This window comes from Camellia sinensis, chromosome 1 (assembly GCF_055761805.1).
Source record: "Camellia sinensis isolate YWXY chromosome 1, ASM5576180v1, whole genome shotgun sequence".
NCBI lineage: Eukaryota > Viridiplantae > Streptophyta > Magnoliopsida > Ericales > Theaceae > Camellia > Camellia sinensis.
The window spans coordinates 91,137,124-91,425,481 of NC_138961.1; the positions used below are offsets into that span (position 1 = coordinate 91,137,124).

At 40.9% G+C, this 288,358-nt stretch overlaps 2 protein-coding genes across 2 annotated transcripts; one reads left to right on the top strand and one right to left on the bottom strand.

Annotated features, from left to right (window-relative positions):
- The first annotated feature begins 62,151 nt into the window (after positions 1 to 62,151).
- On the top strand, positions 62,152 to 63,985 carry LOC114300479 (carboxylesterase 1). Its single transcript, XM_028245348.2, has one exon. The coding sequence runs from the start codon at positions 62,681 to 62,683 to the stop codon at positions 63,692 to 63,694; it is 1,014 nt and encodes a 337-aa protein (XP_028101149.2). The 5' UTR covers positions 62,152 to 62,680; the 3' UTR covers positions 63,695 to 63,985.
- Positions 63,986 to 84,004: 20,019 nt separating this feature from the next.
- LOC145789851 (uncharacterized) lies at positions 84,005 to 85,049 on the bottom strand. The gene is made up of 3 exons (XM_082867387.1): positions 84,970 to 85,049; positions 84,789 to 84,887; positions 84,005 to 84,578 (listed from the first exon to the last, which is right to left on the bottom strand). Exons 1-3 carry the CDS (start codon positions 85,009 to 85,011, stop codon positions 84,150 to 84,152), a joined length of 570 nt encoding a protein of 189 aa, XP_082723513.1. The 5' UTR covers positions 85,012 to 85,049; the 3' UTR covers positions 84,005 to 84,149.
- Between the last annotated feature and the right edge of the window lie 203,309 nt (positions 85,050 to 288,358).

The window sequence follows — 288,358 nt, forward strand, 5'->3', positions numbered from 1 at the left end:
GAAGATGTGCATAGGGATCAATACTTGTCCCGGCCTTGTTCTTGCCACTTGCTTCAGCTTGGTCAAGGGATTGGGTGGCTATATCGAAGCAAGGCCTACTTGTTGTTGACATGTCATCACCCAGACTTGAGATAGCTTCGGGTTGGCCCTTTCCAATTGCAACACGCCCCAAGATTGGGGAGCTTTTTAATGTGAACATTTTAGCATATGATGTGGTCGATGATAGAGCCAAGACCCCAAAGGCTAAATCTGCCATAGTTCTTTGAAGATCTTTAATCATGCTCAACAACTTAGGGGTAGCCGGTTCGGCCATTGGTGCCTGCAGTGTATTTGACCCAACTTGGTCTTGATGAATGGGTTGGGTTGGACTCGTTGGCGTAGGTTGGATTGGGATGAGGCTATTGTTAAGTTTTGGGGTTTGAGATGATTGGGATTCAAGTGCATCCATCATGCATAAGTCCGTGCTTTATGGAATGAACACCTTAGGCTTGGGTTAATAGGCCGGGATGATATATATACTTGGGCCGAAGGTAGGAGGTAGTGTACGGATGAGGTTAAGGTGAGGAGGAGATACTTGGTCACAGATGGTAAGTGGGTTGGTGGTAACATTGGGTTCTTGAGGTGGAGCTATTGTTTAGTTTCCGATGAGATTCTGAACCTCAAGTCGAAGGTGGTTGTAGCCCAACTTTTTCGTGCCCCCTTTCGGAAGTCGAATAAGCCCTACAATATCAGACTCCCGCGGTTCTGAATCTGATCTCACAAGTGCAATGTGAAATAGATAAACACCAAAGAGTCTCAATCTGGCAAATCTTTTGGAAAATCAATTTTGAATCATATTGTAAAAAATGGACTGCTTTTCTAGATACAGAGTCGTCACCTAAATATTTTTGGGGGATTTAGGAAACCCACGACTCGTGCCAAAGGCCACGTGTCTATCATCACCAAGATTGTCTCGGCTCGAAAACTTAGGTACGAGAGGGAAAGGTCATGAATTGAGCACCCTAGCTCGCCGATTAAAGATCGCCCTCTACTAATCATGATATGAATCTTATCTACATTACATGCTTTTGTTCCGATTATTAGGCTTGCATTACTATGTGATGCACACACACAAGTATAGACTAATTTGCAAGAACTGGAACATTTCGATTCATGTTTTGTTTTGGAAATTGTTTCGAATATGTACCACTTGAAAAATGATCGCATATGAACATTACACAAATTATTCCAATTCGAGCAACTAGCCATCATCCACAGACATTCAAACAGTTTATCATTTAAGCAATTAGCCTCATGGCAAGCATGCTAAATATGGAAACAATCACACACATGCGATATGCTAAAGCGAGTAAAGGCTCACCTAGCACTCCAAGCCAAATGGATGAAAGAGTTAGAAAAATGCATGATCCTAACTATGCAATATGACTAATGCAACACATGCGATATGCAATCTAAATAGGCTCGACTACTAATATAGCACATGAATCAATTTGATAGCATGTGGTTTAAGCACATATTCAAAGAAACACTAAACTAACAATGCAAGTTAAAATGATGAACCGAGCCTCGGTGCATGCAATACAAGTGGATGCAAATCATGAAATATGCTAAATAAAACATGATGCCCTAAACTAACCATCATAAGCTAGTAAATAAAAGGGAGAAAGACGTGGGGTTGGAAGACATACACATTATTACAACATTACGCTCTCACACAGGAGAGTCCGAATAAACTAACTAACTAACTAATTAACTAGGTATTACAAAACGAAATGAATAAATAGCTAAACCGCTTAACTAATTATTACAAACTGGAGTAATTAACTATTCTAGCTAACTAAAATAATTACAACATGAGACAAATTAGCTTTTCTAACTAATTAGGTACAAAGCCACTATTTTAAGCACAACACTAATATATATAGCACGGATCCCGAGATTCGACGGCGGGCTCATTCATGAATGCAGTTTCCACCCAAAAGTCACTGTTTCTGATAATGCCTTTGTTGCGCAGTAGGACATTTGCACAGATTTCCAACTCCAGACTAACTCTGTCCTATTTCAAAAGGAGACTGCTAAATTTTGCACCGGTGGTCGACAGAGGGTCTACCGTCCACTGATGATGGCCTGCCGACCACAAAATATGGTCTGCTAGCCACCAGTAGTGGCTTTCCGGCCACTGATACCTAAACTTCCCTACTACAACAGAGAGCAAATAGTGCAGAGATAGTGTATTCTCAAGGGTTTGTTTGCACAATTCACCCCTTCTTATCATTTGAACAACTCAAAGGAGTAGTAAAACTTGATTCACAAACCATCAATCTATGCAATTTCATTGCATGATGGCCTATGAACCAAAGTGTGCAAGTTTCAATAAATGCAATAAAACAAGACTCTCAAAACCACCTCCCTATCATGAAAGATCAAAGGGAAGTAGTTGACAATGAATCTTGAACCGTTTTCATCACTAATGAATAATGACTCAAGACTAATGGGTTCAATTAAAGTTCGATTGAACCCAAACAAGTTCTTATCTTGCACTTTTTTTAGCCTCAATTTTATTACTTCATTTTGGATTACCATCCATTGTTTAGTCAATTGAGTCCAAAAGGTGAATTTAAGTCCTCTAATGGAAAGAGGGCTTAAACCAATAGTTGCTTTAGGCATGAAAGAGACATCATACCGTTGGTAATGAACCGCCAAAGGGATTAAACCATTAAGCATGACATCTCAATCTCATGCTTAAACAAACAAGTAGTTTGAAACCACTTTCAAAGCAAAACAAAAGCTAAGAAAGGAGGGAGGTTGCAAAGGTGATTAAGAGTGATCACAAGTATGGAAAGCCATAAATAAACACTATCAACTCAAATAAGATGGTGGCTAAGGCCTAAAACACCAAACTCAAGAGGACAATTACACTATAAGCATGCAAAGCAAAGCTCAAATGCAGCAAACACTTAAAAATGGTCCTAAAACAGACTAAAAATAGCCCTAAAACACGCTAGAATTAAGATAAAAATAGCTAGGTTAATAAGCTAAAATATGGATCATGCTAGACTAGTAAGCAAAACACAAGGAGGGGAGGCTAACCCTTCCAATTTTGGATTTCAAAACATGATTTTACCCACTGAAATAGCTCTAAAAACCAGTGTTTAAAAGATTAAAAAAAGATAGTGCAGAGGTGGGAGACACAAGGGTAAAGGCCTTGAGGACAAGGTGTAAAGAAGGGTGAACCAACCGTTAACTATTATTGGCCTTAAAACCCAAGTTTCAGCCTAAAAATACAGAGTTTTTATGGCCCCAAAACAGTTGGAAAACAGTAAGGAAAACAGTAAATGTAGATACAACAAGTAAAGAGGTAAAGCCTTATACCTCTTGAAGAGGATAACCAATTCCAAGCAATAAACCAATGCAAACATAGCTTCAAGAGCTCAAGCAATGCTCAAAAATACCTCAACTCAAAGATGGAGAGGTTTGGTTAAGAGTGTATAGGCAAAGGTAAAGGATATGTAAGCAAGGGTTAAGAAATTTGCAAGAGAGAGAGAATTGTAGAGAGAGGAAAAATTTTACTCTAAAATTTTTCTAACCTCCAAATATGAGAGGGAGGTCATCTATATATAGAAAACATGAATTTCCCTCATAAACATCCAGCCATACATGTGGGAGTAGATGCAAGCATCTGTGCAAATAGCTGGCATAGCTGTCACAAAATATCTGCAAAACACATTGGTGGCTGGCAACCAGAAGTGATGATCGGCAGCCCAAACCAGTGGCCGGCAGGCCACCAGGGGTTACAGGCTTGAAGATCACTGCGTTTGGTCCAAAACAGGGCAACATGGGTGCAACATTTAAAAGGCTCAAAGCTGTGTCATTACGCGAAGGACTTCGAGTACTTGACAAGCATATACACTCATTATCGGGTGTGCAAGCGATGACGTCCAAGTCGTAAGGGCTGTCAAAAATGAGGTGTCTACAGTTGCCCCTCTTTGACAGAACTCGAAGTCATAAAATGACGTGAGTGAATGTCAAAGCTCGAAGATGACCCATTTTGACAAGGCCGTAAGACTTGGAAAAACAATCAAGACATAAAATAAATGGTTGCGCTCGCAGGCTACCTACGTATCCCTTTGCAAGAAATCAAACCAGTGTAGTTTTGGGGCAAGATGCAAATGATATGCACAAAAAAAAAAAAAAAAAAAAAAAAAAAAAAAAAAACTTTGAAAGCTGGACTCACACGCTCTGCGAAGCTGGCTGTTTTGAAAACTTATGATCATGCAAGATGATGCAATAAGAAATAACAAATGCAATAAGCAAGATAACGAGATAATAACATATGAATGAGCAGCTTCAAGCTTAAAACCAACACAGTTTCCTTGCAAAAACAAATAAAATACAAAACACACTCTGACCACACCATACACGAGACAAGGAAAGAAAACACAGGTTAGGGTTGCGCCTCGCACATCCTGAGAAATTGAGAAATGAAAACCGCTCAAGGTCGTGTTTCATGCATCCTGAGAAAAGATAAATCACTCTGGCTCACACTTTCGCATCCCAAGAAACAAGAAAAATTGCTCGGACTTGCGCTTCACGCGTCCTGAGATAAAGCCACTCAAGGCTACGCTTCACACGTCCTGAGAAACAAGAGAAATCGCTCAGGCTCGTGCTTCATGTGTCTCGAGATAAAAACACGCCTAGGGTTACGCTTCACGTATCTTGAGATAAAAGAAAATCGCTCGGGCTTGCACTTCACACGTCCAGAGATAAAACACGCCCAAGGCTGCGCGTCATGCGTTCTGAGATACAAGAAAAACCACTCAGGCTCGTGCTTCATGCCGAGATAAAACACGCCCAAGGCCACGCTTCACGCGTCCTGAGATACAAGAAAAACTGCTCGGGCTCGCGCTTCATGTGTCCTGAGATAAAACACACCTAGGGCCATGCTTCACGCATCCTAAGATACAAGAAAAATCACTTGGGCTCGCGCTTCATGCGTCCCGAGATAAAACATGCCTAGGGCCACACTTCATGCTTCCTGAGATACAAGAAAAATCGGCCGGGCTCACACTTCACGGGTCCCGAGATAAAACACGCCTAGGGCCACGCATCATGCGTCCTGAGATGAAATAGAGAGGTGTGCAATAGATGCACGAAATGAATAAAATGCGATAGATGCACAAAGTGATCGTGTGCGATAGATGCACAAAGTGAACATGATTATAAATCGAAATAGTGAGAACACATGTTCCATGCAAGATGGTAATTGAAAGCATATACTACGCATGAAACAAGAGCATATTCTATGCAAAAATTGACAGTGTGTTCTATGCGTGAATCATAAATGATACAAGACACGTATGCAACATACATATGTGTGAAATGCATATTCTATGCAACGAAAGAGAACAAAAGCGTAATTCTTTGACAAGACAAATAAAATGATATCCAGTGCCACCTTTCGATTTACCTCTTGGAGGAATTACAACACGCTCAAAAGGATACACCTCATTCATAGTAGCTAGCAGGACACGTTCACATATTGGAACGTAGTTGAAAGCTTTCAAAATAGAACCTTTCATACACTACTCAGAAAGTAGAAGCACAGACCAGCACCAGAACCAACCTGAGAACCACCAGCCACCTGCTGGCCACCAGGAGAGGTTGTTCGCTAACTGTCGGCCATCAAAACATCTTGTCGGCCACCCATGGTAGATTCGGGGCATAATGGTCCTTTTGCTCATGGGTCTTTAAGTATAGACCAAGACTCCTCATTTCCACACACCCACACGTCCGAAAACCCTCTCACTCTCTCTCTAGGTGCTCCTTGTCTCTATATTTGCGCTTTATACACGTTTTCCAACGCCCCATGCACATTTTTTTGCAAAACCCTTTTAGTTCTTTATATTTTGAACCGATCAGATTTTGATTTTGTCACTTTTTCTTGGATTTCCATCACTTTAGGCTTGTTCCCCTCGAGTTTCTCTCGGGTTTCGTGAGCTTTTTCGGACTTTGACTTTTTCTCCTATTTTCTCTCTCCTAGGGTTGACTTTTTCCAAGTTTACCCTATTTTCTCCATTTTTCTTTACTTTTCACCTACGATAAGATGTGAGTGGAGGACAAGTGTCAGCATTCTGTTGGTTCTTGCCATTCATAGCCAGTCAGCCAAAAGTAGTGCCGACCGACCACAATTTTTTGTCGATTTGTCAAAGTTGTTGGCCGATGGCCATTTCTTGAGGCCGATGGCTTTCCCCTGTGGCCGGTGGTCTTCTTCTTGTTCCCCGAGCTATTTGTGTGTTGAACATGCTAGGAATTTGGGACTGGCACCACTTCCAATGCCCTCCGAGGTTTGATTTTTACAGAGTCGCGCCCATTTGCTTATCAAGTTATATGTCACATTTCTTTAAGTTTTTGCTTTGCTTATTGAGTTGTACTCACACTTGGTTAGCTTATCGAGTTTTTGTTTTGCTTATCAAGTTGTACTCGCGCTTGGTTAGCTTATCGAGTTTCTTTGTTTTGCTTATCGAGTTGTTAGTTGGTTCACTACCTGATTATTACGAGGCAAATGCTTGATTTTCAAACAAAGTTCAATTTCATTCACATTGTTATGTGATACCACGCGATGTGATACGTAGAAAGTACAAATGTAACACCTTTTTGAACGAAATACCTGTTTCATTTCCATCATGTCTTTTGCAAAAATATACAGTTTTGAAAACCTACCTGAGGCAGTGGAATGTGCTTAAACTACCAAGAAAATGAAAGTAAAGCAAAAGGAGAGCAGGGCAACAGAGTATCGGGATTGATACCAGTAACCTCCCCTTGCGGACGATGCACATCCCTCGCCCTGGTTCGGGTCAATTATGTGGTTTGGCACCTTCATTACTCAAGACAGTGCAAGGTAGTGCACTTTTTGGAACATTAGTAGACCTTCGAGTTGACCTCAAGCCATGTTTTCTATGAGCAATACTCGGTGCGTGCGAGGATCATCCCCTCTCGTATCCTTTTTCTTTCTTGCAAATTCCACAAATCGCTTCAATTATGTTGAATTGCATTGCTTTGTTCTGACAGTAATTGTCGCGCGCGTTACGCGTCCCTTTTATACACATTGCATGCGTTGTCGTGTTATGCTTTACTTACATGTGTTCAAGTTCCCTTTTATACACATTGCATGCATTGTCGCGTTATGCTTTACTTACATGTGTTCAAGTTCCTTTTATACACATTGCATGCATTGTTGCGTTATGCTTTACTTACATGTGTTCAAGTTCCTTTTATACACATTGCATGCGTTGTCGCGTTATGCTTTACTTACATGTGTTCAAGTTCCCTTTTATACACATTGCATGCGTTGTCGCGTTATGCTTTACTTACATGTGTTCAAGTTCCTTTTATACACATTGCATGCGTTGTCGCATTATGCTTTACTTGCATGTGTTCAAGTTCCTTTTATACACATTGCATGCATTGTCACGTTATGCTTTACTTACATGTGTTCAAGTTCCCTTTTATACACATTGCATGTGTTGTCGCGTTATGCTTTACTTACATGCGTTCAACTTCCTTTTATACACATTGCATGCGTTGTCACGTTATGCTTTACTTACATGTGTTCAAGTTCCATCTTCACGCACTGTGCACGTTGTCACATGTTCTTTACTTACATGTGTTTGCGCCTTCATAGCATTGTTATGCTTGCCCCGAGTCGCATTGTTATGCTTCCCACTCGGTTGCGTTGTCATGCACTTTCAATTGCATTGTTATGTATACTGCTAACAATATTATACCTGTTAAGTTTTCTTTCTCTTACAGGCACGATATTGTATGTACGGTTCATTTGAAGCTGGAACGACCAGACGAACCGTACAGGTATTGTATTCTCCGCGTGAAACGTAGCGAGAATTACATAATTCTCTTACATCCTTTCTGCATTATAATGTAGTTGGATTTATGTCAGATTGCTTAAACTGTTGCATTTATTGTATGTATATGCTTCGTTACAGCTTTCTTTGCATGATTATAAGTTATGCTCGGCTTTGTGCACTGTCTTGCATTTTCCCCTTGCCTCCGGCCGCATATCTTTATCTGTAGCTTGTATGCTTTGTCTAAGTCTTCAGCCTTGTCAAAAATGGGTCATCTCTGGGCTTTAACATTCGCTCCCATCATTGTTATGACTTTCGAGTTCTGTCAAAGAGGGGCAACTGTAGACACCCCATTTTTGACCGTCCTCAAGACTTGGACATCACCGTTTGAAAGCTCGGTGATCATCCGTGTTCGTGTTCGTTTTGAGTTCCCGGAGGCCTCGACCGCGCGCCTTGTCTCAGGATCTCTTAACTTGCCTGTTCTGTGCTTGTTTTTGCACCAAGGACTTGTGTTTTTTGCTTCTGATGGTGGGAAGAGGCTTGTTAGCCATCCTTGAAACCCACCGGCCGTGGCATGATGCCACCGACCTTGTTTTTTTTCTACCGACCAAGTGTGTAAAAACCCCATTTTTGACTGTCCTCAAGACTTGGACGTCACCACTTGAGCACTCGGTGATCATCCATGTTTGTGTTCGTCTTGAGTTCCCGGAGGTCTCGGCTATGCGCCTTGCCTCAGGATCTCTCGACTCGACTGTTTTGTGTCTGGTTTTGCACCAAACACTTGTGCTTTGCCTTGGAGGGGCAGGGAATGGCTTGTGGGCCATCCCCACACTCCACCGGCCATGGCTTGAAGCCACCGGCTGTGTTTTGTTGCCACCGGCCAAATGCTTGGCCGGCCAGCTATCTTTTTTTGGTCAATTGCATTTTTGGCCGGCCGACTACTGTGCACTACTTTTGCAGATATTTTTGTGCAGCTGGCATACATTGTCACCCCCTTGTATGGAGGGATTGCCCTCTTGTTAGCTTCCTTTGGAAGCTTTACAAGACTAATTGTCTATAAAAGAGAACCTCTTCTCTCTTGTTCAGAGGTTAGACAACTTAGACAACATTTTCAGAGGGTTCTAGTTTTAGGGTTTGAGTTGTGTATCTATCCTATATCTATATCTCCCTCTCTTTTGTGTTTTGTCTTACTTTTGTGCATAAACACCCACCATCACACCTTCTTTTAACTACTAAGGTGCTAAGAGGCTGTTCTTGAAGTTTTTGGCTGGTTTTGAGCTTAGAGAAGCTGTTGGACCATTGTTTGTGAAGAGGGTCATCAAGGGTAAGAACTTCACCCTTTATCCCCCATTCTTGCATAGTCTTTTTGCCTATCTTGAAACTGTTTTTGAGCTTAACATATAACATAGAAAAGTCTTGTTTTTATCTGCCCTAAATAGTTTCTTAAGGGTGTTTTAAGCTTTGGGGTTTTTTGACCCTTCTTAAGGCTTGTTTGGCCCTTGTTTTGTGCCATTTCGGTTGAGCTCCGGGACCATTGTGTTTGGGCCTCCTCACCACTGAAATCTTGAGGGATTTCAGTGATGAGGATGGTACCTTGAGGTCCTAAGAAGGAGAGGGCCACCCTCTCTCCTTGTTGTCCTTGAAAAGGGCCATTTTTGCCTCTTTAGTCAGCATCATGTTTAGGTTCATGTTGGCCATGCCTTGACTGATATTTATGCTTATTATGTCATGATATAGCTCTGTTTTTAGTTGGTTTTGGTACACCATGCTTGCTTAGCATACATGCCTTGTAATGCCATGATTTGCCTCAATACATGCATAGCATTTTGACTACCATGCTCATGTGTTTTAGCTAAGCTTTGTGAAGCTTACATGCATATATTGATGTGCTAAGGGACTATTTTAGGTCATTTGATTCATTCATGTCTTGCTTTGTATAGCTACCATGCAATCCCTCTTGAATGTCTTAAGCTTTGGCCTCTCTAGCATGCCGTCCTTGCTTTGTTTCAGTGGTTTGGAATCACTTGGTATGTTATTTCAGACCTCATGATGTGCTTATATCCTTGCATTTTCCATCCCTTTCATGCTTTGAAGAGTTGATGGCTTATGCTCCACGTTTAGGCCCTTGTTGATGCATATTTGTGTGTGTGTTTTCATGCCTTTGTTGCATCATTTTGGCCACTGTTTTGGACCTAGTAGAGGGCTGTCCAAATTAGTTTAAGTCCACCCCTTTGCATGTTGTTGCATGTTCACCTTGTGTGTTGTTGCATACTAGTGTGTTGTTTCATGATTGAATGAAGTCACATGCTTGCTTGCATGCTTGAACGTCCATATTGTGTCTTGCATACTTGTAGGTCGCATTGCTTCATGCCTTACATGCTTCTTTACTTAGGTTGTGTGCCTAACCTACATTACACATTGCATTGCCATGTTGCATACTAGCCTCCATACCTAGCATGCATTGCATTGGCATGCATGCTTCACCTCTTGAGTTGAGTATGATAGAGGTTGAGCCCCCCCCCCCCTTTGCTTGATTATGTGCATTGCATTCCATATGAAAATGCATACTTGGTTCCTTGGGCCATCATGTATGCAAATGCGCGATTGGTGGTCCGAGAATCGAGAATCATATCCCTTTGAGTCATGAATATGATAAGGGGTGTGATTGGTGCATACATTGCTTGAAATGCATTGCCATGCTATGTTTTTCCCTCTGCTGCTGTCAAAAATAGATTCTGCAGGAAGATTTGGCCGGCCGGCCATCCATAAGCAGCCGATGGATTAATTTGTGGCCGGTGACCATTCTCCATGGCCGGTGACCAATTTCCTCAGCCGGTGGTGTTCCACAACTTTCAAGAAAGCAACCCTGAGATTTGTGCAGTCTTCAGAGAAGCAGAACAGTCAAAGCAGAGGCAGCTTGTGCATGACAGTGACTTCCGAGCGGAATCGAGCACGCATCGCATTGGACCCTCTTCCCGAGGCTGTTTATTGCTTAAATTAGATTAATTAATTTTCCTAATTGATTAGGTGGTCTGTAATATTTAATTGGCTTGTTAGTTAGTTAAATTGTATTATTCTTTCGGTCCCTCCGAGTGAGGGCTAACTTGTAATAAGTGTGGGTGCGTGTGTGCATGTCTTCCAACCTCCACTTCTTTCTCCCTTTTACTTATCTGCTTTTGATGGTTAGTATTAGGTCATATTTGATTTAGCATACCTTATGCTATGCATGCGTGCATCCATACATTTGTCTTGCATGCATCGGGCTCGGCGCATCATACTAACTGCATTGTATTTCAATTCCAAGTTGAATACGTGTTAGTTGTAGCATCATCATATGCCATCCATAGATTAGCCAAGCCTATTGTAGTTGCATCTTGCATGTGTTGCATTAGCCATCTTAACATGAACTAGGATCATGCATATGATTACTAACTAGTTTCTGTTTTGGCTTGGAGTACTCGGTGAGCATTTATGTTTTACCATCCTTGCATGTGTGTAAGTGTTGCCATGACAGCATGCTTACCATGAGGCTACTTGCTTATGTGATATAACTGCTTGAATGCCTGTGGGTGGAGGTTGAATTACCTAAATTGGAATAATGTATTAAAACTGTGAGTTTTAAGCCCACTAGATAGTGGCAAAACCATCTTTTCTAAAGCCCACTTGAGGGTGGCAAAACTTGCATTTTAGCCTACTTGCGAGTAGCAAACCATTTTCAAAACAAACATGCAATGTTTTGTTCCAATTTAGGCGATTTGGTCTATACTTGTTTGCTGTGCGCATAACATAGTAATTCTAAGCTAATAATCGGAATAAGAACACATAACGTTTTCAAAAATGGATATCATGGTTAGTAGAGGCCGATCTTCGGATCGGGCGAGAGGGGGTGCTCATAGCTGACCTTCCCCAATCGTACCCAAGCTCTCGAGCCGAGGCAACTTTGGTGATGACGGACACGTGGCCTTTGGCACCGAGTCAGGGTTTCCTAAATTCCCCCATAAAAAATATTTAGGTGACGACTCTGTATCTGGCAAAGCAGTCCATGTTTGGCACTTCTTTTCTAAAAATCTGTTTTCCAAAATGATTTGCCAGATTTGGACTCTTTGGTTCAGATTTAGGACCGCGACAATTTGAGAGTCCAAACTGTAGTGAACCCAATATGAACAGAACGGGACTCGTCCTCCCGGGGCGTTCGGGGACGTCTACAAAGTGTTTGGTTGGTCGGTATTCCCTTAGGTGTATCGGCCTTTTTGTGTGGTCGGCCGACCATTCATTTGGCCGATTGACTCCTTTTCTAGTCGATACCTCCTTTTCGCCGTTTTCAGGCATGGTGCATGCCAGCTGTGCCGGCTGGAGTGCACGGACTTGTCCTCCATACACGTGTTCAAAGGATTTGCCCCTTTTGCACCCTTTTGTTCAAAGCTTCTTGGAGAAGCTTGCACCCTTCGCTCAAGCTTCTTAAGGAAGCTTGACCATTTGCCTTAGCTTCCTCAAGAAGCTTGGACCTATGAGTTAGCTTCCTTGAGAAGCTTGACCCCCTTGACCCCTTTTGTATTAGCTTCTCTTAGAAACTTAGCCTTTTGTCTCCCTCTATAAAAGGAAGCCTTCCTTCTCCTTTGAAGAGGTTCAGCAAATCAGGGTTATATAGCATATATACACCACTCTCTCTCTATATCTCCCTCTCTCTCTTCATTTGTGTGCGTCAGAGGGCCTAAAATGGTGTTTTGTTCTTAGTTTTGCACTAAAACACCTAGTATTACACCATACTTCGGTTTGGAGGTGTTGAGAGTTTGTTCTTGGAGTTTTGAGTTGGTTTTGATCAGAAAAAGCGGGCTGGACTTGCTGTTCTTGAAGTGTTCTTCAAGGGTAAACACTATTGCTTATATTCTCCAATCTTGCACTAGCTTTTAACCTACATTGCATGTTGTTTTGAGCTTAGTGTATAATTGATAAAAACTCTGATTTTTCGTGCTTAAGATGTTTCGTTAAGGTCTCTTTTGTGTTTGGGGTCGACCTCCTCCTCTTAGGCCTTGTTTGGCCCCTTTTGTGCCTTCTTTGGTTGAGCTTTGAATACTTTTGTGCATTGTCCTTCTCACCACTGAAATCTAGAGGATTTTCAATGGTGAAGAAGAGGTTTTAAAGTCTTGCATAGGGGAGGGACACCCCTCTCCCTTTGTGTCTCATTTGTTCATGTTTTGGCTCATAAGGGTAGCATGCATGTTTAGTTTTGTTTGGTCTTGTTTCAGAGGTTATTTGGAGTTTATTTAGCATGTTTTACCTCTGTCCTATGTTGGTTTATTGACCCCTTGCATGCATAATATACTTGCCTTGTATTCCTCCATTTTGCCAAGAAATGCATCTTACCTTTAGACCTCCATGCTTGCATGTTCTAGCTTGACTTCATGAAGCTTTTGGTCATGTTTCATCATGCTTAAGGTCTGTTAGGTGCTGATTTGATCATGTTTGCCACGTTTGGTATAGCCTCTTTGCATTTTGGCTTGTGAGCCTTGAGTGTGTAAGTCATTAGCTTGCATTACCTAGGCTATTTCAGTGATTTGGAATCGTTTATCAAGCCATTTCAGTCCATATTTTGCGCTTACATGCTTGCATTTGTTACCCTTTCAATGCCTTGAAGAGTTGTGATCTTATGCTCCATGTTAGGGTCTTGGTGTATGCCTATGTGTTTAAGGCTTTGGGCTGCCATATCAGTGGGTTTTGGAGTGCATTTTGATGTATTATAAATCTATTTTTCATCACATAATCCATGCCATGTTCGGTTGGGGTGGGTGTAGGGCAATGCTCCCTTTCGTCGCTTTGAATGCCTTTTGTTTTGGGCCCATTTCTTGGCATGTTTTGATCATGTTCCATGCATGTTCTAGTCTTATTTTGGAATGCCCTAGGACTATTTTTAGTCATTTTGGTCCTTTGGAGTTTGGTTGTCATAGCTATGGTTTGAACCCGCTTTGTTGGCCTCAAGTTTTGGGACCTATTGCATGCCTTACTTGCATGTTTTGTTTGAGTTGGCATCACTCCTTATGAGATTTCAGAGTTTATTATAATGCCATATCTTCATTTTCATCGTATTTCACTCATGCTTGAAGGTTGTGCATCGTGGTCTAAGTAATGGACCAATTAGTAAGCTTGTTTGCTTTGCATTTTTGTTGCCTTCACCCATCATTTCGGCCACTATTTTGGGATGGGCTGAGGTCTCCCAATTTCGGTTTAAGTCCACCATTGCATGTTTTGACATGTTGCATTACTTCGGTTCCATACTTGCATTGTCTCATCTGTGCACGTTTGCATGTTGTTTAGCTAGTTGTATTCCATATCCTAACTGGCATGATAGGTTGCATTGCATTGTATCTTGCATGTTTGGCACATTACATTTGGCATATTTGTTACCTTAGCCTCATGTTGCATGCTTGAGACATGTTGTATACTTTAGTCACATTGCATACTTGCATTACATTTTGCTTGGTTTGGGGTGTCAAACCAAGCATGAGGAATGAGGGGCGTTCGTACTCAAAGTGACGTAACATGCCTCAATCCTCGGTCGCCGATGTCCTTGATCTCAACATGATAAGGCGTGTAGCACTCATGTGCTGTATTGCATTCATTCACAATGAAATGCGCACTTGACTTCTTGGACCATCACACATCGAAATGCGCGATTGGTGGTCCGAGGGTCGAGTAGCAAACTCCCTTGAGCCCATAGCATGATAGGGAGAGTGGCCATGCACACATTGCTTTGAAAACTCCATAGCATGCACTGTCTGTCCTCTGTTGCTGTCAAAATAGGGCTCTGCAGGAAGAAATGGCCGGCCGACCACTCTTGGTGCCAACCGACCATCAGTGTCCAGCCGGTGGTTCAATATTTGGTCGATAAGTCTACTCCCATGGCCGGTGGATTTGAATTGTGGTCGGTGATATTCCACAACACTCAGGGAGTGATTCAGAAGGATTCTGGAAACTTTCATAAATTTCAGAGGAGCAAGGCAGTGTAAACAGAGGCAACAGCAGCATGGTACCGGGTTTCCAGCCGAGGCAAACCGAGCATGCATCATCCCATCATTCCGAGGCGGGGCTGCGGCCACTTTCCTGCTGTATTTAATTTTTTTAATTAATTAGAAGCTTTGTAATATTTAATTAGCTAGAGTAGTTAATTATTTGTTTAATTTGTATTATTCTTTTGGTCCCTCTGAGCGAGGGCGAATGTGTAATAAGTGTGGGTGTGTGTGTGCATGTCTTCCAACCCCCACTTCTTTCTGCCTTTTACTTACCTGCTTTTGATGATTAGTACTAGGGCATATTTAATTTAGCATACCTTATGCTATGCATGCGTGCATTCATTCATCAGTATTACATGCACTGGGCTCGGCACATTATACTAACTGCATTGTATTTCAATTCCAAGTTGAATACGTGTTAGTTGTAACATCGTCATATGCCATCTTATAATAGCCGAGCCTATTGTGGTTGCATCTTGCATGTGTTGCATTAGCCATCTTAACATGAACCAGGATCATGCATATGATTATTAACTAGTTTCTGTTTTGGCTTGGAGTACTCGGTAAGCATTTATGTTTTAGCATCCTTGCATGAGTGTAAGTGTTGCCATGATAGCATGCTTACCATGAGGCTATGTGCTTATGTGTTATAACTGCCTGAATGTCTGTGGGTGAAGGTTAGATTGTTTGAGTTGGAACAACTCGTCGAAATCCATGTTTTAGCGTACTTGCAAGTAGCAAATTTTCAAACCGATTTCCAAACAAACGGATATGCGATGCTTTGTTTCAAATTAGGCAATCTAGTCTATACTTTTGTGTTGTGCACATCACATAGTAAGATTAGCTAATTAATCGGAATAAGAATGCATAATGTTTTCAAAAATAGATATCATGGTTAGTAGAGGCTGATCTTTGATCGGGCGAGAGGGAGTGCTCATAGCTAACCTTTCCCAATCGTACCCAAGTTCCCGAGTCGAGGCAACTTTGGTGATGACGGACACGTGGCCTTGGGCAAACAAGTCAGGGTTTCCTAAATTCCCCCATAAAAAATATTTAGGTGGCGACTCTGTATCTGGCAAAGCAGTCTATGTTTGGCACTTCTTTCTAAAAATCTATTTTCTCAAAACGATTTCCCGGATTTGGACTCTTTGGTTCAGATTTAGAACCGTGACGATTTGAGTCCTGAACTGTAGTGAGCCCAAATGAATGAAACGGGATTTCCCTCCCAGGGCATTTGGGTGACGTCTGCACACTTCTTTTTTATCGCTTTTTGCACTTAGTGGACGTATTGATCACTTTTGGACAAAAATGAATAAGGAATGGAAGGTAATGTAAAAGAGGCTAATAAAATTGGGTTGGGTTCAATCGTATATTATATTGAACCTATTGCGTCTCGAATCATTACATACTCTTTAGTGATGTTAATGATTCAAGATGCAATGTCTACCACTTCCCTTGAGGTAACTACATGATAGGGGAATGGTTTTGTTGGTCTTTTATTTCCATTTATTGATCTTTTGTCTTATCAGTTCATATATCTTCATGCAACAACTTTGCGACAATTGATGGTTTATGAATCGAGTCTACTTCTCCCTTGATCAGTTTCATGATAGGGAGAGACAGAAAGGATAAACATTCCCTGGAAACACTCTATTTTTGCCCTGTTTCAATTCTGTGGCAGCTGGGCAATACCTACAAACAGTGGCCGGCCAGCCAGCCACCTTTTTGTCTAGCCGACCACTTCTTGAGGCCGACCGGGCACCATTGTTTATGCAGGTGGTGTCATTTTTATGGCAGAACAGAGCAGAAGCTTGGAAAAAAATAGAATAATTTTCTGAGTGTAAACAAAACAGATTCTGGCAACAAAATAGAGAGATTTCCGGGAGGATGTTCTCGTTTGTGCACATGCAACGCTTCACTTCCCGTGGTCCTTTAAAATTAATGCTTTGATAGTACTATGTTTAATTAATTAGATTCATCTGAAATTGTAATAGCTAGTTAAATTTAGTTATTGTAATAGCTAGTTAAATTAGTTAATTTGGTGTTGTAATAGTTAGTTTAAATTCGGACATTCAGACCCTCTCATATGAGGGCACCCTTGTGATATTTGTATATCTTTCAACTCCCATTTCTTTCTCCTTTTTATTTACTTGGTTACGATGGTTGCATTCATGTTTTGGTTTCATATCATTACCATGTGTAAAATACCCATTTTTGCATGCATTGGTTTCGGTTCATCATTCTAACATTGTTGTCAACTTTTTTTTTTTTTTTACTTCCTTGAATACATGCGCTAAACGCATGCTTTGAGTTTAGTCATATGTCATGTTAACAACCAAAACCTAGTTGCATTTTGTATGTGTTGCATTACTCACTTGCATAGTAGAGCATGCATTTTTCTAACTATTATCTTCTATTTTGGCTTGCCTTGGTTGAGTTCTAGGTGAGCATTTCTTGCTTTAGCATATTGCATGTATGTTAGTGTTTCCATATCAAGCATATTACCATGAGGCTAAGTGTTTTTTTTATATACCTCTTGAATGCCTGTGGATGAAGGCTAGTTCGCTTGGATTGGGATGATTTGATTAATGCATATATGCGCTGACTCTTTCAAGGGGCACATATTCAAAAAACGTTTTCAAACAAAAAAGAAATCAAAGCATTCCAAAGTGAGTGACTTAGTCTATACTTGTGTGCCTCACATAGATGTTAGCGTAATAATCATAACAAGAGCATATAATGTACATAAAAATCGCATCATGATTAGTATAGGTCGATCTTTGATCGGGTGAGTGGTGTGCTCAATTCACGACCTTCCCCTCTCATACCTAAGTTCCTGAGCCAAGACATTTTGGTCATGACGGACAAGTGGCCTTGGGCATGAGTCACGGGTTTTCAAAATATTTCAAAAATATTTAGGTGTCAACTTTGAAATCTGGCAATGCAGTCCATTTTTGGCATCTCTGATGATAAATGGATTTTCTAAGATTTGCAGGATTTGGACTCTCATTTGTGTTTTTTTTTTTTTTTCTCTATTTCACATTGCATTTGTGAAACCAGATTCAGAACCACGGAAGTCTGAACTGTAGGGCTATCATATCCGAGGATACTAAACCCCTTCGATGAGCACAAAAAGCAAGCTACAGATACCAAGGAGACGAAGAAGACGGCACAGATGAGAACATAAAAGGAAAAGAAATATGAGTGGAGAAAGCTCTAGGAGTAGCAGAGGACACTGGTGAAGGCCCCATAGTATAGGAAAGAAACATAGATTGAAAAGAAAGATTCATTCTATGTATACACTCCAAGGCTGAGTGGTTTCCCATACCATAGATTTGACAAATCAAGTCATAGCTCTAATTCAGGGGCCCAAGTCAAAAAACCTGATCCTTTTTGTTTTTGGATGGGACATGTGGATGTGTCTTTGGCCTTGTTTGGATGGTATGGGTTTGTCATGTTCTTTGGGTTGGCTGTGGAGTATAAGTCTAGGAGCTTTGACTCCGGTTGGTCGCACCCGCGATTTGTTATGGATAGGTCGTGCCCGCAATGGGTCGCGACCAATTTGGCTTTCAGGTCTGTTGGCTTGGAAAGAAATTGCGCGGCCCGTGGTCTTCTAGTCACACCCGCATTTTGTTGTTAGCCTTGTTCGCTTTTGCAATCCGTTCGATCGTGCTCGTAATGTCTTCTCATCTGAATCACGACCGCAGACTCCTTATCCTACCTGCAGTCTTTTTTATATAAAAGTCGTGGAAAGTTGGAAATATCTCATCTTTTTAGTTTCTCTCCTATCTCCTTTCATCATTTTCGCCATTTTTGGCCCTTTCAAGCTTTCAAGCTTGGTTTTTATCTACATCTACCCACTTTCCACCCCTAATCCCATAGGCCAAAACGTAGAGCTCGATAACGGCTTCCATTTAATCTGAGCGGATCGCCGTTTCGTCGCCGGTGATTTTTTGTTTGTCCCCTCTTTACTTCAATAGGTAGAGATTCGTCTATTCTTTTTCAATACCTCATTTATAGATAGACACGTGGTAGTTTTTATTGCATAAAAACCATGTTTGTGATTTCTGTTTTTACTAAAAGCATATGAGTTGTTTTAGGCTTAAGTTTATCGGTTATGGGTTGAATTCGTGGATGTATATATGATGTTGGGTATGTTTAGGATGTGGGGTTGGGAAGCCTTAGCTTCTAACCAAGAACTGAAGAAAAGATAAAAGTGGTTTGTGTATAGTGTTGATGTTGGGTTATGTTGAACATAATTAAATTGGGGATTTTTGGTAAATAATAAATGGGTGGTGATGAGTTATGTATGTTGGGAGTTTGGAGGTATAGAAATTGATTTTCAAAACAAATTGTTATTTTGTAATTCATTTATTAAATTGAGAATTGGAATTGGGTTCATACGTATGGGTGTTTGTTATTGTATAATGGGAGTCTGTAAAGTTTTTTCGTTGGCCATCAGTGGAGGATGGTATTGATTGTTGAATAGTAGATGCCATGTGTAGGGATTGTGTGTATTGGATTTTGAAATATAGTGGAATTTGTGCTTGGTTGTGAATAGACATTTCCATGTGTATGTTATGATGGATTCTGTGTTAGGATGAAATTGGTGAAAGATAAGGAAATTGGAATGGTTGTGAATATAACTAGTAAGAATTATATTGTTGTTGAGTAGCTGTTAACCATTGGCAAGGAAATGGTATTGGTAATTAATAACTCATGGTGTATTAAATAAAATTTTTGATGAGATTGAAAGCCCGTTGTTGAATAGTGGTGCATAGGGCACATTTTGTAAGAATTGGTTCATGCCCTGGGGCATTGTTTACAATTATAAACAACTTTATTTTAGTTGAGTAGTTAGGGTGAATATGAGTCATGTATGGTTGTAATTGTGTTATGTGATACTCATATTGACGATGGGATTGGTGACGCTTAACGATGGTCACAGTGGCACTCAGCGATGGCCACGGGTTATGGGGACACTTGGCGAGGGTCACGGGTTTAGGTGGTGCTCAGCAATGACCACTGGAAAATACATGGACTTGAGAGGATTCACAAGGTTGTAATGTTGATAGAAAATGATGGTTTAATTTAAATGTAAACCTGTGTTGTGTAGTTTGTGTCGAACGTGGCGTAACCACCGGTTGTGTTTGTTATATGTGACATAGTGTTTATATGTATGTGTTGTGGTTACTGTTGAGTTTAGGTCAAATAATATGGTTAGTTGAGGAAGTTGTGTTGAGTTAAGTTAGGAGAAATGGTTAGGGATGTTTGGATTTGAATTAGGGAATTGAAAGATAATGATGGGTATTTGTAAGTGGATGGAAATGAATTGTTGGTTAAAGGAACAATATTTACGTATGTATATTTTGGATATGAAACGACACATTATATATATATATATATATATATTGAGGTGTGCACGCATGATCATAGCTATTTATATGTTGTGATTGTTTAGGATCTTTAGGATCTCTGCTGGGCTTTGTGCTCATCCCACGTATTGACAAATTTTTAGGTACAAGGCTGGAAGATTGTCCAAGACTTGAAGTCTTTTATTATGTTGGCCACGGGGCCGTTTAATTTGTTGGCGAAACGCATGTATTGTATAAGGGTAAATCCCTTTATTAATTTAAATTCAATGTAAGCCTACAGGCACTGTAACATATTTTGTTACACCATCATCATTGTTGTGAAAGCATGTTATTATTTATGCATTGTTTATGCTTCTGAATGTTTGGGATTATTGGAATTGGTATTAATATAAAGGATTTGGTATTAATATAAAGGATTTGGTAATAGGTTCAAGTAATAAAAGTCGGAGCGTTACATCTGAGGCCTTCCTCATCTTTTTCCTGTGTTGTTATTATACCTACCTCCTCTGTATAGAAAACCTTCAGATCTACCTCCTCCTCTATTATGAAATGAGTAATTGCAAAAAAAAATAAATAAATAAAAAAGATTGGCCAAAATAACTTTGATTAGTAGTACCAGAGGTGTTTGTGCTTGGTTGAAATCTAGTAGTAGAAGAGAAAGCAACAGTGAGATTAGAGGAATTTCCTTGATTACGGCTATTCTCAACGTGTATAGCTTTAAAGCACAAAAGTGAACACAACTCATCCACAACGAAGGCCTCTGTTTTGGCTCTTATAGTTGTTTTAAAAGCATTATATTCTTCAAGTAGATCATTAAGCACTAGAAGAATAAGATCTTCATCATAGATAGGAGAAGATGCAAGAGCAAGTTGTTCAACAAGATCCTTGACTTCTTGAAGATAAGCCTCGATAGATTTTGATTTCTTCGTAATTGTTCTCAGTCGATTCTTGAGTTGATGTATGTGACAAGAAAATGAGGTAAATCTTTTCTCGAGAGCAAACCAAACTTCTTTGCAGTGTTTCAGATTAAGAACTGAAGAGAATATCAAAGGTGTAAGACTTGTAATTATGCAACTAAGAAGACAAGAATCAACAAGCTTCCATTGCATAAGCTCTGGATTTGAGATGGATTTGTTATTTGAATCTAGAATTGTAGCAGAAGGACAAATCGTAGAGCCATCAAGAAAACCAAAGAGCCTTCATTTGGCATAAGTTAAAATGGGGCTTTTTGGCTAAAATAGTCACAAAAAGACAAAATAGGCTTTTTAGCCCAATAAGACAAAATGTCATATCCAAACCGTAATCATTTCATTTTTTTCTCTCACATAAGTCAAAAAAGCCAAAAAATCTATCACAAACAAAACTTTTTAACCCCAGTCTAAAATAGCCAAAAAGCCAACACACATCCCAAACGAACCCTTTTGTAGATTCGAAGAAGTTTTGAATTTGATTCTTTCAAATTGAGTAATTTGAAGCTTCAAGTTTGACATAAACCAAGAGTTGAGTTTAGAGACAATTAGGAGCACATTGGAAGGCAATGAAGCCCTCTCATATTGGATCACAATTATTGCTCACAAAATTTTTCATGCTCTGATACCATGAAGAGAGAGAGAGAGAGAGAGACAATATTAAATCTCTAAGATATTATTAATTGTATTTGTTAGGTTTTTGTTATTGGCAATCTCGTTTGACAAAAATTCTTTCAGTGTAATTTTGTTCGATCTTTTATTTAAGTGAGGCTTTGAGTATTTAGATACGAATCCAACCCGAATTGTACCTATGAAGAGTAGTTTGTGATTTTAATCATATCATGTTTGCCACTTCACTAACTATTTGCAGTCGAAGTTGTTTTTCTGCTCGAGCAACCATTCTTGCACTCGAGCTGAGATTGCGATCTTTCAGAAGTTTCACTCGCCAGCAAAAGTACTATGGGTTGTATTTTTTCGCTCGAGCGTAGACCCTGTTTAGTCACACGCATTTTATTCAGTCCGCTCGAACAGCCATTCTTGCGCTCGAGCGGAGATCGCGGATCTGTTTGTTATAAAAGTTGCGGTTCAGTCAGGTTTTAGGGTACGGCTTCTAGATCTTCTTCTTGGATATTAGTGTTTTTATCTAGAGCTTCTTTACTTGTTTCCTTTGATATTTGTAAGAGCTTAATCATGAATTAAGTGGATTATATCAAAGGGTTTTTTTTTTTTTTTTATTCACAAAAGAGAGAGTTGTTCTTCGGTGGATTCCGGGAAATTTGGGCCTGAAACTTTGGTGGATTCTGGAGTGGCTCATCATGTGATTCGACATCGGCGTTGTGGATTCAATGTTGAGAAAGACAATTCCGAGGCGAAGACAGGACTGGAAGAGGCCCAAAGGGGTCTGTTCGATTTGGGCATGGATTCGCTAGGTAATTGAGAGTACACTTATATAATTCCTTTGAGTCTTCTTAGTGGATTGTTTTGTAGGTTTTGCCTGTGATTTTTTTTTTATTACAATTGGAGGCACTCCAATTGTAGTTTTTCTACGTAAAATTATTGTGTCGATTTATATTTGATTGTTTGATTAGAATTACTATTTACTGGTTAAAATTAATAAATAATCACAAATCAATATATTCAGAATTTTAGATTTTTCAGTATTGAATAATCATATCTACATTAGTCTAACCATACATATACATTACATGTTATTGCATATTCTAACAAATATCTAACTATTAGCCAATAACTAACCACCTCACTTTGTTATAAGAGAGTTTGTTAACATATATATAGCCTATAAACTTGTGATAGGGCTGTAGCCTGAGTGTTGCTTCAGTAGTTGCTTGTGTTATCATTCTTTGGCAGCTTTAGCAATCGTGGCTGCAGTTGGCTTTAGCATCCTCAGCCTGCACTTGAAGCATTTTAGCATCCTTTGGACTATTACTTGGGCCAGTAGCTGTAAATTATTCATTACACTTGTCAAAATTTGTGGAAATTATTCAATTATTATTGACATGCTCGTAATTATAATTTGAAATCTTAAACTATCAAAAAAATTAACATATATTTTTTAATATGCTTACTAAAATTTGCCTTCTATGTTAAAATGATAAGAACAAGATGTCAAGGGGGATAATATGGTCATCCTAAATAGGATGCTAAGGTATAGATTTGAAAACTATTTTTTAATACAATGTGTTTCTTTGTTTTTTGTTCAACTTTTTTCACATTTTCAGATTTTTTAAATGCACCCAAAAGTGCATCTAAAAGTCTTTAATTGCATCTTTAATTGCATCTAAAAGGTCATATCATATTATATAATATAAGTAAAGTTATGCCTTTCATTAGAAGGCTCTAAAATATTGCCAATTATCATCCATTCTAACATGCTAAAATCTTTCCAAGTGTCTTTAATATTTACAAACGTAAAAGAACTAATTTTTTCTAAAGCTTTTTGCTCTTCGTCTTAACTCCTGTTTTCCTTTCCACTATTTCTCATTTATTGTGTCTCTATTTATTCCTCTACAAATATATTACTTTACATTTATATTTTAAGTGTTCATAGACCATCTCCGTCTTTTTTTTTTTTTTTCTTTTTCTTTTTTAAGGATCAGTTTGGTTAGATAGATAATACAAGATCATTTGACAACCTTCAATTTTACCCAAAAAATCAAAAAGACACTGTAAGTTATCGCATGACTCTCTTTACTTTTCTGCACATCTTTTCGTAAAAGGTCAAAAGTTACTAAAATAGTCTGTTTCCGAAGTGAAAGAAAAAAGAAAAATAATCAGTGTATTTGGTTTCAGTTTTCTAAAATTTATATTTTTTGTTTTTCGTGTTTTTTTTTTTTTTGTTTTTGATAAATATTTTTAAAATTTTAAGCAATTTTTTTACTTTTTTAAATGCACCTTACTTACATGTATCTAAGGCCAAGTTTGGCAACTTTGAAAAAAGTCAAAAAGTTAAAAAATTACTCAAAAAGTTAAAAAGTTATCACTATTCACAAAAAAAATATTAAAAAAATAATTTCCCACACATCATACAACTCGGCTATCATGAAAAGTCAAAGGGGCTGTGCAGCGTTTGTTCCAAGTATTAGACAGTTTGGGGCAATTTTTCACACACTGCTATTCGACCCGTGGGGGCCCTATCACGGGTCCCGTTTTGATAATTTGAACCTTTTAATGTGTATAAATCGTCGAGTACTATATGTCTGTAAAAAATTACATTAATTGGATATCGATAACTATATGATCAAATCAGTTTTGTATGAAAAAATGGGCGGTGTTATAATTAACGATTGAAAAAAAACAAATATGAATATATAGCTATCGATATCCGATCAACGTGATTTTTTATAGGCATATAGTGCTCGACGAATTCTACACATTGAACGGTTCAAATTATCAAAATGGGACCCGTGATGGCCCCACGGGCCGAACAAAACAGTCTATTACAACGCTCGAAAAGTACCCAATAATTTCTTACCAAGAATTCGGCTTCCAGATTGTACAGCTGTCACTCACTCATCGCCAATCTTCTCTTACACACTTCTTTATATAATTTTTTAATACACATTTTTTCATAAAAAGTCAAAAAATTAATCCAAATAACCACATTTTTTTCCTCAACTTTTTAGTTCAAAAAGACAAAAATTACACTTATTTAGAACACCCCAAACAACTTTAAAAATAGTTGTAAAAAATATTTTAAAAAATTAATAAATACACAAAAATACGAAAAATATATTTAATTTTTCTTCTTTTTTTTTGTATTTGTTGGTATTTAGTGTAATTTTTAAAGATTTTATTCATAAATATTATATTTTTTAAGTGTATTTGTATTAGGTATGTCTAAAGATTAAAAAAAATGCTTAAAATATTAAAAAAAAATCATTGAAAACATTAAAATCCGGAAAAAAAAATGTTCTATATAACTCAAATTTTCTAAAAACGTTAATTTTCTAAAAACTAGAACCAAACATGCTAAGTCTTAGAAAGCAATGGAAACTAAAATTTTCTATATAACTCAAATTAACGTTTTAGTTAAGCTAACAATTTCTTGCAAAATATACAAGAAAATTTATTTTCTCCCACAAATCTTTTCTTTTTGCTCATGTTTCTCTCCACAACTCTTTGTTATGCAGTGATTATATTTTTCTTCCATTATTTTTTTACAAAATTTTTCATCTATTCAAATGCATGGAAAAAAATAAATTTTTATTTCTTCTTCTTTTCTTTGACTTCACTTTCTACCATTTTTCATTTTCTATTATACATGTTGAAAACCTAAAAAAGTCTTGAAATATTGATTCGTGATCATGTTTTAATTTTAATCAATGAATATCAATCACAATCAAACAATCAATAACAAATCGGCACAACGATTTAACGTGAAAAAAAAATCACAATTAGAAAACCTCCAATTGTGATAAAAAAAACAAAAAACAAAAAACAAAAACAAAAACAAAAGCACCAAAATCATAAAAGAATCCAGTAAGAAGACAAAAAACAAACTGCACATGATTTTACCCTCAATTACTTAGCAAATCCACGACCAAATTGAATCAAATCCGATGTGCCTCTTGTACTGGTCTTCACCTCAGAATTATTTTGTCCAACTTGAATCCACAACGCCGATGTCTAATCCACAACGATGAGCCACTCCAGAATACACCAAAGCTTCAGGCCCAAGTTCCCGAGCATCTACCGAAGCACAACTCTCTCTTTTGTGAATGAAATAGTAAAAACAAACATTGATATTTATCAATATGTAATTCATTGATCAATCAATCACCTTCTATACATCAAGAAAACTCATATAAACCACTCTCCAATATAGAATACTTTGTATTTTACTCATCTCTAAGAATCTGGAAGGATTAAACCCTAAAAATAGCAAATGGCGCATTTTATACCAAACAAAGCTGTGAAGACCGCTCGAGCGAACAAACCACTTTGACTTTCTTCTCAGTTCGATCCCCGTACACAGTCAGTGAAATGACAAAAAAGGAATGCTCAAGATACGAAATGTCAGTATAAACTCCTCTACACTGATACAATTTGAGTTGGATTCGCATCTATTTAGCTCATAGCCTCACAGAAACAAAAGAGTAAATAAAATTATAAATAAAAGGAGTTTTGTCAAATGAAATTGCTAATTACAAAAACTTAATATATTTCTTTTTGAACAAACGAAACCTTTGTGTTTAGTTGGGTCAATTGAGAATTTTTATTTTGTGATTTTTCGCATAATGCAACAAAAACTCTTAAGTTGATATGAATTTTCTTCTCAATGGAATTGTAATTTAATATTAAAGAAAAGTAAAGATAGAGTTCACATACAGAATATGTCATTTCTTATTAAGAGCATGCGTCTTCAAATGCAATCCTGCGTTAAAACACCGACTCTTTTTTTACTCTTTTTGCGTGTGTAAGACAGAGAGAGTGTACATGAAACACTTGGCTTTCTTATTATGTTATGTAATTGCTCCAAACGGAACCTCGTATTTTTATGTAGAACTAATGTTTATATAATTATTTTGTAATGTTATTTAGAAGGCAATTCAAAAGGTCAGTGAATCTGGTTCTAAATAAATTATAAAATTAAAAATTTAATTCAAATAAAAATACAAAGTAATAAAAATGAGGGTAACAAATTAAGATTTAATACAAATGAGGAAGAAAATATGAAGCAATATAAATGAGACTAATAAAAACAAGTTAAGTAGAAAGAAAGAGAGAGCAAACACAGATTTTATAGCGGTTTGGCTCAAATCAAACCTACGTCGACTCTTCAATATTCTCCTTGAGATTTTTTCACTATTCGTCAAATAAAAGTTACACTCTTAGTTTCACAGATGGTAGTGAACCTTAACAATCAGTCAATTCTGATCATCCAACCAATTAGTTTTGAATCTGATGCTAGTCACACATAATTCAAATGATTTTATCAAAAGACCACTCACAAAAATATCTCTCTTTTACAAAAAATAAGAATAAGGGATATAAACCATTTTACAATAAAAACTCAATTGCTTAATAATTTTCTCTCAAAAAAAATTATAATTCAATAAAAGCACCGCACACAATATTTTGAGAACTCTTTGAATATCACCCAAAAAAAAAAATTTCTCTACTACAATTCTATGTAATTTTCTTCTCAAAAGTGATGCTTTTATGACCGTCTGAGGTTTCCTCTTTCCTTCCATTTGAAATTTTGACCGTTACTCGTGCGTCCATTCTTGTCCAAGAATTCTGCTCACTTAAACAAAGAAAAAGAAGTGAATAAGAACTGAAATGGAAGGGTTTTGCATGAGACAACACATGCGTGACCTCTTTTCCTTTATATTACACTAGTGTTCCATCCGTGTTATGTACGAGTTATGTTTATAATTATTTGTATATATACGAATTGTAATTTTTAGATTATTTATTTATTTATTTATTTATTTTCTTTTTGCACACGGAACAAGGAATATAACAAATGCAACATATTTTCAATCACTTATTTTATGTTTGTTTTTATTCAAAATTTAAAAATAATGTATGGACAAAATTTATAACTAAATTAAGAAAAAAAATTATTCCTAACGATAATTTTTTACTTCTACATAAATATTTAAAAAAATAAATCTGAAAAAGGTAGTCAATATAGATATTATACATTAAATAAAAAATTGTGGTTAGGAATTATGGTTACATAAATTTATTATAGTTTTAATTTCAAATTAAAATTATATATATATATATATATTAAAAGCACTTTATTTAGCTAGTATCAAATAGAATTTTCTTAACAAAAATGAAAGTTGTAAAATTTTGTAACGAATTTTCAAATGTCCATTGTTAAACATTTTATTCAACTTGTTTATTTGTTTGCTTGCTTGCTTTGGGAGTTTCAATCTTTAATCTTTACTCCGCATTCATCGTATTGTTTTATTTATTTTTCTTCTTCTTACTTGATTTTCTCATGATACTTTTTTAATAGTGCATCCCCGAGTGTATTATTTAAAATATCATACATTTAAAATGCACAAAATTATAATATATAGAGAAAAAAAAAGTAATTGCCCAAAACTAAAATTATTTTGAGAAAAAACAAAAAAACAAAAATAAAAATGAAATTGTTTGTGTACGGGGAGCAAATATTCAAGCAAGCCCGTATTCCTTTCTTCCAAGCTCCGTTTCTGTCCGATCACCTGCGTGCACAACAGCAGTGAGCTACCCGGCGGTGTGTGGCCGGAAAACCCCTCCGACGACCAAGTTAGCACACACTTGAGAATAGAGAGAGTGAGCAGAGAGTTGAGTGTAAGTGTTTCTCTTACCAAATGTTCATCTTCGTGGCATAGGGGGCGCAGACCCGCTTATATACCTTCTGCGCCCCAAATCAACTTCCATTCGTCTCTCGACACGTGGTACTGCTATCCCATCCGTCAGCACAAATCTTGTTGTACATTACCTAACCCAACTGCCAGCCCACTCTGCTAGGAGCTCGGCAACCGGGGTACAGCTTCACGGCCACCGACATTCAGGCTGCACTTCATGCCCACGTGTAGCAATAGCCGAGCTCCGTCCCTATCGTGCCCGACTGCATTCCGGCGAAGTCGAGCTCCGAAAAGGCCACGCCAATCAACCAAAGGCTTTCCTGCCAAGCTTCTGGCACGAGCTTCACTGCCGAGCCAAAGGTGTATGCCTTCTGGCCGAGCAACGCAAGTTGCACGGTCACCACTGGTGCGAGTGGTTTGGCCACGGGCCGAGCGGCCCCAACTCCGGGAAAGTACTATTCTATCTCGGCCCAACATGCCCTTGGGCCTTCAACATGCTCGGCTTTTATCTCGGCCCACTTCCGGCTCATAAATCTCCCTCTCAATTGCCCCTTAATTCCGTCCGCGCAAGCGTGACTGGGATTATTTATCCTGACCGAGGTAACACTTCCTCGGTCTTCGGTTTTGCAAGAAGTCAACCAAGCTGGTTTTCTTGCTCGGTTCCTTGATTCACTCGGTCGACACCTCATCTGGCCTTTCTATCTCTTCAACTCTGACGCTGCCATTAATAGGGGCACGTATCAATCTCTTATTGTCCTCGAGCAGCCAACCCAACTGTCCCCTCAAATTTGAATTTGGGCGGCTTCTCCCCCTCTATAAACATATCCCTTCTCGCTTCCTTTCATTCCTACTGCATCTCTTCTAGCCTTTCGATGTTTCAGAGCTCAAGCTCCCCCAGCAAAACTTCGTCCCTACCATTCCCTGCATTTGTGCTCGAAGAAGTAGGCCCTGCCCTCAACTGGTAAGTTCCTTGAACCTCGTTTTTGCTATTTCAGTCGGCATTTCACATATTAGGGCACTAAATCCGTAGGTTTTAGGGCATAGGCACCCAAAACCGTCCCTAACCCTTCACTCTCCTTGCTGTTCTTCATTTTCTCTGATGAACACTGAGGATCTGGGCCAGACCGGGCTCCAGGTCTTCTTTTGATCCAAAAAATCATTCAGACCGAACAAATACGCAGTTTGTCCCAACCTTAGTAGAAACCGGGCTAACCAAATGGCTTGGCCATTCAACCAGGCTAACATCTGGTCCGCTTGGGCGACCGAGCTCCTTGGTTAGCCTTTACGACCGAGGTGGTTTGGCACTCTTCATGACCGAGCTAAAGTCAAGCTTGCTTTGCGCGATCGCGCTCCCTCTTACACTTGCCATCCTTTTCCTGCAGAGTCCAAGGGGACCACTGACCATTACCGAGGCTCTCAAAGACCGAGCAGCCATCAATCACTAGACAGTGCCAAACCTCCTCAGCCCAGCCAAATTAGCCGGTTTCACATGGGGAAATTTCGCTTCCTCGTCGATACTCTGGCGGCGCTGGCCGCATTCAGGGAGGAGTACGGTATCCCGGACGACGTCCACTTTGAGCTCACAAAAATTGAAACAACGCCTTGGGGCAGATTAGAACAGTGCCCCTTCACCGTGTTGTCTATCATCAAAGGAGGCCTCCGCTTTCCGGTCAACCCATTGATGATCGAATTTCTGCGCCAGACTAGGCTTACACCCACACAAGTATCAACAAACACTTACCGAATTATCAACGGCGTCCACGAGCTAAACAACCGGCTTGGCACCAACTTAGGTTTAGCCAAGATACTGAGGCAATACACACTTGGGCACACCGGCGATGGCCTCGCTTATTATTTAAAAATCAGACCGGGCAAAGAAAAACTAGTGACCGGCACCCCAGATAAAGACTTACACGATGATGACTTTTTCTGGGTGTCTGGCAACTATGAAACAGCCAACGTACCGGGCTGGTCAATTAGCAAGAACTTCGGTTCCACAAGTAAGCCGTGCTAATTTGCTCAGTCAGTTGCCTTCCTCCAATATTCTGTACTTAACCATTTTTCTTGTTTCCTTGGCAGTGATTCAAACCTTGCAAGCCAACTACCAATATCCCAACATAGAAGCCATCCGGACCGTGCTCCGCTACAGCCACCGGGATTGTAACGAGCTACTCGGCTACACTCCAACATACAGATATTCAGCTCCACACCGGAGCAAAGTGACAGACTTTCTCCGTGCTTCATCACCTCCTCCAGACCCAACTCTACCGGACGTGCCGCTAATCCGGTTGACCGAAGAACAAGAGATGGCCAAACGAAGCCGCATCAAGAACCTCCTCACAGCCACTTCAACCGAGATACCGAGCATCATTACCCACCCACCAGCTGCCGGTCAATCCAGCAGCCCCATGGTTGCCTTGGCATCTCCAGTCGCCAAGCAGGTCAAACAAGAGACTCGCCGGGCTGGCAAAAGACCTTGCGCAGACCCATCTGCCGAGCTAGTTGCCGAGCTTACCACCGAGCAACCCGTCATCACCGCTGACCCCACACCATCATGGCGACCGCAGCTAAAGCACCAGGGTAAAGACATCCGGGCTAACGCTTCCGTCAAGGGCGATAAGGAGCACTTGCTCACCTTCGACCTTTCAAAAGCCCTTCTGCTGCCGAGCGACATGGTTGGCAGCGACCACGTCCCTGACACCCGGTTGGTGAAATCCGTCGTGAAGTCCATGACTAGGGTAAGAATCTCAATCTTTTACTGAAATTTTTACAAGTGTTTGCACGGTTTCTTCTCTAATCAAATTTTCTTCTTGCAGGCCATCCAAAAACAACACTTGGTCATGGAGCGTATCCATCGACTTCGGCAAAAGGTGAATGACACCGCCAGCCAAGTCCAAAGCCTTCAAACCGAGCTTGGCCGGGCAAAGTCCTCACTTCAAATCGCCAATGCTGGCAACAACAGGTTGCTCGGCCAGCTTGACGAAGCTGAGAAGAGGAGGGATGAGCTCCAGGTCGAGCTGGATGCACTCAAGAAGTCAAAGGAGAAGGAGTGCGAAGATGCCAACAACGCCGGCTTCAAGGAAGCCGAGGACAGCTACAAGAAGTAGGTCTTTGCAACTCAAGACATTTATTTCAAAGCGGGCTAGAAGTCTACCTGCGAACATCTCGGTCAAGGTCCTGATACCGACGTGTTTGCCACTCCGCCGCCTACCTTCCTACCGACCTATCTCGTTCCATATGCCAACGACGTCTTCAGCACGTTGCAGGCTGAGGCCGAGGAAGGTCTTGAAAAAGAGGCCGAGGCAGATGCTGAGGGAGAGGACCACCAAGAGCAGGAGCAACCCGGCCGAAGTGAGCCCGATGCCCAAGACCAATCTCCAACGGTCAACTTGGAGGCAACCGAGGATGAATTCACCAACCTTTCCCCCTTAGCTTAGCTTTCTTTTTTCTTTGTTTTTTGCTTTGCACATGTAACCGGGCTCTCTGCCCCTCCTTTTGTACTTCTTTTTTCATTAATGAAAAGATCTAGTTTCACCAAGTGTTTGCACGGTCCTAGAGCTGAGTAACTTCAACCAGACAAAATATCTCGGCAAGACAAATTTCATTAATTAACTCATATAACCGGAATAAAGCATCTCGGTAGTACACCCAGAGTTGAGCAAAACATCAAGTCTTTCAACCGGAATAAACATCTCGGTTGAGAATACCTAAGTTGAGCAAAATATCAACTTTTCAACCGGAATAATCATCTCGGTTGAGCCGAACTAGTTTGAACAAAACATCAACTTTTCAACCGGAATAAACATCTCGGTTGAGAGTGCCTAAGTTGAGCAAAACATCAACTCTTTCAACCGGAGTAAACATCTCGGTTGAGAATACCTAAGTTGAACAAAACATCAACACTTTCACCTGGAGTAAACATCTCGGTTGAGAGTACCTTAGTTGAACAAAACATCAACTCTTTCAACCGGGGTAAACATCTCGGTTGAGAATACCTTAGTTGAACAAAACATCAACATTTTCAACCGGAGTAAACATCTCGGTTGAGAATACCTTAGTTGAACAAAACATCAACTCTTTCAACCGGAGTAAACATCTCGATTGAGGGTACCTAAGTTGAACAAAACATCAACTCCTTCAACCGGAGTAAATCATCTCGGTTGAGAATACGCAAAACTGAAAGCAATAAAAAATGCTAAGGCAAAGATGAGTCACTTCTATATATTGACAAAAATGAATATTACATGAAGTGTAAGGCAAAAAATTCCTTTGCACAAAGACGAGAGCAAAAGCTAAAAATAATACAACTTGAGGTTGGCTGCATTCCATGGTCGGGGTATTTCTCTACCATCCAAGTCCTCCAAGTGATATGCCCCTTTGCCCACCAGACCGGTTATCTTGTAGGGTCCTTCCCAATTTGCCCCTAGTTTGCCTTCGCCTGGCACCAGGGTATTGCCCATGACCTTCCGCAAGACCCAATCACCCACTTTGAACGGTCTGGGGTGCACGGTTTTGTTGTATTTCCTTGAAAGCTCTTGTTGGTAGGCGGCCACATGGATATGAGCCTTTTCCCGGCATTCTTCCACTAGGTCCAATTCCAAGGCAATGGCTTCGGCGTTCAGCTTGGGCTCAAAACTTTTGCTTCTGAGGGTGGTCATACCAACTTCCAAAGGGATGACCGCCTCCATGCTATATGCCAAAGCAAAAGGAGTTTCCCCGGTAGATCGCCGCGGGGTTGTTCGGTATGCCCAAATGACACTGGGGAGTTCCTCAGCCCACTTTCCTTTGGCTTTGTCAAGCCTCTTCTTCAGTCCATCAAGAATGGTCTTGTTCGAAGCTCGGCTTGACCATTGGACTGCAGGTAAGCCGTAGTAGAGTTGTGGAATTCGATCTTCAAATCTTCACAGAACCCCCTAAATAGCGCGGCCGTCAAATTGGGTGCCGTTATCAGAGATCAGAATTTTGGGGACGCCAAACCGCGTGACCACATTCTGCCAGACAAACCGCTTCACATCTTTCTCCTTGATTGTTGCCAAAGGCTCCGCTTCAACCCATTTGGTGAAGTAGTCTGTGGCTGCGATGAAGAACTTCCGGTTGCCTGGTGCTGTTGGGAGTGGCCCCCACTACATCTAGCCCCCACATCGCAAAGGGCCAAGGGCTAGTGAGGGGAAGAAGTTCCCTGGCCGGCTGGTGGATCTGGTGGGCAAACTTCTGGCATTTCTCACACTTGCGAACATATTTCTGGGCGTCGGCTTGCATGCACGGCCACCAGTAGCCTTGCGAAATAGCTCAGTAGGCCAAGGACCTGCCCCCTATATGACTGCCACAGATGCCTTCGTGAATTTCGCAAATGAAGGCTTCCACGCTGCTAGGGTGCACACACTTCAGGTAGGGGCCAATGAAAGACTTCTTGTATAAAGCGCCTGATGGAGAGAGCCAAAACTGCTCAGACTTCACCCGTACTTTATGCGCTTCCTTCTTGTCGGCTGGAAGGGTCCGTTCTCTGAGAAAGAGGATTATAGGGTCCATCCAAGAAGGACCTAGCTCGGCGCAGAGTACTTCTGTCTGCTCGGTTTCCTCAATGCTGAGCCGCGAAAGGAATTCAATCAAATGAGAGTTGGGAGATGTGCTGTCGACCATAGAAGCAAGGCCGGCCAACTCATCTACTCGGCGGTTTTCTTCTCGGCCAATCTGCTAGACCCTGATCGCCTGAAATCGCTTGATGTGGTCTCTGACCAGAGCTTGGTACTTCATCATTCTATCATCCTTTGCCTCGTAAACCTCAGAAACTTGGTTAACCACAAGTTGGGAATCACTGTAAACCATTAGCTCGGATGGTTGCATCCGAAGCGCGCTCTTGAGATCGGCCAATAGCGCCTCGTACTCGGCCTTATTGTTGGATGCTGGGAAGCCAACGGTGATAGAATGTTCAATAGTTAGTCCGTCTGGCGAAATCAGAACTATACCCAGCCCAGCTGTCACACCCCAAACCCGCCCCTAAAAGTTTGGGCATGACCACTTCAGAAACGGACACTTAACCTGTTATATATATAATATATGGGGCCTGAACGGAAGCATTAAATATCAAAATTTGACAATAGAAGCAAACTCCATTGAGCTACTACTATCATGCCAGGATCACAAACTTTAAACAGACAAATAAAATCTAAAACATACACCTGAATATCGGATATATACGCACATATATACAAGCCCAGCTCTATAATTGGGCATACACCAAAAACGTTTCGGAAGAAAGTATTATACACATTTCAACCTTGGGCCAACAACTAGAGTGCAAAACCAAAGTTCATCAAAACTTCATGAAAATAAGAGCCGCTTCTCTTAGGCTTGGACATGGAAAGGTTGACCAAAGAGGACAAGCGTCATGGTTTAGGACTGACCACTTGGTTGGTTACCTACAGAAACAGACATAACATAGGGTGAGCCAAGCTCAGTGAATAGTATGATACATAAATGCACAATTTAAACATAATACATAACAATGCATAAATAAATGCGAAGATCATGTAGTTAATCTGTTCCTGTTTTCATTTTAAATGGCCTTAGGCCCCAATCATGAGTCATAATGGTTTTAAGCCCTTGAACACATTAACATTAAGCTTTTAAACATAATGGCATATAGCCCTTGAACATATGGCATGGAGCCCTTAAACATGGTGGCATATAGCCCTTCTACATATGGCATGAAGCCCTTATGGAACATATAGATATATGAACTCAAGAGGTGTCTCACACGGATTCTAGAGGTGACTCACATCGTAGCACTTAGTTCCGTGTAGCACTTTGCTTCATTTCATAACAACTTATACAGATGGCCATGAGCCTCATAATTTTCACATATGTATGGACTCAAGAGGTGTCTCACATGGATTCTAGCGGTGGCTCACAACGTAGCACTTAGTTCCAAGTAGCACTTTGTTCCATACCAATAATTAGCAGGTCTTACAGACCAAACCATACATAAATGTCATACCATAAACGGAAATAAATTCATACATATGCATTATGCTTGAATCATTAACAGAAATCAGAATTCATACTTACTTATACTTAGCCTTTTAATAGCGCTGGCAAATCAATAAAAAGCATTCTTGTTAGTTCCATAAAGAAATTCCTCAACATTGTGAACTTATAGTACACTTGAACTTGTACATATATAAGCATGTAACGTAGCTTGTAACATACTTACGCTTGTATCGTACTTAAACTTGTAACATACTTTAGCTTGTAACGCACTTAAACTTGTGACATACTTGAACTTATAACATGCGTATACTTGTAATATACTTGAATTTATAACATACATGGACTTATAACATACTTGGACTTGTAACATACATGAACTTATAACATACTTAAACTTGAAAACTTGTAACACATTTAAACTTGTATATACTTGTACTTGTAACCTTACTTAAACTTGTACATATTGGAACTTGTCACACATATATAAACTTGTAACATTCTTGACTTAGAGCATGCGTAAACTTATAACAGACTTAAACTTAGAACATACGTAAACTTGTAACTTAATTATTTGAACCACAGTATTATTACCCCTGGGTAAGGGCCTTGTGCTAGAGATGATGTGAATACTTCTACATATATGAATAATCATTAAGTTAATAGAAAACAGAGCTTTTCTTGTTATATCATGTCATTATCATGCACTTAACAAAATAGAATGATTCATATCCTTATGTGGGTTGCATACTAATGGTAAACCTTTACATTCCTATCATAGATTCTGAACGTTCTTGGGTCCCTTCGTAACATAATCTTAAATTCACACAACATCATTCTTCAAGGACGAACATAAGTTTCACTTATTCTTTAAGAAATAACATACTATACTGATAAATAACAAAGGCTAATATTCGTCATTAACGGAATATAAGGATTCCAAAATCACACCGACGTACGCAAATCTTTCAGCGTTCATATAAGTTCACATTGCTTCCCAATTGTCATAAATGTTTGAATAATACTTCCAAAGAACAGAGCATTAGTGACAATAATTGTCAATAGTATATAAAATGTACATTCTTGTACTACTACTCACAGTGCTACAACGGAGTGCTTGCCCCTCCTGGAGTGTGCCCTGTACACACACATAACTTAGTCATTAGTTCTTTTGCTTTCTTAATTCCTTTCCTGCTTTAGTTTACTTCGAATGAATTTATAGGCATCTTAGGGACATCAAACACAAATTCTAAAAATACCAGAGGGTTAAGCATGTAAAACCGAGCAAACAAATTTTTGCAGCATGGGCCGCACGTGCGGCTGTGAGCCCCGCACGTGCGGCAGTGATCCCCGCACGTGCGGCGATTCCAACAGTGTAGTCCGAAATTTTCCCAAACAAAACCCCATTTTTGTAAGCTTGCATAAGGCTCCAAATAGGCCTTTTAATTGATAAAGTGTGGTTCAAAAACATGTAAATAAAGACTATAAACATGTATTAATCCAAACATAAACTAAATCCTTAATCTAACATTACCAATACATGACTTCAAACTTGAGTATCACAAGATAACATGCTTAGAAGCTTAATCAAATCACAACCTTTCAAAATTCCATCCTTGGATTCAAATTCCTCACATAGCACACTTAAATTAGGTTGTAAAACAACCAAATGATGAGAACACCCTCTTCAATCAAACATAAATCATGAACAATTGTCCATTACAACCCTAGATCATCAAGCATAAATCATAAACAACTCTTCTTCACAATTGAAAGGATAATTCTCATATATGCTAAATTTAACATACCTTAAGCTTGATCTCCTAATTTAACCTCAATTTCCTTCCTTGTTGAACCTTGTCTTTGTTCTCCTTTCCCCTTCTTTTCAACCCTTATTCTCTCCAAAAGATGCCTCACGTTTTCTTTTTTTTTTTTTTATCAAGGCTCAAGAGATTTGGGTGTATATATTTACAAATAATGACATATAACACAAAACTTAATCGTTTAATCATTCCAAAATTGAAATTTCGTAAACATGCTTAATATTACTTAAAAATTATGCTGATCACAGATATATAATCAATTTCAGATAATTAAGCCGTTAAGGCTTCCAATTTCTGCTTCAAACATTCTACATGTAACAGATACTTTTCTTGTTCAACAGATAGACATCTTTAAACATGAGATTTACTTACTTAACCGTAATTCCACATGGAATTTCACAATAAGCATATAAATATACAGAATAAGGGAACTGAAAGTATACCAGAATCATAGACGAGGGTCGGGTTATTACACTAGCACCGTGACGGTTCGAGGCTCCATCAACAAAAAGTTTCCACATTTCGCCGACAAAGAGCTTCTAACACTCTGAGGGGTCCTGAGAAGCTTGAAGGTTAATGGGATCACGGTTGCTCAGCTGTTCGGCTTCCGGTCCCGTGCTGAGCGGTTCCACTTCAGCCCTCCTTGGTGATTCGGCGCCGGACTCAGCAAGTTGATCCATAATGCCTAAGTCCGTAGGCGAATCGCTAGGTTGTGGTATTATGCTGGCCGCAGGCTCTGTGCTGAGCGGTTCCATTTCTTCCCTCCTTGGTGATGTGGTGTCGGACAAAGCGGGTTGGTCAGTGATAGCCAACTCTGTCATCGCATCACCGAGCTGTAGTATCATCTCGCGTCGCCAATGCCGCCAAGCTGTGGTATTTCGGTCGAGCTTGCATTCACCTCTTCATCTGCCACGGCAATATCGACCGGGCATACCAGATGAGTTCCAAGTGAGAATTCAGCAACGAAGTCGGCCAGAGTCTGGGCTTTTATGGCTGTGCGCGGCTGGAACTTCATATGAAACTGTCCCAATTCGACCGCCCACTTAAGAATACGATCGGAGAAGTCTGCCCGTTCGAACAAAGCTTTGAGAGGGAACTCGGTCAAGACGATGATAGCATGGGCATGGAAATAGTGTGCCAACTTCCTTGAAGCCATCATCAAAGCTAACGCAAGTTTTTCCAGCAGCAAGTACCTCGACTCTGCCGGTAGCAAGGTTTTGCTGACGTAGAAGATGGGTAGATGTTTGATTCCTTCCGACCGGACAAGCACTGCATTGACTGCATGCTGCGATACGGCCAGATAAAGGTAAAGTTCTTCTCCGGGCTCCGGTGTGACCAACAACGGCGCTGAAGACAAATACTCCTTCAACTCGGCCAAAGCCCGGTCACACTCTTCATCCCATGAGAACTTTGATTTCAAGGCTTGAAAAAAAGGGCGGCAGCGATCTGATGACCGGCTTATAAATCGGTTAAGCGCGACAGCCATTCCGGCCAGAAGTTGCACATCCTTAGCCAAGCTAGGCTGTTTTAACTCTTGCACGGCTCGGATTTGTGTAGGGTCTGCTTCGATACCTCGGTTCGTGACTAGGAAACCCAAAAAAAATTCGCATCACACGCCGAAGGCACACTTAGACGCATTCAGGCATAGCTTGTGCTTTTTGAGAATGGCGAACATTTCAGCCAAATCAAACAAATGGTCTGCTTGATGCCGGCTCTTAACCACCATATCATCAATATAAGCCTCCATTGTCCGGCCTACCAGAGGAGCGAACATCTTGGTCACCATCCTTTGAAAAGTTGCCCCGGCATTCTTCAAACCAAAAGGCATGACTCGGTAGCAGAAGAGTCCCCTTGGAGTAGTAAATGAGGTGATTTCTTAGTCAGGCCCATGCATGGCAATCTGATGGTAGCCGCGGTAGGCGTCCAAGAAAGTGAGCCTGCTATGTCCAGCCGTTAAGTCCACAAGCTGGTCTATTTTAGGCAGAGGGAAGCTGTCTTTCGGACAAGCTCGGTTGACGGTCTTGTAGTCAACGCAAACTCGCCACTTCCCATTCTTCTTGGCTACCACGACCGTGTTTGAAATCCACCGAGGGTAGTGCACTTCCTGAATTGCTCGCGCCTCAAGCAAGTTCTTCACTTCCTCCGCAACTACCTCGGCGTGATGTAGTGCCGATCTCCTTGTGCGCTGAATGACCGGCTTTGCTCCGGGGAAGACATTGAGATGATGGCATATAAAACTCAGATCGAGACTGGGCATGTTGTAAGGTGACCATGCGAAGACTTCGATGTTGGCCATCAAAAATTCAACCATGTCGGTCCTTTCTTGGGCTGTAAGGCTTGAGTCGAGCAAGAAGAACTTGTCCAGATGCTTTGTATCAATGCGCACTTCCATCAATTCCTTGATAGCTTTGTCCTCGGCCTTGGTGCCCACATCGTCAAGGACTCTCCGGTCTTCCGGTCCCTCAACCATTTGAACAAAGCCTTTGGCAGCTCGGCTCCCGTTGACCGCCATGAAGCATTGCTTCGACATGACTTGATCGCCCCAAATCTCCTCGATTGCCACCATAACCAAGGGGAATCTCATCACCTGATGATAGGTCGACGCTACGGCTTGCATAGTGTGAAGCCATCCCCTGCCAAGGATCAAATTATAAGTGGATGGAACCTGGAACGCCCAGAACTCCACTTGTTTGACCACGGATCCCGCTTTGACCGGCAGGATAATCTTTCCCAAAGGCCACTCCGGTTGTCAGTTGAAACCAACCAGTGGCGAAGTTGCCGGGGCCAAATCTGTATCCCGAAACTTGAGCTGTTTGAAAGCGTCGTAGCACATGATCTCGACCGAGCTTCCCTGATCGATCAAGATCTGTTTGACATCAAATTCTTTGACGCGGAGTGTAACCACTAGGGCATCGTTGTGCGGCATCTGAATGCGCTCCAGATCTCTTGAGGAGAATTTGATCACATCTTTCTCTTCGGTCTTCCCCCCCTTGATCGCAGGCTGAACCGACAAAACTTCCATCATGTGTTTTGCCTTCTTGATCATACCTCGGAGCTCGCATACACACGTCGGTTCCACTATGCCGTGGATGACATTAACAACCCCTTGTGGAGGCGCATCTCGATCATCCGGTCCCCGTGGGTCAACCGGAGCTTGATTGGCCTTCATGCCCCCATCAATGTAAAGGTTCAAGTGTCCGGCTGCGACTAGCTCTTCCAAGTGTTGCCTTAAAGGCAAACAGTCCTTTGTCCGGTGGCCTCGCTTTTGGTGAAACGTACAACGGTACCTCGGATTGAAGCCCTTCTGTCCATCGTCTAACTTAGCAGGAAATCGGACATACTCCTCGTCACGAATTTCACTAAGTATGCAATAGATTGGAATCTTAAAGACCGTGGTGATGCCTGTCCTTGCTTTCAACCTTCTATTTGCATCGGCTACGTCATCCCGGGGGTAGTCATCCCGGTCATTCCGACGTCCCCTACCCCAGTTTTTGCGATTAGTGCCATGGTCTGATTCCTCAGCGCGGTCGCTGGATCGACCGGACTCCTGCCCGACCGCGTGCACTTTGCCAGCTGACCTCTTGTCCGCTACTACTGGAGTTATTTTCCCGCTAGATGCCGACGCATCATCCTCCACATGGATGTGCTCATTGATGCGTTGCATTAGCTGGCCCATGGATGTCGGTTGGTGCATGGTAAGCGAGTCCCGCAATCTATGTCCGACCAGGAAACCTCACTTGTATTGTGTGATTGCAAGGTTGATCGGGCAATTCAAAATCTCGTTGAAGGTCTCCCAATATCTGGAGTTGTATGCCTTCAATGTGTCACTCGGTTCCATTTTGACACTCAGTAGGTGGTCAACTTCCTTTGGTGTTTTCGTGTTGGTTTTGAAGCGCGTCACAAAGGCCTCGGCCAACTGATACCACCTTTCTATGCTCCCCTCCGGCAACCTCTCGAACCATTTCAAGCCCAGTTCGCCTAAACTTGACGGGAAGATGAGGCACATAAGTGCGTCATTCCGCCTATGCCCGGCAATGACCTGTCCGAAGTGACTCACATGCATGTAGGGATCGGTTTTCCCGTCGTAGAGTGTGAATTTAGGCTAGTGGAAGCCTGCCGGAAGCGGTGTCGTTTCTATCTCCAAGGAGAAAGGGGTGGCGCTCAGCCTTGCCAAGTCTGTATCTAGAAGGAGTGGCGCTGCTTGGTGGGGTGCAGGCATTCCGACCTCCTCGCTGGCGTGAACCCCATAGGATAGCCGCTGGAACGCCGACACCCTCTGAGCCTCCCGTCGGCGAGTTCGTTCCTTTAAGACCGCCCGCAAATTCTCTGAACGAGCAGAATAAGAATACCTCGACGTCATCGCCGGACGTGAGGGTCGATAGGTGCTGTCTTGCGCGCTGGACTTCTCTTCGAGCAGGTCGGAATCTCCAACCTTATAACTTCTGGTGATGGAAATGAACGCAGTGTGTCGTTAACTCTGACTGCCTGAACGGCGGCGTTGGGTGCGCTCACTGTGGTCTCCCACTCCAGCTACACCCATCCCTTTAACATGCCGCTTCAGCTCCTCCATCTCCACCGCCATTTGCCGGATGACGGCGTCCTAGTCCCTTAACTTGTGTTCCAGACGTCTGGCATGTGATTCTCTCCGCCGCCGATGACCGTCTGGACTCCGTGAATGACCATAACTTCTTTCGCGCTTATCCCGCGCATCTCTTGAATGTCCTCCTGGAGAAGTCTCCAGGTCCGCCATCGGAGGAACGATGGTGGGATGCCCTTCTCTCCGTCTGCCTGACTCCGAGGTAATTCCGTCGATGGCAGACAATGGAATCTCGTCGTTGTTCGCCATGGACGCGATCAGATGAGCCTGGAAGACAAGGTTTTTTCTGTCAAATTCCCCCAGACGGCGCCAATTGTATGGGGAGCAAATATTCAGGCAAGCCCGTATTCCTTTCTTCCAAGCTCCATTTCTGTCCGATCACCTGCGTGCACAACAGCAGTGAGCTACCCGGCGGTGTGTGGTCGGAAAACCCCTCCGACGACCAAGTTAGCACACACCTGAGGATAGAGAGAGTGAGGAGAGAGTTGAGTGTAAGTGTTTCTCTTACCAAATGTCCATCTCCGTGGCATGGGGGGCGCAGACCCGCTTATATACCTTCTGCGCCCCAAATCTACTTTCATTCGTCTCTCGACACGTGGTGCTGCTATCCCATCCGTCAGCACAAATCTTGTTGTACATTACCTAACCCAACTGCCAGCCCACTCTGTTGGGAGCTCGGTAACCAGGGTACAGCTTCACGGCCACCGACATTCAGGCTGTACTTCATGCCCACGTATAACAATAGCCGAGCTCCGTCCCTATCGTGCCCGACTGCATTCTGGCGAAGTCGAGCTCCGAAAAGGCCACGCCGATCAACCAAAGGCTTTCCTGCCGAGCTTCTGGCACGAGCTTCACTACCGAGCCAAAGGTGTTTGCCTTCTGGCCGAGCAACGCAAGTTGCACGGTCACCACTGGTGCAAGTGGTTCGGCCACGGGCCGAGCGGCCCCAACTCCGGGCAAGTACTATTCTATCTCGGCCCAACATGCCCTTGGGCCTTTAACATGCTCGGCTTTTATCTCGGCCCACTTCCGGCTCATAAATCTCCCTCTCAGTCTAAAATAGAAAATGATTTATTTATTTATTTATTAATTTAAAAATAAACTTTTAAAGAAACTAAAGAAAACTATATTTAGAAAAAAAAGTACATAAACTAAACATAAAATATAAAACAAAAAATAAATGAATTATAGGATTTTCAAAAAGTAAGACTCACAAATAAATTTTGTAAAATTTTGTCTATTCATATATTTTTTTGTGTATGTTGTTTTGTACTTGTAATCTTTATAATGACATTGAAATAATTTATACTTCTTATATTAGGTCTATCTAATAGCTTTAGCAAGTACAGATGCAATAAATTTCATGACACAAAACACAAACAATTGTGAGCCAAAGTATTTTTAAAAAAATGAAAGCAACATTCAATGATGATGTAGAAGGATACCTGGCATTTTAATTAGAAGTATAATCAGATAAATCGCCATAGAAGAAGAAGACAACAGTTACATAACTCAATATATAATTTTGATATCTCCCACTCTTCCACACGTTTAATTCTCTATCAATATTATAATGAATGCAATAACCAATAAAGGAGAACATTTGAAAAGACAAAGAGATGTGTTTTAAGACCTTTCATTTGCTAAATTCTATTAATTAATAGTTATTAAGTTTCAATGGTTAAGTTTCTAATATTTGTTAGCAATTAAAGCTGAGTTATTTAGTTTCATCTATATTCACTAGACAATTTGATAGTTGACACGTGTCAAAATTTTACACAATTACTTGGCATATTGTTTAAGCATTATTAATTAAATGTACAGTATCATTTTTCTCTTTTTTTTCGCAATTGCGACTTTTATTTTTTAATAAGAATTTATATTTGTTTTAGATCTTTTTTTAATATACAAATTATTTTTTACAGCGTTAGTTTTTTTCTCTTTTTTTCTTTTTTTTCAATTGCAACATGTTACTTTCTAACAAGAATTTATGTTTGTTTTAGATACATTTTTTTTTAAGATTTTAATGAAATGAACAATGTAATTTATTTTATTTTTTTTGCAATTGCAATATGTTATTTTTTAATAAAAATTTATATTTGTTTTAGTTATTTTTTTAATATACAAATTATTGTTTTATAGATTTTTTATAAAAATAATTTAACAATCCCATCATTAACCGTAATATATGGGAGAAGTTGAAAACAGTGTGACAGTAAGTATGCGAGAAGTTAAAAATGCTTGTGGGTTGGGAGAAGTCAATAAATGCTTAATTTTTTTTTAAATTAAAAAATTAGAAAATTAAGATTAAGATATTAGAATTCCATTTCCCTTATATAATATATAGATTATATTTTATTGCACAACCAACAAAAAATTTAAAAAATCAATTAATTTTAAATTGATGCAATATATTAAAATGATAATATATATATATATATATATTCATATTTTGTGTCAAATAGTTATCAAATATGTATATTAAAAAATTGGGAGCTTTTTCCATAAATCCATCTTTAATTGCTTATGTTCCATCCAATTCATATTCTTTTTGACTATTCCATTAGGTCCTATTTGAGATAAGAAGACCAAAATACCATTTTCATCTACTTATGTTCTATTTAGTTCATATTATTTTCTTAGGTTTCAATAAGTCCAATGGGTGACATAATTACCAAAATACCCTTAATATGCATATTCACACCGTCAATGTGAATGTTCATATCGTCAATGTGTAGGGGCCCGGCCCGTGTACAATGTGAATATTTACATTGACATGTTAGCATTCACATTGATAGGAGTGTAAAATTAGCCCGCGGCCTGTGGGCGGCCTGGGGCGAGCTCAGTCCGGCCCGTGACAATGTGAATATTCACATTGACATATTAACATTCACATTGATAGAACTGTAAAATTGGCCCGCGGCCTGTGGGTGGCCCAAAGCCCGCCCGTTGATAATGTGAATATTTACATTGACATGTTAACATTCACATTGATAAGAGTATAAAATTGACTCGCGTCCCATGGGCGGCTCGGGACGAGCTCGACCCGGCCCGTGACAATGTGAATATTCACATTGACATATTAACATTCACATTGATAGGACTGTAAAATTGGCCCGCGGCCTGTAGGCGGCCCGAAGCCCGCCCGTTGCCGGGGCGGGCCCGACCTGTTGATAATGTGAATATTCACATTGACATGTTAACATTCACATTGATAAGAGTGTAAAATTGACTCGCGTCCCATGGGCGGCCCGGGGCGAGCCCGGCCTGGCCCGTGACAATGTGAATATTCACATTGACATATTAACATTCACATTGATAGGAGTGTAAAATTAGCCCGCGGCTCGAAGACAACAGCTTCGGGTTGGGCCGGTGGGCCTAGGCTTACGCTCGAGCTTAGGCCGGGCTTGTCCATTTTTTTTTTAAATTCTTTTTAATTTTTTCTACCAAAATTTTATTATTTTCCACAAAAAAAGACATTGTGCCTCAGGCGGGCTGGGCCTCGGACCAAACCTTGAATAGGCCTTAAGCGGGCCGATGGGCCGAGCCGGGCTTCAAAGTGATGGCCTAGGCCCTAGCCTAGGGTCTCGGACATGCTCCGGCCCAGACCCAAACGAGCCTGCCCCGGGTTGTGGGCGAGCTTCGAGCAGCCCACGGGCAGCGGGCCCATTTTACATTCCTATCAATATGCATGTTAACATGTCAATGTAAATATTCACATTGTCAACGGGCCGGGCCTACACCGGGCCGCGGGCGAGCTTCGGGCAGCGGGCAAATTTTACACTCCTATCAATGTTAATGTTAACATGTCAATGTGAATATTCACATTGTCACGGGTCGGGCCAAGCCCGCCTCGGGCTGCGGTCGGGCTAAGCCCGCGGGCTGCGGGCCAATTTTACACTCTTCTCAATGTGAATGTTAACATGTTAAGGCCCGGACCGGGCCGGGCCCGCCCCGGGCTGGAGGCGGCCTTTTGGCTGACCATGGGCCGCGGGCCAATTTTATACTCTTATCAATGTGAATGTTAACATATCAATGTGAATATTCACATTGTCAACAGGCCGGGCCAAGCCCGCCTCGGGCCGCCCACGGGCTGTGGCCAGGATTAGGGTTGCCATGGGGCACGGGCCAATTTTGTACTCTTATCAATGTGAATGTTAACATGTCAATGTGAATATTCACATTGTTAACAGGCCAGGCCGGGCCCGTCCCGGGCTGCCTATGGGCCATGGGCGGGTTTTGGGCAGCCACGGGGCGCAGGCTAATTTTATACTCTTATCAATGTGAATATTCACATTGTCAACGGGCCGTGGGCGGGTTTCGGGCAACCACGAGATGCGGGCCAATTTTACACTCCTATCAATGTGAATGTTAGCATGTCAATGTGAATATTCACATTGTCAACGGGCCGGGCTAGGCCCGTTCCGAGCCGCGCCAGGTCCGTTCCGAGCCGCGGGCATGCTTTTGGCCGCCCATGGGACGCTGGCCAATTTTATACTCTTATCAATGTGAATGTTAACATGTCAATGTGAATATTTACATTGTCAACGGGCCGCGGGCAGGCTTTTGGCCGCCCATGGGCCGCGAACCAATTTTATACTCTTATCAATGTGAATGTTAACATATCAACGTGAATATTCACATTGTCAACGGCCCGGACCGGTCCCGCCCCGGGCCGCCCATGGGCTGCGGGAGGGTTTCGCGCAGCCACGGGACGCGGGCCAATTTTACACTCCTATTAATGTAAATGTCAACATGACAATGTGAATATTCACATTATCAACGAGCCAGGCTCGCCCCCGGCTCATGGACGGGTTTCGGGGCCACCCACGGGCCAATTTTACATTCCTACCAATGTGAATTTTAAAATATGAATGTTCACATCGTAAAATTGCTAACTATTCAAAAAATATTTATAAGGGTATCAAAATTAAATATAAGGGCATAAGTGTCCAAGAAAATAGTGTAAATTAAGAAAAAAGGACTTTATGGAATAAAACTATACATACATGGGACTAAATGGGTTTAAAAATTTCTTCATGGACTTCTTAAGTTGAAACACTTCTAAATGGGATTTGTCAATAATTTTTCCTAAAAAATTACAATTTATCTATAATATTTTAGACATTATCAAAATCAAACCATAAGATTAATATGTTTAATCTAAGTGGTCAAATTTTGGGGTGATGCCAGCACTGAAACATTGATATGGTAAAATTTTAGTGGTAATTGGAAAATAAATCATGCTAAAATGTGACCTTGTACATACACTATTTAGATTTTTACAGGAATTTTTTTTAAATGGACTTTAATAAGGGGAACACGTATAATTTTTATTTTTAAATTTAAATTGCTCTCATTTCAGAAAGTTTTCTTTATGCCATTAGAAATTTTAGATGTGTAAAATCCAAGCATACACTTATTTTTAATTTTTTTGGATATTATAAACTTCTAAATATGTAAATTGAGAGGGTAATTTTTGGGAAAGAATTGGGCCGAGCTGTGAGTTGGGCCCTGCGGCCCAAAGTGTGAAGGAATCGGTAAGAAGCCGTAATGTTATTTCGGCCCAGGAGAGGTGTGGTTACTCCGGTTCAAGAATGTGTAAAGCAACTCCGGTCCGGTGGCAATTTGAAGTAAGTCCGGCCTTGCATTTAGTCCGGTCGTGTCATAATTTGGTTAGGTCGGTCAGACCTTGCTACTTGGAAGTTTGATCTAAACACACCATGGTTGAACAGGGGAAAGCCGAGATAAGGAGTTGGAGGAGAAGACCGAGCTAAGGACAGTTCGGCCTTCTCTGTGGCTCTGCATAGCCAAGCTTATTTCGGTCATATAGTAGTTCGGCCAAAGTGAAAACCATCCCACTTGGTTTAAGCAGTGGGGGAGGGTGTAAAAGGATAAGCATTATCCTTAGGAGTATGAATCCTAGGAGGACTCTGCATGGAGAAATAAAAGTCCTACTAGGATTATGCCACTCGAAACCTATAAAAGCTCACAAGCACCACCTTGGAGGAGGTAATTGAACACAATTCTTTCTGAGAACACAAAACTTTGTCTATTTGTCAAGCTTACTGACTTAGGCATCGGAGAGGTTTCCGGCACACACCCGCCGGCTAGCTCACGTTTGTGTTTTCAGGTGATAAAGCGACGTCGTACGGAGGAGCGTGGACTTGGTCAACAGGATTATACGAGGAGAATTATTTCCTCCCCGCACAATTGGCGTCGTCTGTGGGAAGAACAGACAAGAACAAAAACCTCTTGACTAAGCTTCTCCTTTTCTCAAATCAATGGCACACATTGAAGAACTACCGCAGTCCGCCGTCGACGGGCTAACTCCAGACGGGGGCGCAAGGCGAGAAGGATTACCCTCTGTCCCTCCTATGGCAGATCTGGAGCCCCAACAACATAACTCCAGGAGGAGTGGCAAGGGAAGGCAGAATAGCAGCCCTCGTCACTCTCAAAGTCCTGACAGGCAAAGGAGGAGGATTGATCCTCAAGCCCTGGAAGATCGCGTGAAGGAGCAAGATGAACTAATTCGGAAGATGGCGGCGGACATGGAGGCATTAAAATGCCAGATGAAGACTAAAGATGTGGCGACAGGAGAGGAGCGCAAGCACAAGACGCCCCCTCGCCACTCAGAGAATCGTAGTAGGAATACTACACCCTCCCAAGGAGAGAGCAGAAGCCTCAGGACAAGTGACACTCATTCCTTATCTTCCAGAACTCGTCACTCCAGGTCTGAGAGGACGAGATCCGAAAGATCATACACTGAAGGAAGCACGTATTGGCCTTCGCACTCACACCAAACCAGATCTAGACAGACAGAGCTGCCCAGGTCATCCGACTTACGAACCGTGCTCGAAGAAAAAGCATGATGCAAGGAGGATGCCAGGGCACGCGATCCACACAGAGTCTCTGCCTTACAACGGTTGGCTCCTCGGACGCATGGAAGCATCGAGGTTGGAATGCCAATACCACGCCCAGCATATGAACCAACGGACAAAGCCTTAGCAAGACTACAGACCTCGCCGTTTGTTCCCACAATTGAAAACGCGCCCCTACCATCAGGCTTCCTTCAGCCGAAATTCACTACATATGAAGGGAAGACGGACCCGTATTCACACTTGAGCCACTTTCGCCAAGTCATGGCTGTGTACAGGCGAAACGAGGCCTTAATGTGCATACTCTTCCCGTCAAGTCTTGGCGACCTAGGCTTGACTTAGTTCGAAAAGCTCCTAGAGGGCAGCATAGCCTCCTGGGCCCAATTGGCAGAAGCGTTCGTAACAAGGTTTCGAACAAACACTAAAACACCGGTGGAGATAGACCAGTTACTCTCCATCGACATGGGTGAAAAAGAGACCCTCAGATCTTACAACAGTCGCTACTGGGAGACATTCAACCAGATTGGAGACTGCCCCACCAATCTAGCCATTGCGCAGTATAAAAGAGGCCTTCCAGTCGGAAACAGACTAAGGGACTCGATCACTATGACGCCACCCCTTACCATGGAAGCCCTGATGGAGAGAGTGCATCAGCACATCAGGGTAGAAGAGGATGGCGCACGTGCCAAAGTAAAATCTAGTGCAACCGCGGTACCAGAAAAGAGGACCTCAGCAAAGGTCAATGTAGTAGATCGGTAGAATAAAAACGGGCGTGGCAGACGAGATAACGGAGAAGACCCAGACAAAAGATGGTTGAGAATCCGCACTGCCATAACAACGGTGTTCAAAAAACCAATATATCGGATTCTGAGCGAAATAAAAAACGAGCCTTTTGTCAAGTGGCCAGCCAAGCTAGGGGAAGCTCAAAAAAATTACGACGACAGATCACGGTGCACCTTCCACAAAGAAAAGGGGCACCGAACTGAGAATTGCACGCCACTGAGACAGCACTTGGAAGAATTGGTGGCAGCAGGCCACTTGGACAAATACATTGAAGGAGGGACGCAACCGGCCCCCCAAGATCATAATAACCATCCCAACAGAATGCCAATCGACGCACCGCCTCAAGGTATTATCAATGTCATACATGGAGTTTTTGAACCTGAGCGCGTATGCGAGCTCAGAGGATCAATTAAAAAGGCTAAGCACTTTAGAGAAGTGCTAGGTGCCCAACCAGCCACCAAGAAAGGGAAGACAGATGCAACAAACGTCATGTCTTTTTCGGATAAAGACCTGGATCGAATATACTGTCCTCACAATGATGCTCTGGTTGTCACTCTCCGAGTCAAAGATTTTGACGTCAAGCGGATTCTGATTGACCAGGGTAGTTCATGTGAGATCATGTACTACGAAACATTCAAACAATTGAAGCTGCAAGACAAAGACTTAGCGCCTGCAGTTTCTCCCCTAATTGGATTCAACTCCATGCCAGAATGGCCCGTCGGCAAAATAATTCTTCGGTCAGAGCGGGAAGCGTAACAAAACAAGTGGAGTTCTGGGTATTGAAGGTCCCCTCCACTTATAACATCATCTTGGGCAGAACATGGCTGCATGCCATGCGTTCGGTAGCGTCATCATACCATCAGGTAATGCGGTTCCCCAACGACACTGGTATAATTGAAGAAGTCTATGGAGATCAGATCATGTCAAAACAATGTTTCGCCACGGTGAATGGCAGCCGCGCTGCCAAAGGATATGTTCATTCGGTGGAAGAACCAGAAAGTAATAAATTATTCGCGGACGTCGGCAAAGAGGCTGATCAGAAAGCGGTGGAGGACTTGGTGGAGGTAAAAATAGATGAGAAGAACCCGGATAAGTTCTTCTTGCTTGGCTCATCGTTATCCAGCACTGTGAGATTAGAGGTCTTGGAATTCTTGACCTCTAATATCGAATGGTTTGCCTGGACGCCCTACGACATGCCAGGTATTGATCCAAACTTCATCAGTCACCAACTCAATGTCCACCCATCCGCCAGACCAGTCATCCAACGCACACGCAGATCGGCACTCCACCACGCCGAAATAGTGGCAGAAGAGGTAGGCAACCTGCTGGAGGCAGGAGCAATAAGAGAAGTGCACTACCCAAGATGGATCTCCAACACAGTCGTAGTGCCAAAAAAGAATGGTAAATGGCGTGTCTGCGTCGACTACAAAACAGTCAACAAGGCGTGCCCAAAAGATAGCTTTCCTCTACCAAGGATAGATCAACTGGTGGACCTAATGGCAGGGCATAACCGACTTAGCTTTCTGGATGCATACAGAGGCCACCACCAGATCGCCATGCATGAACCAGACCAGGAGGTCACATCCTTCACGACACCAAGGGGATTATATTGCTACAAGGTCATGCCCTTTGGCCTAAAGAACGCAGGGGCGACATTCCAACGGATGGTCACCAAGATGTTTGAACCATTGTTAGGCAGAACAATGGAGGCTTACATCGACGACATGGTGGTCAAAAGCAAGGATGAGAATGACCATCTTAAAGATCTAGGCGAGATGTTCCAAATCCTGAAGAAACACAAGTTGCGCCTCAATGCGTCCAAATGCGCATTCGGAGTTGGATCTGGCAAATTCTTGGGCTTCCTGGTGACCAACCGAGGTATAGAAGCAGACCCCTCTCAGATTAAAGCAATCCAGGAGTTGGAGAGACCAAACTCAGTCAAAGAAGTACAGCATCTCACTGGTGTGGCAGTTGCGCTAAACCGGTTCATAAGCAGGTCATCAGACAGACTACGACCATTCTTCCAAGCTTTAAAGGCCAAATTTGAGTGGGATGAAGAATGCGACCGAGCTCTGGAAAGCTTGAAGGAGTACATGTCTTCCCCACCACTACTTGTTACTCCAGTACCTGGTGAAGAACTCTTTTTGTACCTGGCAGTCTCTCAGCACGCAGTCAGCGCAGTGTTGGTTCGTGCAGAAGGAATGCAACACTTGCCCATTTTTTATGTCAGCAAGACATTGTTGGGAGCCGAAACAAGGTACTTGCCCTTGGAGAAACTAGCATTAGCATTAATGATGGCATCCAGAAAATTGGCGCACTACTTTCACGCCCACACCATAGTCGTCCTCACAGCCTTTCCACTAAAAGCTCTGTTTGAAAGGGCGAACTTTAGTGGGCGAATTTTGAAGTGGGCAATCGAGTTGGGACAATTCGACATCAAGTTCCAACCCAAGACCGCAATAAAACCCCAATCTCTGGCAGACTTCATCGCAGAGTTTACTCCTGGAAGTCATCATATCTACCCAGTCGACTTAACTGACACAACCGAACTAGGGACAGAAGTTGACGCCGGAATAGCGCAACCCCTAGTAGAAGGTAGTCAATCAAGCACCAGGGCAGACCATACTAAGGACAACAAGGAAGAGACAAACAAAGGCTCACCAGCAGTTCAAACAGAGGACGAAGGGCAGACAGCCAACATGGACCTTGAAGAAAACACCATTCTAGACCCCACGACATCATCTGATCCTTCCACTTGCTGGAAGTTATTCGTTGGAGAGATGTGGAAGCTCTTTGTCGATGGAGCATCCAACCGACATGGTGCAGGGCTTGGCATAGTCCTCATCTCTCCAGACGGCCTGGTTGTAGAGCAAGCAATCAACCTTGGCTTCCCAGCATCCAACAATGAAGCGGAGTATGAGGCACTTCTCGCAGGACTCAAGTCGGCATACCACATGAAGACCACCGAACTAATGGTATACAGTGACTCTCTGCTGGTGGTAAACCAAATTTCTGGCGAATACGAAGCAAAGGACGACAGAATGGCCAAGTACCAAGAGTTAGTCAGAACAGAGATCAAGAAATTTGATGTAGTAAGGATAGAACAAATTGGCAGGGAGGAAAACAGCCGAGTGGACGAACTAGCAGGCCTTGCCTCAATGGCAGATACATCAATCCCTCATCCATTACTCATCGACTTCTTACCAAGACCAAGCATAGAAGACCCCGAAGCAGAAGAAGTATGTTGCACAGAATTAGGCCCTTCTTGGATGGATCCCATCATCCTGTTCCTAAAAGACGGCATCCTACCGGAAGAGAAAAAAGAAGCCAACAGAATAAGGGCAAAGTCACAGCGATTTTGGCTATCTCCATCTTTGGCATTATACAAGAAGTCATTCTCTGGGCCTTACCTCAAGTGCGTTCATCCCAGCAAAGTAGAAGCATTCTTGTTCGAAATACACGAAGGGGTGTGTGGAAGTCATCAAGGGGGAAGGTCGCTCGCTTACAGGGCTATTTCGCAAGGATATTGGTGGCCCTATATGCAAGCAAACTCAGAGAAATATGTGAAGAAGTGTGAGAAATGCCAAAAATTCGCGCACCAAATACATCAACCAGCAAGAGAACTCCTACCACTGACAAGCCCATGGCCTTTCGCAATGTGGGGCTTGGACATAGTAGGACCACTTCCAACAGCGCCCGGCGGCAGGAAGTTCTTTCTCGCAGCAACAGACTACTTCACAAAGTGGGTGGAAGCAGAAGCATTGGCATCAATCAAAGAAAAAGACGTGAAGAAGTTTGTTTGGCAGAATATCATCACTCGGTTTGGCATACCAAAAGCACTGATCTCAGACAATGGTACTCAGTTCGACGGCAGAATCTTCAGAGGCTTTTGTGAAGAGTACAAGATAGAGTTCTACAATTCTACACCGGCATATCCTCAAGCAAATGGGCAAGCAGAAGCATCAAATAAAGTTGTCTTGGATGGACTAAAGAAAAGGCTAGAGAAAGCAAAAGGCAAGTGGGCGGAGGAACTTCCTCATGTTTTATGGGCTTACCGCACCACACCTCGGCGATCAACAGGAGAAACACCATTCTCCTTAGCCTACGGAATGGAAGCAGTAATCCCACTAGAAGTTGGCCTCCCCACAATTCGAAGCGAGAATTTTGATCCTGACTTCAATGGAGAAGCCATAACATTGGAACTGGACCTTGCAGAGGAAAGAAGGGAAAGAGCACTGGTTCACATTGCCACATACCAACGAGAGTTAATCAGAAAATACAACAAAAAGGTGCATCCAAGACAATTCAAGATAGGCGATTGGGTACTGCGCAAAGTAATGGGAAACACCTCAAACCCAGGAGATGGCAAGTTAGGCCCAAACTGGGAAGGTCCTTATAAGGTGGTTGGGTTAGCAGGCAAAGGGGCATACCACCTAGAAGACAAGGATGGCAAAGCAATCCCTAGGCCATGGAACACGGCCAATCTCAAGTTATTTTACCTTTAGCTTCTTTTTTTTCAAACATGTATAATTTTTTCTTCCTTCAATAAAACAAGCAATTCTTTTCAGCACAAGATGTTCTTTGTAAAAGTTAGCCTTAGTAAACATTAGGTATATTGCAAGCATTGTTCTAAGTTAGCTGGAAAAAACTAACTTAGAGGTTGGCTGGAATAAACCAACACCTGTTACTCTTCAGCCGAAGTAAGTGCAAGGCTGAAGAGTGGTTGGCTGGAATAAACCAACACTTGTTACTCTTCAGCCGAAGTAAGTGCATGGCTGCAGAGTGGTTGGCTGGAATAAACCAACTCTTTTTACTCTTCAGCCGAAGTAAGTGTAAGGCTGAAGAGTGGTTGGCTGGAATAAACCAACTCTTTTTACTCTTCAGCCGAAGTAAGTGTAAGGCTGAAGAGTGGTTGGCTGGAATAAACCAACTCTTGTACTCTTCAGCTGAAGTAAGTGTAAGGCTGAAGAGTGGTTGGCTGGAATAAACCAACTCTTATTACTCTTTAGCCGAAGTAAGGGTAAGGCTAAAGAGTGGTTGGCTGGAATAAATCAACTCTTGTACTCTTCAGCCAAAGTAAGTGTAAGGCTGAAGAGTGGTCGGCTGGAATAAACCAACTCCTTGTACTCTTCAGCCGAAGTAAGTGTAAGGCTGAAGAGCGGTTGGCTGGAATAAACCAACTCTCCTGTTACTCTTCAGCCGAAGTAAAGGGCTTGGCTGAAGAAGTATTGGCTGGATAAACCAACTCTGTGTACTCCTCAGCCGAAGTACTTATATCGGCTAAGGAGTGGTTGGCTGGTAAGCATAGTTCAACCACCTTAAACCGAAATAGCAGTTGAAATACTGGAAGGCATTACAAAATACAAGCATACACATCAAAACCGGAGTAAGAATTGCGTAAAATTTTCATTCAATGAAAAGTCATTACAAAGGGGCATAGTTCGGTTACAAAGAAAAAAGGCAACAAATAGAGAAAAAGTACAAAGTCAAGAGAAAAGATCTTCAATTTCGGCATCAAAATGCGGCATCAGCATCAGCAGGAAGACCGGTTTCAGGCCGAAGCTCCGTATTGGCAGCGAGGGTGGTTTCGGTCGGAACCACGGTTTCGGCTACTTGTTCAATTGTTAGATCCTCCACCATGGGCTCCGACCGAACCACCTCATCGATGTTGACAACCGGAGTATCCTCAGAGGCAGAATCTTCATCAGAATCTGAGCCTTCAAGAAACTCCTGTTGCTTGGCATTCACATACTCCAAGAGGGAGTTCGGTATGAGGTAGGCTGGAGGGTTGAAAATCTCGGTCTGGGGATCATGACCGAGCTGCTCAACGGCCCCCCTCCAGCCGCACTTAAAGAACAGATCTTTGGCGGCCTCACATTGCTTGGCATAAGCATCTTCGGCCTTCTTGAAACCTTGTTTGCCGGCTTCCTTTACGCTCTCCTTTATTTCGGCATCTTTCTTTCTTTCAAGCTTCACCAGCTCGCGCAGGTATTTGTCCTTCAGAGCTATGGCAGTCTTCTGCCTTTCTGCCTCTGCTGAGCTAACTAGTCCGGTCAGCCTGCTGTTCTCAGCCTGCAGCTCGGCCATTTGCTTCTTGATGTTTTCTACCTCGGCCGACTTCAGTTCGGCTTCGGCCACTGCGTCCCTCGTAGTTTGTCTAAGTTCCAGCACTTTCTTGTGAGTGTTGTAGTTTTTTTGAATTGCCTGACAAAACAAGGACTTCTAATGAGCCAAAGTAAAAGCTTAAAAAACTAGACAGAAAAACGGACGGAGCTACTTACCAGGATCATGGACTTCGTTGCAGACCGAATGGACTTTAATTCGGTGTTTAGCTGCTTTTTGTGGTGCTCCATATCCTTGGGGAGGCACACACTCTTGGCCAGACTAAAAGCCAACAGGTGATCTTTTTCGGCGACAACCGAATCAGCATCTGAGACATCTCGGTTGTTGAATGTAAGTCTTGGTGCCCAACTGGTGGTAGTTCGGTCGTTGGGCTCCGGTTGGGGGCTCGGCGGCAGGACCGGTGAAACAGCAGTCTCATCTTCGTCAACCAAACTTGGTTCAGACTCGATGGTTCGTGCGCGCTTGGTTCGGCGAGATGAAGACGGCTGTTGAGAGGGGAGGGCCACAACAGCAGGCGGTGCTTGGCTGGGTGACGGTACTTCGGGCCTGCTTGTCTCGGTCAGAAGTGCCCTTAGTCTGTTCTTTTTGGCCATTTCCTCTTCAGCAGTTAAAGGAATTAATCTTATTTGTGGCAAGTTTGGGTCCGGCTCCGGAGCGTCTTCGAGAAGAAAGTCGGTTACCCTTGCTTTTCGGCGACCGCTATACCGGTAGGTCGGCTCAAAGTTTAGAAGCTTAGCCCAACTCCTTTCTTTACACCGTAGTGCGGCTCGCAAAATCGCAAGGTTGGGATAGCTATATAGGGAACGGAGGTGGGCGAAATCTGCAAAAAGAGAACTGTTAGTTCGGTTAATAGACTAAAAAAACCGAAATAAAATACATGGAAGAAGACCGAAGTCAAATTACCGGGCTCTCCCTTTTTCCAATTTATAGGTCGGCCAGGAATTTGGGCTTGAAAATCCTCAAAGTTCCCAGAGACCCAGAAAAAATCATCGTCATTAAGGTCTTTGTCCGGTGTGTATTTAATTATCTTCTCTCGGCGACGGCGAATCCTAAGGTAGTAGACCCACCCATCATCTTTTGAGCCGATGGAGTATTGATGGAAAATTTCGGCCAGGTCGAGGTTTAGTCCGGTTTGGTGGTTCAGTGCGGCTATTCCCATAATAATGCGGTATGTATTGGTGGACAGTTGGGTGGGGCATAATCTAGTCTGCCTAAGAAATTCACAGATCAATGGTTGGACAGGAAACCGTAGTCCGGTTTCTATTATGGATTGAAGGGTAAAAGGGACGAAGCCTTCTTTTTCCCAGGGAATAACATCTTTTTCGGCCAACATCAGATGGACATCATCAGGAATTTGGTAGTCTTTCCTAAATTCGGCCATGCCACCAGGGGTCTCAACTAGATACCTATACTTACCCATCTGATGTATAATTTACTTATAATTTATATCGGTGCAAAAATTGTGCTCAGCTCGGTTAAGCACAAGAAGGAAGGCCTAGGCAACCTAAGTCTGCAAAGTAGAAAACAGAGGGGGTTAAAGCACTGATCATTGGACCGTGCTACAATTTAAAAGCAAGGTATAAGAGCCATACTTCGGCCTCAAAAAACTGGTTTTATCTCGGTTCATCAAAAGGTTTGGTAGCTCGGTTTGAGCAGTTTGCTCGTTAGACCGGTTTATCGTCTAGGGGCAGCTTTCTGAGTTCGGTCTAAAAAACTAAGAAAGCTGGTTTAGCCCCAAGGCCTAAATCGGTTGTAATGTGAATAAAGTTACTTCGGTTAAGCCTCTAGGGGCAGCTTTCTGAGTTCGGTTTAGAAACTAAGAAAGCTGGCTTGGCCCCAAAAGCTTAGTTCGGTTGAAAACTGAGGTTCCTAGTTTGATATGTTCAAAACTCGGTGATCTTATTTCGGCTAAAGTGAGTCAGGCGTTGGTGACTCTTTGAGACTTTCAAGTTCTAGTTCAGTTATTGACTACAGTGATCTGCCTATTTAGGGCAAACAGGATCCTAGTTCGGTTGCTACCTAATTTTGGATCTAAGGCAAGTTTTTTACAAAAGTTCATGCACGTATGAGCTCTGCTATTATTTTTTCATAAAAGTACAGAAGCGAAGCGACAAATGAAAGAAAATGTTTGCAAAAAGCATACAGAACAAAGCTATACAGATACGAAAGCAAGATAAAGGAAGCAAAATAAGTTCACTTACCAGGTTAAAGAAGGGGGATCTGATGATGGGAAAGTGGCAGCAAAGTCAGTCTTCAGAAGCAACGGAAGAACAGCAAAAACACAGAGAGAGAAGATGAAGAATGAAAGGTGAATGATTCAAGAAAAAGAAAGGTTATTTTGTGAAAGAGGAGAGAAAAAAGCGGCAAAAAGGGGCGGGACTGTTCAAAAAGTTCGAAGTACGAAGGCGGCGTGATAACAGCTCATAGCCTATCAGAGCCCACCACGTGGCAAGGGAAAGGGAAGCGTTACAGTCGTGATTGAAGAGACGTTTTGACCGGATAAAGCAGAGCTCGGAGTAGAACTAGCTCGGCTGGATACGCTGAAGGGTTTTTATCTCGGCTGGAAAGACTTGTAGAACTTCAGCTCGGTTGAAGGATTTGTAATCTCAATCATGCTGTGCAGATGAAATTAAGGGGCAATTGAGAGGGTAATTTTTGGGAAAGAATTGGGCCGAGCTGTGAGTTGGGCCCTGCGGCCCAAAGTGTGAAGGAATCGGTAAGAAGCCGTAATGTTATTTCGGCCCAGGAGAGGTGTGGTTACTCCGGTTCAAGAATTTGTAAAGCAACTCCGGTCCGGTGGCAATTTGAAGTAAGTCCGGCCTTGCATTTAGTCCGGTCGTGTCATAATTTGGTTAGGTCGGTCAGAACTTGCTACTTGGAAGTTTGATCTAAACACACCATGGTTGAACAGGGGAAAGCCGAGATAAGGAGTTGGAGGAGAAGACCGAGCTAAGGACAGTTCGGCCTTCTCTGTGGCTCTGCATAGCCAAGCTTATTTCGGTCATATAGTAGTTCGGCCAAAGTGAAAACCATCCCACTTGGTTTAAGCAGTGGGAGAGGGTGTAAAAGGATAAGCATTATCCTTAGGAGTATGAATCCTAGGAGGACTCTGCATGGAGAAATAAAAGTCCTACTAGGATTATGCCACTCGAAACCTATAAAAGCTCACAAGCACCACCTTGGAGGAGGTAATTGAACACAATTCTTTCTGAGAACACAAAACTTTGTCTATTTGTCAAGCTTACTGACTTAGGCATCGGAGAGGTTTCCGGCACACACCCGCCGGCTAGCTCACGTTTGTGTTTTTAGGTGATAAAGCGACGTCGTACGGAGGAGCGTGGACTTGGTCAACAGGATTATACGAGGAGAATTATTTCCTCCCGTACATAAATCGTTTTATGTAATCAAATTAGCCTCTTTATTATGAAAAGACATTATAATTGCAAACATGGAAAAACAAATATCAAATTTACATTACAATGAGTTAAAAAAAAAAAAAAAATTATCAGAATCCCTTTGGTCAAACTCACCAAATGCAACAAAAAATTACACAATACAATGTTTTAATATTTGAAAAAATATTTGAAATGATATATGAATTAATACATATTTTCAAATTCAACTTAACTATTGTTGACGTCTTATTTTAAAACGATTTGCAAAAATGTTTGGATAGATTAGTAGGATAATTTTGTACAATTTCTTATCAAAATTTCAACTGAGAATATAAATTTTATTTTAATTTACTTTTATAAGTTTTTATTCTTTATCCTTTTTTATAATTAAATTTTTTTTATTTATTTTTTTTACCATATATAATTATTTTCGCGCATGGTCCAAAACTAGTCTATATATATGGAAAACATCATAATTTTTTTATAAAAAAAATAATTAAAAAAAATCTCAAAAGATTTAAAAAAAAAAAAAAAAACTCGAAAATGGTTGTTGAGTTTAAAAACCAAACAACATGGTTTTCCTAATTTCTGAACCGAATTATTAACTCTCCAAGAAACAAATTTTTAATTTACACAAATTGTCTTTGTACGAGAACTCACGGATTTGCCACAAATTTTTAATTTACACAAATTGTCTTTGTACAGGAAAATAGAGAATTAATGCTATGAATTTTACGAAGTGAAAAGGAGGGGCAAAATAGACTTTTGGCATTCTGAATTTTCTATTTTTTTTTCACAAACATAAACGAGAATTGGAAAAAAAAAATATAATTAGGCCTGCTTTGACATCTTTAAAAAAAGATAAAAAGTAAAAAAATTATTAAAAAAATTTAAAAATTATCACTATTCGTCAAAAAAAATTATAAAAAAATTATTTTTATACAAAAAGTACAACTCACTTTGATGGGAGTTGCCTTTACTTGACTTTGGTGAGAACAAATTACACAGGCGAAGGCAAGTTTAAGGACGGTGTTGTTCGGCTCGTGGGAGCTTCTCGTGGGTCCCGTTGTGATAATCTGAACCGTTCGATGTGTAGAACTCGTCGAATACTATATGCCTGTAACAAATCTCTTTCATCGAATATTGTTAACTATATGATCAAATTAGTTTTGTATACAAAAATAGATGGTATTATAGTTAATGATTGACAAAAAAACTAATCCGATCAGATAGCTATCGATATCTGATCAACGTGATTTTTTTACAAATATATAGTACTTGATGAGTTCTACACATTGAACAGTTCCAATTACCAAAATGAGACCCATGGTGGGCCCCCACGGGCCAAACATCACCATCCAATTTAATGCCCAAAAAGGAGGCAAGCATATCCTATATGCCAGTCTGCCCACTGCTCTTCCCTAGCGTACTGCCTATTCTTCTCTCCCTTCTCCTATATACTAAATTATATAATTTTTTAATACACATTTTTTCGTAAAAAATCAAAAAATTATTCCAAACAATCATAATTTTTTTTTCAATTTTTTATTTCAAAAAATAAAAAAATACACTTATTTAAAACAATCTAAATAACTCCTTAAAATCTCACTTACGATATAGTTACATTCATTAATTATGGACTGATTGCTTTACTCCTCTCTCATGAGGCAGGTGGCATGCGCACCTGGGCTGGTACCCAGTTGAAGTCATTTTGAGGTATTACTTATTTGAATCATTATTATTTTATTTTTTAAAAAATTCACTACGAAGACAAATGCAATATGAATATGCATATGTAACCATTGCTATCTAATCAATCTAAATTTTTATATAAATTATCTTTTGGATGAATTTTATAAAGAAAAATAATATACAAATATACTTTTTAAATTCACTTTATAGATCTAGTAATATGTCAAGAGCATAATTAGTTCATAATTAGAGAATATTTAATTATCAATTAATCACCATCTTTACACATTACTGGATCTATAAAGTAAATATAAATTTTGGATATGAATAACAATGCTCTTGTATCAAATAGGATTTGGTTTATTTCCAGTTGATCTTTCAACAAGACCAGACAGTTGAAATTTCTTACCGATAAGAATCTTTAAACAAATGTTTCTTACCAGTAAGAATCATTAAACGGAAGTTTTTTTACCAGTAAGAGTTTATGAAAATATGGCCTAATTATTTTTTTTTTAAAGATTCTTATCGATAAGAGTTTTTTGTTTAATTATTCTTACCAGTCAGAATCTTCTGTTTAATGCTTCTTAATGGTCAAAGACTTCAACTGTTTGGTCTAGTTGAAATTTCGACGGGAGATAAGTCATTCCCTATAAAATAAACAAATAGGCTCACTAAACTTAACAACTACTTTACACTTCATTTGGATGGAAGGATTTGGTGAAAAAAAGTAAAAAAATGATGAGAATAAAAAATCCCTTTAATTGTTTAGATGGTAAAGTAGGTGAGAAATGCTAAGAAATAATAAAAGGAGCAATGGTAGAGGGTCACAAAAAGTGTGACTCAAATGGCTTAAAACTGTTAAACGACGTCGTTTTAGGCGTAAAACGACACAAAACGACGTCATTTTGACAGTTTTGAGCCATTTGAGCCACACTTTTTGTGGCCCTCAAACATTTTTCTAATAAAAGATAGTGATAATCATTTTATCACTAAGCTATGTTTTGTTTCTCACTAAAAGTGGTGAGATTTGATGAGAAATTAATTAGATTTAATAAAAAAAATTAAAATTACTCTTATAAAAAAACATAACTTATTGATATGAAAAATTATTTTGATAAAATAAACTATAATACTTTTTTTTTTTATTTGTCCTATTCAAATAAAATAAGTGAGAAATCACAACCTCTTATAGTTTATTCATTTAAACATAATGCTGTTTATGTTGTTTTCTTTTCTGACCTCATCTCCTACGTTCTAAACCGCGTGTTAAAGTTAGATTGTCTGAATTCTCTTATGTCTTAAATTAGAATAGATTATATTATTGAACTTGCGAAGACTCACCATAAATTTCGTTTCTATAATTTAAACCATTGAATATATACAACTCATTGAGTACTATATTCTTATAAAAAAATTAAATTGATTGGATATCGATAAGTATGTGATCAAATCAATTTTATATAAAAAAATAACGAGAAAAAATAAACGATTGACAGAAATCTAATTCAATGAAATAGGTATCGATATCCAATCAAACTGATTTTCAATGGTCATATAGTATTCAACGAGTTCTATATATTGAACTGTTTAAATTATCAAAATCAGACATGTAATGGGTCTCACAAACTTAATAGTATCATCCAATTCAGTTTGGGACGGGAGGGAAGCCATACCGAAGTTAGATTACCCACAGGAGAGAACCCACCTCAGTGGAATATAAATATCTTCGACAATGTTAAAGAAAACTAGCAATATAGAAAGAAAACCATAAACAAAATTAGTTCAAAAAACACCACAGCCTCAGCCACCACCACTTACTGAAGCTTTGAGTACCCGCTCAATCTATCAGAAGCTTTGTTGACATGTCGAATCATCAGCATACTACTACCTCATCATCACTAGATTCCACTGGCCCAGTCTCCCGGTGCCCCCCTATCGTCCTCAACCCAGACGGCACGATCACGCGGGTCCACCAAATCCCAGGCGTTCCGGCATCACCCGATCCGACCTCCTCCGCTGCTGTTCTCTCCAAAGACGTCCCTCTAAACCCACAACACAACACCTTCCTACGTATATTCCTGAGCCGCCAAGCACTAGATCATGGCTCCTCCACCACAAAGCTCCCTCTCGTCGTTTACTTCCATGGTGGCGGCTTCGTCCTATGCAGTGCATCCACGGGCATTTTCCACAATTTTTGCGTTGAAATGGCCATCCAAGTTGGAGCCATGATTGTATCAGTTGACTACCGTCTCGCTCCCGAGCATCGCCTCCCCGCGGCCTACGATGATGCCATGGACGCGTTGCATTGGATCAGCACTTCCAACGACGAGTGGTTACGTCGCTTCGCTGACTTTTCTAACTGTTTTCTCATGGGCATTAGTGCTGGTGCCAACATAGCCTACCATGCGGGACTACGTGTAGCGGCGGAGGTTGATGATCATGTGCCGTTGAAGATCAGAGGGCTGATATTGCAACAACCTTTTTTTGGTGGGTCCGAGAGGACCTCATCGGAGTTGAGATTGATCAATGATCAATGGTTGCCGTTGTCTTCAAGTGATCTCATGTGGGAACTGTCTCTGCCAATTGGAGCTGATCGAGATCACGAGTATTGCAATCTGACCGTCAGTGGTGAGTCAAACTTTGTTGAGCAGCTTAGGATGCTGGGATGGAAGGTTATGGTGACGGGCTGTGACGGAGACCCGTTGATTGACCGTCAGATGGAGTTGGTCAAGGTCTTAGAAAAGAAGTGTGTGGCTGTGATAGGTTCGTTTCACGACGGGGGCTATCATGGTGCGCAGCTACTAGATTCTACCCAAGTGAAGGCTATTTTCGCCATTTTGAAAAACTTCATATATTCATCCGATGGGAGCCTCTGAAGTATTATTAATAAAAATCTTTCTCCACACTCATATAATTGTTTTGGAGATATTTGGTCAATCTTTCCGTTGGGTTTATCAATAATAATGGTCAAGTTAATCCAAATAAAAATAATTAACGGCCTAGTTGGTTTGGTTAGATTTTTTGCATCTCGCTTACTGTTGGAGATTAATGGTTAGAATTAGAGTTTATCTCTTTCAATTTGGAAGTTTTTTTTGTATTATTTATGTGTTGTATTTGATTTTCTTCATTATAATTATAATTAATGTAATTTATTGAGTTTTATTGTAGGGTTGGGTTTTTGAAGTTCGAATTTGAATTTGAAAAAAATTTATTCAAGTTTGTGGGATTTTATTTTGATAATTTAAACTATTCATTTTATAAAGGTCTCTATTTATATAATTTAATGAAAAAGTTAAGTGAGTTTGATAACCGTAATATTTTTATTAGACTATACAATTTTTTAAAGATAAACTCGATAAAATAAAAATGCTATTACAATTTCTTTATATGTGCCACAAAATAATGTTACCATAATAACTAAATCATTTCATTCATCATCTCTCAATTTTTGAAAATAATATTTGGTTGATGAAATAAGACAGATAATATTTAAAATATATTGAATTTTATGACATTTAAAATGGTTGGAAGAGAAATAAAAGATTATGTAAAAAGAAAAGAGAGAGAGAGAGTGAAAGATGTAAGATTTTTTATATCAATAAATTAAAAAACAAGAGGGAGCTACTTTAAGAATATATATTTATTTTTAAAAATATACATACATAACAATATTATCAGTTGGTAAAAGTGAAATCGAAAGTTGTCAGATTTTTTACGTCAATAAATTAAAAAACAAGAGGGAACTATTTTAAGAATATATATTTATTTTTAAAAATATACATACGTACTTTTTTTTTTTTTTTTTCAATGGGAGGCCATGGCACCCACCAGTGCATTAATGGCTCTGCCCTTGTATGGAGTGTGTATAATGAAATTTCATATTTTTTTTTGTTGTATTAACAATCAATAAGTTGCTTCGGTTGAGCTATAGATTTGCTGGGTTCTTCTGGTTGGATCCTTTCTATCGTCCCTTCTTTTTACTTTGCGTTTGTATATGATTGGATTTTTTATTATGTGTCAACTTAATTGGGATGAGATTGTTTAGTTTTGATGTGGTTTGCACTTACTTTGTTCCTCTTTATTATTGTTGTGCCTTAGATTTGTAATATTTCATTGGTACTCATTGAAACTCACATTTGAGACCCCTAAATACATTCATAATGATGTGACAAAGAAGTAAAGGCCAACATGATTGAGGCCCTGTTTGTTTGGGATTATAGGGAGAGAATTGGGATTGACAGTGAGGTGAGACTATTATATGGGGTGCTTGTTTTGAGAGATGGGGAGGGGACTCCTAATCCCTTGATATTAGTAAAGGCCTTGGAAGGGGGATTGGGAAGGAAGAGGTAGAGATGGTATTAGAAAAATAGTGAGGGGATTAGAAATTTTTTTATTTTTTTTATATTGGGAATTTTTTAAAAAATATTAATGTTTAATTTTTTTATATTTTTTTTATATTTTTTTATTATTTTATATAAAAATAATTTAACAATTCCTACACTAACAACTATCATCAAAACAAACACAATTTTACTTAATCCCCTTACTAACAATCCCCACACTATTAATCCTCTCACTATGAATCCCCTCCATTCTACCTCTGAAAACAAACGGGGCCTAAGTGTGTAACAAATCAAAAGTTCACACGCGTCATTTCACATCATTGTATTTTACAATTTTACAAACGGGGCCTAAGTCTTGTATTTTACAATTTTCCTTCTAATTTTCTAACCGGAGATCCAATCGAGGTCCCGTTTGTTCCTTCAAGTCTATGTAGGCTTGAACAAGCTGTCCGTGCCAAGTTTCGGTGGTTTCGGTGGTCATTTCACAATTTCGACCCCCGAACGAGCCTTTTAAGTCTTGTGTTTTACAATTTTCCTTCTAATTTTTCTAACCGGAGATCCAATCGAGGTCCCGTTTGTTCCTACAAGTCTATTTAGACTTGAACAAGCTGTCCGTGCCAAGTTTCAGTGGTTTCGGTGGTCATTTCGCAATTTCGGCCCCCGAACGGGCCTTTTAAGTCTTGTATTTTACAATTTTCCTTCTAATTTTCTAACCGAAGATCCAATCGAGGTCCCGTTTGTTCTTACAAGTCTATTTAGGCTTGAACAAGCTGTCTGTGCCAAGTTTCGGTGGTTTCGGTGGTCATTTTGCAATTTCGGCCCCCTAACGGGCTTTTTAAGTCTTTTGTTTTACAATTTTTCTTCTGATTTTCTAACCGGAGATCCAATCGAGATCCTGTTTGTTCAACACAACCAAACATATTAAATGAAATGCTTGTAGTGATTTGAAAAGTAAATTATAAAAAATATACTTACAAAAGTGTTTGTCAATAAGATTCCTCTGATGAATAATTATTTTCATCAACCTGCATGCCTGCCTGATCCTTGGTCATCCTCATAAACTTCTCAATCTCTTCAAATCTTTTGTTTTGCATTTCAATCATTTTAGCTTGCTCTTATGCTACCAGGTTTTGGGCTGCAATTTTTTCTTACTGGATCTCGGACAAATTCTTCAATGACTCTAGTTCTTTTTGTAGGCTCGAAACCACCTCAGTATGTGCTTGTGCAGTAACAGAAGATCTGGATGATGATGGTTTTGGACCAACTCCAAAGCCTTTTAAGTATCCCAATTTCTTTCCAAGAATCTCGATTGACAGCTGCTCCTGAGTTAAAGGTATTGCCCCAGGCTCTAAAGACTCTTCGTGTCGCTTTTTCAAAGCTTCTTATCAATTTGTAAACAACTTCAACAAATAGCACCATTTACATAAATATGTAACTCTATTAATTGGCATACTTGCATGTAATTGACCACATACTGGGGCTACCTAATCCGACTTTCTCTCGCTCCAATGGGAATCTTTGTAGAAGTCTACAAAGTCAGTCTTCTCGGTACCCTAATTCTATTTAAAAGTAAGCATACATAATTAATTTCAATCATTATGTTAGATATAATAAATGCATCACCTGTTTATACATTGCATCTTGAAATGACTTGGAGCCCATTGTATGATTATATGGTAACCTTACTCGACTATCCCTTGCTTTTTTAGCCAAGTTCTGCAAAATTAATTGATTAGTAAAATTAAATTGAAATTACAACATGATTCTTTAAATTAGGAAATTTTACCTGATAATCGCCATCAAGCCATACATGATCGATCATGTATACCCAAGCCTCAAAATCGACCCCTTTGTATGGTTTACTGTAAGGGTCAACACCAGCGTCTACTAACTTCGATGAGTGTTCATCTTGTTACGCCAACTTCTGTAAATAGTTTTACACTTTTTATTGACTCCTTTCCGAACCTCTTCATCCTCATCATAATCAACGATCTCAAATTTATCCTACAAATATAATGAATGCTTTTATTAATATCAAAATGCAAGTAATGGTGATAATCTAATTATCTGAAAAGTAGCAAATACATGTACCTGAACTGCTTGAATGATTGGGGCTTTATGAATCTCATCAATCTTGTCCCACTTTTTTATACCAATGATTGGAGCAGCCATCCTTATCTGTAAGCCAAGTTCATTTGCAAACAGAGTGGCATAAGGTCCTACTGGCACCTTTGCATCTGCAGGGATCCAAATAGGAAGTTTTTTACCACCAATTTTAGCTATGAGACGTGCTATGCTCTTCCCTCGAGTCTGACCCCTGACTTGTCTGGAACGAGTACGCAAACTAGTGGTAGATGGCACATCATGGGTAGTAGGTGCATTTGTAGATGGTGCAGCCTGAGTTGTAGCTACATTTGTAGATGGTACAGCCTGGGTTGTAGTTGCATTTGTAGATGGTGCAACCTGGGTAGTAGTTGCATTTGTCGGTGGTGCAGGCTGGATACTTAGAGCATTTGTAGAGGGTACACTCTGAATAGATGGGGTTAAAATAGGTGGTGCATACTGAGTAGGGGCAGCAATTCTAGCTGCAACTTGTTGGGAAGGTAGAGGAACTTTGGATGATGTTGCATGTCGAACTTTACCAGGTGTAGACACCCCATTTTTGACCGACCTTGAGACTCAGACGTCACTGTTTGAGCGCTTGGTGATGTTGCATAATGTGCTCGTTCAGAAGTTTCAGAGTTGCGGCCGTGAGCCCTGCCTCCGGACTTCCGAACCCTCTTTTGTGCCTTGTCTCGGTTTGAGAACCAGGCTCGGTTTGCTCTGTTTCTTTTCCTGAGGGGAGGGAGAGGTCCTGTAGACCATCTCTCAGTGGCTGTGGGCTACATTTGGTGGCCGTAGGCCATTTTGCCCATTCCGGAGTTCGGTTCCCGGTTTTCGGGATCGTTGGCCATGTGCCTCGATTCGGGACTGCTTAACCCTCTCCATTTGCTCTGATTTTTGGCATACTTCCTATTTTCTCCCTTTTGAGGGACACTGGGGTCTGAGAAACCCACTTCGTGGCCGAATGCCACTTTCGGTGCTTAACAGCCCATTTTCGGGACCTCGAACTGCGCGTTTTGGCCCCCGAACATTCGTTTTGCAACGGTTTTCGTTCATTTTTGGCAGATACCTCTGTTTTATCACTGGGAAGGTCACTGAAGGGTGGGAGGCCAGTAATTGTTGCAGCAACCAGTTATATATCCTCCGACGCCCTCCGACGCCCGTTTTTCACACTTCCGGGCTAATGTTGAACACCTTGGGGCCACATTCTTGAACTTTCAACCACATATTTGTGATGTACACACTTGGGAGGATTCTAAAAATTGGTGGCCGGCCAGTAATTCCACCTGACCCTTTTGAACCCCTCCTTCCGGGCTAATGTTGAACACCTTGGGGCCACATTCTTGAACTTTCAACCACATATTTGTGATGTACACACTTGGGAGGATCCTAAAAGTTGGTGGCCGGCCAGTAATTCCACCTGACCCTTTTGAACCCCTCCTTCTGGGCTAATGTTGAATACCCTTGAGCCACTTTCTTGGACTTTTAACCACAGGGTTGTGTTGAGGACACATGGGAGGACACCATCATGTGGTGGCCGGCCACTAAACCAGCTTGACCCTTTTGACCCCTAGCCGGCCGGCTAGGGGATGTGGCCGGCCGGCCACCTGCAACAAAAATACTTGGCCGGCCATGATCCTCACACTGTTCACTTTACAGCTGTATAGCTTTATCCCCCGGAAAATATCTATATCCGGGGGATATTTTGTGGGGGAAAGTTTGCCTCCTTTTTCCCCCACCTTTACACCTTCTTTTGTTCCATATAACCAAGGGCCAACACTTATATTTGAGGTTAGAAAAAATTGCTTCCAAGTCTTGCATTGCTTCCCCTCTCCTTCTCTCATTTCTACCCTAAAACATTCAAGTTCCACACTTCATTCCTTCATCACCACCAAGCACCACCATCACCACTTCATTTCCAGCAACAAGGTGGGCTTCTCAAAGGCTAAAGGTGCTGCAACTTGGTCCAAGAAGCAACGAAAGACTTGTCTCCAAGGGTGAGTTGCCATTTCCGCTTTTCTTGAGCTTTTCTTTGCAACATTTCTTAGCCATCTATGCTTTTTTCTTTGAGCTCCGGCCATAACTGAAAGTGGCCTTATTTTGAGCTCATTTTCATGTCTCATTCAGGGCTCAACCCTGTTTGAGCCCTCCATCTTGCACTTGCTTCATTATCCCTCTAAAATGTCATTTTCTTGCATGATATTTTTAGCTTGTGTGTGATTTGTTTTGGAGCATGTTATAAACTGATAATAGGTTTATTTTGATCCCCTCTTCAACATTGAAGAAGGGCTCAACACTGTTTGGGACTTCCATGTTGTACTTGCCTTTATACTCCCTTTTTGGTCCCATTTTTGCATGCTTTGGCAGCCTATTGTGCTTTGGTTTTTGGCCATTTTACAGTTCTGAAAATAGTCTTATTTTGGCCCATTCTTCATGTTTCATTAAGGGTCTTTGGCCGTTTGTGGAATATTTTGTATACTTTGTGTTATAGCCTCTTTTGAGCCTCATTTTGCATTGCATTTCTAGCATATTTTTATACTGTTTTGGAGTTTTTACAGTTCTGTAAATATGCTTATTTTTGGTCCCTCTTCAATGTTGTAGAAGGGAATTTTTCAGTTTGGGCTTTGCATATACCACTTGCCTCTTTGACCACCTTTTGGCCCTTTTTCTTGCATGGGAGTGCAGCCATACCTGTGTTTGTTTTTGGGATTTTTACAGTTCTGGAAAACATCATATTTTGGGCCCCTCTTCAACTTTGTTGAAGGGCCCTAACCTGTTTGAGGACAGCAGCTATGAGTTGCTTCTTAATCCCATGTTTAGGGCCATTTTCGCATGCTAATCTTGCCCTATCTTTGCTTGCTGTTTGGCCATGTTTTGTACTAGTAAAATGCTTATCTTGGGATTGCCTTGCTTCTGTATTTTCATTGCATGTCCATATTGTGCATGTTTGGTATAGCTATAGGCCATTTCGGATGCCAAAATTCATATTTCGGGAGAGATTCCATGCATCGGGTGTGTTTTCGCCTCATTTCGGGGCTGTTTTCCCCTACATTTCATTGCTGAAAATCCATTAACATGTTTGCATACCATTTCCATGCCATTGCATTGCATATACCATTGCCTCGGTTTGCGTGCCCGTGTGCACGCATTTCGAGGCACTTCATTTTCATCCATCGGCCTCTTATGTGAGTGTAGCTGAGGCTCTCTCATGTTAGTATAAATCCATGTTGCATTCTATATGCCATTTCCATGTCTTTTGCATTGCGTATGCCATTGCCTCGGTTTGTGTGCCCGTGTGCACGCATTTCGAGGCACTTCATTTTCATCCATCGGCCTCTTATGTGAGTGTAGCTGAGGCTCTCTCATGTTAGTATAAGTCCATGTTGCATTCTATATGCCATTTCCATGTCATTTGCATTGCGTATGGCATTGCCTCGGTTTGCGTGCCCGTGTACACGCATTTCGAGCCACTTCATTTTCACCCATCGGCCTCTTATGTGAGTGTGGCTGAGGCTCTCTCATGTTAGTGTAAGTCCATATCATATTCCCATGTCATTTGCATTGCGTATGTCATTTTCTCGGTTTGCGTGCCCGTGTGCACGCATTTCGAGGCATCTCATTTTTTACAGCATAGTGCATACTAGGTTGTATCTTAGATCGCGCTCTGTCATTTTCTCGGTTCGCGTGCCTGTGTACACGCATTTCGAGGTATCTCATTTTCATAGCATTGTGTATGTTAGGATTGTATCTTAGTCGCATTTCATGCATGTCATGCATATTGCACCGTGTTCGGGACAAGAGTCAGCCCGGGCACGGAAAACGAGGTGCGTTTCGTACTCCGAGTGACGGAACGCGTCTCAATTCCCCAGTCACCGACACTCCGGATTACCCATGATGGAGTTAGGTCTTGTTGTGTTTTCATGTGCATTCATCCCATATTAAATTGTGCATTTCGACTCCTCAGCCATCATGCCTCGGTATGCGTGATTGGTGGCACGAGGATCGAGGCATGCATATATCTGTGAAAATACATTGCCATGCCCCTTTCCCGCTCTCTGTTGCAGCAAAATGAAGAATCAACAACTTTTCGGAGCTCGGCACGCTTTCCAAGAATAACTGCTAAACAGAGGCTAATTGGGGCATCCCGGTGGATTTCCGTGCAAGACAACCCGAATATGCATCATCCATCAAAAGCAAGGCAGTCCCTGGCTTGCATGCCAGTTTTATTTACTTTCTTAGTTAATTTGTTAATTAATTAGGAATTTGTACATTTATTTGGACTGTAATATTTGAACTGTAATATTCTTTTATTTGGGACTGTATATTTATTCGGTCCCTCTGCGCGAGGGCACAACTGTAATAAGTGTGCGTGTGTGTGTTGTATGTCTTCCAACCCCACGTCTTTCTTCCCTTTTATTTACCTGCTTATGATGGTTAGATTAGGGCATATTTCAATTAGCATACAGTATGACAGCATGTTTGCATCATTCATTTGTTTTGCATGCACCGGGCTCGGCGCATCATACTAACTGCATTGTATTTTCAATTCCAAATTGAATACATGATAGCTGTAGCATTTCATATGCCATGTCTAGAATAGCCGAGCATGCCATAGTTGCATTTTGCATGTGTTGCATTAGGCATTTCTGTATACTTAGGATTCATGCATGATTTCTAATGAGTTTCTGTTTTGGCTTGGAGTTCTCGGTGAGCTTTATGCTTTAGCATCATTGTATGCGTGTGAGTGAATGCCATGATAGCATGCTTACTATGAGGCTAATCGCTTATATGATATAACTGCATGAATGCCTGTGGGTGAAGGTTGGGTTATTTAAATTGGAATAAATCATCAAATGTTTCAAGCCTACCTGCGGGTAGCAAACCATTTTCAAAAGCGAACATGAAATGTTTTGTTCCAATTCAGGCGATCCAGTCTAGACTTGTATGCTGTGCGCATCACATAATAACCTAGGCTAATAACCGGAATAAGAACATACAAATGTTTTCAAAAATAGATATCATGGTTAGTAGAGGCCGGTCTATGACCGGGCGAGCAGGGGTGCTCACGAAGTGACCTTCCCCAATCGTACCCAAGTTCCCGAGCCGAGGCAACTTTGGTGATGACGGACACGTGGCCTTTGGCAACGAGTCAGGGTTTCCTAAATTTCCCAAAATAAAATATTTAGGTGGCGACTCTGTATCTGGCAAAGTAGTCCATGTTTGGCACTTCTTTCAAAAAATCTGTTTTTCTCAAAACGATTTGCCGGATTTGGACTCTTTGGTTCAGACTTAGAACCGTGACGACAAGTCGAGTCCGAGCTGTAGGGAGGTCCCCCGCGGGCTTGTTACAGTTTCTGGCGACTCTGCTGGGGATTTAGAGAACTCGACTCGAACTCATGATATCTGTTTTTGATTACACTTGCGTGTTTCTTTGCATTGCATTTGCATTGGTGCGCCTAGGACACCGTGTTTGCCATCTGCTATTCCTGAACGGTTTGCCGGAGGCTTGTCTTGTCAAGGCATGACCATAAGGCTGACCGGTTGTGGGCTCTACCAGTATGGGAACACAAACCCCGGTTTTACCGGGGCACCCTCTTTGACCATTCGACCTAGTACATATTCGGATCCATAGTCACCATTCCAAACTAGGACAGGTTGCTTACCCGTTTATAGGTTGTTTGAAACCGCTCTGTGCGTAGTGAAACCCTAGCTCCTGACAAAATAGGACAGGGAAACCCTACCCCAACATAGGGGTGTTTTTGGCTCTCACTTATCTGTTATGTGCTTTAGAGTGCGTCTCTACAGGAATGCATGTATCAGTATATGAGTTTGGGCATCAGGCCTGCGGGCATCAGTTCAGTATTGTCAGTATCAGGCCTGCGGGCATCAGTTCCGTATATGAGTTTGGGCATCAGGCCTGCGGGCATCAGTTCAGTATTATGGGTATCAGGCCTGCGGGCATCAGCCAGTATTTGAGAATTAGTTATCTGCGGATATCAGATTCTGTTTTAGGGGACAGTGATACAGGGATAATAATCAGTGTTTGAGGACAGTGTGTATTCAGCTTATTGACTGTGTGTTGTTATGTCCGGCTGTGTGTCATGCATTTTTATTTTAAGCTGTTATGCTGTCCGTTTATCTGTTTATTTATTTCCTTTTCGCTTTATTTATCTTTTGCTAGGTCAGTTCTAGCACAATTGCTTCCAACCCAACAGGCATTCCCCAAGCACTTTGGACACGAGGTCGTCGACTCAATCGATCTGAAGATCTAATCGACGGACAGCCAATGTTCCATTCTCTACCCCCTGTTACCAGAAGAAAGCAGAAAAAGCGCAGTGTATCTGAACAGAGATCACCAGAACAGTGGTTTCCCCCATCAGTGGACAGTCGGATTGAGATCCCCATTGAGACAGATCTGCCAGTAGTTCAGATAGATCAAAACAGTATGGCAACGCCAACAGGAGTTGAGGAGATGGTGCGCCAAATGCAAGAAACTATACGGGCCATGCAGCAGGATGCCGTTCGCCGAGATGAACTCGCCAAGCAGCAGGCCGAGATTATGACCCAGCAGGCTGAGCTAATTACCCGATTGCAACAGCAGAATGCTGCATCTGCTTCACATCAAGTCCCTCCTCCGGTAGGGGCTCCATTACCTGAGCAGGCACCTACTGTTCAGAACGCCCCACCAAATGCCCAGAATACCCTGCCGAATATCCAAAACTTACAAGAGGACACGAATCTTCCAACGGGGCCAGCTCCGCCCCCACTTCCACCACAACTGTCTAAGGTCCATGCACCCAATCGCCTCGACTCTCCCTTCGAGTTCGAGGTTGATCATACAACTCTGAAATTGAGCAAACTTGAGAAGCTCTTCAAGAAATCCCAAGGGGTCAAGGCTATGCCGGATATCAAAGATGGATATACCGAGGAGGCCGTGACACTCCCCGATAGGTTCAAAATGCCACAAATCGACCGCTTTGACGGGTCCGGCGACCCCATGGTCCATCTCCGACTGTTCGCAGACATTTTGCGGCCAATGGGCCTAACACGACCACAGAAGCTTTCACTATTCGGCCGAACCCTGTCGGGTGTGGCCGCCCACTGGTACGCAAAGTTACAAGATGAAGTGAAAAGGAATTGGGATGAAATGGCTGAGGCCTTTGTCGTGCAATATTCGTACAACACTCAGATCGAGATCACAACCCGTGATCTCGAAACGACAAGGCAAGAGCCCAAGGACACTTTCTCGGACTTTGTAATCCGATGGAGGGAAAAGGCGTCAATGATGACTTTAAGGCCCACTGACAAAGATCAAATCCGGATGATTGTGCGCAATCTCCACCCAAAATTGATGCAGAGAATGATTGTAGTCCCCTTTCCTACTTTTGCAGATTTACACGAGATGGGGGTGCAAATCGAAGATGCAATGAAACAAGGTCTGTTTGACCACGACAGGGAACAACCAAGGAGGACTTTCAACCGTAACAACAATGCGGGCCCGAGTGGCGCTGCAAATACAAGAGCCTCGGAAGTTAGTATGGTCGCCACCACTCCCCCTCCCCCTCCAAGGCCCATGGCTGCCACACCCTTCTCCGGCGCGTCCGGAAGCAACACACAAACCAACAGATTCCAACCGCGAGGCCAAAGAACCTTCACCCCATTATATATGCCCCTATCCAAAGCTCTAGGGGTATTGATCAGGAAAAAGCATTTGAAACCCCTGGAGCCAAAGCCACTACCGAATCCACTCCCTCCCTCTCATGACCCAGCAAAGTACTGCGCGTATCACTAACAACACGGTCACGACACCGACCGGTGTTACAGATTGCGTCATGAGATCCAGGATCTTATTGACAAACAGGTGATCGCGCCTCCTGATAAACCCAATGTCACAACCAACCCTCTCCCACCACATAACCAAGCTCCCCCTCCCAACAAAATTAATTTTATCCAAACTGGGGTCGCATCTTACGATCCCAGTATCTATATCACCCCGTCCCACCTACCCAAGCCGGAGGTGTTCCTCCCCGAATGCACTGACTTCTTGTGCATGGTGGACATCTCCAAAACCCAACCAGAACCGACGGTGGTGACCGTCGAAGATAGGGCAGGGCAGATTTTGGGAGAGAATGAGATTGTTGAATCTGGGACTAGACAGAATTTTGCTGGGGTAGCCTATGATCCAAGCGAGTACATCCTATCAACGAGCCGAATTGGGCTAGGTATAGAATTTCCAGAGATAGGAGAGCTATGCATGATCCGGGGGGATGGATCAGGCCTAAGGGCAGATGATCTGACAGCCGTAGAGGAGGATTTTGCCAACTTGCAATTTTTCGATGACCAGGAACCGGGGGATGCGTCAATCAACTGGTTCGATTAAGAAGGATCAGCGGAGGCCACTGGACGGCTCGAGGATCAACCAGATGAAGTGAGGGAAGCCCAACCAGAACAGAGCCCAGCAGGGGCAGAGGTATCAGCTGTGGCCGGAATGGCCGAAAGTCAAGTTGTATCGCCGGAGAGCGCCGGTGCTAAGAATTCCGCTCGAGACATGGGCATTATGGATACGGGAATTGTTGAACAAACAGCTGTACTGATGCAGCTGGAACGAGAAAAGTTTGAGGATGCCGAGAGAATTAGGAAAGCTAAGGGCCCTGAGGGGACTGAAAGTGCTGTGTGCACGAAGATGGAGAATGCTGCGAGCATGTGGACAGGGAATACTGCGAGTGCAACTAAACCGGAGCCAGACAGGTGTCTGTTGGCTGCTGACGGAATGTGGTGGGAAGGCGATGACTTATGTCTTGCCCACACGGATGAAGACTGGGGAAATAATCAACCGGATGACACTTGGTACCTCGATGAGGTTGACCATATGACGAGAAGTGGGCGGTACTTCAAACCCCCACACTTGGACCAACCCGAGGCATCCGGGAAGGATAGAGAAGTGGAGAAATAGAAGGAGAAGCAGATTGAAGATGAAGCTGTGCTGAAATAGTTAAAAAAGATACAAGCAGACATCTCCATCTGGGGACTGCTAATGGCATCACGAGTACATAGGGAAGCTGTCCTATCTGCTATGGACAAGTCCAAACTCTCCATAGACACCACGCCTGAACAGCTGGTTGGGCTGGTTTTTCCGGGAGGAGGTTCCCCGGCATTAACCTTTTCGGACAAGGAGCTACCGCCTGAGGGCACAAATCATAACAAACCTCTCTATATTTCTGTGGAGTGTAGAGATATGTGGATACCGGTGGTACTTGTGGATACCGGGTCTGCGATTAATGTCTGCCCGACCAGAACGGCATATGCAATCGGGTTAAAGCGCGTGGACTTCGTCCCAACTACCCAAGTGATCAGAGCATACGACAATACCAGCAGAGAAGTGATGGGGACTGTTAAAATTCAAACCAAGGTTGGTCCAGGACAACACAGCATTGAATTTCATATCTTGGACGTTCCCGCAACCTTTAACCTACTTTTGGGGCGACCGTGGTTACACCAGGTCAAAGCAGTCTCTTCCACTCTACATCAGATGCTAAAGTACCCTCACGGGAAAGGGTAGCGATCGTTTTTGGGAATTCATCAATCCATCCGCCGCCGGAAGTGTCCACACCTGTCTTGGAGATAGAGCACGGCACGGAGGATGTGTTTTTATCGGGGTTCACTTTGGCCGAGGCTCAAGTGGTGCAGAATGTCATGGCTGTGAATGAGGGTATGTACGTCAGTGCTCAATCTATCTACCTCATGAACAAGCTACAACATATCCCCAGGATGGGATTAGGAAGAAGCGGCCGGAAGGGCGTCGCGGTATCGGCCGAAGTGCCACACAACCCTCACACCTTTGGACTGGGTTATCTGCCCACCAAAGAGGATTGGGTGAGGAAAGGGAAAGAAATGGCCGGAAGGGCCAGAGCAAAGAAGGCTGGGAAGCCATTTGAGTTAATGCATAGGCCCATCTGGGGTACCCTAAACGGACGCTTCGTCCGAGAGGGGGAAGACTTTCCATTCTGCGGCTTCCCAGAACCATGGCTGAACGCGGAGAAGAAGCGTGTGCCTGGTTTTGAAATCTTCTTCGATTTACAATTACCTGGGGATGACGTTGCCGAAGCGCAGACAGACCCACCAACTGAGGTTGAGCAGTGCAGAGTAGTGGATCCTGAGAGCACAGAGCTTGAAATGGGGGTAGCACTGGCGAGTCTACTTTTAGATCCTCCGATCGACCAAGAGTGCTTGGGGGATAACTCTTCGGTTTCTATGATTGGAGATGAAATAGCTGCGGGCTTTCCAGCGCCGATCTTGGATGCATCTATCGCACCTTCTCTCATCTGGCAATATGAAGAAGGCTTTTTATCTAGCAGCACCGGGTCAGGTAGTGAGCCGGAATCTGATTCCACCGAATCTTGTGTGTCGGAATCAGATTCCAGCTCGACTGAGTCTGAGTCCGGTATTCCTGGGGGTGATAACCCGGATGCCACAGTCCTGTCTAGGTCGTCATTTTCATTTTCTTTTGAGTCTGTTGTAACAGAGGAATCTGACGGCTTGGAAATATTTAATGAGAATGATGTGGATGTGGTTTCTGAGTATTTTTCTGTGCCTTTGATTTATTGCTTAAATCAGGATTTTCAAAATTTTGATGAAAACAACGAGGAAGAAATTCCTCCAGTTTTGCAACGATTAATTGATCAAGAGCAGGAAAGATTTGTTAAACCTTTAATGGATGAAATCACTACTGTGAATGTTGGTACTGAGAAGGACCCGCGGCTGGTCCAGATCGGGTCCACGTTGTCTTCGGAGGAGCGCGAGCGCTTAGTCGCTTTATTAAAAGATTTCAAAGATGTTTTCGCGTGGTCCTACGAAGACATGCCTGGAATCGATCCTGAGATTGTACAGCACCGGATCCCTCTTGATCCCGAGGCCCGCCCTGTCAAACAGAAACTCAGAAGGATCCACCCGGACTGGGCTCTCAAAATTAAGGAAGAAGTCACCAAGCAAATTGACGCAGGGTTCCTGCTGGTATCTGAATACCCAACTTGGTTGGCCAACATTGTTCCGGTGCCAAAGAAGGACGGCAGAATTCGGGTCTGTGTAGACTTTAGAGATTTGAACAGGGCCAGTCCGAAGGACGACTTTCCCTTGCCACACATTGATGAATTGGTGGATTTCACGGCAGGACACGCTTTGCTTTCGTTTATGGATGGTTTCTCAGGCTATAATCAGATAGTAATGGCACCCGAAGACCGGGAGAAGACTGCATTCACTACCCCGTGGGGTACATATTGTTATAGAGTGATGCCATTCGGGTTGAAAAATGCTGGAGCTACGTATCAACGGGCAGCAACTACAATATTGCATGATATGATCCATAAAGAGGTCGAGGTGTATGTGGACGACATGATTGTCAAGTCCAAAGAAAGAGAGGGCCACTACACCGCCTTACAAAAATTCTTTCAAAGGATCAGAGAGTTTCGGCTGCGATTGAATCCCCAGAAGTGCACGTTTGGTGTTACAGCAGGGAAGATGCTAGGGTTTCTGATTACACAAAGGGGCATCGAGGTCGACCCTTCCAAAATCAAGGCCATCTTAGAAATGCCACCACCAAGGACTGAAAAGGAGGTGCGAGGCTTTCTGGGTAAAGTGCAATTCATAAGACGGTTTATTTCTAAATTAACCTTGACTTGTGAACCACTTTTTGGTCTCCTGAAGAAAGGAAAGAAATTCCAATGGGACGGCCGATGTCAAGCAGCTTTTGAGCAGATCAAAGAATATCTACAGAACCCGCCCGTGTTGTCACCACCAGAGCCGGGGAGACCGCTGATATTGTACCTTTCGGTAACTGAGACTACCATGGGCTGTATGCTTGCGCAGGAATCAGAAGACAAAGTGGAAAGGGCCATCTACTATCTGAGCAAAAAGATGCTGGATTACGAGACCCGCTATACACCGCTGGAGAAGGCTTGTTTGGCCTTGGTATGGGCAACCAGGAAGCTGCGGCACTACCTGTTAGCTCACTTTGTAATGTTGGTTTCACGATTGGATCCCATCAAATATCTTTTCGAGAAACCATCACTTACGGGTAGGCTAGCTCGTTGGCTGCTGTTGCTCTCCGAATTTGATTTGAGGTATGTAACGCGCAAGTCAGTAAAAGGGAGAGCGGTAGCGGAGTTCCTTGCCGACCACCCGGTTGAGGGGGATGAAGCGGTTGAGTATCTATTCCCAGATGAAGCCATTCTGCACGTCGAAGATGAAACTTGGACGATGTACTTTGACGGAGCATCAAACCAGTATGGGTATGGGATAGGGGTGTTACTGATAGCGCCTGACGATTCCCGTATCCCTTTAGCATTCAAGCTCCGGTTCAAAGTCTCGAACAATGAGGCAGAGTATGAGGCATGTATCGCTGGCCTGGAAGCAGCCCTAGAACTAGGGGCAAGACGGTTGGATGTCATTGGGGACTCAAACCTTGTTGTGTCTCAAGCAAAAGGAGACTGGAAAGTCAAAGAGGAAAGAATGATAATTTACCACCAAACCTTGGATTTGTTAATTCCTCGGTTTGAGAAGCTAAATTTCACCCACCTCGTAAGAGAGAACAACAGGTTCGCAGATTCACTGGCAACTCTATCTTCTATGATAGACATCCCGTCCGGAGTCCGGATGCGTCCAGTCATTATTGATCAAAAGTTTGCGCCAGCATACGAGTCGATTTCCGCCATAGATGAGGCTCAAGATGGCAACCCCTGGTATTACGACATCTGGAACTTCTTGGAAAAGGAGACATATCCACTAGGGGCAAATGCCAAGGATAAGAGGGCCATCAGAAGAATGGCTGCTCAGTTCATCATCTGCGGGGGTAAGCTGTACAAAAGGGGTCATCTGGGAATGCATAAGCTCTGTGTAGAAGCTGAAGAGTCGAAACGCCTGATGGAAGCCATCCGTGGGGGGGAGTGCGGTGCACACATGAATGGAGTAATGTTGGCTAGAAAGATCCTCAGACAGGGCTACTACTGGTCAACCATGGAGGAGGATTGTATTAGTTTTGTTCGGCGATGCCACAAGTGTCAAATTCATGCAAACCGCATGAACATCCCGCCGTCAAAGCTGTACAACATGACTTCACCATGGCCTTTTTCGGTTTGGGGAATTGATGTGATCGGAGCTGTTACCCCGAAGGGGTCAAACGGGCATGAGTTTATCCTAGTAGCGATAGATTATTTCACAAAGTGGGTCGAGTCCCAATCATACGCGGTGTTGAAGGCGTCGCACGTCGCAAAGTTCATCAGAAACAACATCATCTGTCGCTACGGGGTGCCAAACGAGATAATTTCAGATAATGGTTCCCACTTCAAGAAATAAGTGATAGACTTGTTGGAAAAATACAATGTGGCTTTCCATAAGTCATCTATATACCGGCCGCAGACCAACGGAGCGGTTGAGGCCGCCAACAAGAATATCAAACATATACTGCAGAAGATGGTGGGAACCTATCGGGATTGGCCAGACAAGCTGCCATTTGCTCTGTGGGGCTACAAGACTTCAATCAGAACTTCTACTGGAGCAACTCCATATTCATTGGTCTATGGAATGGAGGCTGTTCTACCCATCGAGATTGAGGTTCCATCATTACGAGTATTGGCTGAATGCCAAATAGCCGAAGCAGATTGGTGCCAAAGCAGATTCGAAGAACTCATGCTCTTTGATGAAAGAAGACTGAAAGCACTGTACCACATCCAAGGCTATCAACGCAGAATTGCCTGGGCTTTCAACAAGAAGGTTAAGTCCAGGAATCTGAAAGAAGGAGATTTGGTGCTCAAAGACAACCGAGCTCCCATCCACGACCCAAGGGGCAAGTTCAAACCCAATTAGACTAGTCCTTACATCATCAAAGCTATCTGGTCAGGTGGAGCTGTGGTTCTGATGGATCTAGATGGCTTGGAGTTCTCACAACCGATCAATATGGACAAGTTGAAGAAATATTACCCTTGAGAGGCTCGCTAGGCCGAAAACCCGAAAGGGCGACTTGGGCAAAAGTCAGAGCACAAAAAATTAGAAAATATAAAAACTGAGCTCGCAAGGTTGAAAACCCGCAAAGGGCGGCCTTGGCAAAAGTTAGAGCGCAAAAGGAGAGTGAAAATACTCGAGTGAACCTTAGCCTGAACTACGTAAGGCTTGATTCCCATCTTTGGGATACGTAGGCAACTTCACCTTGAAGTTCAGCCATAAACTCTTCCCCGATCAACTCTGTCCATTCTGATCATCTCAGTCATCTTTGTCCATCAGCATTTATCGCGATCTCCGGTACAGTGCTGTTCAGACTAGGGGCAACTTTCCATTGCCGCGACGGTGCAAAGTTACTCAGACTAGGGGCAACTTTCCGTTCCCAGGAAGTGCCGCATTGTTCTTCAGACTAGGGGCAACTTTCCAGTTGCAGGGATCTGGGGTTGTGCATCTCAGTGACAGATCTTCGGCGTGTCCAGTTCTGATCCACATCGAAAATAGTTTTGAAAAGTTTTGATAAAAGTCGACTTTGTTCAAATTAATCTTTTTACAACTAAGACCATTTTTGGACCAAAGCGGAAAATTTTCAATACCACAACTTTCAATTTCATTGATTTCAAAACAGAGTTCTCCTGCTCTTATATATAATCGAGGTTGCTTTTTTAGTACGTTCATAAAGAAAACTTGAAAATGCTAAATAAGCAATAAATTTGGGGCATAGTTGAATCAAGTATCTCTGCGTCCCCTCCCAGAGCTGGACGAAGCATCTGATGCCAAGCTAGGCCCAACCTGTGCCTCCTCGTTAAGCCAATCCAAGCACTCATCGGACAAAGTGCAACTGAAAGTGGAAGCAGGGGCCAGGAGCTCTCTAGTCCTCCATGCTGTGGCATATCGGGCAAGCTGTGCACCCCGGACCGGGAAAGCGGCTGGGTACTCAATCCCCTCCGGTGGGCAGGTTTGATCATGACCGAACTGACGCAGGAAACGGAACGGAAAATAGAATACGCAGTGGGTTAGACCAATCAATTGGATCCCAATCAGCCGGGACATACTATAGCTCATTGCTGGGAGGTTGAGCCAAGGACAACGCCAAGCAATGCCGTCTGCGGACAAATTGCACATCCAATCAAACCACCACCTTTCGTCAAGAGCATTGACTAGGCGCTGCCGAAAGAAGTAGCCTCGAGCTGAATAGGCCGGGCAAGAGTCCACAACCTGCAACTTGTCCATTAACCATACCTAGGGGAGGGATGGAAAATGAGAGAATAAAGAACAGAGAGATGTACGATGAGGGAAAAGTAAGACAAGGGTTTTGTGAGGAAAACCGAGCCTGAGGGTCGAGTGATGTGAGCAAAATATATCTGTAAGGTTGGGTGGGAAACATTACCTGCAGCAGCAGTGGACTCCCAGCAAACCTAGTCGCCTCCCGGCGATAGACAGAATCTAAGCCCATCAGTGTCTCGGCCAAGGTCATGGCAATACAGCTCTTTCCTTCTCTCAAGCCTTGGGCAACTTCAATCAGGCGAATGTTAGCTCCGCCGAAGCCCGAGGAAAGCAGAAAGTGAGACAACAAACACAAGCAGAGGGCGTGCTGCCGGAAACCCTGCCAATAATGGTTGTTGCGGTCACCGGCGTCGGAAAAACGATGGATCAAGCCGAGGATGTCCAGTTCCCCACTGCAGATCAGAGATCGAGCGTCATGAGCCGTGAGCCCACACATCCGCCCTAAAGCCTGAGCATGGCCAAAACGAAGCTGGGGCAAGATCACTTCAGAGCATTCAGACTCCATCAAAACCTGAAAATCTTCGAAAGTGGGACACATCTCTTGGCCGCCAAAGCTAAAAACGTGCGTAACCTTGCCGCGGCATGGAGAAAAGGGAGCTGTAGCGGGGTACGGCTCAGCGTGAATAGTGCATTCAAGCCGAAACCCCGGAAGTTCAGCTTTTCCGAGCCATCTAGAGAAGAGATCCAAGATGTGAGATTTTCCACGAGAAACGCCTCCATCTTTGTGTAAAACTAAGATGAAATGAATGTTCCCGAAGTTGAGGCTTTTATAGAGGGAAAAACACTATTCACGGGGACACGTGTCAAAAACCAGGTGGCTGCAGGAATAAGTGGCCGGCCGGCCACCTTTTCTGGCTGGCCGGCCATTTACTTTTTACAAAACTGGCCGACCGGCTCCCTCTCTCCACAAAATTGGCCAGCCGGCTCCCAAAGGTGGCCGGCAATGCTGCAGTGTACCCCCTTGGCCCTGTTTTACCCTTCGAGGGAAAGTTTCAAGCATTTTCATGCAACGGGAGAGTCAAAGGCCTTCATTTCCCTCTGTTTCGGATGCGTTCCGGTGCCCAGATCGTCCGAAGTACACTCTGTTGTTGCCAAGTTTTGTTTATCGAGTTGTTGTTTTGATTATCGAGTTATTGTTTTGCTTATCGAGTTGTTGTTTTGATTATCGAGTTGTTGTTTTGCTTATCGAGTTGTTTGTCGAGCGGACGTGTTTCGTGTTTTTGAGTCATTGCGCTCTGTTTAAGCAATCTTTGTTTAAGTCTTGTTTATTTGCGTTGTCAACGTTATTGCATTTTGTTTATTGAGTTGTAAGCTTCCTAAGGTTCTGTTATATCTTAGTAAGTTGAGTTGCTTAGTTTGTTGCGTCGGTTCACTACCTGACTTGGTGATTACACAATGCACATTACCATTCTATTTCATTTTTGTGCAAAATAAAATGATGCGATACGATGCTAAAAGTTTAAAATACAAACACCTTTTCAAAAGCTGTTTCATTCCATCATGTTTTACAACGAACAAAGGTACAAGTTTTACAAAAAATAAAACTACCTAACAATGTGCAAAGTGCTACAAACTACTAGCAAAAAGAAAAATAAAGCAGGAAACAGCAGCATCAATGTCCTCGGGAGCGGGAATGAGAAGCACTCCTCATCCTCTTCTGCGGGACAACCTCTGCACCATCATCATCATCTGAGTCGGAGCTGTCATCCTCAGGATCCCCCTCAACCTCGCCTCTGTTCCCCGAACCAAGACCGGAGCCCCCCTCCTCAGCAGATGTCTCTGACTGACGGTCGGTAGCCTCCTCCTCCTCCTCCTCCTTCTCATCAGGCTCCGCCTCTACAACGTGAGCCCTGCGTCTGCGGACAGGCCCTCCTCGAGCTCCTCGAAAAGGCCTAGATGGCCCGGCTCCTCGGAAAGGCCGGGATGGCCCAGCCCCCTGGAAAGGCCCGGATGACCCAACTCCGTGAAATGGCCCAGATGGCCCAGCTCCCCAAGGAGGCCCAGGTGGCCTGGCCTGCGGCTGACCGGACCATGAAGGTATCTGAAAACAAAGAGTTCAATTCAAATACATCAGTCCAAATATATACATCAGATGCAGATACAAGCAAAGACTACGTGAGGTGGGTGCATGTAAATACAGTGTACAAGTGGGGTGTGTGTGTCAGATGTGCTCTACACAAGTAGTCTATCGACGCAGTAGAAATCAGCATGTCATCAGAAGTATGATAAATGCCAGAAAACTGAAGGGTACCTGAATGCCCGCGATAGACAACTGTGCCTCCCTCCGCAGGACCATGCCCTCGAGTGTGGCCACCAGTCCAACCACCTCCTCCACGTACCCTCGCGATGGCTGCAAATATGAGCTCATAATCATCAGTGAATGAAAGAGTGTCTAAACGTCTGAATGATGAATGAAAAATAGTGGAGCATACCAGCGGTGAGTCAGGATCAATGGCGTATCGATCACTGGGCATCGGAGGCTCTAGCGGGATCGGAGTCAGAGAGATAGCCCCATACTGCCACGCCATCAATTCAGTTGGCATATCTGGCCATCCAGGATGAGGATAAGTCGGAGGAGTCGGAGGAACCGATCTACCCCTACCTCTAGATGTACCAGCCCTACTAGTAGAAGGGGCGTCTGCAGCCCGAGCCCTGGCCTGGCCCGAGGATGACATACCAGCAGGCCTCGTCATCGGGGTACGAGCTCCCGTCAATAGAGGCATCAAATATGTATGGCGTTAAGTGCCGTAATCCCCCTCCTCGAGATATAATAAAGCATCGCTACCCAGCATAGCGCCGACTACCTCCGAGAAAGAGAGCCTGTCAGCAATCCGCATACTGACTGGGGGTACTGAGGGAGGATCCTGAGAAAGATACCCCCATACCTGACGCAGAAAGCGTTCCCCCAGAAACCATGCTCTACCAACAGGTCCTTCGAGCAGGAACCTGTACTGGGAGGTGCCCGATCCTCCGGGATACTGAAATCGGAGACCATCGCCCAAGGGTGCCCATGGCTGCCATGTGATCTGCGGATAACAAATACATAAGCCAATCAGAAATCGGGAATACACAGAGCAAATCAAAGATGAAAATGAAAAGAACTGAAAGTTCTGAAGTACCTCCGATGGGCGCACAGTGTCAAAATACTGTCGCAAATAAATAAGAGTCTCTCGGGGTCTCGGCCGGTGCGGGCCCTCGAACACTAGTGAATATGGGGTCATGGGGGGCCCTGCCACCTCCAACTCTGGGGCTAATGCTGGGAAGTATACATAGACCCATAGCTGAGAAAAGCAGTGCAGAATGTAAGTACGAAATGCTGAGAGCAAAATACAGACTGTAAAAGTGCGCTGTGTGTGCAATGTACAAGTAATGAAGAGCAGAAATGTAAATCAAGGGGACAGAAAAGTACCTCCCAGGCTCTCCAGTAGCCGCCAAGTAAATCTCCCCGCCCGTGGGAGGTCGCGCTCATATAAAAGTAAAGGGTAGCCAGGCCGGCGCCACCCCAGTCATATCGACTGACCTGTGATAGGTCAACCAGAGCGCTCAGCAGGTATAGCCCGACTGTGTTCCCTCTATCGGCGAACAGGGTAGTCCCGAAGAGGAACATAAGGAAACCACGGGCGTACTGCTCCGTCTCCTCATGAGTCTCGGGCACCATCTCCGCCCGTCGGAAGTGGGAAGAGAACCAAGTATATCGGACTCTCCCAGAAACCCTGTCAACAGCCGGGCGAGCCCCCAACAGATATGTCCAAGTGGCCTCCCACTCGCCCATGTCCTCGTCATAGGGGATGGGCCAACCTCCTATGTCCAGGCCGGTCAACACAGCGAAGTCTAAAGGGGTCATAGTCATGTCCCCGGTAGCAGAGAAATGAAAGGAGTTGGTGGTGTCCCACCATCTCTCTACCAATGCCGCCATCAGAGTCCTCCTGGCGGAACAACGTGACAACCCAACGCAGAAGGCCCCGAACCCTGCCAAGTCTACTAAATCTCGGACACCCTCCGGGAGCTCAGCGTACCAGTCCCGCGCGGCGGTGGAACCATGCCCCCGTACACTGCGAGAACCAACCTGCATTCAGAATGAATACATGTGTTAATAATGGAGAGTTTGAGCTGTGTGCCGATGAAATGAAATGGGCTGTGTGCCGATGAAATGAAATAGGCTGTGTGCCGATGAAATGAAATGGGCTGTGTACCGATGAAATGAAATGGACTGTGTACCGATGAAGAGAAATAGGCTGCATACAAATAAAATGAGCCGTGTGTTCAGAAGTGAAGTGTACGAACTGTGTGTTCAGTATAAGCTACTTTCAACTAGTGTGGGCTGCGTGTTCACTATTCTAATCTGGGCTGCGTGTTCAGAAAATTTAAGTTTGGGCTGCGTGTTCAACTTTCAACTAGTGTGGGCTGCGTGTTCACTATTCAACTGGGCTGCGTGTTCAGAAAATTTAAGTTTGGGCTGCGTGTTCAAATTTCAACTAGTGTGGGCTGCGTGTTCACTATTCAACTGGGCTGCGTGTTCAGAAAATTTAAGTTTGGGCTGCGTGTTCAAATTTCAACTAGTGTGGGCCGCGTGTTCACTATTCAACTGGGCTGCGTGTTCAGAAAATTTAAGTTTGGGCTGCGTGTTCAAATTTCAACTAGTGTGGGCTGCGTGTTCACTATTCAACTGGGCTGCGTGTTCAGAAAATTTAAGTTTGGGCTGCGTGTTCAAATTTCAACTAGTGTGGGCTGCGTGTTCACTATTCAATTGGGCTGCGTGTTCAGAAAATTTAAGTTTGGGCTGCGTGTTCAACTTTCAACTAGTCTGGGCTGCGTGTTCACTATTCAACTGGGTTGCGTGTTCATAAAATTTAAGTTTGGGCTGCGTGTTCAACTTTCAACTAGTGTGGGCTGCGTGTTCACTATTCAACTGGGCTGCGTGTTCAGAAAATTTAAGTTTGGGCTGCGTGTTCAAATTTCAACTAGTGTGGGCTGCGTGTTCACTATTCTAATCTGGGCTGCGTGTTCAGAAAATTTAAAGTTTGGGCTGCGTGTTCAACTTTCAGTCAGTGTGGGCTGCGTGTTCACTATTCTAGTCTGGGCTGTGTGTTCAGAAAATTTAAAGTGTAGGCTGCGTGTTCACTATTCTAATCTGGGCTGCGTGTTCAGAAAATTTAAGTTTGGGCTGCGTGTTCAACTTTCAACTAGTGTGGGCTGCGTGTTCACTATTCTAATCTGGGCTGTGTGTTCAGAAAATTGAAAGTGTGGGCTGTGTGTTCACTTTCGAATTCGGGCTGTGTGTTCGACAAATCAGTGTTTGAGCCGTGTGTTCACCTCTTAACTAATGTGTACTGTGCGTTCGCAATTAATTAATGAGCCAAGTGTTCAGAAATTCGAGTGTTTAAACTACGTGTTCAGGATGCAAGCAAAGTACTATATCATAAGCTAAACTGCGTGTTCAAGCATGGCAAAGGTGCTGAAATGTACGAAAAATACAGAAACTGAAGTAAATACCTCTTGGGCCTCATGGGAGAGGTGATGCTCTAGCTCTCGGAGAAGCAGATCCCTGGGTGCTCGCTCATCAAAATCGGTGAAATAACGGAAGACGGCACGAGGAAGGACATGTGCTGGCGGATTGTACCTCCCGGGATTAAAAGGTCGGACCCTCGGGGGCAAAGTCATAGGATCAAAATCGTCCCCGGCACCCGGAAAGCCTCCACCATGGGGAGAATTACCCGCCATTTTCAAAGAATCTACAAAAGGAGCAAAAATGAGCGAAAATGCGCCAAAATTGGAAAAAGTCAACAAAAGTCAACTCTCGGGAAATGAAAAAGTCAACAAAAGTCAACCACCGGGAAAATTTTCCAAATACTGAGACAAACTCACCTCAGGTGGCGAAAATGAGAAAGGAAGCTCCGAAACCAAAATTTAATCAGTTCAAAGTGCTTGAAACTGAATATTTTTGCGGAAACAACTTGCGTGGGGCGTTGGAAAACGCGTATGGAACTCAGATCTGGAGAAGAAAGTGTTGTAGGAGGCAAGAGAGGAGAAGATCTCGGCTGCATTATATAGGCTCCAAGTCTTGGGATGAAGGAGCATGAAGAAAGGAGGTGAAAAGACCAAAATGCCCTCGGATTTGGGCATATGGCCGGCCGGCCACCTTTTCTAGCCGGCCAGCCATTTCCTTTTTGGAAAACCGGCCGGCCAGCCATCCACTTTTTGAAAAACCAGTCGGCCACCTCTCCCTTCCCATAAAACTGGCCGGCCATGTCCCTCACAGGCTCACCTAGCTCCCTGCAAATTTTGAGGAAGATTGGAGTTCCCGGGACCTGAAAAAGTTCAAGAAAAGTACACTTCCGGTCGCGAAATTGCTCCGCCGGAACTTCAGCTTCAGGATCTGACATGTGTCTCATCATCATTCATCGAAATCAAAGTGTATCCTTTTTGAATGAGTTGTGGCCTTTCCGGGAAGCGGATCGGAGGCCGTGATCGAGTTACCTTCGCCGAGACACGCATTTCCGTGCTCGTTATTTCATGACAAACGGGCACCCTGATTTATGCTCGTTTTGCACTATCATGCACATAACTTGCATTCTCATGAGCATACTTGCATTATTATGCACATTTCTTGATATTGGCATACCTCTATGCTTGAGCATGCGTTGTCACGCATGTTCCACTCTTACATTGCGATGCGTTCACTCGCCGGCACTGCATGTGTCAGACTTCCAGAATCACATTGGATATATGTTGGTAGCATATTGTACTTGTTGCAATTTCTCTCTTTTGCAGGCACGATATTGTATGTACGATTCATTTGAGGCTGGTGCGACCAGACGAATCGCGCAGGTATCGTATCTTCTCCGTGTGAGACGTGGCGGGGATCTCGAACTGCGCGTTTTGGCCCCCGAACATTCGTTTTGCAACGGTTTTCGTTCATTTTTGGCAGGTACCTCTGTTTTATCACTGGGATGCTCACTGAAGGGTGGGAGGCCAGTAATTGTTGCAGCAACCAGTTATATATCCTCCGACGCCCTCCGACGCTCGTTTTTCACACTTCCGGGCTAATGTTGAACACCTTGGGGCCACATTCTTGAACTTTCAACCACATATTTGTGATGTACACACTTGGGAGGATCCTAAAAATTGGTGGCCGGCCAGTAATTCCACCTGACCCTTTTGAACCCCTCCTTCCGGGCTAATGTTGAACACATTGGGGCCACATTCTTGAACTTTCAACCACATATTTGTGATGTACACACTTGGGAGGATCCTAAAAGTTGGTGGCCGGCCAGTAATTCCACCTGACCCTTTTGAACCCCTCCTTCCGGTCTAATGTTGAATACCCTTGAGCCACTTTCTTGGACTTTTAACCACAGGGTTGTGTTGAGGACACATGGGTGGACACCATCATGTGGTGGCCGGCCACTAAACCAGCTTGACCCTTTTGACCCCTAGCCGGCCGGCTAGGGGATGTGGCCGGCCGGCCACCTGCAACAAAAATACTTGGCCGGCCATGATCCTCACACTGTTCACTTTACAGCTGTATAGCTTTATCCCCCGGAAAATATCTGTATCCGGGGGATATTTTGTGGGGGAAAGTTTGCCTCCTTTTTCCCCCACCTTTACACCTTCTTTTGTTCCATATAACCAAGGGCCAACACTTATATTTGAGGTTAGAAAAAATTGCTTCCAAGTCTTGCATTGCTTCCCCTCTCCTTCTCTCATTTCTACCCTAAAACATTCAAGTTCCACACTTCATTCCTTCATCACCACCAAGCACCACCATCACCACTTCATTTCCAGCAACAAGGAGGGCTTCTCAAAGGCTAAAGGTGCTGCAACTTGGTCCAAGAAGCAACGAAAGACTTGTCTCCAAGGGTGAGTTGCCATTTCCGCTTTTCTTGAGCTTTTCTTTGCAACATTTCTTAGCCATCTATGCTTTTTTCTTTGAGCTCCGGCCATAACTGAAAGTGGCCTTATTTTGAGCTCATTTTCATGTCTCATTAAGGGCTCAACCCTGTTTGAGCCTTCCATCTTGCACTTGCTTCATTATCCCTCTAAAATGTCATTTTCTTGCATGATATTTTTAGCTTGTGTGTGATTTGTTTTGGAGCATGTTATAAACTGATAATAGGCTTATTTTGATCCCCTCTTCAACATTGAAGAAGGGCTCAACACTGTTTGGAACTTCCATGTTGTACTTGCCTTTATACTCCCTTTTTGGTCCCATTTTTGCATGCTTTGGCAGCCTATTGTGCTTTGGTTTTTGGCCATTTTACAGTTCTGAAAATAGTCTTATTTTGGCCCATTCTTCATGTTTCATTAAGGGTCTTTGGCCGTTTGTGGAATATTTTGTATACTTTGTGTTATAGCCTCTTTTGAGCCTCATTTTGCATTGCATTTCTAGCATATTTTTATACTGTTTTGGAGTTTTTACAGTTCTGTAAATATGCTTATTTTTGGTCCCTCTTCAATGTTGTAGAAGGGAATTTTTCAGTTTGGGCTTTGCACATACCACTTGCCTCTTTGACCACCTTTTGGCCCTTTTTCTTGCATGGGAGTGCAGCCATACCTGTGTTTGTTTTTGGGATTTTTACAGTTCTGGAAAACATCATATTTTGGGCCCCTCTTCAACTTTGTTGAAGGGCCCTAACCTGTTTGAGGACAGCAGCTATGAGTTGCTTCTTAATCCCATGTTTAGGGCCATTTTCGCATGCTAATCTTGCCCTATCTTTGCTTGCTGTTTGGCCATGTTTTGTACTAGTAAAATGCTTATCTTGGGATTTCCTTGCTTCTGTATTTTCATTGCATGTCCATATTGTGCATGTTTGGTATAGCTATAGGCCATTTCGGATGCCAAAATTCATATTTCGGGAGAGATTCCATGCATCGGGTGTGTTTTCGCCTCATTTCGGGGCTGTTTTCCCCTACATTTCATTGCTAAAAATCCATTAACATCTTTGCATACCATTTCCATGCCATTGCATTGCATATACCATTGCCTCGGTTTGCGTGCCCGTGTGCACGCATTTCAAGGCACTTCATTTTCATCCATCGGCCTCTTATGTGAGTGTAGCTGAGGCTCTCTCATGTTAGTATAAATCCATGTTGCATTCTATATGCCATTTCCATGTCATTTGCATTGCGTATGCCATTGCCTCGGTTTGCGTGCCCGTGTGCACGCATTTCGAGCCACTTCATTTTCACCCATCGGCCTCTTATGTGAGTGTGGCTGAGGCTCTCTCATGTTAGTGTAAGTCCATATCATATTCCCATGTCATTTGCATTGCGTATGTCATTTTCTCGGTTTGCGTGCCCGTGTGCACGCATTTCGAGGCATCTCATTTTTCACAGCATAGTGCATACTAGGTTGTATCTTAGATCACGCTCTGTCATTTTCTCGGTTCGCGTGCCTGTGTGCACGCATTTCGAGGTATCTCATTTTCATAGCATTGTGTATGTTAGGATTGTATCTTAGTCGCATTTCATGCATGTCATGCATATTGCACCGTGTTCGGGACAGGAGTTAGCCCGGGCACGGGAAACGAGGTGCGTTTCGTACTCCGAGTGATGGAACGCGTCTCAATTCCCCAGTCACCGACACTCCGGATTACCCATGATGGAGTTAGGTCTTGTTGTGTTTTCATGTGCATTCATCCCATATTAAATTGTGCATTTCGACTCCTCGGCCATCATGCCTCGATATGCGTGATTGGTGGCACGAGGATCGAGGCATGCATATATCTGTGAAAATACATTGCCATGCCCCTTTCCTGCTCTCTGTTGCAGCAAAATGAAGAATCAACAACTTTTCGGAGCTCGGCACGCTTTTCAAGAATAACTGCTAAACAGAGGCTAATTGGGGCATCCCGGTGGATTTCCGCGCAAGACAACCCGAATATGCATCATCCATCAGAAGCAAGGCAGTCCCTGGCTTGCATGCCAGTTTTATTTACTTTCTTAGTTAATTTGTTAATTAATTAGGAATTTGTACATTTATTTGGACTGTAATATTTGAACTGTAATATTCTTTTATTTGGGACTGTATATTTATTCGGACCCTCTGCGCGAGGGCACAACTGTAATAAGTGTGCGTGTGTGTGTTGTATGTCTTCCAACCCCACGTCTTTCTTCCCTTTTATTTACCTGCTTATGATGGTTAGATTAGGGCATATTTCAATTAGCATACAGTATGACAGCATGTTTGCATCATTCATTTGTTTTGCATGCACCGGGCTCGGCGCATCATACTAACTGCATTGTATTTTCAATTCCAAATTGAATACATGATAGCTGTAGCATTTCATATGCCATGTCTAGAATAGCCGAGCCTGCCATAGTTGCATTTTGCATGTGTTGCATTAGGCATTTCTGTATACTTAGGATTCATGCATGATTTCTAATGAGTTTCTGTTTTGGCTTGGAGTACTCGGTGAGCTTTATGCTTTAGCATCCTTGCATGCGTGTGAGTGAATGCCATGATAGCATGCTTACTATGAGGCTAATCGCTTATATGATATAACTGCATGAATGCCTGTGGGTGAAGGTTGGGTTATTTGAATTGGAATAAATCATCAAATGTTTCAAGCCTACCTGCGGGTAGCAAACCATTTTCAAAAGCGAACATGAAATGTTTTGTTCCAATTCAGGCGATCCAGTCTATACTTGTATGCTGTGCGCATCACATAATAACCTAGGCTAATAACCGGAATAAGAACATACAAATGTTTTCAAAAATAGATATCATGGTTAGTAGAGGCCGGTCTATGACCGGGCGAGCGGGGGTGCTCACGAAGTGACCTTCCCCAATCGTACCCAAGTTCCCGAGCCGAGGCAACTTTGGTGATGACGGACACGTGGCCTTTGGCAACGAGTCAGGGTTTCCTAAATTTCCCAAAATAAAATATTTAGGTGGCGACTCTATATCTGGCAAAGCAGTCCATGTTTGACACTTCTTTCAAAAAATCTATTTTTCTCAAAACGATTTGCCGGATTTGGACTCTTTGGTTCAGACTTAGAACCGTGACGACAAGTCGAGTCCGAGCTGTAGCGAGGTCCCCCGCGGGCTTGTTACACCAGGGCCTGCCATCTAGCACAACAACTCAACAATTACATGTGTGAAGCATATGTAAAATAAGCAATTACATTAATATCAATGGCTATATAATAGAATCAATATCAAAACATAAGTGATAACTAAACAATAACATAGCATAAGAAACAAAAAAAAAAAAAAAATAAAATAGACAAAGAGAGAGACAGATAGGGACACACACAAACACATATATACAAAAAAAAAAAAAAAAAATCTTTTTAAATTGTCATTGTACTCAAACTCAAAGGCACTTAAACAACAGTGTCATAAAAACATAAAAATGACACAACAATTAAAGTTCTATGTCAAAATCTATATTACAATCAAAATGATTATGTAGCTCATCTTCTCGGATAGTCAATGCTCGTAGTAATCATCTTCATTATCGCACCCTTCTTCCTCATCAACACCATTGTTGTGTGCTCGATAAACTGATTGTAAAACCACCTCACTTGGGATAATTTGAGGATCAATGTCATTCATATGAAGTGAGATTGTCACGGGGTCTTCAACGCTCCCTGGGACAGCATCAGTTGTTTCATTTTGTTACAATACATTGTCAGGTTCAAAGCCATCTTGTTCTGGTACATCTCATATTCCTCGATGTTGTAGTCTTTCTACGACTTTCCAATGTCCGCCTAACTTTGTATCATCAACGTAGAAAACTTGTTTCACATGACTTGGTAAGACAAATGGATCATCTTTATACCATCGACTTCTAACATCAATACTTGTGCAATGTGTATCGGTATGTAATGTTTTACTGCTACCAGTATTGAACCATTTGCATTGGAATAAAACAACTCGATGTCCAAGCATGTAATGCGTCTCCAACACTCTATTCAAGTACCCATAAAAGTTAATTGTTTGTCTCTCATGCTCCCCTTCCACAACTAACCCACTATTTTGGCATTTATGACTGCTATCACGATCCTTACTATGAAATCGAACACCATTGGAAATGCAAGCTGAATACAAGTTAACATTCACACTAGGACCATTTGCTAATGACCACAAATCATCAGTTGCTTCTGGTAATCCTTGAGCTCGTAATTGGTTCATCTACATAACGACATCAATTTCAATCATTATGTTAGTATTCATATAAGTGTAGCTGAATAAAGTTTGGGATTATATCTTACATGTTCTTTGAACCACTTGGGGAATTCCTTTTTCTGTCTATTTGTGATGTCACGTACACCTTCATTTTCTAAAAGATTCTTGTGTTGCCTACTTACAAACATATGATTCATAAGTAACATATTATATTGAAAACATAATTCTACAAAAAAAAAACAATATTAAGAACGTACTCTAGATAATGGTCAAGCTTGAGGCTATTATTCAAGACAAACTAATGAGCCATTTCACGTTCTTTTTGAGACACGTTAGAAACCCTTGTAATTAGCCCAAAAGGACGAACATTTTGCGCGAAGACCTCTAATCCCGACTCATGCACACTAACATCGACATTTCGTTTCTCTCGATTAAATACAGTTTCAATCCCACCCAGATACATTGAGCAAAATGTGAGACACTCATTGACAACATAAGCTTCTGTGATCGAACCTTCTGGACAAGCTCGATTTGCAAGATATCCTTTTAAAGTTCCAAGTAGCCTATGAAACAAACAATAGAATAATCTTATTACACACACACTCACATTTTTATAAATATATATATAGGTTGTGCTACAATTTAAGTATTCTAGTGTTTTAATAAGTTAGTAAGTACCTTTCAATGGGGTACATCCACCGATATTGCACAGGCCCACCAAGAATGGCTTCACGTGGCAAATGAATCGCCAAATGGACCATCACATCAAAAAACGCTGGTGGAAATTTTTTTTCTAACTTGCATAGTATGAATATTGTGCGATCTTCTAATATTTCCAAATTCTTCATCTTCAATGTCTTCGAGCAAAGCTCTTGGAAGACATTTCCCAACTCAAATAATGCGACACAAATATCATTGTGAAGATATCCACGCATTCTAATGGGAAGAAGTCGCTGTATGAGGACATGAAAATCATGACTTTTTAGGCCAGTTAACTTATCACCTTTTGTGTTCACACACCTTGAGATGTTTGCTGCATAACCATCAGGATACTTAATTGACTTTAAAAGCTCACAAAAACCATATCTTTCATCTGAGGACAAAGTGTACAATGCTGGGGGCTTTTCAAAAGATCCATCGGCACGCCTTTTTAAGTGCAACTCCTTCCTCATTTTCATATCTTCCAAATCTATGCGTCTTTTTCTGTGTCTTTGTTCTTCCCATCTATACTCAGTAATGTTCCAAGCAAACTATCACATATATTCTTCTCTATGTGCATAACATCGAGGATGTGTCAGAATTTAAGTGTTTTCCAATATGGCAACTCAAAGAAGATGCTTTTTTTTTTGTCCAATTTAATACTGGATTTCCCCTTTTTCTTTTCTTATTGGTTGGATGCTTTCCAAATGGTTTGAATGTCCCTGAATCCAATTGTTCTAAGATTTGTTCCCCTGATAACTCTAAAGGTCTTGACAGGAACTCAGTCTTACCATTATAAAGTTGACTCCTTCGTCAAGGGTGGTCATCAGGCAGGTAACGACGAGTGCCTGTGTACCCTATCTTACCTCTCAACCATTGTGAGGAAGCATTTTTGTTAAAGGTGGGACAAGCCAAATACCCTTTCGTACTCCATCCTGACAAGTTTCCATATGCAGGAAAGTCATTAATTGTCCACATAACAGCTGCATGCATTTGAAAACTTAATTCAGTTGAGGCATCATAAGTAAGCACACCATCTTCCCACAACTCCTTCAACTCATCAATCAATGGTCGCATGTAAACATCGATATCTCTCCCTGGTGCTTGTGGTCCAGGGATAAGCAATGACAGCATACTAAATGCTTGTTTCATACATTTCCAAGGAGGCAAGTTGTAAGGCATAACAATCACAGGCCACATACTGTACGAGTTGCTCATGTTTCCAAAAGGATTGAAACCATCAGTGGCCAACCCTAACCTCACATTTCGACTCTCTTGGGAAAACAAAGGATGTTGCCTATCAAAATCCTTCCATGCCTCACCATCAGCCGGGTGTCTCAATATCCCATCATCTACTCATTTCTCTTTATGCCATCTCATATCTATTGCTGTTTTTCTCGACATATATAATCTCTGCAACCTTGATGTCAACGGGAAGTATCTTAAGGTCTTGTGAGGAACTTTTTTACCTTTTCCATAATTCGACTTGTATCTAGACTCTTGACAAATCGGAGAATTCTCTAAATTTGCATTCTCTTTCCAGAAAAGTGCATAATCATACTTCCATGCATGAATCGACACATATCCTAAGCCTAAGGCACGTAAGAATTTTTTGGCTTCATAAAGGGTCCACGGAATCACTTGATCACTTACCGGTAGAAGGTCCTTTAATATCCCCAACAACATGGTGAAAGACTTATTGCTCCACTTGTTCAACACGTTCACATGAAGCATCTTAACAACAAATGATAAAAGAGAAAACTTACGACACCCAGGGTACAACTCTCTTTGAGCATCATTCAACAATTTGTTAAAGTTGGGCACACCCTTTTTTCAACATTGTTAGCCACATCATCGTCATTGTCATTGTCATTATCACCGTCCTCCTCATCCTCTTCATTTCCATCATCATTTATGGTAGTCCCCATGTAAACATCTTCTCACAAATTTAGGATTTCATCTTGATCTTCGCCTGTCTCTGCTTCCATTCTATCCCCAACACTTCCAAAGTCATTGTGGTTGTCGTTATTCAATGCATGAGATTGATTCATGGGAACAGATTTCCCGTGATGCACCCAAGTCTTATAAGAAGGGGACATCCCTTTCACAACTAAATGATACTCCACAATTTTACAAGTATGTCGTTCACAATTCAAACAGTCCATACATGGGCAACGAATCTTATCATTTGGCTCTACATTCATCATTGCAAATTGAACAAAAGCTTTCACCCCATCTCGATACTGGGAACTCATCCTATCCTTAAGTAACATCCAACTCTTGTCCATATTTGGTCACCTACAAAGCCATGGTTATGTGAAATTCCTTTGAATTAGAGAATTACATGTCAAATAGTTCCTTGAGTCATATAAGTGTTTGTCATATCATGAATGCTCAAAACATTAGGTAAACATTGAGAAATAATAAAAAAATAATATTTTCTCTCAAAAAAAGCCAAACCTTGAACCAATATGGTGAAATTAAAGAACAAAACAACTCACAAATAGGGCCTACAAGGGTAGAATCATGAAATTCAAGTTATGTTCCTGTGTGTACTTCTCTATGATGAGTATGTATATGTATTTTAATTATTTGTTTAATGAAAGTTGAAGTTTTTATAATTATTGTAATACATTTTTTTAATTTAACATTTAATTTAAAGATGCTGCATGTACACATGATCACATTGTATAGTATAAGAAACTATAAGTCAAATTATATGGTGATCTTCCACAAAGGAAAAAAAAATTGTCTCTATTTTTACTCATGTATTGTAAATTACAATGGATGTAGAAGTAATTGTTTGGTAGAGAGATATATGCAGAGATATGGATACCAACATCCTATTGGCCTTGATGGCTGTTTTTCAATTTTCTATTGCTTTTGTTTTAAAAAGTATTTAAAATAAAATTATTTAAAGTGAAACTAAACAAAACCATTCTTAATGTTAGAGTTTAAATTTCCTTATTTTAAACTAAAAATCATACTTAACTACAAAAATGTATTAAGAATATTAAATTTTACATCTCAAACTTTGCATTCTGGTGCTTTAATAACCTAAGACTTTTGGTAATGCACCAATTAATGGCCTTTAATGTGAGGTTATTATCATTTGGTGCAACAAAAGGATACCTTTTTACAGCATCACCACAAACATACTAGGGTGAGACTTACACATTTGATAGGTCTCACTGTGCACTTTGAATTTTGTATTAAAATTTAAGTAGACAATGTTTAGTTAAAATATATATAGTGTTTGGTGCAATTTATTGCATACTAAAAATAAAAACAAAAGTCAAAACAGCTTTCCTAAACTTTGAGATAATCAATTTTTGTTTCAACTTATTTAAACTATGAATAATTCTACCTATACTATAAACTTACTAAAAATCTTACCAAAAATATAATAGGCCAAATGTGATTGGTTGTTAAAAAATTAATGATATTAATCATCCAATGATATTTGAACATATATGTTTTTAGTAATATTGTTAGCAAGACTTTAAATAGACGTAGCATTGCTCTTAAACTATTCTTACCTAATAAACTATAAACAGAAACTATACAAAATAGTTTAAATTGACTCTAAAAATAATAAATAACTATAAACAACTCATATAAACCATACAAAACAGTCTCATAATGTGGCATGAACCACATATAAACTGAAGGGTAATTTACAGTTTGCCATTTTATTTTTTATTTTTTTGATTAACAACAAATAGAGGCATGCAACCTAATCCAAATACAAACAAAACAAAAAGAGGCATGGAACTAGTGCTAGCATAGGCCAAAAACAGCAACAGACACATATCAGATTAGCAGATTAGCATCAGGTTATCACCCAACAGATACAGACCAGCCACACAACAGCAGAGAACCAGATTAACAAAAAATCAGATTATCACCCAACAGATACAAAGTAGCAGATTAGCCTCAGATACAGAGTAGCAGACCAGCCACACAGTAGCAGAAAAACAGATTAGCAGATAATCAAATTATCACCCAGCAGTCCCACAAACAACCCTAATTTTATATGATGTGGCAGGAAACATGCATTTTCTATCTAATTTTGAACAAAAGTTAGTTTTAGGAGTAAATTAGAAAAAAACTTGAAACATGAATAATCAAAATAAAAAGATAACTGATTATTTCTCTTTTCTTTTTAGGCCTGTTTGGGACTTATATTTTGGCTAAATAGTCAATAGAAAAAAATAGTTAATAAAACAAAATGTCATGTCCTATACATTAATCAACAACTTTTTCTTTTACAATTATCTATTCACCTACAAAAAAAAAAAAAAAAAAAAAAATCCACAAATCATCCAAAACATAATTCTTTTTCATTCCATAAAAAAATTAAAAAATCAACTAAAATAGTCAAGTTGCTAAATGACGTATCTAGTCCCATTTTTTTGACCACTAGACTTATTAAATTTAATAAGGTTATATAGTTTCAAGATCATAGGTGTAGAAACTAAAATGACTAACTTGATAAATAAGTTTAAAATGCCCTAAAATATAGTCAAAGCTTACTTGATGTAGTAATTGCCCCCAACGAATGATTGCAGCTTTTTTATCTCTTTGCATTAGCCAATAACCTATAACATTTGAATTGTAAATCAAAGTTTAAATTAAAATCGCACTGTACATGAAATTAATAGAGAGTGGACATGAAATGAATGTTATATGATGAAATTATTAAAAGGGTCACCGATACACAAAATATCTATAATTTTTTGGATAATGAATAGTTGTAACTTGTAAGAATATTCAACACAAAGCTGTGGTCCACCCTCATGACACACCACTTGAATAAAAATACAAAAAAAATGCAAGTTCCCTGGTTCATTCACATACCCAACAAAACAAAACAAGAGTCATATTTTGCATACTCCATCTAAACCAATGGCGAAGACAATCTCAGCCAATGCTCTCGAATATCCCGTTAACATATGCTTCTTAATGCCATGTCATGCTGTGTGCTCACAATCGATGGGCCTCATCGACACACTGACAGCGGTGGTAAATATTAATCCAAACAATATTTTTTCACTTTTTAACAATGAAAAATATTTTTCACCCAAACAAATTATTTTTCATTGACTATAAAAAATATATTTTTTTGTTAACTTTTGTTTTCCTTCATAAAAAACTATAGAAAATATAGAAAATAAAAAATGACTTTCACTTAAACAAACGAGCTTAAGTTTGATATCTGTTTTCTTGGTAACATCCATTTATCTTTTTGCCTTCTAATGCTATATAATACATCACCAAGAAATAAAAAAAATAAAAAATAAAAAAATAAATTTTTAACCAGTCTGTGGTTATTGTAAGCAGATATAATATATATATATATACATATATATATATAAAATAAATAAATAAATAACAGAGATTATCACAGCTCCAAAATCAATCACAAGAACAGAGACAGACACCATAATATGGGTTGCATCAAGGAATTCTCTATAAAGTCTTACATAAACCATCCTTGCATCTCTTGAAAAAGCTCTACATTTCATTTCTTACAAAAATCAGTCAAAAAATTCAGAACGTACCAGTCTCGAAAATCAGTTCCAAAATCAGTCCAAAAATCACAATATATCAGTCCGAAAATCACAATATCAGTCCGAAAAATCAGAATATCAGTCTGAAAAATTAGATTGATGACAAAGAAGAAAAAGAGGAAGATGAGAGAGTGTGAGAAAGTGAGGGAAAAATCAGTCCCATTGATTGTGTTGTGTTCTGCAATGCTGAACAAGAGAATGAAATTGATGATAAAGAAGAAAGAGATGAAGATGAGACAGTGTGAGAGAGTGAGAGTGAGAGGGAGAAGGAGAGGGACAGGGAAAGAGAGACGAAGAAGAGGGAGAGAAAACATACCTCTTTGTGCCGCTTCAGGTTGTGCAATGAGAAGATGAAGAAGACTCATTTTAGGTCAATTTTGTTTATTCACTTAAAGGTCATTAAAAAAAACGACAGATTCAAAACGACGTCGTTTTGACAAGAAATTTATTGGCGACGAAAATTATTATGTTGCCATAAATATCATTTACCTTTCAGCGATTAGTTTAATTCCGTCGCCAAGAATTCCCAAATTGGCGACAAACAGTTTCGTCGCCATATATTAATTTCGTCGGCAAAACTTTTTTAGCGCTCCCGCGCAACAAATTAAATTGGCGCCAACCACTTTTCGCGAAGAATTGAGATATTTGTTGCTAATGGTGTATTTTTTGGCGACCAACACGTATATTGTCGCCAAAAATGTACAATTGGCAACTAAATTCAATTTTGTTGCTAAAAAACGTCGAAAAAAATGCTTTTTGTTGTAGTGTATATATATATATATATACTAGTATGTTTACATTGTTTTAATTGTTTCAGTTACCATATATGCACAAGCTCAATAGACATTACTATTTGATTTGCTTCCGCTTTAGGCCCTGATGTCATTTAAATATTTTGAAAATTTGTTTTTGAGGCCTAAGTACAGGCTAGTCATGGCCTAAACTTTTAGGGGCAGGTTCGAGTCGTGACAGAATACCTTCACGGATAGTCAATAAAAGAGAGCCTGAGAAGCATGTGAGCTCAACCACCACAACCATGGATAAGATGAGAGAACAATGGACTCGAGGATCCTGCTATGAAAAGTCACGGCAGGGATCTGTGGTGCTCTGGGGGATTTTTCGAATCTTTTTCGATAATCTGAATCGTTCATATTATAAGGTTCGTCGAATATATCATTCATATAAAAAAAATTAATTAATCAAAAATCCACAACCCCATGATTAGATTCAAATTATTTTGCAAAAATTGTTAAGATTATGTTAATCGTTTATTTTTTAAAAAACAAATATCTAATTGTTATGCAGTTATAGATTTTTAATTAACTTAATTTTTTTACATGAATGATCTATTTAACAAATCGTACAATATGAACGGTTCAAATTATTAAAAAAATACTAAAAAAAAACTCTACTAATTGCTGTGACTTAGTCACCGCAGCATTCTTAGTCGGAGAACAATAAGAGAGAAAAAAATATATGCATAGAATAACGAAAAAGATAGAAAAATGACCGAAATATGGGAAGGGAGACACCTGGCTGAAATTAGAGACACATGGCCTGAAATCAGAAACATGTGTGAGCTTATCAACTAATTCAAAAGTCTCACTGAAACAAAGGTTCATCTGAATAAAACAAAAGGTAAAAAATGGAAAGTAAAATGAGAGCCACAGTCACTGTAGCTTATGTGAACTCTCTCTTGTATTATAGGAGTATAGATTATACAAAAGTGAACTTTTAACCAATAATAATTTTGGGAGCTTCAAAACTTAAACAAAATTTCTTTATTTTATATATTAAAGATCAATACAAAATGTTGGGTTAATAATCTATAGTTGCCATTTGCGAAACACATCTACAGGATAAGTCATATGAGTAATTTTTTTTACCTACTAAGTCCTTTTTCTTTTTTCATTTAACAAATTTACCCCTATTTATGATGTATGGAGATGAGGTAAGAAATTTCCAAATTCATTAGTAGCAGCTCGCGAAATTGGTTGAATGAGTTGACCGATTTTCAAATTGTTGTTTTGGTTGTGCGATTTTGATTTCCAAAATTTGGATAAGTGTTGAATGATCTTACTTTTTTCTATGGAGCAAGTGATCTCGTTTTTTCTCTTTGGAATAAACAATTTTATTTATTTATTTATTTATTATGTATAAAACATTAAAAAATACAAGAAAATTTACGTCTACTCAGTACCATATAAAAAATACTAGTTTAAGGACAAACAAAGGCGGAGTCATAGCAAAAGACCTTCCAAATTTTATTGACCAAACTACCTGTCAATATATATCCAGCAATATGAACCATTAAACCACTCATTCATTTAAAATACTTTGAACTCTTTAGAGAAAGCTCTCGCTTATTCTCACTCATGTCAATTGGGATAGCCTCGGATCTTTGACATTCACTCCATATCACTTCATGATTGCTTGAGTTCTGTCAGAGAGGAGCAATTGTAGATACCTTATTTTGACTGATCCTAAGACTTCAAGAGCTTACAAGCTATAGACACTCTATTTTGACCGACCCTAAGACTTGCGCGCCTTTTCTAGTCACCCAATCATGAAAACTAGAATGCATGACTTTGATATCTATAGCAAAATCCATGATTGAAAGTGGATCCCCTCCTTACACCCATTTTGGCCAAAATTATTTTTAGACCTTTAAAACCATTTTCAAAATGTTTTTAGGTTTGCAAAATTCAATCATGATATGATGCCTAAGCTCACTTTTCAACTCAAAACATTGTATTTTCTTGGTAACTAAGAAAATGCAAAGTAGAAACGAGTGGAAATGAGGATAATCTTTGGAAATACCTTGTTTGTAGCATTTTTGGCCTTTGCCGTACAAAATTATTTTGCCAGACAACTTTTTTGGTTGGCAGAACATATTTTGGTTGGCCAGCAAAATTTTTTTGTATGGCCAGACATTTTTTGATTAGCCAGCACTTTTTGTACAGCCATACAGTTTTTGCGGCAAACAAAGCAATTTCTAGAAGATAGTCCCCCCATGCAACCTCTTCCGTAATTTACGGGAACTTGCACCCCAAGACACCTCCCCCATCCTGTTAGTCTATAAAAAAACCCCCTAAGATCATTGAATTGGAGGACCCTTGAACCTTGTACCCTTGAAGGATTGAATTATTGAAGAAACCCAAAAACTCTTCAATTTTTCTCTCTCTATACTTACACCTATACATACACCATTGAAGCTATCATCAATGGAGATTTTTGCTACGATTCAAGTCTAACTTCAGAAGCTTGAGGGTGATTAGAACAAGGTTTTCTAATCAAAGAGCTCCTCTTTGCTTGAGGTAAACTCTTCAACTTTCTCATCACTCTCTCTTGTTTTCTTTTCTTTTCTCTCTTGCCAAACACAATTCTGAAATCTTGTAGTAATTATGTGATTGGGCTTTGTGGATAGTGGAGGGGATTAGCCACCCTTCCATAGGTTTGATTGTGTTGTTTGAATTCTAGTTTCCCTACATTTTCTCTCACATTTTCTCACCTCCCAAACACTCTATTTTCTTATTTTCTTTGGTAGTTTAGATTAGTTTTGGACATGTATGGTTCTAGTCCTACCCTATGTTTTGTTTTCATAATTCTCTTGTTTTCTTTAATTTTCTTTCATTTTCCATCACTTTCTTACTAATTTTCTCATCATCCAAACAAGTTTAATTCTCATGACTCAATTCATGTTCACATTCTAATGACCATTTGGGTTGCTTTGTGAGATTAATTGGGTGATTTATGAGTTTAAATTGGTGGTTTGAGATTTTTAAATTCTATATTATTTCATCTTCTCTTACTTTCTCTCATTTTCTCTCTACTTTCTCTCATTTTCTCTCTACTTTCTTGGAAGCCAAACATGGCTTCCACTTGGAAGTAATTTGTAATATACTCTCTCCATCTACTTTTAACATGGATTTGGGTATCTATCTACTTTTTTCCATGAGAGATGATGTAGATTCATATTCACTTCTTTGATTTGCTTCTTATTTAGCTTCCATTTCATATATGTTTCTTCTACGATCATCATTGATTCTCTATATCTTTGATGATCAAACAAGTCTATTATCTCATCATTTCTTCCATGATGAGTGTGGAAGTTCTCTCTCCCTCTTTTACTTCATTGATCATTATGTGATTTTCTATATCCTTTGGTGATTGAGGAAGACCATCATTTCATCTCTTCCGTGGTGAGAATTATGGGTTTAGTTTATTTTCATCCTTTATTTGATTACTATCATCATGTAGTATCGTGTGTCACATGATAGCTTTTCATGTGTTATCATTTGAAAGCTTTTATTAGTTGAATCATCCATGATTAGCTTTTATTTTGGTTAGTAAGTAATTGCTTCCATTACTATTGGTGGAGTAGTTTATTTTGTTTGTAGCTTTGATGTATATAAATCTCTTATCTCTTTCTTTTCTATCCCTTTTATTTAGAGCTTTCCATATCTTGGCATCATATCTTCTTTATTTCATCATTCTCCCATTTTTTCCATCCACTTTTCATGCATAAGATTTGGCTAATTTTATCTCTCATTTCTTTACTTCTTATGTGATTATGTGTGCGACCCCATGTCTTGAGATAGTTCGTATATCATATGATTAGTAGTCAAGTCTTTAGTTACATTTGTTTGTGTGTGTTGCATTAGTTTTTTTACATCTAAGATCATGCATATGTTTCTAACCCATTTTGCTTGGCTTGGTGTGAAGGAGTACTAGGTGAACTTCTTTCATCTTTGCATCCTGATTGTGCATGTTTTTTGTACTATGTCTAGCATTCTTACCATGTAGCTACTTGCTTGCTTGATATATCTCCTTAGATGCCGGCGGATGGAGATTATTTTGCTTAAGTTGGAATGATATTGACTTCCATGCATGTGGACTCATCTTTTATTTGAGTTGCACTTTTTGAAACTCTTTTTCAAAATGCATGAAATCAAAGCATTCCAAAGTAAGTGATTTAGTCTATACTTGTTTGCTTCACAGAGTAATTTTAGCATTAATAATCGGAATATGGGCATATTGGGAATGAATTTCATATCTAGAATTAGTAGAGGCCGATCTTTGATTGGGTTAGCGGAGGTGCTCAATTCATGACCTTCCCCCTTCATACCTAAGTTCCCAAGTCGAGATAATTCGATCACGATGGGCAGTGGCCTTTGGCACGAGTTTTAAGTTTTCTAGTTTTGCAAAAAGATTAATTGGTGACTCTGAATCTAGTGATGTAGTCCATTTTTGGTATTTCTTGTGATTTAGTAGATTTTTTATGGATTTGTCAGATTTGGACTCTCATTCTGTTTTTGTGACGACCCCGACCTTCGTACCATTATATTATATTGATTCAATATGTTTAATTGCATGGTTGTGTATTTAATTCTGTGATTACATGTTTAATTTTGTAGTTATCTGTTATTACATGGAATATCTGTTCACTTATCGACTTAGAATCAAAAATTGAAAGCCCGAATGGCTTCAGTTGTAGAAATTGACTAGCCCGATGAGCTAATTAGAACATTTAGAATTTTATGGCAACTTTCGTTAAAATTTGATTCGGACCAAAATAATTAGAATAAAATAATTGGAATCAATTAAAATTGAGTAGGATTAATTATCTATAAGCAAGCTTAATTAGGCTAAGTTAATTACTCCCTACATAAGCCTAATTCAATGTCTTGGACTTATAATATACAACACATGGGCTGAGATTTTGAGAGAGAATGAGGGTGAACTTAATACTTTAGAGAGAGAAAGGAGATTTTGAAGGAATTGGTAGAAGATTTGAAGATTGGAGCCGTAATACACTTGAATTCACACATTAGCTATGAAATTCATCATAAATTCTTGTAATTAAGTCATGTAGAAACTAAGTTCATGGAGTTGTAAGATCATTTGCATGAGTTTGAGTGGATTGAACATTAATTACCATGAATATATGATGCATTTGAGTTGAATTATGCACATGCATTCATGATTCTTCCTTTTTGAGTTATGATTTCTTGAAATTCATACATGCATAAGGTCTAGAAGGCATAAACATGAAGGTTTTTCATAGTTTTGTACATATCATGTCATCTTGTTACGTTTTGAGAAAGGAAGAGTGCAATTAATGTCATGAATGGTTCCAACTTCATGATCTAAGTTTGATTTTGAAAATTAGGTGCATGATTTTGAGCAATTGGTTTCAAATTGACTACATTTTCAAGTTCTAAAATGTTTTTCCATGTTTTTGTACAAAAAACACGAGTTTTGGACCTTTGAATATCAAATTTGAACTTCAAACACAGTTTTAGAAATTTTAGAATTTGGTTTGTCTGCATAAGCGGAGAAAGTATCGCTCGAGCGTAAAAATCGAGCTCCCAAAAGTTTTACAGAGAATTGCATGGTGGCTCAAACATCCAAAGATGCGCTCGAGCGAACCCTGTTTTACATTACTCATCTCTCGAGCAACAGAAAGCGCGCGCGAGTGTAAAAATCATGCAACCAGTAATTTTATAGAGTTTTGCATATCACTCGAGTGACCACCCATATTTTTGAACCCCCGCTCGAGCGAGGACCCTATTTTCATCAAATTTTGACTAACTCTTTTAAGTGCATACTTTCATCCTCATGTCATTTCAAGTACTCTTAGGCACCAATTGAGCTCATATAAACATGGAATGAGTTAGAACCACATGAGGAAAATTTAATTAAATCGGAATGGATATAGAACGGGACTTCAATTGTATTTTGTTATGTGCTTTGTATAGGTGGACGTTTAAGGCCTACTGACAACATAACCTACAGTGAGTATAACTGTATAAAGATATGCTCAAGTTATATTTATTTTTCGAAAATGTTACTGTTATCGAAATTGATACATGAATGATTGAATGGCTTATCGAAGTACTACTTGTTACTAATGAGTGAAGTTCCTCATTGAATGTATATTCGTGGCATCCCTTAAATAAGCCCTTGCTTAGGGGATATAATACCACGGCCCATTGTTTAAATAGGCCCTTTGTAGACACCCCATTTTTTACCGTCCTCAAGACTTGGATGTGCTTCCAGGTACATCCGATTACAAGCTTGATTGCTCGCTGAGCGCTCAATTTTTGCGACGGAATGCCAGGTTTGCTCTTTCCAAACCCTATTTCCATTCTGTCTCATTTTTGGACCATGCTTTGGTCCCTCCATATTGATGTTTGTGATGGGCTGCCGGCCATGGAGAAGGGGCTGCCGACCATGGATTTGGCCCTGCCGGCCATTGATAAGGCCTGCCAGCCATTAATGAGGCACTGCCGGCCACCACTGATGGCTGGCAGGACACCTTGTTTCAGCAGATATTATTTCAGATCTTTTGAGCCAGCTATTTTTCACTAAGCCATCCTCCATACACGTGTATGGAGGGATGGAGGCCATTTCAAGCTTGTCAAGCAAGCTTTGCGTTGCATTGCTCTATGTAAGGGGAGGCTTCTCCCCCTTTCCAGAGGTTGACAGAATTTTAGAGACAAGATATCTCTTTCTCTCTGGAATTCTCACACTCTATCTCTATATTGTGCTTAATAGTGTCTCAAAGTGTATTTTCTCTTCACTTTCGCACTACAACACGTAGTAAAGCACCATCACTTTGTTGCTTTGGTACTTGAGGGTCTTGTTTGGACTTAAAAGGCTGGTTTTGGCTCAGAGGAAGGCCTAGTTTGCTGTTGTTCTTCAAGGGTGAGTGTATTCCCCTTTTAAGCTTATCTTTGTATGCCATCTTAGCCACCTTTGCATGCTATTTTAGGTTTGACTTTCAACTACAAAAAGTTTTTTTTTTTAAGTGTTTAAAATGTTTGTTTGAGGCCTTGTGGGAGTTAGGGGTGTTTCACCCCCTTGTATGCCTTATTTGTTAAGCTTTGGAGCCATTCCTTGAAGCTTTTGTAGTGGCCTTTGCATGGCCTTTCTACCACTAAAACTTAGAGGAATTTCAGTGGTGGAAAGGTGTTTTTGAGGTCCAAAATGAGACGGGGTGGTCCCCTCTCCTCTTGTCTTGCTTCCTTGCCCTGTTGGCTTCATACTTGAGCATGCTTTTCTACCTCTTTTAAGCTGAGTCCAAGCATGTTTTTGTGACTTTTTGGACCTTCCATAACTCTATTTTTGGTTGGTTTGGTCATTGGTTGCTTGCTTTTGGTACTTGTAGTGCAATCATGCTCTTTGGCCTAACATGCTTCATGCTTTGGTTCATCATTCTAGCATGTGTTAGCTTTGTTCCAACACATTTTTGGCTTTGATTTAACATGCTTTAGGTCTAATTTGAGTGGTTTTGGTCTTGCATGCCTTGCTTTGTATGGCTCTAGTGTGATTGGCCTTGCTAGCCTTAAGCTTTGAGACCTCTAGCATGTCATATTTGAGCTTTTTGCATGGTATGACATCATTTGGCATGTTATTTCAGATCATATACCGCTGCCATATTCTTGCATTTATCGCCCTTTTGTTATGCTTTAGGGTTGAGCCTTATGCTTCATTTATAAGCCTATATGTATGCATGCTTGCCTAAGTTTTGGGGCTACCATCTCAGCATATTTTTGGTGTTACTTTGCCATGTTACAACTTTGATTTTTGTTGGTAGAGTCACCTCTTACTTGGTTTTGGTATGTGTAGTGTAATCCCACTCATTGGCCTTGCATGCATCATGATTCATGCCTCTCATTCTAGCTTGTTTTGGCTACACTTCATCATGTTTCTAGCATTGTTTTGGCCTGCCTTAAGACTGTTTTGTGTGATCTTGGTCCTTCGGGGCTTGCTTGTGTAGATGCGCCCGAACGTCCCGGGAAAATCCCATTTTGTTCATTGGGCTCACTACAGTTCGGACTCAAATGTCACGGTTCTGAATCTAATCTTGCAAAGTGCAATGCGAGATTGATAAATCACCAAAGAGTCCAAATTCAGCAAATCGTTTGGAAAACTGATTTTTAGAAAGAAGTGCCAAATATGGACTGCTTTGCCAAATACAGAGTTGCCACCTAAATATTTTATTTTGGGGAATTTAGGAAACCCTGACTTGTGCCTAAGGCCACGTGTCTGTCATCACCAAAGTTGGCTCGGCTCGGGAACTTGTGTACGAGAGGGAAAGGTCATGCAATGAGCACCCCTACTCGTCCGATCAAAGATCTGTCTTTACTAACATGATATCTTGTTTTGGAAAACACATGTATTCTTATTCCGGTTATTTAACCTAGAATTACTATGTGATGTGCACATCATACAAGTATAGACTGGATCGCCTAAGTTAGAACAAAACATCTCATGTTTGTTTTTGAAAGCGGGTTGCTACTCGCAAGTAGGCTAAAATGCGGGTTTTGCCATCCTTAGGTGGGCTTTAGAAAACATGGTGATTTGCCACTTTCAAGTGGGCTTAAAACTCGCAATCAATGAATTGTTCCAATTCAAGTAATCCAACCTTCACCCACAGGCATTCAGGCAGTTATATCGCATAAGCAGTTAGCCTCATGGCAAGCATGCTATCATGGTAGTCACTCACACACATGCAAGGATGCTAAAGCATAAACACTTACTAAGTACTCCGAGCCAAAACAAAAGCTATGTTAGAAATCAATGCATGATCCTAGCTATGTCAAGAATGCCTAATGCAACACATGCAAAAAGCAACTAAGATAGGCTCGGCTATTCTAAAATGTCATGTGAAATGCAACTTGATACATGTATTCAAATAGGAATTGAAATACAATGGAGTTAGTATGATGTGCCGAGCCCGGTGCATGCAGTACAGATGAATGAATGCAAACATGCAAGTATAAGGATGTTAATTGAAACGTGCCCTAAAACTAACCATCAAAAGCTGGAAAATAAAAGGGAGAAAGAAATGGGGGTTGGAAGACATGCATCACACACATGCACACTTATTTACAACATTTGCCCTCTCGACGGAGGGTCCGAATGAATAATACAGAACCAACTAGCTAATCTAAGATAATCTAATTAAACTAGTTATTACACAACATAATAAATAACAAGCTACAGCTAATTATTACACAACTCTAACTAATTAACAAATTAGCTTAGTTAGCAATTAAATAAGCATATAAACTATATGATGTAGGCTGTCTCAGCTCTACTTTTGATGACAAAGGATGCCTGCATGCTCGAGTCATCTTGTTTGGAAATCCCTTGCAACGCCTCGATTTGCCTCTGTTTGCAATTGATCTCAGAAACTTGCACCAAGCTCCAGAGAGATGAAACTCCACCTTGGGAATCTGTAGGGATGCTGTCGACCAGATATTGGCCTTGGAGACCACCTGCCGACCACTTTTTGTGGTGAAAACCAGAAAAAGTGGTCGGCTAGCCACTTTATCTGGTTGGTCGACCAGTTTTTGCTGCTGGTTTCTGGTTTTCTGCAACATAGGGCAAGAAAGGGGCATGACAAAGTATTTGCAACACATGTATGTGCGACCACCCTCCCTATCATTACATAAGCTCAAGGGAGTATAGGTCTCGACCCTCGGGCCACCAATCACGCATCTCGATGCATGATGGCCGAGGGGCCGAATTGCGCAACTCAATATGGAATGAATGCACATACAAACACCTAAAGCCTAGAACTCCATCATGTATAGTCAAGAGTGTCAGCGACCGGGAATCGAGGTACGTTTCATCACTTTGAGTATGAAATGTCCCTCGTTTCCCATGTTTGGACTAACGCTTATTCCAAACACAATGCAACAAACATGGCATGCACAATGTGACTCAATCATGCAACGTAATGCAACACAACTTGGACATGCAAGCATGCAAGGGATGATCATGCAAACATGCAAACTAGCATACATGATGCTATGAACTATATAGCATACACAACGCTCATGACACTAACATACACAATGCACGTGGTAACCAACATACATAATGCAATGAAAATGGCATGCACAAGTGCAATGATCAATCATGTAACAACATGGCATGCTCAATGCTACGAACTACATGACATACTCAATGCGCAATGGACTTAAACCGAAATGAATAGGCCTCAGCCATGTCCAAATCAGTGGCCATTAATGATGAAATCAAGGCACCAAAACACACACAAACATGTATAATGGAATGGCCCAAGCCTAAGGCACAAAATACAACTCTCCAAGAGCATTGAAAAGATGAAACATGGAGTACAATGGCATGTGTTCCAGTGCTGAAATGGCATACAAAATGACTTCGAATCATGCAAAAAAACTCACGCAATGCATGTTGAAAGGCTCAAGTATCAAAAGCTAGTGAAGCATATTACACTAGAGACATGCAAGGCGATGCTCAAATGACCAAACCAACCCCAAACAGACCCTATGCAGGCCAAAACAGTAGCAAAATGAGTTGGGATGATGGCTTTGAAAGGAACAAAAATAGGGCTCATGTAATGGCTCCCCAATAGGGTGTAAAAGCATAACTCTAAAGAGCACTTAAACAGTGGAAAAATATTGAAGTATAGCAACCCTACATGCTCTGAAATAACATTCCCAATGATGCCAAAACATGCAAATATCTCGTGTTAAGCATGCAAGAGACCTCAAAACTCAAAGCTAGTCAAGGCTATTACACAACAAGCATACATGGCAAGCATCATTCGACCAAGAGGCCTCAAAACAGAGCTAAGGCAGCCCAAAATATGAACCAAATCATGTTGGAGCAAAGCCAAAATGTGCTAGAATAAAGAGGCAAAACATCATGCGAGCCAAGCTAGTAAACAAGATTTACACTACAAGCACATGGAGCATGTGAGAGGTTACCAAACCAACCAAAAACAGAGCCATGACATGTCGAATGATGACAAAAAAAACATTGAAATGGAGCTAAAACATGCTAGATTGACATGTTACCTTGATGAGCCATAAATAGGAATACACTACACATATGAGAAGCATGCCAAAGGTGACCAAACTAACCACGGACAGAGTCTAGGTAGGCCCTAAAAGTCACCAAAAAGTGCCTGAACCAAGCCTTGAAAGTATGAAAATGTACGCTCCGTTGATAGGCCAAAATGCAAGTAAACAAGACAAAAAGAGAGAGGGTCACCCCTCTCTGATTTAGGACCTCAAAACCACATGCCAACCACTGAAAATCCACTGAATTTCAGTGGCTAAAAGGCCAAGCAAGGATTAGCTCAAAGGCCCTAAGGCATGGCACAAAACAAGGCCAAATAAGGCATGTAAGAGGGTAGGAGACCCTCAACACCCAAGAGGCCTTAAACAAACATGTTAAGTGCTAAAAAATGAAGCTTTTTAGTTGAAAACAAAGCTCAAACAAGCATGCAAGTATGGCTGAGAGAATGATCAAGACAAAGCTTAAAAGGAGAGAAAAGGGATTACCCTTGAAGCACTGCAATACTAGCAAGTTTCTCAACCAAAAACCAGCTTTCCAACCTCCAAAAAGGTCCTCCAAGAACCTCAGTTCAATGGTGGGGTGTATGGTTAAGAGTTGTACTGTAAAGGTGAAGAACCACACACACTTTAGGCACCAAATATAGAGATATAAAAGGAGATATACACTTGTGCTGTAGGCAAAATTCAGAACCTCTGGAATGGAGAGGGAGAGCCTCTCTTATAGAAAAACAAAGGGTTCAAGCTTCTTCGAGAAGCTAAAATTTGGATGTAATCCCTCCATACACATGGAGGATACAGTCTGTGCCCTCAAGCTGGCACAGCTGGCATCTATTCAGTCTGACAAAACAAAAGGAAAGCTATCGACCAGAAAAGGTGGTCGGCCTGTTACTTTTAGTAGTTGGCCGACCATCCAAAGTGGTCTCCCAGGAAAAAAGGTGGTCGGTAGGAGGAAATGGTGATCTCCACACTGAAAGCAAGCCAATGGTGGGGTGGGAAACCAGAAAATGTGGCCCAAAGACCAAGAAAACTAGTTTCCCGACCAGAAAACCAGGAGAAAAGTGGTCTCCAAGGATAAAAGCTGGTTTCCCACCCTTGTACCACTTCCCAAATCAGGAAAGTAAGGTTTGTACCCAAGACAAACCAAAACGGATACAAGACGAGGGTTCGGGAGGTAAGACGCGCGACCGAGAGCCCCGAAAACCAACTGCCGAGCATCAAAAGTGGCGTACGACCACAAAAGTGGTCTCCCATACCACAATGTCCCTCTAGATAGAGGAAACGAGGTATGTTCCAAAAACCGTGCCAAACAGATAATGTTAAGCGGTCCCGAGCCGAGGCGTACAGCCGATGGCTCCGAAAATCGAAAACTAGTCTCCAAATGGGAACAGAAGCCTACAAGCACGAAAAGTAGCCTACGACCACTGAGAGATGGTCTACAAGACCTCTCCCTCCCTCCGGGAAGAGTAAACAAGACTTGGTCCACGGATCGAGTCAAAGTACAAAGGGTCCCGAGGTCCGGAAGCGAGGCTCTCTGCCAAGAACTCCGAAACCTCGAAACGAGCACAACATGCGCAATCACCGAGTGCTCAATCGATGGCGTCTGAGTCTTAAGGTTGGTAAAAAGTGGGGTTTCTACAGCTTGATATGGCTATGGTGCAAGTACCTTAGCTAGACTTGAGTTTTGAGCACCGTAGTATGCTATGTTTGTGATAATTGCATGTTTGGGCATCGTTTAACAAGTTATTTTAGAGCGTATACATATGTCATGTTCTTACTTCTTTCATTCTTTGATGGCTTTGAGAGTTGTGCCTTTATGCCTTGTTTATGGGCCCATACATGAGTATGCATTTCTTGCTGTTTGAGCTTCAATTCCAGCATGTTGTAGCCTCTGATTTAGCATGATTAAGCTCTGTCCAGAGTTGGTTTGGTTGTTTGTGCATTGTATTGCATGCCTCTTGTGTAAAGCCCTCGACTAGCTTTGAGTTCTAAGGACCCTAACATGCTATACTTGTGTTGTTTGCATGATATGGCATCATTTGGCATGTAAATTCAGAGCATATATCATTGTCTCATTCTCACACATATCACTCTTTCATTGTGTTTGAGAGTTGAGCTTTGTGCCTTACTTGCGAGCCATAAGTTGGGCATGCTTTTCTTGCTTCTTGTGCTTGATTTTCAGCACATTTTGGCCACTGTTTTGGCATGCATGAGGTCAGTTTGGGGGTTGGTTTAGTCCATTGAACATTATATTGCATGTCTCTAGTGTTGTGTCCTTCACTAGTTTCATCATTTTAGTCCCTTAACATGTTATGCATGCATTGTTTACATGTTAGAGTCTTGTGTTTCATGCGAAGCGTAGCAAATTGTTTGCATTGCACGATGTTCAATCGGATGTTGTGTTGAACACAAGGTGGATTAGTTCATTTCATACTTGAAGTGATGAAGTGAGCCAATCTCCCTTGGTCTCCATTGCCTTTGATCTCTCATGATAAGGAGATGGTCTAAGTGTCTTGTTTGTCATGCATTTATTGAATTTGTACATGTTGGATCTTTGGCCATCATGCATTGAGATACTTGATTGATGGTTTTGGATCCAACGGTGCCTCTCCCTTGATGTTTTGAAATGATATGGAGGGGTACGGTACATACATGTCCTTGGGAGATCCTCAATTTCCTCTCTTTTGAGCTCTGTTGTAGAATGGAGTTTCAGTACATCAGTGGCCGGCAGTGCCTTATTGATGGCTGACACCTTTTCATCCATGGCCGACACTGCACATCCTTGGCCGGCAGGAGGGTCGGTAGTCACCATTCATGGCCGGCAGGCCACTGGTGCACTCCTTCGCACTGTTTTGGTGAGATCCAGCAGCAAGTTCTTGAAGACACCCTGCAAACAGAGCCTCAAGAGAGCAACCAGAGAGCTTTTCGGGGTGGCAACAGAGCATGAATCCTCTTCTTCTTCGAACAGAGCTGGAGCAGCTAGTTTAATGCTTACTTGTCAGTTAGCATCAATTTGTAATTTAATTAGTTAATTTGTTAATTAATTAAGTGTTGTAATAATTAAGTAGCTTAGTTTAGCTATTTCTTTATTGGTTTGCAATAATTAGTCTAATTAACTTAACTAGATTAGTTGTTTAGCTTAGCTTAGATTAGCTTAGCTTATTCATTCGAACCCTCCGTTGAGAGGGCACATTGTTGTAATAAGCGTGCGTGCGTGTGTGCATGTCTTTCAACCCCCATTTCTTTCTCCCTTTTACTTACCGCTTTCGATGGTTAGTTTAGGGCATATTTCAATTAGCATACCTTATGCTTGCATGTTTGCATTCATTCATTCGTATTGCATGTATCGGGCTCAACGTATCATTCAAACTGCATTGTACTCCAATACACTTACTTGAATACGTGTTTCAAAGCATGTTATCAAGTGTTGCATTCATATGCCATTTTAGATAGCCGAGCCTATTTTAGTTGCATTAGGCATTTTAACATAACTAGGATCATGCATGATTTCTAATTAGCTTCTGTTTTGGCTTGGAGTATACTGTAAGTGTTTCTGCTTTAGCATCCTTGTATGTGTGTAAGTGACTGCCATGATAGCATGCTTGCCATGAGGCTATGTGCTTAAGTGATTAACTGCATGAATGACTGTGGATGAAGGCTTCATTGCTTGAATTGGAACAATTCATCAAAATGAGCGTTTTAAGCCCACTTATTTGTGGCAAATCATGTTTTAAGCCCACTTGAGGGTGACAAATCCGCATTTTAGCCTACTTGAGGGTAGCAACTTCAAACCATTTTCGAAAAACAAACATGAGATGTTTTGTTCCAACTTGAGTGATTGAGTCTATATTTGTATGATGTGCACATCACATAGTAATTCTAGATTAATAACTGGAATAAGAACACATATGTTTATAAAAACAACATATCATGTTAGTAGAGGCTGATCTTTGATCAGGCGAGCGGGGGTGCTCATTTCTGGATCTTCCCCTCTTGTACCCAAGTTCCCGAGCCGAGGCAACTTTGGTGATGACGGACACGTGGCCTTAGGCACGAGTCAGGGTTTCCTAAATTTCCCAAAACAAAATATTTAGGTGGCGACTCTGAAATTTGGCAAAGCAGTCCATGTTTGGCGCTTTTCTTGATTAAAATCAGTTTTTCAAAAGGATTTGCCGGATTTGGGACTCTTTGGTGATTTATTAGTCTTACATTGCACTTATTGAGATTTGATTCAGAACCGTGACAGGAGTCCGAACTGTAGTAGCTATGAACCCAATTCACGCCTTCGCGCGCGGAGCTTAGTTCGGGTGGTCTACAATTTCTGGCGACTCTGCTGGGGATTTAGAGAACTTGACTCGAACTCGTGATATGTTGTTTTGTTTACACTTATGTGCTTCTTTGCATTGCATTTGCATTGGTGTGCCTAGGACACCGTGTTTGTCGTCTGTTATTCCTGAACAGTTTGTCGGAGGCTTTCTTGGAAAAGCGTGCCATAAGGCTAATCGGTTATGGGCTCTGCCACGATGGGAACACAAACCTCAGTTTTTACTGGGGCACCATTTTTGACTATTCGACCTAGTGCATATCCGAATCCGTAAAGACTATTCCAAACTAGGACAGGTTGCTTACCCGATTGTAGGTTGTTTGAAAACCACTGCATGTGTAGTGAAACCCTAGCTCCTGACAAGATAGGATAGGGAAACCCTACCCTTCCATAGGGGTGTTTTGGTTCTCACTTGCTTTCTATGTGCTTTTAGAGTGTGCCTCTACAGGAATGCATGTATCAGTTTGCAAGTTTGAGTATCAGTCTGAGGACATCAGTATTTGGGGGTATTAGATTTGAGGTAGTGATTTGGGGGCAGTGATCAGTGTTTGAGAACAGTTCTTTCAGCTTGTGATTATCAACTGTGTGTTGTGTTTATTTAAGTCAAAATGATGTTCGTTTTTCTGCTTGTTGTTTCCTTATTTTGCTTTACTTATCTTTTTGCAAGGTAGTATAGCATCATTGCTTCCGAAGAGCAGTTTCCCCCAAAGCACTCTGGGTTAGAGGTAGAAGGCTTCATCAATCCGAGGATCTAGTTGATGGACAAGCAGTGCTCTTTTCATTACCCCCGATTACAAGACGGAGGGCAGTTAGGCCGAGAGTATCGGTACAACAGTCGTTGGTTCAGCGATCATTGTCCACCCCACCAGTGAGTAGTCGGGTTGAGGTTTCCGTTTCTATCATAGAGAGAGATACACCTGTTCAGTTAGATCAGCACTTTATGGCAAGTATGGATGACATGATGCATCAGCTCCAAGAGGCCATGCAAGCCATGCAGCGAGATGCTGCCCGCTCGGCAGAGGTTACTGCACGTCAGGCAAAGGTTGTGGCTCAACAGGCAGAACTGATTGCCAGGCTCCAGCAACAGCAGCAACCGCAACAAGTCGAAGCATCTGCTTCGTATCCACCCCCGCTCCCACCTAGAGTTCCAACACTCAGGGATACTGCAAACGTCCAGGAAGATACAGACGCTCCAACAAGGCCAGTCCCGCCACCAGTTCTACCACAAACTTCAAAGACATCGACCTTCTCAACAGATACACCGTTTGAATCTGAGATGGACCCAACCGCTCTAAAGATGTGTATGCTTGAAAAGCTGTTTAAACGGGCCTAGGGAGTCAACACGATCTCGGATATAGAGGATGGTTACACTGATTCGGCGGTAACATTGCCGGACAGATTCAAGAACCCCCACATAGACTGTTTTGTCAGCTCGGGCGATCCTATGGTTTATCTGAGGCTGTTCTCAGATATTTTGTACCCGATGGGCTTGACGAGACTCCAGAAACTTTCACTCTTCGCCCAAACCCTATTGGGTATTGTGGCTATCTAGTACGCTAAGCTGGAGGACTCAGTGAAAAGAAGTTGGGAGGACATGGCCGAGCCTTTTGTCGCACAATATTCATACAACACCCAGATCAAGGTCACGACTCGTGATCTTGAGGTGACTAGGCAAGAGCCGAAAGAAGGTTTTTCTGACTTTGTCACTCGATGGAGGGCCAAGGCCTCCATGATGACAACTTGGCCATTGGAGAAGGATCAGATAAGGATGGTGTAGACACCCTATTTTTGACCGTCCTCAAGACTTGGACGTCACGGTTTGAACACCCGGTGATCATCCATGTTTGTGTTCGTTTGGAGTTCCCGGAGGTCTCGGCTACGCGCCTTGCCTCAGGATCTCCGAACTCGACTTTTTAGTGTCTGGTTTTGCACCAAACACTTGTGTTTTGCCTTGGAGGGGCAGGGAATACCTTGTGAGGCATCCCCACACATCACCGGCCATGGCCAGAGGCCACCGGCTGGTGTTTTGTTGCCATCGGCAATGTGTATTGCCGGTCGGCAGTCATTTTTGCCAAAATGGCAATTTTGAGCAGCCGACTACTGTTCATCTGCTTTTGTAGATATTTTAATACAGCTGTCTTGCATTTGGCTCCCCTCCATACACGTGTATGGAGGGATCTCTCTCTTTAGAAGCTTGTCTTGTAAGCTTTACAAGACAATAAGCTCTATAAAGAGAGGTCTTCTCTCTTGTTGCAGGGGTTAGACATTTTAGACAGCCATTGTAGGGTTTGAGTTCTAGGGTTAGGGTTTCATACATATCCTATCTCTATATCTCTCTCTTGTGTGTGTTTAAGTGTATTTGTGTCTTATTATTGCACACAAACACATAGTGTTACACCTTTTCTTGGTTTCTTGAAAGACCAGAGGTTGTTCTTGAGGTTCTTGGGTGGTTTTTGAGCTTGGAGGAGCAGCTGGTCCACCATTGTTGAAGAGGTCTTCAAGGGTAACAATCTTACCCCTTTTTACCCCTTTCTTGCATTCTATTTTTTCCTATCTTAGAACTATTTTTGAGCTTAGTGTATAATATAAAAAAGTTCTATTTTTAGGCCCTCTAAATAGTTTGTTTAGAGTGTTTTGTGGTTTGGAGGTGTTTGATCCCTCTTAGGCCTTGAGAGGCCCCATTTTGTGCTATTTTGAGTGAGCTCCGGGACCTTGGTGTTTGGGCCTCCTCACCACTGAAATCTTGAGGGATTTCAGAGGTGAGGATGGTGCCTTGAGGTCCTAGGGAGGAGAGGGCCACCCCCTCTCCTTGTTGTCCTTGAAATGGACCATTTTTGGCCTCTTGAGGGAGCACCTAGCTAAGCTTCTTGTTGACCATGCCTTGGCTGTTTTTTGTGCTTATTATGTCATAATATGCCTTTGTTTTTAATTGGTTTTGGTACACCATGCATGCTTAGCATACCTACCTTGTAATGCCACTTTGTTGCCTTAACATGCCTTAGGTTATGAGCCATTGTTCTAGCATGTTTTAGGCCTAGCTTTGTGAAGCTTTTGTGCTTATTTTGTCATGTTTAAGGTCTGTCCATAGTTGGTTGGGTCGACTTTGGCATGCTTAGTATAGCCCCTTTGCATTTTTGGTTTGTTGGCCTTAAGTGTGTGAATGTGTAGCATGCATCCTTGCCTTAATTTAGTGGGTTGGGACCATTTGTCATGTTATTTCAGTCCCTTTAACATGCTTGTATGCTTGCCTTGGATGCCTCTTTGAAGCTTTGAAAGCTTGTGTAGCATGCTCTATGTTTTGGCATTTGTGCATGCCTTTGAATTTAGGTCAATTGGATGCCATCTAAGTGATCTTTAGGCCTTGTCTTTAGTCATTTAATTCATGCCATGTGTGGTTGCACTAAGTGTAGTTCAATGCTTCTTTGGTGGGCCTTAGGAATTGGACCATATTTGCATACATGTGTGCATGTGTTTTGGGCCTCATTTCCTTGGCTTTGGCCACTGTTTTGGACCTGATTGAGGGTTGTCCAATTAGTGTAAGTCCCTCTCTTAGCTTGCGTTGCATGCTTACTCTGTATATTGATCACATTCTTGGTCCCATCTGTATGATTTTGCGTGCCTTGCATATTTGTACATTTAGGTCACATCTCACATGCTTGATATTAACATGCTTGCCTCATGTCTTGCATGATTATTGTCTATGCCTTGCATGATTGATGTATGTTTCGCATTGCTTGTTTGCATGCTCATATTGCATGCTAGCTCCTATGCTTAGGATTGCATTGCATTGGCATGCATGTTTCACCTCTTGACAAAGTCATGATGGAGGTAGAAGCCTCTTGGTTTGGATTGTTGGTTTGCATTGCATTTGACATCAAAATGTGCACACTTGGTCCCTTGGGCCATCACGCATGGAAATGCGCAATTGATGGTCCGAGAACCAAGGAGCATGTCGCTTTGAGTCACTAACATGATAAGGGACACGATTGGTGCATACATTGCTTGAATTGCATTGCCATGCTCTGCCTTGCCCTCTGTTGCTGTCAATTGCAGATTCTGCAGGAACTTTCTGCCGACCGGCAGTGCTAAGTGCCGACCGGCAATCTTTCCAGGGTTGATAGCTTCACCAACAGCCGGTGATCACATGCCACTGCCAGTGGCCATTCTACTCAGCCGGTGGTGTCTCCCAATGTCCAGGGAAGCAATCCTGAGACTTTGGTAGCCTTCAGAGGAGTATAGGAGGGAAAACAGAGGCAGCTTGCGCATGGCAGTGCACTTCCGAGCAGGACCGAGCACGCGCGCATCGAACCTTCTTCCCGAGGCCCCTGTTATTGCTTTTCTTGTGCTTAGTTAATTTGTTAATTTATTAGGTGATTTGCAATAATTAATTAACTTGTAGGTTAATTATCTGTAATATCTATTTGGTCCCTCCGAGCGAGGGCGAATCTGTAATAAGTGTGGGTGAGTGTGTGCATGTTTTCCAACCCCCACTTCTTTCTCTCTTTTACTTACCCGCTTTGATGGTTAGTAATAGGGCATGTTTAAATTAGCATTCCTTATGCTATGCATGCGTGCATCCATACATTTGTCTTGCATGCACCGGGCTCGGTACATCATGCTAACTGCATTTGTATTTCAATTCCAAATTGAATACGTGCATCAACTGATTGCATTTCACATACCATGTTTAGGTTAGCCGAGCCTACTCTAATTGCATCCTGTATGTGTTGCATTAGACATTTAAACATGGACTTGAATCATGCATTATTTACTACCGAGCTTATTGTTTTGGCATGGAGTACGATGTAAGAATTTTCATGCTTTAGCATATCGCATGCGTGTGAATGCTACCATAATAGCATGCTTACCATGTGGCTAGATGCTTATGTGATAAACTGTTTGAATGCCTGTGGGTGAAGGTTGGATTGTCTGAGTTGGAAAAACTCGTTGAAATCCGTACTTTAGCCTACTTGCGAGTAGCAAATTCCAAAGTGTTTTTCAAGACAAACGGATATGCAATGCTTATTTCCAAATTAGGCAATCTAGTCTATACTTGTTTGCTGTGCGTATAACATAGTAATTCTAGGCTAATAAATGGAATAAGAACACATAACGTTTTCAAAAATGGATATCACGGTTAGTAGAGGCCGATCTTCGGATCGGACGAGAGGGGGTGCTCATAGCTGACCTTCCCCAATCGTACCCTAGCTCCCGAGCCGAGGCAACCCTGGTGATGACGGACATGTGGCCTTCGGCACCGAGTCAGGGTTTCCTAAATTCCCCCATAAAAAATATTTAGGTGGCGACTCTGTATCTGGCAAAGCAGTCCATGTTTGGCACTTCTTTTTCTAAAAAAATCTGTTTTCTCAAAACGATTTGCCGGATTTGGACTCTTTGGTTCAGATTAAGAACCGTGACACAAATCGAGTTTGAACTGTAGTAGCGAGGGCCCCCCACGCGGGCGCGTTTACAGATGGTTGTGCGCAACCTTCAACCCAAGCTGATGCAAAAAATGATCGTCTTACCCTTTCCCACCTTTGCGGATTTACACGAGATTAGAGTACAGATTGAGGACGCTATGAAGCAGGGCCTGATCAACCAAGACAGGGAATAGCCCAAGAGGGCATTTACACACAGTTCAAATGCAGGCACGAGTAGTGCTGCAGCTGCCAGAACTTCTGATGTGGGCATTGTCACCACCACCACTCCAAAAACAGCTACAGCTACACCCTTCACTGGTGCATCCGATACCAGCTCACAAACAGCCAAATACCCACCCTTGAGGACTTTTACCCCGCTGTATATGCCTTTGTTCAAAGCTCTCGGGGTTCTAATTAGAAAAGGGCATCTGAAGCCTCTGGAACCGCACCCACTACCAAATAACCTCCCACCAACCCATAACTCGGCCAAATATTGTGCCTTTCACCAACAACACGGTCACGACACCGACCAGTGCTTCAGACTGCATTATGAGATTCAGGATCTCATTGACAACAAGGTGATTGCACCTCCTGACAAACCAAATGTCACCACCAACCCACTCCCACCACATAACCAAGCTCCACCACCCAAGCACATCAACCTGATCCAAGCCGCGGCCATTTCGTATGACCCAAGCATATACATCATGACCTCCCACCTACCCAAGCCTGAGGTGTTCATCCCAGACAGCACGAACTTGTGCATGTTGAGCATCTCCCAAACCCAACCTGAACTGGTGGTGGTGATTGTCGAAGATAGAACCGGGATGACTTTGGAGGCAGATGAGAATGTTGATTCAGAACTTGAGGGATCTGGAAGCTTTACCAACGGAGCATACAACCTGAGCGGTTATATCGTATCGTCGGATCAGGTCAAGCCGAGGGTAGAGTTGCCAGCTGGGGCAGAAATTAGCGTTGTCCGGGAGGATGGACCTGGTCAGGGGCTAGGTGACCTAACAGAGTTGGAAGAGGACATTGCAAATCTACAGTTCTTTGAAGAGCAGGACTCAGGGGATGTGAACATCAACTGGCTCGACTTGGATGGATTGGCAGAGAATACAGGGTGGCTCAGTGACCAGCCAGATGTTGTTATAGAATCTCAGCCAGAACAGGGACCGTCAGGAACGAGAACATCAGCAGTGGCCGAGAATCAGGAAGAATCGCCGGAGAGCACCGGTGCGAAGAATTTTGCTCGGGATTCAGGCAGTTTTAGTACAGTAAATACTGAACAGAAGACGGCATTGAAGCGGCTTGAGCAGGAAAAGATCGAGAATCTTGAAAGGGCTAGAAAAGCCAAGGCCCCTGCGGGGATAAAATGTGCTGTGAGCACAGAAACAGCTGCAACAAACCCGGACAGCTGTCTGTCGGTTGCTGACGGGATATGGTGGGAAGACGACGACTTACGTCTTGCCCACACTGACGAAGATTGGGGACAGAACCAACCAGATGACACCTGGTATGTTGAGGAGGTTGACCATATGACCAGAAGTGGGCGGTGTTTCAAACCCCCACACTTGGACCAGCCAGAGGCGTCCGGGAAAGACAAAGAAGCAGAGAGGCAGAAAGAAAAGCTGCTAGAGGAGAAAGCTGTGCTCTAGCAACTTAAGAAAATCCAAGCAGGCATCTCTATTTGGGGACTGCTTATGGCCTCGAGAGTTCATAGACAAGCTGTCCTTTCTGCCATAGACAAGGCGAAACTTTCAATTGATACCACACCCGAACAGTTGGTAAGGCTGGTTTTCCCGGGGGGAGCTTCCCCATCCTTGACCTTGACTGACAAAGAATTACCGTCCGAGGGCTTAGATCATAACAAACCACTCTACATCTCTGTGGAGTGTAGAGAGAAATGGATACCGGTGGTCCTGGTCGACACGGGGTTTGCAATCAATGTATGTCTGTCGAGAACGGCATATGCTATTGGGTTGAAGCCCGCGGATTTCTTGCCTACGACCCAGGCGATTCGGGCCTATGATAATACCAGCCGGGAGGTGATGGAGACCGTACGGATTAAGACTCAGGTTGGTCTAGGGCAACAAGACATTGAGTTTCATGTCTTGGATGTTCCCGCAACCTTTAATCTACTCCTTGGGCGGCCGTGGCTGCACCAGGTGAAAGCCGTCTCTTCCACCTTACACCAAATGCTGAAGTACCCCTACGGGAAGGGGGTGGCAATCGTTTTAAGGAATTCTTTGATACATCCGCCACCAAAGGTTTCTACACCAGTTCTGGAAATTGAGCATGGCGCGGAAGGTCTATTTTTGTCAGGATTCACCCTAGTTGAGACCCGGGTTGTACAAGATATGCTAGCTGTTGATGAGGGCCTATACGTCAGTGCACAGTCTGTCTACATTATGAACAATCTTCAACACATCCCTAGGATGGGATTATGGCGAAGTGGGGGATGGGATTATGGCGAAGTGGCGGAAGGGCATCGCAGTATTGGCCAAAGTGCCGCATAACCCATATACCTTTGGATTAGGTTATCTGCCTACCAAAGAGGATTGGGCGAGGAAAGGAAGAGAGATGGTTGGAAGAGCCAAGGCAAAGCAAGCCATGAAGCACTACGAGTTGGTGCACAGGCCTATCTAGGGGACCCTGAACGGACGCTTTGTCCGGGAGGGGGAAGACTTCCCGTTTTGCGGCTTTCTGGAGCCCTGGTTGAATTCAGAGAAGAGACGTTTGGCCGGCTTCGAAATCTTTTTTGATCTTCAGTTGTCCGGGGATGAAGTTGCCGAAGAGTAGACAGACCCACTAGCTGAGGCTGAGCAGTGCAAGGAGGAGGATTCCGAGAGCACATAAATTGAGATGGGGGTAGCACTGGCTTGTCTCCTCTTAGATCCTCAGATCGTACCGGAGTGCTTGGGGGATAACTTCTCAGTTTCCATGATCTAGGATGAAGCGGCTGTGGGCCCATCTTCAGGCATTCTCGATGCATCCATCGCACCCTCCCTTATCTGGCAATACGAGGAGGGCTTTTTATCGAGCAGTTCTGGGTCAGGTAGTGAGCCGGAATCTAATTCCACTGAGTCTGTGGAGTCAGAATCAGATTCCAGCTGTTCTGAGTCTGAGTCCGGTATTCCTGGCGGTGATAACCCGGATGCCACCGTCCTGTCTAGGTCGTCTTTTTCATTTTCCTTTGAGTCTATTGTAACCGAAGGATCAGACGAACCGGATGTTATTAATGAGAATGGTACGACTGTGGCTTCCAAGTACTTTTCTGTGCCTTTAATTTATTGTGTTAATCAAGACTTTCAAAATTTTGATGAAAACGATGAGGAAGAAATTCCTCCGATTTTGAAATATTTGCTTGATCAAGAGCAGGAGAGGTTTGTAAAACCTTTGGTTGATGAAATCACCACAATTAATGTTGGTACTAAGAAGGACCCGCGGCTGGTCCAGATCGGGTCCACGTTGTTTTCGGAGGAGCGCGAGCGCTTAGTCGCTTTATTTAAAGATTTCAAAGATGTTTTCATGTTGTCCTACGAAGACATGCCTAGAATCGATCCTGAGATTGTACAGCACTGGATCCCTCTTGACCTAGAGGCTCGACCTGTTAAGTAGAAGCTCCGAAGGATCCGCCTGGACTGGGCTCTGAAAATCAAAGAAGAGGTCACCAAGCAGATCGATGCAGGGTTCCTGTTAGTAGCTGAGTATCTAACTTGGTTGGCCAATATAGTTCCGGTGCTGAGGAAGGACGACAGAATTTGGGTTTGTGTGGACTTCAGGGATTTGAACAAAGCCAGTCCGAAGGACGACTTTCCTCTGCCATATATCGACGAATTAGTGGACTTCACTGCTGAGCATGCAATGCTCTCATTCATGGATGGGTTTTCAGGCTACAATCAGATTTTGATGGCACCCGAAGGCAGGGAGAAGACTGCTTTCGCCACCCTGTGGGGAACCTATTGTTATAGGGTGATGCTGTTCGGCTTGAAGAACACTGGGGCTACGTATCAACGGGCTGCGACCACAATTTTGCACAATATGATCCATAAAGAGGTTGAGGTGTACGTGAACGACATGATTGTCAAGTCCAAGGAAAGAGAGGACCACTACACCGCCTTCTAGAAATTCTTCCAACGGATTGGAGAGTATCGGTTGCGGCTGAATCCTCAGAAATGTACATTTGGTGTTACAGCAAGGAAAATGCTAGGGTTCTTGATCACACAAAGGGGTATCGAGGTCGATCCTTCCAAAATCAAGGCCATCTTAGAAATGCCACCACCGAGGACTGAAAAGGAGGTGCGAGGCTTTCTGGGTAAAGTGCAATTCATAAGACGGTTTATTGCAAAATTAACCTTGATTTGTGAACCACTGTTTGGTCTCCTGAAGAAAGGAAAGAAGTTCCAATGGGACGACTGATGCCAAGTTGCTTTCGAGCAGATAAAGCAATATCTACAGAACCCACCTGTGTTGTCACTGCTTGAGCTGGGGAAACCATTGATTCTGTACCTATCACTGACCGAAACGACAATGGGCTGCATGCTTGCACAGGAGTCTGAGGACAAAGTGGAGAAAGCTATCTACTACATGAGTAAGAAAATGCTGGATTACAAGACCCGCTACACTCCGCTGGAGAAGGCTTGTCTGGCCTTGGTATGGGCTACCAGGAAGCTGAGGCACTATCTGGTAGCTCACTCTACAATACTGGTTTCAAGATTAGATCTCATCAATTATCTCTTCGAGAAACCAGCACTTACGGGTAGGCTAGCCCGTTGATTGCTTCTGCTTTCCGAATTTGATCTGAAGTACATGACGTGCAAGTCAGTGAAAGGGAGAGCGGTAGCCGAGTTCCTAGCCGACCACCCAGTTGAAGGGGATGAAGCAGTAGAATATCTATTCCCAGACAAGGCCATTCTACATGTCGAAGAAGAGACTTGGACGATGTACTTTGACGGAGCGTCAAACCAATACGGGTGTAGGATAGGGGTGTTGCTGATAGCACCTGACAATTCCCGTATACCTCTAGCATTCAAACTCCGGTTCAAAGTGTCGAACAATGAGGCAGAATATGAGGCATGTATTGCTGGACTAGAAGCCGCCCTGGAACTAGGGGCAAAACGGTTGGATGTCATCGGGGACTCAAACCTTGTTGTATCTCAAGCTAAAGGAGATTGGAAAGTTAAAGAAGAAAATATGAGAATCTATCACCAGACCTTGGACGTTCTGATTCCTTGGTTTGAAACACTGAACTTCGCTCATCTGTTAAGCGAGAACAATAGGTTCGCCGATTTATTAGCAACTCTATCTTCTGTGATAAATATCCCTTTCGGAGTCCGAATGCGTCCGATCATCATTGAACATAAATTCGTGCCGGCCTACGAGCTCATTACCGCCATAGATGAGGTACAAGATTAGAACCCCTGGTATTACGACATCTGGAACTTCTTGGAAAATGAAGCTTATCTACTAGGGGGAAATGCCAAAGATAAGAGGGCAATTCGAAGAATGGCTGCTCAGTTCATCGTCTGCGGGGGTAAACTGTACAAGAGAGGTCATCTCGGGATGCATAAGCTATGCGTTGATGCTGAAGAATCCAAGCGCCTGATAGAGGCCATCCATGGAGGAGAGTGCAGAGCGCACATGAGTGGGGTGATGCTAGCCCGGAAGATCCTTAGGCAGGGTTATTACTGGTCAACCATGGAGGAGGATTGTATTGGCTTTGTCTGGCGATTCCATAAATGGCAGATCCATGCAAACCGCATGAACATTCCACCGTCGAAGCTGTACAATATGACTTCGCGACGGCCTTTTTCAGTTTGGGGGATTGATGTAATCGGGGCTGTCACTCCGAAGGGGTCCAACAGGCATGAGTACATTTTGGTAGCGATAGACTACTTCACGAAGTGGGTTGAGGCCCAATCTTACGTGGTGTTGAAGGCATCGCATGTCGCTAAGTTCATCAGGAACAACATTATTTGTTGCTATGGGGTCCCGAATGAGATTATTTCGGATAATGTTCCCATTTCAAGAAGGAGGTGATCGACTTGTTGGAGAAGTACAACGTGGCTTTTCATAAGTCATCTACATATCGGCCGCAAACCAACGGAGCAGTTGAGGCTGCCAACAAGAACATCAAGCACATTCTGCAGAAGATGGTGGAAACCTATAGGGACTGGCCAGATAAGCTGCCATTCGCTCTTTGGGGCAACCGGACTTCAATTCGAACTTCTACTGGGGCAACTCTATATTCCTTGGTTTATGGGATGGAGGCTGTTCTGCCTATCGAAGTTGAGGTTCCGTCATTACGGGTATTGGCTGAATGTCAGATAACTGAGGCAGATTGGCAGCAAAGCAGGTTTGAAGAACTCATGCTCTTTGATGAAAGAAGGCTGAAAGCACTGTATGACGTCCAGGGTTATCAACGAAGAATTGCCAGGGCTTAAGGTTAAGTCCAGGAATTTGAAAGAGGGGGATCTAGTGCTCAAAGACAACTGAGCTCCCATCCACGACCCTAGGGGCAAGTTCAGACCCAATTGGACTGGCCCTTACATCATCAAGTCTATTTGGTCGGGTGGAGCTATCGTTCTGATGGATTTAGATGGCCTTGAGATCTCCCAGCCGATCAACATGGACAAGTTGAAGAAATACTATCCTCGAGTGGCTCGCTAGGCGGAGAACCCAAAAGGGCAACCTAGGCAAAAGTTAGAGCATAAAAAATTTGAAATAATAAAAACTGAGCTCGCAAGGTTGAAAACCCAGAAAGGGTGGCCTTGGCAAAAGTTTGAGCTCGCAAGGTTGAAAACCCAGAAAGGGCGGCCTTGGCAAAAGTTAGAGCGCAAAAGGAGAGTGTTAATACACGAGTGAACCTGAACCGAACTACATAAGGCTTGATTCCCATCTTTGGGATACGTAGGCAACTTCATTCCGAAGTCCAGCCATAAACACTTTCAAATCAACTTTGTCCATGTGATCATGTTGGTCATCTTTGTCTATTCTGGATTCAAGAGCTTGGTTGTGATCTCCAGTGCAGTGCTGTTCAGACTAGGGGCAACCTTCCAGTTGTTTGGGATTCGACGATGTACATCTCAGTGATAGATCTCGGGCGTGTCCAGTTTTGATCCATATCGAAAATGGTTTTGAAAAGTTTTAATAAAAGTTGATTTTGCTCAAATTAATCTTTTTACGACTTAGACCATTTTTGGACCAAATGAAAAATTTTCAGTACCCACAACCTTCAATTACATTGATTTCAGTACAGAGTTCTCCTACTCTTGAATACAAATTGAAGTTTCTTTTTATTACATTCATAAAGAAAACTTGAAGGTACTGATAAAGCAATAAACTCGGGGAATGGATAAGTCAGGTGTTCCTGCGCCCCCTCCCAGAGCTTGTGGAAGCCTCTGATGCCAAAGTAGGCCCAACCTATGCCTCTTCATCAAGCCAAGCTATGCACTCATCAAAGAGGGTGCAACTATAAGTGGGAGCGGGGACCAGAAGCTCTCTCGTCCTCCATGCTGTGGCATACTGAGCTAGCTGTGCGCCTCGGACCGGAAATGCGGCAGGGTACTCTATCCTTTCTTCCGAACAAGTTTGATCATGCCCAAATTGGCGCCGAAATCGAAATGGGAAGTGAAAGACACAGTGTGTCAGGCCAATCAGCTGAATGCCCGGTTGCCGGGACATGCTGTAACTCATCGCCGGTAGATTAAGCCAGGGGCAGCGCCAAGCAATGTTGACAGCGGACAGGCTGCACATCCATTCGCAACACCATCCCTCATCTGGGGCATCAACTAGCCATTGTCGGAAGAAATAACTATGTACTGAATATGTTGGGCATGAGTCCACTACTCTCAACTTGTCCATCAACCATATCTGGGGAGGGATGAAAAATGAGAGATTGAAGAATAGAGAGGTGTACGAAGAGAGAAAAGTGAGAAAAGGGTTTTAAGAGAAAAACAGAGCCTGAGGGTCGAGTGATGTGAGACATACACAAGTGAGAAGGGTGGGAACATTACCTGCAATAGTAGTGGACTCCCCGCAAACCTAGTCGACTCTTGGTGATGGAAAGCATCCAGACCCATCAGTGTCTCAGCTAGTGTCATGGAAATGCAACTGTTGCCCTCCTTTAAGCCTTGGGCAACCTCAATCAAATGGACGCTAGACCCTTCAGAACCTGGGGCAAGCAAGAAATGAGACAACATGCACAAGCAGAGGGCATGTTGTCGAAAACCTTTTCAGTGATGATCGTCGCGGTCACCGGCATCAGAAAACTGATGAATCAGGCTGCGGATGTCCAGTTCTCCGTTGCAAATCAAAGACCGAGCGTCATGCAAAATAAGTCCACACATCCGTCCCAAAGCTTGGATATGGCCGAAATAGAATTGGGGTAAGATCTCTTCCTCGCATCGAAACTCTATCAAAGCTTGGAAATCTTCAAAAGTGGGACACATCTCCTGTCCACCAAAGCTAAAAACATGAGTTACCGGATTCCAACACCTAGCCGCGGCCTGGAGGAATGGAAAATGCAGCGGGGTGTGGTTCAGCGTGAATAGTGCATCTATTCTGAAACCCCAGTAATTCAACTTTTTCGAGCCATTCAAGCTTGCAATCCAATTTGTGAAGTTTTGGGTAAGAAATGCTTCCATTTGAGGCAAAAATGGAGTTAAATTGAAGGCATCACGAAGCTGGAACTTTTATAGAAGATAAGGCAGTGAGTGGAGGACAGGTGTTGACGTTTTGGAGAGTCTGCCATCGATGGCTGGCACTTGCTTATTGATAGCCAGCAGTGGCTCATCAGTGGCCGGCAGTGGCACACTGATGGCCGGCAGCCTCTCCTTCAGACTCCCTGACCTCCTCGGTGAAGATCCAGTTGTTTGCTGCAGTGGAGTACTGTTATTTGTTCCTTTTGAGGTCTTGTTTTTGTCCTATTGGACTCTGTTGTGTTTTATTTAAGACGTATTAGTCTTCATTTTGTCTATCGAGTTGTAATCATCTTCCTCTTATTTATTGAGTTGTTGTAATTTGCTTATCGAGTTGTAAACTTGTTAAGGTTTTGTTGTTGCTTATTGAGTTGTTTTGTTTATTTCAGTTGTTAGTCAGTTCACTGCTTGATTCAGACAAATGGATGCACAATTTTCAAACAATGATCAATCTCGTTTCATGTTGTGCAATGTTATGCGATGTTCAAAATACAAAATACAACACCTTTTGATCAAAAAGCTGTTTTCATTCCATCATAGATTCTTTTTACAAAAGAGCACAAGTTTTAAACAAAATAAAACGGCCTAAGGCTATACAAAGTGCTAAAACTACTAGTAAAAAGAGAATAAAGGAAAAACATCTAAATCGGTGCTATCTAGCTCAAGATCGAGAAGCCGTCTTCACCCTCTTCCTCGGCTGAGCAGACCTCTCACCATCACCGTCAGCACCGCTGTCTGACCTGGATCTGTCGTCGTTTCCCTCCTCAAATGACTCAGACTGTTGACTTGCCGCCTCAGCCTCCTCACTCATCTCGTCATCATTATCACTCGACACGGGCTCTGAAGGGCCACTCTCGCTGTGGGTGCCTCTGCCTCTACTTCGCCCGTATGTCTAAGCCTGTCTCTCTCTCCTCTCTACTGATGGAGGAGGTGCTGAAGGACCCGCCTCTGCTCCTACTGGGGCATCTGATGGGCCTGGCATCAGGACGGGAATCTGAAAAAGGCACTTCGCCAAAATGCATTAGTAATGAAATGTATCAGACGTAAAGAATAATGTTCTGTGAGCAGTGAGTGATATGCAGTGTATGTATGCCATAAGCAGTATATAGGAGCAATGTATCAGATCAGTGTAGTGTAGAACTGTACAAATGCTAGTGTGTCAAGAGAAGACTTTGTGACATGAAGTGCAGTTCGAAAGAACTCACCGGGATCCTCTAGAGGCTGAGCAGATCCAGACTTGTCTCTATCATCTCTGTCAAGGAAGCCACTAGATCAATGGCCTACCTTGTGTACTCTATGGGCGCCTGTGAGTGCATCGAAAAGATCAGTATCTGATGAAGCATAATTGAAATGAAGTAAATATGCAAAATGTGGGGTTTAGTACATACCGGAGTCGGGCCTTGAATCCCGGCGAGTGCACGCCCAGCTGATGCAGGCACAATGGGGATCTGATAAGTCTCCCCAGAACATCTTTGATAAGTCAATGAAGTAGGCAGCTCTGGCCATCCAGTCTCCTGCCTCTCCTCAGGATCTCTCATCCTACGAGATCTGGTCGCTCTGCCTCTCCCTCTCGTAGCTGGAGCTCTTTCCCCCTCACCTCCACGAACGCCGATCAGAGACAGCATCAAATGCGTCTGAATGAAGGTCGCATAGTTGCCCTCTATGCGAAAATAGTCCACATCCAGTCCTACCATGAACAGAATCACCTGGTCGGCGGACAACCTGTGTGTCTCCCTCATAGACGCATGAGGTGCCATCGGTATAAACTGGGCAGGTGATCTCAAGGTCTGGAGTACGAAGCGCTCACTCCAAAACCAAGCGCGACAGATTGGGCCCTCGAAGAGGATGTGGTAGCGGGAGACAATCCGGGCAGCGTTGTACTGATCTCGAAGTCCTGATGGTGTCACATCCCACGGCTGCCATGTGATCTGAGGAAAAGAGAATGAACAAGATGATCAATCGTCAAATAGCTAATGTGGGTGCATCAGGTTAATTGAAATAATTTCGTTGCGGAATTACCTCGCGCGCCGTGACCGAGTCGAAGTACTGCCGAAAGAACACAAAGCTCTCTTGGGTCCTACGACGAAGCTGGCCATCGTATACATCAGAGAATGGGATTGTCGCTGGTGTCTCCTCCATAGGCTCTGAAGCAAGTGTCGGGAAGTATGCATACACCCACAGCTGTAAGGAAGATGTGATCAATACAGTGTATGAACAGAGAATAGAACATGCAGAAAGCAGAACGTAGTACAATGCATAAGGAGTGCAGGTCTAGAGCAGAGATTAGACTTTGTGTGTGCAGTGTATGCTATGCAGTGTACAGTAGGTATGGTGTGCAGAAAATGCAAAGTAGAAAGCATACAATGCAAGAGCAGATACAGAGAATGCAGAAACTACAAGTGTAGAACAAAGTGAAAGTAGAAAATGCTAAGTAAATAATGAAAAGGGGAAACTAAGTTGTGTACCTCCCAAGCTCGCCAGTAGCCGTCGATCAGGGTCCCGCACATCCGAGAGGTTGAGCTCATGTATCCATACAAAGTGGTAAGGCCGGCTGCGCCCCAATCATAGAAATGGACCCACTGAAGCACCGCTAGGGCGCTCAGGAAGTATAAACCCACGGTATTCCACCTGTTCAAAAACAAGGTGGTACCAAAAAAGAACAGGAGAAAGCCCCTAGTGTACTGCTCCACCTCCTCACCAGTCTCGGGATTCTCTCCTCTGTAGTGCTCCTCAAACCAAGTATATCTAACCATACTTGCTCGAAGTGTCGGTGGACGCGCTTCAAGTAGTGTATCCCATGTGGCCACCCACTCTTCCATGTCGGGATCGAGAGGAATCGGGTCACCTCTTATGCCCAGGCCAGTGATCATGGCAAAGTCGAAGGGAGTCATCGTCATCTCTCCCGTCGAGGAGAAATGGAAAGAGTTGGTGGTGTCCCACCACCTCTCCACAAGAGCCCCTAAGAGAGGACGACTCGCTATGACCCATGTCAAGATGGAGCAGAATAGGCCGAAGCTGGTCCCGTCTATGATCTGGCAGACCCTCGCAAGAAGCTCGTCATACCAATCCCTTGTTGTCGTCGCAGCATAACCTCTGAAGAAGCCGGATCCGTCCTGTGGCAGTGCGTGTGACGTAATTAGATCAAGTGACAGAAATATAGTTGAAAGTACTGTTGAATGCAGATAAGTGATGTATTGAAAATATAGTTGAATTCAGAGTAGTGATGCATTGAAGATACAATTGAATTTAGAGTAGTAATGCATGAGGTACAGTCGTATACAATACATGCAGAGCAGTGATGTGTGAAGTACAGTTGAATGTAGAGCAGCAATGTATGACATACAGTCAAATCAAGGCAAGTGATGCAATCAGATCAAAACAGTGTAAGAAATGCAAATAGATGAAAGTACTACTGCAGAAAAGTAGAGTTGGTACCTCCACAGCAATGGCCGACAAGTGAGACATGGGCTCTCTCAGCAAGTGGTCATCTGGCGCGTCCTCATCGAAATCAGTGAAGGCGTGGATAACTCTCGCCACTGGTACAATATGAGTCTCCGGGTGATACCTCGCGTGGTCAAAGGGGCGTACACTCGGTGGTAAAGGCTGAGGCTCGACCCCCAGCTCAGTCGTAAAGTTCGCGGCAAGCTCTACCGAAGAGAGTGCGGGGAAGCCCCCATTGTGCGGGATATCATCAGCCATCTGAGATAGATGCAAAAATGAGCAAAAATGAGAAAAGATGAGCAAAATGGCGAAACTTTGAACAAATCAAACCCTAAGAGAGAGAAAAGTCAAAGAAAATCAAAAACCAAGGAAAAGTGAACTAACCTTGAGAGAAACTCGAGGGAAATGATCCTTGAATGGTGGACATGATGAAAGAGGCCTCAGAATCAAATTCTAATCGGTTCAAATTGAAGAGAACAAAGGGGTTTTTAGCGATTCAAGGTTGTTTAGGGTGTTGGGAAATGCGTAGAATGCGTGGATCTAGAGAGAAGGCACACCAAGAGAGAAAGGGAAATGTTTTTTGTGCAAGGGTTTGTAAAGAAATGGGTTGATTTTGAGTGTATATGAAGACGCACAGCCGAAAAGACCAAAAAGCCCGAATTTGCCCTCGATGGCCGGTAGTGGCACATCAATGGCCGGCACCACTTTATTGATGGCCGGCGGTTGTCACTGATGGTCAGTAGGGGGCCGGCGGTATCCCCTGATGGCCAGCAAGCCTCCACCAGGTTCCCTTGCCTCTTTTACCTTGATATGTATCCTTGGGTTCCAAGAAATGCAGGGTATGTTCAAAATTTGATCCAGAATGCATTCGCGGAAGCCCATAATCACATTCGTAGTGCGCGCAGGTCATCGCCTTTCAATCCACACAAGGTGTATCCTTTTAAGCATGGTGCAACCCTCTGAGAGGTAAATCGGTAGTTGCCTTTGAATTTTTTCTAGTATGTGCTTTTGTTGTGGCATAGAAAGAACATCGCTTTTATTGATGCATGGAGTATGTATTTTGAATAGTTGCATTGAACGTGCATTACCATCTTGCATTGAATATGCATCGTCGTTTATCTTGCATTGAATATGCGTCGTTGATTATCTTGCATTGAATATGCATCATTGATTATCTTGCATTGAATATGCATTATTGACTATCTCTCATAGAACATGCTTCGGTTCCGTTTCTTGCATGTTAAGCATTGAGTATGCCTTGGCATCATGCTGCGATCCTTCGTCTCACATGAGATATGCATTGTATTGCATTGTACCTTTCAAGTTTCTTTCTCATACATGCACGATATTGTATGAACGGTTCATTCAAAGGAATTCTGGGTAACACCATTCCTCTCCCTTACCCGGTTGCTTAGAAACACCCGGGTGCGCCCGGTGTTTACACTAACACCCTGTTAGAAGCGTTTGGACTGTGTGCCCGACGCTTATACCTCTTTTCTTTGGTTTGAAACTTTGGAATGTCTTTTGATGTTTATACCACTCTTAGGTGTTGCCTTTCCCTCTCTCGCATGTGATACGCTGAGAGGTGTTTTTCTTCTCTCTCTCGCATGTGATACGTTGAGAGGTGTTTTCCTTCCCTCTCTCGCGTGTGATACGCTGAGAGGTGTTTTCCTTTCCCTTTCTCGCGTGTGATACGCTGAGAGGTGTTTTCCTTCCCTCTCTCACGTGTGATACGCTGAGAGGTGTTACCTTTCCCTCTCTCGCATGTGATACACTGAGAGGTGTTTTCCTTTCCCTCTCTCCTGTGTGATACGTTGAGAGGTGTTTTCCTTCCCTCTCTCGTGTGTGATACGCTGAGAAGTGTTGCCTTTCCCTCTCTCGCGTGTGATATGCTGAGAGGTGTTTCGTTGGAGACTTTGGGTGTTCCCTGGTAGTCACTTTTGGCCTTCCTCGCGTGATGCGTAGTTAAGCTTGCATAATTTTCTTACATCCTTTCTGTTGAAATGTGTGAGACTTCTGTAAACTTGTCAATTTGCTTAAAATTGTTGTATTTATTTGCATAAATGCTTCATTACAGCTTTCTTTGCATAATCATAAGTTATGCTCTTGCATCGTGTATGTCATTTGTATTTTGCCCTAGCCTGAGGGCGCATCTCTCTATGATTATATTGAATATTAGCCTGAGTCTTCGGCCTTGTCAAAAATGGGTCGTCTAAGGGCTTTGACATTCACTCCCGTCATTTCATGACTTCCGAGTTCTGTCAAAGAGGGGCAACTATAGACACCCCATTTTTGACCGGCCTCAAGACTTGGATGTGCTTGCAGGTACATCCGATTACAAGCTTGATTGCTTGCTGAGTGCTCAACTTTTGCGACAGAATGCCAGGTTTGCTGTTTCCAAACCCTATTTCCATTCTGTCTCATTTTTGTACCATGCCTTGGTCCCTCTATATTGATGTTTGTGATGGCTTGCTGGCCATGGGTAAAAGGCTGCCGACCATGGATTTGGCCCTGCCGACCATTGATAAGGCCTACCGGCCATCAATGCTTATCAATGAGGCACTGCTGGCCACCACTGATGGCCGTCATAACACCTTGTTTCAGCAGATATTATTTCATATCTTTTGAGCCAGCTATTTTTCACTATGCCATCCTCCTTACACGTGTATAGAGGGATGGAGGCCATTTCAAGCTTGTCAAGCAAGCTTTGCATTGCATTGCTCTATATAAGGGGAGGCTCCTCCCCTTTTCCAGAGGTTGACAGAATTTTAGAGACAAGATATCTCTCTCCCTCTGGAATTCTCACTCTCTCTCTCTATATTGTGCTTAATAGTGTCTCAAAGTGTATTTTCTCTTCACTTTTGCACTACAACACCTAGTAAAGCACCATCACTTTGTTGCTGAGGTACTTGAGGGTCTTGTTTGGACTCAAAAGGTTGGTTTTGGCTTAGAGGAAGGCTTGCTTTACTGCTGTTCTTCAGGGGTGAGTGTATTCCCCTTCTAAGCTTATCTTTGTATGCCATCTTAGCCACCTTTGCATGCTATTTTAGGCTTGACTTTCAACTACAAAAAGATTTTTTTTAAGTGTTTAAAATGTTTGTTTGAGGCCTTCTGGGAGTTGGGGGTGTTTCACCTCCTTGTATGCCTTATTTGTTAAGCTTCGGAGCCATTCCTTGAAGCTTTTGTAGTGGCCTTTGCATGGCCTTTCTACCACTGAAACTCAGAGGAATTTTAGTGGTGGAAAGGTGTTTTTGAGGTCCAAAATGAGAGGGGGTGCTCCCTTCTCGTCTTGTCTTGCTTCCTTGCCTTGTTGGCTTTATACTTGAGCATGCTTTTCTACCACTTTTAAGCTGAGTCCAAGCATGTTTTTGTGACTTTTTGGACCTACCATAACTCTATTTTTGGTTGGTTTGGTCATTGGTTGCTTGCTTTTGGTGCTTGTAGTGCAATCATGCTCTTTGGCCTAACATGCTTCATGCTTTGGTTCATCATTCTAGCATGTGTTAGCTTTGCTCCAGCACATTTTTGGCTTTGATTTAACATGCTTTAGGTCTGATTTGAGTGGTTTTGGTCATGCATGCCTTGCTTTGTATGGCTCTAGTGTGATTGGCCTTGCTAGCCTTAAGCTTTGAGACCTGTAGCATGTCATATTTGAGCTTTTTGCATGGCATGGAATCATTTGGCATGTTATTTCAGATCATATACCGCTGCCATATTCTTGCATTTATCACCCTTTTGTTATGCTTTAGGGTTGAGCCTTATGCTTTACTTATAAGCCTATATGTATGCATGCTTGCCTAAGCTTTGGGGCTACCATCTCAGCATGTTTTTGGTATTACTTTGCCATGTTACAACTCTGATTTTTGTTGGTAGAGTCACCTCTTACTTGGTTTTGGTACGTGTCGTGTAATCCCACTCATTGGCCTTGCATGCATCATGATTCATGCCTCCCATTCTAGCTTGTTTTGGCTACACTTCATCATGTTTCTAGCATTGTTTTGGCCTTCCTTAAGACTGTTTTGAGTGATCTTGGTCCTTCGGGGCTTGCTTGATATGGCTATGGTGCATGTACCTTAGCTAGACTTGAGTTTTGAGCACCGTAGTATGCTATGTTTGTGATAATTGCATGTTTGGGCATCGTTTAACAAGTTATTTCAGAGCGTATACATATGTCATGTTCTTACTTCTTTCATTCCTTGATGGCTTTGAGAGTTGTGCCTTTATACCTTGTTTATGGGCCCATACATGAGTATGCATTTCTTGCTATTTGAGCTTCAATTCCAGCATGTTGTAGCCTTTGATTTAGCATGATTAAGCTCTGTCCAGAGCTGGTTTGGTTGTTTGTGCATTGTATTGAATGCCTCTTGTGTAAAGCCCTTGACTAGCTTTGAGTTCTAAGGACCCTAACATGCTATACTTGTGTTGTTTGCATGATATGGCATCATTTGGCATGTAAATTCAGAGGATATATCATTGTCTCATTCTCACACATATCACTCTTTCATTGTGTTTGAGAGTTGAACTTTGTGCCTTACTTGCAAGCCATAAGTTGGGCATGCTTTTCTTGCTTCTTGTGCTTGAGTTTCAGCACATTTTGGCCACTGTTTTGGCATGCATGAGGTCTGTTTGGGGTTGGTTTAGTCCATTGAACATTATATTGCATGTCTCTAGTGTTGTGTCCTTCACTAGTTTCATCATTTTAGTCCCTTAACATGTTATGCGTGCATTTTTTACATGTTAGAGTCTTGTGTTCATGCCTAGCGTAGCATGTTGTTTGCATTGCACGATGTTCAATAGGATGTTATGTTGGACACAAGGTGGATTAGTTCATTTCATACTTGAAGTGATGAAGTGAGCCAATCTCCCTTAGTCTCCATTGCCTTTGATCTCTCATGATAAGGAGATGGTCTAAGTGTCTTATTTGTCATGCATTTATTGAATTTGTAGATATTGGATCTTTGGCCATCATGCATTGAGATGCTTGATTGATGGTTGATGGTTTTGGATCCAATGGTGCCTCTCCCTTGATGTTTTGAGGTGATATGGAGGGGTACGGTACATACATGTCCTTGGGAGACCCTCAATTTCTTCTCTTCTGAGCTCTGTTGCAGAATGGAGTTTCAGTACATTAGTAGTCGGCAGTGCCATATTAATGGCCGGCACCTCTTCATCCTTGGCCGGCACTGCATATCCTTGGCCGGCCGAAGGGTCGGTAGTCACCATTCATGGCCGGCAGGCCACTGGTGCACTCCTCAACACTGTTTTGGTGAGATCCAGCAGCAAGTTCTTGAAGACACCCTGCAAACAGAGCCTCAAGAGAGCAACCAGAGAGCTTTTCGGGGCGGCAACCGAGCATACATCCTCTTCTTCTTTGAACAGAGCTGGAGCAGCTTAGTTTAATGCTTACTTGTTAGTTAGCATCAATTTGTAATTTAATTAGTTAATTTGTTAATTAATTAAGTGTTGTAATAATTAAGTAGCTTAGTTTAGTTATTTCTTTATTGGTTTGTAATAATTAGTCTAATTAACTTAATTAGATTAGTTATTTAGCTTAGCTTAGATTAGCTTAGCTTATTCATTCTGACCCTCCGTCGAGAGGGCACATTGTTGTAATAAGCGTGCATGTGTGTGTGTGCATGTCTTCTAACCCCCATTTCTTTCTCCCTTTTACTTACCGCTTTCGATGGTTAGTTTAGGGCATATGTCAATTAGCATACTGTAGACGTCCCCGAACGCCCCGGGAGGACGAGTCCCGTTCTGTTCGTTTTGGGTTCACTACAGTTCGGACTCTCAAATTGTCACGGTTCTAAATCTGAACCAAAGAGTCCAAATCCGGCAAATCGTTTTAAGAAAACAGATTTTTAGAAAAGAAGTGCCAAACATGGACTGCTTTGCTAGATACAGAGTCGCCATCTAAATATTTTATTTTGGGAAATTTAGGAAACCCTGACTCAGTGCCAAAGGCCACGTGTCCGTCATCACCAAAGTTGCCTCGGCTCGGGAGCTTGGGTACGATTGGAGAAGGTCAGCTATGAGCACCCCCTCTTGCCCGATCCGAAGATCGGCCTCTACTAACCGTGATATCCGTTTTTGAAAACGTTATGTGTTCTTATTCCGGTTATTAGCCTAGATTTACTACATTATGCGCACAGCAAACAAGTGTAGACTAGATCACCTAATTTGGAACAAAACATTGCATATCCGTTTGTTTGGAAAACGCTTTGGAATTTGCTACTCACAAGTAGGCTAAAATGTGGATTTCAACGAGGTATCCCAACTCAAACAATCCAACCTTCACCCACAGGCATTCAAGCAGTTCATCAAATAAGCATCTAGCCTCATGGTAATCATGCTATCATGTTAACGTTCACACTCATGTGAGATGGTAAAGCATAAAGAGCTCACCTAGTACTCTGTGCCAAAACAAGAACATGTTAGCAATCATGCATGATCCAAGTCCATGTTTAAATGCCTAATGCAACGCATACGGAATGTCACTAGAGTAGGCTCGGCTAGTCTATAAATGACATGTGAAAATGCACAAGTAGCATGTATTCAAGTTAGATTTGAAATACTTATGCAGTTAGTATGATGCGCCGAGCCTGGTGCATGCAAGACTAATGAATGATGCACGCATGCATAGCATAAGGTATGCTAAAGTAAACATGTCCTAATGCTAACCATCAAAAGCAGGTAAGTAAAAGGGGGAAAGAAGTGGGGGTTGGAAGGCATGCACACATGTACCCACACTTATTACAGATTTGCCCTCGCTCGGAGGGACCGAAAGAATAATACAAGTTAATTAACCTACAAGCTAATTAAATATTATAAATCAATTAATTAATTAACAAATTGACTAATCTAATGAAAGCAGTAAACAGCTTCAGGAAGAGGGCCCAATGCAATGCGCGCTCGGCTCCGCTCGGAAAGTCACTGCCATGCACAAGTTCCCTCTGCTTTGACTCTTCTGCTTCTCTGAAAATTGCACAACTCCCAAGGTTGCTTCTCTGAGTGTTGTGGAACACCACCGGCTGAGTGGGATTATCACCGGCCATTTTGAAGTGGTCATCGACCATCCATTGAGCTCTCGGCCAAATATATTTGGTCGGTCGGCAGTATATATGGCCGGCTGGCCAAAACTTCCTGCAGAAACCTGTTTGACAGCAGCAGAGGGCAGACAAGGCATGGCAATGCGTTTCAAGCAATGTATGCACCAACCACACTCCTTATCATATTTATGACTCAAAGGAGGATGGGCCTCGATTCTCGGGCCACCAATCACGCGTTTCCATGCATGATGGCCCAAGAGACCAAGTATGCATTTTGATTTCAAATGCAATGCACACACACAAACAAAGGCCCAATCCCTATCACTAGATCAAGGGACAAGGCATGCATGCTAGATGGAATGCAACCTAGGCATGCAAACTAGTATGCTATATGGTATGGAGGGGAGCATGCAAACATGCAATGTACACTAGGTACGCAACCTAAGCAAACAAGGCAAACAAGCATGTCACAACTATGCAAGCTAATGAAGCATGCGAGATATGATCTAATCATGCAAGTGTGCAAGACATGCAAACATGCTAGCAACATGACCAAGGGAATGCATGCCAAATGCAAGTGATTTCAAGCATGCAACACATGCAACCAAAACATGCAAACGTGGATTAATGCAACAACATTTGAATAGCATGCAAAAGATGGACTTAAACTGAATTAGGCAGCTCTCAACTAGGCCCAAAACAATGGCTAGCATGCTCAAGAATGGAAGCCAAAACACATACAAATAGGCATGCATGTAAGGTGCAACACTTAGGCACATAGAGACAAATTTTAAGCACACTTAAAAGAGGAACAACATGGGCATATGGCATGCAATGTAAGCTCTGAAAATCATGTTAATGATGGTGCCAAAACAAGCAAACAAGGTAAGCATGGCATGTAACAATGGTCCAAGATTCAAGGCAAGCCCAAGGGGGATTGAACTACACTTAATGCAACCGCACATGGCATGAATTAAATGACCAACACCAGAGTTTTAGCATGCTAAAACAAAGCCAAAAGATCACTTAGATGGCATCTAAATGACTTACACATGGAAGCATACACAATGACCAAACATGGAGCATAGGACACAACCTCTTGGAGCATCAAAGGGGCCATGAAATGCAAGCATACAAGCATGCTAAGTGGACTAAAATGACATAGAAAATGGTTCCAACTTACTAAGTCAAAGCAAGTAAAGCATGCTCCACACTCACACACCCAAGGCTAACAAGCCAAAATGCAAGGTGGCTATACCAAGCATGTCATGGTCGACCAAAGCAATCAAAAATAGAACTTAAGCATGCTAAAACAAGTACAAAAGCTTCACAAAGCTAGGCCAAAAGCATGCTTGAACAAGGGTTAAAACCTAGATGCATGTTAAGGCTACAATATGGCATTATAAGACATGTATGCTAAACAAGCAAGGTGTGTCCAAACCAACTAAAAACAGAGGCATATTATGACATAATAAGCATGAAAATCAGCTAAGGCATGTCTAACACACACTTAGACTAGATGCCCCCTTAATAGGCAAAAAGGGGCCCTTTTCAAGGACAACAAGGAGAGGGGGTGGCCCTCTCCTTCCTAGGACCTCAAGGCACCATTCTCACCTCTGAAATCCCTCAAGATTTCAGTGGTGAGGAGGCCCACACACAATGGTCCCGGAGCTCAATCAAAATGGCACAAAACAAGGCCAAACAAGCCTTAAGGGGGGTCAAACGACCCCAAAGCTTAAAACACCCTTAACAAACTATTTAGAGTAGAAAAAAACACAACTTTTATATGTTATACACTAAGCTCAAAAACAGATGCAAGATAGGTAAATAAGCTATGCAAAAATGGGGAAAAAAGGGACAAAAGCCTTACCCTTGTAGACCTCCTTCAAAAATGGGGGACCAGCTGGTTCTTTGAGTTCAAAACCAGCTCCAAGACTTCAAAACAACCCTCAAGGGCCTCAGCTCCAAGAGAAGGTGTGATGGTGGGTGTTTGTGTGTAAAACTAAGGCTAAATACACACACAAAACACAAAAGGAAGAGAGATATAGATATAGGATAGATACAAATCCTAACCTAAAACCAGAGCTCTCTAACAATGTTCTCTAAGTTGTCTAACCCTTAAAAGAGGGAGAGGAGGCCTCCTCTTATAGAGCTTCAATCTTGTAAGCTTACAAGACAAGCTAGCTAAGAGGGAAATCCCTCCATACACGTGTATGGAGGGGAGCCAAGTGCATGCCAGCTGCTTGAAAATATCTACAAAAGTAGATGCATAGTAGTCGGCCGGCCAAAAATGCAGTTGACCAAAAAAAGATAGCCGGTCGGCCATCTATAGTGCCGGTGGCAACAAAACACAGCCGGTGGCCTCAAGCCGTGGCCGGTGGAGTGTGGGGATGGCTCACAAGCCATTCCCTGCCCCTCCAAGGCAAAACACAAGTGTTTGGTGCAAAACCAGACACAAAACAGTCGAGTCGAGAGATCCTGAGGCAAGGCGCGTAGTCGAGACCTCCGAGAACTCAAGACGAACACAAACATGGATGATCACCGAGTGTTCAAGCGGTGACGTCCTAGTCTTGAAGACGGTCAAAAATGGGGTGTCTACACATACCTTATGCTTGCATGTTTGCATTCATTCATTTGTATTGCATGCATCGGGCTCAACGCATCATTCAAACTGCATTGTACTCCAATACACTTACTTGAATACGTGTTGCAAAGCATGTTATCAAGTGTTGCATTCATATGCCATTTTAGATAGTTGAGCCTATTTTAGTTGCATTAGGCATTTTAACATAGCTAGGATCATGCATGATTTCTAATTAGCTTATGTTTTGGCTCGGAGTACACTGTAAGTGTTTCTGCTTTAGCATCCTTGCATGTGTGTAAGTGACTGCCATGATAGCATGCTTGCCATGAGGCTATGTGCTTAAGTGATTAACTGCATGAATGCCTGTGGATGAAGGCTTCATTGTTTGAATTGGAACAATTTATCAAAATGAGCGTTTTAAGCCCACTTGTTTGTGGCAAATCATGTTTTAAGCCCACTTGAGGGTGGCAAATCCACATTTTAGCCTACTTGAGGGTAGCAACTTCAAACCATTTTCGAAAAACAAACATGAGATGTTTTGTTCCAACTTGAGTGATTGAGTCTATATTTGTATGATGTGCACATCACATAGTAATTCTAGATTAATAACTGGAATAAGAACACATGTGTTTATAAAAATAATATATCATGTTAGTAGAGGCCGATCTTTGATGATTTATCAGTCTTACATTGCACTTTGTGAGATTAAATTCAGAACCGAGACAGGAGTCCAAACTATAGTAGCTATGAACCCAATTTGCGCCCTCGCGCACGGAGCAGAGTTCGGGCGGTCTACACCCTTGCCTAGGGGATATAATACCATGATCCATTGTTTAAATAGGCCCCTACTTGGGGAAAATTAATACCATGGCCCATTGATAAAGAGGCCCTTGCCTGTGGGATATAATACTATGGCCCATCAGCCCTCGCCCGAGGGAAACAATACCGTGGCCACATTGAATACTGAACATTGATCGACCCTTGTGGTCCCATTGTTATGAAAGCATTGTTACTCTACTGGATATGCCACATGATTTGAATGAAATGGTTATTGATGCCAAGATTGACTAGAAATATGAAAATGATATTTGTAATGATATTGAACTTCATCCGTTTAACCTCTTTATTCTGTTATTACTCATTGGGCATTAGCTCACTATTTATGTTTATATATGTAGGTGAGCAAGTTGAGCATCAAGGATAGAGATTGCCTCAGAGTCACCCAATGGTCAGCCTTTTGGGGAGCTCCTGAGACGGAGCCAACTTGGACTCGTGGGGAGCCAAGCAAAGTCTAAACCCCTTTTTGTTATGAACTTTGTGAACTCTTAGTTTGGTTTTTGGTAGGGGTTTTTGTGTATGTAAGACTTAACAAGTTTGAAATTGTGGGCTGAATGTTGTTTTTAAAGATTTTGTGATGTATGCACTTACCTATAGAATGTTTGTACAGTTTTAATGTGAACTCGTTTCATATATGCACAGCTTAATGGACTACTATATTTTAACTTGTTTCTGCTAAGCCTCGTAATTCATATTAAATGGATTTTGTTATTGGAGGTTGTAGGTAATCTATGATTACTGGCCGGTCATGACGCTAAACCTATATGGGTGGGTTTGGGTCATTATAGTTTCACACTACACAAGTTGAACTAGACCAATGGTTTTAACTCTTACGCCCACTCGGACCCCCTGTCTGGGAGATCCCACTATTTTGGTGACTCTGCTAGGAAGACTAAGAGAACTTGACTTAAGAATTCTGAATATGTGATTCATTTCTCTGTATACGTTTATTGCATTGCATTTGCATTGGTGCACTTTAAATCCTTGTTCCATCTGATATCCTGAACAGCTTGCCGATCATAGGCTTTGTCTTGGTGGGAATACAACCCTTGGATCTGGATCCCCAACATACCGCTTGATCCTCCTTTCACAGCTCGGTGGAAGGTGTGAGAGGTATATCGGTGGATCTTGCTGAGGTATCCATTTCGACCAATCCTACCTTTGCATATAAAGAGCTATAGTGCATCCCAATCTAAGATAGGATACTTTTGCATTTTGAGGATGTTGTGGTGCTTTCATTTGAATAGAAAAACCCTAGAACTATCCAAAGCTAGGATAGAGAAGCCTAACCTCTAGAGGTATTTGGAATGCTTGCTTATGTGTGAATGTGAAATCTTGGAAAAAAGGGCACCTAAACCTTGGAGAGCCTTAATTTTAAAGAGATTTCTTTCAAAATTTAGGCTCATATAAGAATAAGAATTTGGGTCAAAATTAGGGGGTTGTGTTTGATATAGTGAAGGATCGAAATTTGGAGATTGTATTTGAATGGTTGAATTTATAACAAGTTCAGAACCAGGAGGTCAAAAATTGTGTCTTGCTTTGTTTTGATCAATATGTCCAGTACCATGATTTGATGAAGTATTTGTTTTGATACTAGGATTCACTAAGGTCAATAGAACTTGGCCTTACATACTTTGGTGGGTTACCTAGGAGAAGCCATACCCAACTCACAAAAAGCCTAGTCCAATCTAACTCAAAAAAGCTTAACCCATCCCACTCCATATAATCCAACCTATCTAAGTCAAAAACACTCCAATCCATTCAATCTCAAAAAAACCATCTCAGAAAAGCCCAGTCCATCCCATTCCATCCCAAAGAGCCCATTTAGAAAACCCCAATTCAATTCAGTTCAAGTTCAGTCAACTCAAAAAAACCCAGTTCAGTCAATCCAGCAACACCAATCCAGTTCAAATACATCAAGTTTACCAATGGCTGAACCCACTACTTTTGAGATGTGAAGAATAATTGAAGACCTTCAGAGAACAGTGATAGATTTATCGTTTAGGGTTTTCGCCCCATCATCGACCACATCCTATGCTAGGAATTTCGTATCAAAGAGCCCTCCAATCTTGGGGCAAGCTAAAAATGAAATGGGCCAACCCAAAATCAAAACTATGACGAAGGCTGATGGTGATAATAGAAAGGTAGTCCAATTGAACACATTGTTTAAAGACATCTCACGCCGGGGTAATACCATGTCAAAACCAAATAGGCCTTGCCCAGAGATAGCCATTCGATTCCTTGACAAGGCTGAAGCAATTATCAAGAATCAATTTGGGGTAAGTATTAATCCTTATGCACATCTTCGATGGGTTATTGAGACTCTGAAGATCAAAGGTCTAAACAAGGTGCAAGTCTTTGTAGTTTTTCAGAAGGTTGTGGATGAAGCTTTTGCCACTCAACACACTAATGCTCAGGTGGGGGTTACCATAAGTGAATTCAATGTGAGAAGCTAGGTTGAGGGCACTTTGAATCAAGGGTTGACAAACAAAGGAAAGCCAAGCCATGAAGAGAGATGCATTACAAAAAATACCCATCCTAACTCCAATCCTAAACCCATAAGAGCCCTTCCCATGAGTACCTAGTCAACAAACGTGTGGAATGCCTTTTGGGGTTATTGAGTGTGCCCAATAGTTTGGATTCCTGATCTCTTGATCTAGTTTTATGAGTGCAATATGAAACATAAATGAGAGTCTAGATCAAACAGTTTGTATAGAAAATTTATTTTATTGAAAAACCTTCGCCCGAAAATGGACGACATCACCAGATCTCAGAGTCGCCACCTAATCTTTTTGGAAAAAACTATGAAACCCGTGACTGGTTCCAAAAGGCCACTGTCTATCGTAACCAAAGTGTCTCAGCTTGGAAACTTAGGTATAAGGGAGGAAGGTCATGAATTAAGCATCCCAACTCACCCGATTAAAAGATAAGCCTCTACTAAGTTATGATGTGATTTTTATAGTCTCCATATGTCTATGTTTCGATTTTTAATAATGCTAACATTACTATCTAAGGCAAATAAATATAGATTGTGTCATTGGCTCTAGTTATGTTGTGATTTCATGTATGTTGAAAAGCCTTTTGTACAACTCAGAAAGAAAAAAACTCAGAAGCATAAAAATCAACTACATTCCAACACAAGCAACACAACCTCCATCCGCTAACATTCATATAGATATTTCACTTAAGTATCTAACCTCATGGTATGACAATGGATATGATAGATAACATAGACATACAATATGCTAAAATAAAAACATGATCGCCTAGTATTCCATGGTAAGCCAAAAAGAATGTGTTAAAAATATATGCACGATCCTATATGCAGATAGCTAATGCAATCTATACACAAAATGCACCTAGAGGTTCCTCAACTAACACATGACATGTGTATCATCTCAAACCATGAAATGGTGCACATAGTCAGGTTAGAAATAATAAACTCCACAAATGCAAATGAGTCGAACGCGAATGTATGAAAAATGTGTGCATGTCAATAATATGATGAATAATATGTAATGCTATATATAGAAAGCATGCAAGTAAAAGACATAGAAAGACGTGGGGCTAAAAGTTATTACAACAATTCGAATGAAAAGAAAGAAAGATGTGTGGGAGAGATTATTACAACAATTGAATGAGTAAGACGTGAGGTTGGAAGTTATTTATAGCAAATGTTGATTCAGACAAATTAATGCTAAATCTATCAAATCATACTAAAATAAACAAAGAACTTCAGACAACAACTCTTAAATGCCCAGGAGAACACTTCCCAAAAATTGTCTTGTTCTGTCCTAGGAAAATCATCTGGCCATATGCCCAGCCAAATATATCCTCCAAGGAAAGCTTTATTCGGTGTAGAAGGTCCAGAACAGAAAAAGTACATCTTCTAAGTGGTGCTCATTCCTTCCACATCTCACCCTTGCAGAGAACACTTAAGGAGGATGTAGATAGGTCACAACCTCTAACAATCATGGAAATGGCTATACACAATAGATATTTTACAATAATTCATCAAATTAAATGAATTAAACAACAAAAAACACAAGCATACGAAATAGATGGGAACCTACAATCATCTCTTTGTGAATAAGGATAGGTTAGTACCCAAATCCATGCTATTAATTGGAGAGAGTAGGTTAATTGCCACCATTTCTTAGTGGAAGTTTTGCCTCTAAAGAAAGAGATTTATCAAAGGCTATTGAGGACTTCTCTTCCATCCATGGAAAAAGGATGTTTCCATCCCTCTTCATGTTCACAAATGATTGAGAAGAGAGTTTTCAACATCTTTGACCCAAAACCTCTTACTTTACTTCCAAGAAAAATCAATGAATATGAAAAATAACAACTTTCTCAACATCAAATCTCAAAGATCATCCACCTAGGCCCATGAAACAACCACCTTTACTAATTTAGATTGAGCATGGATTAAAACATATGAACCCCTACACTAGAATGATGAGATATGTGATGAGATAGTGTGAAAAATGAAAGAATTTACTCCACATAATCAAACTTGTGGATGAGAGGCTACTTTCTACTTCCATCCTCACATCGTCATCCACAAGGTTCCAATATATACAACAACAATGTATTATACCCTTGAAAGCAAGAAAATAGAGCAAAACTGTAGCAAAGTAATGAAAACTATTAACTTAATGGATGGGTGACTACTTTCTACCTTTATCCATATCTATGAGGACTTATCAAATGATTATAACAAGTAAATAATGAAAAACAAAGCTTAGTAATTAATGGCAACAGAGAGAAAGTGATTAAAAAGTTCAAAAGTTTCACTTCTTGGTTCCCCAAACTCTTTCTTGTTACCTTCAAGGTCCTTTAGATGAAGCTTAGAGTGTTTAAGATCCTCAGCAAGAAGCTTAGAGTGAAGCTTCAATGGAGTTTTGATGATTGAAGCAAGAAAAATGGAGGTTGAAGATGAAGTGCAAGAAGAGAGCTTTCAAATATCTCTCTAAGCCTTGGGAAAAATTTCTAACCTTGCTAAAATGGGCTTTGATCCTCTATTTATAGAGTTTTGGACGTAAATATCAAAGATATTTGTGGAAACCTCTCAAAAAAGATTGAAATTTTCGAAACTACTCTATTCTCGAACAATTCAGTCAGTCATACCATTATGTATCCGGCCGACTACATTTTCATCCAGCCAGGAATTGTTGTTCGGCCAGATGAAACATACACCATTGGATCAATAAGGTAAAGTTAGCATGATTTGAAAGGAGAAACAAGTATTTTAGAGAATTCCATCAATTTTATTCATTTCCTCTATATCCCTTGCTCGGTCTTCTTGAAAGAAAACAATACTTTGAGTTTTGAAAAGGTGAGCCTCGGGGCATAGTGGAAATGTCTAGAACTGCGCAACCAAACTTACTCTGAAAAAGGTTTTCAATTGGTCAAAAAGTATTTTGGCCAAAGTAGGTACTTGGTTGGGATCTTAACTCTCGGGTTTCCTGCTAAGGAACTCATAAGATTAGCACATCTCGGTTTTCATCATTGGGCATTCAGAAAAGAGCGCCCAAGTCATAAGGCTAGTCAAAATAGGGTGTCTACAATGTGCCAACCCTTTTGCCAATGTTTCTAGGACTAGTGCTCTTTGCTCCCAAAATCGCACATTCGATCACCTCTACATGGCCTTGTTTAAAGCTCTTCAAATCCTCACAGAAAAAGGCCATCTCAAACCTCTTCAACCAAAGCCACTCACACATCCACTCCTAACCAAACATAACCCCACCCAGTCCTTCCATCAACAACACGACCATGATACTGACCATTGTTGTCACCTCTGCCATGAAATTCAAGACTTAATTGACAATAAGGCCATCACCCCACCTAAAAATTCCAAAGTTAACAATCATTTCCTTGACCACAACAGACTACCATCACAGAATATAAATTCCATCCATGTCTTGTTAGCAATCAACTTCGACCCTAGCTAATACATCATACCCGCCACCGAGCCCAAACCCATTGTGTTCATTCTTGAATCTTCAAATCCCTACCTCATCAAAAATTTTAAGAAAGAAGAGCAAAATGAACAATTCTTTGAAGAGGTGGAAGGGTTACTCAATCTTGATTATCTCGACCTAAATGGTGTTGAAGTGAAGTGGGAGGCTCCCTTAACTACTGCTAGCAATGATGGCTGGAATAATGAATCTCAAGATTAACTGAGGGCAATCATTAAAAATGCTCGAAAAAGACCTTTCGAACCAAGGGCAATTATTGAAAGCACTTAGGAAGGATCTTCTGAACTAGGGGCATGGTATGAGAAATTTGAAAGGGAAGTTTTTTCAGTCAAGGAGAAGTGTGAGGACTACTAGTCTAATTATGAGACTCAATCTGAACATATAAAGTCAAGTCCACTAGGTGTAAATGATAGTAGTGCTGAAATGAAGGCAGGTTTTGTCTTACCAATGGACTTGGAAAATGAAAGCCCTTTTGTGTTTGGATGTTGATGATGTGATTTTGTTGAATTTTGAGTTGTGTCTTGTGGGTGGTTGAGTTACGTGTCGAGTTCGAGTCTTGTTTTCTTTGTATTTTTTTTTTTTGCATTGTCGTGTCAGTTAAGTCTTTTCCTTCGAGTTGCTCCCGTGAACCCTCGGGTCTTCGTCTATTCAATAAGAGAAAAAGAGTCGAGTTTTTGATCATTTAATTGTGCCTAAAGTAACAAGAGAAGCTTTGAAAATTTTAATTAAGCAAGGGAAGGATGTAAATCGTCCAATGTGCTAATGGGAAAGATATTTCACTAATAAGCTTGAGTGTTGAGAAGGATCTCCTAAATGGTTTGAACGCATTTTGAATTGTTGTCACAAGGTTCTTCATGATCATTCCAAAATTTCAAGTGGTTTCTTGTTTGCAAACTTGCGAGGATAGATTCAAAATTGTGCATGGTGTTTTATACTATTTTGGAAATTCTCTTCACACTTTGGTAATCATTTTGGTAGGCACAAGATGTCACTCAGACCTCATAGTCTTAGAATTTCTCCCTATGGCATTTTCATAACTCAAAAAAAAAAAAAACAAAAAAAAAACAAAAAAAAAGTAAAAAAATAAAAAGAGAAGAGAAAAGAAGAGAAAGGAAAGAAAGAAGAGAAAAAAAAAAGAAAGAAAAGAAAAGAAAAGAGAAAATAAAAATAAAAATAAAAAAGTTAACCATCAAGCTAAGAGCATCCATAGACAAAAATCAAATCAACTCTAAGGAATGAAAGTTCTGTCTGAATTCGAAGAAGCCAATGCAAGGAGGTACCACATTGTGAGGAGAATTAACTTTGAAGGTGGAGTGAAAGCATTGAAGGTGGCGTACACAAGTTAATGGAGAACCAAGCTCAAATCAAGGCAGAACAAGTTTCATTGTTAGGGCAAGGATTATTGTTGATCAAATTCACTGCAAATGTTGTAACACTACCCTTGGGAGGCTCGTTAGGATGAAAAACTAAAAGGACGACCCAGGCTAAACTTAGAGCATGAAAAAGTGAAAAATGAACAAAATGAGAGCCTGTAAGGTTAAAAATCCAAAGGGCAGCTTTGGCAAAAGTTAGTGTGCAAAAGGAGAGTGTCAACACTTGAGTGACCGTGAACTACATGAGGTCTGATTCTCATTTTTGAGATAAGTAGGCAACCTCTCCTTGAGGTTCGACCCTATATCCTTGCCCAATTCACATCTTTAAGCTTTGTATCCATCCATGAGTTACAATGGTTGCTGCACATAGAAAACTTGCGTTGGGTAAGGATGAACTAGTTTGAATCAACATGTGCAGTAATTTCCAATACTTGAACATATTAGTGAAATCTCTAACTTAAGCCCAAAGGGGATTGAAACTTGACTTTTGCAAAATCGAATTCTAAAGGTGATTTTTGAATCAATGAGGGAACATAAGGAATACTATGGCACAATGAAAAATCAGTCACTTTGAGTCTTTTCTCTTCTTTTTTGGCATTTGGGGTCAGTTGCAAGTCTTATTGTTTTCGCATCAAGTGTGTGTCTCAGTCTGCACTCATCGAGTCTCTTTTGTTTCTATTAGAGTGTACATGGCTTAAAATTCAATAGAGTGGCACGGTCAAAATTCCATACATGAAGCTTTGCTCCAAATTCAAAACAAGTTTATATGTGGAAGTCATAAAAAAAAAAAAAAAAACTAGAGTGCCCACGCAAGGGGCATCAAGTCCATGATCCTTGCAAAGTGTATGTGAGAAATCCATCACTTCTTCAGGGACTGGAATAAGTTCTGAACACTTTAGGGCATGGGAGAAGCATGAATCTAATTGGTTGAAAGTTGTTCTATGATATGATGATCCCCATTGCGTATGCCTGCATAATGTTGAAAAATGTGAACAGTGATTAGATAATAGGGGCAAGAGTACATCTGACTGGGCTATCAACTAAGCAAGGGCCATGAACCATACTTTTCTCCCGGTCTAGTCATGCTATCTGTCAGGCACTTTTCCTTGGATTAAGGTGAGCTCACCCCCATGATGATTCTGATATGATTCAACCTTTGAAAGTTATCCCCGACCAATTCAAGACTTTATTTGGTTTCCCTCTTCCCTCTGATTGATATATGTGCATTGGCTTATACATGTATGCTCACATACTCTAGTTGATAGAACTACATGATTGGTTGCTCTATTTCTCGACTTTGTTATGTACTTGTAAATATCAATAACTGAGTTGCATTGAGTTACCTCGATTAGTGTTCAAGTTTTGTTCACAGAGTTATTTTTACTTTAGTTACATTTCAATAAGTTGCACAAGTTGTCATGCTTCGTTAGATAATGTGATGTGACCTGCACACTGCCTTGCATTCATTTCATAAGGTATATGATGCACCACTCTCCATACCATTCATTTCATGAGATTTGTAATGCACCAATGTCCATACTACTTGTATCATAAGTTGCATGACATATCGCTCGACATACCATACATATCTTACATCATTCATCATGCACTGTTTTCCATGCCATCTATGTCTTAAGAAATGCATCATGCACCCTTTTTTACTTATAGTGTTTTTCCAATAAAGTGTGTCCCCTTGTACCACCCTTCTTGCATTCAAATAAGGTGCATACCCTCCTACCACCTTTGTTGCATTCATGAGGTGCTACCTCATATGCACCGCTTCTTGATTTTTTATTTATTTTTTAAAAAACATCGTTTCCTGGAATTAAGTGGCTTCATATGCCTAATTCCAATCAAAACATTGAGGTGTTTCCCCATAAGCATTGCTTTTTGAGATGTTTTTTTAAAAAAAACATTGCTTCTCGAAATGAGGTGGCTACATACGCCTAATTCCAATCAAAACATGAGGTGCTTCCCTATAAGCATTGTTTTACTTCCTAGAATGCGGCGGCCCCATACGTCGAATTCCAATCAAACATTGAGATGCTTTCCTATAAGCATTGTTTCCTTAGATGTTTTTCATAAAACATTGCTTCCCGAAATAAGGTGGCTCCATATATTAAGTTCCAAAACTTTTTCAAAATTTGATGTTCAAAAAGAACATTGCCCGTTTCATAGAATAAGGCAACCCTAGCGCCATTTTTAGAATGATGATATGCTTTCTAAAGTATCGCTTCCTGAGATATTTGAAGGGTATTGCTTCTCGGAGACTCAGTTTGTACACCAATCTTCAAAACTTGTGAGATGTTTTTCGGAGTATCGCTTCCTTAGATGTTCGAAGAACATTGCTTCCCAACTAGTGAGATGTTTGAAGAACGTCGCTTCAATAAGAATAAGAAGGCCCTATATGTCAATATTCCAAACCCCTAAAGAGCTATTTGTAGTACTTCGGCCCGAGATGCTTCAAAAACACCAGAGCTAAGCCTGCCAATGATGAAACTGTACTTACTTCATCTTTAGAATGTTTAAGGGTGTTTGGAGTTGCTGTGTAAACCTGTTTTGGCCAAAAATTAACTTTTTGCAAAGGACCATTTTATCCTTGAACCCTTGTTTAGCCAGAAAACCAACTTTTTAACCTCAAGAGAGAGTGAGATAAGCCTGATTATGCTTTGATCAAAAAAAATTTCCAAATTTAGTGACCGATTTTATCAGAAAAAAACCATTTATCAGAAGGCAATTTAGGCTTACTTGAGCCACAAGCAAGTGAAGGGCATGGAATGCACTTGTGCATACATAGATGGCATGGGTACTAAAGTGAGAGGTATGACTGCACACGATCATTATGAGTGCTCATGTTCATTGTGAGTACGCACGTCCATTGTGAGTATGCACCTCCAATGTAAGTATGCACGTCCATTGTGAGTGCTCACATCCAAGCGTAATATAGTTATTTTTGGTAACTCAATCTTAGTGCATCTCTGGTAGGAACTAGCAAGGGGAAGTGATGGGAACCCTAGAGGGACTCCAAAACCTTCCCCTTTGCCTATAAAAGGGACCTCTCCCCCTTCCTTTCAAGGGGTTAACAAATGGAGCCACTCTTGTGAGATTTTAAGAGAAAAATGCTCTATTCTCCCCTCTTTTTGCCTGAGCACTGAAAATAATCCACCAAACAACAACTTTAACTTCTGAAAATTATCTAAAAGATTGAAGGAGTTTGAACTATATCAGAACCCTAGTGTGATGGAGGCTTGCAAGCAAAAACTTAATTTTTCTTGTATTTTTCTTCGTGTTTTCTTTAGTTTCAGCAGGTAAAACTCTTTTTCTTATTTTTCAGTACTTAATCATCAATGGGTTGTTAGTTCATCATTCCAGTATGCAGGGCGTTTGGTTTAAATTTTGTTTCTCATTTATTCTTGCATGTTTTCTTTCTTTTAATCAAAATGGCTTATTTTAGTCACATAATAATCATGCATGGCCCAGTTTGAATAATCATGTGGTTAGTTTATATTTTTGCTTTTATTTGTTAGTTGTCCTTTTGTGCATATTTATCATGTAGTACCATCAAACCAGGCCTAGGACCATCCTCGTATGTTTAGTTGCATACTTTAGGTCATATTTATTTTATGTATTGCATGCAAGATGCGTAAAGTGGGCATCCAGGTAAATCCTATAAATCTCCATAGCATATGCTTGTGTCCTTGCATTGTCCTTTTCAAATAAACCAAATCTATATTCTCTTTGTATGCAAAATTGTTTGTTTTGAATGTTTTTTTTAGTACTGTTTATTTCAGATTGGGTTTATAGCCATGGATTGATCAAATTACTTTTTATTCTAAAAATCATTGTTCTTTTGAAAATATGGCTTTATTCCTTAATCTAAAATGAATGGTATCCATTTTTCTTTAAATCACATAGTTTAGGTTATAAGGATTTTTTGGTCTAAAATGAATTTATGTGAACAATTAACTACTAAAATCATAAAATAGAGAGTGTGTAGAGGCCAATCTTCAGATTGGGCAAAAGGGGGTTCTGTTATGTAAATGGTGTTCTCGTTTTGTACCTAAACTTCTGAATCCAGAATTTTCTTGGTTATGACGGACTAGGCCTTAACTTAGTTTTCATTGTTAAAGGTTTCTTAATTCCCCTTTAAAATTTAAAAGTTAAACGGTTACTCTTCATGGTCAAAGTAAGTCGGTGTGGGATGCATGCCTTAGACTCCAAAAAGGCACGAGGCCCATCGTTGGAAACTTTGCTGGGGAATTAAGTTAGCTTGACTTGAAAATTTCTATTTTATGAAATTTGTGGTTAATTGTTAATTGCATTGCATTTTAGAACTAAGGAAACCTGCCTTGTTCGATAATATCCTAGACACTATTCGCGAGCTATGTTATGTCAATAAGGCAAGCGTCATATTATGCTATTAGTATTGTTTGATCATTCCCTTATGGGATGAGAGGTATATTGATAGTAATAACTGATGTACCCTTTTATGACCAAACCTACCTTTTGCATATAGAGAGCATTAGCACCTTCCACACTAGAACAAGAAACCTTCTTTTATGGGATTTTATTGTTGCCTTCTTGTATGACTTAATTGTTAATTGCATTGCATTTTAGAACTAAGGAAACCTGCCTTGTTGCATAATATCTTGGACACTATTTGCGGGTTATGTTATGTCAATAAGGCAAGCGTTAGATTATGCTATTAGCATTGTTTGATCATTCCCTTATGGGAAGAGAGGTATATTGATAGTAATAACTAATGTACCCTTTTATGACCAAACCTACCTCTTGCATATAGAGAGCATTGGCACCTTCCACACTAGGACATGATACCCTCTTTTCTAGGATTGTATTGTTGCCTTCTTGTATGACTTAGTGAATCTTACATCTCATTTGCAAATTAGGACAGGGCAACCCTACCCCCTAATAGGCATGAATCAAATTATGTACTTATGTGGTATCTTGTCTTGAATGGAAATGATGTGATTTGATTCTAAAAATCAGTGGTCAGAAAAGTAGTGATTTGATTTTGAAAATAAGAGGTTATTTGAGGCAGTGATTTGATTATGGAAATCTAGGTCTACTTAGACAATGATTATGATTCTAGAAATCAACAGCAAATTGGGAAATGGTTTCCTAATTAAAGAATTTGATTTTGAATTTTAACTCTTACCTTAGTGATCAATTTGGAATGATTGTCTTCCCAACATGCAATTTATGTGGAATCTCAATTCTATAAGAAAGTATATGATCAAGATACAACTTCCTAAAAATAAAAAATAAAAAAAATCTCCATCTTAGGTAGAGTTTTGGAAATTATGAAAGGTCTTTGATTGAATGAAAATTTTAAGTTATTGACTTTGGGAGAATATCAATTTTATGAAAACATGGTAGATAAGAAAGTGGTGACCAAATCTTTTATTTTGAATAAATTTCAATTCCCCTAAAAATTATTTGAATAGAAGATAATCATTTGATTGAATATTTAGAATGAAATCCAAGACTCCATGGACGAGAATTTTGAAAAAATAAAAAATAAAAAATCTTAAAGAAATTTTGAAAATTATGGAAAATTTTTGATTGGCAAAAATCTGAGTTGTTGACTTTAGGGAATATTAATTTTATGAAAAAACGTTAGACATGGAAGTGATAGCCAAGTCTTTCATTTTGAATAAAATTTTGGATTCCCTTAGAAACCATTTGACTCGAAGATGATTGTTTGATTGATTGCTTAGAGTAAAATTTTATAAAATTTTGAAATCAAATTTGGGTAGAATTTTAGAAATTATGGAAAGAGTTTAATTGAATAAAAATCTTTGGGCTATTGACTTTGGGAGGAATCTCAAATCTTATGGAAAAATGTTAGACAAGGAAGTAGTGACTAGGCCTTCCATTTTGAATAAAATTTTGATTCCCCTAGAAGATATTTGACTAAGAGATAATTATTTGATTGATTTCTTGAAATAAAATCCAAACTCCTCGAAAATAGTTTGAAAAAAAAAGATTTTAAAAGAAAGATGGAAGCCGTAATTTCATCATGTAAATCGGGATTCCTTAAATAAATGGGAAGACAATTGTTTGATTGATCACTTTGGTAAGAACCCTAATTCCTCGAATAATATTTGATTAGGAAACAGTTACTTTATCTTCTACTTTGAGTAAGTTCCTAATTATTATGTAGAAAAGGGGGAAGATCTTTAGAGAGGCAAATCAGAATATTAGGAAAATCTATTTCAAAATACAAAACATAAACAAAATTAGAATTTGAAATTGGGGATTGTGTTTGATTTGGTGGGGAAATCAAAATTTCAGAGATTGTGTTTGAATAGGTCATTTAGAATTGGGCCCAAAGATTATGTCCACCCCGTTTTGACAAGTGCCATGATCTAATGAGATACTCTCTTTGATATTACCAAGTCAAGTGGGCCCGGTCCAAAATACTTTTGTGCATTAAAAAAAAAAATCTAGTCCATCTAACCCAAAAAAGCCCAGCCAACCTAGTTCCTCTCCCCAAAAAAGAAGAAGAAAAAAAAGCCTAGTCCATCAAACCCTGAAAAAGCCCAATCAACTCATGAAAAGTCCAGCCTAGAAAAAGATAGAACTCATCCAAAAAACAAAAAAAAAAAAAAAAAAAAGGAGCCCAACCTAAAGTCCAACGAAGCCCAATCCAATTTTGTTAACCAACTCAAGACCAATCGGCTCCAAAAAAGCCTAACTCAATTAACCCATATAACCTAATTCAGTCCAAGTGCACAAAGTTTATCCATGAAAATGATTCATGACTGACCTAACCTTTAGGGTTTGAACTCCATTAGGATTCTTTTGAACTAAAGGCAATTATAAAGGAATCTTTAGAACTAGAGGCAATAGCCAAATGCACCTTGGAAGGGCTCTCCAAATAAGGGGCAATATGGAAGGGGGTTTGAAGAAGATGATACATTGGTCAACAGAGATAATGCAAACCATGGGACTAATGATGTGACTCAATCCGACTGTTCTGAATTAAACTTTTTGTGTAAGGATGATCATGATGCTGCAAGGAGGACAAAGTTGAACCGTCAATGATGCTTGTCCCATATTTTGACTGTGAACTTAAAAATAGAACCCTTTTTTAGTTGGAATAATTATAGTGTTATTTTTTTAAATTTTGAGCTGAGTCATGTCAGTAGTAGAGTCGTGTATCGTAGTTAGTTTGCTTCCTTATCTTTTCTTAAGTCTTTGAGCCATTTATTCTTCGTTGAGTTGCATTCGTGTACTCTTTGGTCTTCATCATATTAATAAGAGAGAGTTGGGTTTCGATCATTCAATTGTACCTATAGCAGTCCATGTGTGACCAAATGGAAACAATAAAAGTTTTAATAATTCAATTGAATAAGGGAATGGTGTAAGTTGCCTAATGTTCCGACAAGAACAAAATTCTACTAATGAGCTCAAGTATTGAGCATGATCCCCCAAATGATTTGAATGAATTCTGAATGGTCCTCGCAAGACTACTTGTGAGTTTTCAAACAAAATTTCCAAGAAGATTTTTCTGCAGACTTACAAGGATGAATTCAAAATTGTGCATGATATTCTATACTGTTTTGGGAGTTCTTCTCACGTCCAAGTGACTACTTTGGCAAACACAACGGTACATCCAAACCTTACAAGGATATATTTCCCCTCCATGGCATCTTTGGTATTACTCCTTGTTAGAAAAAAAAAAAAGAAAAAGAAGAAGAAGAAAGAAAGAAAGAAAAAGAGAAAAAGAGAAAGAAGGAAAAAAAAAAGAAAAAAAGAATTTTGCCATCAAGCTAAGAGCATCTATGGAATGAAATCAAGTCAATTGTGAGGAACGAGAGTTTTGCCATCAGTAGTTGAAAGATCTAATGTATGACAACCCCAACATGCGTATTATAGTTACATTTATTCAATTGTGTACGAATTTGAAGTTGTGATATGTGCTTTGTGGTTAATTTGTGTAAATCTGTTTGATTTGAAAACTATCTGTTATGATTTTTGTTCTAAATTTGAAATTGAAGGCTAAATGATTTCAGAAATTGAAATTGACAAGATAAATAGACTAGTTGGAATATTTAGAACCTTTTGAAAGCTTTGATCAAAATTTGATTCTGTAAAATTAAGCTTTGTTTAATTTTCTCTAAGCCATGATTAATTAGCCTAATGACCTAATTAACACTTAAGCTAATCACATAATATATATATATGTGTGTGTGTGTGTGTGTGTGTTTTAAGAAGTCTTTGAACTCAATTCTTCATTTCATTTGGCTGGAGAGACTTTTTAGAGAGAGAGAGTGAACTCTCATTCGAGAGAGAGAGAGAGAGAGAGAGAGAGAGAGAGAGAGAGAGAGAGTTGTGCTTTTGTTAGATTAAATAAGAGCTTGAAGATTTTTTGCTAAAGGAACCAAGATTGTGCAAGAATAAAAGTAATTGATGGCTCTGGGTATGGAATTGACCTTCAATTCATGAAGATAATTCACCTAGCTCATGTAATTAAGAAGTGATTGTGCATGTTTACGAATAATTGGTAGGGTTTTCGCTCAAAGATGATGAAAATTGATGTAGCTCTACATGCATGCATGATTTTGTCATGTTTTGCCATTTTCGGGTTTCAATTCTATTATCCATGTTGAATTGGAAGCTAATTTGCACATATATCATTCATAAAGCTTCAAGAGTTTTACTTCATGAATTTGAGAGTCAAGTGAATATTTTAATGAGTACAAGAGAAAAGAGTTTGAAAATCTTACATAGATGAAGGTTTTATGATCAATTTTGCTAAATTGATGTGTTTTGAGGAATTCGCTTTTAAAAGGGTCATGTATTTGAGTTTTCTAAAGTATTTCCATGGTTTTGAGCAACCCATGAATGACTCTAAGTGTTGAATTGGTGTTTGAAAGCTCAAACTTTCAGTTTTGAAATCCAGAATTTTCATAGACCGCTTGAGCAAACTTTGCAAGCTTCTAGAATCTTTGCATTTTTTACAGACCACTCGAGCAACCAAATGTTGGCTCGAGTGCACATCAGACTCATCCAGTAGTTTTGCAGACATCTTTGACTGCTTCGAGTGACCAAAGGTTAGCTCGAGCGAAGACCCCTAGTTCAACATATTTTGACAAGTTGTTTTGTGATCATATCTTTGTCCTCGTGTCTTTCTAAACATTCTTAGGCATGATTTATGACTTATTGGGAAATTAGTAAGCAAGAACCCAACATGAGTAATTGAATTAGACTATAGAAGAAATAGCTATTCGATTTGAACAATGTGTTACAATATGTATGGTTATGTGAATGTCTAGGTTGGAATGTCAAAGTATACCATCGAACTAGTCAAGGTGAGTAATGTCTTTGTAAAGATATTTTTGTATAATCTACTTTGAAATTGGCTTTATTATACGACGAATTATGAAATCTATACTTTGTAACGAGATATTTGATAAGATAAGTATTTTCTAAAACGATGAGATACGTTATGAATTTCCGTCATGATTATGATGTGATTATATGTTATGAAACTCTGAATTCTGTATGATATGATGTGTTTTTTGAAAATCAGATTTTTGCTAAGAATGAATGAGTTTCCTTTTGAACAACTATTGCGACAACTTGCAAATTGTATTTTGATCTTCGATAACTTCCGTTCCGTCTTTGAACCGTTATATGCATTCCATATAAGTTATTAATTCGTTGTAAATGTTCCGTCTGATGTCGATCTTTGATGATCATTCTATATGCCTTCGATAGTAATTGTTCCGTATGATATCGACCTGTAATATACGTTCTGAATTGGCTCATCCAATGAGGGCATTCCGCATGAGCAGTCTAAAAAGGGTGTTCCGCATAAGCCGTCCAAAGTAGGCATTTTGTATGGTTTCGATGGTAATTGTTCCATATGATATCTACATGTGATAGACGTTCTGTATCAAGTTATCCAATGTGGGCGTTCCGCATAAGTCATCCAATGTAGGCATTCTATATGTGTAGCTTGCTTTTCATGCTCCTTTCGGATATGATAGCCCTGCAGCTACAGTTCGGACACCCGTGGTTCTGAATCTGATCTCATAAGTACAATGTGAAATAGATAAACACAAAAAAGTCTAAATCTAGTAAATCTTTTGGAAAATCGATTTTGAATAAAAAATACCAAAAATGGATTGCTTTTCCAGATTATAGAGTCGCCACCTAAATATTTTTGAAAAATTTAGGAAACCCGAGATTCGTGCCAAAGGCCACTTATCCGTCATCACCAAAGTGTCTCGGCTCGGGAACTTAGGTATGAGAGGGGAAGGTCATGAATTGAGCACCCTACTTGCCCGATCAAAGATAGGTCTCTACTAATCATGATGTGATTTTTATTTACATTATATGCTCTTGTTTCGGTTTATTAGACTGGTTTATTAGACTAATTTACTATATGACGCACACAAGTATAGACTAATTTGCGAAAATTAGAACTCTTTGATTTCATGTTTGTTTTGAAAAGTGTTTTGAATATGTACCACTTGAAAAAGTGATATCATATGTACATTAATTATCCAATTTTAAGCAATTAGCCTACATCCGCAGGCATTCAAACAGATATATCAGTTAAGCATTTAGCCTCATGGAAAATATGCTAGATATGGCAACAATCAGGTGCATGCGATATGCTAAAGCAAAGAAATGCTCACCTAGTACTCCAAGGCAAGCCAAAAGGAATAAACTAGTTAAAAAAATGCATGATCCTAACGATGCGAATAACTAATGCAAAACATGAAAAAATGCAACTAATAGGTTTGGTTGAATAATATATCATGTAAATCACTTTGATGCATGCGCTGAAGCACGTGTTCAAGGAAGTAATAAATGATAATGCCGTTAGAATGATAAACCGAACCTTATGCATGCAAAACAAATGGATGCAAATCTTGGAAAATGCTAAAAGAAACATGATGTTCTATGTTATCCATTATAAGCGGGTAAATAAAAGGGAGAAAGAACCGGGGTTGGAAGACATACACACATTATTACATATTTGCCCTCGCGCTAGCTAATTACTACGAATTAACTAACTATTACAAACCAAATGAAATAAATTAATGACACTAGCTAATTAATACAAATTGGCCCTCGCACAAGAGGGTCTAAATAAATTAATGAGCTAAGCTACTTAAGTAACTATTACAATGCCGAATTTAACTAACTATCCTAGCTAATTAAATGATTACACACAAAATTAATCACTCCAACTGATTAATTACAACACAAATTTAACTAGCTATGTTAATTATTACACCACAAATATAATAATATAAAGGAAGTAGTTACACTATAGGATTAATTAAGTGAAGTAATTAAGTACTCTAACTAATTAGCCCCAAGAAGTAAGGAATGATCATACATGAAGGCGATTTCCACCCGAAAATGCCTCTATTTTGCTGCCAAAAGGGTTCTATTTTGCAGTTAGAAAATTGCACTGTTTTCACCCTAGCCTCTGCTTTGTTCTGTAGGAAAAAGGGACACTGCCTGGCTAAAAAAGGTGGCTGGTCGGCCAGAAGTGGTGGACAACCGTACAGAAAAAATGACCCACCGGCCACTAGTTTGTGGTATTGCCTTGCTGCAACAGATAACAAACAGAGCACAAATAGAGCATTTTCAGGGGATGTTTGTCCACCCTGCCTCTCCTTATCATCACATAGCTCAAAGTAGGGGTAGGCTTGATTCCCAAGCCATTAATTGATGCAAATTCATTGCGTGATGACTTACGAATCAAGGGATGCAATCTCAATAAATATACACGAACCTCCTCCTCATCATGATATTGATAAAGGGAAACGGTTGACATTGACTTTTGAACCATTTTCATCACTAACAAGTATGAAACGACTCAAGACTCAGTGGGTTCAATGAACATCTGATTGAACCCAAACCATTTTATTATCTTGCTCAATTTATTCCAATTTTAATACCTCTTTTAATTACCTTTCCGTTCCTTAAGCCTTTTAGTCCAATAATGAAGATTAAGCCCAATATGGAAAGAAGTGTCAAACAAAGGGTTCTTTTGGGCATGAGAGAGATGTCATACCGTTAGTAATGAACCTCTGAAGAGATTAAACCATTAAGCACAACAATCTCTATCTCAAGCTTAAACAAACAATCGGTTTGAAATGACTTTCAAAGCAAAGAAGAAACCAAGAAATGAGAGAAGTACAGAGATGAATACAAATATGGAAAGCTTGAAATAAATGCTATCAACTCATATAGGTTGGTGTCTAATGCCTAAAACACCAAACTTATGAGGACCGTTACACTACAAGCATGCAATGCAAAGCATAAATGACATGAACAACTTAAAACAGTCCTAAAATAGGACAAAACAACACTGAAATTAAAGTAAAAAAACTACAAAAGCAAGCTAAAATAATGAAGCAATTAAGCTAGTAAACAAACCAAAATAGAGGAGACTAATCCCTCCATTTTTGGGACTTCAAAACCACATTTTAGCCTCTAAAAAACCTCTAAAATTCAGTGATAAAAAGCTAAAAAAGGGTTTATGAAAAGATAAGAAACACAAGGGTAAAGGCCTAGGAAGCAAGGTTCAAAGATGGGTGGTCAACCACTTTACTTTTAATGGCCTTAAACCACAAGTTTTAGCCCATCAACGTAGGTGAAAAATGGCCTCAGAACAGTATGAACAGATAGTGAACAAATAGAGGAAAGAAGATAGGAATTATACCTCTTGAAGATGAGTAATCCTTTTGAATTATAAACCACTAATTCCATACCCTCAATAGCTAAAATGCAAGCTCAATAACCTCAGCAAAGGACTCTCACAGTTTGGTTTAGAAAGTCTAGGTAGAAGGTATATAAGTTGCAAAAGAGAAAGGGAAATGTAGAGAGAGAAATATTTTCCAAGACTTTGCTTCACAAATTTTTCTTACCCTAATTTTTGAGAGGGAGTAATCTATATATAAAAATATATGAGGCCATCTCGAAAATATCCATATAGAAACAACTGGTGTAGTGTATGCATCTGTGGAGACATGTGGAGACAGTTGTAACAGCTAGCAAAAATATCTGGTTTTTGACACAAGTGGCCCGCAGGCCACTAATAGGGGGCGGCCGTACACTAATAGTGGTCAGCAGACCACTAGTGGGATGTGTAGGCCCCTGTATGGTTAGGCTTGAAAAACTATTGTTTTGGTCCAAAAACAAGGCACAAGGTCTGTAGGTTTTTGAGGCTCAAAACTGAGGTTTCTTACTGAGGAAATTGAGCATTTGGACAAGCGTGTAAATTCATCATTGGGTGATCAATCAGTGGTGCCCAAGTCTTAAGGCGGTAAAAAATAGGGTGTCTATAGTATGATGTCGTCCAATGTGGCCGTTCCACATAAGCCATCCAATGTGGGCGTTCCGTAAGATGTCGTCCAATATGGGTGTTCCGCATAAGCCGTCCGGTGAGGTGTTTCAGATGCTTTTTTCCTCCGTGAACATTCTGTATGGTATTTTGTCAAGTTTTGATAAGGTTTTTGGGTATTACGAAATGTGTTAAGTTACGAAAGGTTTGATGAACTACATTTGTTATTATGCGTTTCCAAAACATGCTTTAATTATGTTATGAATGTTATATTGTTTTGATAAGTTATGGAACTCATTCGTTTAACGACTTTACTTAGAGATTACTCATTGGGCTTCTAGCTCACTCCGTTTATATATATGTATGTAGGTGAGCATAAAAATGTTCAACATTAGAGACTGCTTTGGAGTTAACCTCTTTTTGTGAAGCCACTCGGGATGTGCCTCTGCATTGAGGCCTTAGCTTTTGTTTTGGCCAAGCTTGCAATGCTTTGGTGTTTTATAGTTTGTTATGTTATAGTTTTCATCTTGAGTTATGTATATATAATGAATTTTTGTAAATATTATATGTATGATGTGAGATGCGTTATGTATATTTCTATTCATGTCATGTAAGCACAACTCAATGGCCTCATTTATATTTTGTTATTGCTTCCGCTAAACCCCATTATTATATTATGATTTGATTTTATTATTGAAGTCGAAGGTAATCTAGGATTACTGGCCTGTCATGACCTAAACCTCTAGGGACAAGTTCGGGTTGTGACATAATGAGAGATGTCGTTGTCATATTGAGAAATGAAGATGACCAACTATTCAAAAAGATATTATGCTCGAATGCACAATTTAAGAATACACCTAAGCCCAAATCAATGCAAAGCATGTTAGACTACTAGGGCAAGGGCAATTGTTGATCACTGAAATTGTTGTAACACTATTCTTAAGAGGCTCATTGGGCTGAAAATCCAAAAGGGCAACCTATGCAAAACTTAGAGCAAGAAAAAAAATGAAAAAAGAAAAAAATGAGAGCTAGCAAGGCCAAAATCTCCAAAAGGGCAACATTGGCAAAAGTTAGAGCCAAAAAGGAGAATTTCAATTGTAGACACCTCATTTTGACCAACCCTAAGACTTGGACACTCTTTTCTAAATGCCCAATGATGAAAACTGAGATGTGCTAGTCTTATGAGTTCCTCAGCAAGAAACCTGAGAGTTAAGCTTTAAATCCCAACCAAGTACCTGTTTTGGCCAAAATGATTTTCAAACCAATTGAAATCCTTTTCAAAGTATTTTTGTTTGTGCAGTTCCAAACATTTCCACCATTTCTCAAGGCTCACCTTTTCAAAACTTAAAGTGTTGTCTTATTTCAAAAAGACCGAGCAAAGGATATATTGGGAATGAATGGAAGTGGTGGAATCCTCTAAAATACTTGTTTCTCTTTGCAAATCATGCTAATTTTACCTTATTGATCCAACGATGTATTTTTCATTGGGCTAGACAAAAATTCCTGGCCAGATAAAAATATAGTCGGTCAGATACATAATGGTACAGTTGGCTGAATTGTTCAAGAACAAAGCATTTATAGGAATTTTGGTCTTTTTTGGGAAGTTTCCACAAATATCTTAGATATTTAAGTCCAAAATTCTATAAATGAAGGACAAAAGCCCATATCATGAGATTAGAAATTTTTCCCAAGGCTTAGACAGAGATTTGAGAGCTCCATTTCCACACTTCAGCTTTAACCTCCACTTTCCTAACTTCAATCATTAAAACTCCATTGAAGCTTCACTCCAAGCTTTTTGCTGAGGATCCTAAACACTCTAACCTACATCTAAAAGACCTCCCGGGTACCAAGAAAGAGTTTGGGAACCAAGAAGTTCATCTTTTTTAAGAAGTGAAACTTTTAAACTTTATTATTACTTTCTCTCTCTTGTTCTTCTAAGCCCTGTTTTTCCTTGTTTGCTTGTTGTAATCATGTGATAAGTACTAATGGATGTGGATAGAGGTAGAAAGTAGCCACCCATATATTAAGTTGATAGTTTTCATTGTTTACCTGTTCTTCAATCGGACGTTAATTGAAAACATTGAGATTTGGATCATTACATACTCCAAGTGATGTTAATGGTTTAAGGAGCAAGGGTGATGTTGGTCTTTTATTTTCATTCATTGAGCCTTTGTTCCACTGATTTATAGATCACCATGCAACAACCTGGTGACCATTGATGATTTGTGAACCGATTCTACTCCTCCCTTCATCAATTTCATGATAGGGAGAGGCAGAGGGGATAAACAACCCCAAGAAACACTCTATTTTTGCTCTGTTTCCATTCTGTTGTACTAGGGCAGTACCAGAAAATAGTGGCCGACCGGCCACCTTTCCTATCCGACCGACCACTTTCCTTGGCCAGCTGGCCACTTTATTTTACGCAGGTAGTGCCATTTTCATGGCATAATAGAGCAGAGGCTGGGGTAAAAACAGAATAATTTTCTGACTGCGAAACAGAATAGAAACTGGCAGTAAACAGAGAGTTTCCGGGAGGATATTCTTGTTCCCGTGCGTGCGGCTCCTCGCCTCCCATTCTTTTGATTTAATGCTTTAATAGTAATGTATTGTAATTAATTAATTAGATTCCTTGAAATTTGTAATAATTAGTATATTTAGCTTGTTAATACATTTGGATTTGTAATAAGTAGTTAATTTGGACACTTGGACATTCGGACCCTCCTGCCTGGGGACAAATACGTAGTAATTTGTGTATGTCTCCCAACCCCCATTTCTTTCTCCCTTTTATTTACTCGCCTATGATGGATAGCATATAGCGTCATGTTTTCCTTAGCATTTTCCATGACTCGTATCCATTCATTTTGAATGCATAAAAGTTCGGCTCATCATACCAATCAAATGTCAATTTCAAATTCCTTATTTGAATACATGCTTTGTCGCATGCCTTGAATTAACTCACATGCCATGCTAGTAGCCGAGCCTAGTAGTTGTATTTTGTATGTGTTGCATTAGTCACTTGCATATTAGAGCATGCATTTTTCTAATTGTTTTATTTCTTTTCGCTTGCCTCGGAGTACTAGGTGAGCATTTCTTGCTTTAGCATATTGCATGTATGTTCACGTTGCCATATCAAAAATGTTTACCATGAGGCTAAGTGCTTAGTTGATATATCTTTTGAATGCCAGTGGATGAAGGCCTTTTTCCTTAAGTTGGGATGTTTTCATTAATGCACATATGAGATTGCTTTTTCAAGTGGTACATATTCAAACACTTTTGAAAACAAACATGAAATCAAAATATTCAAATTGGGCGAGATAGTCTATACTTGTGTGCATCACATAATAAAGATTGCATAATAGCTAGAACAAGAGCATAAAATGTAAATAAAAATCACATCATGATTAGTAGAGGCTGATCTTTGATTAGGTGAGTTGTCTGCTCAATTGATGACCTTGCCCTTTCATACCTAAGTTCTTGAGCCGAGACACTTTGGTGATGATGGACAAGTGGCCTTTGGCACGAGTCACGGGTTTCCTGAATTTTTCAAAAATATTTAGGTGGCGACTCTGTAAATCTGGCAATGCAGTCCATTTTTGGTGTTTTTGATTAAATATCGATTTTCCAAAAAATTTGCTGGAATTGGACTCATTTGTGTTTATCTATTTCACATTGCACTCATGAAACTAGATTCAGAACCGTGGGAGTCTGAACTGTAGGGCTGTCGTAACCGAGGAGACTAAACCTGTTTGAGGAGCACGAAAAGCGAGCTACAATTTTTGGCAACTCTGCTAGGGACTTAGAGAATTTGACTTGAACTTCATGATGTAAAACTTTATCTACATATATATGTTCTTTGCATTGCATTTGCATTGTTACTTTAAGTCACTATGTTTTCCATTTGTTATTCTTGGATGGCTTGCCTAAAATGCTTGCCAAAAGGCTGGCTGATCGTGGGCTCTACTATGTTGGAAACGCAACCCTTGGATATAGATTATTGTTGTACCGCTTGATCCTCCTTTCACTTCTCGGTGTTAGGTGTGAGAGGTATATCAGGTAATCTTGCCGATGTGCCCCTCGGCCTAGTGCATGTAGTGAACTTTAGCGACCATTCAAGCTAGGACAGGGTGCTCTCCCATTTTTCAGGATGTTATGATACCGATTCTTTGAATAGTAAAGCTGTTGATCACTCTAAAGCTAGGATAGGGAAACCTTAACCTCTCATAGGGGTGTTTTGAATGCTTTGTGCAAAATGTGAAATCTTTGGAAATACGTGATGCAATCCTAGGAGAGTCTTAATCTTGAGGCGATTTTTTTCAAAACTTGAGGGTCATATCAGAATCAAAATTTGGGTCGAAATCCAGGGGTTTGTGTTTAATATGGGTGAATTTTCAGCAAAACTAGAACCAGGGTAAAAAATTGTATCTTGCTTTGTTTTGACTAGCATACCTGGTATCCCGATCTAACGGGGCATTTGTTTTTAAATGTTAGGTTTATCTGAGCCAAAGAAGGAGTAGTACCCAACTCAACAAAGGCCTAACCCAATCCAACCTGGAAAGCCTTAACCCATTACAGTCTATCCAATCCTAGAAAAACCCCACTTAGGAAAGGTCCAGTCTATCTGATCCCCTAAGGCCAACTCAGAAAAGGTCCATTCAATGCCAAAAGACCTACTCTAAAAAGCCCAATCCAGTAAAACCCACTAGACTAATCCAGCTTAGATAGATCAAATGTAACCGGGTCAAAATCCTTGTTAGTCAGCTCTCAGTTTACATCCATCCATTTCCCCAATGCCAGCTCAATCGACCCATGATGGCATAGAGGCCAGAAGAAGTTGTGGCCATGCTAAAGGCCCTAAACCAGAGAATTGCCATGCAGGATGAGACCGTTGCTGAAATCCAACGCCCATCTGGGGCATCTACCTCATATCCAGTCCCAGGCCCCAAGCCAAACTTTGACCCACCTTTGCCAACTGAAGATTTACAGGGTCTAGGTCCTCAAGAAACGTTGTCTTAAGCTCGAGTTTTTAGATCCCTGGTGCAGTCTAATGAGGGGCTTTTCCTTTGATATTAATGATCTTGACCCGACCTTATTAGAAATTGCTAACCTAGAGAAGCAATTCAAAAAGGTACAGGGAATTAACTCCATTCTCGACATTGGAAATGGGTACATCAAGGTTGCCATAAGGCTCCCAGACAGATTCAAAATGCCACACATTGACCGTTTCGACAAGTCTGAAGATCCTATATATGGTACATATCCGACTTTTCTTGAATGTTCTAAAACTGATGGGTCTAACTAAGCCTCAGAAACTCTCTCTGTATGGAAGAACCCTGTCAGGTATAGTAACCATTTGGTACGTCAAGTTGGAGGATAAAGTGAAACAGAACTGGAAAGATTTGGCTGAGGCGTTTGTCAATCAGTATTCTTACAATACCCAAATTGAAATGACTACCCAAGAGCTTGAAACAACCCACCAGAATCCTACAGAACTTTTTATGGAATTTGTTGCAAAGTGGAGAGCAAAGGCAACACAAATAATAGATCGACCTTTTGAGAGGGACCAAGTGCGAATATCGGTGCAGAACTTTGAGCCTGATATGTTACAAAGTTAATAGTCGCTCCACTGTTCGCTTTCAAAAATTTGCATGAATTAGGGGTTCAAATTGGGAGCGCATTTAACAAAGGGATTATTCGTAGAACAAGCGAACCAACAAGGAGGGTGCTTTCCGAAAGTACCAATGCTAGCAATAGCACTATTCCCAAACCCACTAAAATCAATATTGTCGCCACCGATCCCAAAACTGCCAACCCTTTGCCAAATTCAACCCACAAAGAACTAGCCCAACCCGAGCTCATATATGAGCCTAACCAGCGCACTAAAAGTCTTGATAGAAAGTGGGTTATCTTAAACCCCTTTATCAACCTCTTCCTGACCCACTCTATGCTAGATATCACCCCACCAAATACTGTACGTACCATCAGTAGCATGGTCATGGCACCGATCGTTGCTACCGCATTCATCATGAGGTTCAGAATCTTATCGACAACCAAACAATAGCTCCACCTCAAGAACCCAACGCTACCACCAACCCACTATCCAACCGTGACAAAGTACCTCTTCCTCACCTTAACCTCATCCATACACTACCTCCTACCTTCGACCCCAGTATATATATCACTATAGCCCACTTACCCAAGCCTAAGGTGTTCATTCCTGAAAGCACGAACTTGTACATGATGGATGCACTTGAACCCCGATCATCTCAAACCCCAAAACTTAACAATAGCTCAATTCTGGTCCAAATGCCAAAGAGTCCAACCCAACTTACTCATCAAGACCAAGTTGGGTCAAACACACTGTAGGCACCAATGGCCGAACCTGCTACTCCTGAGTTGTTGACCACAGTTGAAGATCTTCAGAGAACTATAGCAGATTTAGCCTTTGGGGTCTTGGCTCCATCATCGACCACATCATATGCCAAAAAAATTCACGTCAAAAAGCTCCCTAATCTTGGGGCGAGCTGCAGTTTGAAAGGGCTAACCCGAAGCTATCTCGAGTCTGGGTGATAACATATCAATAACAAATGGTATAGCCACCCAATCCCTTGGCCAAGCTGAAGAAAGTTGCAAGAACAAGGCCAAGACAAGTATTGATCCCTGTGCACATCTTCGGTGGGCTATTGAGACTTTGAAGGTTAAAGGGTTGAACAAACAACAAGTGCTCGTAGTTGTTGCAAAGACTGTGGATGACATTTTCATCGCTCAGGTTGAGAGCATTTTGAATCAGGGGGCAAACAATGAAAAGGGATGCTTTACCAGAAAAATCCATCCTGATTCCAGTTCCAAGCCCATGAATACCTAGCCAACACCCGCCAATCCATTTGCCGATGCTTCTAACACTGATGCCTCATCCTCCTAAAAATGAACCTTCGCCCATCTCCACATGAGCCCAACCCTCGCCTCAAACGTACTGACGGAGAAAAGGTATCTCAAACTGCTTAATCCTTGACCTCTCCCTAACCCTCTCCCACCTAGAAATCACCCTACCCAATATTGCACATTCCATCAGCAGTGCGGTCACCTTATTGGCCGATGAAATTCAAGACTTGATTGACAATAAGGTCAACACCCCACTTGAAAATCCCAAAGCTGTCAATAAACCTCTCCCTGACTACCATAAATTTCCACCATATAACATAAATCCCATCTATGGCTTGGCAACAACCAACCTTGACCCCAGCCAAAACGGTCAAGGAGATGTGTGGGGACAACCGAGGTAATTGTGAGGCTCAATCTGTGAGACTTAGTTTGAAAGTCTGAAATCAGTCCTACTGGGTGTGGATTAGTATCGCTGAATTGAAGACAGGTTTGGATCTTCCCGTGGGCTACTTGAAGTTGTTTTTGAATTCCGCAGATGGACTTGGAGACTAGAAACGCCATTTTTGTCTCCAGGATGTTGATTTTGTTTTAAGTCATGTTTTATAAATAGTTAAGTTGTGAGTTTTATTTTGTTGTCTTTTCTTGTGTTGATGCGCCAGTTGAGTCTTTTCCTTTAAGTCACTCTTGTGTACCCTCGGGTCTTTGTTTTGTTTTTTTAAATAATAAGAAAACATGACTCAAGTTTCTGATCATTTTATTATGCCTATAGTAATTCATGTGCGACCTTTTTGAAAATGGAAAAGCTCCAATTTTGTTTTTGTTTTTTTGAATGAGATTTCGTTAATAAGTGCGAGTGTTGAGAAGGATCCCCTAAATGGTTTAGGTGGATTCTAACTTATCGGTGTAAAGTCCTTCATTATTTCGAAAATTTTAAAGTTGTTTCTTTTGTAAACTTATGAAGATAGGTTCAGAATTGTGCGTTGTATTCTACATTGTCTTGGGGATTCCCTTCATCTTTAGGCGATCATTTTGGCAAGCACAAGACTGCTTTCAGACCTCACAATCATGGAATTTCTCCCCTGGTGTTTTCATTACTACAAAGAGAAAAGGATAAAAGAAACCAAAAAGAAAAGAGGAAGAACGAAGAAAAGAAAAAAGAAAAGAAAAAAATGAAAGAAGAAAGAAGAAAAAAGAAAAAGAAAAAGAAAAGGGAAAAAAAAAGTCAACCATCATGCCAGGGGTATCCATTGGAACGAAATTCGATTAGCTAAGAGGAAGGTCGCTATTGTCTGAATTTGGGGAAGCCAATGCGATCAGGTACCACATTGAAAGAAGAGCCAACTTTGAAAATGAAGCGAAAGAAATGAAGAAGACATGCATAAGAGAATGGAGAACCAAGCTCAAATCAAGGTGAAGCCAGTTTCAGTGTTAGGGCAAGGATGACTATTGATCAAATTCACCGCAAATGTTGTAATGTTAACCTTGAGAGGCATGCTAGTCCAAAAAGCCGAAAGGGTGACCTAGGCAAAAGTTAGATCATGAAAAATGAGAAATCAAATAAATAGAGCTCGCAAGGTTAAAAACCTAAATGGGTAACTTTGGCAAAAGTTAGAGAGCAAAAGGAGAGTATCAGCACCTGAGTGAACTTCAGCTATGAACTATGTTGACCTGATTCCCATTCTTGGGATATGTAAGCAACTTCATTCTGAAGTTCGGTCTCAGCCATATTTATCTCAACTTAATAGCCTTGCCCACTTCACGTTGTTAGCTTCACATCAATCCAAGAGCTGCACCGACTACTGTACATATCACATACTCAAGTTGGGTAAGAAAGAACTAGCTTGAATCAACAACTGGAGCAATTTTCAAAACTTGAACTTATCAATAGAATCTCTAACTTGAGCAAAAATGGAATCAAAATTGAGTTTTGAAGGGAACATAAGTAATACTAGGGGCACTATGAATGATCAGTTACCTTGAGTTTTTTTTCAGCTTTTGGGTCAGTTGTGAGTTTTGTTGAGTCGTGCTTGGTGTTTGTCTCGGTTTGTGCTCTTCATCAAGTCATCATAACGTGTTTTTCGCTCAAAAGCGCTCTTCATCGAGTCACCATAATGTGTCTGTCGCTCAAAGTTCAACAAAGTGGCATGGTCAAAATTTCATACACGAGTGTTCACTCCAAACTCGAAAACAAGTCCATGTGTGGAATTCATAAACAAACTAAGAGTGCCCATACAAGGGGCATCACATTCATGATCATTGCAAAATGTATATGAGGAGTCCATCACTGCTTTGGAGGGGACTAGAGTAAGTTCTCAACATGCTTGAATAGAAGAAAAGCATGAGTCTAATTGGTTGGCAACTGTTCTAGGATATGATGATCCCCATCACACGTGCCTACATAATGTTGAAAAAGGTGGCCAGTGACTGGACACTAGGGGCAATTTTTAGTACATCTGATCAGACCATCCATCGAACAAGGGGCATGAACCCAACCGGTGCCAGTGATTAGACAATAAGGGTAATTTTCAGTACATGTGATCGGATCATCAATTGCACAAGGGGCACAAACCCAACCTTTGTGTCAGTTCGCTTAGAGTCGTTTGTTGGGCACTTTCCCTTGGATTAGGGTAGCTTACCCCCATGATGATTCTGCTATGATCCAGCTTTCAAAAGTTGTCTTCGGCCATTTTCAAAACTTTCTTAGGATTGCTAGCTTCCCTCTGATTGATACATGTGCTTTGGATTGTGCATGCATGCTCATACACTCTGGTTGATTTTTAACTACACGATTGGTTGCTATTGCTCTTGACTTTGTTTTATACTTAACTGAGTTTCATCGAGTTGCCTCCCTTTGTGTTACATTCTGATAAATTATGGCAAGATGCTCTACACTCATTTCATAAGGTACATGATGCACTACTCTATGTACTGCTCATTTCCCTCTACATACCTTGCATCACACTGTTTTGTGTATTCTCCTTCTATTACACTATTTTGTGCATTCTTGTTGCATCGCACTGTTTTCTGCATTCACCTTGTATTGCACTGTTTTGTGCACCTTGCATCATACCATTTTGTACATTCATCTTGTGTCGCACTGTTTTATGCATTCGCCTTGTATCACACTGTTTTGTGCACCTTGCATCGCACTGTTTTGTGCATTCACCTTGTATCACATTGTTTTGTGCACCTTGCATCGTACTATTTTTTGCATTCACCTTGCATCGCACTGTTTTGTGCATTCACCTTGCATTGCACTATTTTGTGCATTCACCTTGTATTGCACTATTTTGTGTACCTTGCATCGCACTATTTTGTGCATTCACCATGTATCGCACTGTTTTGTGAACCTTGCATCGCACTATTTTGTGCATTCACATTGTATTGCATTGTTTTGTGCACCTGGCATCCCACTATTTGTGCACCTTGCATCGCACTATTTTGTGCACTCGCCGTGTATCGCACAATTTTGTGCATTTACCTTGTATCGTACTGTTATGTGCACCATGTATCGCACTGTTTTGTGCACCTTGCATCGCACTATTTTGTGCATTCACCTATATCGCACTATCTTGTGCACTTACACAGCATTATGTTGTGCATTCACCTATACCTCACTGTCTCATGCACTTACATAGCACTATTTTGTGCATTCACTTACACTGCACTGTTTTGTGCATTCACCCTGCATCGCACTGTCTTATGCACCTCACCCGCACTGTCTTGTTTACTCACTGGGTCTAGGAGACCTTAAATCCTCTAAAGGTACAATTCCTTTGGTGTTTTTCGTGCCTGAACAGCTTCAGGTGGTCCGGTATAGCCACTTGATTGTGTTTGTAGTGAGTTTCTAAGAGACCAACCAAGACGGTGGAAACTAGAGTTCAAATGGCGATGCCCAGAACGCAAAGGTTTGGAATTTCTGATACTAAAGTCTGGTTTAAATACCTAGGGGTGTATCCTCGGCTTGAAATATGTATGGTAGCCCCATAGGTTGAGGTAGCTTGTATACGCCTCAATTCTGGATACTGAACCAACCTGGTTTGTCACCCTGTTGGAGAATAGGGAAAGTTGCAAACATAGCCCTAGTACCTATGGCTTGGAAACAGAAGATGAAGGAAGAAGTCTTGAAACCAAGAAAAAGAGGAAGATCCCCAACAACATGAGGTGAGTCATCGCCAATCGCCCCTGTAAAGGTACTTTCACTTCCCAGCTGCTACACTTTATTATTTATTACCTTTATCACATTGCATATGGCATCTATCACACGCATCTACTACACTATCCATTACACCCATTACATCATACCATTTTATTACTTGCATCCCTTTTGATGTTAAGCTTAGTTTGACATGCGCCCATACTTTTTACGTTAAAGCATAGCTCTGCATGTGTACACGCATATTCCACCTTTTCTGTGTTAGACATGGTTTGTTTTGTGTCCACATATTTTCTTGGTAAAACGTTATTTGGCCCGTGTCCCTTATCCATTTTATCTCTTGCATCATACTCTATCTCGTTGCATCCATCCTTTTCGCTTAAACACGTTAGGATCATTGTCATCCTATTGCATTGTTATTTCTCAGTACATCTTTCCCCAGTAGATCATTCCTCACTTATATCATACCACCCAATTACTTGTACCTTTCCCGTGTTAAAGCATATCTCTGCATTTGTACACGCCTATTCCACCAAGAATTGTGGTTTGAGGGCTTCGGCATCTTTCTGTGTTAAACGTAGTTTGATTTGCATCTCCATTCCTTTATGGTATTCGTGTGTTTTGCACTGCTTGTGGTTTGATTATTTTGTTGCATTGTGTATCATTTTGCATCTTGTCCCTAAACTATGTTGGTTTGATTCCTTGCAATGGGATATGTAGGCAACCCTCAGGTTTAACCAACTGAATCTGCATTTTGTTTGTTTGCCCAAGTCTTATGATCTTGTCAAATGGGTTGTCTTCGGGCTTTTACATTCACTCATGTCATTCCATGGCTTCGAGTTCTGTCAAAGAGAGGCAATTGTAGACACCCCATTTTTGACTGCCCGTAAGACTTGGCACCTCATGTTGAACACTCAATAATGAAAAGTACGCTGTACAATTGTTCAAGTTCTTCCGTAAAAAAGCTTCAATTTTTTAGCTTCTAATCCCAACCTTACACACCATTTTGATCAACACTATTTTAGCCCTTAAAACCCTCTTTTTCAAAATGTTTTTCCAAATGTTTCTATGACGTTCTGAGGCTCGCATTTCGTTTAAAATATTGCACTTTTTTAGTAAACTGAGTAAGGACAAAGTGGAAATAAGTGGAAGGGAGGTGAAATCTTTGAAAAATATTTAAAAACATCTTATTTATAGGTTTGGAGTTGAAAGAAATAGGAGGGGAGGAAAAAAAACTAGTTTGAGGAAAGGTTGGGCATCAAACCGTTCGAAAGGAAATAAGTAGCCTTCACTAAATTATGCATATCTCTTTGTACACCTAGAATGTCAATGTGAGGCCACCACCATTGGAAAGTAGACTTCCGAGGCTTCAATTTAGACTCAAGAATCACCTAAAACCAAGTCCGGATGATGGAGATATGCCCGTTTGAAGTTGGGCTTGAAAATATATTTTTGTCTGCAAGTAACAGGCCAGCGACTAAAGGTGGCCGTCCGACCAGTTGATGGAAAATTTGGCCATTTCAAGTGGTCGTGCAGCCATGTGTCCTAGAAGGCCAGTTTTGGTGGCCGACCATCTCTTTACTGGTCGTCCGGCCATGTTTTTCGGTTGGCAGATATTTTGGTTTCAGCTATCCCCACATGTGCATACACTACACCAACTGTCTCAATACAACTGTGTTCGATAAAGGGACCCAGTTCTTCTATATATACATGACCATAACTTATGTTTTTAGGTTAGAAAAATTTCCAAAAGTTCAAATTCTTGAAAATCTTTCTCTGTATGTTGCAACACACATACACCTTACTTATAGTTCCTAAACCATTATTTTAGCTCTCCTTACTGAGATTCTTGAATCTAAATTTCAGCTCTTGAGGGTGCTTACTTGTGAGTTTGTGAATCAAAGAGTTACTCCTCTTCAAGAGGTATAACCTTGACCTTCTTTACACTATTTCTCCCCTATATTTTCTTACTATTTTTATACTAGTTTTACACTGTTTTATGGGTTGAAACTTGTGGCCTAAAGCTATTAAAGGTAGAGGGGTTAATTACCCTTCTTTGAACCTTGTTTTCTAAGCTTTTGCCGTTGTGTTTCCCACTTCTTTCTCAACTTTTCCAACTTTTCACCATTGTTTTTCCGAGTTTTTCAGTGGATAAAAATGTGGTTTTGAAGTTCTAAATATGGAGGAGTTAGCCACCCTTCCTTAGGTTTCCTTACTAGCTTTATTTCTCTCTTATTTTGGCTCACTTTTTTCTAGCTTTTTATGTTAATTCCAAAACAATTTTTGTGAGTTTTAGGGCTGTTTTAATGTGTTTACTTCATTCATGCCTTGTGTAGACACACCCTTTTTGACCGCCCTTAAGACTTGGGCACTACTGATTGTTTACTTGGTGGTGAAAGATGTGCAGAGCAAAGGTTCTGTTTCTTCGGCAAGGAGAGCGTCAAATCCAAACCTCACACCCCATTTTTGGACCAAAAATATTTTAGATCTTAAAACCTTCTCTTTCAAAATATTTTGAAAAAGGTTTCTACGATGTTCCGAGGCTAGCATTTCATTAAATGTTGCGCTTTTCAGTAAATCGAGTAAGGAAAAAATGGAATAAATGAAGGAGAGGTGAAATCTATGAAAAATCTTTCAAAAACTCTTGTTTAGATGTTCAGAGTTGAAGAAAAGAGAAAAAAAGGGAAGAAACCAAGTTGGAGAAGAAGATGAGCATGAATCGCTAAGAGAGAGTCGAGTAGCCCTCGCTAAATCAGACCTATCCGTTTGCACACTTGGATTTCAGCTATGAGGCTACCACCATTGGAAATTGGACTTCCGGGGCTTCATTTTGCACTCAAGAATCTCCTAAAGCCGTGTCCGGATAAGGGAGATATGGTTTGTTGAAGTTAGGCATCAATCCGATTGAGCTGAAACTGAGCAGTCTTCACTAAAAGAGGGATATCTCTTAGCACACTTAGAATTTTGATGTGAGGATTCCACCATTGGAAAGAAGACTTCTGAGGCTTCAGTTTAGGCTCAAGAATGACCTGAAAAAGAGTCCAGATGAAGGAATTATGCCTGGTTGAAGTCTTAGACTGGGACTAGTTTTTGCTGCCGACCACTAAGGAAGTGTGCCGACCACAAATGGAGCATGCCAACCATATGCCCACTAGAAATGATCCTTGTTGACCAGAAAAAGTGGTCAGTCGACCAGTTGGGGTGGTCAGTCGTCCACTTATGCCCAGAAAGCCCAAAATTGGCAGATATTTCACCTCCAGCTGTTTTCACACTCCTTCAGATATTTCTGGACTGATATTTTGACCAAATGCCCTCTTTTTGCTATATATGACGCCATATTTCATATATTCAAAGGTGAACAAGAAAATTTGGGAGCTTCTCACACTAAAAGTCCTCTCTCCCCAGAAATTTTAGAGCTGAAAACTCTCTCTCTGTCTAGAATTCTCTCATTCTCCTCTTGTTTTTTAGCCTTAAGCTTAGAATTCTTTACACTTTTGCAAAGAGACCCTCAACCAAAGTTGATCACCATTGGGATGAGGTCCCTTGGAACCTATTTTTGGGCAGTTGGAAGGTTGTTTCGCTCAGAAAAGAGGCTGATTTGTTGCTGTGCTTCAAAGGTAACCTCTTATCCCTTTTAAGGTCTTTGTGCACTATTATTTTGCCATAGTTTTCAACTACTTTTGGACTGTTTTTGGGGTGATGTTGAACTACAAAAACCTCTGTTTTTCCTCTATTTTTCAGTTCTAAAAGTGTTGGTTTGAGCCTTGTTTGGCTAGGGGGTGTTTCCTTCCTTTTGCTCCTTGGCTTGGAAGGCCTTTTGAGCTATCTTTCAAGATTTTCAAACAACTTCTTTTTGGACTTAAAACCAATGAGTTCCTGAGGAATTTCAGTGGTAGAAAGGTGGTTTTGAGGTCCCAAATGGGTGGGGGTTGTCCCCCCTCCTCTTCTCTTGTTTGCATGTGTTGATGACCCATCAAAAAAGCATGTGTTTCTACTTCTTTTTGGCTTTGTTTAGGCTCATTTTTGTGACTTCTTAGACCTTCCATAACTCTGTTTTGGCTGTCTTGGTCACCTCTTGCATGCTTATTGCACTTGTAGTGTAATCCTACTTGTAGCCTTGCAAAGTAGCATGTCTTTGTGCCTTAAATTTGCTTAGTTCAAGCATGTTTTTAGCCATTATTTTCCATGTCATAACTCTATTTTGGGTTGGTTTGGTTGCCTCTTGCATGCTCTTTGCACTCGTAGTGCAATTTGGTTCACTAGCCTAGTGTATTTGGTGTTTTGGCCTATTGATCTAACATGTGTATACTCTACTCCAGCACATTTTTTCTATTTTTTAGCATGTTTTAGGTCTGATTTGAGTGGTTTCGATCATGCATGCTTGGCTTTGTATAGCTATAGTGTATTTGGCTTTGCTAGCCTTGCACTTTGGGACCTCTAGCATGTCATATTTGAGCCTTTTGCATGGCATGGCATCATTTGGCATGTTATTTCAGACCATATACCTCTGCCATATTCTTGCATTTATCACTCTTTCAATGCTTTTGGAGAATTGTGCCTTATGCCTTGATCATGAGCTAATTTGTATGCATGCTTGTCCAAGCTTTTGGGCTACTATCTCAGCATGTTTTTGGTCTTATTTTTCCATGTTACAACTCTAATTTTGGTTGCTGGAGTCACCTCTTGCTTGGTTTTGGTACTTGTAGTGTAATCCCACTCTTTGGCCTTGCATGCTCAGTGTTTTGGCTTACCATGCTAGCTTGTTTTGGCTACACTCCATCATGTTTCTAGCATTTTTTTGACCTTCCTTAAGACTATTTTGAGTCATCTTGGTCCTTTGGAGCTTGCTTGATATGGCTATGGTGCAAGTGCCTCTGCTAGTCTTGAGTTTTGAGCACCATAGCATGCTATACTTGTGACGGTTGAATGTCTTGGCACCATTTAACATGTTATTTCAGAGCATATGCATGTGTCATGTTCTCACTTCTTTCACTCCTTTGAGAGCTTTTGAGAGTTGTGCTTTTGTGCCTTATTTGTGAGCTACCAAAGGAGCATGATTTTCTACTCTTTTGAGCCTTAGTTTGAGCATGTTTTTGCTACTAATTTGCCATGTTGTAGCTCTATTTTGGGCTGGTTTGGTTGTTTAAGCTTGATATTGCATGCCTTTTTGTGTTATACTCTTTGCTAGCTTTAATGTTCTTGGCTCTTAGCATGCATTGCATGAGTTGTTAGAATGTTTTAGCATCATTTAGCATGTCATTTCAGTGTTGAAATATATGCCATTGCATCCCACTAATTCACTCTTTCAAAACTAGAGGGCTCTCACTTTTGGACTTAACCGATTAAGGGACTAATTGGTAATCTAAAATGTGTAAACAAAATGGATTAAGTAAAACATGCAAGATAACATGTTGTGTTGTATTGCATGTGATTGGATCGGACGTTAATCCAAACGCGAGAAATATGGGACGTTTCATACTCATAGTAATGAAACGTGTCACATTTCTCGGTCACTGACGCCCTTGATTGTGCAAGATAGGGTGGAGGCCTTTTGAGTCTTATGTGTGCCTTTACTAAGCTTGCACAAACTTGATTCTTTGGCCACCATGCATTGAAGATGCTTGGTTGGCGGCTCGAGAGTCAAGTGCCATACTCCTTTGAGCTTGAGATATGATAAGGAGTGTGGAAATGCATACATTTCCATGCAAATACACTGTCTTGCCTCTCTCTATGCTCTGTTGCAGCAACAGGAGGAATTTCAGCCCTCAAGGTGTTCTTGAGATAAGAAAGAAGTAATATGGAAATTGGCGTACTTTTCAAAGGTTCAAAAGAGTGCAAACAGAGGCGTCTTGAGGCAAGGCGGTGGATTTCTGGGAGGACGCAACCGAGCATGCATATCTCCCTTGCCCGCGAGGCCATTTATCGCTTTTGTTAGCTAGTTGTAGTTAATTACCTGTGATGTAATTAATTTAGCTTAATGCTTTGTAATATTCTAATTAGCTTAGATTGGCTAATTATTCAATTTGGTCTGTAATAATTAATTAGCTAGAATAGTTAGGTAATTAGTTAGTTTGTAATAGTTAGCTTAATTAGCGTTGCTAGTTAGCTTTCATTTTATTCGGACCCTCCGTCACGAGGGCATAATGTTGTAATAAGGGTGCATGTGTGTGTGCATGTCTTCCAACCCCATTTCTTTCTCCCTTTTATATACCCGCTTTCAGTGGTTAGACTAGAGTATGTTTCAATTAGCATACCTTATGCTTTGCATGTTTGCATCATTCATTTGTCTTGCATGCACTGGGCTCGGCACATCATTCAAACTGCATCGTATTTCCATACCTATTTGAATACGTGTTCAACAACATGTTATCAAATCGAATCATATGGCATGATTAGATAGTCGAGCCTATTTAGTTGCATTTTGCATGCGTTGCATTAGGCATTGTTGACATAGTTAGGATCATGCATATCTCTAACTAGTTTTCTGTTTTGGCTTGGAGTACACTGTAAGTGTTTATGCTTTAGCATCTTGCATGTGTGTAAGTGATTGCCATGATAGCATGCTTGCCACGAGGCTATTTTCTTGACTGCTATAACTACATGAATGGCTGTGGATGAAGGCTTCATTGCTTGAATTGGAACAATTCATCAAAATGTGAGTTTTAAGCCCACTTGAAGTAACAAATCATCATGTTTTAAGCCCACCTTGTCTGGTGGCAAAATCAGCATTTTAGCCTACTTGCGAGTAGCACTTTCAAATCATTTTTGAAAAACAAACGTCGAGATGTTTTGTTCCAACTTGAGTGATTGAGTCTATACTTGTATGTTGTGCGCATCACATAGTAAGGTTAGCTAATAATCGGAATAAGAACATATGTATTTTCAAAAATAACATATCATGTTAGTAGAGGCTGATCCTTTGATTTGGCGAGTGGGGGTGCTCATTTCAGGATCTTCCCCTCTCCTACCCAAGTTCTCGAGCTGAGGCAACTTTGGTGATGACGAACATGTGGCCTTAGGCACGAGTCAGGGTTTCCTAAATTTTCCAAAAACAAAATATTTAGGTGGTGACTTTGTAATCTGGCAAGCAGTCCATGTTTGGCGCTTTTCGATTCAAAATTGATTTTTCAAAACCAATTTCTGGATTTGGACTCTTTGGTGATTTATCAGTCTTACATTGCCCTTGTGAGATTAGATTCAGAATCGTGACAGGAGTCCCAACTGTAGTAGCTAAGAACCCAATTCGCGCCTTCGCGCGCGGAGCGAGTTCGGGCGGTCTACACCTTGTATAGTATGCTTGTAGTGTTGTGGTCCTCATAGGTTTGGTGGTTTAGGCCTTAAATACCAACCTATTTGAGTTGATAACCTTTATTTTATGCTTTTCATACGTGTGTTTACACTTGTGATAATCATCTATGCACTCTCCCTCCTTTCTTGGTTTTCTTTGTTTAAGAGTCGTTTCAAACGAGTGTTGTTTAAGGCATGCCAAAGAGACCCTTCCATGTTTAATGGTTTAATCTCTTCGGAGATTCATTACCAAGGCATTACATCTCTCTCATGTCTAGAATAACTTCTTGTTTCACACTTCTCTTCATTTAGTGGACTTAATTCTCATTTTTTGGACTAAATGATTAAAGAATGGAAAGGTAATTAAAAGAAGCTAATAAAATTGGACTAAAATGGTAACAAGATAATAAAATCAAATCGAGTTCAATCGGATGTTAATTGAACCTATTGAGCCTTGGATAATTACATACACCTAGTGATGTTAATGGTTCAAGGAACAAGGGTGTTGTTGGTCTTTTATTTTCATTCATTGAGCCTTTGTCCCATTGATTCATAGATGATTTGTGGACAGAATCTACTCCTCTCTTGATCAATTTCATGATAGGGAGAGGCAGGGGGGATAAACAACCCCTGGAAGCACTTTGTTTTTGCTCTGTTTCCATTTTGTTGCATCGGGGCAATACCAGAAAATAGTGGTTGACTGGCCACATTTCTTGTCCGGCCGACCACTTTCTTTGGCCGGCCGGTCACTTTATTTTATGCAGGAAGTGCCATTTTCATGGCAGAACAGAGCAGAGGCTGGGGTAAAAACGATTCATTTTCTAACTATGAAACAGAACAGAAACTGGCAGTAAACAGAGAGTTTCCGGGGAGGATATTATTGTTCGTGTTCGTGTGCGTGTGGCTCCTCTCTTCCCGTTCTTTTGATTTAATGCTTTAATAGTAATGTGTTGTAATTAATTAATTAGATTCCTTCAAATTTGTAATAATTAGTATATTTAGCTTGTTAATTCATTTAGATTTGTAATAAGTTGTTAATTCGGACACTTGGACATTCGGACCCTCCTACTCGAGGACAAATATGTAATAATTTATGTATGTCTCACAACCCCGATTTCTTTCTCCCTTTTATTTACTCGCTTATGATGGATAACATGTAGCATCATGTTTTCCTTAGCATTTTCCATGACTCGCATCCCTTCGTTTTGAATGCATAAAAGTTCGGCTCATCATACCAATCAAATGTCAATTTCAAATTCCTTATTTGAATATGTGCTTTGTCGCATGCTAGTAGCCGAGCCTAATAGTTGCATTTTGTATGTGTTGCATTAGTCACTTGCATATTAGAGCATGCATTTTTCTAATTATTTTATTTCTTTTGGCTTGCCTCAGAGTACTAGGTGAGCATTTCTTACTTTAGCATATTGCATGTATGTTCGTGTTGCCATATCAAACATGTTTACCATGAGGCTAAGTGCTTAGTTGATATATCTATTTGAATGCCAGTGGATGGAAGCCTTTTTGCTTAAGTTGGGATGATTTGATTAATGCACATATGAGATGACTTTTTCAAGTGGTACATATTCAAACACTTTTCAAAACAAACATGAAATCAAAATATTCCAAATTGGGAGAGATAGTCTATACTTGTGTGCATCACATAACAAAGATTGCATAATAACCAGAACAAGAGTATATAATGCAAATAAAAATCATATTATGATTAGTAGAGGCCGATCTTTGATCAGGTGAGTGGTCTGCTCAATTGATGGCCTTCCCCTTCCATACCTAAGTTCCTGAGCCGAGACACTTTGGTGATGATGGACAAGTGGCCTTTGGCATGAGTCACGAGTTTCCTAAATTTCCCAAAAATATTTCGGTGGCGACTCTGTAAATCTGGCAATGCAGTCCATTTTTGGCATTTTTGATTAAAAATTGATTTTCCAAAAGATTTTCCAGAATTAGACTCATTTGTGTTTATCTATTTCACATTGCACTCGTGAAACCCGATTTAGAATTGCGGGAGTCTGAATTGTAGGGCTATCGTATCCGAGGAAACTAAATCCCTCTGAGGAGCACGAAAAGCGAGCTACACGTAGACAAAGATTTAACACTAGGGGCATGAGCATCTCTGAATAAGCTATCATCTAAGCGAGAGGTACGAGCCACACCTTTCCTTAATATGTTGAAGCCATCTGACAAACACTTTTTCCTTATGTAAGCAAGCTTACTCTGATGATGATTCTAATATGAGTAACCTTTTGAATGTTTTCCCTAATGATGCTAAGATTTTCTTTTGTTGTTTTCCCTATCTACTTAATTCCATTTGGAGTCTGATTGTCATGATTGCATTAACTCTCTCTATTGATCATAAATCTCTTGCATCGTGGCATGTGTATAGGAACTGCTTTAACAGCTATTTACATCATAGTCAATCTAGTAATTTTGTCAGGGCACACAAAAACAAACTTATTGTTAACTTTGTATGTCGTAGAACATATGTAGTTGTTACTATGTCGAAGAACATATCTAGCTATTAACCTTGTGTACATCTTGTTACGCATCGTAGAACATGTTTAGTCTTATCATTGTAACCTTATACATCATAGAATGTGCCCGGTCGTTATTGGTGTTAACCTTCTGTGTCGTAAAATATATTTGGTTGTTAACCTTGTATGTTGTAGAACATATTTGGTTGTCAATATGCCGTAGAGCGTATAACCTTGTGTGTCGTAATATACTTGTGGTTGTTAACATCGTATGTCGTAGAACATATCTGGTTGTCAATATGTCATAGAACATATAACCCTATGTGTCGTAGAATACATTTGGTTGTTAACCTTGTATGTCGAAGAACATATAACCTTGTTTGTCATAATATACATGTGGATGTTAACCTTGTATGTTGTAGAACATATATGGTTGTCAATATATCTTAGAACATAAAACCCTATGTGTCATAGAATAAATTTTGTTGTTAACCTCGTATGTCGTAGAACATATCTAGTCGCATCGTAGTATATATCGTATGTCATGTCGTAGCACATGTTTAGATATATCATGTCGTAGCACATATTTAGAAAAATTGATGTCGTAGTGCATATTTGGTAAGTGATAAATTTCCTAAATCACGACATGTCGTAATACATATCAATGCATGTTCTAGTACATGCTTCAGGTGTCACGACCCAAACCCACCCTATAGGTTTAGCATCATGACCGACTAGTAATCATACATTACCTATGGCCTCTACTTAGAAACATCTTTAATTTAATTTGCAGGGCTTAGCGGAACCATACATTATGTTCATACATCACAAAAGTTTTATACATCTAATACAGTTATCAAACATCTATAACTTATATTATATTCAAAAACAACCCCATTATACAAAATTAAAGCTCCAAAACAAAGTCACAAAACAAAAAGGGGTTTAACTTGCTTGGCTCCACACGAGCCTAGCTTGCTTCACTTCGGAAGTTGTTCAAAAGACTGACACGAGGTAGAGTTTGAGGCTTTCCCTAACTTTGGAGTTTAGCTTGCTCACCTACATATACTTATAAATAGTGAACTAGAGCCCAGTGAGTAATAATAAGATAAAGAGGCTAAATGAATGAAGTTCAATAGTTTTTCTAGACAATTCTCATTTCCATTCAATTCAAAATTATGATAACCCAACCCGTAATATGCTTAATTATGTATGTGATTATGTGTTTGATATGAATTTGCAAGTTTCAGTATTTGAATTATGTGATTTTGGGATTATATATGTTGAGTGTAGGAATATCTATTATGATTACAACTTTGAACTGAAATTGAAAGCCTTTGAGGCGCCAGAAACCAAAATCGACTTCATTCTGTGTTTAGCATGATTTTTAGAGCCTATTGTGAAATTTTATAAAATTATGATTCGTAATTATTTAATTATGTTTAATGAGCCTAAATAATAGATGTATCAAGCTTCTTGAGTTCTTCATTGTTAAGTGCCTTTGCTAAAGGGAGAGTTAAAAACAGAGGAAGGGGAGAAGCTAGGGATTTGCAAGAGATTCAAGGGGAAAACCCTAGAGTTAAGCCAAGGCTTGGAAATCTACTGAGAATCTTTGTATATAGCTCATTTTTTTCTTGAAATCAAGAGGAAATTGTTAATTTTGAGTTAGGGTTTTGGGTTGTGTAATGGGTTGAACTAAATTCAAGAAATTTCTTCAACTTTGTACGATGTGAGCCCAATCTAGTGATTTATGCACGAAATAAACTCTAGATGGTATATACAACCAAGATTTGTTAAAAGATTCACCATGTTTATATGTGTTTTGAGCTTGATCATGTAATTCACGAATGTATGAAAAAGATAAGACCGTGAAATTGATGTTGAGCAAGATTGATGTGTTTGAAGTGAAATTACACTTAAATCATGTTGGCATATCATGTTTCTTAGTTCGTTTTGCATGGATTTGGGCTTCAGAATGAGTATGGAAAATTGCATTTTTGTGCCATTTTCGGACTGTCTGTGTGTGCCCAGATCACTCGAGCGGCTACGGGCTCCACACGAGCGGACCATGACTCGAACCAGAGATGTGTATTCTGCTTACTCAAGCAGTCGAGGGTTCCGCACAAGTGGAACATGAACGAGACTAGAGGATTGCTTTTTGCTGGCTCGAGCGGCTCACACTTCCGCTTGAGCGGAGCATGACCACTCAAGCGGTTGGTGTAGACACCCCATTTTGACCGGCCCTAAGACTTGGGCGCTTTCTTTTGAACACCCGATGATGAAAATTGGAATATGCTAGATTATGAATTTCTTAACAGAAAAGTCAAATTTAAGCTTTAATCCGAACCTTCAACCGTTTTGGCCAAATTATTTTAGACCGTGTTTGTACATATTTTTGGTATTTTTATATTTAAAATAATAATAATAATAATAATAATAATAATAATAATAATAATAATAAAAAAAAAAAAAAGCAACTGCGTGGCACAGGTGCACCTAATTCAATCATGCATATATATATATTATAAATAAAGAAAGCACGAAGTGCGCGGCTGAGGCGCACTTGATTCAATGATGTATATCTTTATATATAATAATTAGTATAATATATATATAAATATGTTTCTTTGATAATGGGTGTCGGCCATTTCGTTTATTTTTTATTTTTTGCTTTTACTTTACATGGCTATAAATGGTGTAAGACTTCAGAAGAAAAGAGGAGAGAGGCTTAGGGCGGGATGCTGGAGGAGTTCAACACGGAGAAGAGAGAAAGGAGAAAGAAAAGAGAAAAAAAAAGAAGGAAATAAATTGTTTTATTCTTGAGGGAATTGAGCAAAAATTATTTTAATCAACCTTCCTATCCATTGATATACACAATCCACAACCACATTAAAGCTACAATTTGACATATCTTGCTGAGATTTCAAAGAATACTCCATAACTGTGAGGGTATAACGAACAAAGTTTGATAATAAAAAAAAATTCATCATTTTCTCCAAAGGAATTCCCAAAAGATTTTCCACAGGCAAAATAGCAAACAAATTTTCAGTGGATGATCTCCAAGGCCTATGTTGTTTCTAATTTTCTGTTAATTTAAGTGTTTTGTGAGGTTTTTATTTTGTTGTAATTTTTCTTCCTCTCTCTCATTCAGTTTGTAATATTTAAAGTGTTATAATAATTCTCCATCCCCACTTCTTATCTATCCCATTCTTTAATCACTTTCCCTAACTGTACATATGTATATATCTTGCATGCCATGCATATCCATGCTTTTACATACATGATTCATGCCTAGATCTGGCTAAATTTACATCTTTGTGCTTTAATTGATTATTACATGATTTTGTGCACTATCACATGTTTTGCAATGTTTCACATGACATGTTTTAGAAGCCGGATCTTTAGAAGCATTATTGTGTATGTATTGCATTAGGATTTTGTATATAGGATCATGCATATTTTACTAATTTTGTTTTGTAGGTGTTCACGGGACATCGATAAATATGTAAGTTATTATGTTTTAGCATCCCGCTTGTACATAATTTTCTTATTATGTTTGGAATCCTACCATGTGGCTATTGGCTTAGGTGATATAACTGTATGAATGCCAGTGGACGGAGGTTGTGTCGTATAATTTGGAATGATGTTTATTTTCCATGTTTGTAAACTCAATTTATTTGGGTTGTACATCTTCAAAACTCTTTCAAAACTACATCAAATCAAGTTGTTCCAAAGTGGGTGACATAGTCTATACTTGTATGCTTCACGTAGTAAATTTTTTAGGATTTATTAAAAAAATCAAAAAATGAAAATATAAAGGAAATAAAACTCCTATCATGGTTTAGTAGAGGCTAATCTTTGATCGAGTGAGCGGGGGTGCTCATTATTGACCTTCTCCTCTCATACCTAAGGTTCTGAGCCAACCATTTTTGGTTACGACGAACAGTGGCCTTGGCACGAGTCATAGGTTTCCTAATTTTCCAAAATATTAGGTGGTAACTCTAAAATCTGATGGCGCAATCCACTTTTGACAAAATTGCAATAAAATGGATTTTCAATAAAAGTATCCAAATTTGGATTCTCATCTATGTTTCACATTGCACTCGTGAGACTAGATCAAAGAAATCGAGGGTCCGAACTGTTTAATGGCCGCGAGTACCCCTGGGCATGTTACAGTTTCTGGCAACTCTGTTGGGGATTTTATGAAACCTCGACTCGAACTCGATGATATGACTTTTAATTTCAATTATATGTTTATTTCATTGCATGCATTGGTGCACTTAAAGTCCCTGTGTTGCCCAGATACTGGTGGGAGCATAGACACACTTTTTGTATCTTCCCCCTCTCTGTATGAAATATGGTTAGGTACACCAGTTGCTTACACCACCTTTCCTCTTATGACATGAAACGTTTCCCCTCTCCGTATGAAATACAGTTAGGTACGCCTGTTGGTTACACCACCTCTTCTCCTTTCGTATGAAACGCTTTAGGATTTCAAGTTTACTCGGTTAAAACCTTTCCCCTCTCCGTATGAAATACGGTTAGGTATGCTTGTTGGTTACACCACCTCTCCTCATTTCGGGTAAAACGCTATAGGATTTTCAAGTTTACTTAGTTAAAACCTTCCCCCTCTCCGTATGAAATATGGTTAGGTACGTCTGTTCGTTACACCACCTCCTCTCCTTTCGCGTGAAACGCTTTAGGATTTCAAGTTTACTTAGTTAAAACCTTTCCTCTTTTCGTATGAAATACGGTTAGGTACGCCAGTTGGTAACACCACCTTTTTATCTTTCACGTGAAACGTGTTAGGATTTGATGTTTTCAAGTTCCTTTTATACACATTGCATGCGTTGTTGCATTATGCTTTACTTACATGTGTTCAAATTCCCTTTTATACACATTGCATACGTTGTCGCATTATGCTTTACTTACATATGTTCAAGTTTCTTCTATACACATCGTATGCGTTGTCGCGTGTACTTTACTCATATGTGTTCAAGTTCCTCTTCACACATTGTGCACGTTGTCGCGTGTGCTATACTTACATGTGTCTACATCTTCACGCATTGTGCACGTTGTCACGTGTTCTTTACTTACATGTGTTTGTGCCTTCATAGCATTGTTATGCTTATTTCAAATCGCATTGTTATGCGCCCTACTGGACTTGCGTTGTCACGCACTTTCAATTGCATTGTTACGCATACTGCTAACAATATTGTACCTATTAAGTTTCCTTTTTCTTACAGGCACGATATTGTATGTACGGTTCATTTGAAGCTGGAGTGACCAGGCGAACTGTACAAGTATTGTATTCTCCGTGTGAAACGTAACGAGAAGTACCTAATTCTCTTACATCCGTTCTGCATTGTAATGTAGTTGGATTTATGATTAGACTGCTTAAACTGTTGCATTTATTGTATGTATACGCTTCATTACGGCTTTCTTTGCATGATCGTGAGTTATGCTTAGCTTCTTGCATTGTCGGTTGCATTTTGCCCCTGCCTTTAGGCGCATGTCTTTATCTGTAGCATGTATGCTTTACCCAAGTCTTCGGCCTTGTCAAAAATGGGTCGTCTCTGGGCTTTGACAATCACTCCTGTCATTGTTATGACTTTCGAGTTCCATCAAAGAGGGGCAACTGTAGACACCCCATTTTTGACCATCCTCAACACTTGGACGTCACCGATGGAACACTTGGTGATTACCTATGTTCGTGTTTCATTTTGAGTTCCCGGAGGTCTCGGCTACGTGCCTTGCTTCAGGATCTCTCAACTTGACTATTCTGTGGTTGGTTTTGCACCAAACACTTGTGTTTTTGTCTGTGAGACAGGGAGTGGCTTGTTAGCCCCCCTCCCTGAGACCCACCGGCCGTGTCTTCTTGATACCGGCCATTGGTGAAATAGTCCATTGGTCGGCCGGCACTATGAGTGGTCGACCGGCACTTTATTTGGCCGGTGGCCTCATTTTCTGGTCGATATCACTTTTTCTCCTTTTTCAGGCATAACGCATGCCAGCTGTGCCTGCTGGAGTGCACAAACCTCGCCGTCCATGCACGGGTGTGACTGGTTTGCACCTTTGCACCCTTTTAGTCCAATCTTCCAAGAGCTAGATTGACCCCTTTGCTCAAGCGTCTTGAGGAAGCTTGGACTCTTTATCTTGGCTTCCTCAAGAAGCTTGCACCCTTTGCTTAGCTTCCCTTAGAAGCCTTGACCCTTTAGGATAGCTTCTCTTGGAAGCTTAGCCTTTTGCTTGGTCTATATAAGAGCCCCTCCTCTCTCCTTTGTTTTGGTTCAGAAAATCCAGACCTAATACATACATATATCTGATATATCATCCTCTCTCTCTATATCTCCCTCTCTCTCTCTCTCTCTTCATTTTTTGTGGATTTGAGGCCCTAAAGGTGTGTTTAGTTCATTGTATTGCACTAAGACACACACTCTTACACCTTACTTTGGCTTTGGGAGGCATTGAGGGTTTGTTCTTGAGGTTTTGGACTGATTTTGATCAGAAGAAGAGGGCTGCATTTGCTGTTCTTCAAGGATTCTCCAAGGGTAACACTTTTACTTTATATTCCCCAATCTTGCAGTAGTCTTTTACCTATCTTGCTTACTGTTTTAGACTTTGTGTATAAGTGAAAAAGTCCTATATTTGCATGCTTAAGATACTTCATTGAGGTTGTTTTGGTGTTGGGGGTTGACCTCCCCCTCTTAGGCCTTGTTTGGCCCTTTTGGTGCTCTCTTTGCTAAGCTTTGGTTACTATTGTGTGTTGACCTTATCACCACTGAAATCCAGTGGATTTTCAGTGGTGAAGAAAAGGGGGTTTGAGGTCTCGCATAGAGGAGGGACACCCCTCTCCCTTTGTGTCCCATTTGTTCATATTTTTGGCTCATAAGGGTAGCATGCATGATTAGTTGTTCTTGGCTTCATTTCAGGGATTTTTGGGTGTTGTTGGGTCATATTATGCCTCTGTTTTTGGTCGGATTAGTGGCCCCTTCCATGCATATTATACTTGCTTTGCATTCCTCCATGTTGCCTAGAAATGCACCTTGCCAATAGACCATGATGCTTGCATATATTAACTTAACTTCATGAAGTTCTTAACACTATTTTGCCATGCTTAAGGCCTATTTGCTACTGTTTTAGTCATATTTTCCATGTTTAGGGTAGCCTCTTTGCGTTTTGGATTGTGAGCCTTGTGTATGTGGGTCTCCAGCATGCTTAGCTTAGTTTATTCTCGTGATTTGGCATCATTGGAGATCATGTTTAAAGTCCATAATCCATGCTAGTATGCCTGCATTCATCATCTCTTTCATACTTTGAAGAGTTGTTCTCTTGTGCCTCGAAATGAGCATTGTGCATGCCCCTCAGTTTGTGTCCCTTAGCTACTATATCAGTGGCTTTTGGAGGTCCATTTTCCATGCTAAAACTCTGTTTTGTATTGAAAGATCCATGCCATGTTTGCTCGGGGTAGGTGTTGAGCAATGCTCTCGTTTGTAGTCTTGAATGCCATCTATGTTCCATCCATTCCTTAGCATGTATTGGTGTCACCTTTTGCATGCTTTTCGAAGTTTAATGTGAGTGTTTAAAGTTCAAGTATATTACCCTTAAGTATGCCTAGAGTTGTTCCCTTTGATGTTCAAATGATAGGCCTTGGCGTGTGCATGCTTGCATGCATAATTGGTACCATTTTGGGCCCTTTTGGCCACTATTTTGGGGCATGGCTGAGGCCTCCCATTTCAGTTTAAGACCACTTTTGTACCTAGTTGCATACTTGGCATGATGTATGTTGCATTACGTTAGGAGCATGCTTGCATTATATCTTGTTTGCATGTTCGCACCTTGTTTAGTTAAGTTGCATCACATAGTCTTGTTGTATACTTGGTATGCCCACATTGCATTAGTCTAGCTTGCATGGTTAGCTAATGTCTTGTTGCATTTGATTAGCTCACTCGCATGGCATTGCATGAGTTGCATTACTTTGCATTGTACATTGTATACATGCATTGCATTGCTTGGTTTGGGGTATCAAACCAAGCATGAGGGGAGAGGTATGTTCGTACCCAAAGTGACGAAACACGTCTCAACCCTCGGTCGCCGATGCCCTTGACCTCAATATGAAAGGGTGTTAGCATTCATTTGTGTGTTGCATGCATTTACATTAAGTTGCAAACTTGGCCTCTTAGGCCATCATGCATCGAAATGCACAATTGATGGCCCAAGGGTCGAGGACCACGCTCCCTTGAGTTCATTGCTTGATAGGGAGTGTGGCCATGCTCACATTTGGTTGAAAATTCCATGCCATACACTGCTTGCCCTCTGCTGCTGTCAACTGCAGGATTCTGCAGGAATTTCTGGTCGGCCGGCCATATACAGTGCCGACCGGCCATTACGGTCCAGCCGGTGTCATAACAGTTGGCCGATAATTCATTTCTCATGGCCGGTGACCCTTTTCTTTGGCCGGTGGCATCCCAGAATACTCAGGGAATGATTCAAAGCAGTTCTGGAGACTTTCAGAATTTTCAGAGGGGCAAGACGGTGTAAATAGAGGCAACAATGCTATGGCAGCAAATTTTCAGGCGAGACGAGTCAAGCATGCATCATTCACGCATCCCGAGGCGGGGTTGTGGCCACCTTCTTTCTGCATTTAATTTGTTAATTAATTAGAAATTTTGTAATAATTAATTTAGTATTATTTATTCAGACTGTAATATTTATTCAGACCCTCCGAGCGAGGGTAGTTGTGTAATAAGTGTGCGTGAGTGTGTGCATGTCTTCCAACCCCACGTCTTTCTTCCTTTTTATTTACTAGCATTCAATGGTTAGTCTAGAGCATGTTTCAATTAGCATACAGTGTGATAGCATGTTTGCATCCATTCATTCGTTTTGCATACACCGGGCTCGGCGCATCATTATAACTGCATTTGTACTTCAATTCCAAATTGAATACGTGTTAGTTATAGCATCTCACATGTCATTGTAGATTAGCCGAGCCTATCTTAGGTGCATTTTGCATGTGTTGCATTAGCCATCTTAACATGAACTAGGATCATGGACATGATTACTAACTGGTTTCTGTTTTGGCTCGGAGTACTCGGTAAGTTCTCATGCATTAGCATCCTTGCATGTATATGAGTGTTGCCATGACAACATATTTACCATGAGGCTAGCTGCTTATGTGATATAACTGCCTGAATGCCTGTGGATGGAGGTTGAATTACCTAAATTGGAATAATGCACTAAAACTGTGAGTTTTAAGCCCACTTGAGGGTGGCAAAATCTGCATTTTAGCCTACTTGCCAGTAGCAAACCATTTTCAGAACAAACATGAAATGTTTTGTTCCAATTTAGGCGATTTGGTCTATACTTGTTTGCTGTGCGCATAACATAGTAATTCTAGGCTAATAACCGGAATAAGAACACATAATGCTTTTAAAACAAGATATCACGGTTAGTAGAGGCCGATCTTTGATCGGGCGAGAGGGGGTGCTCATAGTTGACCTTCTCCAATCGTACCCAAGTTCCCGAGCCGAGGCAACTTTGGTGATGACGGACACGTTGCCTTTGGCACCGAGTTAGGGTTTCCTAAATTTCCCAAAATAAAATATTTAGGTGGCGACTCTGTATCTGGCAAAGCAGTCCATGTTTGGCACTTCTTTTCTAAAAATCTGTTTTTTTCTCCAAACGATTTGCCGGATTTGGACTATTTGGTTCAGATTTAGAACCGTGACAATTTGAGAGTCCTGAACTGTAATGAGCCCAATATGAACAGAACGGGACTCACCCTCCCGGGGCGTTCGGGGACGTCTACAGTTTCTGGCGACTCTGCTGGGGATTTTGGAGAATTTGACTCGAACTCATGATATCTTGTTTTGACTACACTATGTGTTTCTTTGCATTGCATGTGCATTGGTGCGCCTAGGACACCATGTTTGCCATCTGCTATTCTTGAACGGTTTGTCGGAGGCTTGCTTTGTCAAAGCATGCCATAAGGCTGACCGGTTACGAGCTCTGCCAGTATGGGAGCACAAACCCCGGTTTTACCGGGGCACCCTTTTTGACCATTCGACCTAGTGCATATTCGGAATCCATAGTGGCCATTCCAAAACTAGGATAGGTTGCTTACCCGATAGGTTGTTTGAAACTACTGCGTGCATAGTAAAACCCTAGTTCCTGATAAAATAGGACAGGAAAACCCTACCCCCAACATAGGGGTGTTTTGGCTCTCACTTATCTGCTATGTGCTTTAAGAGTGTGTCTCTACAGGAATGCGTGTATCAGTTTGCAAGTTTGGGCATCAGGCCTGCGGGCGCCAGTTCAGTGTTTAAGAATCAGTTATTTGTGGGTATCAGGTTCAGTTTTGGGAACAGCGATTCGGGGACAATAATCAGTATTGAGGAGCAGTGTATTCAGTTTATCAACCGTGTGTTGTGATACCCGACTGTGTGTTGTGTGTATTTATTTTACGCTGTTACACTGCCCATTTGTGAGGTTATTTATTTCCTTATTTCTTTATTTATCTTCTTGCTAGGTAGTTTAGCACGATTGCTTCTGACCCAGTAGATATCCCCCAAGCACTTTGGACTAGAGGTCGCCGACTCCATCGATCCGAGGATCTGGTAGACGGGCAACCGGTGTTTTACTCCTTACCCCCGGTTGTCAGACGGAGTTCAAGAAGACGCAGTGTATCGGTACCAGGATTGTCACATCAGTGGTTTGTGAACAGTCAGGTCGAAACTCCCGAGTTTACTACAGAGGAAGATACACCGGCAGTTCAGATAAATCAGGGTAGTATGTTAGGGATGGAAGACATGGTGCGCCAACTCCAGGAAAGCATGAAAGCCATGCAAGAGGACACTGTCTGCCAAGCAAAATTCGCCAAACAGGAAGCCGTTGTTATGGCCCAACAGGCATAGTTAATTACCCGGTTACAGCAGCAAACCGGAGCATCTGCTTCACACCAGGTTCCTCCCCCACCAAGGGTTCCGATACCCGAGGAGACACCAAATGTTCAGAATGCCTAAGAAGATACAGACATCCCAACAGGGCCAACCCTACCCTCGATTTTACCACAACTATCCAAGGCACCCACACCTATCAATGCGTCGGATTCTCCCTTCGAGTTCAAAGTGGATCCCACGGCATTAAAGTTGAGCAAGCTGGAAAAGATGTTTAAGAAATCCCAGGGAGTCAAGACCATCCCTAATATTGAAGACGGGTATACCGACGCAGCCGTGACGCTGCCAGACCGATTCAAGATGCCGCACATTGACCGATTCGATGGGTCCGGGGACCCCATGGTGCACCTGAGGTTATTTTCCGATATCTTAAGGCCGATGGGCCTCACCAGAATACAAAAGTTATCTTTGTTCGGCCGGACCCTGTCAGGTGTGGCGGCCATCTGGTATGCCAAATTAGAAGATGACGTCAAGAGAAACTGGGATGAGATGGCCGAGGCCTTCATTGCACAATATTCGTATAACACGCAAATCGAGATTACGACTCGTGATCTCGAAACGACAAGGCAGGAGCCTAAGGAGAGCTTTTTAGAGTTCGTGACTCGATGGAGGGCCAAGGCCTCGATGATGACCCTAAGGCCCACGGACAAGGATCAGATTAGGATGATTGTGCGCAATCTCCAGCCTAAGTTGATGCAGAAGATGATCGTGCTCCCCTTTCCTACCTTTTCAGATCTACATGAGATGGGAGTACAGATTGAAGATGCCTTAAAGCAGGGCTTAATTGATAACGACCGGGAGCAACCCAGAAGAACTTTCAATCGCAACAACAATGCTGGCCCGAGTGGTGTTACAACTGCAAGAACCTCAGAAGTGAGCATGGTCACCACCATCCCCCCTCTCCCTCCAAGGACCGTGGCAGCTACGCCATTCTCTGGCGCGTCCGAAAGCAATACACAAACAGCCAAATACCAACCCAAAAGCCAAAGAGCCTTCACCCCACTATACATGTTTTTGTCCAAGGCTTTAGGGGTTTTAATCAGAAAGGGGCACCTAAAACCCCTAGAGCCATGGCCATTACCGGAAAAACTTCCCTCTACCCACAACCCAGCCAAATATTGCGTATTTCACCAACAACACGGTCATGACACCGACCAATGCTACCGATTACGTCATGAGATTCAAGATCTCATCGATAACGGGGTTATCCTGCCTCCAGAAAAACCCAACGTCACAACCAACCCTCTCCCTCCGCACAACCAAGCTCCACCTCCCAAACGTATCAACTTCATCCAGACTGGGGTCGTGTCTTACGATCCTAGCATCTACATCACTCCTTCCCACCTACCTAAGCCGGAGGTGTTCCTTCCCGACTGCATTGACTTGTGCATGTTGGACATCTCCAGAACCCAACCCGAACCAATGGTGGTGCCTGTCGAAGACAGAGCAGGGGAGATTGCAGAGGAAGATGGGATTGCTGAGTCAAGGTTTGAGAAGTCTGGGAGTCTCGCAGAGGAAGCCTACAATCTGAGTGATTATATTCTGTCAGCAGGCCAGGCTAGGCCAAGTGTAGAATTGCCAGAGAGGGCAGAGCTGTGCGTGATCCAGGGGGATATATTTGAGCAAGGGGCAGATGATTTGGCGGCTGTGGGAGAGGACTTTGCCAACCTCCAATTTTTCAATGACCAAGATCCAGGGGACACGACAGTCAACTGGTTTGATTATGAGGAATTGGCAGAGGTTACCGGGTGACTGGATGATCAACCGGATGTTGTGGAAGAATTCCAACCAGAACCAGGCCTGGCAGGGGCGAGAATATTAGTTATGGCCGGAAGGGCCGGAAGTCAAAATGAATACCAGAGAGCACCGGTGTCAAGAATTTCGCTCAGGATTGGAGCATTTTGAATATAGGAATTGATGAACAGCCAGTTGTACTGACACAGTTGGAAAAGGAAAGGTTTGAGGATTCTGAGAGAATCAGAAAGCTAAGGCCCACGTAGGGACTGAAACTGCTGTGTGCACAGAGACAGAGAATGCTGCGAGCATACGGATGGAGGGTACTGTGAGTACGAGAACGGTCGTACCGAAGCCGGACAGGTGTCTGTCGGCCGCTGATGGAATGTGGTGGGAGGATGATGACCTATGTCTTGCCCACACGGATGAGGATTGGAGGAGTAATCAACCAGATGATACCTGGTATATCGGTGAGGTCGATCATATGACGAGAAGCAGGCGGTATTTCAAGCCTCCACACCTAGATCAACCAGAGGCGTCTGGGAAGGATAGGGAAGTGGAGAAGCAGAAAGAAAAGCAACTTGAAGATGAGGCCATCTTGAGATAGTTGAAAAAGATACAAGCAGACATCTCCATCAGGGGACTGCTTATGGCTTTTCGAGTACATAGACAGGCCGTCCTATCGGCAATGGACAAGGCCAAGCTCTCGATAGAAACCACGCCAGAGCAGCTGGTGGGCTTAGTTTTTTCGGGAGGAGCTACCCCGATGTTAACTTTCTCCGACAAGGAATTGCCACCTGAGGGTGCGAATCACAACAAGCCACTCTACATCTCTGTGGAGTGTAGAAACAAATGGATACCCGTGGTGCTAGTCAACACAGGGTCCGCCATTAATGTGTGTCCAGCAAGGACCGCCTATGCAATCGGTTTGAAGACCGCAAACTTTGTGCCAATAGCTCAGGTGATTCGGGCATACGACAACACAAGCAGAGAAGTCATGGGGACAGCGAAAATTCAGACCAAGGTTGGGCCGAGGTAGCATGAAATTGACTTTCACGTCCTAGAGGTTCCCGCCACTTTCAATCTACTCTTGGGGTGGCCGTGGCTGCATCAAGTGAAGGCAGTTTCTTCTACCTTGCATCAAATGGTGAAATACCCGCCATGGAAAGGGAGTAGGCATTGTTTTTGGGAATTCATCGATCCATCCACCGCCGGAGGTGTCTACACCAGTCCTAGAAATTGAGCACGGTATGGAGGATGTGTTCTTATCCGGTTTTACTCTGGCTGAGGCTCGGGTCGTGCAGAACATCTTAGCTGTTAATGAGGGGGTGTATGCCAGTGCTCAATCAGTATACCTCATGAACAAGCTTCAACACATCCCCGGGATGGGATTGGGAAAGAGCGGCCGGAAGGGCATCGCAGCATTGGCCGAGGTGCCACACAACCCACATACCTTTGGCTTGGGTTATCTGCCCACCAATAAGGATTGGATAAGGAAGGGTAAGGAGATGGCTGGGAGAGCCAGAGCGAAGAAGGTGGGGAAGCCTTTTGACTTAATGCACCGGCCCATTCAGGGTGCCCTAAACGGACGCTTTGTTCGGGAGGGGGAGGACTTTCCGTTTTGTGGCTTCCTAGAGCCGTGGCTGAATGCGGAGAGGAAGCACGTGCCAGGGTTTGAGATCTTCTTTGATCTGCAGTTATCCAGAGATGACGTTGCCGAAGAGCAGACGGACCCATTGGCTGAGGTTGAGCAGAGTAAGAAAGTGCAGTCTGAGGACGTTGAAAATGAAATGGGGGTAGCACTGACATGTCTACTTTCAGATCCTCCGATCAAGCAGAAGTGCTTGGGGGATAACTTCTCGGTATGCATGATCGGGAATGGAACGGCCGCGGGCCTACCAGTAACTATTTTGGATGCATCTAGCGCACCCTCTCTCATTTGGCAGTATGAAGAGAGATTTTTGTCAAGTAGCGCCAGGTCAGGTAGTGAGCCGGAATCTGATTCCACTGAGTCTTGTGAGTCGGAATCAGGTTCCAGCTCAACTGAGTCTGAGTCTGGTATTCCTGGGGGTGATAACCTGGATGCCACAATCCTGTCCAGGTCGTCATTTTCTTTCTCTTTTGAGTCTGTTGTAACAGAAGAATCGGACGGTTCAGAAGCACTTAATGAGAATGATGTGGATGTGGTTTCTGAGTACTTTTCTATGCCTTTGGTTTATTGCTTGAATCAGGACTTTCAAAATTTTAACAAAAATGACGAGGAAGAAATTCCTCCGGTTTTGCAACAATTAATTGATCAAGAGCAGGAAAGATTTGTTAAGCCTTTAGTTGATGAAATCATTACTGTGAATATTGGTAGTGAGAAGGACCCGCGGCTGGTCCAGATCAGGCCCACATTGTCTTCGGAGGAACACGAGCGCTTAGTTGCTTTATTAAAAGATTTCAAAGATGTTTTCGCGTGGTCCTACGAAGGCATGCCTGGAATCGATCCTGAGATTGTACAGCACCGGATCCCTCTTGACCTTGAGGCCCGACCCATCAAGCAAAAACTCAGAAGAATCCGCCCTGACTGGGCCATCAAGATTAAGGAAGAGGTCACCAAGCAAATCGACGCAGGGTTCTTGCTGGTATCCGAATACCCGACTTGGTTGGCCAACATTATTCCGGTGCCGAAGAAGGATTGCAGGATCAGGGTATGTGTGGATTTCAGGGACTTGAACAGAGCTAGTCCGAAAGACGACTTTCCCTTGCCCCATATTGATGAGTTGGTGGACTTCACAGCGGGGCATGCTTTACTTTCATTTATGGATGGCTTCTCAGGTTATAATCAGATAGTGATGGCACCTAAAGACTGGGAAAAGACTGCATTCACCACCCCGTGGGGGTCATACTGCTACAGAGTAATGTCGTTTGGGTTGAAGAATGCTGGAGCTACATATCAACAGGCCGCGACCACAATATTGCATGACATGATCCACAAAGAGGTTGAGGTGTACGTGGATGACATGATTGTCAAGTCCAAAGAAAGAGAGGGCCACTACACCGCCTTGCAAAAGTTCTTCCAAAGGATCAAAGAATTTCGGTTGCGGCTGAATCCTTAGAAGTGTACATTTGGTGTTATAGTGGGAAAGATGCTGGGATTTCTAATTACACAGAGAGGTATCGAAGTCGACTCTTCCAAAATCAAGGCCATCTTAGAAATGCCACCACCAAGGACTGAAAAGGAGGTGCGAGGCTTTCTAGGTAAAGTGCAATTCATAAGACAGTTTATCTCAAAATTAACCTTGACTTGTGAACCACTTTTTGGTCTCCTGAAGAAAGGAACAAAGTTCCAGTGGGACGGCCGATGCCAAGCTGCTTTTGAACAGATCAAAGAATACTTACAAAACCCACCCGTGTTGTCACCGCCAGAGCCGGGGAGACCGTTTATATTGTACCTTTCAGTGACTGAGACTATAATGGGCTGCATGCTCGTGCAAGAATCAGAAGACAAGGTGGAGAGAGCCATCTATTACCTAAGCAAGAAGATGCTAGAGTATGAGACCCATTACACACCGTTGGAAAAGGCTTGCTTAGCCTTGGTATGGGCTACCAGGAAGCTGCGGCACTACATGTTAGCTCACTCCGTAATGTTGGTTTCGAGACTAGATCCCATCAAATATCTCTTTAAGAAACCAGCACTTACGGGTAGGATAGCTCGTTGGTTACTTTTGCTTTCCGAATTCGATCTAAAATATGTGACGCGCAAGTCGGTCAAGGGAAGAGCAGTAGCAGAATTCTTAGCCGATCATCCAGTGGAAGGGAGTGAAGCAGTTAAGCACTTATTCCCAGATGAGGCCATTTTGCATATCGACGACGAGTTTTGGACGATGTACTTTGACGGAGCGTCAAATCAGTACGGGTATGGGATAAGAGTGTTGCTGATAGCACCCGACAATTCCCGTATCCCTCTGGCCTTCAAACTCCGGTTCAAAGTCTCGAACAATGAAGCAGAATATGAGGCATGCATTGCCTGTCTAGAAGCAGCTCTGGAACTAAGGGCAAAACGGTTGGACGTCATCGGGGACTCGAATCTCGTTGTGTCTCAAGCAAAAGGAGACTGGAAAGTCAAAGAAGAAAGGATGATAATGTATCACCAAACCTTGGATCTGCTAATTCCTCGGTTTGAGAAGCTAAACCTCACTCATTTACTAAGAGAGAACAACAAGTTTGCAGATTCACTAGCAACTCTATCTTCCATGATAGACATCCCATTTGGAGTCCGGATGCGTCCAATCATTATCGACCAGAAATTGGTGCTGGCTTACGAGTCAATTGCTACTATAGATGAGGTTCAGGATGAGAACCCCTGGTATTACAATATTTGGAATTTCTTAGAGAAAGAGTCGTATCCACCAAAGGTAAATGCCAAGGATAAAAGGGAAATCAGAAGAATGGTCGTTCAGTTCATCATCTACGGAGGTAAATTATATAAGAGAGGTTATCTGGGAATGCATAAGCTATGTGTAGAAGCTGAAGAATCGAAGCGCCTAATAGAGGCCATCCATGGAGGAGAATGTGGAGCACATATGAACGGGGTAATGTTAGCACGGAAGATCCTCAGACAAGGTTACTACTGGTCCACCATGGAGGAGGATTGTATCAGCTTTGTTCGGCGATGCCACCAGTGTTAGATCCACGCAAACCGCATGAATATTCCGCCGTCGAAGCTGTACAATATGACTTTGCCATGGCCATTTTCAGTTTGGGAAATTGACGTGATCGGGGCTGTTACTCCAAAAGGATCGAATGGGCATGAGTTCATCCTGGTCGCAATAGATTATTTCACAAAGTGGGTTGAGGCCCAGTCTTATGCGGTGTTGAAGGCATCGCACGTTGCAAAGTTCATCAGGAACAACATCATCTGCCGCTACGGGGTCCCGAACGAGGTCATTTCAGATAATGGTTCCCACTTCAAGATGGAAGTGATTGACTTGTTGGAAAAACACAACGTGGCTTTTCATAAGTCGTCTACATATCGACCGCAAACCAATGGAGCGGTTGAGGCCGCTAACAAGAATATCAAACACATATTGCAGAAGATGGTGGAAACCTACCGGGATTGGCCAAACAAGCTGCCGTTTGCTCTATGGGGGTACCAGACTTCAATTAGAACTTCTACTAGGGCGACTCCGTATTCATTAGTTTATGGGATGGAGGCCGTTCTACCTATTGAGATTGAGGTTCCGTCATTGCGAGTACTGGCCGAGTGTCAGATAGCCGAAGCAGATTGGCAACAGAGCAGATTTGAAGAACTCATGCTTTTTGACGAGCGCAGACTGAAAGCACTGTACCACGTTCAAGGCTATCAGCGCAGAATTGCCAGGGCTTTTAACCAGAAAGTTAAGTCCAGGAATCTAAAAGAAGGAGATTTGGTGCTCAAGGACAACCGAGCTCCCATCCACGACCCTAGGGGCAAGTTCAGACCTAATTGGACTGGTCCCTACATTATCAGAGCTAACTGGTCAGGTGGAGCCGTGGTTCTAATGGACCTAAATGGCCTAGAGTTCTCCCAACCGATCAACATGGACAAGTGGAAGAAATATTATCCCTGAGAGGCTCGCTAGGCCGAAAACCTGAAAAGACAACCTAGGCAAAAGTTAGAGCATTGAAAAATTGGAAAATATAAAAACTGAGCTCGCAAGGTTGAAAACCCGCAAAGGGCGGCCTTAGCAAAAGTTAGAGCGTAAAAGAAGAGTGAAAATACTCGAGTGAACCTAAGCCTGAACTACATAAGGCTTGATTCCCATCTTTGGGATACGTAGGCAACTTCATCCTGAAGTTCAGCCATAAACTTTTCCCCCGATCAACTTTGTCCATTTGATCATCTCGGCCATCTTTGTCTATTTAGCATTCACGAGTTTGGTTATGATCTCCGGTGCAGTGCTCTTCAGACTTGGGGCAACTTTCCGTTGCTGTGCAGTGCTGCGGTGCTATTCAGACTAGGGGCAACTTTTCAGTTGCAGGGATCCGGGGTTGTGCCTCTCAGTGACAGATTTCAGGCGTGTCCAGTTCTGATCCATATTGAAAATGGTTTTGAACTGTTTTGATAAAAGTTGACTTTGTTCAAATTAATCTTTTTACAACTTAGACCATTTTTGGACCAAAGCGAAAAATTTTCAGTACCAATAACCTTTAATTTCATTGATTTCAATACAGAGTTCTCCTGCTCTTGCATACAAATTAAAGTTGCTTTTTATTGCATTCATAAAGAAAACTTGAAAGTTCTGATAAAGCAATAAATCTGGGGCATACACAAGTCAGGTGCTCCTATGCCCCCTCCTAAAGTTGATCGAAGCCTCTGATCCCAACTGGGCCCAATCTGTGCCTCTTCATTAAGCCAATCTATGCACTCATCAGACAAAGTACAACTAAAAGTGGGAGCGGGGGCCAGGAGTTCCCTAGCCCCCCCATGCTGCGACATGCCGAGCAAGCTGTGCACCTCGAACCGGGAACGCAGCAGGATACTCTATCCCCTCTGGCAGACAAGTCTGATCATGGCCAAACTGACGCTAAAACCAGAACGGGAAGTAGAACACACAGTGGGTTAAGCCAATCAACTGAATCCCAGTCTGCCGGGACATGCTGTAACTCATTGTCGGTAGGTTGAGCCAAGGGCACCGCCAAGCAATGCGGTCTGCAGACAAGCTGCACATCCAATCGAACCACCATCCCTCATCAAGGGCATCGACTAGGCGTTGCTGGAAGAAGTAGCCACGAGCTGAGTATGCTGGGCAAGAGTCCACAACCTGCAACCTATCCATCAACCACACCTAAGAAGGGATAAAAAATGAGAGAATAAAGAATAGAGAGATGTACGATGAGAGAAAAGTGAGAAAAAGTTTTTGTGAGAAAAACCGAGCCTAGGGCCTGAGTGGTGTGAACAATACATATGTGAGATCGGGTGGGAAACATTACCTGCAGCAGTAGTGGACTCCCCGCAAATCTGGTTGTCTCTCGGCGATAAAAGGCATCCAAGCCCATCAACGTCTCAGCCAGAGTCATGGCAATGCAGCCCTTGCCCTCCTTCAAGCCTTGGGCAACCTTAATCAACGGGACGCTAGACCCTCCGGAGCCCGAGACAAACAAGAAATGAGATAACATGCACAAACAGAGGGCATGTTGCCGAAAGCCTTGCCAATGATGGTCACTGCGGTCGCCGACATCAGAAAACCGACAAATCAAACTCGAAATATCCAACATTCCGTCACAAATCAAAGATCGAGCGTCATGCATACTAAGTCCACACATTCGTCTTAAGGCTTGGGCGTGACCAAAGCGAAGCTGAGGCAAGATTTCCTCATCACACTAGGATTCCATCAAAGCTTGGAAGTCTTCGAAGGTAGGACACACCTCTTGCTCGCCAAAGCTAAAGTCATGTGTTACCGGATTCCAAAACCTTGTCGCGGCGTGGAGAAACGGAAAGTGCAGCGGAGTGCGACTCAGCGTGAATAGTGCATTCATACCGAAACCCCAGAAGTTCAGCTTTTCCGAGCCGTCCAAGTTGGCAATCCAAGCTGTGAGATTTTGGGCAAGAAACTCTTCCATTTGGAGCAAATCAGTATGGAATTGAGAAAAACTATGAAGCTGAAGCCTTTTGTAGGGGATAAGGTTGAGTGGAGGAAAGATGTCAGCATTCTGCTGATCTCTGCCATTTATGGCCAGCCAGCCAAGTATAGTGCCGACCGACCACAACTTCTGGCCGATTATCAAAAATTCTGGACGATAGCCACTTGTTGAGGCCGAGGGTTTTCCCCTGCGGCCGGTGGTATTCCTTCTTGCTCCCTGAGCTGTTTTACATGTTAAACATGCTGAGGATTTGCGGAATACCACCATTTCCAATGCCCTCCGGTGATGATTTCTGCGGAGTCACGCCCATTTGCTTATCGAGTTGCTGTACATTTGCTTATCGAGTTGTATTTCACTCTCTCTAAGTCTTCGTTTTTGCTTACCAAGTTGTACTCACGCTCGGTTAACTTATCGATTTTCTTTGTTTTGCTTATCGAGTTGTAAGTCGGTTCACTACCTGATTATTACAATGCAAGTGCTTAATTTTCAAACAAATTTCAATTTCATCCACATTGTTATACCGTGCGATACGATGCATAGAACAACAAATGTAACTCCTTTTTTTTTGAACAAAATAGCTGCTTCATGTCCATCACACACTTTTGAAAAAGTAAAACCTGCCTGAGGCAGTACAATGTGCTTAAACTACCAGTAAAAAGAAAAGTAAAGCAAAAGGAGAGCAGGGCAGCAGAGTATCGGGATTGATACCAGTAAACTCCCCTTGCGGTCAATGCACCCTCCGCACCCTTGTTCGGGTCAACTATGTGGTTTGGCACTTTCATTACTCAGGACAGTGCAAGGAAGTGCACTTTCGGAACATTAGTAAGCCTTCAAGTTGACCTCAAGCCGTGTCTTCTATGAGCGATGCTCGGTGCGTGTGAGGAACGTTCCTTCCCGTATCCTTTTGTATCTTGTGAATTTCACAAATCACTTCAATTATACTGTGTTGCAGTGCTTTGCATTTCAATTTCATGAGTAACATGTCTTTACCATGCTTCAAGTTGAATCGGCCCCTTCAAGTTTCTTCCTATACACATTGCATGCGTTGTCGCGTTATGCTTTACTTATATGTGTTCAAGTTTCTTTCTATACACATTGCATGCGTTGTCGCATTATGCTTTACTTACATGTGTTCAAGTTCCTTTTATACACATTGCATGCGTTGTCGCGTTATGCTTTACGTACATGTGTTCAAGTTCCCTTTTATACACATTGCATGTGTTGTCACGTTATGCTTTACTTACATGTGTTCAAATTCCCTTTTATACACATTGCATGCGTTGTCACGGTATGCTTTACTTACATGTGTTCAAGTTCCTTTTATACACATTGCATGCGTTGTCGCGTTATGCTTTACTTACATGTGTTCAAATTCCCTTTTATACACATTGCATGCGTTGTCGCGTTATGCTTTACTTACATGTGTTCAAATTCCCTTTTATACACATTGCATGCGTTGTCGCGTTATGCTTTACTTACATGTGTTCAAGTTCCCTTTTATACACATTGCATGCGTTGTCGCGTTATGCTTTACTTATATATGTTCAAGTCCCTTTTATACACATTGCATGCGTTGTCGCGTTATGCTTTACTGTAGCCAAAAAGCTTCACTTTTGGCTACAAAATTTATTTTTGTCGGTAAAACACGTATAATCGGCGACCAAACTATTTTTTAGTCGCCAAAACCTATAATTTTGGCTACTAAATTTTTTTAGTCGCCAAAAACCTTCACTTTTGGCTACTAAAATTTTTTTAGTCGCTAAAACCTATATAATCGGCGACTAAACTTATTTTTAGTCGCCAATAACTACACATTAGGCTACTAAACTGTTTTAGTCGCCATTTTAGTCGCCAATTCTGCTACTTTCAGCAATGAAATTTCTATTTTTAGTCGCCAATTCTGCTTTTTCTTGTAGTGGATATCTTTATCACGATATTACTCACAATGTTTTGCCGGTGGATTTGCCCTAGAGCTCGACCCTACACATTACATAACACATATGGGTCACAATTGATTCAATTCATTCTTAATTCATACATCCCTCTTAGGCTTCTTTCTTATTCTTTTAGTTCAATCATAATGCTCAATGCATGCCCAAGAGCACTTAGAAGTGAAAGAGAACAGAAAATGAAACACAAAACACCTTTACAAATTTTCTGAAACAGGGGTCCCCGCTCGAGCGTGGGTTCCGCCGCTCGAGCAGACCTCGTGGGACTGCAAAAATACTGGTTACCTCATTGCTATGCTCGAGCGTGAATTCGGACGCTCGAGCTGAATGTCCCACTACATGGCTCCCCACTCGAGCGTGAATACCCCCACTCGAGCGAACATCCATGTCTGCAAAAGTGCTGGGAACTAGCATTTCACGCTCGAGCGGACATGCCGGATTCTGGAAATTCCAGCAAACTGCTTGAAGCTCAAACTTGCATTCAAACCCATGTATCTTGCATATTATGACTCAAACTTCACATACATATTTACTAACATGATATAACACCAAATTCATCCCATTATGAAGCTCAAATCTCATGAATTACTTACATGCATGCCCCAAATCACACCAAACTTATTTCCAACATAACAATTTCATGTATTAAAAACTCATACTCTTGTGAATTGTACATGCATGTGAGATATAGCTCCCATTCTCAATTCACATGATGTAGAGATGACCAAAAACATGAACTTCAATCAAAATTTAACATGGATCATGTATTTCAAGCTCAAACATACAAATTCATGGCAATTTCTTACATGCATGTGTACATTGACTTCCAATTCATCAAAACCAACTCAATTTCATCATAATCAATTCAATTCATGTTCTTGATCACCACTCTACTTTGAATTCACAAAGTTACAAACTAAAATCTATGAATTTACTCACCTAAGGGCTTCAATTTCCACAATTGCAGTTAAATTTTGAATCTAGCCTTCCAATTTCACAACTTTGAGCCAAACACACAATTCTCCCTCTCTCTCTCTCTAGAGCCGGCCTCTCCCTCTCTCTCTAGAGTATAAAATCTGAGCTTCAGCTCAAAACTAAAGGAAGGTGGGTGTATAATGCCCCTTTTATAGTCATCTCTTAATCAAATTGATTAGAGTTAAATAATAGAGCTTAATTAATCATTCTGAATCTAATTGTTCTGATCCAAATCAGTTTTCAATTAAATTTTACCGTAGGCTCTAAAAATTACGCTAATCACAATGGCATAGTTAATTTCGATTTCTGTGGCCGACAAGGCCTCCAATTTTCAGTTTATAACTGTAAGTTGAACAGATATTCCTTCGATAAACAGATAGAAATTCCAAACCATATATATTCATATAAATGGCACACAAAATCATATCAAACACGTAATCACAATCATAATTAGGATTAATTAGCATAATACGGGACAGGGTTATCACAACATTGGGCAATTCCTCCACTCACTTGCCCTTGGGAGCTTCTAGCCTTTTCTTGATCCCATCCAGGATGGTCTTGTTGGATGCCTCAGCCTGACCATTACTCTGGGGTAAGCTAGAAGTAGAGTAGTAGTTCTTAATCTTATACTTTGGACAAAAGCTCTTGATCAGTTTACTGTCAAACTGGGTGCCATTGTCTACTACTATGGCCCTTGGGATTCAAAATCTGGTGATTATGTTCTTCCAGATGAAATTATTAACATCCAAATCTCGGATTTTGGCCAAAGGTTCAACCTCTATCCACTTCGTGAAGTAGCCAGTTGCTACTAGCAGGAACTTCCTCTGTCTAGTTGCCTAGAGCAATTGCCCAACAAGATCCATAACCTACTGGGAAAATGGCTAGGGACTAGATACTGGATTCAGATCTGCAGCTGGTTGGTGTATGAATAGTGCAAACCTTTGACATTTTTTGCATTTCCTCACATAGGCTTTAGCATCCCTCTGTATGTAGGGCCACCAGTATCCCTGAGATATGGCCCTATGAGCAAGTGATCTACCCTCAGCATGGCTTCCGCATATATCTTCATGGATGTCGTACAGAAAGTCCTCAACCTGGGATGGATGCACACATCTCAAAAGGGGCCCTATGAAGAACCTTCTATAGAGATGGCGTTCTGTTGACAGGGAAAACCTTCCCGCCTTCAGTCTAATCTTGTGTGCTTCCTTTCTGTTTGCTGGCAGCCTGCCATCTCTGAGGAACACAACTATGACATCCATCCAGCTTGGACCCATCTCCACGCACATCACTTCGCACTTTGTTATCAAGGGCTTTATACTTGGGCCTAATAGATAATCCACCATTATTGTCCTTGCCTCACTTGATTTCATCGCGCTGGCCAGGTTAGCTAGGGCATTGGCATGGCTATTATCATCTCGGCTGATCTACTGTAGCCGGTAACTTTTGAACCGTGTTAGTAGCCTAATAACCTTCTTGACATAGGCTATCATTCTCTCTTTTCGGGCTGTGAACTAGCCCATTGCTTGATTTACAATGAGCTAGGAGTCACAGAAAACTACCACCTCGATAGGCTCTATAGCTGCTGCTAGTTTCAATCTTGCAATTAATGCCTCATACTTTGCTTTGTTATTTGAGGCCTTGAACCCCACATGAATCTACTGCTCTATCATTCGCCGATCTGGCGATACCAAAACCACTCCTGTCCATGCTCCTTCACGGTTTGAGCTACCATCAACAAACAGGCAGAACGAGTCGCTGATGTATATGTCGCATGGTTTTGGTTTCTTTTCCTTCTTTTGCTCTGCTGGTGCGGGGTTCTTTGGCCCCAGTTGGATTTCTTCTTGTTCTCTTGGACATCCCAAGCTGCGCCTCACCAGAGCCCATCTTGGGATCACACCTAGAATGAATTCGGACACAAAGTCAGCCAGAACCTGGCCCTTGATTGCTGTTCTAGGCCAGAATTCCAAGTCACACTGGCCCAACACCACTGCCCATCGAGCTACCCTGCCTATCAAGTCCCCATGTTGCAACAAGGACTTTAGGGGATGCTCCGTCAGCACCACAATCTTGTGGGCTTGAAAATAATGGTTCAATTTTTTCAAAGCCATTACCAAGGCTAAGGTTAACTTTTCCAAGGGCAAGTACCTAGTTTTGACACTTGCCAAGGTCTTACTCACATAATATACTGTCTTCTACTCTCCCTCCTTTTCTTGGATTACCACCGTACTCACGGCGCGCTCCGAGGCTATGAGGCATAAATACAACTCCTTTCCTGCTACTGGATTGGACAATATTGGAGCTATTATCAGGTACCTTTTTAAGACGACAAAGACAACTTCGTGTTCTTCTGTCTACAAAAAGTCTACGACGTTCTTCAATAAACCAAAAAATTACTTGCATTTGTCTGAACTTTAACTAATGAACCTGTTCAAGGCCGCTGCTCTTCCAGTCAACATCTGTACTTGCTTGGCTGTTGATGGGCTCTTCAAGCCAAGGATGGCCTTGATTTGATCTGGGCTTGCCTCAATGCCCCTCCTGGTGACCAAGTATCCTGGGAACTTATTGGATCCAACTCCAAATGCACATTTCGAGACATTGAGTCGAAGCCGATATGATCTCAGGATGTCAAAGACTACTTTCAAGTCAGTCAGGTGGTTCCCAGGTTCCTTGGTTTTAATAACCATTTTGCCTATGTAAACCTCTACTATCTTCCAAATCAGATGTTTGAACATCTTGGTAACCAGTCTTTAGTAGGTCACTCTTGCATTCTTCAATCCAAAAGGCATTCCTCTGTAACAATAGAGTCCTTTAGGGGTGATGAATGTCGTCTTCTCTTCGTCTAGGGCATCCATTGCTATCCGGTGGTAGCCTCTGTATGTATCTAGAAAACTCATCCTTTCGTACCCTGAAGTGGCATCTACCAGTTGATCGATCTTAGGTAATGGAAAACTGTCCTTGGGGCTAGCCTTGTTCAAACCTATAAAGTACACACAGAACTTTCACTTCTCATTCTTTTTCTTCACCACTACTGTATTAGACAACTAGGTGGGATAATTTACCTCTCTGATGGCCTGTGCTTCTAGTAGCTTGTTTACTTCTTCCTCGACTGCCTGCACATGTATTAATGTTGGCCTTCTAACTCTCTACATGACCGGTTTTGCCGACCTGTCCACATTAAGTCTGTGACAGGTGACCTCAATGCTGATCCCTGGCATCTCATAAAGTGTCCAAGCAAACACCTCTATGTTCTCTCTCAAGAAAGCCTCTAGCTCTCTTTCTTCTTCCTCGGCTAAGCCAGAGTCGAGAAGAAAATATCGTTCATCATCTCTTTCCTGTAATAGAACCTTTTTCAATGGTTCTTCGCTCTTCTCGGCAGGTTCTTTTCCGACATCATCCAAGACCTCATGGTCTTCGCTTTCAATTTATGCATTTTCTGCTTCCCTTACATTACAGGTGTACTTCATTGCTGCCATGGAGTAATTTTTCGCCTGTACTTGGTCCCTCATTATTTTTTCAATCCCTAGATCAGTTGCGAATCACAACAATTGTTGTAGCGGGGAGGGAACAACACTCATTGCATATAGCCAAGGTCATTCCAAAATGATATTCTCGGCAGGTTCTGTTCCGACATCACCCAAGAGCTAATGGTCTTCGCTTTCAATTTATGCATTTCTACTTCCCTTACATTACAGGTGTACTTCATTGCTGCCATGGAGTAATTTTTTGCCTGTACTTGGTCCCTCATTACTTCTTCAATCCCCAGATCAGCTGCGAATCGCAACAATTGTTGCAGCGTGGAGGGAACAACACTCATTGCATATAGCCAAGGTCATCCCAAAATGATATTGTACGAGGAGGGAGTATCTATCATAGTGAACTCAGTTGTTACGTTTTTGCTCCGTGCCTGTACCTCCAAACTTGCGGCTCCTAGATGCCATGTTGGCGTCCCATTAAATCCAACTACCAGGCTGTCAGATTGCTCTAGATCATCCTGATGAAGGCCAAGCTCCTTGTAACATTTGATATACATGATGTCATAAGAGCTATCCTAATCGATCAGTATGCGCCTCACCTGGTAATCTGCAATTTTTAGAGTTATCATTGTGTGGATGCTGCACCATATCTAAATCTGCCTCAGTGAAAGAAATCATCAGGCTCTGATATTCATCTATCCTGGGCTTCTTATGCTGGACTTGATATACATGCTGCAGGTGCCTTACTCTTTGGGTGTCTCCTCGTACTTCGTTCTCATTAGCCTTCGAGTAAATCACGTTGATTACCTGAGGTCCATGTGCTTGATGCAGTGGTGGTGGTGGAGGTGGTGCTATTGGTGCTTGGGTCAGCCTAGCATGCTCTTCCCTTGTCCTCGCCTCATCTGCTAGGTCTCTCAAGTGACCCTATCTGACTAGATCCTCCAAATGTGATTTCAGAGCCCTACATCCCTGAATCAGGTGCCCATCATCATTATGGTAAGCACAATGCTTCCCGATGCTCCTACTCATAAACTCCCCAGGGATCTTCTTCAGCGCTCTGAAATATGGCTGGTTTCTAATCCTGTCACGCCCCAAACTCGCCCCTAAAAGTTTGGGCATGACCTACTCGAAACCGGACACTTAACCTGATATACATAACATATGGGGCCTGAACGGAAGCATTTAACAATATAAAGTAACATAAATAAAAGAACTATATCCATTGAGCGACCACTATCATGCCAGGATCACAAACAGAACATAAGGCAGGTAAACATACAGTGACGTGCCTCTGAGAATTAGCTATGTACATATACATATACAGACCCAACCCTCAAGATTGGGCGTAACAAAAACATTAAAGGTAAAAGAATTATATACACTTCAACCTTAGACGGACTATCAGGGTACAAAACCAAAAGCTTAGCAAAACTCCATAAAATGGGCTGCCTTCATTAAAGTGCCTAAACACTCTGAGGTTGACAAAAGAGGAACGGACACCATAGGTTAAGACTGACCTCCAGGTGGAGTGCCTACAGAAACAGACATAATATAAAGTGAGCCAAGCTTAGTGAACAGTAGTATGTAAACAATTTAACAATTAACTTGAATTACAATATACATATACAAGTGCAGAGAACATAAAGTTAACTTTATCTTGTAATTATTTCCGGAATGGCCTTAGGCCTAAACTTTAAACAGAATGGCTTCAAGCCCTTGATCAGAGTGGCATTAAGCCCTTAAAGAGAGTGGCATTAAGCCCTTAAACAAAACGGCGTTAAGTCCTTTAACAGAATGGCATTAAGCCCTTTTTCATGTATGTATAAACTCAAGAGGTGTCTCGCACAGATTCTAGAGAGGGCTCACACTGTAGCACTTAGTTCTGTACAGTACTTTATTCCATACCAGAAATCATTAGGTCTTTAAGACCAATCAAATCAAATCATGTCGTTACATAGCATAACGAAACGGATAAACAGAAACAAATTCATACATATTCTTAATTATGCTTGAATCATAAACAGAAATCAGAGTTCATGCTTGATTATACATGGCACATCCAATAACGCTAACAAATCAATATAGAGCATACTTGTTAGTTCCATAACGGAACCTTCGGTACCGGGAACATGTAACATACTTGAACCACGGTATTATTACCCCCGGGCAAGGGCCATAGACCACAATATTATTACCCCCGGGCAAGGGCCTTGTGCTAAGGATGCCATGGATACTTTTACATCATAATGTGAGTTACATGACAATGTCATTGATATTTAATTATGTCTTCAGGTTGAGTCATTCGTAAGTTAATCTGATGTTTATCATAATTCTTAGCAGTTATTAACGTATAAAATAACTTGTGGTCTTATCTAATTATTCATTCTGATGATCCACCTTGGGTAGATATCTATGCCATAAAACGTGTGTTGAACCAATTAAAACTGTAAAAGTTCATGATAGGTGATTCATAATTCCTTCCCGTCAACTAATTGCATAGTATTAATATTCGTATGTAATTCTTGTGCGGAGTTCATAGGTAATTTACAGGTTATAGCACATTAATGATTACCATTAACTATAACTTGAATACCGAGTAGGTTCAGAGTCATACCGATGTATGCCAAAATCTTTTAATGCTCACATAACTTCACACCGCTTTCCAATCAACATAATGTTAACGTAACGTAACTACTTGTGAAGAGCAAAGCGTTAATAATACGAATTATTAACGGTAAAGAAATGTACGATTACAGTACTACTACTCACAGTGCTTTAGCGGAGTGCTTGTCCCTCCCGGGTTATGACCCACACGCATGCACAACTTATTCATTAGTTCTTTTTCTTTCTTAATTCATTTCCTGCTTCATTTTACTTCAAACGAATTTACAGGCATTTTAGGGACATCAAACACATATTTCAAAAATACCAGAGGGTTAAGCACGCAAAACGGAGCGAACAAAATTTTACAACTTGGGCCGCACGTGCAGCTGTGAGCCCCACACGTGCGGCATGGCTTCCTGCACGTACGGCGATTCTGGGCATATTGCAGTTTGAAAATCCAGCAAAAATCCAATTTTTGGTACACTTTTTCAAGGCTCAAAATAGGTTCTTTAATTGTTAGAATATGGTTCAAAAATCTTGTACATAATCATTACAAACATATATAAATCTCAATATGAATTGGATCTTCCTTCTTACATCTCACAAACATAATTTAATTCCTCAATATTTCCAATTTCCTCACACACAAAATTAGACATAAAGCCATTGTTGACATAGATGAGCTCAACTTAACAATTGAAGAAATAAAATAAAATCTTCACTATGTATTCAATATACCTCAAATCAATCCAACACAAGAGCCAACAACTCAATCAACTTTCTCACACATACACAATCTATATTATCAACCCTAACTTACATAATAAAGAGGAATTCCTACTCAATTCCAAGAGAGGGTTCATTAAAATAAATTACACATACCATGAGGTGGAATTTCTATGAACCTTATCAATTTTGTTGTCCAATCTCCTCCTTGATGCTCTTCCTTCCACACCCTCTTCTTCCCTAGTCCCCTCTCCCTCTCAGGAGATATTCTTCTAATGGTTCTAAGTCAAAGGCTCTAAGTTCCTTATTCAAAGAGGCACATACATATAATATAAAAGAAAAAGTGGAATAGCACAAAAATTAATCAATTTAATTGTTCCAAACCAAATTTCTACAAAAATGCTTATTATTACTTAAAAATTATGCCGATTACAAATATAAGGTCAATTTCAGATTATTAAACTCCTAAGGCTTTCAATTCCTGATCCAAAAATTTTAATTGTGACAGATATGTTTTCTTATTAAACCGATATAAATCTATAATCATAAGGTTCACTTATTAAACTTAATTCCACATGGAATTCCACAATAAGCATTTAAATGCGCAGAATAAGGGACTGACAATATACCAGAAACAAATACGAGGGTCGGGTTATTACAAATCCTCTCCAAAACTTTATGGATCGGGATCCTGAATATTGTGCTGACTGCCTACATAGCTCATGCTCTTGTTTCTTCTCTGTCAACACCGGTATTTCCTCGACCTCGCTTCGACTAACCATTTCTCCTTCCTTGCTTGGGTGTCCTGGCCCCCTGTGTGTCTTCTTTTGCTTGGGTATACTTCTCAATCTGTGCCGTGAGCTATTCCATGCTCTTCGGAAGGGTTTTGGCAAGTTGTTTTCGAAGCAAGCATTTATCATTCAGGCCGTTCTTGAAGACACGACCGCCAACTCCTAGTTACAACCCGGAATCTGGTTGTACACCTCATAATATCTCTTAGCATAGGTCCTGAGACCTTCGCCATCACTAATCTTCAAGGCTAATAGGGAATCTACCCTTAGTGGCTGCGACTTGTTCATAACAAACCTGGCCACAAACATCTCAGCCAGGCCTTCCCGACTCTTCACAGTCTCTTTCGGCAACTTATGGAACCAATCAGATGTTATCTCCCCAAAGGATGAGGGGAATAACTTGCATAGCAGCTGCTCAATCCCGCTCCACAAAGCCATTGAATTTAAATACAAACCAACAAGAAAGTTTGGATTAAACTTACCGTCATAAATCTGAAACCTCGGCATGTTGAATCTCATTGGGGCCTCAAACATATCCAACTCCATCGAGAATGGCGTCCTTGGCTTGACAGTGCACGTGATCTCCGCGTTGAGTCACTTTCTCTAGAGGTAGTCTTTCAAATCCTTCTTCGCCCTACTGGGAGCTTGGCTATTAATAGATTTCAACTTCTTTGGCATGCTGCTCCCGATGTAATTATGCATCTCTTGGACCTCCCTTTGTCCACTGCATCAAAACAGAGGCCCTTCTCTTGGATATGCCAAGATTCTTTGACATAGGTCCCGTTGGTTCGTGGTGTCTTCTGTGACTCACCTCGTACTAATTCTGTTCACCCAACATCCTGTGATGATCGATGTGAGTGCTTCTATCCCTTGCCATGCTGTGGAACTACTGGGACTGTCTTCTATCCTCCTTTCAGGGCATCAGTTTTAGCTGTTGGCACTGGCGTGTTCTGCAACGGAAATGGTGGTTGCATCACGTTATTTTGCATTATAAAGTTGACAACCAACTGTAGGTCCGCCAACTTGTTTTCCATTCCTTTCATCTCACCGTCTCTCCTCAGGCATCTATCCTTTCATACCTAGAAGTCACTTTCATTGTAATACTTAACTCGGCCTCCCTTCTTCAGGACGTTAAGCTCATTGCCGGCGTCGTTTTCTCCGAGATTCAGTTCATTTACTCCTTCATTACGGTTTTTTTCCCTGACATTAAGATCCACATGCTCTCACTCTTACTGTGGATGTCGTCCCCAATCTTTTCTTCCTGCCTATTGTTGGCCGTCTATTCTCCTTAAGTTCCCACAGACGACGCCAAATTGTGGGTGTTGACTTCTGACCACACAACCAAAGGGGGAAGTCAACTGGAGAGCACCGACTGAATAGATTAAGCCCAACAACCTGTAACAAGAAGATGAAAATGCCACAGCGGTTCACCACCTGAGGTCACTCTGATGATCAGGTCAGTAATCTCTCAAAGATATCAAATCAATGTATAACTCACAAGTCACTACCCAAAGTATATTACACATACCTGAGACCCACGGAGGTGCCTCTCTTTTATAACCATTAGTGCCCAAATCCCCTAGAAGCCACATCTCATAGGACTCAAGCATGTAATGCTTATCTCAGATTCTCAGTTAGATAGGAATAAACTCCATAAGAGCTTTATCCTTATCCAAACTAGAACCCTCTTTTGTTTACGACTCTTGTCCCTTATCCGCTTATCTTAGATTCCAGCATCTCCGCAGATAATCTCGGCCTAGCCAAGATAATCTCGGCAAGCATGATCAGGCCACGTGGCACCTCAACTGACACTTCAGCGTTACCTTAGCCACGTGCTGTCATTCACAAAATACTTCCCCACAGCACTCGTTCAACTCATGGCTGCCTTTGGTTGTAAGTTGAGTATGTGGTCGCTTTGGACCTTCCAAATTTGATTGAAAAAAGGCCTCAAAAAAATGTTTCTTATTACTCTTGTTCATAAAAAAATAAAAATAAAAATAAAAAGGGCCCTCAAAAAGAAATCAAAAAAATTAATTGATGTTTAAATTATTTGAAAAAACTAGATTTTTGTTTCCCAAATGTATAAATTGTGTATAAAATACTACTGGTTATAGTTGTTACAATTGCTTTTGAAAGAAAAAAAAATTAAAAAAACTTTTAAATATTGAAATTGGTTAAATTTTATATTCAATTAACTATATCACAAGAAATATTAAATGGATTTGGTTGACAAATTAAATAAAGCAAGCTTTTTCCATCTAAAAATGTGAAAATGGTAAGGTTTGATTGACATTTTTTATTAGGTATTTCTTGGCTACATATTTTGTATAAGCCAATTACAATTCAACGCGTGGCAGATTGAGGGTAAAACGGGAAGACAACTCAAATCTTCGATCGTGATCATACACATGGCAGTTAATATTGGTTTTCATAAGATCTACGTAGTACTGAATCAACAAAGAGATGCAAAGTGATGTGGCTTCAACGGTTACTCACATTTGAATTCAAAATTAAGAGGGAAGCCTAACTGCAAGTGATGGCATAGTGGAGCTAATTATGAGGCAACATGATCAGCAATCATGGAGGAGCAATTCAACGGTTGGAAGTACAATTCGATGGTCATCCTTGAGAAGTATAAAGAGCAGAGACGGCCCCAGAAAAAACCCCCAGACTCAGATCCAAAAAACTAGTTTTATTCTACTTCATTTTCTTTCCAGTTTTTACATTTCCTGTTCTTTACATTTCTGTACTTTAATTCCTGTACTGCACTTCGTTCATAGGAGTAGTTTCAAGTAGATTGCTGTTGTAAACCTCTACGAGGCTGAATTGGATCATTGTAAGTTTTCATTTTAATGAAATGCTTCAATTGCTCTTCATTTGATTGTCATTTGCTTAATTCTCCTAAATCAAGCCACGAGTAAAAATCCGATTCATTGAGGCTGAAAGAACTAAAACACAATCATCTGATAATTGGTTGGCAATTAATTTTCTATAAGGACTAATTGATCCTTGCTGGCACGCTCATAATTACAATAATCACCTTCGAAAGCCAAAATGCCAACATATATTTTTGGCACGCCCAGTGGGACTAATTGAAATGGCTAGACGTAGGAGACAAGGAGAAAATGAACACTTGGAAGAAGGCGTGGAAGGAGAGGTAGAAATACCTAATATAGGGGATAATGTGATAACACATCCTGTGGAAACACCTATTTTATCAGAACCTATAGTCGAACAGACCAGTACTTCGAAACAAGTACCACATGTTCATAATATGGACGAGGCCAAGGAATTGGACCATCCACTGTTCCATCTACTCAGCCAATGAATCCGTGGGGAGGCCTAGCAGATGCCATGAGACAACAGTTAATGAACACAATGGAGAGATGGGCAACATCCTTTTTGGATCGAATGAATACCCATCAACCAACAAATACAAGACACATGGAGGAAGTTTCAAATGTCCCTCAGCAAAGATTGGTTAGAGATAAACAGCCTATGCAAATTAATGGACATTCTAATTGTCAAACTAGTAGTCAAAACCATGAAAGACCATCACCTCAATCTTGGTATGAACCTATTTTGAGGCCTATAGCAGGTCAAAATGCCTCGGTATTTAACAATGAAGCCATGCAAACTGGTGGATCTGGCCCAAGACAAGAAAATGGCATAAGAATGGTTCCAAATCCCATGTTCGAAGCCATACCTGGCACAAGGGGGTTCACTAATCCCTTATTCAAATTTATACCCGGGGGGTTGGAAGGTTTTCCTACAAATGGAAGAGACACAACACCTGTTCTAGCACCTTTCGCAGAACAGGCTCAAAGGGGTTACCCACACCCCCAACAGCAACCGGCACCACAGGGACAACCAGTCCCAAATATACCACCTTATGGGCCAAGAGGACCACAAGCACAAGGTTGTCCACCAAATCCTGTGTTTGTTCCTCCAGTAGTGGTTCAACAGGCACAAAATATGGTCCCTAGGGACCAAATTGCTGATATTGTTAGAAAGATGTGTGGACCAATGGCTCGGGGGGGTTCAAACTTCTGTGTACAGGAAACCATATCCAGAATGGGTGGATAGGGTACATGAATATCTAAGAGGATTCAGGATACCAGACTTTGCCCTTTTTATGGGAATGGAAACCAGTCAACAGTGAAGCATATTGCTAGGTTTGCTGCTCAATGTGGTGAATTTACCAATAATGATTACATAAAGTTAAGATTGTTCCCAAATTCTCTTACGGGGGCAGCCTTCGTATGGTATATTAACCTTATGCCTAGCTCCATTCAGACTTGGCAACAAATGGAAGAGGCATTTCATGCCCAATTCTTCCAAACAGAGCCAGAAGTGTCTATGGCAGATTTGGCAAGGTTGAGCCAAAGGCCTGATGAAAAGGCTGCTCAATTTATTGCCAGATTTAAAAGAGCATGAAACAAATGTAGGGTTATCCTACCAGAGCCAGAATTCGTGAGATTGGCTCAAAATGGCTTAGAGTTTAGGCTTTGAAAAAGTTTAACTCAACTGAGTTTAGAGACTTGGTGGAATTAACTTATAAGGTGTCTAGGTATGAAGCATTACTAGAGGAAGAACAAGATCGAAATAATGCATCATACAAGGCATATTATAGAGATCCTAATTATGAGATTGATGTAGCAGAGATTGTGGGGAAAGAACCTGTGATCTGTGAGGCATTAATTCATAAGGACACAACAATTGACCAGCAGTTTAAAAAGAAAGACCTTCATAGGAAATACTCTTTCGATTTAACAAAGGCAGATGACATTTTTGATCATTTGCTTGCTGCAAATTTCCTGAAGTTACCAAAAGGAGTCAAAATTCCGTCTCTAGAGGAACTTAAAGGAAAAGTGTACTGTAAATAGCATAATTCTTGGTCTCACTCAACTAAAAACTGCATTGTTTTTTGAGATAAAATCCAAGAGCAGATTCGAAAGGGAAGTCTAAAATTCCCAGCTAAAACAAAAAAGGCCATGGGGATTGACACTAATATGTTCCCAGAAATCGGAGAAGTGGCAGCCAATGTTGTTGTGCCAAACCTCCAGAACTTGTCCTTGAAAGAATTGGAAGAAGTCAATGTGCAGATGCATGTTGCCAGCCAGACAACTGTCAACAAAGACACTGGAAATCTACTAGTTATTGGTCAAAGTTTCTCAGACTAGAGGGAACACTCTGATGAAGAAGCACTGGATGACGATTTTCTTGAGGCAGCTGTTATGCAAAGAATGTGTCCCAGATGTAGGCTGAACTACAAGTGGTTGAAAGGGCTTCCGATTTATGGGAACCAATATTACAAGGATGTGCAGAGGCGTCCTAAACCAATCAGTGCTTACAACAATAGGCCATATCCAACTAGTAGTAGGCAGCAGCCATTAATGGTTGAGCCAACGACCGCTAGAATGCATTCTAAAGGCAAGAGGCCTTTATATGAGTCCAGACCACCTAATCATTATAGAATGGAGAGCGGTTATCATGAAAGGAGACCGGAGAAGGGTTCAGTTTATGGGGTCAAAGTTAGAGATTGGCCTCCTAGACCAGCCTCACGCAGGACAGAAAGTGGCCAGCTTTATCGAAGGCCTGAGTTAGGCCCAAAGCAGGGAGTCAGGGCCAAGCAGTGGCCTTCACAGCCAGCTTTGAAGACGGCTTCGAAGGAGGAGGGAAACAGTTCAACAGCTGGATCAGTAGGTTCGTGGGTACCTAGAGTTCCAGATTGGTTTGTCATGCAGAACAAACCTAGGGAGATGTCTACCCAAAGAAATGTTGTTGGAAACCAAGGCAGGATGGTAAAACCTCCTTTGGTGGTTCCAAACAATTGGGTATTTCTTAAGCATCCGAAAACAAAAGAACCAAACATGGTCCCAGTAATTTCTAGGTCCCAAATAAGGAAGATCCAACGAAGGTACGCACAGTACCAGAAAGACCTGGAAAAAAGTGGAGAGTGCTCTTCATTGGTCCAACGAAAGAGCCAAGCAGAAAGGGAAGAAAATTCAAAACCAAATCATGATCCAAAATCAACTCTTCAAGACAAAAAGGGTTGCAGCAGAGAACAATTGGCCAAAGTTCACTCTGAACTAAAAGCCAAAGAAAGGACCAGTTTGGCAGGATTAGAAAAGGCCCTGATGGAGAGTGACAATGAAATAGAGGAAGAAGTTGGCCTAGGCCAAAGAAAAGAAATGGTTGAGGAAGAAATGTTCGAAGCCTTCATGGCTGAACAGACTTTTTTGGTTGAAAACCCAGTAGAGACAGTCCATTCAAAAACAGCTATTGGTGCTGAAGTGCCAGAATGCAGCATGGAAGATGTTTCTGAAGTAGCTGAACAAGTCAGCCAAGAAATGAAGCAGGTACAGCCAGTCGTCCAATTTGGTTCATTCCCTCCGGTGTCGGTGAATATGGTGCTCATATTACCACAGGAGTTTCAAGCTGAAGATGACAACCAAGGTCAGGAGATTGACCCAATCCCGGTTTCTAGTGAAGACTCGCTAGTGAGTATGGTACAAGACGAATCCGAATCGGCCACACCAATGGAAACTGAAGGTGAGAGTGAGGAAGAGGTCAGTATTAACCTCTCATACCCTTTCGAATACCCTACAACGTCCATGACTCAGCATATCAAGCCTTTGTATATCAAGGCTTTCTTTGATGGAGTACAGATGAATCGGGTATTGGTGGATAATGGGGCAGCAGTAAACTTGCTTCCAAAATCTTCGTTGAAGAAACTAGAAAAGAAGAACCCCAGACTAATCCCAACTAGCACAGCCATTGCTGGCTTCGCTGGAGATAAACGGATGGCCCAATGTATTTTGCCCATCAACCTGAGTGTGGGAACCAGGGACTACATGAAAGCATTCTTAGTTATCGATAGCAATGCTAAGTATAATGCTTTACTTGGAAGAGATTGGATTCACACTAACAAATGTGTGCCTTCCTCTTCACATCAGAAAATCATGATGGCTTTTTGGAGAGACAGAGAAAATCAATGCAGATCCTCAACCCTTCATAGCCTATGCAGATTTTACTGAGGCCAAATTGTATATTGAAGGAGTAGCACCGCTCAGTATACTGAGAAAATCTGATGGATCAGCTGAAGTGACGACTGAAGAGGAATTAGCATACATGAAGCACTTAGTCCAGGAAAGTGCTGATGAAGAGTTTGTCATTAAAGATGACAATGATGCTTGGTTGTAGGCAAAAAGATGGAACTCAAGTGGCCAAATCTCTGGCTTTAATTAAGTTTTTAACATTGGACATACAGTCAATAGTCTAGAAAGTGCAAAAGTAAGAGAAAGAAGCCATGATGGTTGGCTGTAAGAAAGAACTGCAACAGGTCAGATTTTTGCCTTTAGATAAATATTGTGCTTTGGACATTGAAACAAAAGTCCAAGAGATACAGGAGGAAGAAGCCTTATGGACAGACTTTGTCTATGAGGAGGAGGGTAGAGATGTTGAATCAAAGAAGCTGGGAACAGAACAAAGCGAGAAGATTGCTTCGAAGTCAGAAGGAATCGAAGAAAAAACATCAGTAAGTTCTCAGATACAAGACCCCTTGGAAGAGGTAAATTTAGGGGAAGGTTCTATACAACAGCACACCTATATAAGTGCTTGGTTAAATACTCTTGACAGGGACCAGTTGTTGGTTGTTTTGAAGAAGTATAAAGATTGTTTTGCATTGTCTTATAATGAACTACCAGGATTAGATAGGTCATTAGTGGAACATAGGCTCCCTATGAGACCTAATTTCAAGCCATACAAGCAAAAATCAAAGAGAATGAGTCCAAAAGTGATTCAGAAAGTTAAGGAAGAAATTCTTAGACTCCTGAAGGGAGGCTTTATTAGGACAGCCAGATATGTTGAATGGCTATCTAATATTATACCTATAGTTAAGAAGAACGGTAAAATGAGGGTATGCATCAATTTCAGAAACTTGAATCTAGTAACTCCAAAAGATGAGTATCCTATGCCTATAGTAGATTTGTTGGTAGATAGTTCAGCAGGGCATCAAATTTTATCAATGATGGATGAGCACTCTGGTTATAACCAAATTTGCATTGCAGAGGAGGATGTCCACAAGGCAGCATTCAGATGTCCTTGGAATATTGGCACCTTCGAATGGGTTAAAATGCCATTTGGCCTTAGGAATGCTGGGGCTACATATCAGAGGGCTATGAACACTATCTTTCATGACCTCATTAGAGGGTATTTAGAGTGTTATATTGATGACATTGTAGTGAAATCCCAATCCATGGAGGAGCATCTGTTTCACTTATAAACAACTTTTGAAAGAATGAAAAAGTTTAAGTTGAAACTCAATCCTCTTACGTGTGCTTTTGGCGTATCATCTGCAAACTTCTTGGGTTATGCAGTACACAAGAAAGGAATATAGATTGACCAAAATAAAGCCAAAGCCATCATTGAAGCTAGACCTCCATCAAGTAAGAAAGAAATACAAAAGTTCCTTGGACATGTTAATTTTCTTCGAAGATTCATTTCTAATACTGCAGGGAAAACTAAAGTATTTTCTTCCTTGTTAAGGCTAAAATATGAAGAGGAATTTGTGTGGACAACACGGCATCAAACTGCTTTCGAAGGAATCAAAGCCTACTTGGCCAACCGTCCAGTGCTGATGCCACCAAAGGGTGATAAGCCATTGAAGTTGTACATAGCTGCAGCAGAAGATTCATTGGGAGCTTTCTTAGCCCAAGACAATAAAGAAGGCAAGGACCAAACTGTTTATTTCCTTAGTAGGTTTCTAAATTCTTGTGAATGTAAATATTCAGCTATAGAAAAGTTGTACCTTGCATTGTATTTTGTTGCAATGAAATTAAGATATTATCTTTTGCCTACAACTGTCTTGGTAATTGCAACCACAGATTTGGTTAAATATATGTTATCTAGACCCCATGTTGAGGGGAAGAATTGGCAAATGGATACTAGCTTTGTCAAATTTTCATCTAGAATATGTTTCCCAAAAGGCAGTAAAAGGACAAGTTTTAGCTAATTTTTTGGCAGACCATCCATGTCAAATAGAAAACCAAGAGATAATGGAACTTGGTATGGCTAGTGTTGAACCATGGCAAATGCGGTTCGATGGATCAAAAGCCAATGGTTTAACTGGAATTGGTATAGTAATCAAGTCAACACAAGGAGTAGAAACCACGCATGGTTTCAGAGTGGATGAAATTACTTGTTCCAATAATCAAGCTGAATATGAAGCCTTAATAATGGGACTGGAAATACTTATTGGATTACAAGCTCATGTAGTTGACATATTTAGAGATTCTCAATTGGTAGTTAACCAGGTGAAAGAGACTTTCAAATGTAAAAGTATAAGCATGTTGCCATACTATGTTGTTGCATTACATCTGCTTTCTCAATTTCAAATAGCAAATGTAACTCATGTCCCAAGATTCTTGAATAATAAAGCTAATGATGTAACTCAGAAAGCTTCGAATTTTAAGAGAATGGATAATACTGGAAAAGATATAAGCCAGACAACATATCAAAAAGTAATACTACCTTTGATTAAAAGGAATGTGGTCTTGGAAGTCAATCATAATGACTTACAAGAGCAAGATTGGAGGCATCCAATAATGCAGTATTTGACTGGCCCAACTTCGAAAGCCAGTAGAAAAATTAAATTGCAGTCTATGCAATACATAGTGTATGGTAATGCTCTCTACAAAAGAGGGGGAGATGGGTTATTGTTGGAATGTTTAGGTCCAAAGGAAGCATTCACAGCAATAGGTGAGGTTCATGAAGGCATCTGTGGTGCTCATCAGCCTGGTGTAAAGATGAGATGGTTGCTTCGAAGGCATTCTTACTATTGGCCAACTATCCTTAAAGACTGAGTATGCAAGAGGTTGCCAGGCATGCCAAAAGCATGGCACAATAAGGCACGTGCCCATAACTGGCCTGCATGCAGTTGTGAAGCCTTGGCCATTTAGAGGATGGGCTACGGACATGATGGGGAAAATACACCCACCCTCTTTGAAGCATCATTGTTTCATCTTAGTGGCCACTGATTACTTCACTAAGTGGGTCGAAGCTAAGCCATACACGGCTGTAGTCCAGACTGAAGTCATTGGATTCATTAAGGATTTAATCCATAGATTTGGCATCCCACAGACTATAATTGTTGATAATGGGATTGTATTTGATGGGAAAATGGTGAAGCCTTTTGTGGCAGAATTTGGAATTAGCCTTGTTAATTGCACCCCCTATTATGTACAAGCTAATGGTCAAGCTGAATCATCCAATAAGTCTTTAAAAAAGGGAATACAAAATTTGTGGAAGACAATCCAAGGGATTGGCATTACTTATTATTGGATGTTTTGTGGGCTTATAGAACTTCTCCAAAGTCAAGCACATGAGTCACTCCTTATGCCTTAGTATATGGGCATGATACAGTGTTACCTGTGGAAATTAATGTTAAGTTCTTGAGGGTAAGATACCAAGACCAGTTAGATCTTGAGCAATACCATCAGAGTATGTGCTTGGAGTTAGAAAGTATAGATGAAGCTAGAATTCTGGCATTAAATAGTATTATTTTCCAAAAGAAGAAAGCAGCCAAAAACTATAATAAGAAAGTCAAACACATTGTCTTTGATGAAGATGATTTGGTATGGAAGACAATACTCCCAATAGAGATTAAGAGCCATAAGTTTGGTAAATGGTCACCTAATTGGGAAGGACCATATCAAGTTCATAGAGTCTTGTCTTTTGGAGCATACCATTTGAGAAATTTGAATGGATATGTACATCCCAAAAAGATTAATGGCAGATACTTGAAGCCTTATTTTCCAACCATATGGGAAACACAAGGAATCGAATAAGTATTAAGTAAAAGAACATAAGAATATTCAAATGATGAATAAGAATTTGCTTTTCATAAAGAGTTGAATACATTTTGTCATAAATTGTCCCAAAAATCAGTACAATGTCTCAGTTGTTCTTTTACAATGGATGTTCTATTCTTCAATGATGAGAACAACTGGATGGTTGTGGTCATTTCCTGCTTTCGGTCGGCCAGTCCTTGATTGGTAATCTGCAACTTGGTGTCAGTTCGGATTAAGGCCTGGTTAACTGCGGATAGCTCCTTCTCAAGTTGAGCTTTCTTCTCCAGTAGTTGAGTTCGAAAGTGGGAGATAGAGGAATGTCTTTCCTTTAGCTCTGATATTTCAGTATGTACTTTGGAAACAAAGCTCCGATCTCTAACCAATTTCTCCTCTACAGCCTTGGCAGCATGGCAAATGTTGATGTAAAAGTCAATAGTGGCTGCTGCCTGAGATAATGACTTGAGACAGTCATGCCGGATTGCTCAATGATTTTGCAGCACTGAATAAAGCCATTTCTTATTATAGGCCTCTGTAAGGCCTCAAAAGGGATCCTCGAAATGGATGTCAACAGCTCCAGACAACTGTCCAAGGTTATTAGAGGCGAAGAAGTCTTACTACTAGTTGAAGAGCACTCAAAAATTTCTAGCAAGGAATCGGCCTGAACTAATGGCTCAGTCTCATCACTAGCTATTGGAAAGGTGGAAGGTATGTTGAAGTGACTAGCTAGTTTAGCTTCAAAGATGTCTACCCCATCCGTGGACATGAAGGGTGCAGAAAGAGCTTTGGTGGAAGGCACAAAGGAGTGCATAGGGATAGGAGAAATGGGTGGAGTATCTTCAGCAGTTTCTATAGTTCTAGCCACCAGCAGGTCAAGGGAAGAGGGGCTGGAACTAGACAGAGATAATAGACTATGAGTTAGAGAGCTGCCAGCACCCTCTATAGGGGAATCAGCTATCATCAAAGATGGAGCAGCAGCTGGAAGTCCCTTAGGAGGAGGAGGAGGAAAAGCAAGGCTCGAAAGAGAATTAAATTGAGATAAATCAAAAGTCAAATGAAGGAGATATGGAATTAAGCCAGAAGGGAAAGGAGCAGGAATACTTGGCCTCAAGGAGGGTACAGAGAATGTAGGCCTAGGAAGTGGGAGTATTATCTGAATAGACTTCACATTTTACAATCAATCAACTTCAACCGAAACTGAGGGAGTCCTTATTGAAAGAATAGGCTCAGTAGTTGTTGCTGCAAAATAAGAAGTACAAAGTAATGTCAAGTCTCAATACCAAGAATTTGACAAGAAAAGAATAGAGGCGTGAAAGAAATTACTTGTTTCAGAAGTGATAGCAATGATGGAAGAGCTACTAAGGGAATAGTGCTCAGCAATGTGTTACCTTCTCGCAGTTTCCCTTTGGATTGCATCAGCAGCAGCAGCTTCATCTCTTATTAGTAGCTGCTGCCGCCACTTCTCAGCTCTTTGAAAAACAATTATTTCTCTAGAATGTTCCTCCTCTACTGCTTTGGCAGCCGTCTCATGAGTAGGGTCTTCGACCAAATCAGAAGGGGAGACAGTCATCTTCTTTCTCTTTCTTCTCAGTAATGGTTTGTCCTGCTCCTTCTCAATCTCTCTTTTCAATCTAGGATTCAGGCTCTTCAGGAGTAAGTTCCTTTTCCACTGCCTTGGCAGCTGTCTCATAAGTAGGGTCTTCGACCAAATCAGAAGGAGAGACAGCCAACTTTTTTCTCCTTGTTCTCTGTAATGGTATTTCTTATTCTTTCTCAATCTCTCTCTCTCTCTCTTCAGTCTGAGACTCAGATTCTTCAGGAGTGAGTATTAGCTTCCTTTTCTTTTTTTGTTGTTGCTTGTCTTTGAGAGCAGTTAGAGTTTTAGCTCTTTTAGGAGATCCTTCTTGTGGAGACCCTGCACCAAGAGGTATGAGTGTAAAGGAAACAAACAAAAGAGTCTAAAAGAAAAGGAACCTGAAAATACTTACCCTTTTTCGAAGCAGCTCTGGTAACTCTAGTTGGAGGGGGTGAGGCTACAGGAACAATTTAGGCTGTTGTGGAAAGAGAGGGAATGTTCTCAACTATTGTTGGTTTAGCCTTAGAAGGCACTCCTAGCCCTATCAGCAAATCATGAGGGTGTACTGATAAGCGCACTTCCATATTGGCTGTCCACCAGTTTTGAAATCTTTTCAAAGCTAAGCCAGAGGGAAGAAAGGGGACAAATTTGAACTCACTCAATCCTTTCAACAGTTTAAATGTTGCCGCCTCTAGTTTTGATTTGGGTATTCTCAGGTCTCTGGCCGTAAGATGGACATTCGAGAGGCAACAAAGTGGAATGGGAATCCCCTGAGTAAACCCAAATTGTCTGGCAAACTAAGAAGGGCAGTATACCTCAGATATACACTTATAAGCTCGAGGGTTTAGAGTACCAATGAACAGCTCCCTCGGTAACAAAATAGAAGCCCACATATCTTTCTGTGGTAGAGTGGAGCACTCTTGATCAGCCAAAAATGTTTGCAGCCAAGTAGGTCCTTTGTGGCATCAAAGGGGCAAAAGAAGGAGGCAGATGGAGAAATAGGAAGTTGATGAAAAAAGGTGAAGTAATAGGCAAAGGAGGCAGGATAAAGAACAATTCTAGCATATTTCTCCCCATAAGTGCTAGGATCCTGAACAAGGAATTTTAAGCATTTGGGATGCAAATCAGTGAAGTAAGCAAAGAGCCAGAGTTGGAGCACCCAAAGAGGATCTCCTTGGTTGATGTCAAGAGGTTTCTCACAAAATTGGGAGCAAGCTCTATAAATATGGCCTAAGAGATATGGGACCAAGGCTATGCGTTTCTTCAAAACAAGGGCCGTCGCAAGTGGGGGCGAATTCAGGCATAATCCGTTGAGATGATGTATAAAAGAGAAATTTACACAACCAGTATAAAATAAAGGAAAAAAGTTCTCTATCTCTCACATTGCCTACCCTTTTGTTTTCAACCTTTACAAAGTCACTATAGGAGGAATTTAAGGGTGGAAGGAAAAGCTTAACAGAAAGGTCCGGGTAGTTGGGTGTAAAAGGAGTACCAAGGGGTGAAAGCCCTAGGAGATGGCAAATATCAAGAACGATGGAGGCCATCATGCCACACCGAAACTGAAAAAAAATTAAAAGCCATGTTCCAAAAGCAAAGAGCAGCAGGAATCAAAAAAGGGTCTTCAGGAATGATAAACCTGGAAAGACGAAGGGCGTCGAGAATACAGAGCTTTTGCCGATCATCTTCTCTTGCAGGAACAATTCTGTCATACCATTCCTCCTACTCAGCTCTCAATGTCGGCCAGCAACGGTGAGGACGGGTCATTCTCCAATTCCCCCAGTCGAGCCCCCCTTCATAGAGAAGAAAGTGGTCCTCCAAGCGAGGGTATAAAGCTGGAAGCTGAGCGGGAGCTTCTCGAAAGATGAAACCTAGGACATATTCTTGTTTATCGCTATGGCGAGGAACAAAGAGGTGTCTATCTATGGAACTTGACCCATCAGCTGTAAGCTTGGCGATCTCTTCCTCAATACATCTCTTCAAAGCCATTGTTGGGCTTGCACGATCGCTAGTTGGTACTTTCAGAGAAGAAGAATCCATTGGTGGCAAGTAGCAAGAAAGAGAGAGCTAATAGAGGGGAAGGGTTTGTGTGTTGAGCAAACGAGTGATTTCAGAATACAAAATAAACGGGTTCCAAAAACCTTTGTGTCTGGGAAATATATTGTGTAATTCGTAGAGAAGTACTAAAAGTACAGATATGAAGAGTTTCCTTTAATATTGATACTTTTCTAGGGAAAAACACACCCCAAATGTTGCTGTCAGCTTTGAAATAAAATATTTGGCTTCGAAGCCAGTTTTTAGTACCAGAATGAAATGACAAACGGCTTCGAATGTCGAAAGCCTACTTCGAAGCACATTCCACACCTAAGGATGTAAAAATGTTCAAGTATTTGTTTACTTCGAAGGGGTTTAAAGATCTGTTTTAGGTTTCTTAGTGAGAGTAGTATCTTTCGAAGCAAAACTTAAGATCCCTTAAGGATGGAAATTGTTGTTCGAAGTATCAAAACCAATAGTTGGTTTGATAGTATGAAGAAGAGATTGTTTCTCAGATTAAAACAATGCAACCCTTGAGAGGAGCTTCCATATTTTTGAAAGTATGAACTGTTGTTCGAAGCAAAAAGGGTCAATTTAAAACTGATTGATCGTGCTAACCATATGACCATATATTGGACATGATTAAAACAAGCTTTAAAGGGCGTGGTCGTTAAAATTCGAAGCACTGATCCTAAACAGAAATCAGCAAAAGTTGTCAACCGTATTCCATAAATTGGAAAATTCATGTTGGTTTTTTAGTGTTTTATTGAATCCAAATTCGAAGGATGAGATTGGTTTGTTTGAAGCCCTAAATTTGCTTATGAAGGAAAACAGAGATAAATTCAAACCATGCCAAACAAAGAGAAAAGACTTAGATGTATTAAAACAAAAGCAATTACATTAAAAGTTCCTCTTTGGGTACAAATTCCAGTTCATAAAAGTAAGGAATAAAATAAATAACGAGATCATGGAATTTAGTCCAGCTACGATCAGTAAATTTCTATTCTTTTTTTATTCTATCCTCTATTTGTTCCAAGCTTGGTTGCTGGAGTTGATGTGCTCTCATTTGATAAAAGAGCTCTTCAGCTTTTATTTCGAACGCTGTCTCTTTTAACCCTTGTTCAAGCTCGTCCATATCCAAGTCATCCCAGTACGCAGAGTCTTCATTCTTGAAATCGTTGTATTCATCGACGAGGTTCTCTGCTTCGTACTGGGTATGAACTCGGAGGGATGAAAGCTGGTCCAAAGATTGGGTGGTGGCCAAAGAAGTCCGGTGCCAATGGAGAAGCAATGAGAGTTGATCCAAAAACATGTGGGGTTCTGCTTGGGCGATGGGGTTGAGGACATGACCCCGAGTCAGAATATCACAAGCCTATCGAAGGTTCTTGAGAGGAACATCGTCCTCAAGAACATTGAAAAGCAAGTGAGAAAAGGCCACAAGCAGAAGTTGGGCTTGCTTTTGTTGAGCTGGAGTAGGAGGAGGTGGAGGCTTGTAAGGAGATAAAACCTTCTCCGCAGAGAGGGTAAGATTCAATCTCTCTATCCAGGAAGGTTTTTGCGAAGGAGGAGGTATAGAGACTTCCATTTCGAAGGAATGAGGGAACCGAGGGACATTAACACAATCAAGCTAGTCAAAAGGATGAAGCTTCGCTTTCTTGGCTAAAAATGATGGGTTATACCCCTGTGCCTCTTCTGGCCGAAGGGTAGCTCGTACTATCTTTGTAGGCATGGATGATGTGTACCATACTGCAAGTAGATTGTCCTCTAAACTACGGCGGCAATAGATGGGCACGTAAGGATAGACCACCGAGCTTCACGCATAGGAAGGGAACTCTGAAGGATCAGTGAACTCGACAAAGTAATGATTAACTCGCTTCCTCAATTCACATGCCTCAGGTTCCGACCAGCTTCTCTAACCAGAAGCCCCAGAAAAAGAAGAAGCCACGGCCTTATCCCATGCAGAAGATTGTGAATTAGAAGAAGTGCTTCCCATATCCATATGTGCAAACTTCTGAATCAAGGGATTGTGGATAGTATGTTCGTAATCCAAAGGTTGATAATTTGCGAAAGCTTTCATGACTTGAATGTAGGAAAGTGGGTAAAGGTGGCTAATCAATGCATGAAGATTCTTTCGAGGATGAACGGTTTTATCAAACAACTCTTCATATGCTTGATCGAGATAAGAAAAGGTCTGTTTCTCCATTGAATTGGACTTTTCGAATACTGAGATAGTGGGCATGTTTAAGGGATCAAAGAGGAGTTAATGCAAATGATCATCAATGAATGACGGTTGTGTTTCTAAAAATATAAAGCCCATGCACATTCTAAAACGTGGATAAAAGACCTTGATCCACTAATATCACCAAGTATCGGGTATATTAGTGCGGGGGGTAATGTTGGCTACATATTTTGTATAAGCCAATTACAATTCAACGTGTGGTAGATTGAGGGTAAAACGGGAAGACAACTCAAATCTTCGATCATGATCATACACGTGACAGTTAATATTGGTTTTCATAAAATCTACGTAGTACTGAATCAACAAAGCGATGCAAAGTGATGTGGCTTCAACGGTTACTCACATTTGAATTCAAAATTAAGAGGGAAGTCTAACTGCAAGTGATGGCATAGTGGAGCTAATTATAAGGCAACATGATCAGCAATCATGGAGGAGCAATTCAACGGTTGGAAGTGCAGTTCGATGGTCATCCTTGAGAAGTATAAATAGCAGAGAAGGCCCCAGAAAAAACCCCCAGACTCAGATCCAAAAAACCAGTTTTATTCTACTTCATTTTCTTTCCAGTTTTTACATTTCTTGTTCTTTACATTTCTGTACTTTAATTCCTGCACTGCACTTCGTTCACAGGAGTAGTTTCAAGTAGATTGTTGATGTAAACCTCTACAAAGCTGAATTGGATCATTGTAAGTTTTCATTTTAATGAAATGCTTCAATTGCTCTTCATTTGATTGTCATTTGCATAATTCTCCTAAATCAAGCCACTAGTAAAAGTCCTCTTTATTGAGGCTGAAAGAACTGAAACACAATAGTCTGATAATTGGTTGGCAATTAATTTTCTGTAAGGACTGATTGATCCTTGCTGACACGCTCATAATTACAATAATCACTTTCGAAAACCAAAAAGCCAACAGCATTCCAACTTGGATTATGTGGAAGCTTAATTTTAGATTATATTTGAATCATAATAATTTAAAGAAGAATGAGATTATTAATGTGATTTTAGATTCCATGGTTTCAGGGTTTGAGGAGTTCCGTTTCTTATAAAAATAAGTAGTACCTATCACTAGTTCAATCGCAATAATTTACTTATTCACATGGCTAATAATATAAGTTTTACACTTGAGAACATGAAATTTTAAAATTTTTTATTAAAATTTAAATTATTAACTTGTCTGATTATGTCGGAAAATTATTCAAAATTGGTCCATAATATTAGCTTAGTCTTTTATTTGTTTTTATATGCATAAAAGGCCTCATAATAAAAGTTTGTTTTGGGCTTTGGAAAAATTACAGTCTGCCCTAGTTTAACTAATTTTTTAACAATAAAAATCGAAAATGAAACCGACTAACTACCAATGTTTTAAGAACTAGATCCGACTAGCCAATTGACCCATGGACTAGTCTAAATTCCGGTCTGAATATATCCTTAAACTTGTTTCACTTTGAAAATTAGCTTCCTATACTCGAATCGGTCAACCAGATGACCCAGTATCGGTTCTATCGATCCAGCGAAATATTTTAAGAACCGGATCGGACTAGCTAATTGACTCGTGAACCGATTTAGATTTCGGTCTGAATATACCCTTAAACCCGTTTCACTTTGAAAATCAACTTCCTTTAATTGAACAAGTCAAATCTGACAGTTGAACCAGTCAACTAGATGACCTAGATTCCAATTCTATCAAACCGGGAGATTGGAAATTGGTATTCGCTTTTGAAAAAAGTAACCTCCAAGCTTTGAATGCATGACCTCAAGCAAGATGCTTGAATACTTTCTACTAAACCACTACACTCTTTGTTGATAAACGTACCATATATTTTATTTATTGTGTTAATTATTTATATCTTTATTACGTTTTTTTCAAACATTATGTATAATTTATATATATTACAAATAATAAATATATTTATATTTATATAATTATATATTTATTTTAAAATTTTAAAATAATTAAAATAAATGTATTTTAATTTTAATATATTTATAAAATAATTATGATGTTACAGTTTGACCCAGCGTTTGAACTAGTGACCCCGTCCACTCGATTCATTTTTTGGTTCGCTCACTAGTCCGATTTTTAAAACATTGGTAAACACTATGCAAAAATTTTTATTTTTATTTCAGTATTTATATATATTTTTATTTATTTACAATTTATAATTATATATTATTAATTATGATGCCACGTTTAACCGTTTCTACTTGACGGTTGAATCGGTAATCCGTTCATAATATATCTTTTTCGATTCGTTCACCGATTCGGTTTTTAAAACATTGCCGACTATCGTTTCTATATTTTCTATAGAAAACGGTGCGTTGTGTATAGAGTAAACATATAGACTTATTAATTGTTATCCAGATTTGTGTTAATTTATTTGGGGGTTGTTACATTTAAAGACCGGATTTTAGTTAAAAGAAGTGAACTTGTTATTTTTGTTTTGATAATTATAATAGGTTGGTATTTATAGAGTCACTTTCTATTTTGTTAAACATTTTGGTCTTTTTTTTCCAAGATATTATGGCCTCGTTTGGCAAGAGGCTATTTTAGCCAATTAGTCAAAAAGTTACTAAATTAGTCAAAAAGCCAACAACTCATACCAAAAAGTCAAAGATTCTCTTTTCTCTCTACTTTTTGCACATCTTTTCGTAATTAGCCAAAAAGTCATCCCAAACATACAAGTTTTTTTTACCTACCTTTTTAGCCAAATAGTTAAAAAATTACTAAATTAGCCTGTTCCCAAACGAGGCTGACTACTGATTTTATTACAACTTGGACCCAAATCGTACTTTCTTTCCATTAATGGTAGACCAAATCGAAGGCCCAAACCGCAATCCGTACAGATGATCAAAATTTGGTTTGGTTTGATTTGGTTTGGTTTTAATGTTGTAATGGTCTGTTTCAATTTCTGTGTCAAATTTGTCTACAAAACTAACTGCACTGAACGAGCACACCCATACGTGCTGATTATGTGCTCTTTTGGCAATTTTACTTGTAGCTTGTTTGTTAAAACAATTAAGTTGATTTTTTTAGCAACAAGTCATTTGACAAGTCTAAAAAAGTCACATATAAAATTACAATTATATTCTTTATATTTTTTTTATATTTACATGGGTGAAATATAAATTTTCTATATTAGATGAGGGTAGTTTAGTCATTTTATTGTGTTGCAATATTGTAAACAAATATTATTTAAAAAAAGCCAAAAGCAGTTTTTTTATTAATTTTTCAAATCACTTTTCTAAAAAAAGTCAAAAATTTGATTAAAAATGAAAAGTCAACTTTTAACTATCTCCTTTAAACACGCCTATGTTGTTGAAGAATGGAGCTTACGCAAAAGTTTTGGACTTTAGAAAGCCTAACCACCGAACTATTTTGGACCTTTATCCAACTTTTGGGCTTGTATTGGGCCCTCAGCGGGAAATCTGGGCCTTTGTAATGTTCAACTTGGATCAAATTAACTTGGTTTTGAAACTGGAAGATATTTTTGTTTTTGATTGTATTTTGGCGAATTATAGAAAATAATAAATAAATAAATAAAATTTTGTTTTTTCCTTTGTTGTTTTCTTATCAATTTGAGATGGACCCAGCAGGCCTACCACACATGATTCACATTACAACAAAAAACCTATTATTAGCGTGTTGTTAATGGTTATAATTATTGAAAATTCAAACAAATAAAAAAAGAAGTGATAATTATGGAATTCAGATAAAACTTGGCAATAGGTTATTAACATCACTACTACAATTTCATCCCAAGTGAATAATGCAATCAACTAAAGATTCTAACACATCCGATATTGGCCATGAAGCGTCAAGCCATGACATGGGATTTTCTGTGCCAAATTTTCGAGTCCTGTTGGACAGAGGCGGAGGGAGTGAGAGACCATGGGGTCACATGCCCACTGTATTTTGGTATTTTTTTTATTTTTTTATTTTGTGAACATAAAGAAAATGTTTTAAATAAAAAAAAATACAAAAATTTATTAGAGTGAAATGTTAATGATATTTTAAAAATTATGAGAATAATAATGGTTGTTTTAATTGAAAATAAAGAGACTATTATAAATTATATTATCTATGAAAATTTTATGAGAATTTTTTAATATAACGGTATTGACATGCAAGTATAATTAATCTAACTATAAAGATATAAAATTTATTGGATTGTTAGTTATATTTGACATATGAGGTTCACCCTTTACGTGTTTATTTACTATTAGTTGGTGATATCGCATACCAATAATAATCTAATATTACCGTTATATTAAATTTTTAATCAAATTTTGTATAAAACAATAGTTTATCATTATATAATTTATTTTAATACTTATATCCATATTCCTTTTGTCCATAATATATTAGTTACAAATAACATTACTTTTTTTATGTTTCTTAAAATTAATCATAAAAACTTACGTGAAATATTTTTATAAAATTTTTTGATATTGTAATTAATAAGTATCATTTTTAATTTAATTTTTTTACTCTACCACTACTATTGAATCATATCTCGATGACAATATATGAGATTTTTAAGGATCCAATAATTATAAGATATTTTGAAGCAAAGAAACAAAGTGATTTGGAGATAAAGAATCATTGACTTAAATACATAGCATATACGCATCGGAGTCAAGTGAACCTTTTAATTGGTTTAATAATAAAAAATAAAATAAATAAATAAATAAATAAAAACTTTTAGTTAGTTAAAAAAAATAAAAAAAATAAATAAATCAATTGGTTACCAGAATGCTTACAATAAATATTTTTCTCACATCACCTTGTATTTCAACAAGTGGATTTTATTTATTTTTTATTTTTTATTTTTTATTTTTTGGTGAGGGGGAGGGTTGAGGGCGTTTAATGTGCAATACCCATCAATAATATTTACTCTTTTAATTTAAAAATTATATTTAGATTTTCCAACTTCAAAAAATAAATAAATAAATAAAAATTAAAAAATCGTACAAATACCCACTTTTGGATGGGCGTAATTAAGTGATACAATTTACTGAATAAGAGATTTAAATATACAATTTAAAATTTAGAAAAGTAAAGTAATATTTATGAAAGTGCAGGGCATCCATATAATTTTTTTATTTATTTATTTTTTTGGCTTTTTGTGCACTTGGGATCGGAGTAGAACAAGAAAAAGAAAATTCTATCAAGCGAGGATAAGATTCAAATCAAAACATTACATCTAATAAGAGATAACATTATCGATAATGATAAATCTTTAACCTTTCTAATATGTGAAGGTTCACAGTACCTAGCAAGGTCCAAATGTCATGGTTGACAGATGAGTTGCCAAAATTGAAAACATTACATGACAGCTACAAGGATAACATGCTTCGTGACTCCACCTAGCATTTCCAATTTAGATAATAAGAATCAATCTAAGAAAACAAGATTTTGATTTGTGTAGGATGCTGATGATACTGATGAGTACTTTACATGCACGCACTGAACAACTATACTATCTTTCTAGTTGAGTCATTTTCGTTTTATATACAGACAAAACTAACACATTATTGAAAACAACAAATCGAAATTTAAGTGTACATTCATGTAACAGCTGCAATTGTAGTTGAAATATCGAAGTAGCATTCCGACAAACTAATTGTCACGACTCCATTCCACCCCTATTAGAATGGTGTCGTGATGGCCAGTAATTCGAGATTATCAAAGATCAACTTACAAAGATTCACACACAATCAGAGTATACATATAAGGCTTACACGTGGTCATACACGTGGCAGTTAATATTGGTTTTCGTAAGATCTACGTAGTACTGAATTAACAAAGAGATGCAAAGTGATGTGGATTCAACGGTTACTCACATTTGAATTCAAAATTAGGAGGGAAGCCTAACTGCAAGTGATGGCATAGTGGAGCTAATTATAAGGCAACATGATCAGCAATCATGGAGGAGCAATTCGACGATTGGAAGTGCAGTTCAATGGTCATCCTTGAGAAGTATAAATAGCAGAGAAGGCCCCAGAAAAAACCCCCAGACTCAGATCCAAAAAACTAGTTTTATTCTACTTCATTTTCTTTCCCGTTTTTACATTTCGTGTTCTTTACATTTCTGTACTTTAATTCCTGCACTGCACTTCGTTCATAGGAGTAGTTTCAAGTAGATTGTTGCTGTAAACCTCTACGAGGCTGAATTGGATCATTGTAAGTTTTCATTTTAATGAAATGCTTCAATTGCTCTTCATTTGATTGTCATTTGCATAATTCTCCTAAATCAAGCTACTAGTAAAAGTCCTCTTCATTGAGGCTGAAAGAACTGAAACACAATCGTCTGATAATTGATTGGCAATTAATTTTCTGTAAGGACTGATTGATCCTTGTTGGCACGCTCATAATTACAATAATCACCTTCGAAAGCCAAAAAGCCAACAGTATTCCAACTTGGATTATGTGGAAGCTTAATTTTAGATTATATTTGAATCATAATAATTAAAAGAAGAATGAGATTATTAATGTGATTTTAGATTCCATGGTTTCAGGGTTTGAGGAGTTCCATTTCTTATAAAAATAAGTCGCACCTATCACTAGTTCAATCGCAATAATTTACTTATTCACATGGCTAATAATATAAGTTTTACACTTGAGAACATGAAATTTTTAAATTTTTAAATAAAATTTAAATTATTAACTTGTCTGATTATGACGGAAAATTATTCAAATTTGGTCCATAATATTAGCTTAGTCTTTTATTTGTTTTTATATGCATAAAAGGCCTCATAATTAAAGTTTGTTTGGGCTTTGGAAAAATTAAGGTCTGCCCTAGTTTAACTAATTTTTTCACTATAAAAATCGAAAATGAAACCGACTAACTACCAATGTTTTAAGAACTAGATCGGACTAGCCAATTGACCCATGGACTAGTCTAAGTTCCGGTCTGAATATATCCTTAAACTTGTTTCACTTTGAAAATTAGCTTCCTATACTTGAACCGGTCAACCAGATGACCAGGTATCGGTTCTATCGATCCAGTGAGATGTTTTAAGAACCGGATCAGACTAGCTGATTGACTCGTGGACCGATTTAGATTTCGGTCTGGATATACCCTTAAACCCGTTTCACTTTGAAAATCAACTTTCTTTAATTGAACAGGTCAAATCGACAGTTGAACCAGTCAACTAGATGACCTAGATTCCAGTTCTATCAAACCGGGAGATTGGAAATTGGTATTCGCTTTTGAAAAAAAGTAACCTCCAAGCTTTGAATGCATGACCTCAAGCAAGATGCTTGAATACTTTCTACTAAACCACTACACTGTTGATAAATGTACCATATATTTTATTTATTGTGTTAATTATTTATATCTTTATTACGTTTTTTTCAAACATTATGTATAATTTATATATTTTATAAATAATAAATATATTTATATTTATATAATTATATATTTATTTTAAAATTTTAAAATAATTTAAATAAATGTATTTTAATTTTAATATATTTATAAAATAATTATGATGTTACAGTTTGACCCAATGTTTGAACTACTGACCCCGTCCACTCGATTCATTTTTTGGTTCGCTCACTGGTCCGATTTTTAAAACATTGGTAAACACTATACAAAAATTTTTATTTTTATTTCAGTATTTATATATATTTTTATTTATTTACAATTTATAATTATATATTATTAATTATGATGTCACGTTTAACCGTTTCTACTTGACGGTTGAATCGGTAATCCATTCATCATATCCCTTTTTCGATTCGTTCAGTAATCCATTCATCATATCCTTTTTTCGATTCGTTCACGGTTTCGATTTTTAAAACATTGCCGACTAATGTTTCTAGATTTTCTATAGAAAATGGTTCGTTGTGTATAGAGTAAACATATAGACTTATTAATTGTTATCCAGATTTGTGTTAATTTATTTGGGGGTTGTTACTTTTAAAGACCGGATTTTAGTTAAAAGAAGTGAACTTGTTATTTTTGTTTTGATAATTATAATAGGTTGGTATTTATAGAGTCACTTTCTATTTTGTTAAACATTTTGGTCATTTTTTTCCAAGATATTATGACTACTGATTTTATTACAACTTGGGCCCAAATCGTACTTTCTTTCCATTAATGGTAGACCAAATCGAAGACCCAAACCGCAATCCGTACAGATGATCAAAATTTGGTATGGTTTGATTTGGTTTTGTTTTAATGTTGTAATGGTCTGTTTCAATTTCTGTGTCAAATTTGTTTACAAAACTAACTGCACTGAACGAGCACACCCATACATGCTGATTATGTGCTCTTTTGGCAATTTAATAAAAGGCTACGTTTGTAGCTTATCTGTTAAAAAAATTAAGTTGATTTTTTTTGCAAGAGTCATTTGGTAAGTCTAAAAAAGTCACATATAAAATTACAATTATATCCTTTATATTTTTTTTATATTTACATGGGTGAAATATAAATTTTCTACATTAGATGAGGGTAGTTTAGTTATTTTATTGTGTTGTAATATTGTAAACAAATATTATTTAAAAAAAGCCAAAAGCAGTTTTTTACTAATTTTTCAAATCACTTTTCTAAAAAAGTCAAAAATTTGATTAAAAATAAAAAGTCAACTTTTAACTATCTCCTTTAAACACCCCTATGTTGTTGAAGAATGGAGCTTACGCAAAAGTTTTGGACTTCAGAAAGCCTAACCACCGAACTATTTTGGACCTTTATCCAACTTTTGGGCTTGTATTGGGCCCTCAGCGGAAAATCTGGGCCTTTGTAATGTTCAACTTGGATCAAATTAACTTGGTTTTGAAACTGGAAGATATTTTTGTTTTTGATTGTATTTTGGCGAATGATAGAAAATAATAAATAAACAAATAAAATTTTGTTTTTTCCTTTGTTGTTTTCTTATCAATTTGAGATGGACCCAGCAGGCCTACCACACATGATTCACATTACAACAAAAAACCTATTATTAGCGTGTTGTTAATGGTTATAATTATTGAAAATTCAAACAATTAAAGAAAGAAGTGATAATTATGGAATTCAGATAAAACTTGGCAATAGGTTATTAACATCACTACTACAATTTGCCGATAATAATAAAAAAAAAAAAAAAAAAAAAAAAAAAAAAACATCACTACTACAATTTCATCCCAAGTGAATAATGCAATCAACTAAAGATTCTAACACATCCGATTTTGGCCACGAAGCGTCAAGCCATGACATGGGATTTTCTGTGCCAAATTTTCGAGTCCTGTTGGACAGAGGCGGAGGGAGTGAGAGACCATGGGGTCACATGCCCACTGTATTTTGGTATTTTTTTTTTTTTTTATTTTGTGAACATAAAGAAAATGTTTTAAATAAAAAAAAATACAAAAATTTATTAGAGTGAAATGTTAATGATATTTTAAAAATTATGAAAATAATAATGGCTGTTTTGATTGAAAATGAAGAGACTATTATAAATTATATATATATTTTTTTTTGATCAGCAAAAAGAAGCTTTATTGATGTAAAATTAGCACAAGGTACAAAAACAATACACCAATAAAGAGAAGAGGAGTGCAGGAGCATCACAATGAGCTGAATGATCCCAACTAGGTTGGCACCAAAAAACTCATTCTATCATTTGCTAGCACCCCCGAGTTGGTGAGAAACCAACAGGAAGAAGGAAACCAAAAACAAAGAGAAAAAAGGGGCACCAGCTGCAATCTCCACCAACTAACATTGCCTGCTGCTGCTAGCACCAGCTGAAAACTAATTCCCTTTGATCAACATGATACGAATCTCCTAGCGATGTCTACTCTCACAAACAACCATACCACAGAGAGCGTAAGAGTCCAAAACAGGACAAAGACCAGCAGCAGACCACTGGGCCATTCCTAATGCAAAATTACACTGGACAGCCCAAACACCAAACCAGGACAGGTTCATCTTGATCCACATCTGGTACTGTGACTAATAGTTAACATGACTATCATATGGTCTGGCCTATCTTTGTGTTGGTTAGCATTAGCAGTAGATGCACCCCCCACAATACATGTACCAGACTTTTCACCAAGCATACTTTTCGCCACCAGCAGCCTACAAAGGTTTGAAGCATATCTGAAGGCAATCCATAACAACATAACCCTGCTGCCTTAATATTCAAACAAATAGTCAACCTAGTCCCTAATTTGCACCATCTGATTCAGCATCTGATCTGATTCCATTTGAACAAATAATCATCAACTGAGAGAGGAAAGTCCTTAGAAGTAGCTTTAAGCCAAAGAACAGTTCTGGTTTTGATGAGATCATATAGACCAACGGAATTGGGTTGAGACAAAGAAAAGACACACTCATTCCTATGTTTCCAGAGAGACCACAGAACCACTAAGGGTATTGCTTTCCAGATTTTCTTCTCGAGCCTCTTTAATTTTCCACCCATCCACCAGTAGAAAAGACCTTCTACTGAACCTTGAATGCACCAATTAAATCCCCAGTCCTGAATCACTGATGACCAGATACACCAGGAGAAAGGGCAGTGAAGCAAAATATGGACAGCAGTTTCAATTTCAGAGCTGCAAAATGGGCAGATGGTGGATGCACTGCTGCTTAATATGCCTAATCTGTGCAGAAGCTCTGCTGTCTTTAATCTGTTTTTCCAAGCTAGCCAACCAAAAAAGAGAACTTTGGGGGGAAGTGCATTATACCAGACAAATTTACAAATTTGTAGGAGAGGGCCATACTGGGAGCTGCTGAAAGAGTAAAGAGCAGATACAGAGAAAGAACCATTGGCCCAAACAAGACAATCCACCATGTCTAAACACAGAGGGGGGGAAGAGGATAAGACAATAACAAGACGAATTTCTTCAAGTAATTCCCAATCATAAAGCTCTCTTCTGTACTGAAAATTCCAATTATCTGAGCTGGATTTTCTGTGGTAGAAATAATGAAGGGATCCTTCCTTTTCAGTAGTAAGGTTGTAAAGAAGAGGGAATTCAGATTTAAAACAGAGCCCTCCACACCATTTGTCATGCCAAAATAAGATTCTAGACCCATTCCCCACTTTAATTAGACAGTTAACCAAATAGAAGTTGAAGATATTCCTGCTAGAGGCCCCAATGGAAATGATATCAGTCCACAATCTAGAGTGTTTATAATGGGGTTCGAAAGGAGGATGCCAACAGTTTTCATTGATTTTATATTTGCTACAAATAGCCCTTCTCCATAGCGCATTGACTTGATTCCCAAACTTCCACCACCATTTGAGAAGTAAACAGGTATTCACATCTCGAATCCTTCTTATACCTAGACCCCCTTGATTGACAGGCTTTGTTATATCCACCCATTTCACTAGATGAACTTTCCTCTTTAGATCATTGCCGCCCCACAAGAACGCAGCTTGAATCTTCTCAATTTCTTTCGCAACTCCCTCAGGCATCTTAAATAGAGAGAGGTAGTACGTAGGGAGGCTGGATAGAACAGACTTTATCAAGGTTAGTCTACCTGCGAAAGATAGTAATTTCCTCTTCCACCCTGCAAGCTTGACTTTGATTTTGTGAAGAACAGGTTTCCACATTGATTTCCTACCTGGATTGGCTCCTAATGGTAGTCCCAAAAATTTCATTGGGAGTTTATGCACCTTACAATTAAGGAGATTAGCAAAAGACAGCATAAGGTCATCCGACACACCAATCCCGCACACAACGCTTTTATGATAGTTGATTCTAAGGCCCGATAGAGTTTCAAAACATCTAAGAATTCGTTTGATGACTACCAACTGATCCCACTCTGCTTCACAAAAAAGAATTGAATCATCTGCAAATTGGAGATGGGATAAGAGAACCTCATTAGCCCCAAGCTTCACTCCTTTGAGAGTGCCAAGATTAAGTGCTCTGTTGAGAAGAATGTTGAGCCCTTCCGCTGCTATATTGAAGAGGAATGGTGAGAGTGGGTCACCCTGCCTAAGACCTTTTTGTGGTGAAAACTCCTTAGTTGGTGATCCATTTACAAGAATGGATAATCGAGGTGAAGAGACACAAACTTTCATCCAAGAGATCCATTTAGACCCAAATCCAAAACTAGAAAGCATGGAAAATAAAAATTCCCAGTTAACCGAATCAAATGCTTTCTCAAAATCCAACTGTAAAATTAGCCCCGACTTCTTGGTCTTCTTCCAGCCATCAACCACTTCATTAGCAATGAATACTCCATCTAAGATATTTCGCCCTCCAAGAAAAGCAGTCTGAGTTTCACCAATAATAGAGGGCATTACTACCTTCAGTCTACCCGTTAGAACTTTAGCCAATATTTTGTATAGAGAGCCCACAAGACTAATAGGTCTATAGTCAGTTATACCATTAGGATTCTCCAGCTTGGGGATGAGAGTAATGAAGGAACTATTGATGCCATACGCAAGCTTGCTATGGGTGTGAAAATCTTTAAAGAATTGCATGATATCCTCCTTCATAATCTTCCAATATTTTTGATAACACAACAGGTTGAACCCATCAGGGCCTGGAGCTTTATTGTTATTGCATTCCATAATAGCCGCCTTAACCTCATTCTCCTTGAAATCTGAAACAAGATGCTGGGAAATAAGACCTGGCTCAATAGAATTGAACTCCCCCCCCCCCAAAAACAGGCCTATTTACCCAAGATTCAGCAAAATGACCCTTGAAGTGGAGCAGTACCTCCAGCTTAATCCTGTTAGGATCCTCATAAGATACCCCATCAACTGAAATAGAGTTGAGAAGGTTTCTACTCTGCCTAGTGCTAGCAGAGACATGGAAAAACCTTGTGTTTCTATCACCATTCAAAGTCCAATTTAATCTGGATTTTTGTAACCATAACCAATCCACCATTCTAAAAAGCTTCCACACTTCACATCTAATCACTCTTCTTCTTTCTCTTTCTGTGTCAAGTAATGGTCTAGCCTCAGCTACTATGTCAATTGCATGCAATTCTTCTTCAGATTCCTTAAGCTTTGTGTTGATATTACCAAACACCTCATTATTCCACTTTTTTAGCACTAGCTTTAGAAGTTTCAGTTTTTGTACAATTATGAACCCAGCCCAGCCCGAAATAGTGGTATTGTTCCAGAAATTAGCAAAGAGCTTAGAGAAAGAGGGGTGCAAGGTCCAAGCATTAATGAACCTGAAAGGCCTTGGGCCCCAATCTCTTTCATCCTCCATCAGCAACAATGGGCAGTGGTCTGAAACTGACCTGGGTAGCCCCCAAAGCTTCAATTTGAAATTAATCAACCATTCAGGACTGAGCAGCACTCTATCAATCCGGCTCCACTTCTCTGATTCCTGGGCATTGCACCAAGTATATTTCCTTCCCAAAAGAGGTAGATCATTGAACTCGCATGTTCCAATAAACTCATTAAAATCATTCATTCCTTTATCTCTTTTAGAACATCCCACCCTCTCGCCTATATGACTGATTTCATTGAAGTCTCCTCCCAAGCACCAAGGTTTTGTGAAGGAAGCCTTGAGATTAGACAGGTTTTCCCACAGTTTGAACCTGTTGGTAGCATCATTTGGAGCGTAGACATTTACCAAAACACAATCAAAGGAGTTATATAGAAGACCTGAGAGCAAAATGTACCTCCTAGTGCAGCAACAATCAGCAAGTTGAAAAACTTCTGGATCCCATATGCAAAGGAGTCCACCAGCAGTGCCTTCTGGATCCACAGACATATACTCCATTTTCTTGCTCCCCCAAAGCCCTCTAACCACAATATCTGAGACCACAGCTTTCTTTGTTTCTTGAAAGAAAGCAATATCAATAGCTTTGTCCTTTAAAAGCTTCTTGATTCTACTTTTCTTCACAGACTTTCCTAACCCCCTAATATTCCAAGATAAGAGCTTCATGATGAAACAAATAAAACACTCAGAATCGCCCTTCCACAACAACTTATCGTTTTGTTTTCCCATCTTTGATAAGTCTCTCCTTATCTTTTAACTCTAATTCAATAATCTTGGCAAGTGCAACATCTTCTTGCCCATTAAAATTGATATCAAGAGTTTTCCCCAATTGGATAGTGGCTGTGGCTTCTCGGAGAAGGTAATCTTGGCTTGATTCAGTCTCAGACAAGTCTGATTGAGCAAGTGCAGCAGCTGCTGGTCTGTATATAACAGATTTGGAGCTAGATTTGTGAACCGCTTTGTGACCATAGAGTCTAGAAAACTTGGAATACCCTTCGAACTGTGCCTCTTTTTTTTTCCTTCTATTCTTCGCATTCCGCAGAGAAATAGAGCTGTTAGCAGAAGGCCTAAAATGATCGGTGTGAATGTGGCTCAAATTGTCCTTGCTATTTGGGCCAACATTAATTAAAGGCCTAGGAGAAACCTTATGAGAGGCCATGATCCCAATGTTACCAGGCCTTAAAACACAATGTTCATTGGGCTGATCAATGGGCCTAAGAGAAGAACCAGGAATTATGTTATTACAAATCAATTGGGACAGATCCACCTCAAGATTAATGCCAATCTGGGAGCCCTCTTTAGATCCATTTAGACTATTGTTGAAACCAGATGTAGAAACTTGCTCTACACACCTCTGATTGTCATCATTGCGATTTGGCCTTAGCTCTGACTTCTCTTGCATCATTACCTCTACACACGCTCCTTCCTCTCTGCAGCAGCTACCATCCCTCTGTGTCTCCTCAACTACTGTGCTTCCCTTTTCTCTATTGTGACAAGCTGAAGGCTCATTCGCCTGTGCTCCCATATGATCACATGCCAGCTCAGCTATAGGCTTGCCACATGGTGCTGCCACATCTTCATCTGCCATATTATCACATGCCAGCTCAGCTATAGGCTTACCACACTGTGCTGCCACATCATCATCTTCGTTTTCCTCCTTACTATTCTCCTCATAGATATTTTCTTCATCTTTACTACTGTAGCTCTCAATGGAGCTGCAAACTTCACCATTGTGCTTCAAGATATTGATGTCTGCAATATGATCTTCGCACACAAGGATGGGGTAGAGTTGACCCTTGCACTCTAAGAAAATAGTTTTGTTAATAGGCTCCATATATGGTGTAGCCAATCTGATTTTTGCATAAGAGAAAGACTTTTGATGAGTAGTGTCTCCATCCAAACTGAGGACAGTACCCTACAAATTTCCAATGTTGTTGAAAGTGTTTCGGTTCCAAAAATTTAGTGGCACACCATAACACCTCAACCACAGGCACCTCTCTGGTTCATAGTGAAAATCTGGCTTCCATACCCCTACCGACTGGCTATAGTCCTTGAACCATTCCTTGATGTTGCAGATTTTAGAGTTCAACTCCACTTGGGAATTGAAGGTTAAGATTACATCACGCCCGCCTCCCTTTCTGACTAGCACCTGATTCAGCCATTTCTCCTTCAAAACTGTCCTAATGTCGCGCAAGGAATATTCATTCTTGAGCCTGATTATTGCACTCTCATAAAGCCAACCATGCCCAACTTCATCAACTTTTATGGTCGTGCTTACAGTTCCAGCTACCACAGGAGATTTTCCTTTTAGAACCTCTGCGTATGATTTTTGTCCTGCACCTGACGGATGGCCCCTGATGTTGCCTGTGCCTGAAAATCTGCTCATGGGTTGCGATCTCTTTTTACTGTGTTCCGCCCGTGAACCCCTTTCATGAGTAGCTTTTTTAACTTCTAGCTCTCTATCATCTACCAACAGCCCATTAGCTTTTTGGATAGCAATGCCAGCTGCAACAGAGCAACCGTACCTTACAAACCCAAATCTTGAGTTTGTTGCTACCCTTCTTTTGAAAGGTATATAAGCATCCTTCACGATACCAAACTTAGTGAAGAGTTTGAACAGGGATCTAACATCCATTGATTGAGGTAGGTTGTCCACAAAAATCGAAAAGAGTCCAAAGCTTGACTCACTGCGTTTTGATCCACCTCCATTCCGATGCCTCACTACCGGAATCCAGCCACCATTGCCCCTCCAACGGTCCATTTTTTTTCCCTTGTTGTTCCTTCATTTTTATAAATTATATTATTTATGAAAATTTTATGAGAATTTTTTAATATAACGGTGATATCATTATTATTGACATGCAAGTATAATTAATCTAACTATAAAGATATGAAATTTATTGGATTGTTAGTTACATTTGACATATGAGGTTCACCCTCTACATGTTTATTTACTATTACTTGGTGATATCGCATACCAATAATAATATGATATTACCGTTATATTAAATTTTTAATCAAATTTTGTATAAAACAATAATTTATCATTATATAATTTATTTTAATGCTTATATCCATATTCTTTTTGTCCATAATATATTAGTGACAAATAACATTACTTTTTTTATGTTTCTTAAAATCAATCATAAAAACTTGCGTGAAATATTTTTAAATTTTTTTTTGATATTATAATTAATAAATGTCTTTTCTTATTTAATTTTTTGACCCTGCCACTACTGTTGAATCATATCTCGATGACAATATATGAGATTTTTAAGGATCCAATAATTATAAGATATTTTGAAGCAAAGAAACAAAGTGAGTTGAAGATAAAGAATCATTGACTTAAATACATAGCATATACGCAGCGGAGTTAAGTGAACCTTTTAATTGGTTTAATAATAAAAAATAAAATAAATAAATAAATAAATAAAACTTTTAGTTAGTTAAAAAAAATAAAAATAAATAAATAAATCAATTGGTTACCAGAATGCTTCCAATAAATATTTTTCTCACATCACCTTGTATTTCAACAAGTGGATTTTATTTATTTTTTATTTTTTGGTGAGGGGAGGGTTGAGGGCGTTTAATGTGCAATACCCATCAATAATATTTACTCTTTTAATTTAAAAATTATATTTAGATTTTCCAACTTTAAAAAATAAAAAAATAAATAAAAATTAAAAAATCGTACAAATACCCGCTTTTGGATGGGCGTAAGTGATACAATTTACTGAATAAGAGATTTAAATATACAATTTAAAATTTAGAAAAGTAAAGTAATATTTATGAAAGTGCAGGGCATCCATATAATTTATTTATTTATTTATTTATTTGGCTTTTTGTGCACTTGGGATCGGAGTAGAACAAGAAAAAGAAAATTCTATCAAGCGAGGATAAGATTCAAATCAAAACATTACATCTAATAAGAGATAGCATTATCGATAATGATAAATCTTTAACCTTTCTAATATGTGAAGTTTCACAGTACCTAGCAAGGTCCAAATGTCATGGTTGACAGATGAGTTGCCAAAATTGAAAACATTACATGACAGCTACAAGGATAACATGCTTCGTGACTCCACCTAGCATTTCCAATTTAGATAATAAGAATCAATCTAAGAAAACTAGATTTTGATTTGTGTAGGATGCTGATGATGCTGATGAGTACTTTACATGCACGCACTGAACAACTATACTATCTTTCTAGTTGAGTCATTTTCGGACGTTTTATAAACAGACAAAACTAACACATTATTGAAAACAACAAATCAAAATTTAAGTGTACATTCATGTAACAGCTGCAATTGTAGTTTAAATATCGAAGTAGCATTCCGACAAACTAATTGTCACGACTCCATTCCACCCCTATTAGAATGGTGTCGTGATGGCCAGTAATTCGAGATTATCAAAGACCAACTTACAAAGATTCACACACAATCAGAGTATACATATAGGGCTTACATATGCGGAAGCAATAAATTTAAATTTAATTAGTCCATAAGAGTTGTGCATAGATAAAATGAAATGACATACATTCTAACACGGTTTTATAACTCGAATACAAATAAAATAAAGTGCATATTACATCTTGATCAAACGGCTTCTCAAGCCGACATATACAAAAGACATTAAATACAAAGTTAAGAAGTATAATCTTCAAGATGATAGCAAAACATGAATCCAAAACATCTTGCAAAACACATCTAGGCGTCACCGCCTTCTTGCTCGTCACCTACATATATATATATATATATATATAAGGAGACGGTGAGCTTGGATACTCAGTAAATAATATAATTAATAAAGGTTTGAATGAATGGTATCCGAGGTCTTTATCAAAACAATACATATCGTAGCTTGTAACAAAACATAGGATGAATCAAGTTCATCAATCAAATCTTTCAAAACTTCAAGGGATGCTTACTAGCATCTACATAATACAATGGATGACATTCATGACAAAACAAGGGAATAATCGACCGGGAATCGATTAGACAAACCCACTCGCACAAGGCCGTCGGTGGCAAGGGAGATATCTCAAACAAGGGTACTAGTTGCATTATAATCCCCTAGCACTAAGGATTTTCCAAGAATGTCATCAAAACAAGATAATACTTGATAAAAAAAACTAGGGATAATCATTCATGCTTGATCAAATACTTTTTCAAAACGAAGTAAAGTTTTATCAAAACTTTATAACATAGTTTTATTAAAAATATCACTCACATAGCTCTTCGGGTGTAGGGATTAAGACAAGGATCCAAGGCCTACAAGTACATAATAAACCCATTGAATGCATTTCAAGAAGACAAGAAGAGATGCTTAAAGATGGTTATGAAATGCATCCCTAAAACAAGTTTTGCATGAGTGTAAATGATTTCGGCATTCTTTCCAAAACCAAGTCAAGACAAAGTAAAACATGCTGGGAGTTAACTCACTATTTTTCATCTAGGGAAAACATGCTAGGAGTTAACTCACTGTTTTTCATCTAGGGAAAACATGCTGGGTACCAACTAGGTCTTGGCCGAGGTCCCGCACTTCTTGGCTGAGGTGTGGTCCCGATGACTACATTTAGGAAAATAGAGTGTGGAAATTTGGGTTTTCCCTCTTTAAGGGCATGAAGAACATGAAGAACATGAATGCTAAAATCACAACTTCTTTATTTAAAATCTGAGATTTCATGAGATGAGTTCGAAAACATAGACCTGGGTACCCATACTCGAAGATCTTATAAAAATAAACACAAAAACATGGATCTTGATACAAACTTTCGGATCAAAACATGGTTTTATTTCAAGAACACAAGAACATCATTTTCTTTTTCTAAAACAAGCTTTAAATCAATACATGGCTCATGAATAATGCTAGATCATGCAATGTGATTAGATGAACATGGAGAACAACAAGAGCATATCAAGATTCTAACCTCAAAACACAGATCTAACGGTTCAAGGTGTGAAAATCAAGCTTGGAAATCTAGTTCTCTCTCTAAGAACTTCTCTTCCTCTTCCTAGAGCTCCTCTCTTTTCAAAGGCAAAGATATGACAAATGATATGTTTTCTCTCACTGTTGGCTGACTTAACCCTCTGCTGGGACACGTGGCACTACCGGATTGGGTTTCTTCAAAAAGGTGACTGAATGACAAGACAAGAGCATGACAAAGGGTGTACAACAAGCAAGGTGACATGGGCGCTCTAACAAGGCAATGACCTCGAATCGATACATAAGCTTCGGCAAATAAAGTCTCAATGATCTCGACAAGGAAGGATAACACTTGGCCCAACTGTGCCACACCCCGGCCTAGATGTCCCACACCTCTGTCTAGGTTATACCAGTCCGGGAACAAGATCACTAGGTGCAAGGGTCAAAGATCTAGGATGTTTAGATGATAACATCTCGGCCTAGATGATACACATCTCGGCCTAGGTGATGCACACCTCGGCCTAGATGATGACATCTCGGCCAATATGGCACGATGAAGGTGGAGGTCAACCAAAGTGGTTTCAAGATGGTCCTAAGTGTAAGAGGTTCAAAGGCGTGACCTAGACTTAAGATGACCTCGGCTTAACACATACTAAGTAAGGAACAAAGCATGCAAGCAACACTTAGGCAAGACAAATCAAAGTCTTCAAAATGCAAGCTTAATCAAGACAAGGATCATGCAAATACATGTGAGTATGACTAAGACAATGTGAGGGTTGTTACACTAATACAGGAAAGTTTTATTAAAAAAATATACATAATGCATGTTGACAACAATATCGTATTCATCATGATGCAGTATGGCTAGGACGATAAGTGAATCAAATTGTCTTCTTGAACGGTTCGGACTTGGCATGTTTGAGTTTGACTTATTCATTTAATGAATAGATGAAAAGTTAAATTTTTAGACTTGTTTAATAATTGAGTTGAGTTGGAATAAACTTAAAGTGAGCTTAAACATAAGAATATATATATATATATATATATATATATATATATATATATATTTTATCGGCGAAAATTAGTCATTAGCTATTGGATTAGCACCTAGGGAGTTAGCTCGCACCCTACTCCTTGCAAGCACATAAGTCTTTCCTTCCATTCCAATCCTAAGGCTCTATTTGTTTTCAAAGGTAGGGGCTTGGATTAGATTATTCGTGAGTTGGGACGGTTAATAACATGTTTGTTTGCAAATTGAATCTTGGGATTGGCAATCCCTTTAGATTAGCATGGGCCTTAGAAGAAGGGATTAGCAAAGACTTCCAAGGGTTGAGTTTCAAAACTAGTGAGGGCATTAGGTTAGAAAAAGACTATTTTACTCATAAATTTGTGTGGTTGTGTTTGTGTATTTATTTATTTTTTTTTTTTTGGGGGGGGTGTTAAATATATAAATAATAACATTAAAATAATATTGTAAATTTTTTTTATAAAATACAATTTTTAATATTAAAATATATCAAAAACACCAAAGGGTATTTATGGTATTTCATATAATTAATCCCCTTAGTAAAATATATCATAAACCAATACAATTTTTTCTTAGTCCCCTAACTAATAATCCACTCATTAACAATCTCACCCAATGTAACTCTCAAAATAAAGGGGACCTAAGAGTAGAACTCAAGATCTCATCTTATGATAAACTTAAATTAATGTTTATTTTTAATAGTATATCAAATATGTTTTTAATTAATTTTCGTTCTTTATTTATGTTTTGTGTTTGTACACATTTACATATTTATAAAACTTATCAATAAGTAATCTTTTATAATTTACTTGTAATTCTTCCTTTATTTATTTTTATTTTTTATTAATGTGCATGACTGCAAACAAGCCAATCAAAGCAATAAGTTGTTCAAATTTGTCTTAAAAACTTAACGAGTTTCAAAACATGTTCAACTCTAACTTTTTTACATAATGAGTTAAACAAAAAAAAAATTTTGATGAGTCGAACTCAATTAGCTCTAACTTTTTTACATAATGAGTTAAACCAAAAAGAAATTTTGATGAGTCAAACTCAATTAGTCTGATATTTTATAGTGTATATATTCTTATTGAGCTAAGTGGTAGGTTGTTCAATCTTTATTTAAAAAGTTAAAATTTTTTAAAATGCATTCAAACTTAGTTTATTTATAAAAATAGTCAATATCTTTTAATGAGCTCAATATACTTCAAGCTTGAATAATTTTGTTCATTTTGCAGTTAAATGTGCATGTTAATTTAAGTTCTATTTTTAATTCAAGCTCTTGTTGGGGCTTGACTCATTTGTGTAATCGATTTTCTCAAAATCTCGACAAGCTAAACTCGAGCTCAATCATTTAAACTCCACTTGAGCGCCGTTCGGGCTCAAAATTGACTATTTTTCAAACAACCAAGCTCAAACATCCCAAAATTGGCAGAAATTATTTAAAATGTTTAAAGCACCACATTTTGTGTGCCCATCCAATGATATTTTATAATTTATCCGCTTTTTTCTTATTTTTAAGGTTATTTATTTATTTATTTAACCACTACTATCCGTTAGGCACATAATCGATATAAAATTTAAAAAACAGAATAATTAATCACACACTAGAGTCGAACTAGTTTCTTATTGATTCCGTCCAAGAGGAAGGCATGTTGTGCTGCTATCCTTTACCATTGTTCCAAATATAAATTTGATATATTAGAGGTTACGTGGCAACCTTAAAGCCTCTATAGTCATGCTCATATAATCTAAAAGTGGATTCCTCAACACCAAGAATCTTCTAAAATGTTTTTTTTTTTTTAAATTTTTAAAGTGGCGTATTGTGTGGTTGAGATTTAATGTTGAAAAATTGATGTGACTTATCATTAAATCTCAACCACACAATCCACCACTCTAGAAAATTTTAAGAAAAAAAAACTCTAAAAGATTTTTGCTGATTCCTCAAAGCATGTAATATTATTATTAACCACATTAATAGAGGATAAGAGATATGAGGAGGTCATCTCGAAATTCTGAGTAAAAAAATTGTCTAAAAATTCGGGTAACATGCTGGCAGATTCAAGACAGATTTCTCAACACAGTTTCAGATTTAGTTAAAAATTTGTATAAATTCGTAGAAAGCTCAAAAATTATTTCCAAAAATTTCTGGATAAACTAGACATCATTATCAACAACTTTGTAGAAGAAATCATCTCGAAATTCTGAGTATAAAATTGTCTAAAAATTCAGGTAACATGCTGGCAGATTCAACATAGATTATCTTCAACACAATTTAGACAATGTATCATATGTACACAATCTGAAAATTTCAATTATGTAAAAAAAAAAATGAGAGGATTGAGAGGGTTTTCTTACCTAGTAATAGGGTGACAAAATGGTTGAGAATTTTGTCTTCCTTAATCTCCTACTCTTCTTCCTCTCCTATCACTAAGCTTGGTTGCTTTGGGGATTTCTCTCTTCTTCTTCTTTTTTTTCCCACCGAATGCTTGCATGCACAAGGAAGGCTTGCATGCATATATATAAATTGAAGACATCTCTCTCTCCCTCTCATTCTTTCCATTATTTTATTTTCTCAAAAACATTCCATTCCCTTTCTCCAATTTCTAAGAGCAAACTTTCTCTAATTTTTATAAGTTCTTCCCTAAATTTTATAAAGGATGGTGGGTTTGGTAGGAGCTGTGGGTTGTTTGCCCACGGTTTGTTTATTTGTATTTTTTTTTTTTTTTGGTGTGGGTTTCTGAAAATTGACACACTAAGATTTTTAACTAAGGTATTCAGTAAGAATAGTTATTATATTGAATCCTAATTAAAATAATTTATAAACAACAAATATTGAACACCCACAAAATTATTATTCTTAACAATGTCTTGTTAGTGATTGAATTGAGTCGATTTAAAACTAACTTTTATATTAATATATAATTCAGATAGGCTGTGGACAAAATTAATTATTTAATTAATTAATTTTCTTTAAAGAATAATTAAAAGATGGGTTTTCACAACATATTTATAAAATTTATCAATAAGTAATCTTTTATAATTTACTTGCAATTCTTTCTTTCTTTCTTTTTATTTTTTATTAATGTGTATGGCTGCAAACAAGTCAGTCAAAGCAATAAGTTGCTCAAATTTGCCTTAAAAACTTTACAAGTTTCAAAACATGTTCAACTCTAACTTTTTTACATAATGAGTTAAACCAAAAAGAAATTTTGATGAGTTGAACTCAATTAGTCTGATATTTTATAGTGTATATATTCTTATTGAGCTAAGTGGTAGGTTGTTCAATCTTTATTTAAAAAGTTAAAATTTTTTAAAATGCATTCAAACTTAGTTTATTTATAAAAATAGTCAATATCTTTTAATGAGCTCAATATACTTCAAGCTTGAATAATTTTGTTCATTTTGCAGTTAAATGTGCATGTTAATTTAAGTTCTATTTTTAATTCAAGCTCTTGTTAGGGCTTGACTCATTTGTGTAATCGATTTTTTCAAAATCTTGACAAGCTAAACTCGAGCTCAATCATTTAAACTCCACTTGAGCGCCGTTCGGGCTCAAAATTGACTATTTTTCAAACAACCAAGCTCAAACATCCCAAAATTGGCAGAAATTATTTAAAATGTTTAAAACACCACATTTTGTGTGCCCATCCAATGATATTTTATAATTTGTCCACTTTTTTCTTATTTTTAAGGTTATTTATTTATTTATTTAACCACTACTATCCGTTAGGCACATAATCGATATAAAATTTAAAAAACAGAATAATTAATCACAAACTAGAGTCTAACTAGTTTCTTATTGATTCCGTCCAAGAGGAAGGCATGTTGTGCTGCTATCCTTTACCATTGTTCCAAATATAAATTTGATATATTAGAGGTTACGTTGCAACCTTAAAGCCTCTATAGTCATGCTCATATAATCTAAAAGTGGATTCCTCAACACCAAGAATCTTCTAAAATGTTTTTTTTTTTAAAATTTTTTAAAGTGGCGTATTGTGTGGTTGAGATTTAATGTTAAAAAATTGATGTGACTTATCATTAAATCTCAACCACACAATTCACCACTCTAGAAAATTTTAAGAAAAAAAAACTCTAAAAGATTTTTGTTGATTCCTCAAAGCATGTAATATTATTATTAACCACATTAATAGAGGATAAGAGATATGAGGAGGTCATATATACATATACATATTACAAGCACTAACTTTGTCTTGTTCTGCGGATGATAAATGGCTACGTACCCAGCCATCTATCTCATTATCAAAAGCAAAATGTCAAGAGAAGGGACAAAATGTAATAGAAGAAATAAGATTTTGTGCGATTGAGCAACCTTTGTGTGTGTTTGACATCCTGGCACGTAACTATATGGAATGTAACCCTTTCATTTACCAATTAATTAATATATGAATAAATTATTACTTTTTATTAATTAATTAATCTATTCACAAAAAAACGAGGTATCACAACTCGATTTGATCATGCTGTTGTTGTTTGTCTTCATGTGGTCCAATGGCTCTGAATTGGTGCCAACCCAATGAGTGAGCTAACCTTACAAGTAATGTTTCTCATAAAATATTGGTCTCAATTATTAAACCCAACTCCTATTTCAATGGCTTTATTTTTTTTTAATTTTTTTATTAATATCTTGTGTACGAAAATAAATATATTATTATTATTATCTTTGTTGCATGCGTTAAAATTAGCATGAGACAAAAATATATATATATATATATATATATATATATTATTTAATTGAAGCAGCAAACACTAACAATGGGATAGGCTTTTAGATGTCCAGTAGATAGGGTTATCAAAAGATAAAAAATAAAGTTAGTGATTGGGAATTGAAGTGTGTGATTGTTTTATGAGATAATTAAAGTTAACTTGAGAGGCCATTTGAATTGTAGCTTTGTTGTTTTTTCAAATAGGTAAATTACTTTGACCTGCACTGATGTTTCCAACAAATATAATAGTGTGCCACATTAGTTTGACAAAATAGCGACTAATTGATTCATGACTTTAAAGCCTTGTTGACAGGCAATGTCATTTGTTGATGTCATGTCATACATTTTTTTATAAATATCATTGTAATAAGCCTCCGTTTGGGAAGTGGGTTGGCTTTTTAACTTTTTGATTTTTTTAGCCTGGGCTTAAAAGCTTGGTTTGGGAAGAGCTTTTTGACTTTTTGGCTTTTTTGAGTTTTTTTGTGAGAGACAAATGTAATGATTATGGGTTGGATGTGATGTTTTATTTGTTATGGCTAAAATAGCCTATTTTGTTTTTTATGGCTAAAATAGCCAAAAAAACCTCCAACCCACCTTCCCAAACGGTGCCTAAAAACAAAACCCCAAGCTAAGCCACAAATCATCTTTGCCAACATCAGACATGAAAAAGAAAATATTGAAGATAGTTGGTGAGGCAGTGATGGTCAAAGTAAGAACGAAATGAAGAAGATGGGAGAGAGGAGAAGGTAGAAAGAGGGTGGTGATAATGGCACCCTATACAAATCTCTCTTTTCCTCCCCCCAAAGTACCTGTAATCCTATCTCCACATCCATTTCTCTCTTCTCTCATTTCTCAGCTCGCTCAATCATTCTCTCTTTATTGACGTTAACCAACCATCACAACCATGGGTAGAACCACAGGATTAGCAGTGGTGTCATGACACCACTGAATGCTGAATTTCTTTTTGTAGTATATATTGATTTTTTCCACATTTTTTGAGTTATCACAATTACGAACCTAGTAAAATCACGAAATATAAAATTTATGAGTTTCACAAATTGACCCAAATGAACTAAAAGAAAACACATAAAATAAATCTTTTGTGTCTTATAAATTGACTTATGGAAAATGAATATCTTATACATTTAACAACATATTCAATTTAATCAACAGTTAGTATTTATTGTTGGTATGTGTAGTGAAATTCGACATAGATTGATATTTGAAGAATCGTTTACATTTTTTTTTTATTGGAGGTTTTTGTGGGTGTGTGTTTTATTTATTATTTTTTGGTCACATATATGGAAAAAAAAATATTTGATAATATAAATAATGAGGTTATCATGTAATGATTTTTGAAAATGAAACAATTGTAAAAAGAGTAGATTTTACTTTATTTTTGTTAAAACAATAATATTTATGCCATAATTTTTGTTTTTATATGTAATTTGACAAGTTTAATTATTTTTGTCGAAATATATAAAATTCAAGTATATTATGTGAAAGTTGATTTTGATAGATTATGTATAACTAAAAATTTTATATTATAATATTAATGATAACTTGCACAATGACACATCTGATTAAAATTCCTAATTACGTCACTAATCACATTATACAATCGCTACACAAGTTGGTAATTACTAATACCAAACAACCACAACGCCATGTAATTAACTTGGTGGAAGGTTGTGACCCTATTACTGCAACAGAAAATCCAAGCAATTGTTTAGTGTTCACTCAATGTACTTGATTAACTCTAATAGCTGTTGCTTCAAGAGCAAGAAAAATGTGCAGAGGCGTTAAACAAAAGAATTTGAGAGGGCAGATGAAAGGGGTTTGTAACACCCCGATTTTCATTACTCAAATCTATTATCAAATCCTTTATATTATTACCAGTTTCAATAATTTCATCCATTCAAGAACATAAAAGAAGAATAATTAATAACATTCTCTCATGAAAATAATGATGACGTATAGATAAAACATGATATAATGTCCTGAGGCTTGCATTGGATAACAATAAAGAAAAAGAATTTATTCTTATACAATACATGGCACTCGGCCAATAGATAAAAAGGCCCCATGGCAAACAATATAAAAGACTTCAAGCTCTGAACAATCTTCCAGCCGTGTACTTGAAAAATTTATCAGGACGTGGGATGAGCACTAAGCCCAGTAGACATCCCAAAGATCCTAACCAATCACAACATATAGCTAGAAATGATCATGCATGCACCAAAATATACCATATAAGTAATATGGTAGTTAATATCCAAAGGTACACTCATATAGATTTTTTTTTTTCTTTTTTTCTTTCAAAAACATCCTATTGACACAACGCTGTATAAAAACACTTCATCTCTTTTTAATTCTTATTTTACTTCCAAAAATATTACAAAACCCCATTCTTCTTTTAACTCGAGTGAGAGGAAACATTTGTCAATGCGCCACACTTTACTGGCCTTACCTGGAGAGAAACGGACCTCATTTCATACTTTACCGGACGCAAACCGGTAGGGAGAGAAAACCTTTGTCAACGCGCCATGCTTTACCGGCTTAATTAGAGAGAAACGGACCTCTCAAACAATATACAAATAATAGCACGACATGCTAAATTACAGAGACCGTACAAGTGTAATACATACACATAATCCAATTGCTGCAACAAAGACCACTATCGGCTAATTACCTTAACCCATTTCTTTTAAAATGTGCTTTGCACACTACCGTTCAACAACGGGTTTTCCTTTATATTAAGACATTTCCAAAATACCACATAAGCCATTAATCATCAAAACTGTAATGACCCCAAAATGCGTATAGAAAGTCATCCTTATTTAATTAGGGGTTAATGTGTTTTAATTCAACTATATCTATCGGAATTAAAGAATTATCTGCTGAGTTATGGCGACCTTTATTGTATCAGCTTGAAATTGTTTTACCCTCCGCTCGAGCATGGGCTCATTTTTGACATTCTTAATAGTGTATTTGGAATGTTCTTACCTTATTTTGGGGTATTGTTTGAGGTGGTGGTATGATGGTAAAGTAAGATTGGACCAACGAATTTAATTCGAATAGTTAACCTACGATCAGCCGTCATTCATTTGTCCTTTTCTTTTTCCACACTTGGAATTTGAATGTGAGGTTAGAACCATTAGAAAGCTTATTTCCGGGGCTTCGATTTGGACACAAGAACGACCTAGAACGGAGTCCCGATGAGAAAGTTATACCCGTTTGAAGTTTGCACATCTGTGCTGGAAGCGGAGCCGCACGTGCGGGGAATAGCGCCGCACGTGCGGTCTGTGCGGGACAGCAGCTCTAAAAACGGGATTTTTGGACCATTTCTTGCAATTTCTTTTCCTCTCTTTTTCTCCCCTCTTCCATGTCCGAAACCCTAGCTTCCAAAACCTTGATTTCCTCCACTTTTATCAACAAATCCTCCATAGATCTTGTATCAAGGATGGAGAACAAGAAAGGGTCAACATTTCCAACCGATTGAATTTCAAAATTGAGGTGGAATCTCATCCAAGCTCGCTCCTTTGTTTGTTCTTCGAGGTAGGGGTTCTAGATCTCCTCAACACTTACATCTATAGATAGATTTATGGTAACTTCATTATATTAATGCAAAAATCTTCATTTTTATCGTCTAGGGCATATTATGAGATTTGGGGATTTAGAGTTTGAGATGTTGGAAGTTAAATTGGTGGATTAAAATGATGAATTGTGAATCCTAGATGTAGAATCATTGGGAAAATTAGAATTAAAAGTGGTGATTTAAGAAGTGTGAATTTTTGTTAAAAATCCTCATTTTTCTTGAAACCCTAGGTTGATTAATGATGATACTCAATGATTTGGCCCAAATTGAAAGTAGAATAATGAAATTGAGGTATTGAATTATATGTGTTCAAGTTTAATTAGAATTTGGAAATGTTTGAAAATTATGTTTAAAATTTGCGAATGAACTTTGTTATGAATATTGGAATTCATGCTAGCATGTGAAGGGAAAATTGGGGAAATAATCTATTAATGGTATGAATGATATGAACTTGGTTTTGGAATGTTGAAATGGGATTCAAGGATTTATTTCGAATTATGTTAAATTACAAATGGTGTTGATGAACTAAATGTTGACTTTTGTTGAAGTTATGTTGTGTTGAATAATGCTGACTTGAATGGTGATGTACTATGATAAATGATGTTTGAATTACGTGAATTGTGTAGGGTCAGCTACAGGGGTGGACCAAGCACCTGAACGCTGTGAGTAGTAGTACTTCGATGTGCCTTTAACCGTTAATAATTATTATTATTGACGTTATGATCTTCGTCGTAAGAATTATGTTGACATGTATGCTATGTATGCTATGTGAGAAACATTGTGAACTCATGGAAACATCAAAGAAGTTGTGAAGTTATGTATGCTATGTGAGAAACATTGTGAAATTATGAGAACATCAAAAGATTTGTGAAATTATGAATATTTGTGAAGATCAAACCTATGTGGCCAAGGGCCGACTTGTGACTTATGAAACTATGAGGCCAAGGGCCAAACTTGTGAACTTGTGAATCCAAAGGGCCGAAGGCCGATGTGATAAGTTGTGACTCTATGAAACCCAAAGGCTATTGTGAATGTGAGAACCTCTTGGGCCAAGGGCCGAACTGTGAAATTGTGAAACTGATAAAGTCATCTGTAATCTAATGAAAATGTGCTTACTTTTCGTTACTAATTATCAGGAATGTCCTGTCAACTTTACGTTAATTATGTCAACTCATGGGAATGATGTAACGGTTACCATTAGGACTTTGATAATTACAAGGCAAGGCAACTATGTTAACATATAAGAATGATTAAACAAAGGTGTATGCTATTGATTAATAGAGCACGTAAAGTAAGTCATTTACCCGAAAGAACTTATGTTCATTCTTGAATGATAGATTCTGAGTAAATATAAGAGTAGCTATGTGCATCCATATGAATTGAAGTTATTTTGCTATGATGCTTATAAATTGGAAGTTATTCAGAATCTACGTTATAAGTGCAAAGTTTAGAATCATTGTGTGACGCTCATGAGAATGTGAATTAGTCTCTCATTGTTAAGCGTACGATAATGACATGATACAACAAGAAATGCTCTAGTTATGATATGTTCCGTTCGAATTAATGAATGATGTTCAATTATGTTTTAGGCATGTTTCCAGTATGTTACAAGTTCAAGTATATTCAGGTATGTTTCAAGTGTATGTTACAAGTTTAAGTCTGTTACAAGTTCAAGGATGTTACAAGTTCTTTGTTTCAAGGGCTTCATGCCAACTTTTCAGGGCTTAATGCCAACTTTTTAAGGGCTTACAGCCACCATGTTTATGTTGCAAGATTGAACCTAAGGCCATTATGTACTTAGCACAGAATCAGACTAACTATGTGAACTCTACATCTTTATATGCATTGCCATGTGTTATGTTTCAAGTTAAGCATCGTTTTATTTATGTATTACTATTCACTGAGTCCGGCTCACTCTCTGTTATGTCTATTTCTGTAGGTCACCAATCAGATGGTCGGTCCTAGCCATGACGCTGCCTTCTTTTGTCAACCTTTGTGTGTCCAGGCACTATACACAGTCATTGATTTTGTTAAGCTGATAAGATGTTGACTTGCTTTTTGAATGTCTATCTAAGAGTGATGTATATAGCTCTCATGTTTTTGTATATGCCCAATAATAGGGCTGGGTCTGTATATATGTATGTATATAACCGATGTTCAAGTGTATGTTTTAGATTTTATTTGTTTGTTAAAAGTTTGTGATCCTGGCATGATAGTAGTAGCTCGATGGAGTTTGTTTCCAGTGTCAAATCTTAATATTTAGTGCTTCCATTCAGGCCCCATATATATAGATATAAAACAGATTAAGTGTCCGTTTCTGAAGTGGTCATGCCCAAACTTCTAGGGGCGGGTTTGGGGCGTGACAAAAACTAGCTATCCAACAATGATCCCATAAGAATAACAGTATTTCACAATATTTCACATTTCCATCTAACAACATACTCCACGATAACACATAAGTGGAATTGTCTATTCACAATGTCCGCCAACAAAGATTATCACATAATCTAACATGCAGACCCTACATGTGGCATCTACTAATCAACAAACAATACCATTCTCCACTGATAGCCAAGGACAAAACTCTAGACGCCAAATATATAATCAAAACAATAAATACACCCGCAGGTATTTCCATATTCCAGTCCATTCCAAACTCTCAAGTTTTATATAACAGGTAATTAATCACAATTTGTTTTGAAAACAAACCCTCACTACTCCAAATTCCAACATGCACAACACTTGCCGACATCCAATAACATTAATCCAAAACCCCAAACGTGTAAATAACCAAACACAACCCAACTTCAATTCAATGTTAAGCTTTTCATTAACATTCCAAAATTTATGAATGAAATACCAAACTGTTCCAACCCTATATCCTAAACATGCTTCTATAAGCGTAATCCATAAACCTACCAATTTAAACCTGAATCAACCCGTATGCTTTTTAACAAAATCAACTATAGAACTATGTTTTTAAATGCCATAAAAATTATCACAAGTGTATCTATAGCGAGGTATTGAAAAGAGACTCTAGAATCCCTACCTCTTAAAGCGAAGAGGAGAAAAGCTGAAAATTCAACGGCGACAAAACCACAATCTGCTCATATCAAAAACGATGCCCTCACCACCCTCTATGTTTTGGTCTATGGTATTACGAGCAGAAAATGGGTGTAGCTAGATGAAACCTAAGCTCTTAAGTCGAAGGAACCCAAAAATGGCAGAGAGAGAGAGAGAGAGAGAGAGAGAGAGAGAAGAAGAAGAAGAAGAAGAAGAAGAAGAAGAAGAAAAAGAAAAAGAAAAAAAGAAAAGAAAAAAGGAAAGTGACTTTTTCATCACACTGTGGATTTATATACACAGCTCATCGTGAGCACAATGGAATAGACTGCAGACGCGATCAGCCACCTACACTGGTCGCGGGCATGACCCTCTCTACCGCATGTGCGACCTGCCACACCGTGACCCCGCTCATGGCCCCTCGTGGCCCACACACTTTTCTCCCAACCAACAGACCTAAAGCATGCATTTGGTCGCGACAGCCCATCTCGAGCGCTACCTCCAGACCAACACATTGCGGCCATGCACCCCATCATCGCAGGCACGACCTGCCCAAGGCTAAAAGTCTAGGCTGCCATCTCACAGCCAGCCCAAGACACTCCAAGGCCCTACACCACAGCAACAAGGCAACGACACCTGGGACAACCTTGTGTCCCAACCCGAGAGAATAGAATGGATCAGCCCTGGAACCCCAGGCCACTACAGGGTTCAACTTTGATTTATTGAAGATGGTTAGTTAATAATATATTAAATAAATTTCATCATAGTGTAGACACCCCATTTTTGACCGCCCTTAAGACTTGGGCACTACTGATGGTTTATTTGGTGGAGAAATGTGTGCAGGGCAAAAGTTCAGTTTCTTCGGCAATGAGAGAGACAAATGTCAACTTCATACCCCTTTTGGACCAAAACAATCTTGATCAAAAGATTTTAGACCTTAAAACCCTCTCTTTCGAAATGTTTTGAAAATAAAGTTTCTACGATGTTCCGACACTCGCATTTTGTTAAATGTCACGCTTTTCGGTAAACCGAGCAAGGACAAAGTGGAAATGAATGAAACAGAGATGAAATCTTTGAAAAATCTTTCAAAACACTTTATTTAGGGGTTTAGAGTTGAAGAAAAGAGGAAAGGAGAGAAGAAAACTAGTTTGGGAGAAGTTCGGCATGAATTCAGGTAGGACCAAAACTGCGCGGCTTCACCAAAACAGGAATAACTTTTTTCACAGTTGGAATTTTGATGCAAGGCTGCCACCATTGGAAAGCTTACGTCCGGGGCTTCAACTTAGACAAAATAATGATCTGAAAAGGAGTCCATATGAAGGAGTTATGGCCATTTAAAGTTGAAAGCAGAATTTTCCTGCCGACCAGAAAAACTAGCTGGCCAACCAGAAAAAGTGGCTGGCTGACCACTTTAACTGGTCGGCGGCCTTCATGCATATTATACAGGTGTTGTGGATGCCAGCTGTGCCAGCTGGAGCGCACAGATTCCATCCTCCATACACATGTATGGAGGGATTGCATCTAGCTTCAAACTTCTTCAACAAGCATGGTGCTTGTTTTTCTTTAAGAAGAAAGGCTCTCTCTCTTGTCTCAGGTTCTGAAGTTGGCTTAGGGCATATACATACATCTTCCTCTCTATATTCTTCTCTCCCTCTATATTTTGTGCCTTAAAGAGTGTTATTCCTTCACTTTTGCACTGCAACCTCTTAGCCAAACACTCTTACCTTGTTGCTGAGTTGCTGGAGGCTCTTATGGGAGCTCAAAAGTTGGTTTTGGCTCAGGAAATCTGCTGGTTTTGCAGTGCTTCAAGGGTAACCCTCTTTTTTCTTTTTTTAAGCTCTATTTTGATTACACTCTTAGCCATATTTGCATGCTTCAAATGGGTTAACTTTCAATTGAAAAAAGATTTATTTTTGAGTACTTAACATATTTGTTTAAGGCCTCTTCGGTGCTGAGGGTCTCCTACCCTCTTGCATGCCTTGTTTAGCCTTGTTTTGAGCCATGCCTTAAGGCCTTTGAGCTAGTCTTTGTTTGGCCTTTTAGCCACTGAAATCTAGTGGATTTTTAATGGTAGGCATGTGGTTTTGAGGCCTAAAACCAGAGGGGGGTGACCCCATCTCTTTTGGTTTTTTTTCCTTGCATTTTTGGCCTATCAAAGGAGCATGTATCCCTTTACTTTTGAGGCTTGGTTCAGGCACTTTTTTGTGACTTTTAGGACCTGCCTTAAGTCTGTCTATGGCTAGTTTGGTCACCTTGTGCATGCATCTAGTATGTGTAGTGTAATCCCATTTGTGGCCCATCAAAGTAGCATGTCTTGCTAGCATGTATTTGTAGACGTCCCCGAACGCCCCGGGAGGAACGAGTCCCCCGTTCCGTTCGATATTGGGCTCATTACAGTTCGGACTCTCAATTTGTCACAGTTCTAAATCTGAACCAAAGAGTCCAAATCCGGCAAATCGTTTTGAGAAAACAGATTTTGAAAGAAGTGCCAAACATGGACTGCTTTGCCAGATACAGAGTCGCCACCTAAATATTTTATTTTTGGGAAATTTAGGAAACCCTGACTCATTTGCCTAAGGCCATGTGTCCGTCATCACCAAAGTTGCCTTGGCTCAGGAACTTGGGTACGATTGGGGAAGGTCACTTCGTGAGCACCCCCGCTCGCCCGATCAAAGATCGGCCTCTACTGACCATGATATCTATTTTTGAAAACATTATGCGTTCTTATTCCGGTTATTAGCCTAGATTTACTATGTGATGCGCACAGCATACAAGTATAGACTGGATCGCCTGAATTGGAACAAAACATTTCATGTTTGCTTGTTTGAAAATGGTTTGATGGTGCTACTCGCAAGTAGGCTAAGACGTGGATTTGCCACCCTCAGGTGGGCTTAGAAAACATGATTTTGCCACTATCTAGTGGGATTAAAACACATAGTGAATGAATTGTTCCAATCCAAATAACCCAACCTTCACCCACAAGCATTCAGGCAGTTATATCACATAAGCAATTAGCCTCATGGTAAGCATGCTATCATGGTAGTCACTCACATGCATGCAAGGATGCTAAAGCATAAAACTTACCGAGTACTCCAAGCCAAAACAGAAACTAATTAGAAATCCATGCATGATCCTAATTTTACAGAAATGCCTAATGCAACACATGCAAAAGTGCAACTATAGCAGGCTCGGCTATTCTAGACATGGCATATGAAATGCTACAGCTAACATGTATTCACCATGGAATTGAAAATTCAATGCAGTTAGTATGATGCGCCGAGCCCGGTGCATGCAAGACAGATGAATGAATGCACCCATGCTATCATACTGTATGCTAATTGAAACATGCCCTAATCTAACCATCATAAGCGGGTAAATAAAAGGGAGAAAGACGTGGGGTTGGAAGACATACATCACACACATGCACACTTATTACAGTTGTGCCCTCGCTCGGAGGGTCCGAATAAATATTACAGTCCCGAATAAATAATTACAGTCCAAATAATTACAAAACCCTAATTAATTAACAAATTAAATTAGGAAAGCAATAAATTGGCATGCAAGCCAGGGAATGCCTCAAATCTGCTCCGGATGATGAATGATGCATGCTCGGTTGCCTTGTGCGGAGAATCCCTCGCGATGCCCCGATTTGCCTCTTTTTGCAATTGTTCTTGGAATGCGTGCCAAGCTCCGGAAGGCTGCCGATTTCTGATTTGCTGCAACAGAGAGCAACAAAGGGGCATGGCAAAGTATTTTCACATATGTATGCATGACTACTCTTCGGGGAGTGTAGTCCTCGATCCTCGTGCCACCAATCACGCATCTCGATGCATGATGGCCGGGGAGTCGAATTGCATGACTCAATATGGAATGAATGCACATGAAAACACAACAGGGCCTAGACTCCATCATGGATAATCCGGAGTGTCGGCGACCAGGAATTGAGATACGTTCCGTCACTCGGAGTACGAAACGTACCTCGTTTTCCGTGCTCGGGCTAACTCCTATCCCAAACACAATGCAATATGCATGACATGCATGAATCCAACTAATATACAACCTAAGATGCACAATCCTATGAAATGGCATACACGATGCACGAGGTAACATGGCATACACAATGCGCTAACATACAACCTAACATACACAATGCTATAAAATGAAATGGCATACACAATGCGCAATGGACTTACACCAACATGAGTGGACCATAGCCACACTCACATCAGTAGCCATATGATGAAAATGAGACAACTCGAAATGCGTGCCCACGTGCACGCGAACCGAGGATCGACCCTAGGGCACCAAATGCCACTCTAACAAGACATGGCAAGGCATGGAATATGGCACACTAGCATGCAAATTTTAGTAGCAAAATATGATGCAAAACAGCCCCAGAACTTGGAAACATGGCACCCGATACATGGAATGAGACCTGAAACATGAAATTAGGTACATGGAATGACCTATGGCTATGCAAAGCATGCATTATTTGAACACGAAGTGTGAAGAAAGAATCAAGAAAGTCCCAAAACAAGTATATTTACAGTTTTAAGCAATGCCAAAAAGTGAACACAAATAGGGCTAAGTTAACATGCAAAAATGGCCCCAAAAGAGAGATAATGAAGCAAGTAGCAGCTTCTGGCCCTAAATGGCCAAGATCCCTTCAACAAAGTTGAAGAGAGGCTCAAAATGAAGCACTTTACAGTTTAAAACAAGCCACGAAAACAAACACAAGTATGGCTAAACTATTGTGCAAGAAATGGGCCAAAAGGGAGACAAAGAAGCAAGTGATGGTTTCTGGCCTCAAACAGAGGAGGGGCCTTCAACAAAGTTGAATAGGAGATCAAAACATGGTGTTTTAAATTTAGTGACCAAACCCAAAACAGTGCACATGCAAGCTTAAAATACTATGCAAAATAAGGCCTAAAAAGAGGTTTAAACACAAAGAGAAAAAAGGGAGCTTCAAAAAGTAAAAGTTCCTTGATAAAACATGAAGATAGGGTCAAAATAAAGCTATTTACAGTTCGGACCAGAGCCCAAAAATACAAGCACAAGGGGCTAACAAAACATGCAAAAATAAGGCCAAAAGAGGGATAAAGAGGCAAGTGACAAAAGGAAGCCTCAAACAGTAAAGAGCCCTTCAACAATGTTGAAGAAGGGCTCAAAATAACCCACTTTACAGTTTATAACCAAGCTCAAAACAGTTTACAAATAGGCCTAAAATACTATGCAAGAAAGAGGCATACAAGAGAGGTAAAGAAGTAAGTGTAAAAAGGAAGCCTCAAACAGGGAGAGGCCCTTAAATAAACATGAAAAGGAGCTCAAAATAATGCTATTTTAAGTTAGGGTTGGAGTCCAAATATGCAAGCAAGAGGAGCTAATATATTGAGCAAAAATAGGGCCAAAGAGAGGGATAGAAGACTTACCCTTGAAGACCAATGCTTCAACAACTCTTGGACCAAGTTTGGGAGCCCTTGACCTCTGGAAATGGCCTTGAAGCTTCTGGAATGGAGTGTGGATTGGTTGGCTTGGAGATGGAGTAGAATGGATGTAGGATTTGAGAGATTTTGAGGGTTGGAGTGCAGAGAGAGAGAGATACAATGTAGGAGACTTAAACCAAACTTTCTAACTCTTCAAAAGGGAGCTGGAGGGCCTGGATATATAGGCAAAAGAGGGGGGAAAAAAGGGGGGGAATGGAATTCAAAATTTTCCCCAAAAGTTGGCCCCCCTGGATACAAAATCTGGGGGGAAACAGAGGGCATTTTTGTAAAGTACCTGGAGAGAGGATCATGGCCGGCCGGTTTTCTAGGGTTTAGGTGGCTGGTCGGCCTTCCCCATGGCCGGTCGGCCAAGGGTCAAAAGGGTCAATGAAGGTTAATGGCCGGCCATGCCAAAAAGAGGGCCTCTCATGTGTGCACAACACAACCATGTAGTAAAAAACTGGAGAAAGTGAACCAGGAGAGAGAAAAGGCCACTTTTAGGACGGGTTCAAAAGGGTCAAACACAATCACTGGCCGGCCATGTGATATTGGTGGCCTCCCAGGTGTGTACAACACAAATATGTGGTTTAGGGCTAGAAAAAGTGGCCTTAGGGTGGTCAACATTGGCTTTCAAGTGAGAAAAACGGGCGACGGAGGGCGATGGAGGGATAAAACTGGTTGTCAGAACAATTACTGGCCTCCCACCCTTCTACGACCTTCCTAACAATGAAACAGAGATCCCTGCCAAAAATGAACTCAAACCGATGCAAAATGAAGGTTCGGGGGCCGAAACGCGCAGTCCGAGGCCCCGAAAACTGACTGTTAGGCACCGGAAGTGGTGTTCGACCACGAAGTTGGTTTTTCGGACAGCAGTGTCCTTCAAAAGGGAGTAAATAAGATGTATGCCAAAAAAACGGAGCGAACGGAGGTGGTTAAGCAGTCTCGAACCGAGGCACACGGTCAACGACTCCAAAAAATTGAAAACCGGACTCCAAATGGGCAAAATGGCCTACGACCACGAAACGTAGCCTACGGCCACTGAGAGATGATCTACGAGACCTCTCCCTTCCTTCGGGAAGAGAAAATAGAGAAAATAGAGCCCGGTTCGCAAATCGAGGCAAAGCATGAAAGAGTCCGGAAGTCCGGAGGCAAGGCTCACAACCGAGACTCTGAAACCTCTGAACGAGCACGATATGTAACATCACCAAGCGCTCAATCGGTGACGTCTGAGTCTTAAGGTTGGTCAAAAATGGGGTGTCTACAGTTGCCCATCTTTGACAGAACTCGAAAGTCATAAGTGACGGGAGTGAATGTCAAAGCCCAGAGACGACCTATTTTTGACAAGGCCGAAGACTTAGACAAACATGTGAGATAAACAGAGATGTGCCCGCAGGCAGGGGGCAAAATGCAAAATGGTATACACAAGGCCAGATGCGACTTGATGATCATGCAAATGCGGCAAGCTGTAATGAAGCAAGTATTCGCAAATAGATGCAACAGTTTTAAGCAAGAATGCAAAGCAACAACTACATTTCATGCAGTTAGGAATGCAGAGAATTATTCAATTCTCGTCGCGTCTCACACGGAGAAGATACGATACCTACGCGATTCGTCTGGTCGCACCAGCTTCAAATGAACCATACATACAATATCGTGCCTTCAAAATAAAGAAACTCAACAAGCACAACATATCTAACAACATATGTTCAATGTGATATCGAATGCAGACAATCGCGGTGTTGATGGAAAAGTGCATCGCAATGCGGGAAGAAACGCGCGTGACAACGCGAGTTTAAGCACGGAGGCTCGGTGATATCAAAGAGACGTGCATAACAATGCAAGTATGTGCATGAGAATGCAAGTTATGTGCATGATAATGCAGAACAAGCGTAAACCAGGATGTATGTTTGTCACAAAACAACGAGCAAGGAAATGCACGTTTCGGCGAGGGCGACTTGATCGCGGCCTCCGGTTCACCTCCCGGAGACGTTACAACATGTTCAAAAGGATATATCTCACTTTCGATGAGTAATGATGAGACACGCATCGGAAGTCGAAGCTGAGGTTCCGGCGGAGCGATTTCGCGACAGAAAGTGCACTTCTCTTGTACTTTTTTAGGTCCCGGGGACTCCAATCCTCCCCAAAATTTGTAGGGACCTTGGGGGGCATGTGGGGAACACCACCGGCCAGTTTTTGAAAAGGGAATGGCCGGCCTGCCAGAAAAAGTGGCCGACCGGCCACTTTGCCAAATTCGAGGCAATTTTGTACTTTCACCCTCTTTTCTTTAAATCCACTCATCCAAACACTTTGTGCTCACAAGTGCAGCTCCGAAATCATCTCCTCTAGCTTCCCAAGCCATTTTCTCCCTCAGATCTGTGCCCTCTACGCGTTTTCCAACGTCTCACGCAAGTTGTTTTCGCGAAATCTTTCAGTTTTAAGCACTTTGAACCGATTAAATTTTAATTTCGGGGCTTCTTTTCTCATTTTCGCCACTTGAGGTGAGTTTGTCTCAATATTTGGAAGATTTTCTCGGGAGTTGACTTTTGTTGACTTTTTCATTTCCCGAGAGTTGACTTTTGTTGACGTTTTCCAATTTTGGCTCATTTTTGCTCATTTTTGCCCCTTTTGCAGATTTTCTGAAATGGCTGGTCATTTCCCCCACGGTGGAGGTCCTCTGGACGCTGGAGGTGATCCCGATATCATGGCTCTGCCTCCGAGGGTTCGACCTTTCATACCCGAGATGTACGACCCACCGACACATATTCTTCCGCGGGCTATTTTCTATCACTTCACCGATTTCGACGAGCAAGCACCCGGGGATCTCCTTCTGCGGGAGCCAGAGTATCACCTCTCCCATGAGGCACGGGAGGTATTTACTTCGTTTTTTACCTTTTCTGTAACATATTATGAATTTTTCATGCATTCTGTTTGCACTCTAAACACACGGTTTGATCACTTGAATTCCTGAACACTCAGCCCACAAATTGATTGTGAACACACGGCACACATCGGTTGAGGGTTGAACACGCAGCCCACATACTGATTTTCTGAATACATAGTTTGAATTGAAGGTGAACACACAGCACACACTGATTGAGAGTTGAACACGCAGCCCAAAACACTGATTTTCTGAACACACAACCCAAATTGAAGGTGAACACGCAGCACACACTGATTGAGAGTTGAACACGCAGCACAAACACTGATTTTCTGAACACACAGCCCAAATTGAAGGTGAACACGCAGCACACACTGATTGAGAGTTGAACACACAGCCCAAAACACTGATTTTCTGAACACACAGCCCAAATTGAAGGTGAACACGCAGCACACATTGATTGAGAGTTGAACACGCAGCCCAAACACTGATTTTCTGAACACACAACCCAAATTAAAGGTGAACACGCAGCACACACTGATTGAGAGTTGAACACGCAGCCCAAAACACTGATTTTCTGAACACACAGCCCAAATTGAAGGTGAACACGCAGCACACACTGATTGAGAGTTGAACACGCAGCCCAAAACACTGATTTTCTGAACACACAGCCCAAATTGAAGGTGAACACGCAGCACACACTGATTGAGAGTTGAACACGCAGCCCAAACACTGATTTTCTGAACACACAGCCCAAATTGAAGGTGAACACGCAGCACACACCGATTCTGAACACGCGGCTCACTTACTTTACTTTGCACGCAGCTTATTCATTTTATTTGCACGCAGCTTATTCATTTTATGCTGAAACATGTATTCATTCTGAATGTAGGTGACTTCTCGCACTATGCGGGGATATGGCTCTACCGTAGCGAGAGATTGGTACGCCGAGCTCCCGGAGGCTATTCGGGATTTGGTTGACTTGGCGGGGTTTGGGCCCTTCTGTATTGGACTATCTCGTTGTCCTGCCAGGAGGACGTTGATGGCCGCCTTGGTGGAGAGATGGTGGGACACCATCAACTCCTTCCACTTTTTTGCCACGGGGGACTTGACTATGACCCCATTTGACTTTGCCGTACTGACTGGCCTTGACGTGGGAGGTTGGCCTATCCTTTACGATGAGGACATAGGCTAGTGGGAGGCTGCTTGGATATATTTGCTGGGGGTTCGCCCACCTGTTGATAGATCTTCGGGGAGAGTCCGATACACCTGGTTCTCTTCCCATTTCCGGCGGGTGGAGATGGAGCCCGGGACTCTTGAGGAGGCAGCACAGTATGCCCGCGGCTTTCTGATGTTCCTCTTCGGGACCAATTTGTTTGCCGACAGGGGGAACACTGTTGGGCTTTATCTGTTGAGCGCTTTGGTGGACCTGTCACAGGTCAGACGGTATGACTGGGGTGGCGCCGGCTTGGCTACCCTTTATTGCTACATGAGCGCGACCTCCCGCGGACGGGGGGACTTACTTGGCGGCTATTGGAGAGCCTGGGAGGTACTTTCTGCCCTCTTGATTTACATTTCTGCTCCTCATTACCTGCACATCGCACATACGGCACACTTTATACTCTGTATCGTGCACTTTGCCCTCAGCACTTCATATTCTACTTTGTTTTCCACAGTTGTGGGTCTATGTGTATTTCTCGATATTGGCCCCGGAGTTGGTGGTAGAGGGACCTCTCGTGACCCCGTTCTCACTTGTATTTGAAGGCCAGCACCAGCCAAGACCTCGGGAGTCTCTCCTTTATCTGCGGCAGTACTTCGACACGGTGCGATCGACGGAGGTATTTCAGAACTCCTAGTTCTTTCTGTTTTCATCTTTGATTTGTCCTGTACATTTTCGATTTCTGCTTGGTTTATGCGTCTGTTATCCACAGATTACATGGCAGCCCTGGGCGCCTTTAGGTGAAGGTCTCCGATTCCAGTTTGCCGGAGGGTGGGGTGTCTCCCGTTACAGGATCCTCTTCGAAGGGCCAGTTGGTAGGGCTTGGTTTTTGGGGGACCACTTCTTGCGTCAGGTCTGGGGGTACACTTCTCAGGACCCTCCCTCAGCACCCCCAGTCGATATGCGAATTGCTGATAGCCTCTCTTCCCGGGCTGTTGTTAGTGCTATGCTGGGTACTGATGCTTTGCTACATCTTGAGGAGGGGGATTACGCTACTTACCGTCACATATACCTGATGCCTCCATTGACGGGAGTTCGTACTCTGACGATGAGGCCTGCTGGCATGCCATCTTCGAGCCAGGCCCGGGCTCGGGCTGCAGACGCCCCTTCCACTAGCAGGGCTGGTACATCTAGAGGTGAGGGGGGATTGGTTCCCCCGATTCCTCCGACTTATCCTCATCCTGGATGGCTGGACATGCCGACCGAGTTGATGGGGTGGCAATATGGGACTACCTCTCCGATTCCGATCCCGATAGAGCCTCTGATGCCCGGCCATCGATATGTCAGAGACCCCGACTCACCACCGTTATGTTTTACGACTTTGATTCATTACTCAAATACTTGGACATTCATTCCTTTACTGATACCCTTGCCTTTGCATCTACAGCCCCCTGTTGAGTACATGGATCAGGTGCTCGAGATGGTAGCCTCACTTGAGGGGATGGTCCTGCGGAGGGAGGCGTAGTTGTCCATCATGGGCTTCCAGGTACCCTTTAGTTTTCTGGCATTTATCATACTTCTGATGATATGCTGATTTCTACTGCATTGATAGGCTACTTGTGTAGAGCACATCTGATACACACCTCACTTATACACTGTGTTTACATGTACCCACTTCATGTAGTTTTCTTGTATCTGCATCTGATGTACATATTTGGACTGATGTATTTAAATTAAACTCTTTATTCTCAGATGCCCCCGGTATATGCTCAGCCGCAGGCCGGGCCACCTAGGCCTTCTCGGGGAGGTGGACCATCCGGGCCTTTTCGAGGAGCTGGGCCATCTGGGCCTTTTCGAGGAGCTGGGCCATCCAGGCCTTTTCGAGGAGCTGGGCCATCCAGGCCTTTTCGAGGAGCTGGAGGGGGGGTCGTCTCTTAGACACAGAGTACACATTGTAAAGGAGGAGCCCGGTGAGGATGAGGAGGAGGAGGCTGCAGATCGTCAGTCGGAGACATCTGCTGACAGAGAGGACGGCTCCGGTCTTGGTTCCGGGAGTGGAGGCGAGGCTGAGGGGGATCCCGAGGATGACGACTCCGATTCAGATGACGATGATGGCGATGGTGGCGGAGAGTCTATTCCGCAGAAGAGGGCGAAGAGGGTCTCTTATTCCTGCTCTTGAGAGCACAGATACGGCTGTTTCCTGTTTTATTTATCTTTTTGCTAGTAGTTTGTAGCACATTATACATTATCGGGCAGTTTTATTCTTTGTAAAACTTGTGCCTTAGCCTGTAAAATGTTGTAACAAGCGAGGCATGATGGAATGAAACAGCCTTTGAAAAAAGTGTTGTATTTTAAACTCTTAGCATCATATCGCATCATTTTGTACCATAATGAGATTGAATGGAAATGTGCATTGTGCATTTTGCCCAGTCAGGTAGTGAACCGACGCAACAACTTAACTTTCTAAGATATAACAAAACCTTAGTAAGTTTACAACTCGATAAGCAAAACACAATAGTGTTGACAACTTCAATAAACAAGACTCAAACAAAAATTGCTTAAACAAAGAGTAACAACTCAAAAACACGAAACACGACAGCTCGACAAACAACTCGATAAGCAAAATGACAACTCGATAAACAAAACAACAACTCGATAAACAAAACTTATCAAAACAAAGTGTACTTCGGACGATCTGGGCAACGGAACGGATCCGAAACAGAGGGAAATAGAGGCCTTCGACACACCCGTTGCATGGAAATGCTTGAAACTTTCTCTTGGAGGGTAAAACAGGGCTAAAGACACACATTGGAGCATGGCCGGCTACTTTTGGGAGCCGACCGGCCAGATTTATTGCAAAGGGGAGGCCACCGGCCAGGTTTTGAAAAAATAAATGGCCGGCCTGCCAGAAAAGGTGGCCGGCCGGCCACTCAGTTCAGCAACCGTCAAATTTTTGACACTTGTCCCCCGAATAGTGTCTTTTCCTCTTTAAAAGCCTTAGCTCCGTGGTTCATTCAATTCATCTTAGTTTTGCACAAAAATGGAGGTGTTTCTCGTTGAAAATCTCACAGCTTGGATCGCTTCTTCAGATGGTTCGGAAAAGTTGAACTTCCGGGGTTTCGGCTTGAATGCACTGTTCGCGCTGAGTCGCACTCCGCTGCACCTTCCTTTCCTCCATGCTGCGGCGACGTTTTGGAACCCGGTGACGCATGTCTTTAGCTTTGGCGGGCAAGAAGTATGTCCAACTTCTGAAGATTTTCAAGTTTTGATGGAATCTAAATGTCATGAAGAGATCTTGCCCCAGTTCCACTTTGGCCACGCCCAAGCTTTAGGGCAGATGTGTGGACTCACCGTGCATGACGCTCGGTCTCTGATCTGTAATGGGGAACTGGATATCCTCGGTTTGATTCATTGCTTTTCTGACGCTGGTGACCGCAGCAACCATTATTGGCAAGGTTTCCGGCAACACGCCCTTTGCTTGTGCCTGCTGTCTCACTTTCTGCTTTCCCCGGGCTTTGGCGGATTTAGCATTCGTCTGATTGAAGTTGCTCAAGGCTTGAAAGAAGGAAAGAGCTGCATCGCCATGACCTTGGCCGAGACGCTGATGGGTTTGGATGCTATCTATTGCCGGGAGACGACTAGATTTGCTAGGAGTCCACTGCTGCTGCAGGTAATGTTTCCCACCCAATCTTACATATGTACTTGCTCACATCACTCGGCCCTCAGGCTCGGTTTTTCTCACAAAAACCCTTTTCTCACTTTTCTCTCACCGTACATCTCTCTATTCTTTATTCTCTCATTTTCATCCCTCCCCAGGTATGGTTGATGGACAAATTGCAAGTTGTGGACTCTTGCCCAGCCTACTCAACTCGAGGCTATTTCTTTCGACAGCGCCTAGTCGATGCCCCTGATGAAAGGTGGTGGTTTGACTGGATGTGCAATTTGTCTGCAGGTCGCATTGCTTTGCATTGTCCTTGGCTCAATCTCCCGGCAATGAGCTATAGCATGTCCCGGCTGATCGGGATCTAGTTGATTGGTCTGACCCACTGTGTGTTCTACTTTCCGTTCCGGTTCCTGCGCCAGTTCGGTCATGATCAGATTTGCCCGCCAGAGGGGATTGAGTACCCGGCTGCTTTCCGGGTCCGAGGTGCACAGCTTGCCCGATATGCCACAACATGGAGGACTAGAGAGCTCCTGGCCCCTGCTCCCACTTTCAGTTGCACTTTGTCTGACGAGTGCTTAGATTGGCTCATTGAGGAGGCACAGATTGGGCCTAGCTTGGCATCAGAGGCTTCGACCAGATCTGGGAGGGGGCGCAGGGATACTTGACTTGACTATGCCCCGGATTTATTGCTTTTTTAGTACTTTCAAGTTTTCTTTATGAATGTAATAAAAAGCAACTTCGATTGTATGCAAGAGTAGGAGAACTCTGTTTTGAAATCAATGAAATTAAAGGTTGTGGTACTGAAAATTTTCCGCTTTGGTCCAAAAATGGTCTTAGTTGTAAAGAGATTAATTTGAACAAAGTCAACTTTTATTAAAACTTTTCAAAACCATTTTCGATATGGATCGGAACTGGACATGCCTAAGATCTGTCACTGAGATGCACAACCCCGTATCCTAGCAACTGGAAAGTTGCCCCTAGTCTGAATAGTACCGCGACACCGTGTGGCAACGAAAAGTTGCCCCTAGTCTGAATAGCACTCCACCGGAGATTACGATAAATGCTGATGGATAAAGATGACTGAGATGGTCAAAATGGACAAAGTTGATCGGGGAAAAGTTTATGGCTGAACTTCATGATGAAGTTGCCTACGTATCCCAAAGATGGGAATCAAGCCTTACATAGTTCAGGCTTAGGTTCACTCGAGTATTTTCACTCTCCTTTTACACTCTAACTTTTGCCAAGGTCGCCCTTTGCGGGTTTTCAACCTTGCGAGCTCAGTTTTTATATTTTCTAATTTTTTGTGCTCTAACTTTTGCCTAGGTCGCCCTTTCGGGTTTTCGGCCTAGCGAGCCTCTCAGGGGTAATATTTCTTCAACTTGTCCATGTTGATCGGTTGGGAAAATTCCAGGCCATCTAGGTCCATCAGAACCACAGCTCCACCTGACCAGATAGCTTTGATGATATAGGGACCAGTCCAATTTGGTCTGAACTTGCCCCTTGGGTCATGAATGGGAGCTCGGTTGTCCTTGAGCACCAAATCTCTTTCCTTTAGATTCATGGACTTAACTTTCTTGTTGAAAGCCCGGGCAATTCTGCGCTGATAACCTTGAACATGGTACAGTGCTTTCAGTCTTCTCTCATCAAAGAGCATGAGTTCCTCAAACCTGCTTTGCTGCCAATCTGCTTCGGCTATTTGACACTTAGCCAATACTCGTAATGACGGAACTTCAATCTCGATAGGTAGAACGGCCTCCATCCCATAAACCAATGAATACGGAGTTGCTCCGGTAGAAGTTCTAATTGAAGTCCTGTAGCCCCACAGAGCAAATGGCAGCTTATCTGGCCAATCCCGGTAGGTTTCCACCATCTTCTGCAGTATGTGTTTGATATTCTTGTTGGCGGCCTCGACCGCTCCGTTGGTTTGCGGCCGGTATGTGGATGACTTATGGAAAGCCACGTTGTATTTCTCCAACAAGTCAATCACTTCCTTCTTAAAGTGGGAACCATTATCTGAAATGACCTCGCTTGGGACCCCATAGCGACAGATGATGTTGTTTCTGATAAAATTTGCAACGTGCGACGCCTTCAACACCGCATACGATTGGGCCTCGACCCACTTCGTGAAATAATCTATTGCAACCAGGATGAACTCATGCCCATTCGACCCCTTCGGTGTGACAGCCCTGATCACATCAATTTCCCAAACTGAAAATGGCCATGGCGAAGTCATGTTGTACAACTTCGATGACGGGATATTCATGCGGTTTGCATGAATCTGACACTTGTGGCATCGCTGAACAAAACCGATACAATCCTCCTCCATGGTGGACCAGTAGTAACCCTGTCTGAGGATCTTCCGTGCTAATATTACTCCGTTCATGTATGCACCGCATTCCCTTCCATGGATGGCTTCCATTAGATGTTTCGACTCTTCGGCATTAACACACAGCTTATGCATTCCCAGATGACCTCTCTTATACAGCTTACCCCCACAGATGATGAACTGAATGGCCATTCTTCTGATTGCCCTTTTATCCTTGGCATTTACCCCTGGCGGATATGCTTCCTTCTCCAAGAAGTTCCAAATGTTGTAATACCAGGGGTTTTCGTCCTGAACCTCATCTATAGCAGCAATCGACTCATAGGCTGGCGTAAATTTATGGTCAATGATGACTGGACGCATCCGGACTCCAAACGGGATGTCTATCATGGAAGATAGAGTTACTAAAGAATCTGCGAACCTGTTGTTCTCTCTTGGAAGATGAGCAAAGTTTAGCTTCTCGAACCTAGGAATTAACAAGTCCAAGGTCTGGTGATACATCATCATCTTTTCTTCTTTGACTTTCCAGTCTCCTTTTGCTTGAGACACAACAAGGTTCGAGTCACCGATGACGTCCAACCGTCTTGCCCCTAATTCCAGGGCTGCTTCTAGACCGGCAATGCATGCCTCATATTCTGCTTCGTTGTTCGAGACTTTGAACCAGAGTTTGAAGGCTAGAGGGATACGGGAATTGTCGGGTGCTATCAGCAACACTCTTATCCCATACCCGTACTGATTTGACGCTCCGTTAAAGTACATTGTCCAATACTCGTCGTCGATGTGCAAAATGGCTTCATCTGGGAATAAGTACTCAACTGCTTCACCTCCTTCGACTGGATGATCGGCTAAGAACTCTGCCACTGCTCTTCCCTTGACTGACTTGCGTGTCACAAATTTCAGGTCGAATTCGGAGAGCAACAGCAGCCAACGAGCTAGCCTACCCGTAAGTGCTGGTTTCTCGAAAAGATATTTGATGGGATCCAGTCGTGAAACCAACATTACGGAGTGAGCTAACAAGTAGTGCCGCAACTTCCTGGTAGCCCATACCAAAGCTAAGCAAGCCTTCTCTAATGGTGTGTAGCGAGTCTCATACTCTAGCATCTTCTTGCTCAGATAGTAGATAGCCCTCTCCACCTTGTCCTCGGATTCTTGCGCGAGCATACAGCCCATTGTAGTCTCAGTCACTGAAAGGTACAATATCAACGGTTTCCCCGGCTCTGGTGGCGACAACTCGGGCGGGTTCTGTAAATATTTCTTGATCTGTTCAAAAGCAGCTTGGCATCGGCCGTCCCATTGGAATTTCTTTCCTTTCTTCAGGAGGCCAAAAAGTGGTTCACAAGTCAAGGTTAATTTCGAGATAAACCGTCTTATGAATTGCACTTTACCCAGAAAATCTCGCACCTCCTTTTCAGTCCTTGGTGGTGGCATTTCTAAGATGGCCTTGATTTTTGAAGGGTCGACCTCGATGCCCCTTTGTGTAATCAGAAATCCCAGCATTTTTCCCGCTGTAACACCGAACGTACACTTCTGAGGATTCAGCCGCAACCGGAATTTCCTGATCCTTTGGAAGAACATCTGTAAGGCGGTGTAGTGGACCTCTCTTTCTTTGGACTTGACAATCATGTCGTCCACGTACACCTCAACCTCTTTGTGGATCATGTCGTGCAATATTGTGGTCGCGGCCCGTTGATAAGTAGCTCCGGCATTCTTCAACCCAAACGGCATTACTCTGTAGCAGTATGTCCCCCACGGGGTGGTGAATGCAGTCTTTTCCCGATCTTCAGGTGCCATTACTATCTGATTGTACCCTGAGAAGCCATCCATGAATGAGAGCAAAGCATGCCCTACTGTGAAATCCACAAACTCATCAATATGCGGCAAGGGAAAGTCGTCCTTCGGACTAGCTCTGTTTAAATCCCTGAAATCCACGCACACCCGGATCCTGTCATCCTTCTTCGGCACTGGAACGATGTTCGCCAACCAAGTCGAGTATTCGAACACCAGTAGGAAGCCTGCATCGATTTTCTTGGTGACCACTTCTTTAATCTTGAGAGCCCAGTCCGAGCGGATCCTTCTGAGTTTCTATTTGACAGGTCGGGCCTCGGGGTCAAGGGGGATCCGGTGCTGTACGATCTCAGGATCGATCCCAAGCATGTCTTCGTAGGATCACACGAAAACATCTTTCAAATCTTTTAATAAGGCGACTAAGCGCTCGCATTCCTCCGAAGACAATGTGGACCCGATCTGGACCAGCCGCGGGTCCTCCTCTGTACCAATATTCACGGTAATGATTTCATCCGTTAAGGGTTTGACAAATCTCTCCTGCTCCTGCTCAATTAAACGTTGCAAAACCTGAGGAATTTCTTCCTCGTCGTTTTCATCAAAATTTTGAAAGTCTGAGTTTATGAAATAAATTAAGGGCACAGAAAAGTACTCAGAAACCACAGTTACTTGATTCTCATTAAGCACATCCAAATCGTCTGAATTCTCGGTTACAACAGACTCAAACGAGAAAGAAAAAGACGACCTGGACATAACTGTGGCAACCGGGTTATCATCCCCAGGATTACCAGACTCAGACTCAGTCGAGCTGAAACCTGATTCCGACTCACAAGATTCGGTGGAATTAGATTCCGGCTCACTACCTGACTCGGCGTTGCTGGACAAAAACCCCTCCTCGTACTGCCAAGTGAGAGAGGGTGCGATAGATGCATCCAAAATAGTTGCTGGTAGGCCCGCAGCCGTTTCATCCCCAATCACGGAAACCGAGAAGTTATCCCCCAAGCACTTATGGTCGATCGGAGGATCTGAGAGTAGACTTGCCAGCGCTACCCCTATTTCAATTTCAGCGCCTTCGGAATCCACTGCCTTACACTGCCCAATCTCAGCTGATGGGTCTGTCTGCTTTTCGGCAATATCATCCCTGGGTAGTTGTAGGTCGAAGAAGATCTCGAAACCTGGCACGAGCTTCTTCTCCGCGTTTAGCCACAGCTCTGGGAAGCCGCAAAACGGAAAGTCCTCCCCCTCCCTGACGAAGCGTCCGTTCAGGGTACCCCGAATGGGCCTATGCATTAATTCGAAAGGCTTCCCAGCCTGCTTTGCTCTGGCTCTTCCGGCCATTTCCTTACCCTTCCTTACCCAGTCCTCTTTGGTGGGCATATAACCCAAGCCAAAGGTATGAGGGTTGTGTGGCACTTCGGCCAATGCTGCGACACCTTTCCGGCCGCTCCTTCCTAATCCCATCCCGGGGATGTGTTGTAACTTGTTCATGAGGTAGACGGATTGAGCACTAACGTACACCCCCTCATTCACAGCCATAATATTCTACACCACTCGAGCCTCAGCCAAAGTGAACCCTGATAAGAACACATCCTCAGTACCATGCTCGATTTCCAAGACTGGTGTGGACACTTCCGGTGGCGGATGGATTGATGAATTCCCGAAGACAATAGCCACCCCCTTCCCGTGAGGGTACTTCAACATCTGATGTAAAGTGGAAGAGACTTCCTTTACTTGGTGCAACCACGGCCGCCCCAGGAGTAGATTGAAGGTTGCGGGAACGTCCAAGACATGGAATTCAATGTTGTGTTGTCCGGGACCAACCTGGGTCTGAATTTTGATAGTCCCCATCACTTCCCTGCTAGTATTATCATATGCTCTGATCACCTGAGCAGTCGGCACGAAGTCCGCGGGCTTCAACCCGATTGCATACGTTGTTCTGGCTGGGCAGACATTGATGGCGGACCCGGTATCAACAAGTACCACCGGTATCCACTTGTCTCTACATTCCACGGAAACGTAGAGGGGTTTGTTGTGATTTGTGCTCTCAGGTGGTAGTTCTTTGTCTGAAAAGGTTAATGCCGGGGAACCTCCCCCCGGAAAAACCAGCCCAACCAGCTGTTCTGGTGTAGTATCTATAGAGAGTTTGGCCTTGTCCATGGCAGATAAGACAGCCTGTCTGTGTACTCGTGACACCATATGCAGTCCCCAGATGGAGATGTCTGCTTGTATCTTCTTCAGCTATTTTAGTACAGCTTCCTCTTCGATCTGCTTCTCTTTCTGTCTCTCGGCTTCCTTATCCTTCCCAGATGCCTCAGGTTGGTCTAGGTGCGGGGGCTTTATGTACCGCCCGCTTCTTGTCATGTGATCAACCTTATCGAGGTACCAGGTGTCGTCTGGTTGATTGCTTCCCCAGTCTTCATCTGTGTGGGCAAGACATAAGTCATCGTCTTCCCACCACATTCCGTTGGCATTCAAAAGGCACCTGTCTGGCTCGGGCATACAGCACTTTCAGCCTGCATGCTCACAGCATCTTCTGTTCTTGTGCCCACAGCACTTTCGATCCCCTCATGGATTTTGGCTTTCCCGGTTCTCTCAGAACCCTGTTATTCTACCTGCGTCAGTGCAGTTTGTTGTTCAACTTTCCCTGTATTGACAATGCTTCTGTCCTGAGCGAAATTCTTTGTACCGGCGCTCTCCGGCAATGCACTCTGACTTTCGGCCCTTCCGGCCATCACTGGTACTCTCGCCCCTGCTTGGCCTTGTTCTGGTTGAAATTCTACAATGTTTGGTTGATCATCTAACCATCCGGTAACTTCTGCCGACTCCTCATATTCAAACCAGTTGACTGCCGCATCCCCTGATTCTTGGTCACTGAAGAACTGGAGGTTGGTAAGGCCCTCTTCTACAGCCGTCAGATTGTCCGTTCCTTGTTCAAATCTGTCTCCCTGAATCACACATAGTTCTGCTTTTTCTGGCAGCCCTACACTTAGCTCCGATTGGCCCACTGACAGGATGTACTCACTTGGGTTGTAGGTTTCCCCAGCAAAGTTTCCAGATTGCTCAAACCCTGTCTCAACCATTCCATCCTCCTCTGCAACCTCTGTTGCGCTGTCTTCCACAGTCGCCACCACTGGCTCAGGTTGGGTTGTAGAGATGTCCAATATGCACAAGAAGTCAGTGCAGTCGGGAAGGAGCACCTCCGGCTTAGGTAGATGGGTAGGAGTAATATAGATGCTAGGATCGTAAGACACGACCCCAGTCTGGATAAGATTGACTCTTTTGGGAGGTGGAGCTTGGTTGTGTATAGGGAGTGGATTGGTTATGACGTTAGGTTTCTCTAGAGGTAGAATCACATTTTTGTCAACGAGGTCTTGAATCTCGTGATGCAGCCTGAAACATTGGTCAGTATCATGACCGTGCAGCTGGTGATATGCACAGTACTTGGCTGGGTTGTGAGAGGGTGGAAGTGGATTTGGTAATGGCCTCGGCTCCAGGGGTTTTAGATGCCCCTTTCTGATTAAGACCCCCAGAGCCTTAGACAAAGGCATGTACAGTGGGGTGAAGGTTTTTTGGCCTCTAGGCTGGTATTTAGTGGTTTTGGTATTACTTCCGGATGTACCGGAGAAGGGTGTGGCTGCCATGGGCCTTGGAAGGGGAGGAGGAATGGTGGCGACCATGCTGACCTCTGAAGCTCTTGCGGTTGCAGCGCCACTCGGGCCTGCGTTATTGTTGCAGTTAAATGTTCTCCGGGGTTGCTCCCTGTCCTGGTCAATCAGACCTTGCTTCATCGCATCCTCGATTTGTTCCCCCATCTCATGTAGATCCGAAAAGGTGGAGAAGGGGAGTACAATCATCTTCTGCATCAATTTTGGTTGGAGGTTGCGCACAATCATCCTGATTTGGTCCTTATCAGTGGGCCTCAAAGTCATCATCGATGCCTTCGCCCTCCACCGAGTTACAAAATCTGAGAAAGTCTCTTTGGGCTCCTGCCTCGTTGTTTCGAGATCACGAGTTGTAATCTCGATCTAGGTATTGTACGAGTACTGTGCGACAAAGGCCTCGGCCATTTCACCCCAACTTCTTTTTACCTCATCTTCCAACTTCGCGTACCAGATAGCGGCCACACCCGACAGGGTTCGGCCGAACAGCGAAAGCTTTTGTGGTCGGGTTAGGCCCATTGGCCGCAGTATATCTGAGAATAATCGGAGGTGGACCATGGGATCCCCGGATCCGTCGAAACGATCAATCTGCAGCATCTTGAATCTATCTGGCAACGTTACGGCCACATCGGTATATCCATCCTCGATATTCGGAATAGCCTTTACTCCTTGTGATTTCTTGAAAAGTTTCTCGAGCTTGCTCAGTTTCAGAGCTATATGGTCTATTTCGAACTCGAAGGGAGAGTCCGGGTGGTTGGGTGTATGGGTCTTGGACAGTTAAGGCGGAAGCGGGGACGGAGATGGCCCCGTTGGAAGGTCTGTGTCCTCTTGGATGTTCTGGACATTGGGTAAGGTGTTCTGGGTGTTTGGCAGGGCATTCTGGACAGTAGGTGCCTGCTCGGGTAACGGGACCCCTGGTGGAGAAGGAACTGGATGTGAGGCTGACGCTCCGGCTTGCTGCTGGAGCCGAGTAATTATCTCCGCCTGTTGGGCCATGATTGTGGCCTGCTGCTTAGAGAATTCCGTTTGGCGGACAGCGTCCTCCTACATTTGCTTCATGCTCTCTTGGAGCTGACGCATCATTTCCTCCATTCCGGCTACACTCTGCTGATCCCGCTGACTGATTGGTATGTGTATTTCTATGGCAGAAACTAAAACCTCAGCCTGACTATTCACTGCTAGGGTAGACCACTGTTCTGGTAACCTCTGCTCAGACACACTGCGTCTTCTTGGCCTTTTTCTGACAACTGGGGGTAGAGAATGAAACACTGGCTGTCCGTCAACCAGATCCTCGGATCAATTGAGTCGGCAACCTCTTGTCCAAAGTGCTTGGGGAATATCTACTGGGTCGGAAGCAATTGTGCAAAAACTGCCCTAGTAAAAAGGTAAATAAAGCAATAAGGAAATAAATAAATAGATAAACGGACATCATAACAGCTTAAAGTAAATACACAACACATGGCTGGGCATAACAACACACGGTCGATAAGCTGAATACACATTGTCCTCCAACACTGATCATTATCCCTGAATCACTGTCCCCAAAGACTGAATCCGATACCCGCATGCCTGATGCCCAAACTCATAAACTGATACATGCAATCCCTGTAGAGACACACTCTGACAGCACATAACAGATAATTGAGAGCCAAAACACCCCTATGTTGGGGTAGGGTTTTCCCTGCCCTATTTTGTCAGGAGCTAGGGTTTCACTACGCATGCAGCGGTTTCAAAC

What these genes read in the sequence shown, in the direction of transcription:
- LOC145789851 (XM_082867387.1), bottom strand. Translation starts at nt 85,011, where the DNA reads ATGCCCAGTGATCGATACGCCATTGATCCTGACTCACCGCTG. An exon ending in TTGATCCTGACTCACCGCTG is followed by an intron (nt 84,888 to 84,969) that starts GTATGCTCCACT and finishes TCATATTTGCAG; the next exon opens with CCATCGCGAGGGTACGTGGA. An exon ending in TGTCTATCGCGGGCATTCAG is followed by an intron (nt 84,579 to 84,788) that starts GTACCCTTCAGT and finishes CTTTGTTTTCAG; the next exon opens with ATACCTTCATGGTCCGGTCA.
- LOC114300479 (XM_028245348.2), top strand. Translation starts at nt 62,681, where the DNA reads ATGTCGAATCATCAGCATACTACTACCTCATCATCACTAGATTCCACT.